Source organism: Condylostylus longicornis, unplaced genomic scaffold, assembly GCF_029603195.1.
Source record: "Condylostylus longicornis isolate FDR11 unplaced genomic scaffold, ASM2960319v2 ptg000023l, whole genome shotgun sequence".
NCBI classification, from domain to species: domain Eukaryota; kingdom Metazoa; phylum Arthropoda; class Insecta; order Diptera; family Dolichopodidae; genus Condylostylus; species Condylostylus longicornis.
The window spans coordinates 1,198,425-1,486,782 of NW_026577992.1; the positions used below are offsets into that span (position 1 = coordinate 1,198,425).

The 288,358-nt window shown below is 24.2% G+C and overlaps 3 protein-coding genes and 1 long non-coding RNA gene across 7 annotated transcripts in view; 1 reads left to right on the forward strand and 3 right to left on the reverse strand.

Moving 5' to 3' along the window:
* Positions 1-102,170: 102,170 nt before the first annotated feature.
* On the reverse strand, positions 102,171-104,764 carry LOC129606984 (protein fork head). Its single transcript, XM_055517650.1, has one exon. It carries the CDS (start codon positions 104,745-104,747, stop codon positions 103,461-103,463), a length of 1,287 nt encoding a protein of 428 aa, XP_055373625.1. The 5' UTR covers positions 104,748-104,764; the 3' UTR covers positions 102,171-103,460.
* Positions 104,765-114,614: 9,850 nt separating this feature from the next.
* LOC129606993 (uncharacterized) lies at positions 114,615-155,618 on the forward strand. Its single transcript, XR_008696790.1, has 3 exons — positions 114,615-114,846; positions 124,667-124,831; positions 155,434-155,618. It is a non-coding gene; the product is annotated as an uncharacterized LOC129606993 (long non-coding RNA).
* Positions 155,619-174,890: 19,272 nt separating this feature from the next.
* On the reverse strand, positions 174,891-221,767 carry LOC129606994 (dynein beta chain, ciliary). Of its 4 annotated transcripts, none has more exons than XM_055517667.1 (17): positions 220,864-221,767; positions 216,056-216,286; positions 214,373-214,881; positions 207,144-207,410; positions 205,041-206,086; positions 203,582-204,038; positions 202,021-203,102; positions 199,921-200,506; positions 198,105-198,353; positions 195,292-195,768; positions 193,879-194,243; positions 183,772-183,910; positions 183,405-183,571; positions 181,442-182,632; positions 175,941-177,635; positions 175,494-175,688; positions 174,891-175,264 (listed from the first exon to the last, which is right to left on the reverse strand). In XM_055517667.1, the coding sequence occupies exons 1-17, from the start codon at positions 221,720-221,722 to the stop codon at positions 175,165-175,167; spliced, it is 9,615 nt and encodes a 3,204-aa protein (XP_055373642.1). In that variant the 5' UTR covers positions 221,723-221,767; the 3' UTR covers positions 174,891-175,164. The 4 variants fall into 4 exon arrangements, with proteins under 4 accessions (XP_055373642.1, XP_055373641.1, XP_055373644.1 ...); XM_055517666.1 differs by having other exon boundaries at positions 198,105-198,371; XM_055517669.1 differs by lacking the exons at positions 214,373-214,881; positions 216,056-216,286; positions 220,864-221,767 and adding an exon at positions 207,032-207,081 and having other exon boundaries at positions 198,105-198,371; positions 207,144-207,231.
* Positions 221,768-282,458: 60,691 nt separating this feature from the next.
* Positions 282,459-288,358, reverse strand: part of LOC129606990 (dynein beta chain, ciliary) — a 22,419-nt gene continuing 16,519 nt past the window's right edge. Inside the window, exons 20-28 of the mRNA XM_055517662.1 lie at positions 287,548-288,358; positions 286,715-287,483; positions 286,332-286,653; positions 286,118-286,256; positions 285,883-286,049; positions 284,369-285,827; positions 282,912-284,215; positions 282,658-282,852; positions 282,459-282,575 (exon numbers count right to left, since the gene is read on the reverse strand). The exon at positions 287,548-288,358 is cut by the window's right edge and continues 137 nt beyond it. Coding sequence (XP_055373637.1) covers positions 282,476-282,575; positions 282,658-282,852; positions 282,912-284,215; positions 284,369-285,827; positions 285,883-286,049; positions 286,118-286,256; positions 286,332-286,653; positions 286,715-287,483; positions 287,548-288,358 — 5,266 coding nt within the window. The 3' untranslated portion in view covers positions 282,459-282,475. The remainder of the gene's footprint in view (positions 282,576-282,657; positions 282,853-282,911; positions 284,216-284,368; positions 285,828-285,882; positions 286,050-286,117; positions 286,257-286,331; positions 286,654-286,714; positions 287,484-287,547) is intronic.

Sequence of the window (288,358 nt, forward strand, 5' to 3'; positions counted from 1 at the left end):
CTTATCATTATTATATTATCATTTTTATAAGTTACAATTTAAATATTTAAATTATGTATTACATAGATTAAATTTTTGGTTGATTAGAAAAAAAAAACAGATTTTCGAAAAAATATAAAAGCAATACCGTAATTTTGTATTATTGTTTTTTTTTTTTTTGTTTTATCCTAATTTTAATAATATTTATATTTTTAAAATCCTATATTTATCCTATATTTATTTAAACATTGAAATCGTGAATATTTATTTAAATATTAATTATTTTCAATTAGTCAAGTTTAGGAATTTTAAAATATAAAGGGCTGTTCTATCTATATAGCATATATATTTAAATAGACACTACATATTTTATGCATATAAAAAATACATAATATTATGTACAAATACATATATACATTATATAATATACATAGACTTTACATAAAATTATTTAATGATTATTCAATATAATTGATTTTAATTTTAAATTAAATCCTAATAATTTTTTAGCTAATAAAACAACGTTTTAGAAAATTAAATTTGTTTAGTACACGTATGTACATACACCTATATATGTATATATATAATATTGTTTAAGTGTCAATAAAATATTTGTGTTATTGTGTATTTAAAAATTTTATCATTATAATTTTTAATATCCTGAATGAATAATGAAATCAAATAAAAATAATATTTTTATAATATCGTATATACTGTAGATGCGGTGCCCGAAATTCTTAAATATTCCCGAATTTTAAAAAGAATTCCAAAGAAATTGAAATCAAAAGAACAAAATAAAGAACAAACTTCCTTCTGCTGATCTTTACGAAAAGCGGTTTATGTAAGAATAAATACGAAGACAACTTCAGGAAACTGAGCGAGAAAATAAAGGTATTGTGCATTAAATATCCAATTCTTCTGAAGGAATACAATTAGAAGTATGTTAAAAGTATGGTAGCTTTATACCTAAATATTTCATAAATTAAAAAAAAAAATTAATTTTATATTTAATGTTTTTCTAAATTTGTACAAAATTTTTGCCATAATCATGTCGTAAGCTAATCTCTAAAATAAGTTGTGTTCGTATTAAACTATTCTATTAGATTGCTTCAGGAATACGATCAAATTTAGCATTCACATTGTGTATAAACAGGTTTTTCGAATATAATATAATTATTGTCGAACCGAATTGATTTATTTCGATAATGAATTTCAATTTGTTATACAAGCGTTCTTCTTCAATTTCAGCCCGGGTTTTCTATAATTGTGAAAAAAAAATCTCAGTAAAACAAGGTCTTTTACGTCAAATGTCTTCTGAGATATAAAACTTTTACTTTATTTGATTTTATACTTTAAACGCTATTAAATTTTTTGTATTTGTATAAAATCTGTAAATACTTTGCCAGTTTATTATTATAAATTATAACAGTTACATATAGATAGTAGAATTTTTTTTTTTATAATCCTTGACTTAATTTTCATTCCATAAATTTGAATCTTTTTAGCATAGAATTTATTCAATTATTTCTCTTACAGTTTCTCTTGCATAAAGTGCATTACATATAAAATATATGTAAGTTATACTTTGTATTTTTATGCAAGATAACATAGATTTTCTATACATGTAGGTACTTTTGCTATACATTATATCTATAAGGGGTAATAAAGAAATTGGAGAGGAAAAAAAAAAGCTTTAAAATTAGAAATTTTTCTATTCAGAAAAAGTTTTTTTTACTGTTTGCTAAAATAAAAAGTTACTTTAGAGGATCTGATTGTTTATTTAAGCCTGAAAGAAATCCTTGCACAAAAAATAAAATAATAATAAAAAATTTGACTTTACAGAGTATTCTTGTACTTATATTCGCTTGTATTCCCAAAAACGACAAAGAAAAAAATGAAAAATCAAAGGTCTAACTTAAAAATACTTGAAGCAAAGCACTCTATACAATCGTGTGAATTCAATTAAAATTCACGCTATACTAAAAGTATTGCTTCATTTATTGTTTTTGCTTTTTTTCCTGTTTTCCGCCTCCTTTTCTGTGTTAAATTTTTTGTTTTTGTTTTTTTTTTTGGATTTGATTAAAAAGCAAATTATTCTCTAGAATAAAAGCTAAGGTTGTAAAAGGATGTAAAGTATGAGAAATGCATAAAAAATTCCATTTTATTTTTTTTTTTGTTTTTGAAAAACTCAACTGCATAATTAAGAATGTCTGCTTTGAATAACGAGAGAATATTGTAAGCCTATATGTAGGATACTTTTTTTTATAGAAAAGAGCCTTGTTCGGAACGTACATAACTCGAAGGCTAACTTTTGTTATGTTTTTACTTTTTTTGTTGATAATATTGTTAGAAAAATCCTTCCTTGCAAAATTTAAAAATTTTTTTTTATTGTTTCTTTAATCCTTTTGCTTGGACGTGATGAGATTTTTTTTTTTGGTGCAGTTTAGTTCCTTTTGTTTCTCTTTTTTTTGCCCAGAATTCAACGAACGTATATAAAATGTTGAAATTTTATTCTATTTTATTCTGAGTTAAATTAAATCCCTAGTTTTGGAAATCCTGGCATTGGAAATTTTTATAATTTGAAAAAATTAAATTACGAAACTTTAATTGTGTTTCTTTGTTATGATTTCTCAATCGGAGTGGTACAAGTGCACGGCCATGTTAGTACATATAGTGTGCATTTTGAGGACATTAACAATTTTATATTCATCTTGATGGTCTATTATTTTTAATTTTGATTACTAAGAACTCATACTTCATGAAAAACATCAAATTTTTGTAAATAAATTTGTAAATAAATTTGTAATGCCACTCTGAAATTCATTTGGATAACTTTATTTATTTATATTTGACATTTTATTCAAGGCTAAATCTGCAATTTTTTTCCACAGAGTTCTGTTTAAGTAAACGTTTAGGTTAAAACTTTCTTAAAATATCTAATATGAAATTTATGAAACCTTTGCGAATTTATAAAATTTAAAAAACATTCTGCTAATTTTTCATTCTAGTAATATCAAATGCTTCTTTACTCTTTATAATGCTTCATTTGAAACTGTTGATATTTTAGGGGTTTACGAATATGAATTTGAATTTTTGTAAAAAGACCTTGAAAACTTTCAATTTTCATTTGTCAATTCATTTCTTTATGGTTTGTGAACAAAATCTTACTAAGTCGAAAAATTTAATTGTGTATTACATTTAATTTTAGAAATGGAATCAAATTGGAATTAATGTTCGAAAAATTTCAAGTTTTGATCAACTTTTAAATTAAAATTTTGTAATTAACGCTTTTGTTCATAAAACTTCGGATCTAATTAAGGTATGCCAGTAGTCTTTAATGAAATTCAAATAGAATACCGAAACTTGTTATTAACATTAGCAATTTTTGTTTTAGTTGAGAAGTGAGTTTGATCTATAATTTGTCGGAGGGAACTAATCTTTTATATAGGCTCTCTAAGGTAATTAATTTATGTGAAATAATGTTTAATTGTATTGCAAATTTAAAGAATGTGTGTGTTTTTATAACCGTACGAACGATTGTTCGAAGGGTACACTAAATTTGCCTTACCGTTTGTAACGCTTAGAAATTATAATCTCAGACATAGACCCAAGTGTATGGTTTTGATCAGCGTCGAATTCTGAATCGATTTAGCTTTGTCCGCCCATCCGTCCGTCCGCCCCAGCGATAACTCAAAAACTAATTGAGCTAAGTTCATCAAATTTTCACAAATGATTTATTGTAGTAAGTGTCACAACTCTATTTAAATTGGACATGATCGGGGTACCGTTTCGGGTAGCTGCCATACAACTTCAACAGTAGTTTGGCCATATCTTAGAAAATACTGAAAACACAGTACTAAAATTTTGAATAAATTAATATGGTAATATCACAACTCAAAGTCATAGTCTGCCCCATAGTCAGCTATGGCATATTTATTCGCACATTGGATAAGAAATTCGTACGGGTATCACAGAGTGGACACAGTCGACTTTATTTTTTCTCGTTTTAAATAAACTTATTAAAATTTTGCACTCGTATAGAACGTATCAACAAATTTGTGATATTTATTTAAATTTTTTTTTTGTTTCCAATTCGCTTTAACAAAATTAAGAAATAATTTCATTTTTACATTTTGTATTCAATGTATAAACTAATTTAGTTTATATAAAAAAATTTAAGAGTCCTATAATGATATTTTTTTATATAATTGCTATTTTATAACAAAAAAATTAATTTTGCTCAACTTTTTTCTTATTTAAGTTTTTAGTTCAAAATTACAGAAAAATTAACAAAATGTATTGAAATTTGGTGTTTGAAAAGTGTGAAATCGAAAATACTTTGAAAATTTTGAAGTTTTATCAAATTTTATTTGCAGAAACTAATTAGGTAATCAAAAGAAAAGTATGAAACCCAAAGAACTTATAGATCGCAGTTTGAACCTGCTATAATGCACAAGTGTTAAAGTGGGTAGATTAGCCATTAAATTTTGGAATGGTTTCCGAAAGATATCAAAATTAGTTATTCAATTTATAACAATTACATGAATTACTTAAAATTAAAGAAGACAATAACCATTTGCTTTCATATCTGTAGTAAATTTCAGAAACTTAATTAATTTTAAGTAAATTTACAAATTTTTGATTATTATTTATACTTTTTATTGTTATACAGAAATTAGTGAATTATTCATTCTTCTATTTGAGACGAATTCTAGTATTTCAAATTCAATTTATTAAAAATATTCACCTCATTCCATTTTTATTCCTCTCCCCGTTAAAAGTTGAATTCATTAACTATTCTTAGAGATTTGACCAAAAAGTGAAACCTTTCAAATGTTCGCAAACTTTATTAATAAAAAGTAGTACCCAATAACAGTCATAAAAATAATAACATAATATTTAAAGTAAGAATATTTTATTATATACACAAATTTCTTGCCATCCTGTACTTAGCTGTTAATCGTAATTATTTCAATTGATTTTTTATATTTCTCGTTTAACCCTTCACAGAAAATTTCACTTCCACAAAAAATAAAAATCCTTTTTTTCCCTGACACTTTGATCTAGTATCTCAATTTAATCTATACATACATACGTACATATCTATACATATATTTATATTTATATTTATATATATAGACTTTAGTTAGTGAAATCATTATAAAGTAAACTTTTTTTTTTGTGCAGTCAAATCAACTTCAGACTACTGAACGCCATCATCATTTTGTTTACATTTTGAATTATTGAAATTACTAATATTGATTGAAATAAAAAATGATTCTATTTAGTTTTTATTTTTCAGATTCCTAAATGTACAAAGTTAATATGCATGTACATATATGTATATATATATATATATATATAAAGGATGGAGCTGAATTCATGTGCAGTATGAGGAAATAAATTGGAGTTAGTCAACGTAGGTTATTAAAAAGAAACGAAAATGGAAACAAAAATGACTTTTATCCCGTTTTAAAGGACGAGAAATTCTGTTAAAAAATAATTTTGCGCTTATAAATACAGGCATTGTTGCATCTAACATGTATCGAATAGGGTTAAAATACAAATCTCATTTTCCACCCTACATCATTATAACAGTTTCACTGAGCCTAGGGTTTATGGTTTTGTTAGTTTGATTTATCGTTTGTGAGATAAACGAAAAGTTGATAGAAAGCTTATACGTTGTTATTTTCTACTTTACAGGATAATTTGGAAATTTTGAAGAAAAAAAATAGCTTCAGTTAGCTATATTAAAAATTTTACTAATATTTCATACTTTCACGCATGTTCTTTAATTACGTTGAAAAATTAACGTAGGATTTGAGAATTTCCAGGGAAGTCTCAAAATAATAACCTTTTTAACCCATAAAATTTTAGTTAACATATAAAACAGTAAGTAATTCAAAATCCATGTATCATCAAATCGATGTTCTTTAACCTTTTACCGATACGGTCCTGTCTTCACAGCATTTTTTTATACATAATCGATGTATGTATGTAAATTTAACTTCTTTCTTTTTATTATTTGAATATTTGAAATTTTTTATCAATTTTTTCGCGTCAATTTATTATCTCTTTCGTTATAAAAGGACTAAAACAATATTATTGGCTCTTAACTAAAGTTGTGAATCAATTTCAATGTATAACCCTTATACACATACATATATTATTCTACGATAATTAATAAACTATATTGTAGGAACTACTTGTTCATTGGACTACAGCACGAATAATGTTCATTCGATTGAAAATAAAATGTCAACTTTTGACAGGATAATGAAAAATTAAAGGAAAATAAAAATCAAAAACAGAATGGAAAAAAATAAGAGAGATTAAAAACAACTAAAGTGGAGATAATTCGAAAGTATGACTATTGAATTTTTTATGTAATTAAAAATTATTAATGATAATGATATAAAATAAAAATTAATATAAAATAACTGTATTGAGTAATAGTTAAAGTTTTTAATAAAATAAAGGAAAAAAGCAAAAAGTAAATAGAAAAAAATTATTTTAACTAGGTTATTTTCCCTGTTTATACTTTGATATTTGTATATTATTATATAAAATTGTTATGTATACATATGTAAGTTACGTATGTTACGGTACATATACGTATGGTAAGGTGTCTTAATACCATACGTTAAGTTGTTAAATTATAATGCGTATATCTCGTATTTTACCTACAAATAAATGATAAAGAAACAAAAAAAAATTCTGGCCGACCATACCCTGCACCATGAAAATTTGAATCTCAAATCAAAGCAATAATTTTTCAATTATTTGAACTTAACTTTGAGAGTACTATGGCAGCTACCCAAAAGCGTTGTTTTAATTAGCCCAGTTGCAATAACAGCCGTTCTCGGCAAGAAAAAAAAGTTCTAAAAGTTTGATCGCATTTGCTATTTTTATTTTTGAGTTATTGCACGAACGGACGAATGAACGGACAGAGGGCAAATGCCTTCTTCAAACGGTTACAAATGTCAAAGTTCACTAAAATGTGGGGTGTAAAGAATTTCTTTAACCAGAATATTTAAAAACGTTTCGACAAAATTTCTTTAATTTTGCTGTGACAAGACTATTTTTATAAAAATATAAATGAAAATGATAAAATAAAAGTTTTTGTGTATGTATATATATATATAGTATATATCAGAAACAACTCCGAATGCGTTTACGCAACAGATTTAATGAATTTTTTCATTTATTTTTCAAAATTTACTGTTTTCAACTTGACATTTACTTTTGTCATTGTTTGTAAAATAATAATACATTATACGTCTAAAACTACCTCTTAATGAAATTGATAAAAATTTATTTGAAATTTGTAAATTCTTTTCATTCCAAATTTGATTCGAATTCAAATTGAACGTGTATAAAACGTTAAGAGAACTTATTAAAACTCTTGTGTATTCTTAAATTGAAACAATTAAGTACTTCAGAAAAACAATAGATACGAGCAGCTAATAATCGCGTGGGAGGTAAATATGCACATACATACATACACGTACATACATGCATACTACAAGTCAATATGCATGCATATTTTTAAATTATTGTAAAATAAAATGAAACATGCTTTAAGGTCTTAAAAATTTTACCAAAAGCAGGAAAAATAGAATTTTGATTATTGAATTAATTTTAAAGTTGCAAGAATTATTATTGAAAATCATACAAAAATAATTTTTCATAAAATACAAGACATATAAGAAACACAAAATTCAATATAGCTATTTGTACATACTTCACTATATTCATTTATTTTATAAATACAATGGATTCATATGATGTATGTATACATTTCCATGCACATATTACGAGTAGAATTCATTAGCCCAAATCCATTCTGAGCTATATACTGTAGACTGTAAAGACACCTATACTTTCCAAATATCAATAAATAATGAATCCTTGCGCGTGGTTCAAATTGAGATTATTTATGTATTAAACCAAAACCATAGTGTCTTTTTTTTGTCTTCATAATATGTAAGTATAAAACTTATCCGATTGTTACAATGTTTTTTTCTACACCTATACATATAGATTATGATATAAATATAAATATGATAAAAAGTATAAATATGTAATATAAGACAAAAGCACACTTTCAATTCAATTCATACACACTCTCATTCAGATATACATGCATATATATGTATGTACATATACACAAACTTTTATTTTATCATTTTCATTTATATTTTTCATGAAAATAGTCCTCGTGTCAATCATTTACACTATGAAAGGCTTAATGCTACTTAAATTTTTGCATTTTGTTTTTTTTTTTTTGTTTTGCATTATTATTATTGTTTTTACATTTATTGAAAAATATAACTGTTATTGAGGATCAATAGAGCCTTCAATTCATCTTGTAATCACGTAGAAAATTAATAATTGAAAGCCCTTCATAGGGTAAGTACGTGACAAAAGCTATAGAAATGAAATCTTTACACGTTGAATTAAAAATAGAAACAAAGGAAAGAGAGAAAAAAAGTAAAAATTGAAAAAAGAAAACAAAAAGCTGAAAACAATTGACAACAACGAAATGAAATATTTAATAATAAGAACACCTAGAATTCATAGAAAATAAAAAAAAAAGGCAAAACAAAAAAAAACTCAAAATTTGTTTCTTAGGAAAATGATGGTTTTTTAATTTTTGGTGACAATGAATAAATAAGTTGTCTAATCAGTATATGTATATACGTATTATATATGTATGTAGTATGTATGTGCATGAATATCGATTGGTATTAATTAAGAGTAACAACAGTGTTAATTTAAAAAGATTTGGTAACAAGAACAACTGTTCCAATATTTATTTTAATTCTAATTCAAACTTAAAATTTTTTATTTTTTTATACGTACATTTAGTTGAAAATAATTTGATATCAATTCGACTTTTATCTACTACACACGCATGTATTAAACATACTTATGTATAACCTACAGAAGATTATAGCAGTTTTCAATTTTTTACTGCTAAACTTAATTGGACACGATGTGCGGCATGCGATTTTCAAAAAATATGATTATATTTATTTAAATTTACACAATCGAAACAGCCGCACACCGAAACTACACCGCATTCAAATTTTGAATTCCAATCGTATGGAGTCATTATTGAGTCACTATTGAAAAATTACATTAATTTAGAGGTCAAAAACTAAGATACCTTTATCCTAAAAGTTCAGTAAAATGACATAAATAATTTTGTATGGGAGTTAATATTAATAATTTTGTTATAAAATATATTAAAACTAACTATATAATGGTTTTAATATATGTTATATTACATTTGGTATAGTTAATGAAAATAAGTTCAAACGTGTCATTGGCCACAATTATTTGAATTATAAAATTTTGTTCATTGAAATTCGTTTAAATTAGTTTTTTTACTTAATAGTATTAAATTTAATTGCAAAATGAAAATTTTTGTTTCCTGAAATATTTTATTTTATATATTCTAGAATTTTAAAATTTTATTTAACATAAAACTAGTAACAAGCAATGAAATATAATAGGTGTACACTTTCAAGCGTTTATGTAGGGTATGCAAAAGACATCTAAATATATTTATATGTATACTACACAGACCTTCATACAAATGTCAAATCTTCTTCATAAATCTTAAAATTTCAATTGTATGCGTCAGATTAAAATAAAATGTCGTATTAATATTTCTACACTTTATTCTAATTAAATACTAGTTTTCTCAACATGAAAAATGTAATAAATCACCCAATTAAAGGATTCATTTAACACAATAATGCAATACAATAGGCCAACGTCTCTGACTCTATTGCTAAAAATGAAAAAATAATATTTTCAAAATTTTAAAACAACGAGGCAAGCGGTTTGCCCCAAGAAACAAATCGAGCCAGAAGAAATGTATACCTCTAGTCTAGAAATGTACTCTTACTCCTCTAGTCTAGAATAAAAAGGTGATTGGGAAGACAAATGATTTAGTGTCTATAACAAAGTGGTTAAAATTTTTATAAGAAATATTATTTATTGATATGCTTCACAGAGTGTGTTTTAAATTTTTAAAATAAAGTTCTTAACACGTTAGCATTTCACTAGATTTGTCAAAATTATTTTATGGGAATTCTTTGACTGATTGACTTATTTTTACCCTGCATTTTATTAGAATACTAGGAAATCAATAACATGTATTGTAGAAAACTGTAAATGAAGTAATTAACTGAAACTGAAGTAAATTTTCTTGAAATGCCGACGGAATGTTTTAAAATTAAAGTTGGAGATTAATATAATCATTTAAATATTGGCATTATGAAATTTTGTTTTTCAAAAACTGGGCTTAAGTTAGTTTAAATTTCAATTTTTATTATTATTTTTTAGTCATTTCTAAATTTAATCTTAATACATTCTTCTATACTTGGAAAATTAATTAATCTCAACAGATTTTTTAATTTTTACATATAATTTTTTTCGAACTCATTCTATGAACATGGCTAAGAAGCGAATCTTTCAATTACGGCTGCAGAAACATCACATAAAAACTTCGTACCTATTACGATAAACTAGACAATAAATTACTTGCACCTACTTGCCTCTTTATAAGTAATTTTTGTAAGTATACATGTACATACATACATACATTAATATAGAGAATCGCATTTACCGGACCCAATTTTAAATATTTTTGGTGTGATTTAAAGTGATTAACAAATATGCATAAGAATTTTAGTTATCACATCTTTTTTAAATTAAAAATCATGGAATGTTAATAAGTTTTTTTTATACTTTTATCACATTAATTTAAAACATTTACGACAGACACCATTTTGTAGCAAAAGAAAATCGAAAGAAAAAGTTAAAGCGTATAAAAACATGTAAAAAAAAACCTTGATGTCTACATATATATACACACACATTATAATATAAATATATAGTTAATAATTACACGACTTCATCAAAATGGGTTTTTGGTGTTATTTATTTTTTACTCAGAGAAAAAAAAAAGTTAATTTTTAAGCGACCATAAATGTAAATATTTAATAACTAAATTTAAAATTAACGTTTTTTATTTCTTCTTGCTAAGATGCTCTATAGCTTATTGCTATGTTTATGTGATTCCTGTATCAGTTTTACCAATTTGCAATACTTTTTACTTAAAATTTACTTTTTCTTTACTTTTACTAGAAGTGACAAATTTCGAAATCATTAAAATTTTAGCATTCGTTAATGGTAATTTTGTAATCTTATAGAGTTTTTTAACGAATTGCAAAAGTATTGTTAGCTTTTATTATATGTAAGTGAGTAGATATGAGGTACATATGGATAATAATAATTAAGACTATATGTTCTACATCAAGAACTTCACAAAATATGCGACACGAAAATTATTTTTCAACTTATATCAAAAGGAGGAATAGGAAGTGTATACCTCTGGTCTAGAAATATACTCTTATTTCTCTTGTCTAGAATTACAAATACACAATTATAAGGCTACTAGATTCATTTACGATTATTTTAACATTTGTTCGAAAAGATTTTATTTTTCAGAAATAAAACTGTGTCTCTGGGCGGAGATATCAAGAAAAACACTTAAATGCAGCTCTAAGTTTAATTAATTATATTAAATATATAAAATTTGAATAAAACTAGAATAAATTACAATTTCAACTCTAATGATTAAGTTTCCGTTTGGCCTATTCGAATTTTTGTATACCAGTTGAAACTAAATTTTAAAATTTGATTTTAATAAATAGTAAACCAAATACCTTAATATCCATTAGGGGTTTTATTATTAAGTAAATAATATAAGAGATTTTTCTTTTTAAAAATGGGCCCGGATGCAATTTGATCCATTAATAAACGACTCGAAAATATCATTATAATGAAAATAACGACGATAATAGTAATAATAATAATAATCTCCCTTTCTCTCGTTTACAGTAATGGCGATAATTTTTGTTGATTTTTCACAACAGAAAAAATAGAAAAAAAAATTAAAAAAAAAATTTTTTTCCTCAGATTTTAATGTTTGCCGAATCAATGAAGCTAAACATTGTTAAATCTATATCTTAAAATTTTTTTTTTTTTTTGTTAGTTTTAGTGTGAAAATATTGGGTTTGGTATTCTCAAGATCGCGATTAATTTCTATAAAAAAAAAATCAAAACGTCGCGCATATGAAAGCAATGCTAACTTATTATATTTTTTATACAAATATACAATTTTAAATGTTTGTATGTATGTATATAATATATAAGTAGAAATTTATGTATAGGTGTATCATGTAAAATTGTATACACATTATGGGCTTGAATTTAAGCATGGATTTATAGGTATGTATCTTGTGTAAAAGATATTTAATAAGAAATTACAAAATTTATGATAATTATCTGTAAGATTTCAAATTAAAATTGTCGCCTTGTCTAATAGGTGTGAAATTTATATCTGATGTGTTAAATTTTCTCTTCCAATATCTTATATTGCGATCAAATTTACATTTTGTGTATATGTGTATAATGTAAACTTTTGCCCTATAATTTAAATTTTTTTTTCTTTATTTTTGCAATGAGATTCACAAATAAAACTTAATTTTTTTAACGTGAAGTAAGGCCCCTATATGTATACATACATGTTATATTGCATGTTATTATTAATATAAGACGCTAATAACTTATTAATTCATTATTGCGGAAAAAATGAAACTTAAAATTATTGCATTAACTTGTACTATGTGTGACAAGATCATTTAAATTTAAAAAAACATTTAAAAAAAATATTATTTATTTGCCTTACCCGGATTACTTATGCAATCACATTATAAAAATTTACTCGTAACACAATATTCTATTAAGTGTTAATTGAATTTCAAGGAAGTCTATTTACATATAATGTAGATATACATATAATGTAGAAAATTAATAGACAATAATTATTGTTTATTAATTTTTTCATGGTATTTTGATTTGATAAATTTTCCATTGCAATAATTTAATTTTAAAGTTAAATCAAATTAATTTTCTATGAATTTTGCAATATACTAATGAAACTCCAAAATTTGAGTCGGTAATGACCCTGCTTAATTTAAGACCCAAATAAATACATAGAAACTGGACGTTAAGAACCATTGTCTCTTTTACACGTACATACATACATGCAAAATATGTATATAAATTGAACAACAATTATGATTGTTTGAAGGGCAGGAAGGAACATTAATAGTGGCTCCTTTTTAAAACATTAGTGAGAAGTTACGGGTTAATTTTCTGAAATTGTTTTCCGAAGTATTCCGAAGTAAAGCAATTTACAAAAACAATGCTTAAGTTTTATGTTCCGAAGTATTCCGATTGAAATATTTTTATTCAATTTTTAATATTCTCATTTTTTTCAAAAGCCTACTAGAAATAGTAAATAATATAATTAGTTACTTTTGGTTTTTCGTACTTGGCAAAAAAAATTATTAAGGTTTTCCCACAATACTAGGGTAACAATTTTTTATTTTACACTCGCGCTTTTGTTTGAAAAAGAAGTGCCAAAACTTAAAAAAAGACAGCTACTTATTTACAAATGAAAATATCAAGGTTTATTTTTGTGGGGGAATTGTGATCCATTTGTAGCTTCCTATTTTTGAAACATTTTTGAAATGCATATAGTTTTTGATTTTCATAATTAATAAAATTTTATTTAGTTAACTGTTTTTCCTCCACGAATTTTGTCATTGTCAACATTTGGAAAAATAAGTTATTATTTCTTTTGAAAAAATTGACTATTTTATTATTAATTATGATTAATTGTATAATGATTATAAAATATTTGTAATAAGAGTTGGTATAAAGTTTTTTATTATAGTTTCGAAATTAAAAAAAAAGTTATAAATCAATAATTTCGTCAATAAATTAATTGAGTGGAAAAATAATAAAAATATTACGGAAAATAATTGGTTTTTTGAAACAGCAGATATTTTGTAAATTTTAGGCTTATAAAAATTTATAATTTTACTTAGTAACTTATTGACTTAGATGTCTAAACAGTTAAAAGCTCTTATTGATTATTTACAATATTATTAATACGATCCAATTTTTTATATCATTTTAATCTTAAAATTATTGTGACAGTGTTAAAAATGTATTTAAAATTTAGTAAATTAAAAGCGGCAACATAGATTGTATATAACACATAATGAAATTGAATGTGAAAACTAAAGTGCGATTTGATAAGCTACTATTTAAGGTCGGGTCTAACCTTGTAATTTGTCTTCCCACGTAATAGATGGAAAGTCAATGTTAATACAGTAATAATCCAATTATGGTTAATGATTTTAAATGTGATGTACGTATATTACCCGGTTATACAGACGAACAATAAAATTTCATTCAAAGCATATTTTCTATAAATTTTTATAATTATTATAAAATGTGCTGACAAATAAATAAAGCAATAATATTGTTAATACAAATGTGCATTATGTATAATATAATGCATATGTTGTTATTAAATATACATACATAATTATTTGTGTGTTTATATGTTGAATACGCATGTACATATTACATAACTATTATAAACATGTTATAATATACATATGTACATATATAGTTCTCTTATTTATTATTTTAAATGAATATTTGTCTTTACTTTTCTTTTATGTTCTGTTTTTTTTTTGTGTCTTTAACAGAAAAATTAATTAAATATTTTCTATAGTTGCATTTTACATGTGAATTGAAAATAAAAAGCATGTATTGTTTTTTAACATACACTTGTGTGTATATGTTCATTAATAAAATGTTGCTTATATTGTATGTTTTTATAGGCTGTATGCAATTTTCCTATTTTTCTCCGTTTTTTTTTTTGTTAACATCAACACTAATGTTGTTGTCAATGATTGACTGCGTCATTTAATTGGTTAAAAAACATAAAAGCATTTTACATGACAATACAAAAAAAGAAAAAAATTTAAAAAAATGGTAAAAAAAAATATGATAAAACAGCAATAATAATAACAATAATAAAAACAATAATCATTCATGCAATCAGGTAAAATCCTGATTTTATGATGATAAACGATTGATCGTGCAAACAAACAAGAGCATAACCAACAACACTAATAACAGAACAGCAATAAGAAAAGTTATACAACTATTTTTCCTCTCTCTCTTGCACCTTGTTTGTTTCGTTAGTGTTTTTATTTTTGTTATTGTGATTGTAACAAATTTTTGGTTTATTAAATGACAATTTACTATTATTATTATTTTATTTTTTTTTTTGTTGTGTCATTTGCCTTTTTGTTTTTTATCGAACACTGACAAAAGAGGTCTCTCTGAGGTTGTTTTTTTGAATTTTGTTGTTATTTTTTATGTTATGGGTCCTTTTTTCCGTGAAATATTTTTAACGCTAAATTGACCCAAAATGTGTTCGTAAACAAAAAATATATATGTACATATAATATTGGGTACTGAAAGAACTGAATTAAAAAAAAAACAAAATCGCAAACAGTGAATTGTAGAATTATCGGTGCAGCGTAGTTGTGTTTGCAAACAACAATTAATTTGCATACAATGTAAATATGCAATGAGACTTTTTTTCCATTTATCTTCTAGTTGTTTTTAAAAAAATTTCTGTTTTTATTATGAATTTTTATTTTTTTTCGGCGTTGTCCTTTATTCAAATAAAAACGAAAGACTTTTTTGCATTGCTATCATAATGAATTAAAATGAATTGTCAATGGATGTGAACGTTTATAATGCACTAGACATATATATTTAGCATTATATAAACCTAAGATATACTAAAAGTATATTATGAATTAATTACAAAGTGTATCATGCAAAATAATATCACATTCTCGATAATACCAACTTTTTGATCTTTTTTATTCAATATTCAATGTTTTAGTCAAAAGTCTAGCTTCAAATCTTGAAATTTCTTACAATTAAAGTTATAGTCGAAGAAATTTGCTCTACAATCGAGCGAGTTCGTCACACAATTAAAATTTTAATTGCATTTTTTAAAGACGGCATGCTATATATGCTTATATTCCTTAACTCTCATTTAACTACTTGAAATGTATTTTTTTGAAAAAAAAAACTTCCTATAAACAATATCATTCGTACTTTTCTGTCAGAAAGCTCAGTGTTCTCAGTTTCTTTTCAATAACGTTGATTGCTTGCCTATGTGCTCATTGTATTATATATAATTGTACTTGTATGTATGTATGTATGTCGTAGTTTGTCTATTTTTTTCAATTTTTTTTGATTCTTGCTTTAAAATTATTTTAAATTGTATACGCTCGATTAGGTTAAATCCTTGTTATTACATTTTCTTTGCTTTTTTTTTTGTTTGACGCAAAATGTAATCAAGCAAGAAATATAACAATCCCAAAAAAAAAAAAAATAAAATTCATGTACATAAATATACGAACATTGCCTTTAGGTATTTCCTGTTTATTTTTTTTCTATTCTCAATTAAATAAAAGAATAAAAATATCTGAATTTAATTTTATCTTTGGTATATACGGAAGTACTCTCTATTGTATAAGGATTTTGGTTTGTGCTCAATTGAATATATGAATTATTTTTATGATATAGTAGATAGTTTTCTAGAAATTAGTTAATCCAATTTGAAAAAGTATATATTTTCTGTTTTCTTTTTATTAATTGTTATTGTTATTGATTTACTTTAAAGGATTATCTACTTCAAAACATGATAAATATTGACAGTGATTCTTGATGAATAAATCTTATCTGAAACTAGAATTATCTTCTGAATTAGGGATCATTTATGAAATGTTTTTTTTTTTAATTTTGTAGATTATTACAACAGAACAACAAAGTAAATATGGAAAATAACATTTTGTTTCCAATTTTGAATTTATTTTGGTAAAAATAATGCGTACATTATAGAATAATACGCACCAATTTGCATGTTGGTAAGAGCAAATTTTTTTGAAATAAAACAAGAGAATTTTATTAAATTTCATTTTGCCTCTGTTGTAATTAATATATTTTAACCATTTTTATTTTCATTTTCAAACAAACATTTAAAATCATAATTTTTTTGAATTCCTGATATGTATATATTTGAGATATATTTAAATTTAGAAACATTTATTGTCGTGATAAATTATTGTTTTAGTGTCGGGTACGTGTACGATTTACAATTTGAACTCCTTTCTTAACATTTCTTTTGGTAAGAAAACATTTTTCTTAAAACGCGATTTTAAATCTAATCATTATCTTTGAATATATTTCTCACTATAATTTGGGTACACTCTCTGTTAAAAATTAATTAAATGCATATGATTTCAAATAATGTTAACGTTACTACACACTTTTGTTCCACTTTTAGAAACTTTAATTTTGGCTCTATTTCACCAGCCGTTTATAGTTTTGGTGCCACATAAATTCTATAAATTTAATAATGATCAGTTAATTTCAATTAGTTAATTATTTTTTAAAAGATTTGTGTAAATATTCTCAAAAAAATATTCGCACATTAGTGTTCATACATGTAGATAAATTAAGTTTTTCTGCTGAATATGTTAAAAATTTGCACGATTCGCTTTACGTATTTTTTTAAATTTCAAATCTTATTTACATATCTTGCCGAATAGGCAAATAGATCTTATATAAGTAATATTAATAATTTTTTGTAAAAAAGTAAAAAAAAAAATCCCATATTTTTTTCACTTCTGTCTTACAAATTTAAATATTAAAAAAATTATTTAGACCTAAAATTATTGTTTATTAAGAGTTTTTTCTTTTCTTACTCAAGCATCAAAAGTTTCAATGTTGATTAGAGCCTTACACATTCAATTATCCAATTTTATTAATTATCCTCATCTTCATCTATATTTTCATATGATATTTGTTTTAAATTAAATACATATAAGACGTACTTACGAGTATGTATGTATGTTATTGAAATATTGAAATAATATTTTTTTTACTAAAATAAAGTATAATAAAATTTTTTACAAAAAATAAAATTGTACATGTAAACTACATAATTATAACAAATAAAATAAATATGTACCAATACAATATCCGATTCATTGATAAAAATTTTACTATATGATAAATAATAATATGAACGAAAAATTTTTTTTTTTATTACTAAAATAACAAAGAAAACTTTCAAAACAAAATAGATACCTAGATTTAATATTTATAATTCTAATAAATACAATAGAAAATATGTGAATAAACTTTAACAATAAAAAAATAAAAACAGTTTAACTTTAACCAATTATTATTCAAATATTATTTTATTTATTTTAACCAAAATATATAATAGTACTAAAAATCTTTATGTGCATAATATATTCATACGTGTATTTCATTTATATACTTATCATATACTCAAGTAAACATCCAATTATGTACATTTATTTTATACTATAAATATTTTAATAATAAATTTTTTTTTATTTTCACTCTAAATATACGGATGAATAAAAATGTTTTGTATGACCAAATAAAATAATATTTTCCAGTGGTAAATATTAAAAACAAAAATATTTTCCTTCTTACACGCAGTTTTATCGCTAAATATTAGTAAGAGATACATGAATTCATTCAGAATAATAAGAAAGCAAAAAGAAAAAACAAAATAAGAAAATCATAATCCAAAAACGGAAAATATTAAGTCAGTTTCAAAACAATTAAGCAACAGTAACAGTAGCAACAACAGTAATATTAATTTTTAATGAAAACATTATTATTACATACGTTGAGTAAATTATAAGAAAAATAAAAACAGTATAAAAAATATTTTATCATTTTAACATTTTCGTTCTCTGAGAGAGTATTGTGTCTTACTTTCATAGAGCATTTCTGATTTGTACTCGTATATAAGGATGAGCATTATATAGTTTTACAATACAACATATAAATGAGCGACATAATAGTAAAAAAAAAATCTATTTTCCATAAAATAAACGCGACACGGCAATGAAACCAAAAAAAAAAAAAAATACACAAATATATAAGGAAAATAAAGTCAAGAACGTCAATATTTTCCTTTCTTCGTCACAAAATATACAAACATGTTTGCATATTCAATATAGAATGTACATATATAAGAATTTGTAACTTAAAATTCTGGTTGCTATTAATCGTTTACACTTAAATATTGTTCTTCTATATTATTTGATGAATTCAATTTTCTTTTATTGTTATTTTTTTTTTTTATTCTTTTTCAAGTTTATTATAAATATTTATTAAATACATATTTAATAATATTAATAACATAATTTAGTGCTACATTTAATTTTGTTTGATATTTTCGTTGTAGGTATAGAGAAAATTTGCTTTTTCTTATAATGTATGCGTATTTATAATACATATAGATATTTGCATATTAGTAAGGGGCGAATGTTAAACAATAAAATTACTGTTTTTACAGATTCGTAAATTATTACTTGTTTATCGTGTAATTCGATTAATATTTTGGTCACTTGATAAATCATTTTACTAAAATGAAGTCCGGGAAACTGATTCACACTCATCTGTCACTTGAGCAGAATATTGTAATATTTAGTTATAAAGCAGAATATTTAGTTCAAATAATTTGAAGATGGGATATGAAAGAGATACATTTTACAATACTGCTATGTTATTGATGTTTCGTCAAAAGTAACTATAAATGATTTAAAATTATAATATAATATATTACTATTATCATAACATTTATTTACACCAAGTTCCTAAGAGCATGCAATTTTTTAAAGGAATTTGTCAATTTTTAAAATTTGTAAGGTTTGAGTTAATTGAGCTATATTACTGTCTTTTTATTTCACCAACAATAAAAAAAAATTTAACTCAATTAATCTCAAACGATTTGGAGTAGTAAATTGGTATATTCAACTAGAATATGATCGACTTAACAGTTTGAATAGATTACATTTAATTTTCCAAGAAAATTGGTAGAAATTCAGAACTATTAAAGTTATTGTGCTGAAATTTTGTACAGATGGATGTAAATAACTACAAATCTCGAAAAAACCAGTCAATATTTAATAAATAGTTATAGTTTTTATCATACAATATTGTCATCTATATATGAAAGAAAAAAATTTCGTCAGTATTAAATTTATATAAGCAGAAATTCTGTTTCATATAGAATTATTCAGTTGTTCTTCTAAAAAGTGTTTTTTATTTCCAAATCTGCTGGTATACTTTATTACCTATTCCTACCCCAGCAGTTTAAGTGATCCATGTTTTTAATATCATATTGGTATGTATTAATTATAAGGTTGTTTTTAATTATAAGGTTGCTTATTAAATTTAAATGATAATATTGTGAAGTCGGGACCATGTTTCCTTCGGTGGTAAAATGTTTGAACATTTTTTTTGAAATTGACTGTAATAAAAATTAATTTAACAAAAATAAGCTTTTCTTTTAAATTTAGAAATTTTAAAAAATTTTCTGATTCTGTATAGCTAGGTATAAAATTCGTTAATATTCTCTATAAACCCAAGTCAATAATTTTTTCAACTGCGCTTCGTCCCTGATGAACGTAAAAATACTTACTTGTATGAAATTTTTATTGTTTCATTATTATACAATATTATATCGATAAAATATAAAATTTTAGGTGACATAAAGCAATTATTATTAAATATATTATTAAATAAGTGAACATTTGTTATATGGTTATAAGAAATAGAATATATATACAATATATTAAAAAAATCATTATTTTCTGTTCAAACAATATATAATATGTACGTCTTGTATAACTTGAATGTATTTTTATTTAAATAATTATTTATGCATACATACATATATAGATACATACCTTCTATACACATATAATAATATTTATATAACATTTTAACTTTTGACACTCTAATATTCAATATATTAAGTGTATACATAATATGTATGCTGTACGATTATATAGAGCATAATAATTATTTCTCGGCAAATATTATGTCACATTTTGTATACACTATTCATATAATATTTACATATACATAAGTATATAGAAATGTACTAATCAACATATGCTCGTCTACATTAATAATATTATTGCAGTTTACTTATAAATAAGGAATCGGGGTAAATTATAATCAAATATATAAAATTTATAATAATTCACATTATACTCGTATACTCAATATTTATATAATTTATGTATATATAGAAGAGTAGTATATTGTGAATATACAAATAAAATATTATTGTTGTGTCATTAAATTGGGTTACTACTTTTCATAAATTTTTCTTTTCATTTTTTGCGAATTAATTTTACGTTTATTTGTTCATTTTATTTATTATTGTCTGTATATTTTACATATTTATATAACAAATAATAATGTCAAACACTTAAATTATTAAATCCTCATATTATATGTTTTTAGTATTACATTTTTTTTTTTATTTTTGTTGATGTTAATTTTTTGTTTTTACTACTCTCTATAATATGAAATGTACATATTATTTATGTATAATATTATATAGTTTGCCAAATATAAATAGAATTTCAGTCAGTCAATATATAAGTAAGCAATCGAAGCAGTCAGCCAGTCGTCCCACATTCTAATTTTAGTGTATAGTTAACCATTAAGAGTTATTTTTTCACTTTTATTTCTTCTTTTTCTGTTTTTTAAAGAATGCTCGCTTTTTTAACTATATATGTACATATAAATTGATGTTGTGTATTATTGAGCTATAGGTTTATAATTTTCAGCGCTTTATTACATACATACATGCATTTATATACGATATACATGTATATATATATATAGACTATAAGTATATATAAATTTTTTTTTTAAAGGAAAAGAAGCGAAAGAGACAATATTTATCTAATACTCAAACCGAAATAAATATTTAAAAAAGAATTTTTACGTTTACATTCTTTTTATATTCAATATTATTTTGTATATAGCTTTGTTTTTTTTTACGGAACTATACATAAATACACTCTTATATAAAGTGTATAAAGATACACAAATAACGTAAGCGTACGTAAATATTTTTTTTTGCTTTGCTTTTTTTTTTTGTTTTTGTGATTTTATAGCGGAATTTGGAATATAGATTTTTCCTGTTTTTCTTTCATTTTCTAATTGTATGCATTTTTGATTATTTTCTACTTTAGAATTTGCGTTACTCTTTATTGTTGCTATTGCTGCTGCTTTTATTATTATTGTTTAATTTAAAAGTGATTTACTTATTTATATTCTTGTTAATAGATGGTGTTTGATAGATATTTTATCAATTTCAGACTGTTCTGATTTTCTATATACATATACAACTATTATACACAATATGTACATTATATATATCTATGTATTGCATTTTACGTTTATATTTGTATTTAAAGAAATTATCGATTTATTTTTAACAATAATGTTATTATGAATTTAGAAAATTTTTAATATAATTTAATTAAAATTTTCTTATAGTACTTTTGTGTATTGTAATTATTTAATTCTATGCCACCCCCCTAATTTATGCAATTATAATATTCCTTCCTTTTTTTTTTTAAAAAAAATATTTTGATCAAATTAAATTAATTTCAGCTAGATAATATGTTTTTTTATGAAGTTCAGATATTTCCATTTTGTAATAGTTTATAGTGAAATAAGCTGCTAAAATTTAGAATGTTTAGTGAAATGTGAAATTGCAAGTATAAATTCTACATAATTTAAATAAAATCATAGAAATTTGAAAGTTTAATTCAAAATTTATTTTAGAATTTTCAACCTAACACAATTTAACTATATAAAATTCAATCCATTCTGGAAATTTTTTTAGTTGTTTGTACAAGGGCACTGCATCTTTTGTGCTAAGCTTATATATTTATAAAACATTTTTACTTCATACCAGTATCCATATTTATTTTCAATAAATTAGCACTGTAAACAATCAAGAAAATTGATTCAAAAAGTTACCAAGAAAGACATCAAAAGTGCTAATATTTTCGATAAATATTTTGTTTTCATTAATTTTTGTTGTAATTCCCATTTGATAAATGACGAATTATAGTATTTATTCCAATTTCCTAAATGACGATTACTTTATATATATAATAAAATTTAATATTGTAATATTTTAGTATATATATTATATTATCTACATTCGTACTAAATTTCATCATATTACAATCAATATGAATTATAAATAAGCGAAAAAAAAACATTAAAAAATGAATACATAAATCATTTTATAATATTTTCATCATATTCCTCTTTAAAATTTATTGTTCTTCTAAACTATATTAAATAAACTCTTAATTATAATACTAATTTATTGATTGTTCTAACTAATAAACTTAAAATTTCCTTTTTAGCCAAAAATATTTATATATGTACATAATATTCATATTTTATTTATTCAAATTCAAATCACAATTTCATTATCATAATTATACGCCTCCAAAATTTTCTCCCTAATAATAACAATACTAATAGAAAATATGTACAACGTTTATATATATTTATAGTTGTATGTACATAATTATGTACACAATTTATTTTTCATAAAACGCTAATTTAATTATATTACTGATGAATGTTATTCAAATCACAACTCAACTATTATGATAATTCACTCACGCTATAAATTTAAATACACAAGTATGTACATATGTACATATTTGTATATAATATGACAGCTAATCCTTCTTAGTTTCTACATACATATATATAAGAGTATATATACTAATAAATCAGAAGAGTAAAATTTATTTTGATTTAAATTTCTGCATGAAGTCCCATTTATTTATTTGTATTTGTATAAAGGATTATAATAGAGGATTTTTTTTCTTTTTTTGATATTTTTGTGTTTTTTTTTATTATTATTATTTTGGGCATTGCAGTTTTCTATTATTATATGGACAATGTTAATATATATAAAGTATACATATTCAATTTATGTACATATACCTATGTATGTATATATGTATGTATGTTGTTAGTACTTGTATAAATTACTCATATAAAATAATAATCCTTTATAGTTGAATAAAAACAAATCGAATCTTTATTTTTATTTTATTTTTTCTTGATTTTATGACGTTTCTCATCAAATATCAGGAAGAGAAATACCAAAAAAAAAAATCAAATAATTTTTGATATTTATAAGTTTTTTAGGCAGGAAAAAAGTATAACACAAAGAAGAGCAGAAAAAAAAAATAGAAAAAATCAGGACATCAAATATTGAAAGAAAAACAAGAGAATTTTTTACTCCTTTAAAAAAAAAAAATTTTTTATGACATGTGTACTGGTCAGAATGCTTTAGAGTTGTTATACGAGTAGAAAATTTAAAAAATTTTTTTTTTATATTTTATTTATTTGATTGAACTTTGGTATTGAAATATATGGCATGTAAAACAAGATTTTATGTTTAGTTTAACAATATAAACAAAAAATAACTAATTTTTCGTTTGGTTCATGAAGTTTTTCGAACTTATAATTTATAGAAATCAGTTTCCATATGGTTGTAATAAATTCATAATTATTTTAATTGTTCAATAAAATGGAAATAAATATTTTCGCTTTTAAAATATTTTGTAGAGGTTGGAAAACTTACTTCAACTTAACCAAACATAAAAAGTGTATTGATGAGATTATTGAATAGAATAAAGTAAATTGTCTAAAATCGATATCTTGACCAAATTTTGAAGAAAATATAGGCAAAACTATAAAAAACTCAAATCGAAATTAATTTCTCCAAAAAACTTCGAACTTATTTTAATTAATAAAATTTCAGTCTAAATTTAAATTTTAAAGAAAGTTGTTATTCATTTTCTAATTTAATATCGGAACGAATGGGACTGTAACAATTTGTAGAAAAATTGTATAAATCTGAAACAAACAATTATTGCAACCACTTATTGCGATACAGATTCTCTTAACATACTAATCGATGCGCTTTCGCCTAGAACATTTATAACAGTCCAAATAAAAGAAGTTCAATTCACAATATGTTTTAATTTTTAGCACACAAAAATAAATAGAAAAGAAATTTATAAAAATCACAGCTTTTTATTAGTTAAGCAAAATTTATTTAAAATTATTCCAAATCTATCAAATTATTCTGTTTTCTTTTTTTTTAGAACAAAATGTATATATATAGACAATATTTAATGTACATTCATGTATACTTGGTTTGACATCAAAATACAACCAGCCTATAAAAATACCGCAACTAATTCAAACAGAATTAAGTATAAATTTATAAAAAAAATAATAGAAAAAGAAAGAAAATAAAATAAAAATTTGAAACAAATCAAATACGATGAAAACATTTTTTTTTAATAAAATAACAACAATAGGACCAAATAGATATTTAAATAAAACGACAGGACGAAAAAAAAAAATTTTTTTTTGTGTACCTAACTAAATGTTAACACCTAAAAAAGAACAAAAATTCAGTAAAAGCGGTTGAATATTTTATATTAAAAAAAAAAAAATAATAATTTTTTCTCTTCTGTTTTAACTTTTCCAGAACGTCCTCAACGTACTTTCTTTTATTTTTGAAATTTTGTTTGAAAATAACCAATTTAATTTACATATTCATTTCCAAACAAGTTCCTTATATTTTTTTAACCTTTCTTTCATTTTCTGACCCCTCTTCACACCTTAAAGTTAATCTTAATTCAAAATATTTCTTAATTTTCTTTGAACACTTTCATTAAAATTATCATAGAATGTTTTAAAGAGTACAGAGGAGAATTTATGTGTTCAGATTATGAAGGTTAAACATGCCCTCAATTTAGATTATTAAATAACTTTAAACAATTTTCTAAATCATTAAAACAAGTTCCCTAAAGGCGAAACTAGAGCGAAGTCGGTGTAAATAATTGCAAAGCTAAAAGTTTAAATACAATATTAGATCTATAATATGAAACGCGGGTTTCCATTCTACGATCAACGGGCCAAATTGGTAATCATTAATACATAATTTCAGTAAATGTTATTATTTATGTCGGATTGTAATTTTCACTTTTAAAATATGAGCATAACATACAATTTATGTAATTTTGAACTCAAAAAGCATGAAAATTAAAGCACGGAAATGGATACATTTTAAAAGAAAAAATCTTACTCTAAATTAAATGAACTTTCTTTCGAGTTTTAAATCGAAAAGAGACATAATTCTAAAAAAAATACTTTAAGGTATAATAAGCACAATAAATTAAAGGGGCTCATTTGTTATATTTTAAGGATATTATACTCCTAGTATAGCCATATTCAATAATTCCTAGAATAGAATAAGGTATGTATAATTATTTGCGAAATGAACGTTATTACATATTTAATAACCTTGTCTCAGAAGAAGAGAAAAAAATTTTTCTTTGTTTAAACTTAACTTTAAATAACAAAATGAAAATAAATCAAAAATAAAAAAATAAACTGGAAAGTATTATTATAAAGGACAATAAATAATAAAAATAAAAAATTCAAAATTAACAAAACCAAAAAATCATATAGAAACGATCCAAAAAGTTTATTATACTCCTATGATGATGATGATGATGATGATTACGACGATATTTTGATGAACGACAAACGATGGTGGGAAAATCTACTTTCAAAATGTATTATACATGAAATATAAGGCAAAATCAAAACAACAAATAAAAAAAAATGTGATAAAAAGAAATTAAATTCAACATAAAATAAATAACAGTTATACAAAAAAAAAAAAACAATAAAGAGACTTCCTAAATACTGTCCCGTTTAGCGGTTGGTAGCGCCAAATGTCGTGTTTGTGTTTCCGCCAAATATCCTTTGCCAAATATTTGGAGTAATGATTTTTTCTTTTGTATTTATTTGTTTTTGTGTTCTTTTTATTTAAACTCTCAATTTTTTTTTTGTTTTCATTTCTATATTCAAGCGCACATACATTTCTACATTATTTTGTTAGTAATTTTCTTTATTTTTACAAAAAATTTATATATATGTATATATTTTTTTAAGTGATTTTTTATTTTCTCTTCCATCTTTGTTTTATTATTCAAACGATTTTTTTTTTTTTGCCGTGTATTTACTTAATATATAGTGTTCATTTTATATACCTATATACAAAATATATATATTTGTATATAAACAAATTGCATATATTATTATGTAAATTCAGATATTATGTGTTTGTGTATAAATATATATTAATAGTATATAGATTAGTGGGTATGTAAACATGTATACGGTCTATAGAATGTTAAATATTTTTAGTTCCTCTTTTTTTTAAAAAAAAGAAAAACTTATGATAAAAACAAATTATTTAAAATTCTAAAGTGAAAATTTTATTTGTGTTTTATTTTTTTTTGTATATTTTTTTTGTTATTTAAAGTCATTATTATTGTTAAATGATTAATTTATCATAATGTACATAATAAAATTTTCGATCGATTTGATATTTTTTGCAATTCAAATATAAAATAAAAAAATTTAGTTGAACACTTCTATAACATTATGTTTGGGGTCTACTTTCAGTAAAGTGTGTTCAAAAATTTTGTTTCAATTGGAAATGATTTAAAATTTTCGCCAATATAAAATTATTTCAGTTTTAAAAACGCACACAAATTAGTTATTGAAATAGTGTTAAGTCATAAATAAAAGTGTAAGTGGAATTTTAATTTGGCTGAAAGGAATATGTTATGTGTAAGTCAAACAACTTTTAAAATATTGAATTTGATATGTGGACTGGATAAAGGGAAAGTGGCTGAAATAATTCATTTTACTGGTGTTCTTTTGTCAATGTTGAAAACGATTTTATTTCCATCAATTAATTCGCTTTTTCCCGAATGTATCAAATTTCGGCAATAATATTTTCAATCGACAAATTTTAGCCGGTAATGAGAAAAGTTTCACAGATTCAAGTATAGAACTTGATGTTACTGTATATAAAATTTCTGAATTTTCGATATTGTCATAGCAAAATAATTATGAAATACAATTCAGGCAATATTCAGGTTTTTAGACTTAGTCAAAACATAAGATATATACAATTGAATTTAAAATCTCTATTGAAAGAATCATTGTGAAAACAATAAGAATATTTATTAATTTTCTTCAAAAAATATTTTGTAATTTCAATTGCAATGTAAAATTTGGAATATAAATAAATATGAAAAAATTTTATCAAATTTTAAATTCTGATAGTAAAAATTTATTGATTTGAAATGACAATGTTAACGAATTACATAACTAAATTAATATAAAAAGTACAATACTATTATAAAATAATATTAAACTAAGGATTATTTTACAAAAAAAACAATTCCATAGTATTACTTTAAGGATTATAAATAATATTTACAATAGCAATAAATTTAAAATTCATTCATTTGAAACACACTGTAAAACATGTTAAACACAAATCTGAACACACAAAATGTAGGTAAATAATATCCTCGATCCCACTCCCAGAATCCAACTTCTCGTATTTTTAAATTTTTTTTTTAATTCTATGAAATTTCTTATAAAAAATATAAAATCAATATTAAAAAAAACAAAACAAAAATAACAAATAAAAGGAATCCGCTGTCTTCATCATATACAACCGAAATTGAAAAAAAAAAAATATAAAAAGGATCCAAAAATTAAATGAGAGCTTTTGATTTTATTTGAAATTGTATTGAAAGCTAAAAAGATTTAACTGTTTGTATTTTCATTTTTTAAGTAGAAATAAATAATATTGTAGGTACGTATGTATGTAGTTAGTGTATGTGAAAGAAAATTGGAAAAAGGAGACCGAAGAAGAAATGTGAAAAACAATTTTTATTACTTTTTTTTTTATTTTTTTCCATCAATAGTAAAAAAATTAATTTTGTATAATTTAAATGATCGTATGTTTAAATGTTTGTAAAGTTTGAAATTTGTTACATGTTATACAATATTCTAAAGTGTCTTATTTTAAAATCTCTTTTAAAATTATATTGGACGGTATTAACTAATTCCAAAGGATCACATGATCTACACGGTAATTTCAAATATAATTTAGTAATTTTGGCATGTTTTCTAATATCGAATTCTACACAATTTTCCATAGTTTTGTAATAAGACGCAAAGAAAGAGTAAGGTGTGAAAGAATTTATCTGAATTCTGATCCAATTTTATAGACACTGAAAAACCGAATATATGAAATAAGCTTTCAAATAATTTTTCAGTACTTGAATTCTTGTTAATTCCAATGTCTTATTTTCGAATATTTTTAATAGATACCGTAACATAAATATTTACGATAACAGTTTTTGAAAATTTTCTTATATTATGTAACGTAATTTTAATAGTGAGTCATCATTAAGTTAACTGGTTATTGTACTCAAATTATACTCAAATTCTTTCTATGTGTATAATGAAAAAATTATATGCATACATGCATACATGTATGTATTTATACATAATTTATGCATATCATTTAATTATTTATGCTTATTTTATTAGGTACAAAACTATGTTTTCATGTATGTCTTAAATATATTATATAATTTGTGTAATAGTTTTTTTGTGGAAAAAAAATTTGTTAAAAAATTTTAATACTATAAACTAACATACATACATATTATGTACAGGTATATGAAATATTTAACTTTTAAAACTGAATTGAAGATTAAGGTGGATAATATGGGTGGATATTAAATAGTAAGTTGCAGTAGTAAATACGTATTATATACATACATATAGTTCATTTCATCACATCATATACATCTAATGTCGAGATTTTTACTTGTATGTTTGGATATAGTATGTATAATGTTATTCCGTGAAATATTAAAAAAATTTTAAATAGAATAAAAAAAGAAGCTATTGATTTTGATTTATTTATTTGTATGTATGTATACATGACTTCATACATATGAATGTTCATATATACGTATGTATGTAAGCAGTCAAATAAGTATATTTTTTTATACATTTAAAATAAACATTAGCATTTTTATAAGGATATCTTTTTATGTGTATACATACATATATTTTAATGTAGGTGTTTATTTAAAATTAAAGTACATATATACATACATTTTATTAATAAGAATGTATGTTTGTATATATTTGACTATTATAGAAGTTGAATTGGTTTATTTATTTTTAATCTTTTTTGTTTCTTTCTCGATTCCATTGAAAATTCATGATGAGAAGTGTTGACGTAGAGGAATGATGTAGTTGAAAACAAGGTGTTTAAAAAAATTTTTTTTTCTTTATTTTTCTTATTTTTTTTTCAATTTGTTTGAATTTTGGTTTTCTTTTATATCGATGTATTTGTTTTTTTTTTTTTTATTTAGAAATCACATTTTGTAGGGGGATGAATGGTGTTGAATATAGTGTTGTTTAAATTTTGTATAAATATAAATATAGACAATAAAAATAAAAAAAAATGGAAATTAATAAATAAATAAAAAAAAATGTTTATATATTTATACTTTACATAATTATATACAATATTTATACTTATATACATATGTACGTATATATACATATATATATATATATTTATTATCCTACCGTACTGTTTATATTGACTTTAGGAATTATGAATCCTTGACCTTGCTATTCTCATTCTATGTTTTTTTCTCTCTCTCTCTCTACGTTTTTCGTTTCTCTCCTTTATAAAAATTTTTGGTTTTATTTCTGTTTCTATAATATTTTCTCTTTCTTCAATTTTCTATATTGTTTTTGATTTTTCATTTTTCTCTTTTCTTGTTTTTTACTTGTCGTTCTAAAATGGAGTCATTATTTGTTTCAAATTATTTATTCAAAAAATAAAACACAAAAAAGAAAATAACATTAAATAAAAAAAAATAATAACATAAATTCATTGCACAAATAATAGAAAGTGTTTGCATATTTACAGATGATTTAAGACAAAAATAAAGAACAAAACAGCAAAATTATAAAATAACATTGGAAATAACGAAAAATTGAAATAAAAATTAAAAGAGAATCCGGGAGAGAAAAAGAGAAGGTAACGGTAAGGTGACAAAGAACACAAAAACAACCAAACCAAAAGTAAAATAGAAGAAGAGAAAATGAAAGTGATAGAATGAGATAGAGAAAATATATATGTAAATAAAGTGAAAATATGAGAGAAAGAGATGAAGAAGAGTGTAAAGTAATTTATGTTTGCAAGATTAGGATAATTTTCCACGTCTCTTATTTTTTTTTTTTTAAATATTTTATTTATTTTTTTGTTTTTGGTTGTTTAACAGGAACAAATAATGACGATGACAAGAAAAATGGTAATAAAGAAAAACGAAAAGGTATAAGGATACACCTAGCTGGAAATGATATGAATTTATTAAATATATTTTTTTATGCATCAGGTTGATGATTACTTGAATTAATTGTTTCTTTCTCTGTTTTTATCTTTTTTTTTTATTATCTGGAAAATTACAACAAAAAAATAATGGGAATAAATTTAAATTAAGATTTCAAGAAATCAAAATTTTAACTTAAATATAAAAATTTGTTCTTTGAATTGGACAAAAATTAATTTGGTTAACTTCTTTGAAAACAATTAATTATAAAAGTAATTTATGAATGTCACTTTTAGCATCTACTTTGATTTAACCCTATATTATAAGCTGTATTCTTCTTAACTTACAGAATTTACATATGTAATTCAAAATTTTATAATAGTTAAGCTATTTTGTAAAAGGCAATAATATAACTTAGATATCAAGGAAGTGATATTCATACATATCACATATATACTTGCAAACATATATATTTGCAAAAATATTGTATATATTCTCCGGGAAGAAATAAAATAAAGTTGAACTAGATTTATAGAATATTGAAGATCAAATTTTGTATTTTAATATAAAATTAGATTCTCTATATAATTCTCTATATATAGTATTAAAATTGATTGCACTAGCGAAATTCTTTAAACACGTTAAAGTTTAATTATGTAAAATATATTAATACAACATTTTCGAACACTTTTCTATTCGATTAATAATTTTAATACGCGACAAAATGTCAACTATTTAAAATAATTTTAAATAAAATTCTAAGGTATTGTGATGAATGAAAATAAAAAATTAGTAAAAAAATTAAAGTCTTTTTGTCTATTAAAATTCCTTATTTATCAAATTCAAAACTTTACTTTTAAATACAAGTTTTAAAATTCAAAATATAAGAGTTATAGTTTATTTCTTTAAACTCACTCAAATTTATTCCCATTGCACGGAATCTCAATAAAATTTTTTTGATTAAACTAGATATTGCACAAAAGTAATCTGACATTCCATATCTCATGTACCCATAACCATATCATTATACCAATACATTATCAATATGAAAAAAGTAGTTGTGTGTCGCAGACAAATTTTGCACATGCTATAAAACTTTCTTTTATTCTTCTTATAAAAAGTTTTATATAAATGTTTTATGGCTATCTCCAAGTTAAATTTTGAAAAATTTAAAATTTTTGACTACGAAAACAGATGCTTGTTTACATTACGTTTAATTTTATTAATATTCACGAGTTTTAATTATTAATCATGCGGTTTAAGATCTAGATTATGTAAAAAAATATATTTCAACTTAAAAAATTCATTAGTGTCGTTAAAAATTTGTAATTAAAGTAAATTTTGCAAATTTAACAATTTTATTATTTTACTGAAAATAATAAGATTGTTGTTGATAAAAGAGCGTTATTCCGTTATTTTGTTGGTCTAAAGTGATTTTATAGAAATTTATACATTAAATTCACAAAGTTACAAACCTTGTTTTTCTACTCGATTGAAAAGAGCGTTTGATGTGGCTTCCGAATGAAACTCATATGTAATCAACGAAAAATTTACGATTTTTTTAATGCTTTTAATCGTGTGATCTTTTTTATTGATCTTTCCTTGATAAATTAAATTTTATTCAAAATAAATTTTTCAATTAGTTACCTAACTGATAAGAACGAGTTTGTAATTCTATTGAGCGTGCGCAGTAGACAAAAACGCAACTTTCGTGTCACAATTATTTTAATACAAAACAAGTCGAGCGAAATGATCAGATTTGATAAATACGTATAGTAATGACGCTGACTTTTAAAAGCAGTTTTAAGAACAACTTTCCGAGAATTATCTTCTTTATAATCTGTATCTTATTTGGAAGAGCGCACGCTTTGAAAGTGGTAGGCCACTGTTTTCAGTTTGAGAAAAAAAAATTTTTTTTTTTGATTTTTAAGATTAACCCTAACAAGACGTTTGAAAGGAATTTTTCCATCAATTGCAAAGTATTGGCATTCTTAAAATATACGGCTTTTAAAAACCTTTAAATATCAATACAAATTGTAATTTTCTTTTTTAATACCCAAAAAAAAAAAAACAAAAATCAAATTGAATCTACGACACTTTTAATAAAAAAAAAACTATATTGTAACAAATTTAAAAGTAATTTTCTATCTTATGAGTAAATAAAATGGTAATTAATTCAGTATAGAAAAAAATAAAAACAATTATAAATTCTCTACGTAATAAACAAATATATAGAGAGAATAAGAATAAAACGAAAAGTTTTTAAATTGTAATTGTAAACAAAAATTTGAAACAAACAAATAATATTGCTATGAATAACTAATGTCCTTAATATCATATGTATATATACATTTAAAAACTCCCCACCTTTATTGAAAATTTCTTTAGCTTTCCACATACTTACATACATATGAGTACATATATCATGTGTAATATGAAATACTAAAAAGTAAAACAAGAAAATTCACTAAATTTTTAATTTGCTTAAAAATAAACTTATATTTAGTACAAAGTTATTGTATAAAAGTATTTCTATATGTATTGTATGTATTCAATTTTAACATACATAAATACAAGCAATCGTATGTGTATATGTTTATTTAAACTCCACAGGTGTATATTTGCAAAAAAAAAAACATTTTTGAAAACTATTTGAAATTTGTATAACTAAACTTTAATCGCCATTATATTTCATTTTTTCTGTTTTGCTATTTTTGTTATTCTATTATTTTTGTATAATTTAAATTTATATATTATTCGTATATATTATATCATCAAAGTATTTATATTTTAAACTTTATAAACATATGTACATATTGTATCAAGTATTTAGTATACTCGTATTTTACAAATATTGCTGGTATATACTCACATTATTGTTGAGATTTTCAAATAAAAACCCTTTACAAAGACATAAATACATACATTCAACAAAACAAAAACTTTTGAAGAGCGATTTATAAAAAAAGGAAAAATTTAATACTCTCGAACAAAATCCACAAAAACTTTTTAGGTAGAAACCTAAAATATTTTCATATTATATAATGAATCTAACATATTATTATAAAGTTGCCGTTTTGTTTTTAATAAATACTAAAGACAATCAGATCGAATTAATGGCATACAGCAAATTTCTTGTTTACACAATTGTACTTATTCCAAAGTTATCCTTTAAAAACAAAAAAAAAAACTTTTATTTTGCATACATTTAGGAGGAGAACAAAAATTTAAAAAAAAAACATTAAAATAATGCTGAAATAAAATGGTCTATTGGATCAGTTCAAATTTTATTTTCATATAAGTAAAAATTCGGTATAAGGTTATTTCAGCTTTAAAGATTTCAAACGTCTATAGCTTGCCGTCAAAAACAATAACGTAATTTTCTTCAAGTGATATTTATTTCTTCTTATGCGCAGTAAAAAAATTAAATCACTATTCTTTTGCGTTTGCCAAATCAATCTAGTTTTCTCTCTTTTCAATATCAAGCATATCAACACTTTTCGCCCTTGTAAATACTTTCAGTTTTCCAAAAGATGTCAAAATTTTGTAAACAAATGCAAAGACTGACAATGTGAAAGTTGTAAGCAAATTTTATTAAAATTTTGTTAAGAATGTGCTTTGCTGGATATAAAAATTTAATATGTGACAATATGTATACCTATATGTATACGAAAATTGTATTTGCTGCTCATTTTGGATTTCCTATATTTTTTCATCAGTATTCAACATCATTCATAATCATCATTAAGTTTATGTCACAAAGATGGCTATTAGCGTCCATTAAAATTCTAAACATTGTTTACCCTAAATTTTTGTAGATTCTACCTGCAACATATGTGCTCCACATACATATATTTTTATAAGACTCTGTACTCGTTTATTTCTATAAGGATAATAGTTGCAATTTAGATTATATATTAATCTAAATAGAGAATAATTATATATCAAATTGTATGCAAATATGTGTGCAATTTATTCTTCTTTTAGAAATTGTTATTTTATTTTCCATAGAATTTAAGATAGCAACAAAAGTTAAATGCGAAAAGAATGAAAACTTTGAAAACTTTACATAAAATGTTTTTTTACGATTTTTTCCTGACAAAAAAACTAAAATAATTTTTAGTTGCATAAATTTTCACAAAACATTATAATATGGATTAAATGATTTTGATTCAAGATTTGTTTTATTTTTAATCATTTAAAATCCAAATTTCTTACATCAATCGAACAAAATAAAAAATAAAAAATAAGACAAATTTTCAAGAAATGTTAAGTTTTAAAAAAAAAAAAATTAAAAAACCAGCTTTGACTGACTTTAACGAGCTTTGTCTCGAAAAGTATGGCTCAGATCAAATTGACTTTAAGACCGAAAATAGCCTGTAAATCAAGCCACCAATGGTAATTCTGCATCGCTTTGTTCCGAAGCTGAAACTCTTTATTTATATACTGGAAAAATCTGTACATATTTTTTCTCAATAGCCTGTAGCTCGAAAACGAATATATCTGCACCCGCACCTCCACAATTTTTTCTGGAAATTTATCAAAGAATCATCCCTGAAATCATTTGTCACTTCCTGCGAAACACTTTGTATAAAAAAGACTATTTGAATTTCAAGATTTTTTTGTGAGTCAAAATTTCGAAAAAGAGCATATACAATAAAAATTTAATAAACACATAAAATCAATTTTTTGTTTCGAAAATGTATGAATACCTTTGTATTAAAGTATTCAAGCATTCACTTATACTTCTGACATTCACATGTCAGAAATTCTATTTTAAATCTGTAAATTGAATGGGAACGTATTTTTACCATAATATTAATTATGGTTCGAGTTATATTGTTGTAAATTACCGTCCATCTAGCACGTATCAAATGCAAATCAAAGTCATTTTCAGCTTTTGTATTTGATTTGTGTGTGTACTAGAACACTTGACAACATATTTAATGTTATTAAAATAGTGATAATAAGAAAATAGTTGGAAAATAATTCTCAAATTATATAATATGCATTACTATAATTACACGACAAATAAATTTCTTATTAACAAAATCCCTTAAATTATCAACTATAATTTATTATTGCCAATTATTGTTTATACATTTTGTATGACAGATTACATTTATTTTTTGACGTTATAAGTTTTTTTTTGTTAGAAGAAAAATCATAAAATTAATTTTAAGATGTTTAAGCCTCTTCATCATTGACGTAAGACTTGAAAAGACTATTCAAAATTATTTGTATAATTTGTATTTAAAAAGTAATTATCTAATTATAAATTTAAAACAATAGTTTATTGCTCTTTCAGCTTCTAGAAATAATATTTACTTACTTTGTGTATTCATATAACATTTTTATAAATATCTCTATATGTACCAGAATATATTTAATTTTACAATACAGAGAGACACAAAATTAATGGTATGTTTTTATATTTTATGAAAATTTTTTTTTTCATTTATGCGTTCAGCTAATTGCAGCGCGATATATTAGACAAATTAACGTTTTAGCTTTGCTATTGAAGTTAATTATTTTCTTTCTCAGATATTTTAATTAAATTCTGACTTTGTAGTCGAAAATTACACCGAATATTTTGTTTTATAATTCGAATCATAACGTTACTTTTGCCCCGCCTTATATAATTAAAGGCTTGCTAGCTTATAATATTATAAATCTTCATCATGACTAATATTTTTATACTTGTTACTTTTCTTTGATGATTTTAATGATCTTTACAATAATGTTATCATAATATTGTTTATTTAAAAAATATATAGTTATGTATGTGTGAATATACATACACATATATGTATGTCAACTTATAGAATGAGATATCTCATTTATTATCAGTTAGATTTATGAGGCTAGAAATCTAAAACAAATTATAATATTCCGTTTTATTTTATTTAACTTTTAATTTTTTTCTTTTCTTTTTGTTATTTAAAAATGAAATCACAGGAAAAGTTTGTCATATTTTTAAGACCTTTAAAAGAAAATTACGACCTAAGAACAATAAAATATCTTATATATTATTATAATGTGCATGAATGTACAAATATATTTGTATGTGTGTACTTTATTTGACTTTGATAAATTTTATTTTTTTTCTCAGTTTTTTTTTTTTTGTTTTCCTTTGTTTTTAATCACTTATCTGTTTGTTTCAAAGTTTTTTTTTTTCTTTTGTTCTTCTCTGAAAAATGTCATCACGTCATTCCTATGCTTTTATTATGAATAATAACGAATGACTATATAAAATCCCTACCCCTATTATAAAAGAGGCCATTGTTTTTATCGCGGTATCATCATCTCATTCATTATCAGTGAATAAAAAAAAAAATTTTTAAATGATTTTATTTTTATAGTTGCTGTACGTACATTTTATGTATTTAGAAAAGATCTTTAATTTGTCATAAAAATGCATTTTTAAAAAAATTTATTATACCTCAACTAATTTTAATAGATAATAAAAATGTAAAAATTAATTTTTGATAATACGCAAGATTCAGACAAAGAAAAAGGTACTTTTTTCTTTTAAATTACCAGAATAAAATCAAATACAAAAATTACGATAAGGAAATATCAAAATGGTTACTTATAGCTGAAAGTTTTTAAGGAATTGACTGACATTCCATGAAACTATGAAAGAATTTAATATTAAATGAAATGCTTTAAGATCATAATTGTAATGCAATATTAAAAGTGCAAAACCCATCATTTAGGCGTACAAAATGTTAATGCTCTGGTAGTCACATTTTGTGTATCTACAACTTTCGAGGATTTTTTAATATTTAGACAGAACTTTTTTAATCTTATTTTCTTTAACCCTTCGAAACTACCCCTAGAAATTCGAGTAAAAAACCAATGAATCACTCTTGAGAACTTTAACACCATTTCTGAACCACCTTGTACTGGTACACAGGCTGTTCTGACAATTTTTTATGGATTTTTTGCAATAAAACTATTGACAGAGATTACTGCACTTTTATTCTACTAGGATCTGATAAATGACCTGGTATGGCATGTGACTATGTTTTTAGAATACTGATGCTTAATAAAAGAGAATAAACTTAGAAATAAATGTGTGTAAGTCATAATTTTAATTAATTGAAATTAAATTATAATTATGTATATGCTAAAAAGAAAATGTTGAAAATTTAAATTTTTCAAAATCTACATAAAAGTGGTTTAGAATAACTAAACGAAGTTACTTATTTACATTGTTACTTATTTTAAATGAAATCCTAAATTAGATTTCGTAATGTTGTGCTGTGGCAATGAATATCAATTCGAAAAATCAAACGTATCTAGTAATAAATACGCTACTATAAAAAAGCACACAGAAAGTACAAGCATATAAAGGAAAGTACATAATAAGGACTATTTATTTTCAAAGCAGAAGAAAAAGTTTTTGTTTTAAACAAAAAAAAATTAAAATAAAATTAAAATTCAATTTACATAATTGATATTTTCACTCAATATTCCAATAATTCAATTATTCAATTGTATAATTATTTCCATTATTTCAGTTAATTAATGGATAAAGAATAGTAGAAGAAATTGAATTTTTTCTTCAATTATTTTAGTAAAAAAAAAAAGTACTGTTAAGTCTTTCTTAATTAATCATTTATGATTCGTTAACTCAAACAAATGTTAAACACAATATTATTGATTTTATGAAAAAAATTGTCTGTACAATTTTCGTTTTTTTCACGCTTCTTCATTTCATTAGGGAAATATTCGCTCCTTTTAATATTTAATAGAATGTCCTTTTCCAAGAAACCATTGACTTCTTATTAACTCGTTTTATTTTTCATTTCCTTTACTTTCTTTTATAACTTTCTTGTCCGTTTTCCTTCGTAAAAACCAAAAAAAAATTTATTTTGCTAAAAAAACCAATATTTTTTTTTCTTGAATTTTCTTGAATATTCAATTAATTAGCCAAAACTTGATTGCTTTAATGCGCGAAATTAATATTGAAAAAAAAATTGAATTTATTTGGATTTATTTAGCCGTGGATTCGGGAAAAAATATAACATATAACGCGTTTTTTATGCAGCACTTTTATGCTTTCTTATTTCAAGCTCTTTCTAAATACTTCTACGTATTTTTATTCTTAAAGTATTTGATTTATTGAGATTTCCATTGTGTGCATCTTCATTTGAACTGTGAAATGATTTCTGAAGAAATATTTTTATTTTTTCATGCGATTTTTTTTAAATAAAAAAGTAATCAATTGAAATGTGAAATAATTGGCAATTTACTCGTATCCTCTTTTAGCCAAATTATCACGAAATTAACCAATTTGTAGGACTATTGGTAGATTTATTAAAAGAATTCTGAAGATAACTTAAATGAACATAGAGGTGATCTTTTAATTTTATAGTGAAAATTAAAGAATGTTGGTGGTATTTATGGTTACAATGTAAATTATATGTAAATGCTTAAAAATACATACATACATCATATATGTAGCTATTAATTTTTATAATTTTTTTAAAACTTTCTATTCAGCACAGTAATATTTTTTAAATCCTGTTTTATTTAAAACAGTATTTAATTCACGACCATATTTTCGTAGAAAATAGGCATTGTCTTCTCTAAAGACGTGGGTATGATTTTAAAATTTGATAAAGATCTTAAATTTCCAACCTGAAGTCCCTAATGGTAATAATATTTTTACTTGGAATTGTAAAATTTAAATGGGAAAATTTTGCCCAAAAATTTGAAATTTTAAAATACTAATTAGAAATTGTAGTTAATTGTCATACATATTTATAGTGTTATGTTATTATTAAATCTAAAAAAAATGAGTGTGAAGTTGCTGCATTTAGATTGTATAAATGTCACTTGGAATGCATCTTTAATTGTACTGAGTGTTTTAAAGGCAAATACTCACTGAAAGATTTTTAATTTTTAGGTTTCGAAATGCCTTTTATAGAATTTTTTTAATATTATTCTTAAACAGTTATTCATTTTTAAAAATTTTGTCAAATAGACATTTTCATAATTCATAAACGCGACCACTTTCTATTTTTATTCACGATTAGCTTGTCTCTTTTTGCTTAAACTGAAAAAGAATTTTATGAGTTTCAAGAGTCTAAAATACAATATGTAATTTCTAATAGTTCGATCTTCCTCTTAAACGAAATTTTGCATTATACATTCGCGCATTCTTTTCTATGAAAAATCCTTAAAGTTTATCCTTAAATTTGACACCCAAAATTTATAAAAACAAAATTTAGAAAAAATAAACAAGGTTTTTTTTTTAATGAAAAATTAAACAAATATTATGTATAGGAAAAGTCCATTGAGCTCTCAATATAATAAAGAATTCAATTAAATGAAATAGAAAATTTTTCCCTTTATTCCGTGTATGAGTTTTTCTTCCTTTTTTGTTTTTAGTTTTTCTTCTAATTCTGCTTCAATTTTGATTTTTAATTTTTTTTTTTTTCAAATAATCCCCCTGAAAGTTTTACCTAACCATATTATGTATACATATATGTATACAAAAATTCACATGAATGACACACTTTACATAAACAATTAAAAATCTGTCTAAGTACTGATTCCAATTAAGATGTTAAATTTTTTATACTATAAAATGGTGCACTAGCAGCAATTTTCAAAAATATAAAAAAAAAGCATAATAAAAAACGAAAGGAAAGAAAAACAAGAAAAACTTAAATATTCATTTGTTTTTTAAGCGGCGATGGTTAAAAAAGCGAATGAACGAATATTATAGGAACAACATTAAAAAAGCAGCACCTGCTGTACTTTAATAATTTTTTTTGAACTAGAAAAAAAAAAAACGAAAAACAAATTAAGAGAAATTTTTACCTATTTTTTTTTTTTAATACAACACACATTCAATTAAACGTACATTATTTAATAAAATGATTTTTTTTTTTGCTGTATTAAATTTTCATTCTTAATATATGCATACACGTATGTATGTTCATATATATATATATAATTTATGTAATACACCACATATTGAACCTAACCATACCTATACATGCCAATAATGAGTAAACATAACCATTTTTATAAATATATGAACATGTTTTCCTTACATTTTTCGTTTTTCGTATATACATACATATATCCAAATCCATATATAAATATATGTATATAAATTTTTTTATTATATTTTTGTACAATCCTTCAGTTAGGCAATACACCATCTGGCCAAATTAAAAAACCTTGAGGGATTTTCAACAATTCATTTATACGAATTTCTTTGTTTGTTTTTATGTTTTTTTTTTTTTGAGTGTGCAGTATATATGTATGTATGTAGGTAGGTATACACATACACGAGTGTACATCAGCTTATAATTTCTTATTTCATATTTGAAGGAAACTACCAGAAAATAGCAGTATAGAAGTAGTGTTTTCATATAAAATAATAGGATAAATTAAAAGAAGCAATTGATAACTGCGTTATATTATTAGATTGCATAGTACAAGTAGCAAAATTTTTGATTTCGGTAGAAAACAGATCATAGAGCAAAGATACTATATTTTGAGAAACGAATAACGACAATTCGTCCTTTTATTTTTTAAATCTAAAAATTTTAACTTTTTTTTCCCTTTATATTTTTTTTTTATCATTTTATTTTTTATTTGTTTTTATATATATTAAAAATGAGTGTGCATATGTGTGTTCAAATGTTCAGTATATTTACATGGTGAAAAACCCTGTACACAAACATACCTACATACATAATAATAATTTCAATGAGATATCATTTATAATAAAAGTACATGGCTATTATACATACATTTGTACCGTGTATAAATGAAAGAGCAAGGATCAAAAAAATAAAAATTTTTTTTTTTATTATTATTATTTTGTTTTATGTGTATTTTACAACAAAATTGATTGACATTTATAGGGATTTATTTGGGAGCTATTCGTTTTCTTTTATATAATAATATTTTTTACATTTTATAATATATTTTTGCTAACAACAACAACAACAACAAAAAATGAAAAGAAGTAATAAAGGACTAAAGAGGACTTCTTCTTCTTTTAATATTTTATAATAAATATAATTATGTATACACTTGTTTGTGTGTAGCTATATATTTTACATATAAATTTATATTCATATAATCTATATTATAAAAAATTTCATTTTAATAATAATATAAAAGAACAGATTTAATACTTGAATTTACAAAAGAATATTAAAATATCAAAAAAATATTAATAAAATGCATTATTAAAGAAGAGGAAAATATAAAAGAATTTTCAATATTACGCATCAGGAGTCATTCTTTAGCTTTTTCTCATTTTTATTATTATTTTTATTATTTTGGATAATATTGATAACTATTAAAATGATTAATAAAATCGAAAATAATAAAAAAATATTAAAATTTAATAAGAGTTAAAAATATAAGATGTTTTGCGAGAAATAAATATTTTAATAATGATAAAATTTATTATAGAATATTGAAAATTTTTCATTTCTTGTTATTGTTTTAATAGAGAAAAACAAAAAATATTCAAAAGTAGAAGCAAAAATGTAAAAAAGTAAAATCCTTTAAAAGAGACACTCAAAATATGTTCAAAACTAAAAACAATTTTTGTTATTTTTAAAAATAATAATGAAAAAATATGTAAAAATTTGTAAAATCCTTTCTTTTATTTAATGCATATTAATATTTAAGGCTTTACTTAACTAATGTCATTGCAAAATCAATATTGAATTTTAAAAGTTTTGTTATTAAGCAATATTTATTATCATGTTAACAACATTTCATTATATTGGGAAGAATGATGCTTACATTGCCAAAAATAAAATCATAATTATTAAATAGTTAAACAATATTCTAAGTTCTAACGATTTTTGAATAACAGTCCACTTTTAATAATTAGTTTTATAAACACATGCTTTATTTCAGTAAATACGAGAACCAGAACCCTATTAAATGCGCGGAAATGATAACCTATTTACACTCAATGTGTTTATAGCGCTGGTTCCGGAAGTTATCACTTTCTCTATTTCTCAGTAATTAAGGTATAGAATCTTTTAGTATTTAAAGTTCGAACAACCAAATATATTACAAAGGATGTTATGCTTGCCAAAAATAATTGAAATTGAAATTTGACTCCTTGTGGTAGCTACCATATAACTTTACAGGCTATTTGGTCATATATAATTTACAGTACTGTAATTTCAGAAAAGCAGTCATCATACAACTCTTAAAATCAATCATTCGTACGGACATCACAGAGTTGACACGGGCCAGTGTTATTCATTCTATCGATTCCAGTGTTATTTATATATTTTTAAATCTAAAATTGACCTGATTTCCAAACTAATTATATTATATTTTAAAATTAATCGTTTCAAATTTGATGGTAATACCCGAAAGCCAGATTGGAAACTTATTGAACAAAAGTTATTTGAAAAATTTGTTAGTGTCGAGTACAACCTTTAATAATTTTATGTACAACCGGCTTCTATGCTACTATTTTTCGCTTATCGTATATTATAAATTATACAAAAAAAAATTACTTTTCATAAAATTCACATGAGTGATCCATAAAAGTAAAATATTTCATTATTACAACTATAAACAAAGTTAAAAATGTTGGTTATTTTAACATGGCAGTCATATACAGAAAATTTATGTATTTTTATTGTAAAAATATTTAGTAACATTAAAGAACTGTGATGGTTGAAATTTGTACAACAAATTGCACTCGAATAAAGCTTAAATTAAAAAAAATATAAAAACAAAGTACAAAAAAAATATTTTATTTGGCGAACATAAAGACTTATTTATTATTAACAAAATGTAAACCGACGGTAATTTAAATAACAAAATATTTGCTTCAAGTACACACATTTACATTCATAATCTGTATCGTAAGAGTCATAATTTTATCCATTGGTGTATTTTAATATTTTATATGAACGTTCACATATTCATACATTGAATTTAGTACATGAACATATGGATTTATTCAGCACTACCTGAATGGAAAAACTATTATAAAGAATAAGAGTTAAAAAATATTTAAAAAACAAAAACAGAAATTGTTTTCCACTATAAATGTAAAAAACTTATGCTACCATTTTGTTTATTTATCCTTTTATTTTTCAAACAGAACAAGGATAATACTTTTACTTGAGGTAGCTGAACGAGCATAATTGTAATGTTATAGTCATATAAATTAAGTATTCGTCCACATTTTTTCGCGGGACCATTTAAAATTGTCATGCACACGTAAATTTAAAATTTCGAAAATATTCCAATTCTTAAAGTTATTTTTCATTTATTAATGGCCACTTTTGCCATTTATTTCACTTTAATGACCATTTTTGCCATTTTATCATTCGCCACTTTTGCTGACAATACTGCAATATTGGCAGTAGGATCGAACATGGAAGATTCGACGAAAAACGTACAGGAGGCAAGTAACAAAACAAGACAGTGGGTTCACAACGGTTCACATAGTAAAACTTCATCGAAAGATAGTGAATCACATGACACATAAACTTCATCGAAAGATAGTGAATCCAGCACAAATTAACTTAAATGGAACGAACGTACCAATCCATAACTCAGCAAAATATCTATAGGAATGACTTTAGATGTCAAGATAAGGTGGAAAGAGCATATAAAGAAAAAACACATAGAATTAGAAAATAAATATAGAGAAAATTATTGGCTTCTAGGTTGTAAGTCCGATTTGGCAATTAATAATAAACCAAATCATTAAACCAATATGACTATATGGCATTCAACTGTAAAATTGTGCCAAGAAGACTCACACTGAGAAAATTTAAGCCGGTGATATCCACAGGGACTTAGGAATTCCTCTGGTTGTAGATGAAATTAGGAGTTGTGCTACAAAGCATAGGACTCGTCTAGAACAGCAAGTAAACATGGAAGCAGCTCGGCTGCTAGACAATGGCACTATGACAGAAAGATTTACACTATTTAACACCAAATACCAATTTCCTTATGAAAGGTATTTAGCACAATTATAATAGTTTTACCAAGTTAGCACAGTATAATACCATGTTAGGTAATAGTTGATCTGCAGGACCAGTTTTATCCAGAGTTTAGGTGATTTTTTAGGGTAGGAGTCACACCCCCCCCCTTAATAATTAACCCAAAAATCGTAATCAAAACGGTTGTAGTTCTTATTACAATTATTTTGATTCTTAATATAATTTAATATCTTTATTAATAAATCAATTAATTGAAAATAATGTTTTCCGCTATAACAGTTGGCAAAATTTCTCTTTTTATACCCTGCACTTCGTGAAGGGTATATTAACTTTGGTATGGAGTTTGTAACTACTTGAAAGAGTCATCTGCGGTATGGACATATATATATATTCTTGCTCAGCGTAAAATTCTGCGTCGATTTAGACATGTCCGTCCGTCCGTCCGTCCGTCCGTCCGTCCGTCCGTCCGTCCGTCCGTCCGTCCGTCCGATCGCACGATAACTCAAAAACGAATAATGCTATCGACACCAAACTTTCACAAGTTTTTTCTTTTGTGCCAAGGACGAACCCTATTGTTATTGGACTAATTCGGACAACGGGTTCGGGTAGCTGCCATACAACTCCAAGAGTTTATTTTAAATATTTCGAAAACTAATAAAGCTATTAATATAAAATTTTGTATACATGTGTCCAATTATATTTTACACATGCTCTGAAAATTATAATGGGATAGCTGCACCGGTTCGGGGGGCTGCCATACAACTCCAACAGCAAATTTTTTATATTTGGCAAAATAATAAAGTCAGATTCGTGAAACTTGGTAGTCATGTGTCCAATTATAGGTCAAATGTATTTCTGAAGTTTTAGAAGAATTGCTTGATAGGTTCGGGTACCTGCCATACAACTCCAGAAGCTAATTTTAAATATTTGGAAAAACAATAAAGTGAGATTCATGAAACTTATCAGTTGTGTGTCCGATTGTAGATCAGATATATTTGTGAAGTTTTAGTGGAATTGCTTGACAGGTTCGGGTACTTGCCATACAACTCCAAAAGCTTATTTTAAATATTTGGAAAAATAATAAAGTCAGATTCATGAAACTTGGCAGTTGTATGTCGAGTTATAGGTCAGATATATTTCTGAAGTTTTGGTGGGATTACTTGGCAGGTTCGAGTAGCTCCCATACAAGTCCAAAAGTTTATTCTTAATATTTGGAAAAATAATAAAGTCAGATTCATGAGACTTGGCAGTCGTGTGTCCAATTATAAGTCAAACATATTTCTAAAGTTTTGGTGGGATTGCTTGGCAGGTTCGAGTAGCTCCCATACAAGTCTAAAAGCTTATTCTTAATATTTGGAAAAATAATAAAGTCAGATTAATGAAACTTAGCAGTTGTGTGTCCGATTGTAGATCAGATATATTTGTGAGGTTTTAGTGGAATTGCTTGACAGGTTCGGGTACTTGCCATACAACTCCAAAAGCTTATTCTTAATATTTGGAAAAATAATAAAGTCAGATTCATGAAAATTGGCACTTGTATGTCGAGCTACAGGTCAGATATATTTCTGAAGTTTTGGTTGAATTGCTTGACAGGTTCGAGTAGATACCATACAAGCCTAAAAGCTTATTCTTAATATTTGGAAAAATAATAAAGTCAGATTCATGAAACTTGGCAGTTGTGTGTCCGATTGTAGATCAGATATATGAAGTTTTGATGGAATTCCTTGACAGGTTCAGGTACTTGCCATACAACTCCTAAAGCTAATTTTAAATATTTGGAAAAATTATAAAGTCAGATTCATGAAACTTGGCAGTCGGATGTCCAATTATAGGTCAGACATATCCGTGAAGTTTTTATAGAATGACTTCACGGGTTCGTGTAATTGCTACATAATAACGAAAGGTGCAGGGTATAATTCAATCGGTTTATACCGACTGAAACGTTTTTACTTGTTTTCTCTTGCTATAGTTTATTTTTATTATTTTTGCCTGCTCTTAGCTTATATTTTATTTGTGTATTTAAATCTGTTATAGTGCTTAAGGATATAATAAATATTTTATATCTTAAAATATTTCCATAAATTAACCATATAGTATGTAACGTACCTACATTATAATGTGTACGTAAGTGTCAATCAAATATAATAAAAAGAAATTATTTATTACAATAAGTATTTGCTACACTTGCTAAAAAATAAATAATAAGGACAATAAAAATGATAACAGAAACAAATAATATAATAATAATAATAAAATTCAGATCATTTCATATATAATAAAATTCTATTCAAAGCGATAATACAAATCTCTAAATACGTGTTCATAAATATGTATAAATATATTTTACTGAAGGCGCATATACAACACAGGGTGAATTGTATTAAAGATAAATATCACGAAGATTACTGTCAAAAGGAACTTGGTTGCTCTATACGCACAAGTAAAACAGAAATTCAGTGGATAATTTGAGAAAAAATGCAAAAATCCAATTAAAAAAATGAGTAATGTTATTGGAAAAATGAACTACTCATTAGAAAAACGAAAAAATCTGATTTGAAAGTGAATTAAAAGTGAGTAAAAAAGCCGAAATAGCCGATTAGGCTGTTAAATTTTCATGGGACTTCAAAGACGAAGACAAAGATTAATACAGTAGACGGGCTTGCTTAATCAATCCAGGACTAAAAAAAATCTAACCTACAGTACTCTATAAATTTTCGTATTTTTCAATACTCTAAACCTGCTATATTTTCATTCCATACATTTAGTTACAAAACTACAATATTAATAGCAATGCTATAAACATAGCTCACGATATTTTCTTAAAAGATACGAATTAAAGAACATCATCCTGTTATTCAAATACATTAAAAGAAGTGTTATAAAAAGCAAAAATTAAAGAAAAAAAATCCTTAGAATAAAATCTTGACAAATCCTAAATGACATTTTTATTCACTGTGATTTTAATCCATAAAATTAGCAAGGTTATACAACACAATATTATTGTAAAATGTTTTATATAGAAACGTCCTACATACTTGTGTATAAAATATTAAATGAAATATAAATATGAATTCATTTATTATTATATAAATAATATATAAAAGAAATTCTATTCAATTGTAATTTTATTGACCTTATTATTAATAATATTATAGTAATAAAATATTCATCATGTATTCAGCAACAATTTGCTGATTCGCATGATTTCATTAAATTTTTATCTTTCCTTTTTGTATACACATATATAGCTCTCCCCCATATAAAAGAAAAACAATTCATAATAGTTATCCTTCCTTTTTGTATATTTTATAAAAATGGTTAATATTACAACAATACGTTAAGTATTAAAATACCATATATTAAAATAATAGAAAATATAAAAAAAAGACAAAATAAAATTGTGATTCAAACAAAGAAATCCCTTCCTTTCATTCAATAAAAACGTTTAATACGCTTAATATAGTCTTCATTAGAACATTCGATGACATTTGAAAAAATCTGATTCACCCACTTAATGTTTGAAATTTTTGAACACTGAATTCATTTTTTTTCATTCATACACCAAACAATTTATTCACCAATATTATATAAAGAAAACTGCACCCTTCTTTATTTGATTCGTCATATTTTTTGGTTTTTTTAGAAAAAATATTTTTGGGCAACTGGTTTCGTAAGATAAGCTACACCACATTTAAATATTTACCACATTATCAAATCTATTTTACCTTTAGTTAAGCGTATATTTAAAATTTTAGGAATTTATTATGAAAATCTATAAAAAATTTTAATAATATCAAAAAACGAGGAAGACATAGCTGACCGTGTCAATTCTGTTATACACGAATGAATATAGTTCAAGACTAATATACCAGCTAAGCAATTTGTTATTGTTAATTTATCTTAGAATTTAAGGATGCAAGATGAAACTTAATATGCTGATGTTTATTTATCCTATTTGTTATAAATAATCAATAAGAGTAGAGAACAACTCTCTATTTCATAAAAGTTTTCGGACCCATGATTTTTTTCGGAAATTGTGGTTACACAATCAAACTGTCGTACCGAACTGGAATATAAGCTAATGGAGAAACTTTAAAAGGAAATTTCTTCTTAAGCTGAGTTTAGGTATTTTAATTTTTTATTTTCAATGAAAAGTTTTGATCAAAGAATTCTTTCTATTACCTTCTTCAACTTGCATTCCTAGCAATTGAATAAGTAAAACTTTGTTTGGTTACCAAATTATGTGCATAAAGCATGAATTCAGTGTCTTATTTTCAGAATTCCAAATGAAATGAATAAAAAAATTCGCACCCTTGCAATTGTTTTGATAGCGCATTGCTGTTTTGATAGCATACTACGCGTCTACTTTTCTTTATTTTTGCTACCTTTTCGGTTATCCGTTATTACTATGTAAATTCGTCGTACATTATAAACAAAATCTTTCTAAAACTTAAAGGTTCCTTTACTTTTTTTTTTTGTAATGTGTAGTTATATGCACAAACACACTACCAATAAATTTTATGGTTGTTATTGTTATTTAGTGTTAAAAATTTTTCCTTTTTTTAAATTAAGGTACTTATTTATTTCTTCCCTTCTAAAATTTTATTATAATAATAATAATGAGACGCTTATTGTAACAATTATTTCACAATGGTAAGATTGTTTTATAGTTTCCTTTTCTATTTAATAAAACATATTTGGATTTGTAAATTTAACTCTTTTATGGTTTTAAATATTACGAGACATTACAAATAACGAAAATTTAGCTATATCGTATATTCATAAGATAAATGAATTTGTTAATACCCATTTCTTTTAACAGATAAACCTTATAAAAGTTCTAAAATTTGAAAATAGTAAGTTGTATGCAAAGTTCTTTATGACGTAGATCTACAAAATTTAAACAAAAATTTGTTATTCCAAAACAAGAGAATTAATCGTTCTTTTAGCTCTCGTCATAAGATAACACAACCGGAGTTTTTATACGCTAATTGAAATATGACAACAAATATAGCTTAAAAATTGTAGACATAGTTAGTCTAGTCCTATTAATCGATAAAAATTAGTAAGTCCTATTAATCGATCTTCCGGTCTTTGCAGTTTATGTATTTATTCAACAATATTTTCTACAAATTTAAAAATAAAATCGAATAACTGAGCATTACAAACTTAAATATCGTAGCTTCAACTGCAATATATTGTAAACGGAGTGCGCTATACTTAGATAATAAAAGAGAAACGAATATTTACAATACGAATAGAGGCATATCAAAAATTGTTTAGCTACCGATTAGAGCTAGGTGAGAGCTAATATAATCGTAGCGTTATAGCTATATTAACATAATGTTAAAATTAGAATGGTTATCAATATACGTGGTCGAAAAAAAACGAATGATTATACAATTACAATTTTTGAAAACCATTGAAATTTTGTGATAATATCGATTTGCTACGATACTAATAAACAATTTTGAGGTAAAGTGAATTTATATTACCCCTTCATAGCATATATAGAGGAATATAGAAGAAAACCAAAATTTTTGCACATTAAATTAATGCTATGTCTAAGATTTTCATAAAATTACATAAGTTTATTTTATAATGAGGGAGGATTTTTCAAATAATTTGTTTATCCTGCATATGGGGTTGATAAAATTTCTCTTTTTGTTTTTTTTCGAGAGCCCTAAAACAATTTAAAAACGAAATGAATTTATTATTTAATATATACGAAAAATACGACATTAGGGTGGAAATAGCAATATAAAAACCATTTCGCAAAGAACAACAACAACAACAAAAAATCCAAGAGTTTCCCTCTTAGTTTTTCCACTATACTTGTATAATATTTTTTGACATGAACTTAAGTGCAGAAAATTTTTAATGTAACTGCAATTAATATTGAGGTTATGTCGATGGGTGGTTTGTTTTTATAGTTTAGAATTTGCCCTTTTTGTAACCCCCGTATCGAGTTAAAATTTTTTTTTTGTACGTATACTTATGATTGAGTATAAGCAATATACAGAAAATTTACCGTTTAAATGGAATGTTAGTTTAATTTTTTTTTTTGTTTTTTGTTTTTCATTATAATATGGTATTATAAAATTTAAGGACATCAACTGTTATAAAGTTGTTCTGTTTAATTTTTTCTCTGGTTTTCTTTTCCTTTTTTTTTCAAAAATTAATATTGCTTATCCAGTTTTAGGTAAATTTTTTGTTGTAAGTGACAATTACTATAGCATATGTGATAATAAACTGTGACAAATGGCTTTATTTTTCATATAAAATTAATTTGTATAAATAACGTGTCAATAAGATTTTATTTTTGTTTTTAACTTTTTTTAAATTTTTGAAATTTTCCTGTGTTTTTAACAAAAAAAAAAACAAATTTGCAATTTTATTTTTATTAATGCCAATACGTTTGTCCATTTTATATGATTTTTGCAAACACTGGTCATTTGTAATTAAATTTATAAGGAAAATTTATATTTAAGAGAATGTAAGAATACGTAGAACACATATACATTAATATAATGTTATAGAATAGACAATTATTATACCAGTGCCCTGGTGATAGATTTGTTGAACGTGATTAATACAATAACTTGGCAAAATAATATTTAGATATTTGCGAAAATTTGTTTGAGGAGAAATAAATTTTAATGATTGCAGTTACATAATTTGCAGTAATATTATTTTTAATTTGTTATCATAAATCAGACAGACTTCATATTTATAAATTCTAGTAATTCTTTCTTTTGATATTACAATTATTTTCAACATTATATTGGCTCTTAATAGTTCTAGACGTGTGCTCTCGTTAATTTTAATTTTGTTCATTGAATTAATGTGATAATGTTACGTCATAGTGTTAATTACGTATTTTATTAACATTTTATAATAGTTAAGGGGCTTTGAGAATTTTATATACCTTTGTTGTAATTTTGTTGAAGTTTTGAGTTTACATCAAACGAATATTTAATTAAAAATTTAACAATATGTTTTACCAACTTTCTTGTTTTATTGAACCAGAATTAAGTTAATTTGATATTTGTCGCCGTCTTACCAACTATGCAACAATTGAACAAAGAAATATTTCATTCTATTACCTTTAATTCTATACTTTTCTACTATTAGCTATAAGAAGCTATGTAAGGCTAACTTTTCTAGCTTTTCAAATGATTTTCCAAAAAATAAAAATGTCTTGCACTTTCTTTCAGTAATTTTGTGAGATCGTTGCATTCCGCATATTTTTGGTATAATGCTCTGAAATTGTGGTGAAAAATTACGTTATGTACTGATTTAAATTACGTTATTTACTGATTTAGTATACGTTATGTACCGATTTTTTTTAAAGCATAGTTTTACAAATAAATCTCTACATGGATTTTTTTCTTTCAGAAAATGGGTATATGCGAGAAACTTCTATGTAAGTGGAACAAAAATCTTGATTAACTCCATTTCCAAATATAAGTATTTTAAAATACTTTCGAAAGTGCTCTTTACTAAATTATTCCAATAATGTCATCGGCAAAAATTCAGTAAGTTATGAAAATTAATTTGAAAATTTGCAAAATAAATTGGTAACAAGATACATAGGTCTACAAAAAAATATATATAAGTGCCTATGTACATATATTTTTCTGTAAACATTTATATTAGTTATTTAAATATCCTCTGCATATAATAAACAATATTATAAACTGTTCACTTACTATAGAGTGAGTATATAAGCAGAAAAAAAAACATAACAAAATACAAAAATAACAATAATAATAATCAAAATATGAAAACAACACTAAATTATTATAATCCAATAGATAAACTTCCTGGTACTTGTTTAAAAAATAAACCAAAAATGTACAAATAAAAAGCAATAAAAATTGTATAAGAACCAAAAGCACCACCATTCGAAGTAAAAATATTTGAAAAGAAGTTAAACAACACCAAAATAAAACAAAAACAAAAAGCATACAATTTCAAGGGCCAACAGAATCATCACAAGAATACAAAAAAAAAAAAAATATAGAAAATAAAAATTAGGAATTTTTTTTTTTTCTACTTAAGAATTCAAATATTTATCAAATATTTATTCCATTAAATATTCATTTTTTACACCACAATTGGACACAACAACAACAGCAACAAGAACAGCAATAAAGTAAAGAAGAAAAAATCTCTATTTACTGATATTCTTTCTTTATATTGCAAATATTTATTCATTTACTCTCTTATATTCCTTAAACAATTTGCACAATTATTGTTATGTTGACATCGAAATGAAGTTAAAAAAAAACACCGGGAATAAATACATACATATATAAATATATTTTATATTATATAATAAATATACATTATATATACGAAAAAAAAAATTAAAAATAAAGAACGGAAAACTCAGAGTTCAATTTACTTACCTATTGCCCTAAATTTTATTTTATTTTTTTTTTCTCCTTTTGATTCTTCGTAAAACAAAAAGAAAGCAAACGCAGAAAGAGAAAGACGGTGTACAAATATGCTTAACAATTTTTTTTTTATTTTAAATACACTCATTGAAAGGAATGGCGTAAAAGACGGCGAGGAACTGAACCATAGAATACCAAAAAAAAAAAAAGGAATATTAAACAACAAAAACAAAAAGAGAGACACAGAGATAGAGAGAGAAAAGAAATAAAATAAAGTTTTTTTTCTATATTTATTATAAATACTTATGTATGAACGTCTATATAGAAATTATCGTAACTTACAAAATCATTCTAAAAAATTCACTTTAAATCCAATACGATGTAATATGTATACGTACTTGTACAATAAAAAAATTTGAATTTGTAAAATTAAAAAGAAAATATTGAAAAAATAATGAAAAGAAAAATATTATTTTTTAAAATGTATAAAAAAATCTTTTTATGTAATAAATAATTATTTAGAAATATTATAACGGAACCCATTGAAAAGTTTTAATATTATGTATAATTTTAAATATTTACTATTTCCTAAAAATATGCAATCATATAATAATTTCTCAATAGCATATTCGGTTTTCCGTTATTGCATCTGTTAAGATCATCTGTCAAAATTCTTATAATTTTAGAAACTTAACCCGTAATTGCAGTAAGTTCCGAACAGTATGTTGAATAATTTGTAATTGTCATGCACTTAAAGAAATCAATAATCCGAAAATGGAAATTTGATTCTTAGTAGAAATTCACTATATGCCATTTGAATTCTCCGAAAACTTCGTCAGTAAGTTCCGGATATATAAAATTTCAAAGAAAAACCGATTAATTTCTTAGATAAAGTAAAAAATGTGAAATCGCACAACTAGTGGAAATTCGTTTTTCGAACCCTGATGATAGACCGACACCTCGATAAAAATAGTTTATTTACTCTTCTCTTCCAATTGGAAATGCATTGCCGCCGAAAAGTTAGCATGCAAAGTTAGCATGTCGTCGGTAAAAATTTTTTGATTCGGATTCTAATAAATGCAAATGAATTTGAAGATCTAAAAGACATATGTATGTACATTTACATGTATATATATGTATCAAATTTCAACTCACGAAATTGACTGATAAATACGAACGGAAAGGTTTTCAACTAAAATTTCATCAAATTCGTCAAAATTTTTATAAGTATTTGAACATATTATTATATTTTCACATTCCCTAAAAATATGCAATCTAAAAATAAATATTTCCATTAAAGAAACTAAATCATTAAATTGTCATACTTTTTCTTGCATGAAATAATTTTATCTTATTCTTTGATAATTTTCTCTTTATTTAAAATTTCTTATTCTGCATAGTTAATACTTTTTTTTCATTCCTCTTCTGCAGTTCGTATTTTATTCTTGTCTTTTCTATTTATTTAATTTTAACTCATTCTTTTATAGCGTATATCTTGTTATGATTTGTAATTTTAGATTTTTTTTTTGCATTTTTCTTTTCTTTTTATACATTTTTTTCCAACTTCGATATACATAATATTTATTTTTGAAATAAATAAACATTGAGAAAAGAAAAAAATATAAAAACAAAATATAGAGGGCATCACCTACACGTCTCAATTAAATATCAAACAAACATTTTTACGTCGCATACAAATTGATAAACAAATTCAAAGAGTCAACAAATTCGAGAGCAAAAGCTTCATTTAAAAATCTATATAATGTTTAATATCTAGATGTACATAAGTATGTATATAGATATGTGGTTATATACATAGTACAAATTATATAGATTATAGTTATGTACATAATATATTTTCCAGAGTCAATAATATTCACCATTTTTACCACCTTAACAAATCCCCAAGCCCGCCATTTTATAAAGGAATAAATGATAAAATTAAAATAGAGAGGGGTTGATGGTATATAACTGTGATACTGAAAACATTACAAGTGAAAAAATAAAATAAAAATATCTACTAAGAGTTTATGTGTACAATAAACATATATATATACACAGCATACCAATAACGTTTCCATAAACACACATATATATTACATACTTTTAAATTTGAATGTTTGTTTGTAAGTATACATATATACACATTTATTTCGAATTCAAGAATATATAAAAAAAAAATATTCTCAATTTTTTTCTATATTTTTTATTCATTTCATTAATATGTACATAAGTATGTTCGTATACTCTATGCATAAATTAATACATGTGCATATACCTAAATACAACACAATATTACATATAAACGTTTCCATAACTTATACAAATGTATACACACATAATAATCTTTAAACATTTGACGTTCTAGTCTCGCCATCTTTTGATGTATACATACGGATTCCATAAAGGAAACCAAAAGTTCAAAAATACTATGTAAAGTTACACATACATTACTACATTTTGTATAAGTTTTAAAATTTCATATCTATATATATCCATATACGTACTATATACATGTTTACATATTATATGTTATAGATTATTATATAAATATTTTATAGATTTATTTTAACAGAAAACACAACAACAATTGGGGAGTACACTAGAATGAAATTATTATACAACGTTTAGGATTTGTTACCCGGGGCAATTTAAAAATTATACAAGGTAAATTAGTAAATTTACATAGAATTTCAAAAATTCGTACTATAACCCGCATACGCTTTTCTTTCAATAGTTTTCATAAATCAATACACATGTTAAAAAAATATTTGAATGCCTTAGATGTTTATGGTAAATTATAAAGTAATTAAAACAATTATTTGACGAGCATAATGTAACTTGAGTGTATTTGATGTAATTGAAGGCTAACTCAAGTCACAAGGATTAATGAACTACAATGAGAGTCAAATGCATGTACAAAGTTTAAGACCGGCAAAGATACTCAGATGTATAAATTAATATCTATATATTATTCTATATTCACAATAAAACAAACCTTGCGAAGCTGAAATTTAAGCAGATTTTCTTATAAACTTTCGTCCTTTTTTAAAATAACTTTTCAAAACTAAACAGAATTCCAATCAAAAAATTATTTTTAAATGCTTTTCATTTTAGCATATTTCTTCACAAACAATTTAGTCCCTTATTTTTAAATGAAGAGTTAGCAATTAAGGTAAAATTTTCAAAACTTTAAATTGAACTATGTGAAAAATTCAAATTTCAAATGAAATTAACAAACCCAAAACGGAATCTACCCATAGATGGAAGCTAATTTTTGCAGAAGGTAATTTTTTGGTTGATTTCGTTTTGAAACAAATCAATATGACTAAGAAACAAATATTTTTTTTTCAATTATTCTGTGACAATGAGGGAAAACAACGTACTTAAATATAACTAGCGAATCGAAATATTATTTAAATTTATCATAATAATCTTTTAAAAACTTGGTTCGATTCGAGCAATTCTAAAACGCCCCAATTAGAAAAGAAAAAAATGCTCCTCAAAAAAATTTGTCTTAATTTTATAATCTACTGTAATACTATAATTTCGAAAATCTATATCCAAGCCATATTTTATATTTTGAAATCAAATAACAAAATATATACTTTCAAAATTAAAACATTAAGAATCATAGTCGAATATTTGCACAAGAACGGATACTATATATAGAATAATTTACCTCAAAGGTTTTAAGTCGAATTTCGATCGAATCGCAAACAAAAAGTACTCATTTCATAAAAAAAATGAAATACAAATGATTGGCCCAAAATCATTCAAGAATAAAGGACTATACAATATTCTATCTGCTATGAAAAAAATGAATCCTTAGATACAAAGAAGCATCAAATCAACAACCGCCCTCTGTCGTCATATTCCATAATAATTTTTTTTTTAATTTTATTTTTTAAATTATTTTCATTTTTTGGTTTGTTTTTTTTTCTGAAGGATTTTATTCTGTCAATATTATGGAACTTCAATGAACACATATTTACAAACACTTACTTGTATACACATACAAAATATATATATATTTATATCTTGAATCACATTATTCATATAAAATTGTATGGAAAGAACGTAATACATGTATAGAGAAATTGGTATGGTTCATAAAATACGTGTAAACATAAAAACATAAAAAAAGAGAAATATAAAATGAAAAAGGACGAAATATATACGAGTGGAGAATGGGGACAGACAAAAAAATGCTTTTTATTTTTATTTTTTTTTCTTTTTCTTTCAATTTTTGTTGTTGTTTCTATTTTATTTCGCCGCCACATTTCTGATGTCAGTTGAGAGTAAAATAATGGCTGGCTGGCTTTTTTATATTAGAATTAAAAAGCAAAAAGAAAGAGATAGCAAAAAAGAAAAAAAAAATTTTTTTTTTTTTTAAATCAAACATCCTTCTCTCATCAATTCAAGGATCTATGAATAATTTTTCAAGGGTTCTCTTTTACTTTTTTTTCATGTTCTTTAAAGTTTTTATCTTTCTTTATTTTTTCTCTATTATTTTTATGTTATTTTCTATTTGATATATGCCGATAAAATGTACAGTTGAATGTAAAGCGATTGATAAAATTTTCAACGTATTATTCCTTTAATTTGTTCTAATAAAAATGATTTCTAATACAATGGCCCCATCAAATGTTTGAAAAAAGAAAAATTTTATTTTGTTTATTTGCAAATTATTTAAATTTTACTTTTGAATTATAGAAAGCTTTCGTAATTTACAATTTAAATTTTAAATTGTGAATATTTTTTTAAGGTTTATTGTTGAAAAAGTGACGACAAATAATGTACAATTTTTTTGTGAATAAATTTTTTGAAATTATTTAAATGACCTTAGAACGTTTTATAGTCATTTATATAAATGTTTTATATTAAAAAATATTGTAAATTGCTTATTACACTCGTACTCGTACATTAAGTTTTAATAATATTAAAGAATTAGAAAATTTAAAAAAAAAATTTTATTAAAACATATAAAATCAATTAAAGCTATTGAGAAAGGAACTGAAAATTAAAAAATTAATTAAAAATTCCTTAAGGGGAAGTGTCCATAGTTATTTTGTTATCAAATTATTGCAATATAACATGTATAACCAAATAAAACCCTGTTAAATTGAACCCTGTAATGTTCTTCCCTAGAACGGAGATGGAATAAATATTCTATGAAAATAAAATATAAAAATTTAAACATGTAACAAAATTCTGTTTAGGACTTAATTAAAATTAATTACGAATTTAAATTAATTTAAAAATAAATAGAGTAAATGAAATTTTTAAAAATATTGGAATGACATTAATCCATTCAGATCGTATTCGAATTCAGATTTAAAAATTGTGTATATAAAATATTTTTAAATTTTTCATAACATAAAAGAGATTTTTTTGTTTAACTCATAAAATTACATAAAATCTGTCTATAATATTCATACCAAATAAACTTTTTTAAATTTTATACCAAATATATAGCAAATTAAACCTTTCAAACCCGGACACATATTTGAGCGTTCAATATACAATTGGTTTTTAAATTAATTAGGCGGAACAAATTAAAGTACTTGTAAATGTAAAATCATTACAAATATACTCATTACATGTTAATTATTATTAAAATTATTTTCTATGTATGTACAGTAAAAAATTTTTTAAATTTTAAAAAAACAAAATTAATTTTTTTATAATTTTATATTATTAATAAAAACAAGAACACATACAAACACACAGATAGAAATAGAAAATCACTTGTATTGTTAAATTTAAATATGAAAAGAAACTCTTTTACACTATTTTTCTTCAATTATATACATACTTATAAATCACTTAACTATTATATAAATAATGTTGTTTGTATTTTGAAAACTTTAAAGGATTTCCTTTAACTTTTAATCAAATAAATCTTGAAATCAAATACAGTCACATCTCTTATTCATAAAATATTTTAATACAACCGAATGTACATATACTTAGATATAATATATATATATATATATATATATATATATCTAATATACACAACTTATTATTAAGTATTATACCATAATACCTAATCGTATTTATACGTACATATTCCTAGATAATAGATACACATTTATATGTATGTATACTAAAATTATGTTATATATAAATAATATACGTATGTATGTATGTATGTATGTACAAAAATGTTTTATTCATTTATCAATATTGGCGATTTCAACAGTTTTATTTATTTATTTATTTAATTTATTTTTTCTTTTTTCTTGTTTGTTAAAATATTTTTGTTTCTCTTTCTTTTTTAAAATCATTAAAAATATTATTTGAGATAGATCAGTTTTATTTAAACTTTCACTTTATATTAATAATAAAAAACAAAAAAAAAAGAAGCAAAATAATAAAAATCACATATTAGAAACACACTTTATTATGTGTGTAAAACATACACACAATTTATATTAATATACATATGCATACATACATACATACATATTTACTTGTTCAATATTTAACAAAAGTTAAATAAAAGCTAGGGTAAAAAAAAAAAGTTTTTTGTTTTTTTTTGTACCTTATACCTGAATCGTCTAGATAAATATGTACGAGTACTAAAAAAACGAAAAACGAGAAAAAAAACACAAAATGTTTAACAAAGAAAATAACATCGCGAGTGATTACAAGTATCAAATATTTGGCATTAAGTAAGTACAAAAATTGTTGTTGTTTCATAAATTTTATTGTTATTTCTTATGTTTTTATTAGATTTGTAAATATGATTTAGTGTTTCCCATAATGTACATAAGTAAATACATATTCCTATATATAATTATCTTGATATTATCAATTGTAAAAATATAAGCAATATAAAATGTAAATAAGTGCGTGTACATAAGTGATGTACAAGTTAAATACATAATGTGTACATAAATTATTACGAGTAATATTATTACGGTACACACTCAAAATAATATAACGTAGATATACAACTTTGTGCATATGTATGTGTTTTCTTCTCTTTTAACCAGAAGGACAATATTTTAGAATACCGATCTTGATTATTTATCATATTAGACACCCATAATTCTCTTAGTCTTATAACTTGTTATTCAAAACTCTTGTAACTTTCTGAATAAAATCAATTCCGAATTTCAAAATTCTATATTGGAAAACAAAATCCTTTTCAAAAATATCCCATCACTCCACAAGTGATGCAACTAACAGAATGTAGATGATAGTTTTCTATACACGCAATAAGTATAATAGATTTAATAATAACAACTATAGCTATATGTATGTATACACATTACTTTCCCATAAATCATAAAGATAAGTACAATTCCTAATTACATTCGAATAATTTTCGCAAGATGAAATTTCTGTTTTTTGCAAGATGATAATAAAATTTGTGAATTATAATGTATAAATGTAAATATAATAGGTAATACGTATGTACATAGTGTATGTAAAATATATGTGGTGGACATATTAAAATTCGCGATAGATGTCATATTAATAATTTGCAATAGTAACTTTACTGGATCCATGAATGAAAAAAAGAAAGTAGTTCATGTTTATATGCAAATTTATGTACATATATTATGCATAACAAGTATTGTACATAAATATTAAATATAGTTTTTAAATCAGTATTATTGTCAAATTTATTTTATTCTCCCATATATCCCACATTTGTCATAATTTCTTGTATAACTACTATAATTGAATTGAGCGTACTACTGTAATACTGAGCGTACAGGACTATATAATTTATTAGTCAAGTCAGTTTTGAGTTTATTATTAATTTTGTTATTTGGTAAGCTGCTTAAATTCGCACAATTTCAAATATGAATTTACAATTTAATTCAACAACAATAACTTATTAATTTTTTTTTAAGTTTTTTGAAAAAAAAAAGATAAATTATAAAAGGAGCATATCAAAAATTGCAACATTTTGCTAAAAATTCGACCACATGAGCTATAATGTTTCTTATTTTCTTTTCCTATCTTTAGAGTACTACGTTAAAAACACTTCCCTATTTAACAAAAAAAAGAGGAATTTTCTTGTTTTCAAAACAAGTAGAATTTTTTTTCCTCCTTCTTATTTAACTTGAAAAATGGTTTTCCATTAAAAACAAATAATCTAATAAATTATTAAAATTTAAATTAAAAATATTAAATTTTCATTTTAATATAAAAATTTTTTATAAAATAAATTTAATGTTATTTACTAAATAATTTAAAAAAAAATTTGTATTTTATCTTTAAGAAAATCTTATCTCAACACAACAGAAAAATCATTTTTGAAATATCATCCTTATTTTTAAGTATAGACAGAGAAAAAAAAATAAGATTTGCCATTAGCGTATCATTAAATTCTCAAGATTTTTCTATGTTTTATCTAATTTATAGAAATTTGATCATATATCGTTAAAAGAATATTTAAAAAAAAAGAAAAACGTTTATTACAAAGCAGCTTCATAGGAATAAAGTGAATGAACCCTTGTATAATAGTGAACGCTTGTATGAGAAAAGTTCATCCAGTATAGATTCCACAAAATTTCATTGTGATTTCAATTTAATTTTGATAATAAAGAGTTTTTTCAGAAGTCTCAAATGAGGCAAGTAATACTCATATATTGTTTCTGGGTCTTTAAGGGAAATTTGGTAGTTTTATTCAAATTTTAGTTCCCTAACTTTAAAATAAAATTATCAACCTTCAAACATTGAACGATTTTTGTCATTCCCTGTATAATAAAAATAATATTATGGAAAATTTATAAATTCAAATAATAAGCAAACTACTCTTAACACATTAAATTAAAAATTTAGATTTTAATTTTGAACAAATTACTTCAACCAAATGTTGATCTAATATTGTCTTAACCGTAAAAAGATGGAATTTTTAGTAAAAATAATAAACTACAATATTCGACTTAGGCAATATTTGTACTTGTAGCTAAAGTTCTTATAATGATTTAAGGTTTGACTACAATGCCAGTACAACGAACTCTTGCCAATTTTCATAATACCTCAAAATGTATTCAAATATTATAAGCGTATTTTAGTCACCATAACCCCATAAATAATTCAAAACATTTAAGATTTTATTTTAGATTGAGCACTAAATAATATGCTTCGGTTAAGTATATCGAAGCAGTAAAAATAACTAAAAAGAAAAAAAAATTCAATCAATTTGTGGTAAATTTGTAAAATAAGTAACTTAAAAATAACTGTAATGGAGCAATGATAAAGTTTAATAACGATGCAGTACTGCTTTCTTTATTTTATTTTTTATTTTATTATTATTATGATTTTTATAATAATATAAAAGATATTCAATTTTAACACTCTTTGATTTTCCTCCTTTGTTTTTGTTCTATTTTTTCTATTTTTAATATTATGCTATACATAGTATAGTAAAAGATGCTGAGAGCTATGACAGGAAAAATTATTCGTGACCGAACGTTACATTCAAGGATTATTAGTTATGGGATTGAAATCGAGATCAATATAACCATATTGTCGTGACGTCGTTTACATGTAGAATTTTACGAACTATAATATTTTGATATTAAAAATAACAAGGAACACAAAAAAAAATTTTTATATAAAATATAATAATTTTTTTTTTACATTTTTGGTTTTAAAGAATCCTGAATTTTATATGATAACATTAAATTGACAGACAGATAAAATTGAATGTGTGTATGCGTAAGTTAAGAAAAACGATAAAAATAAAATTGATTTAATCCTTTGACCTTTTTTATTATGCTTATTTTTATACATATTTTTTCGGTATTAAATGTTCTAATAGGCGAATATTAAGTATTCTACGAACAAAGCTCTAAGCATGTGAAGAAAATTCTGGAATTGAAAATAAAATGCTATTAGAACTATTGAGATTGGTGCTGTATGTAATTTAAATGTTTTGGAAAGAATAGCTATTACAATTAATTAAAATGAAATTAAAAGAACTTCTTTGTATTTATTTTTATTGTCTAAGTTTTGTATAACAATAAGTAAAAAATTTAATGTTGTTTCAATTACTGCTGAAAAATTATTTTCATACCACTAAATTTTGTCCATTTCCATTCGAATTAAATTTTACTTCAAAAGAAATCAAACAAATTTTCATTTTTTAATAAAACATTGTTGACTGTACTAGACATACATTAATTTTTTATGCAAACATTCTAATTAATTTTGATTTCTTTCAATTAGCAAATTATTCGAGGAAATTAAGAAAATAAAACTGTTAAAATTAAATACGTATGAATTTGCTAAGTATAATTTTTTTAGTTACTCATGGTACTTTTCAAAAATTATTTGTGTATTTTCCAACTAAAGATGTTAGTTAGTATAAATAGACATCCCAAATAAAATTTGTTATTAATTTATAATTAAAATTTGAATGAAAGTTCTGAATGAAATTTAAATTAATAAGTTTTCAGATTTAAGAGTCGATCTAAATTCTTCCAAATAGAACAAATTATCTCCAGAGCATTTGAATTTACTACATTGCTATTTAGGATGAAAATCACATTTATTAACTAAATTTTGTAAGAACATAAAAATCGATAAAATTTTTTTGAATTTCCTAATACGTCTCATTCAAAAATTCTAATAAGCGTGATTTGTGCAAGCAAATAAGAAGATTTTAAAAAATTTCTAAAAATGAAAGAAAAGCAAAATTTCCAAGAATGAATTCGAACCAAAATTGGAAAAAAATTGAAAATTTTACCAAAAAATTTCTTCGTAGAAATATTTTTAAACTTAACAAATTAAATTAGCCGATCATTTAAATTTAAATTTGAGTTTCATCTTTCGCAACTAACAGAATTTGAAAGCATTCATATGAACAAAAATTTGTGCGAAAAATTTTTAAAAGTTTTGAGATCATAAGTGAATTAATTTAAAATTCAGCAATCAACAAATTCCAAGTAATTTCATTGAACAATCAAATTAATAGACAAAACTCAAAAGTTTCATTAGTATTGTTAATTAATGTAATAGTAATGTTAATTTCGCCTTATTGTTTTCTATTTGGTCTCCAATATTGTTTTTTTGACCAAAATTTTGAACACAATTAGCATAAAATTTCGAATTTAAAAATGTACTTACTTCTAACAGTTTTTGACATCATGGATTAAATTTTGCGACATCGTCTCCTTATACTACAACTATGTATATGTGGCTGCCCAAGACTTTGAAATTTATTGTTCTTATTCGAAAAACTTATTATTCATTTATTATATTGAACCCGCAGCACAAATTGTCTCTGAAATTGTGTATATTTTTTAGTAAATTTCATTTTTAAAGAATATATTGATAATACACATTATTAGAGAATATAATATGTAATACACATTTATTTTTTAAAAATATAAAATATAAAAAACCAGCTGTCCACCATCAATGCATTTGCCCATTATTAAAAAACAAAAAAAAAAAATAACGTCAGTATAATGTCATTCAAGTTTTAAAACCAGAACTAAAATGTTCTTCGCTATTTTGTGGTAAATTCTAATAAAAAGTTATATAAAAATATTCATATATTGTGTATATATATATATCAATATTCGTCTGTATATACACGTATAATTTCTATAAATATTATATACAGGGTGATTCTGAAAGGTATACAGCAATATTGGTTCCATTGGTTAGAGAATCGAAAATTTTAACGAATTTTAACGAAATTTTTACTTATCCAAGTTTTCTTTTGATTATAACTTCCGTTTTGATTATATTTCCGTTAAAAATATGAGGACTTCAAACAAATAGTTTCTGAAAGGCTTAGTAAAGGGCTTAATAAAAAGCATGTTGATTAATTCTGTATTTTATGTATCTACGGAATACAAAGCATTCGAACTCTAGGCAACATCAAATTTTTTCCTTATTTTATTCTTTCAATGTTTTCTAACTAGATAATTTCGTAAGAAATATTTTAGAAGTCGTCTAGCATTTAAAAATTTTTTAAACTACAGAAGATATAGTACAAAAACAACAAATATTGTGAGCCTAAAATTTACTTAAAATCAAACCACATGATCAAACCATAAAACTAAAATTAAATTCAATTTAATATTCCGTTATCCAAAAATGTAAAAAATTTCTCAAAACAAACACCAAATTCTCCTAGGAAATTCACCTAATTCGAAAAAAATTTATGTTTTTCTTCTTTCAAATCTATTTCTATTCAATCGCATATTTCAAATTAAATGCTTTATTGGAACACCTCTTTAGTTGCATCAACCGTACATCAATTTTAGTTTTTGAAATATTTGCTGAAAATTTATTAATTCCCTTCAATTATTTATTAATTACATATTTATTCATTTACAAACTCCATTTTGTGTAAAAAATTAAATTTTCCTATTAAAAAAAATTTTTTTCTATTAAAAAAAATGTCAAAATTTATATGGCATGTCTTTAAAAATTCGCTCCAGCTGGATAATTTTAATAACTTCAGATGCCAATTGGGGTCTAGTTTCCGAAAATAATTTTTTCAAATTTTTAAATTGCACCCAATGTGAGAAAAATGCATTTAAAAATTTCAAACCATATAGGTACTATTTCTTATAAAAACTGGCAAAAATTAAAAACCTATCAATTTTTCTTACCAAGAAAAGTTTCGAAAAAAAATTTTTGATTACTAGATTTTTTTTTATGTTTTTCCTTATACATATGTACAAAATTCTAGTTTTTCTTTTCAAAAATTTCAAATTTTTTTAAATCAATTTTTGTTTTTCAAATTAAAAGTTTGTATAAAATTTTGTTTCAATTTTATTATGATTTGTTAAATTTCAATAAAAACATTAAAATGCAGATTTTTTACACAATAACGTGATAACGTCATCCAAAATTAATGATAATCGATAATTACAGGGCTTAAAATAAATAAAAATGCAAAATAGTGAAAAATAGGGACTTTAAAATGTTTACATAGAAATGGTTTTTGTGCTAACTTTTCTGTACCATAAAAATATTTTTAAAGTTTGAGGACTTAAATTAAAGATTAAGCAGTTGGCAAAACTCTATAAAACAATTTTTTACGAATTATCTAGTTAGAAAAAACTGAAAAAATAAAGCAAGGGAAAATTAGATTTTGCCTAGGCCTTTCAGAAATTGTTTATTTGAAGTCACCATTCTTTTCAGAACAAAATTTGTAAGCAAAAAAAACTTAGATACTTAAGTACAAATTTCGTGAAAATTCGTTAAAGTCCCTGGAACTCGGAAACCCTTGATATTTGGCACCCAGTCCGGAACGAATATTTTACCCATTTTCCATCCTCTAACCAATGGAATATGTTGCTTTATACCTTTCTGAATCACCCTGTATAATATTCTATGAAATATTTGTACTAGTTTATATTTTAACAAAATTTTAGATTATTATTAAATATTAGGTAATAATATAACTGTGCATAATTATGTAGGTACATACACTTAATACTCTTACATGTATAAAGGAATACATATTTACATATGTATATCATATATGAACTATAAATTGTGCATCTATAAAAGTAAACACAAAAAATTAATAAAAATTATCTACAACATTTACTTTTTCATACACACATACATATTTAGTTTTTACTTCATAATATGAATTCTCTATAAATTTGCATGTATGTAAGTACATGTACTTACCTAAAATATACTTGTACATGCATTTATATGTAGATCGTGCATGTAACTTTTAATTATTAAATAATGAATAAGATGTCATCACATTTTTGATATATGCATACATTTAAATTTTAACATTTTATTGAATAATTTGAATATAAAGCTAAAATTTTGATCCCTTTCAACTCCTTATGCGCTTGTACAAATAATAAACTTCGAAATTTAAGATCACTAATCTTTATTACAAGTCCTGTTAGTTAAAATGTTGTCCCAATTTAAAAAAAATATTAACACAAATTGATTCCAAAAATACAAAGTTTTGCTCGGGTGATTATACTAACGGAATTTTACATTTTGAAATATATTTCTTAACGTTACTAATTGAAATACTCAATATGAATTTTTTTTGCCTTGTTAGCCAGTAGTGCTTCTTTTTAATAGAATTTCGATTCAATTAAATCCGGTAAAAAAAGGTAAAAAAAATTATTTTAATTTTTTACTGAATTTTTAAAGAATTTTGCTTAAAAAATAAATAATAAAACAAATTTAACAAGAGGCACTCATGTTATAGAACAGACCGTTCATTTTCGTTTTGAAAGCCTTTATCAAAATGCGGTAAATTGCTTGAAAAATCAATTTCCTTTCTCAATACAATTTTGTTTAATTTAAGCGATTGCGGAATGAATGGTAAAATTTGTAATACACTAAAAACCTATAACTATTTTGCACTTGAAGTTTTTACTTAGCAAAATATCTGGACATAAAAAGCTTTTAAGAAATCGGCCCTTAGAGAATCTTTAAAAAAATAAACCATGTACATACCATTAAATTACAAATTTCTGATATTATTCCACTTGAATAAAAATTCCGGTCTTAATTTTGAAACACTCTATGAAATATTTTACATTTTATTTAATTTTTTCTTTGTTTTTTTTTTAATTATTGTAATTTTATGTACAATATTATATAATATAATCGATGCATTAATGATAACTTACTGTAAACTTTCCCACAGCAGGTGCGGATATTATAGTATAAAAAGTTTTTGCAGAATACAAAAATTTTCGATGATGACAAATTTTCTATTTACCAATTTCAAAAATTTTCTGTTATTTATTTAATCTTTTGGTTTTTACCATTATATTCAAATATAATTATAAGTTATGAGGATGTCCATATATAAATGTATGTGTCGTCTAGTTAAAGTATCAGATGTTATATTGATAAAATTGTCTAAAATATTATAATCTATTGAATATAAAATTTATTTATTTTATATAAAATTTCTTTTCTGTTTCTTTTTTTATTATTGTTTTTTAATATGAAAAATTTGCCAGAGAAAAACGAAAAAAAGAATTTAAAGAAAAAAAAAATAAGAAAGGAAAATCATTATTAAATATGATAAATAATAATGGTTATACAAGCATATTATACAAATTTATTTATAATTCTATATAGAATTATATACATACATTATATAAGCTTATAAAAGGTATACAATATTTATTCGTACACGTATAAATATAAATTTGCATGCAAGAATATATTGATGGTAAATTGTTAGCAAATATAATATACTCTGAGGTTATTATTCTGATTAGTTAGAATCTATACATGGACTTAAATAAATAAAATAAAACTTACTATCTATATAATATTTTCCAAAAATATTTTCTAAAATAATATAAAAGATAATAATAATAATAATAATTATAATATGAAAATATAATTTAAATTTCCGTTCCCTATATTATTATATATTATTTTTTATATGTAAAATACATTTTACATTTGCCTTACATACTTAATTATATAAATATGTAAATATATGTGATAATTTTATTTTATACGAAATTTTCTATTCAATTCACAATATTAAAATTATGGTCTATTGATAATAGTTTCAAAGAAAATTTATTAATAAACAAATTTAAAACACATATACTCGTAATACACATAATATGTGCATTTTCATATATTATGCAATTTCATTAAAATATATAGAAAATTATTTTATCATCAAAACTTTAATAATATTCGCACCCTAGAATTAAAATTTTTCTTACATAAACTTTCCATAACTTAAATTCCTCTATAAATTCTTATTGTGATTTGATTGAAATAAAATAGTTTCTGCATTTTCTATATAGAATCCTTTATTGAAACCAAATGAATCAAGAAAGAAACGAGAATAAATGTTTTATTAAATGTCCTATAGGGTTAAATTAAGGTAGCTATTCTTGAAAAACGATATTTTTTTACATAGAACTTACGCCACAAAAGAGTAACTGGATATTACCTATAACTACTCCTTTTGTGTATAACAATGTTGCTAATTTTCCACAATTTTACAAGCACACAAAACTTATTTAAACCACAAGAAAAATCGCTGTTACAACTAGAGTTCTCCAATACAAAATAGTGTTAATTTTTATTTAATTTGTCGCGCAGATTCGGTTGTAGTAATGTGAAAATAATTTTTCTAGATGTAATATTTTTTTAAAATCCAATTTCTTTAATTTTCTTATTTTAATTATTGTTTTAAAGAAAGAAAAAAGAATAATTGTTTGATCAAAACATTTTCAATTAAAACACAAAAAAAGAATTATTTAAAAATTGCTGTTATCTAATTTTGAGGGTGCAAGGTTTTCAGTTGATATAAAATAATTTTAAATATAAATATAAATTTTAAAAATTATCTACTTATTATATAAATATACGAGTATTAAGTATTTTGGGAATCATAAATCAAATATGCATATATTGTATTTTATGTATATACATATGTATATATGTATACTAAAATTATATTTAAACATTTGATTTGATAAAATAAGTATATGCGGTTCAAAGAATTTGTGCAATATAAAATTTTGTGTAAGTTTGAACTAAATTAATGCATAATATTATTATGCTCAGTAATTATTCTAAGGGTCAGTAAACGTTTTATTTAAATATAATGGTACTCGTATTGCAAAAATTTTATTAGAAAATTCAATAAAAATATAAATTTATTAAATATAAATTTTAATAATATATGTATATATATACATATGTATATGTATAAGAACACTATATATTACGTATTGGTAATTATATTAATAAGAGAATTATTATTTTATTAAAAAATATGCAAATTCTTGTATATATCAAAATTTATAGAAACAAAGTACTTTGCATAGCAATTTCGGTTTTTTATTTTTTGGAATATCTGCAAATATTGCAAAAAATTTTAATGAAAATCGGATTTTACTGCCAACAAAGGAAAAATCTTGTTAGTTTGTGGTAATTAAGTACATATGTGTATATAGCAAGTATAGAATAAGATAATTTGATTACGGTCGATTTTCATAACTATGAACTCTGGGCATACTTCAGTAATGTTAAAAAATTTTTTAATAATTTAAAATGATTAAGTATAATTTTTAACTAATCACTCGCTAATTTTACATTAACTTCATAATTATTAAATTAAATACTGGAGTAAAACAATTTTTATGTTAGCTGAATAGTTTGAAAATTATTATTCTTTATCGAAATTTAAAAGTATAAATTTGATCGCGGAAAAGTTTTTTTATAACTTTGAATATTATAATATCCTTGTTTTTTTTAAATTGAAGTCATTTTGAAGTAGTTGTGCTTGTAAAATATAACGTCTTGGTTAGTACCACTTAAATGCTTCCAAGTGACCAGAAATTTTGTATTTTTATGTCAGTTCAGAATTATGTGCAAAATACGTGCATTCATAAGCATGTTATAATATTATATTTTATGTGCTAACTTTTCTTAAATATACATTTCAGAAAACATTGCAAACGTATACGTTTATCTTATTCAATAAATAGATTTCAATAAAATTTTAGTTACAAAATTAAAACGAACTGCAAAGATTTTTAAACATGTAATAGAATCGACTTCTTCAATCATAAACATCTCGCCATTAAATATTTGGTAGAACACAATGCTCGCTCTAGATCGGCATTAAATATATAATGATTAAGTAAAAAATCAGTAGATTTATATAACTGCTAATTAATTCCCAAAAGTTCCACTCGTTCGAATTTATTTATATTTTATAAAGTTATATACATATATATATATTTGTACATATTTTATACAATATTAAAAATTTATTATTTTAAAAATTTTTTAATAATGAAAATCTAATAAATAAGTTAGAAAGTACACAAATACCAAAAAAAAAAGTAAAAAACTGAAAATCTTAAAAAAATTTATACCCGTGTACAGTTAAGGAAAAAACAGATCCATTAAAGAGTGGGGAGCTATAAAAATAATTTTTATTTGTAAAATTAATTAAATTTCGCCACAAATAACAAATCAACCCTATAATCGTTTAGTTTTTGAAAACGCTAAGTGAACATTTCTATATACAGTAATATTATATGTATTTATGTATATATGTATATACAAAAAATTTATATAAACCATGCATGTATCCACATTTCCACAAAGTGTCTATTCTATAACTCTCCCATATCTCAATGAATATACCAATATGAAGTATATTATGTACATATATACTTATTATATACTTTTCTACTATACAAATATAATGCTGATATATACATACATACATATATTGTTTATAAATAATATTTTTTTCTCTTTTTTTTTCTGAAAATAAATTTTCAATATCATATTTTTAAAATCTTAATTTATTTTTAATTACTAAAAAGAAAAATTTTTTGCCACTTACCCTTTTTGCTGAAAATTTTCATTTTATACCCACCTATGCTTTACTTTAACTGGGGATTTAATATTTTTATGTGCTGTTTTTACTTGTCTTTTTTTTTCTTTTCATTTTTAACAAACAAAATTATTATCTTCTTAATTTTTATCTTTGTTGCTTTTATTAAAAAAGAAATTTTTTTTTTCTCCACTGCTTCTTTTTTAACTACAAAGTTTTAATTTAAACAACAGAATGGAAAAAAAGATTTAATTAACTCGCACTGACAGAAATTCTAAAATAAACAAGGAAATTCCCAAAATAAAATTGTTTTTAAGCGAATTCCAAGTTTTCTTCTAATTTTTTTTTTTATTTTAATATTTGGACTTTTTTTATTTTTTTTTTGGTTACTCTTCGCGTAAGCTTTGTAATTTTACTTTATTTTTTTTTTTGTTATTTTTTAATGATTTTAATGTTAGTTTTTTGATGATATCCTTAGACATTTCTATATACTAAAAATGTAAATTAAACAGAATTTTCTCATAAAATTTGAGAATATTAAAAAAAAAATCAAGATTTTTATAATTATAAATTTATAATTTAAAAATTTTATAAAAGTTTATTTGGCCGTACATTCCTACACCTTTTTTCATGCTGGTTAGATATTTATAAAATTATTAATTTTACTATGTTGTTAAAAAAGTAAAAATGTGTCATAATCTCGGAATTTGAGCAGTACGATACTAACACACATTTCTGGCATTACTGCAGTTTTCAAAAAAGGAACAGAAGAGAAAAATTTAATGGTCAATTTCATCCAATTTTACTTTCATTTTTTTTATAAATTATTTATCAATATTTGCCAGATTTTGCTTAAAGCATATTTTTTTTCGCTTTATACGTGTTAGAAGTTATAACGTAAAAGTTTTATGTATAACCATTTGTGACTCTGAAACCTAATAAAATATAATTTTTTTTTTTCCTTTATTCACTCCTAGAAGGAGCATAGGGCTAGTGCATGATTTCTTATGCATTATTCTTTGTATAAGGATTGTTGACATTTTAGAGGGCGGTTTTAATTTTATCCTTTTATTTATTGTGCCAACTTTAAGAATTCTTTATATAGAAAAAAATACATACTAGATTTTATGATAATAAAATTTCATATACAAAAATACATACCAAAAAGCACATGTATATGTGTATGTAACACGTAAAATTATAATATGTACATAAAATTAAACGAAAATCTTGTAATAATCATAAAGTAAAAAACCTCATCACCTCAGGTATACTTTAATGAATATACAAGATTCATCTAACTATTATAATTTTAAAGTACGTCTACATACAAACATACAAGAGGATTTTTTCATTCTCCTCCCAAAAGAAAAATTTATATACATATATACATAACATTCTTTTTTTCGTCTCAGAAAAGCGATTAAAACGCAATTTAAGTAATAATTTTTAAAAATAAAAAAAGAAAATAATAATAAGAGCACCACAAAAAAAAAAAGAGAAGAGAAAATTATTTAACTATGTTTATTGTCAGTATATTATGAAAAAAGTAACCATCATTAACGGTACCAGATAATCTAAATAAAATAGCCCTAAAAAGAGATAATACATGAAAATGTAATTAAACAACATACAAATACATATACAAGTATTAAATATAATTACATAAAAACAAAAATAAAATAAATAATAAAAAATAAAACAGCAAAACAAGAAAAAAAATTAAAAGCTTGAAAGGATTATGGTTTCTCTATATATAAAGGAAAAATATTGTAAAAAGGAAGAGAATTTTTAAGTTTTAGTGGTGTGAAGGGGTTTTGAAAATTAAAATTTTATCATGAAAAAAGTGTCCTTTTCAAAAAGTTTTTATTAGAAAAATTTCTATTTAAATGTTTAACTATGTTTATTTAATGGATGTTGGAAAATCTTACACAAAATGGTTCTTCTTTCAGTTACTGTCGAAATGTAACACAATTTTAACATCACATTAATAAAAAAAAAACCATAAAATAAGAATAAAAAAGAGAAAGTGATTTTATTATTTTTAATTTATGGCTAACATTCTAATAAGATTTAAATACTAAAATTAATTGTTCTTTGCTCAGTATAAATAGCAGTAGGATCAACCAAAATTCAAATCATAATATTTAAATATAAGTTTATTCAATAGGAATGAACTTTAACCTGAAAATAAAATAATCAGTTGTGTCTTATAGTTTACAAAATATCAGTGTGTCTTATAATTTACAACATAATCCGTCCGCATCTAGTGTATTGTTAGTGTAGTTTTTCATTTAATTCATCAATATCTTGTACTAAATTTGACAACAAAAACATGCTCTCATTCGTGAGACATCTGCAAATAAAAATTTACTGTCGCAAATAATATTGAATTGATTATGAGTAGATGTATAATTATTTACCTACTCACAAATTCAAATTTTGTTACAATATTGACAATTTGTTGCAATTTTTTGTTTAAAAAAATACCTTGGCATATGAATGCTTTAAAATATTATTCAACATTTTCATGATCTTCTTCCGATTGGTTTGGTTGATTAACCTGGCCGTCATTGAGCGTACGATTACCGGTGGCCTATCTAAGCCCGGTTCTCTTAAGGAATCTATATAAATCTACTCTCCTTCTGAAATTCAAAATTTTATTTTGCATTGAGTTCAAAGACCAGCTACCAAAAATTTCTAATTTTTAATTCCTTTAGTTTTTAGCATATTTATTCCTATATGCACAAGTATAGTGAACGTGTCTACTAAAATAAATAATATCCGTAAAATAATAGTTAATATCCGTTAGGGGCGCATTTAATTTCACATTTAAAACAAATCAATATAAAATTAAATCTTTATGGTTTAAAATTTTGCTATTAACCAAAATTATAGTATATAAATATATATATAATATAGCAAGTACTTCATATATCTACATTTTCGAGTTAGCATCACAACAACGGTGGCTTGAAACTTTAAATAAAAATCATGAAATGATCTAGTAATATAAAGCCTTTAAAAAAAAGTAAATGAAAATTATTAAGTAAAATATGGTGTACTCAGTTTCTTATTATTTTTGAATTTCCAAAAGAATGTTCTTATTATGTTAGAACTTATTGCTTGGGTTTTTCTAAATAACCGATAATCCAAAATGTGCAAATCCAGTATTTTAAAACTCATCGCAAGTTGTTCATAACTTTTTTGTTCTTATTTTATTTTTGGCACATTTGTCTGATGTTACATACATATACATACATATGCATGATTAAGAGAATAATGGGGCGCCACAACGAAGAACTTCTCTTAACGTAAAATATTTTATTTACATTCATATGAAGTTTAAAAATATCCAAATGTAATTATTTTATTTAAAAATTACACATTTAATTATATTTGCATATGTATATGCATATATATATGTATGTATGTACAAATCTAAAATTACATTATAATTTTTTTTGTGCATAGTAACTAAAAACAAAAATAATTTTCTCCTTTTTACCTCATTTCTATATTCGTTTTATACTTAAAATACCAACTTTTTAGTTCCTTTGTGTGGTGTACTTATAGTTTTTTATTTTTAATCTTTTTTTTGCAATTTCCTACTTTTATATAAGCGCCGCACCCTTTTTCTTAACATTGTGTTAAAAGTTAGTCGTTTAACAGGTCTTATATTATTTTATACTGGAATTTCACTTTTGTTTTGCCCATACTTAAGACTGCTTTTTTTTTCGTTTTTAATATAAGTTTGCCATCGTTGCATTACAGCGAATTGATTTAGAATAAGTAAATTATTAAAATTGAAAATCCATTCTTAGTGAAAGTTTAGTATCCATATATTAAATATGAAATTTCAAAGGAAATTGCGCATATTTGACCCCATTAGTATAATGGTTGTTGAGTTGCTGAGTTATGGAAAGCTTAATAATCTGCGCAACGTACAAACCGAAATCAAATATAATATGCAAGTTCTCATTCGAACCATAATAATCGAAACTGAAACGTAATCCGCTAAGAGCCCGTTAAATAGGCCCATAGATTTACGTCTTGCTTTGAATTGTTTTCTTGACTTCTTCTTTAAAGAGTAGGTGAGCATTGTCGCTGAAATTTCGACATGTAAAGTTTGATATTTACTTACCCAGACGGCATCCCCTGAAAGTCTACCATATACATATATTGTAGATGTTTAACTATACATTTTGAAATTGTTTTTGTACATACGTGTATTATGTATATGTATAAAAATATATATATATAATTTTAGCATAGACTTTTATTTCTGTTAAAAATTAAAAATAAAAATGTAATAAAAGCAAAAAATAAAAAAAAATCGTAGGAAATTAAAAGCATGTTAAAACCAGGAAAAGTTGAGGTTTTCTTTTTATTATTTTACGCTTTCTGTGGTTTTTGAGCATCATTTGTACATAACTATACACAATGTAATTACATATTTATAATAATTATGTATACGGATGTAAAATACAGTAACAGCACTATATCTTACCGTAATGTTAGTATAAAATACCTTTATTCTCTAATATAGAAAAGTACAGTTTTGAAAAGTAGCTTCCTTCGAAAAAAAAATTTGTTAAAATGTTGAAAATCAAATATATACAATGGTTTATACACAACATGTGACGAATGTTTATGATCATATTCTAAACCATGTAAATTACTTAAAATTAGGACATTAGAACAAGCAAGTATAGAAAAAATAAATTCAATATTTTAAAGTATGAAAATCTTGTTATTGTTTAGTGTTTAAGTCAACACATTTGTCATGTTTGGAAAACGTATAAACATATTAAAATTATGTTGTATGTTTTATAAAGAATGTTGTATGTAGTGCGTTGTATAATTAACGTGTTATGTTTTTGAATGATGTGTGGTTAATAATATTATGAAATATATCGTATGTTGTATAAGTTTTTTGCTTAATTCTCTACACGAGTGTTGCATTTCTGCTCGTTTTGCACTTAAGTAAGATTTATTGTTGCTGTCATTAGATATTGTGACGTAATAAAATTATATGTAGATGCTACATAAGCCTAGATCATGGAGATAGTATGCCAGAAGATAGAATTTAAGACGTGTACATACGTGATTCAATATTATTCTACAATATAAACAGTACAAACTATGTATTACTAATTTTATGTATTTCCAGTAAATTATCATTAGTACTAAGAGGTGTTGTTTACTGATAAACAGCATTGTTTGTTATATTTCGCTTATATGAATTTTTAAAGAGCTGTGTTCGATACCTTTTGAACGTCTTTTCCAAAAGTGTATGTCAGAAAGCACCATATCACATTAGCTAACAATTAAGAGCGGAAAATTTTTTTATAAACAATATTATCTGTTAATATTTTTCCATCATTGGTTTTTGTCTCAAAAGCACAAGTTTCCTAGGTTTCTCAAAAGTTTTTCCCATACAGCTTATGGTTGTTAATATTTTTTTATTATGATTGATGCAGTTTAGAATATTCGAACATTTCATGAGATAATTTTCATTATTCAATAATTTTTTTTAATTTTAGAAACTAGGATACATGACTACCTTTCGACGTTGAAATGGAACTCTAAATTTTTAAAAGACCTGTGTTACTAGTTTGGTTTTGTCCGACTGTATATTTTAAACTCTTACAGTATCATATAAATGGGAAAAACATTATATTTATAAAGAGAAAATGATAATATTATAATGGTTTTTTCTTTTTTGTGAAATTTTTTTCATTTTTCTAGGTTGATGTCAGTATAGTTTTACTTTTATTAACTTTGTTTTCATCCCTTTTTTTATTTAATTTTTTTAGCTACATAATATTTTGTAACTATATAGATAAACTGAAAGCGAAAAACTAAAATTTAACAAAAAAAAAAAAAAAACTAATTTTATTTTCTACAATTTGTTGTATTTATAGTTAGAAAACTAAAAAATGTTTAAAAAATTTTTAAATAAAGCTGGTTAAGCGGTTTTTTTGCAATAAAAATAAAAAAAGAAAGCAAGCATATGCAGAAAAAAATTGGAATAATCGTATCCTTTTCAAATATCAGGAGAGGGTTACATAATCCTTGAAAGAAGAGTTAATTTAAAATTGGTGTAATGTAATTTTTTACAATATTATTTTTAGTTTTAAAATTGACCATTTTATTGCATTTATTTTAAACATAAAATTTAAAATTTTTTGTTTGCATATTAAGAAACATAATTATAAATTAATAAATAGAATGTAATTAAAAATATTTTAAGAACTGATGATTAAACAACTAAAATGTTTTTATTTTATAGAAAAAACGAAAAAAAACGAGAATTTAAAGTGTCAACTCTGTGATATCCGTACGAATTTGTTATTCTATGTGCGAATAAGTCTGACTATGGGACAGACTATAAGTTTAAGTTGCCATATTGCCACCTTAATTTAAGCAAAATTTCAGTACTGTGTTTTCAATATTTTCTAAGATATTGCCAAACTATTATTAAAGTTGTATGGCTGCTACCAGAAAGAGCCAAGTAATTTCAACGACTTTTATCAAACACATTAGCCGTACTTATATATTTGCTTGTGTGAAATTTCTATATTATACCTTTAGTAATTTCTGAGATATAGATAAATAAATTTTGAACTTTTATGGCAGCTACCCGAACCAGTACCCTGATCATACCCAATTTAAATAGGGTTCTGGCATTTATTATAATAAATCATTTGTGTAAATTTGGTGAATTAAGTTCAATTAGTTTTTGAGTTATTGACCCAGAATTCGACGCTGATCAAAAACATACACCTGAGTGGTCTATATCTCAGGTTATTATTTCTTAGTGTTACAAACGGTAAGGCAAATTTAGTGTACCCTTCGAACATATGTTCGTACGGGCATAATAATAGCGCTAATAATGTAGCACAACAAAAGCTGTAAATTTAAAAGGCGTGACGGATCAACCTTAAAACGGGAAATTTTCGAACTTATTGAAAATATTATGAAACAGATTATAATGTGATTAACATCTAACAGATAAGAACGCATCGCGTATTTTCCTAACGATATAAATTTGTAAAAATCAAATAATTGTTAATAGAATAAAGCCAAAAGTTCTTATTTGTTAAGCGAATGTAATGCGCAAATATAAATTCGGAGTCACTCAGAGAGTTTCACTTTTTCAGGTACGATAATCCTGTAAAGCTTATCAGTTATTACCGTTGATTCAATGATTAAACAGCTGAATTAAATCCTCAATATGACCGAAAATTGAGAAATGCGGGTATCTCCTCCAAAATAATTTATTAATGTATTTCTATATAAAAAGATAGTTTACTTCCGTTGAAAACTGACCTTACCTTACGTTGTCAATAAACGCGGTGAAAATTCGTGTTTATTAACAAGGTAAAGAGGGGATACGGCCGAAAACTGTGAAAATACGCGTTTTTGACAAGATAGGGATACAAGATCGGGATACAGTCAAAAACGCAAAAATTAAGAAAAAACCTTTGTAAAGGATGTATGATAGGAGGATAATAGGTGGGGAATACCGTCAAAAACAAGAAAATTAAGAAAATACGCGCTTTTTTTAGGATACGCTCAAAACTCATAAAAAAGGCGTTTTTGAAGGATAACTATACTAATCTTAAAATTTTTTGAAAAGCCAAAATATTCTATGGAAATACGTTCGCTATTCATATTGAAATATAGAAAATATTTTGATAAACACAAAAACCTTCGTATAGCATAATATTTTCCCTTATTGTAATGCAATGAAATGGATGAAAATGATGACAGTTTTATGTATGCAGTATTTTAACTGGGTGTTACTGAAATTTTAAGAAAATTATTTTTTTTATATATAAACGATTAAATTTACTAATATTTTGTAAAATCGCTATATGCCTTAAGAAAATAAAAGTTAAAGTAGATAGTACATAATTTTATTATAAACATTTTTTATACAAAATAGGGATACAAAAAAACATATTTTACCTGAATGTGTGTTTTGTAAAATTCAGTGGGATAAATCAGATAACAAAAGGTAGAAATAAAAATAAAATATTGAGTGATCTACAATACCAGCTCCTAATTTTTAAGAACAATTAAAACATTTTATATAACCTATAAATTAATTTAAACCTTAAAATTTACCGGGACATTTCTACTAATTTACAAAACAAATTTTAATTTAATAAGAGAATTAATTATTTAATCAAAATTTGTTAGATATTCCAAAAGATATTCCAAAAAATCTAATTATAATATTATGAAAGTATTTTATAGAGTACACGTAAAGGCTAACTGTCACTAATAAAATATTGCAAAAAATTTAAAGATTAAAATAGTTAACTGTCTTTCTGCATAAATCGGAGAATTGCATTTATGTCTTAAATTGGACATGAGAAATTTAGAATGATCAGAATATTCACAACACGCCACTTATACTCGTATTTGTATTCAATGTCGCTAAAAACTAAGTTTTTTATTATAATCTTTTTTTAAAAGAATCGGTTGGTGGTACTTCCTCTACAGTTTTAATTATATGAACAAATAGCTTACATTTCAAACAGTTTTTTCTTAAACCAGACATACTTTAAAGAAAGATATTTTTAGTATTAATTTAGCGCATGATTTGCGTAGCATATACGCAAAGAGTATTTAGTTCAGAACTAATTTATATATTTAACATTGTTCAATTACATAAACCAATATTTATTAATTTGAAATTATAATTATAATTGGAAACCTATAACAGATAGAAATTCATTTTAAATTATTTTATTGAAATAGCCATATAATTCGGTTGTCAAACTTATAGTGTCAATTTACTATTATGCGGTTATCTTCCAAAACAATATTTTCGTTGTAGTTCTTGAATTACCTTTATATCTAATAAAACTGAATGTTTTAATGCTATATATAATAGTACAGCTGGCAGAGTACGGTAGGTCAAATCTTAGTATTAGTTTCGATTTTCCTTATACACCTTGTCAAACAATAATTTGATTGAACACTTGGTAACAAGAACCAAATATTATACTCCAACTATTGTATAAGATGATCGAAAATGGGATTCATCGGATTCCTTCCTATCTTCAAAATGAAATAATTTTTATTTTTCATTATATATGAATGTACATATCCATATCTACACAAATATTTTGGATTTAAGATAAAAAATTTTCCACATATTAATTATTTTTAACTCTGTATAATTATCTTTTTTTCTAATTTAATAAGATACCAGAATTGAATTTAGACTGAAATTTCCTCCTCCTGCTACCTAAAACTCTTAATATAAATTCTTAATATTAATTGTAAATTTGTTAAACTCTTCATCAAAAGTTTTTTAAAAGGCATATTTTTTTTCTTTTTCTTGATTGGTTATGTGATTTCCATTCTGCAAAAATCTATTTATTAATCTTTCTTTTTTACATTTTTATAATAATTAAAAAAGTTTATTTATTGCACATAGCACACTTAAATTTATACATTCAAATATTTTTTCTTTTACATATCTACTTATATATGTATGTATGCATAATGTACATGTATAAAACAATTTCAATTTTAAGAAACTTAAAACTTTCATATAAATTTGAAAATGGTTTTTTACCAAACTGTAAGAATTTTTTGTTAATCTAAAGAGTAAAAATGAAATTAATAAGTTTGTAAGAAATGCATCCCTCAACTCATTTATGCATACATTATATTAACATACGTACATACATGCCGATATAGATTCGTATACACACCAATAATAACACAAGATTATCTTTTATTTTTAAGTTTTTGCTTTTAAAACTATATATGAAATACTTACACGTTTTCATATCTTCAAAACTTTCATTGTACAACAAAACAATATGTATATGTATGTGTATAACAATATGTATATAAAAGAAAAAAGAAATCTTAAAGCTTAATAATATTTACGTACCCGTGACTTTCAAGAATCATAATGTGAAACCCTTCATGATTCTGCTTAATAGCATACTTGAACATAATCAAAGGAAGAAAAAAACAACGTATTACATATATGCAAACAACGTACGTACATATATGCATATTATATGTATACGTACAAATTAAAATGCTTAAAAAGGATAAAAGTTGAAATATATAATATTTTGTATATTATGTTTTTTAAGTAAGCTTTTTTATCATGTAAATGTATTTTTCCTTATTTTTATTTTTCATCTTAGAAATAAAGTTGGGTCAAACCAATGGTTTGTATTGTAGCACTTTTCCCTTCAACAAGTGAAAATACTGCTTTTAAAAACAGTCTATGTATATCCACCACACTATTAAAATTATTTTCATTTATAAACGAAACTATTTCTAGCATTGCATATATTTAGGATGAACCATTTATGCAGTCTTTGAAATAAAGCAAAAATTAATATAAACAGGGGTTAACATAATGCTCGATTTTAAGGGTTAATTGTGTGAGTTAAGAAAAATAATTATATTTTTTAATGTCGTGGAATTTACCGTTAAATTTTTGCGCTTATAGAAATTTGAAAAAGCTTGCGGTTTCAGAAATATTAGGTGTCAAAAATGCAAATTTTACAAATTTCAAGAGGCCATAACTTGAGAGGGGGTGGAGATGGAAAAAAATTTTCTTCTAAAGAAATGAACTACTTGTCAATGTCTAAAAGCCCCTAAAATTTCAAGCTTCTACAGGCTGGGGTCTAGAAGAAAAACGACATCAAAAATTTGGAAAAAAAGGACTGTAGATAACGGTAAATTTGAACGGCCATTTTGTTTTTCCAAAGTTTAACTGTAGTATACCGCGATAGGGGAAGCAAGCCACTGCCTTTCTGCGTTTGCAAAATTTCAAAAATGCTTATGGTTTCATTGCAACAAATATTTAAAATAGGCCATTTTTAGTGCTTTGGGGGGGTATAACTTCTGGAGGGGGGGAGATATTTAAAAATTTTGTTCTACAAAAATAAGTTTCTGGTAAAGATCTATGCGCATATTAAATTTCAGCTTTCTATCTTTAAGAATGTAGAAGTTTTGTAAACAGACACACGGACAGACGGACGGACGGACGGACGGACGGACGGACGGACAGAGTGAAACTAATAAGCACTTTTTTTCAAAAAATTTTTGGAAAAGTGCTAAAAAAGTATAGGTACATTATATTTCCATGTATCTTTATGTGTACATATTGGTTTTGTGTAGAATATGAACAACAACAGGATAAAAAAGGAGCTGTTAAAATAATATATGAACGGATAGCCGAAAATAATTCACGAGTCCATTAACTTGTACGTATTCCATATTAGATATGATTCATATATGTAAGTATAGTATATCTTGATACAAATGCCTCTTCGCGTTGTATGAAAACATAAGCGGAATAAAAAATACAACAAGAAAGTGCCAGTTTTATAATATCGTTTTGCAGTAAGAAAGATGTTGAAATTGGAGTAGTTTTTTTCGTAATATGCATTTTGGTTAAAAAAATTGATCTTTGTTTACAAAGATTGAAGTTTCCATTGATAAAAGATTTTGTTTCCATTCTACTGGTAATTTACACCACCTAAAATTTTTGCTGCCAGTACTGAGTGTAATGCAATAGGAATCAAAAAATGTTTTTTATTGGAAAAATTGCAGAAAATTCACGTAAATTACAGAATTTACACTAAATTATGTTAAATTTCAACAGAAATATGGAATTGCAGTAAAAACGGCAACACTAAAGTTACATTACATTATTACAAATTGCAAAACTTGATCTGAAATGATAATGGTGATCATAAAATTGTAATTGTATATTGGAGATAATGTTGATATTGATATATGGTTTATTTAACCCTTTCGCGGTAGGCATTTTAAAATTGTGATTACCCTTGGGTTGGTTTTCATATCTTACACAATTTTAAAGATATAAAAGTGTTGTAAACAGCAAATGAAATGAACTTTAAAATTTATTAAAATTAAAACATAAAATTGATTTTGAACTTATGACGAGTAATATCGTCATTAAACAGGTGAAGGCAATAGATTAATAGATAAATTTGATCTATTCCTGTTTATTATATTTGATTTACTAAAATATTCGGGATTGCCAACACAAACAAAAATGCAATTTGAAAATGAAAACAAAACCGTAATGAGAATACGGAAATAAATTTTTAAGATAATTTCGTATACGTTTCTGTACACTTAGATTTACATAAATGCTCATTAAATTCTACAACGATCGGAATACAAACTTCAATTTTGTTGCTTAAATTCGAGCTTATCTCATAACAAATAAGAATTAGGAGTACTTGCATGAAGTTATGTAACTTTGATATTAATTATTGTAACTACGTTTTGATATTAATTAATATGCTATATACTATTTTATATTATGGAAATTATATTTTCTACAGAAAATTGGATGTACTTTTTATTTTTTTATTGTTTTTCATAATTATATACATTAATATAACGTCGCATACTTTTTTCAAAATAACATAATTTATCACAATATTGTTGTCAACCATGTCTAAATAAATTCTTTTATATATACATACAAGCATATGTACACAAGTATAACATTAAATTCAAAGAAAATTTCCGCTTTAAGAATTAAATTGGCAAAATGTATACAAGAAAGGCAGAAAAAAATTCTATAAATTCAATACATTAATATTGATTTATATACAAGGATACAATATATATATATATATATATACATATACAAAACTAAGGATAAACTGTAATTTTTCAATGATACAAAGCACTTTTTTATTAATATACATACGCAAGTAACTTAAAAATTATATAAAACTTTTATATTGTATAACTGTGTTTGTACTCTTTTACACTCTTCTTTATATTATTTAAGCATATAGTTTGAGCTATATATTTTCCAAATTTAACATTAAGTTTAAGTAATAAATATCTGACAGTTTAGTATGGGGTTTATATATATGTAATTTTTGTTTCAGCATTCTTTAGGAACGTAGATATGTATATATATACTTATATCCACACATATTATATTAAGCCCCGAAAGGCATATTTTCCTTATATTTTTAATACTTGTTTTATTGATGTTTTGATGTTATATATGTTCGTATTTTATCATTTCCTTTCGCCTTTTGTTATCTTCAAAATTTTTTGTTCTTTCGTCTTTGTCGTTCGCCTTATGCTGTCGTCCCTCTAGATTTCATTTTATATTTTCTTATAAGAAAATTCCTATATAGATATATTATGTACTTATACCTACTATATAGTTTTATACAATATATCCAATTGCACACATAATATAACAAAATGTACATATGCACGCATTTTATAAATATATATAAGTATGTATGTAAAAAAATATATATATTATACTTACATACAACTCATACAATTCTTCGATATAAAAAAAAAATACTACATTTTTTTTTGTACATATACATATATAAAATGAATTATTATAATGGCGTTTCTTACAATTTTTCTTATATATACATAAGTATGGATGTGTGTATGATATATTTCAACAACAATAGTTTGAATTATAATGCAGTAGTGTGATTGGCATAAAAAGTGAGGGAAGCAGAAGATTTTACTTTAATATAAAATACGATATAACATAAGTAAGTATAAAAAATACATTTTGTTCTTGAATCTTAAGGGAATATATTTAATTATTTATATATAATAATGTGTAAAAATACAATAATGTATATGCGTGTACAATTTAATGTAAATTACATTCTTTTCTCAAGATTTTATTAAAAAAATTAAAATTGGTTTTTTTAATGAGAAAGTACAAAGTTTGAGATTATGTGCCTATATTTCTGTTTGTTTAATAATTAAAGTTTAAAAAGTTGTTCTCAAACTACTTGACATAAGTTTTAAAGTAATTTGATTGATTTTTGATTCAATTAGAATAACATATCTTCAAATGATTCATAGACTATGTATGATAAGAAAATATACAATACAATACTTATGTTTAGCCGAATGAAATGAAAATCCAATTCAGTAATTGAAGATTAAATTAGATACTTACTGGAAATATAGCTATTTAGATTATGTAGGTATATAAATTCTGAAAACAAATCGCAAATTCAAATTACCAAAAATGTTATAGATATATTTGTTTCATGCGCTTTGATATTCACAAGTCGCTGGATTGACGAAATTAAATGCCTACTACGGGCTTCATAGAAATTTTTAAGAAGCATATTGCAATTTCCATTTATTAAAACTTTAAAGCTAACTTTAAACCACACGCAGTTAATATCTGTTCTGGCCAGATTAATTTACTGTGAATTATAGGACTCCTTTATATTTAAGATAAACCATTGCAACATACGCAGAATATATTTAACAGAATAAAGTAATTTAGCTTGTTCCCACAGATTTTGTCACCAGAATAATATTTTTTTAACCTAAAATAAGCTTTGATAGCAAAAACATGAAAAATTAAAAAAAATTAAAACCAAAGAAAAATACTTTAAAAATATTTGTATATAAATTTTTATAGTAATTATTACACTACAAACGAAAAATTACTTGAAATTTTCTTAACACCATCCATTACAAAATATACTAAAAGCCAGCCTTTAAACACATTAAATCCTATCTACGATGAAGTTCTACAAGAAACAAAGTTGCTTTTAAAAGTTGTATCTGATTTTAAACTTACATTGAATTTAATTTTTTATATAGGCAAACTGATAAAATCCCTTTTTTTGTTTTATAGAAGAATCAAGGCAAGAAAAAAATTAAAAAACCATAAATAATGGAGAAACAAAAAAAAAATAATCATTTTGATGAAAAATCCATATAATGGAGGATCTTATACATCCTGTTTCTTTTGAATTTTTATTTTATTTTCTTCTTTTTTATTATTTTTTTTCTTCCTAATGTTAATACTCGTATATTCACATATATAGCTATAGGATGGCATGCGCCTTAAAGTTTAGTCAATATTACGCCTTTCATATTAGTATTTGTGTAATACTTGTTGTAGGCTTGTAATTGAAAAATTGAAATGTTTGTGCAACTGATCTACATATCAGGAAAAACAAGAAATAAAACAAAAATAAAAACATTTAAAATAACAATAATAGGAAAAAGAAAAAAATAACATTTTATATATATGAAAAATGAAGAAAAAAATAAAGACAAATGGAATTTCACAGAAATTAATAGGAAAAAACTAAAATACAAAATTTTTTCATTCTAGAAAAACAAAATATCAAAAACAATGTTTTATTTTTTCATACATATTCTATTTGATTAATACAAAATGTACACACATCTACTCAAACCCTATGTAAATTTCTACATTTATATTCATATTTGGTTAGAAAAAATAAAAATGATAATATAGAGCAAATTGATAAATAGGTTGAAGCTATAAGGATCTAAGCATAATTTAACGAAATGAAAAGACAAAAAAAATTAACAAAATATTAAAGACCGAAAAAAATGAAATCTCATGAGAAATATCTCCAATTATTCAGGAAGAAAGCTAAATTTTAGTACACTACCTTACATAGACTCTGCTTTTTAATTTGGAAATAATGTGAAAACGTTGGAACGGATAGAAATGCTTTATGAATTTTAGTTTCTAAAAAAAGGGAATTTTGCAATATCAATATAGTGTAAGAAGCTTAATAGTGTGGTCTAAGGTTGCAATACAGCGACATAGTGTATAAGGATTTTAAAATTATATTTAATGTATAGGTCTTTTTTTAACAAAAGTTCTCACAAGCTGCAGGAAAAAGAATTAAAGTAAAATTATATTAGTAAAGCTCTGCTTTTCCAGCCTTTCTCTGTTTCAACATCACATGCTATCAACATTATGTTGACTTAACCTTAATTATTCAAAAATTGACAAATATATGTGATGCTGCATTATATAAAATTTTTTCGGCATTTTTATACACATTCTTTTTTTTAGTAAAGTATGTACGTAGAATAATTTATGATTTTGTAGAGTCTGAAATCCTGTATTTTGATTAAAATTCCTTGACTTCAAAAATTTTATTTGTAACTAATTATTGAAGTTCTTTGTTTTACTTTTCAATATTAACAATTCAACTAAAATTTATCAATATAATTAATTTTATTTTCAAACATACATAAATCATGACTCAAATCGTTTACAAAGCAATTGAATCATTGGAATCCAGATGAAAACTTTTGTACAAAAACTTTAACCAGAAAAAATCTTCTTCTCTTCATAGATATTAATATGAGTTTTCTTTTATTTATATTGTGTGACAGAAAAATGTCATAATTGATTTAATAAGGACATTATTTAACATATTTTCTAATTAGCAACAAGGCATACAATAATAATGTTATCCTTTATAGCAATTTCGGTTTGGGTTTTTGTGTATTTTAACAAAAGCATTTAAGTATGTACATATATATATTTATTTTTGTGTAGGTGTTCAAAGCATATTATATTGTTATTTTAAATGAATTCGAATCTTATTTTCCTCACAAAAATGTGAGATAAGTAAACTGAAAAAAAAAATTTATATAGAATTAAGTTATTGACGATTTTCTTTATGTTTTGTTTGCATTCAGATGTAAATTAATAAAATGTACGCCTAATAACAAACGAATTTATTTATTTAATCTTATCTTGTATTTTAGTCATAAATCATACAGAAATGAAATCTACTTTATCATGTTATATGACTACAAAAATTTGATTCTAGAAAAATAAAAATCACAATTGTAATATTGTTTACATGTTAGAAAATGTTAGTAAAAAAGTTTGTACTTTCTAATATCAAAAAAATGAACTAAATCTATAAACGAATTCTAGGAATAGCTTAAAGCAAATATTGTATAAATTAAAGAAACTTGTTTTAAGTAAATTGAAGAAATATTTTGCTAGGGAACTAAAAACTAAAAGTAAATTCCAAAGAATGGCGAATTTAACTTTTAAATATTTTCATTAAAATATCTACATAATTTCAAAATTATAGAAATATTTCTACAATTATGAAATAATTCAATAATTTCAGAATAATACACCCTGAACTATAAAAACTTGATTTAAACAGTTGTTACTTAGCACAGAACTACTTACTATATTATGTAGATCATAATCTGTAGGAAAAATATACTTATTTGATGTAAAACAGCTGAATAATGTCACTCAACGTTTTCTCAACAATGTCAAATACGTCATAAGTTTGAAAAATCAAACAATTAATTGGATATTAATTAATTTTTGCGAATGTCATTTATGTACATACACAATATTTTCATACTTTCAGAAATTCGTCAGGTTTAATGAGTAGGTCACACATTGCGACGGTCACCTGAAACAATTGCAAGGCAGGTATTGGAGTGGAACCCGTAAGGGGGAATAAACGTCGGACGACCAAAAAATACATGACAAAGAACAACAAAAAATGAAATTGGCACGGCCAACATGTTCATGGGCAAGAGAAAAACTAATGGCCCCTAACAGTGCTCGTTAGAGAAGCTTTGTGGAAGTCCTATACTACCAAGGGGAGTAAGGCAAGAACCAAATAAAATCCATACTTGGAAAGCTGAAAATGCAGTTTACGTTTTTATTTTTTATATCGTTGCAAAAATAAAATGCCTTTTTTGTCTACAATTTCTCGTACAGAAACTTGAATAGAAAATAATTCTGGAACACATCTTAAATTAAACTCTTTAACGTTGAATAATTATTTGTATTAAGTAATTTATTTACAAATAAAATTAATTTTTTAATTACATTTTCTAATTTTCCTAATTAAATAGAAAGAATTATGTACAAGTATTTATATTGTTATTGAATTTTAACAAGTGCAGTAGCAATACTTTATGTACATATGACGCTAGAACTTTTTTTTTGTAGAGCAGAGCCACTTAGAAGGCTACAATCACTAGAAATTAAACAAGGTTAAGTAAATTAAGTATAAAGATAAGAATGAATTTTTTTTTTATATATTTATTCTTTAGAATAGCGGAATTTTTAAGTTACAGGCACTTATTTATTAATTAAATTATAATCAAATAAAGAATTTATCTATGAAAACCTTCAAAGAACTTCATTGCATATCAAACATTAATGCTATATGGAAAAAACAAAAATTTATTATAAATTATCATGAATCAGAATTGTGTGTGTTTTTTTTATTAAGTGCATTTTTTTGCCGAATGCATTTCCCTTATCTTATCTGGCATAAAATGCATTTATAATTTTTTTTGTCTCTTCATATAATTGAAATCCTTTGATACTGGAATACATGTGATATATGTATGTGCGTAAAATGAATTTTACTTCAAATATTAAAGTGATAAGTATAAATATGATAAAAAAATATCGATTAACATTAAAAACTTATGCAGGGACAACGTGATACAAACAGAAATGTTCTTTATTTCAGAATATAATGCATTCAATTTGACATTGAATGAATCAACTACGAGTATAAGTGCATAAATTATTGTATCTAAGATCTACGTAATTAATAAATTTTCAATAACTAAATAAAATGTTATTCTAAATTAATAAAAAAATTTTCGAAAATGAAAATTTTATGTTCTGTATTCTGTGATTTCCCTTTTCCAACCAAAAAAAACTCACATATATTTTTTTGTGTGAAACCATAATGTGATTGTATATTTACGATTATCAAGGGGAAACTTTTAAATTTGTAACAATAAAAAAAAAATGTTTTTCTTATTCTGAAATCATAGATTGAAACTTGAAATTATGATCAATCCTTATAAAATGATTATTAATACAATGTGAATTCAAAATTTCGAAATTCCTAGAATTTAATTTCGAACGAAATTAAATTCATAGTGATATGAATGCAGTATAACCATTTTCATTATTTACCAAACATTTAGCAGCACGAAATATTAACAAGCAATTAAAATATTAATATACAAATATTAGTATTACTGTAATATTATTAACTGTAACCAAATAACTCATAAAAAATAGGGGAATAATTCTCTTCAATCTCGCAACTTTTTCAAAATTTTTGTAAAAATGGTTTATACTGTTTATAGAATTTGAAAAAATTTTGAGTAAATTTATAAAATTTTCAAAAATTCTTGGATTATAAAATGAGAGCATAGATTGCAAATCAAAGGTTCTCGCATATATTATTTCCTCGTTTAGCAGCTACCATAGGGATCTTAATCACACAATCCTGATTATTCTGTGGCAGCAATGCGATCCACTCGACAGGCCACAGTCAAATTGAATAGGGATGGACCATAACCAAATTAAAAAGGTTGTGTTCTCATATAGTTGAAAAACCATCATAAATCTTCATTCTATAAAATTATGTACCTATACATCTCAAACTTACAGAACTTTTAACATTTTAAGAATATTTTGTTATAACTAGGATGCACTTTCTTATCGAAATTCTTTATAAATATTTATAGGTGCTGATATATCTTTACACGCCGTATAGGTATAACATAATTATGTGTTAATATATTTTCATGAGAAGCCTTTATCATTTAAAAAAAAAAGGAATAATTTTTCACTTTTTTATCAATTGATGAAAATAACTTTATTTATTTAATGATTTATTTTCGTTCATTTATTGATTTAGTGCATATCATGTTAATAACTAATGCTGATAACAAAATAAAAAAATGAAAAAAAAACTATGTAAAAAAAAGAAAGAGGCAAAATAAATATGCCTGGAAATCTACCTACATAAGTATGTATACATACATACATATGTATATACAAGCTATGCATATGGAAACATAATTTATGTACACTTCAATCTAGATAAAAGGGACTTTGGGCCTTTTTTTAAAATCAAAACTATATTCTTATCTTACTTCGAACTAAAATCTATTTTTGATTTAAAGGCAGCTCTAAGTTCGAAAGAAAATTTTAAAAATTATAGCTTTTCAAAACAAATTTAAAAATTTGCAAACCCAGCATTTTTTAATCTGTCAGCAAATAAAATAAAGCTGAAAGTGTAATAGTTTCGCTAGCAAATTCTTGTTTAACTAAATATTGCAAGAACTGTAAAGTGCTTTTGGACAGTTTATGAGGCTTTTCAAAAACATGATCCTTAATAAACAATAATATTTTGCCTCTTATTTAAAATTTTAATAATTCCGTTTCCTCTATTTTTGTGGAGTTCCTCTGTTCCCTATATGAATACAACTCATTTTACAAACTTTACTTTAATTTTAGATTATTTTTTCTAAATTTGTCAACCGTACTCTTTGTTAAATAAAATTTTTTAATTAAAAATTTTTCTTTCTTATATAAAGTTTTCTGTAAAGTTTTCTAATTTAATTTTATAAAGTATTATAAGAGGCATCGTGCGACAATATGCCGCATTCTTGAAACGTTTTTGGAACTTCAGACTTAGCAGGGCCGATTTTCGAAGAAGAACCTAGATTTCAAAAGAAATTGGATTTGTCCTATTTATTGTCGTATGACGTTTGTTCAAAATTCTTAACTTATTGACTGAATTTCTACACGACATTCACAATTGGAAAATGCAAGAGAAAATAGGAGACAATCAATTTATATTTCACGCAAAACTTATATTGATTTTGACTACATTCGAGGTTAAAACTGTATAAACCGTTGAACAAAAAATTTTGGTCAATTTAAATTTCTTAAATATCTTTTTCCCTTGTTTAACTGTTCATATATTTAAATTATAGATATTGAAAGAAATGACTATACCACATATTCACACATACCCTTTCAAACCATAAAATTTATTTAGTTCCACACATGTATGTTGAGGTTTGACTTTTAAATGACAGTAAACATCACTTTTTTTTTAATATTTTTTTTTACTTTTTATTGTTTATTTTTTTTTCCATTTTTTTTTTAATATTCATTGACAAAAATCTAAACCACTATTCTCGGTCACTCATTATAATAGTTTACAGTATCATATTTGAAAATTTTATATCCAATGAGAAGAGGAAAGTAAGTGCGACAATTGGACGCCATTATTTATTTTTTTTTTTGTTGCTTAATTATTTTTATATTAGATTATTCATTTTTTATGTTTTTTTTTTTTGTTGCAATGAAAAGTTTATCAATTATCACCCCATTTAATATCGCAACTAAAAGAAAATCATCTTAAAATAAATTTTTTTTTTTTTCATTTTTTAAATATTTTTTTAATTACTATCATTTTAATTAAGTTTTATGATATATAATTAAAATTATGAGGTTCTTAATTTAAAGAGAAACTTCTCAAGTGCCAATATAATTCCATATAAGGGACTAGTTAAATAACAATGGTCATAAATTAATTAAAAACCGATTAAAATTTATTGATAATGTAGAAAAAAATTAATTATTATTATAAATAAACGTAATTATTACTTTAACTAAAATATTGTATAAGGTTATGGCAAAAATTTTTCTTGTTTTTCTAATTTTTTGTTTGATTTCTTTCAATGTGCGATATTGAGCAAGATAGATATAATTGTTATTTGCCTAAAAGTATGTTATTCTTTTAGGGCATTAACCCAAAATATTTGAACATGTATTAAAATAATATGTACATTGTATATAATATGTATACTTGTAATATTTGTATGTTTGTAAGTATATTAATATATTTACTTATTTACGCGCATTTAAGATTATTCTAAAACTGTTTTTTTTTTTGTATAATAAAGTATGAAGTGTTAATAATTACTATTCTTGTTTGCATTTGTATTACATTATATTGAATAAAAAAAAATAAAAAATTGAATGCCATATTAATACAATTTTGTATGCATAGTTATTGAAAAGCAAAAAAAAAATACTAAAAATGGTCATTCAATTTATTATAAATATTTGTTGCATGTAAATATAAATAATAAAATAATAAAAACAAAATATATTATTATTATACTTGTATCGGGTTTGTGTGTGTATATTTGAGTACGAATACAATATAAAAATATTTACAAATCAAATTTTTCTCCTTGAATTTATTAAAATATTTATTACACTTTACATTACCTTATATTATCTTTTATAAAATATTTTTAATTAAGAATATTATGCAACTTAGTATACTAGCACAATAATTATTGTGAATCAAAAATGAAATCGAAATTTCTTTTGTTCGATTTATTATTAATAAATACCGATTTTTTTTTTTATATTTTATCAAATTGAATAATTAAAGCATTTTAAAATTATATTAGATAAATTCATGCGAAATAACATGGAACTCACAAAAAAAATGTCCTTTTATTCGAAAAGGGCACTTTATTTGCCTTGTAATATAATATGCTTAATAAGTATGCACATTTCTTATGCACAATATACGCACTTTCGTTAGAGGTATGTTCTATTTAGATAACTATCTTTTTATATCTAGCGCTATTTATGCAATTAATGTTGTTACTAATATTTCTTAAAAGTAGAAACTATATAACTGATATTTTAATTGATGATAAAGCTCGTCAAGATATCAATTAAAAAATCAAGGTATCCGCATTTATTATAGGTGGTTGATATTGGATTTGAATAACTGCAATATTCTTATAAATTTCTCGCCCTCCTTTTATCTGCTTTATACCCAGTAGGTTATTCACAGTTTATCGTGACTCACTTCGCAAAAATTTTTAACAAGTGTTGATTCAAAAAGGTCGAATACAATTCTTCTCGCCTGTTTTACTATAACGTTTAATTGACCTATCCATACTTTATTTACTGGTTTCATTATATAAAATTTAATGGATTTCTAAATAAAACAGAATTCTTAATGGATTTGGATAACTACAAACTCTGGAAAACATTTCTCTCAATCTGAAGTCAGCTTGAAATAAAGCGTATCTTCGGAAATAGATGTACGATACATCAGACACATTGTATCATTTTTTTGAAATATAAACAAAAATTTCTGAACAGAATTTATTTGATTTGTTGCATCTGCGAAGTTATTAACACTGAAATATTTGTCAAATTGTGTATCGAAAATTTTTTCGATGCATAAATTGTCACAAAAAATTTCTAAGAAGTGAGCAATGAAATCAAATAATACAATACATCAAGATTTTTAAGTTTTCAAATATAAAATACTACAATGTGTTTAATGAAAAAAATGAATACATTGCATCGAAGGTTAAACTGAAATATAATTCTTTTTTCGATTTTGACAAAATCGTACAACTTTTATTTGATAATTCTGAACAAACCCAAACTAACTCTTTCTTGTTGTATAAAGTAAGTAGTTTACCAATAACGAAAACGAAAATATCTTCTTATGCTATATGATTTTATAAAAAAATGCTATATGATTTTGATATTTAAAGAACTTATCAAGCAAATATACTTATAATATAATATTTCGTAATAAAAATACTTACCAATAATTTACTTTTATATACATATGTATATTTAGAAATCTAAAGCTATTAGCCTAGCGCAATAAATTTATTAATCTGCAAAATAAATTTTTTTTATTTTAAAAAATTACCTCGAACACAACAGAGTCCACCCATTATATACAGAGTAAGTCGAAAACAGCATTTTAAAATTCTTTATTTTGTACATAAATACATACATATGAATTTTTTAAATAAAACGCCAAGTATTTTACACTCTTGAATTTTTTTCTTAATTTTTTTATGTCAAATAATTCGACTAACTAAGTTATATTGTTCATTGTTATAAAAATTTTATTTCACATCGGAGACAAATAGACTCTATGATTTTTATTATAATTCAATTTTCAAATACTTAAACTTAATTTTTTAATTTTTTTACTCCACATTGAAATGAGCATAAGAGCAATGACAACCGAAAATATAATCTAATAAAATTGAAGGGGATAATTAATTTTAATCAAAATTAAACAAAAAATTAAATTTAGTTGTTGTCGCCGGATTATACAGAATTGCTACACATTCTTCAAAAACATATAAAAAAAATATGGTTATCTTTCATTATACTTACTTTTAAAGTGTTCTCAATTTTATTTTATCATGAAATCAATAATACATCAAACCAATTTAAAATTATTATTTAAATTTTATATTGAATATATTTTAAATACTTTGTTCATTAATGTAAAGTTAAACTTGTATTAACTTTTTATAAAATTGGTTTTATTGGTATTGGATCGAAATTTTCATTGTTATTTTTCGTATGAATTGGAATATGTTATATAGAATGATGTCAGTGCTAATAAAAAATTTAAAATGAAACTAAAACAATTAAATTTTTAAAACATTTAAATTCATATCTTTTTATTTATAATTCCATTTCTTATTTATTTTTTTTTTCTTTTATATTTATATTATCATTTATTTGTTTTTTTTTTAATCTAAAATATTATAATATATATTTATATATTTTCATTAATTTATTAATTAATTAATAACTAATATTCTTATAATAATAATTATTATTATTATATAAATATAATAATTATGTTTAATTTAATCTTCGTGAGAAATTTTATTCAAAAAGTTTTTATATGCATTTTATACTGAAATGTTTTTTTTTATTATATTTTTTAAATTTATAATCAGCAAATTTTATTTTCTTTTTCTATATTCCTTTGTTAATAATTTTGTTATATAAAAAAAAAATTATTTTATATATTTTTTTTTCATTCTTTGAATTTTTTTTTTCTTTTGTTTTTTCTTTTATAATAATTAATAATTGGAGATTGATTTTTTTTTATTTTTATTTTTTTTTTGTAATTGTTATTATGAAGCTAGTATAATTAATTCAAAAATTAAATTTAATTTATTATTATTACTTTTAAATTGCATATTTTATATAATTACGATTTTATATTTTTTAATTCTATATTAATTGATTATTTTTTATAATATTTACAATAATTATCTAAATTTATTTATAAAAATTTACAGTAATTTGCATAAATATAAATTAATTTAAAAAAGAAATTTTATTTTTAAAAAAATTTTATTATATTTTATTTTTTTGTTTGCAATAATTTGTTTTTATACATATATGTGGAAAGCAGTTATAAGTAATAATATTAATTTTTACGTCCCATATAATAAAATATGAGTAAAAAGAAAACAATTTATTTTAAAATTAAAATATTTTAAAGAAATTTTTATAATATTGTGTTATTTAGAATAATATTTAAAATAATATTAATTTTTCTTTTTTAATAAATTCTATTTAAATTTAAAACTATATTTTGGTCCTGACAACTTTTTAGTACATATTTTAATTCTCTGATTTTGTATGCAAAATAAACAAAATTATATTGTATAATATTTTAAATTCAATGTAATATTTCTCTATATATGTAAATTATATATTTATATTTGAGTTAAAAATTAAAGAAAAAAAAAAGAAAAATAATGAAAGAATTTTTTTTTTTAATTAAAAATCTAATTTTGAAAAATTAAATAAAAATAAAAGTAAAAATGAAAAATAATTTATTTAAAAATAATTGAACATGAAACTTTGACAAAAAATATTTAAAAGGAATCAATTAAATGTATACAAAATGTGTAAGAGTCGGTGCAATATTTTATTGATTAAATAATAAAATAATATAATGTATAGCTATGTATGTAGGTAATTCTATTCACAAAATATTACATATACGAGTACTATTATATTTATTTTTATATTTGTTTATGATTTATTTTAATTATATTGCACTTTTTTTTTTATTTCATTTGAATATTAAAATCATATTATCAATTTTTATTATAAATAAAATATTTCAAATTGCATATATTTATGTAATGTAAATGTGTATATATATAACAATTCTCAAATTTGAACATATAGCAATATAAAATTTTTATTAAATTATAATATTATGGAAATAAATAATTTTATTATAATTATAATAGAAGATTTTAAATGGCAAGAATAATATTACCATGTTCAATACCATATTATAATGTATAAGTATGTATATATGCTCATATATTAGTATTACGTATCTTGCTGTAGTGCTAACTTATAATGGTAATAATTTAATAAGTTAAAATCAAAAATAGAACTAGTAATAAAACTAAAAACAAGTCTTAAACTAAAAACCTTTCATAAAACGACGGCTGAAAACTAATTGTCTTTTAGTACAAATCTCGTTTTTTAATGCATTTTCAGTGAGAAAATTGAAACTGCTGGCATATATTTAATGCAATATTAATAAAATTAGTTAATGGTTATTTTTGGTTAAAAATGTAAGTACTAAAATTATATTATAAGAAATGCTATGAAAAAGAAATTCAAATATTTTTTACTACGTCAGCTTTTTTTTCGTTCCATTTAAGGAGGCTCTAAACAAATAACATGACCTTATGATACTGATATAATTATGATGATATAATTATCTATCAGGCCACCAGCCCAGAAACTAAACCAAAAGTAATTTCAAATTTGTATAAAAAGTCTCAAAGGGTGTTAGAATTATTTTTAAATCTCGGAAAAATGCATTTGAATAAAAATTTAATTGCTAATTTGAACAGATCTGGCCTTTCCTGTCTGAATTATCGAGAAAAATTGATTTGATTTAAAAATTGAAAAAAAAAAATGCAAAAATGTCAAAAAAAAATATTTTAATCAGAATACAACGGAATATAAAATATTAACCATTGTGTCATACATTTTGTTACTTCAGAATACTTTATAAAATAATTTGACTTTAGTATGGTGGTTTTAGAAATACATACGCCTAATAATACAAACATTTGTCTAATGTACTGGACTTAAATTATTAATGGCAAATGTACTATTTATAAAAGATTAGTTTGATCAACGCCGTCGCATTTCTACTTCAACCTAGTTAAACTAATACGACTGGAATTACAGAAATGAATCACTATACAAATGTGTATGTACATATGTAGATAAAACAAAAAAACACTTAGAATTACATATTAAATTCAATAAAACGACAAATACCGGATATTGTTCATAATTTTTAATTATTTTATAACTTAAAAATTGGCACAATAAAAGTATAGAGTCATAAACTTATGTATGTGGTCTTCTTAGTCAACTGAATTATTTGAAATTTTTTTCTTTATGGCCCCAACAATTCTAGTGACTATTGCAATTATACTATGCGTAATATTATCGATCTACGAAAAATTAAATTAAAAGAGCACCGAAAATAGAATTAGGCGAAAAAAATTAATAATATCAAATTTAATTTTACATTTTAGATAAGCAATTACATAAAAAAATACAACACCTTTTCAAATCTGTATCAAAACTTTTAATACAACAACTTACAGTAGTAGTGTTTATTTACTATAATTTGATGAGGAAAAAATACGAGGCAATAACATTAGATCGATGATACGAACCTATGTTTTATGATTATACGATATCGAACTTTGTTTTTACCTATACCTACAGAGTGATAAGAAAACACTTTTTTGGTTTTTTTTTGTTTTTTTTTGGAAAAAACTAAACGACAATTATTTATAAATGATTAATTATGTTATCGATTAGCTTCCGGTCTTTTCAAGTTTTCTTCTATTTAATTTTTTGGTTTTTATTTTTGGAACCCTTTTAACTTGAATTGTCTGATTATTTTGTTTTTGAATCATAATTATTATTGTTTTAGATAAAAATCAACTACCCCCCAAAATGAATTGATAAGAATTTAGTATAATTTCAAGATTTATTGACGTATTGATTTTTTTTTTTTGGAAATTATATTACTAATGGAATAAATCACTTCTAGACAGCTTGTGATTAAAAACAGTGATTATTTATTATTTATAAAATAAATTCCAATTATTTACGAAATGATTGAATTTTATGATCAATATAAAAGTGATGAAAAGTTTAGTATTTAAAAATATCTTTTATTAAGGGTGGCGCCTTTATTCGAAAATTGGTACTGAGAAATTCAGATCCTACATTAGAATTGGAATAATTAAATTAAAAGACATTTACAAAAGGTTCACACATCGAAAACTAAAATTAACATTACAGGATATTGGAAAATCTAATTATTATATGAATGGTTTTAAAAATTGTTCAAAATTTTAACAAACTAACAGACATGCAACAGTAAAATTTTGTTCCTCCGACCCAACCTTAACTAACTATTTTCATACACACACACATACGTTTATAACATATAACAAATATATATTTCGTACATATATGTATGTATGTATATACAGTGCATACATAAAATATTATTCTTACCAATTATTTCAATACTCATGTAATTTGTATTTTTATACTTTTAAAACTTCATTTTATTTTTTAAATGCAACTATAATAGGATAAATTCGTCCATTTGTATTGAAACATTTTACGATCTTACGAAATATTAATTTATTATTAATTATATTATTTATTTTTTTAACTATAAAATAAGTATTTAGTATATTAAAATAACTTGTAATCATATAAATATTTTAAATCATATAAAAAAATTTTATTCGAAATCATGAAGGCAAACATTATTCAAAATATTATAAATAATATTATAATGTAATATGTATTGTGTATATAAGTATTATATATTCATATATTGGATAATGCAATAACTTATATTTTTTTGGTATTATGAATTACTTTTGAAATGGCACCACAAAATTATTTTCAATATAATTTGTTGTATTTCCTTACAAAATTAGATACTCAATAATAATAATTTTTTAATTTAAAGAAGGTTTCAGCATTATTCTAATACTTTAATTTAAAATATGTTTGTATGTATGAATCAAAGAAATTTGGGATTAGTTATATTATTTTTAAGGGAAAATTATTACTTCAAAATGAAAATGTAAAAATAATATAAATTACTAAATATAAAAAAAAACAAAATTATAAAGTGAAATAAAGCCAAAATTAATAGAAATTATTGGTTATGAACATACATATACGAGTATATGTATATATAATTATCTATACATTTATAATGTTATACATTTAATTAATGTTTAATATGACAATTTGAATTCGTATCAAAAAATGGATTTAAATTCTTCTTACATACTAATCAATTCGCAAGAAATTTTTGTTTTATATTTACATCAAATATATTTATTTACATAATGCATATGTATATATATATATATATACATATATATAAATAATCTAATAATATATTAATATCTTATATAACTAAATCACCACTTCAATTTAATAAAATTTTACTTTTTATATTAAATTTTTTTTTTTTGCATTTTTTTTAATTTTGGAAAAGTTTTGTGTTTTTGGAGAATTGTTAAAATATTTTTATATTAAATTTGACTTGTAATTTTTTTTTCTTTAATATTAAATACCCATTTCTTTTGAATTAGCTATTTTCCTTTACATATTTTTCCAGTCAGGTGAAATTTTCATATAGCTTGATATTATATAAAATATTTTTTCTTGTATGTGTACACGTTTTGAAAATTATAACATTTAATCCATAACATTTAAAACTGTAAGTATACAACGTCTATTAATAATTGAAACAAATTTAACATTTCCGACGGTAAGTCTTATATAAAAAATTTATTCTGGTCCTGAAAAATTTGTTCTGAATTTCTCCGAGATTGCAAAATAAAAAACTTATAATATATCTAGTGGTGTTAAAACTTTTGTTTTTCAAAGCAGCCGGCATGAATATTTAAAAATTAAATTATTATTGCATATAATATGTTAAATGTGAGTTGGCATTATTTTAAAAGTATGCGCATAAATACGCCTGATGTCCGAATATCCCTATCGTTGAAAAAAATGTCTCTCTAATGAAAATTATTACAGAATATAATTGGAAATAGCCCAGATCTACGTTCGTAAATTGATATTTTCGAAGTTTTGAAATTCTTTCATAAATTTATTCATTCCAAAATAATACACCCAAACCAAAATAGACGGGTATTCGACATGTAGGTATTACGTTTAGTACTGGAAGTTGTATTAGAACAAATTTATTAAATATAAGCATGTTTAAAATATTGGAAATAAGTATGTACGTAATTTTAACGCAAACTTTTAAGTATTTGATATTTTTATATTAAAAATTCAGGAACTAACATAAATATATAAATAAATATCATAAAATTATAACTATTAGGAATTTTAACGTACAAAGAAGTATTTTTAAAAATTCTATGAATTTGACCAATAGTAAAAAATAGTAAAAATAATTTATTATTTTTATTTAATTTAAAATATTTAATATTTAAAATTCAATAAAACTTCGCTTGATGACTTCAAAAGTCTGTCAACTTAAAAGAGCATAATACTATAAATGAAAAAATTAAATATTAACGAAAGCAAACCTATGAAAAATTTACTTTCTTTTTACTCGCACATCAATTCAAAATCGAAATATTTATTTATTTTACTTACGAGTATAGTACCAATTTGAGTTAGTAAATGAACAATAAAAGCCATTTATTGGTGGTAACCTTTTTTGAACTTAGCCGTCGCTTAAACACGCGTATTAATTTTGCACATTTTATTGAAAACCAACTTTATTATGCAACATTACACTTGACTACCGTACATATAATATACGTCATGTCACATTAGTCTTGGAAAGATTTCTTATTGATCTACGATCATTTATTTGTAAGTACATGTTATAGTTTTTAAATGGTATAAATACACTCATTAAGTGCCGACGCACTTAAGGAGTTTTATATACTAATTAGCATTCAAGTCATTTAATTTTCATTTCGATCTAACAATCTTTCACCCGACTGAAACCCATTTATTATAGAAAATAAAAAATGAGTGTTCTTTTTTATTTACTTAAAAAACGAAAAAGAACAAAGAGACAAAATGTAGCATAGGCATGTGGATTTCGGTATTTGCGAAGCTAACGTTAATTAAAACTAATTTGCGCGAAAGGAAATTAAAGAAAAAAAAAATATCCTAACAATATCAAGCACTGTCTTTAAGAATTTTTTAAAATTTTTTTTTTTGTTTTTCTCACGAAGTTTTTCTTTTGTTTTTAAAAACTATAATGAAAAATTATTAGTAAACTTAAAAGTAAAATATTAACAAACTAATTTTCATATATCGTAACTTTTTACTTTTTTTTTAAATTATTTATGAATTCTTTACATTACTTAATAAGCATTAATTAAATTTTATAACTACTTATAATTTTTTTATAATAATTATAACCGATATAACATTATTACGACAATATAAAAACAAAATTAAAAAACTCTAAATTTATGGTTTTTTCTATTCAAAAATTTTATAAATCATTCTTAAATACTAAAAATGTTAGTCAGCATCACAATTATCATCGCTCTTAATTAAACTTGTATTTCCATTGAAATTCCTATAAGAATTATATAAATGATGGTAATTATTATTTAAATTGAAATTCTGTTGTTGGCTTTGTAGTAAGAAATTATGCTGCGTTAGATGCTGATTGTTACTATTATTGTTGGTGCTGTTATTGTTGTTACTATTATTACTATTACCATTATAATTAGTTGAATTATTGTTATTATTATTACTGTTATCATCACTATGAAAATTATCATCAGCATGTAATTGCTCTTGATGTTGTTGATGTAAATTTTGTTCTTGTTGTTGTAACAATTGATGTTGCTGTTGTGATTGCTGATGATGATGATTATTATGATGACTGTGATGATGATTTTGATTATTTTGATTATTATGATGGTGGCGATGAAAATTACGCAGCATTTCACGTCCTTACGCCAATGGATACTGATGTCACAAGCTTGTCGTACCAGCTGGTGCATGATAGCTTAAACTTTGGTAATATGAATCTTGACCCAAGGCAGCATGTGAATTTGTTAATGGGCTTAATGCATTATAACTAGCATATTGACTCATATCATACATTTTAATATCAGCTTTTGATTCAGTTGGTAATAAACGATTTATTGAAAATGGATGACTTGATGGTGTATAACCAGCTGTCGGCTCTTGTTTTAAATGATGCATTGAATGATAATCACTAATTAAAGATGGATGACATCGATTAACCATTGCTGATAATTCTTCTTGCTGTAATTGTTGATGATGTGAACCACCATGGTGATGTTGCTGCTGCTGTTGTTGTAAACATAATTCAGCATTAGCTGCATGTAACATAGCTAAAGCTTCAGCATCTTTACTATGAGCTGAACTCAATAAACCAGAATCTACAGAGCCTTTGTGGTGATCACGATGACTATGATGATGATGATCTTCATGTAAATGATCTTTTTTACCAGGACTTGTTGCCTCTATACTACTATGAGATGGACTTTTGTGCATTTGTCTTAATGCTTCTTTCTTTTCATCTTTAAATCGTTTTTGACGTCTTAAATAACATCCATTTTCAAACATATTACCTGAGTCAGGATGTAATGTCCAAAATGAACCTTTACCAGGTTTATCTGGTGTTCTTGGTATTTTAACAAAACAATCATTAAAACTTAATGAATGTCGTATTGAATTTTGCCATCTCTGTTGATTTTGTCTATAGAATGGAAATAAATCCATAATAAATTGATAAATTTCTGATAACGTTAACATTCTATTCGGATTATTTTGTATTGCCATCGTAATTAATGATATATAGGAATATGGTGGTTTTGCATGAGTATAACTTCTGCGATAGGTTGTTGGTTTTTCAACAGCGGCAACAGCTGCAGCTGCTGCTGCTGCTCTAGATCTATTTAAATTAGGTGAACCGGTGTCTAAATCACGTGCCGTTAAACCAGTTGAATATCCAGTCATTGCAGCCATCGATGACATACCACTACCCATACATGAACCCATATTACCTAATGGTGAACCCATAGAACCATAACCCATTGAACTTGGAGTCATACAATTTCCTGTCATTGAATTCATTGCTGCTGCTGTAACGCCCATACTACTCATACTTGCGGCAGCTGAACCAAGAACACTTGAATTAAATGTTGTACCACTTTGTGGTGATACTGATGTCATACCACCAACTGACATACCCATTGTATTCATACTATATGTAGGTGCAATTGGACTCATATTACCATTAGTATTACTACCGCCTCCACCACCTGAACCATTTCCACCACCACCTCCTCCTCCTCCACCGCCCCCTCCTCCTCCTCCTCCTCCACCGCCTGCACCATTTGGCATACTACCTGGTGTGCTAGATGCAACACCCTCAGGGTAGTGATGCTTTTGCATTGTTCTCGTTAAATGATGGTAATAAATGTTTGCTGCTTTCTTTTATCTTTGTCAAGGTGAAAAAAATTACACTTCGTGTTGTTTCTATTACAGCTACTCTGCTTTGTTATTCTATTATTTACACCATCATAATTTTGAATTGTAAAAGAAAAAAAAAAACGAAAAAAAAAATGCAAATGTCAAGAAATAAATAAAAATGTTTTATTTAATATGAAATTTTATATTCATATTAAAATATAAATGTTTATAAATAAAATAAAATAAAGGAGAATTTGTGTGCAATTAAAACACTTCTGTTAAACACAATAAATAAAAATATAAAAAAATATTTTATTATTTTACCTTAGATTGCCGTTGGCAATTTAATATTCAACTCCTCTCAGTTTTATTGAAATCCTTTCTTATTTATTTTATGCACTTATTATGGTTTATTTAAGAACACAATTAATTGACTTCCAATTTTTTAAAGATGGTATTGTTATTCCAATTTAATATGTGAGTAAATATTGCATGAATATTAATTTATAAGTATTTAAAATTTAACCATTAATTGATTTCTTTGAAATTTTTTTAAATTTTAGCTTATCTAGCCTATTCGAAGGATAATTTTTAAAATTTTATGTATTATTAATAATTTATTTTATATTTGTCTTACTGTTTAATTTTAAAATTAATTCAATTTTAATTAATATATTAAATGAAACAGTTATGCAATTAATTATTTAAGTATTTTTTTCAAGTTTAAAATTTATTAATTCTTCAAAAACTTTTAAATACATACTATTATTTTATGATTTATTACACAGACGGTATAATGCTATATCAGATATTGCATATTTTATCTTATTTTTCCTTTATTTTTATTATTCAATTTTAATTTTTCATTAATGAATTTTTAAATTTTTAATTTATTTCAATTTAATTTAGTATAGCTTCTTGATCACTTTATTTTTTTTTATTTCATTTTTTAAATATTTTATCCATATGTTAAAAATTTGTTCGCATATGTATATGTATGAAATCTATATTAAAATAATTCAGAAAAAAAATTAAATTAAAAAAAGGTTATAAAAACTTAAGAATTTGTTTTAAAATATTTTTGATTGTTTTGAATTATAGCTCTATTATTATCATCATATCTAAATATTTTTCTTTAAAAATACTTGTATATTTTTATAACATTTATTTATGCACATATTATTTGTATATATACAATTTATATATATATATCAAGTATTTTAAATTGTTTTTATTTTATAAGAAAAAACAAACCAAAAATAATGTATCAATATACATACAATGTTTTTGTTATATTTACTCTAAGTAAATGTTTATTTTAGATTTGTTAGTCTTTTGAGTTACAAAATTGTTATAAAAAACAACAAGAGAAAAAAGAACAAAATTAGAATAAAGATGTAATATTATTAACTATATATATATATATATATATATATATACATTGTAGGTGTATATATAGGATGTTGAGGTTATATAAATATTTATATTATATATATATATACAATATATAGGTAACAAATTTTACATTTTTCGTTACATTTATTCTATGCTTGTTTTTTTTTTTCAATATAATATGTGAAAATTTTGAAATATATATCTTTTAAAAGTTTCTTTATTTCATAAATAAAAATTCAAAAATTTTATTTAATTTTTTTTTTATTTTTTTATATATTTTACAATAGAATGTATAGTTTCCGTATACTTTATTTTTTTATAAAATATGTGTATAATAAACTTTATAAAAAGTTGTATAGGTACTTCGGCACCTATATGTACCTATATCACGAATTTTGTAAAATTCATCGGAAAAAAAAAGGATAATGGTATTTTATTATTATATGTATATGTGTATTCAATGCGTATATGTATGTATATATCGTCCCTCGAATATGGAATGATGTGGATAATATGACGATATAGTTTTTCAAAAATGTCAATTGAATCAAAACTATATCAAAAACTTTTGAAATATTCTATGGGTATATGCATATATGTATATGTACATATATATATATTATACAAATTCATGTTACATAAATAATATACGTGTAAGTATATACATATACATATATATATATGTACAATTGATATGAATATTTATCAATAAATTCATATAACTTGCAACAGGTTTCATATATAACTTTTGTATATTGTTATATTTTATATATTTTTTTACTATTTTATTAAAATTTGTTTAAAAATTTTTTTCTTTTGTGTTTCAATTTTTTTTTTTCATCTTAAATGTTTTTTTTTTTTGTTAAATTTTTAATTAAATTTAGATTTTTTTAAATGAAAATGCATTCAAATTTTTTATATTCCTTGTGTCTTAAAATTGTTTTACTGTAATATTTTTGCCCATTTAAGAATTTTTTTAAATTTCAGTATTAATTTTGAAAAAGTTTAATTTTATATTTTATTATATGTCCAAATTAATATTAATTTTTTTAATACTGTTGATATTTAAATGTATTTTTTTTTTTAATTTCTCACGATTTCCATATTTTTCGTTTAAAATTTACAATTTTCTTTTCTATTTAATATTAATATTCTTAGAAATTTTACTTAGAAATTAAATATTAAAAAATATATTACCTATATATATTTTTATTCCCGGTTTTAAACAAAAAATAAAATATTCCAAAATTTGAGTTTATTCACTTATTTTCCAAATATTCTTTATGGATATTAAAATTATTCTTTTGTACACAATAATAAAAAGTTAATTCATTTTTAAATATTTTCTTAACTATCACCATTTTTACTATTTTATTATTAATTAGTAAACATAATATAAACTCATATATAGTTTATTAATTAAAATTTAGTGTACACGAATCAATTATATTTAATATTTAAATATGTACTTATATTAAAATATATTTAAGAAAAAAAAAACGAAATAATTCTAATGTGATATATTGAAAAAAACGAAATATTATTTTTTATACAAATATTTTAATTTGTAAAGAAAGAAATGAAAGCAAAAAAATTGTTAGCATTATAAATTTTTTTTTCTTATTTTTCCTCTATTTTTTATTATTTTTATTAGTATTTCTTTAAAAAACAAAAAAAAAATCCCGAAACGCACCACGGATCTCTAACAAGAAATCTTTTTCAAAACACACAGTTTACTAACTTTTGATGATGATGATGATGTTGTATTCGGTATTCAAAACAAGATGCGACTGTTTGCAGAGGGGAATACCTACTTACTATTTGGCTTAATAACAATCGACAATTCAAGTGTTCTTTGCTTTGGCATAAAACGTTTATAAAATAAAAAAGAAAATCGAAAATAAACGCAAAAAAAAAAAACAAGAATATAAGTGAAAAAAACACAACAACAAAATACAAAATGTTCGTATTTCATCTCTTTTACACTCAAAAAAGAAAAAAACAAAAATATAAAAAAATTTTTTTTTTTTTTTTTGGTTTTTATTCTTCCTTCTTATACGTTTGTTATTATTTTTTTTCTTGTCGTTTTCAATAATGGTTATATGAAATAACTGAAATTTTGTATATAATATGACGGTAACTCGCATAGGCACATACACATTCATAATAATAAGCATTAAATAATTGTTAAACCGTATTTCAATACATGACTATGTGTTGGTGAAAAATAATCGCATCTTAGTAGTAAAATTTTTCATTTGTATATGTATTCGATTTATTTAAATGTAAAATTGATATAGAATTTAATTTACAATATTGGAGTTGAGAAAAATTTTCCCATACTATTGGAAACTACATATACTTATGCTCTTTTAAGCTTGAAACCAAAGTGTAATGTATATGTAAAAAACATATGAAAAAAAAAAATAAAAAACAAAATAAAATTTTCTAATTTCTGTAATTTTGTTCCAAATCTTTCTCAATAATATTATCTCCTAACTTTACATAAGAAAGAGACAATTTTATGAAAGTACAGGAAATGGCGAAAGAGAGACGAAAGAGAAAAATGTATATAAAATTGCAGAATAGGTTTCTTGTGTACGAAAAGCTTTTCTCTTTTGTTTTTCAATAGTTTTATGTTGAATTTTATTAAATATGTTTATTGTATAAAATTATGTTTTCATATTTTAATAATTTAAAAAATAATTTAACAAATTAATATTATTATTGAAACGTTTTCGATTGAAATAAAAAATTTTAAATTTATTAAAGATTTTAATAAACAAGCGAATGCGCAATAATTACATATTTTTAAATTTGAAGACAAAATAGATATGTACATACTTTTAGGGGCACAAGATTAGTACTATACTTATGTGTGTACACATATCTACATAATTTAGAAAAAATTTTCAAATTAATTCTTTTTAATTTTTAATTTCTCTTCATCGTAAGTATATACGAACATAACTGCTTACATTGTTCTTAATATATACATATACATACATATGTGTGTGATACTTATAGAGATGCACAAGAAATAATAGTTTTAAGTGACAAATGACAAAAAGTGAATTTTCCGCTGGGTTCTTGTAATATACCGTCAGCATGAAAAATAATAACATATTATCTGAAATAACTCCAATTAACAACATTTTAGAAACTAACCTAAAAAAAATAAGGAGAATTTTTAATCAATATTATCTTTATAACATAAATTTATCCCTACTCCTTTAACTCGTTATTTGTAAAATTACTAAAAAAAAATCTACACAATAGATAAAATATTTTTTCATTACACTTTTGCTTCTTTTTTTTAGTTTTCCCGCAACACTAATATAAAAATATTTTAAAAATTAAAACAAGTTCAAAATTCAAACTGTACGCATGAATTTTTCTAAATACATAATTAAATTCTCCTAACCAAACAAAAATCATGAAAAAACGCATACAAGAATACAAGCGTCGAAGAGCAATAACACAATTATAATGAATAACGTTCACATATACTTTAGTCATTTTATGCACCACATAAACGAACAGTAAAAATACGACAACACAACGGTACGAAAATTTTTATTTCTTATTTTTACTCATTTTTCTTTTTCCTTTAGTTTTTTTTATCCCTTACAGAACCAATCAGACCTTTTGATATGGATTCGTTACCTTGGAAACAAAATTATAATAAAAATAATTTGTTTTCATCTTTTTATTTTGTTTTTCGGGGCGTTTCGTTTTTTATTCATCGTTGTATTACAATGTAAAAAAATAAAGAAAACATAAAAATTTTATATAAAAAATTTACTCTCTCGTTTTCTCTCTTTCATTCTATATACTATTAAAAAAGTATACCTTTATTTTTGTAACCACCTTTTCATCCAAAATTGTTGGTATATCACCAACAATTTTATTTTTTTGTTATTATTATAGATTGGTTTCGCTCTCATAAAATGACTGTTGGGCTTTGGTTTAGATTTTGTTGAGTGTGTGCGATACACCAAATGGTTTGTTGTTTTATTAAATTTTTTTTTTGTTTTGTTTATTGTTCTCTCCTTCGTTTTGAGTACGTAAAGAGATGTAAATTTCTGATTTATTCTCTCACCTGTGCAGTTTAATTTGAATTCAATTTATAGTCACTTTTTTCTGACAGAGGACATTAGATATGTATGTAAGCATTATTTTACTATTTTAAAACTTTTTGAAATACTTACATATTATGCTTATAAATAAGCGCCGCTACCTTATATACTTGCATTGTAATGTTTGTGAGGTAAAAAGCTTTATTATGTATGTATCTATAAGTTTACATTTTCTTTATGTTTCCTTTATAACTGGAATTAGTATAGCATACGAAGAGAATAGTATAATAGAGAAAGAAAGAATTTAAAGGGAAGATAAAAGTGGTAATACTTAAATTTCTTATTTTGTACTGTACACAGCAGCTGTCAAGATATATGTTTCTACAAGCTTTTACATAGATATATAATATAAGAATACAGTAATGATACAACAATAATTTCGATATGTCTACACTACATGTCTATTTGTATGTAGCTACATGGTGTATACATTTTCGGCTAGAATGCTAGATGAAAGCGAGTATCAGACATGCCATATAGCTATCGAGCATAATATAGCTTCTTATACATACAAGTCAAAAACAATATGTAGAAAATGTTTTTTCAAGCCATGTACATATACATAGAGAACTATCAAGCCACAACTAATTGCATATCTCTATATCTTTACAATTCTCTTATTAAATTATAGTTGGAGAATATACTAAACCTTATTTTGTTTTGACATACACCCTGTCAATTCATTCAAATTTTTTTATATACAATTATTTTATGATGTCCATAATATTATGTATACTGGAATGTATATGATATAATAAATATGTGTAGTTGTGTTGTGTATGCACTATCGCGTGTAAAATCTTTTAAATTTGAAAGCATTTGTCACGTATTTTTTCCTATGAAATTATATTTTTGAATTTTTCTAAGTCAATTTGTTATTATCAATTTTTATAAATAAAATAAGAGTGTACGTCAGTATAAATACAATAATATAAATGTAATGATGTTGTATGTATGACTAAAATATATTTAAGTAATTTATATGCGCAATTATTTGAATATCATATAGATAATAACATAGTATTTTAGATTCAAACGCAAACTTAAGTACCGAGAAACTATAATATCAAATTCGATATTTCTAAGTTGCATACGATCTTTTAAAAAAATCCTTGTATATATTAAAATGTATACATATATAATAAACTAAATTAAATTTTTCGGAATCTAAAGCATTCATCTGTTACTTGATTTTTTTAAAACTCTAATTTTTACATTGCAGCGAAACACTATGCTATATTGTGCTTTTCACTTGCTTGTTACTACACTAAAAAATTATAACAAAAATAGCCTTATTGAAGTTCATCCTAAAAAACGTGAAAACATGTTATTAATTTTACATTACAATCAAAAGAATTTAAGGAAAAAAAACTGCAAAATAATTAGAAAATGTAAAATATTTTTTGAAACTTAAATATTTTTTCGCCCAGAAATCATTAAACAGTGCAATTTAAGAACAATAAATTAAGAAAATTTAAAAGACGTTATCGTTCTTGATATAATCTCTTAAATTCACGTGCTTCAGCAGTAACTTGCACCTAAATTTTTAAGTTAGTTCGTGTTAAAATTAAAACAAAATGTAATATAATTTTTAAGACTATAAAATAATCTACATTTTGCTATTAACGGGAAACTCATTTAATGTCTTAGAACTAAGAGAAATTTTGGAAAACGGCGATTTTTGGTTGCTTACGAAAAATAATAGTAAAACTTCTGTTTAGAACATTCCACGTATATAATAAACATTTCCATTTATCGAACAAAAAACTTTCTTATTAAACAGTTCGTTATGTATAAGTTTTACTATACTCTTTTTAATAATTCTCCTAAATTTATGCAAATTAAATGGTTTTTATTGTTTTTTAGTATTTGTTTTTAAATTTATTGAAAGTGAAGCCTACATTAAACAAGCTCTAGTGTTTATTTATTAACAGAAATATGCTATATTAGAAACTGTATGGGTTCATATAATTACAACACTATCTTGCCAATATTATGTTAAGTGTTAGTGAAACGGTGATTTACTATAGAACGAAAGACGAAGACTGTGATAATTTAAATAAAGCAAAAATTTTTTTAAGTGTTTTTATCAAAATTTCGTAATATTTCATATCAAAAATATAGTCGACAAGAGTATATTTTGCTCGATGGAAAAGCTGGACCCCGTTGGAAGTTTGAGGTGGCTGCTATACTATAATTTTTCAGGTACGTAGGTATTGTGCTAATGTAGGTGGGGCTGGAAATCCTATAGGTCGACGTAGGGAGGGCTGAAGGCCTTCAGTCCTCGACGGGGGAAAAAAAAAAAACAAAAAGTAGTAGACAACAAAGTAATAAGCTCTAAGTCAAAATTAACATATGAAAGTAAAAATTTTCCTTTTTTTGACTTTTAATAAAATAGAATGTTTTTTATATTTTGCATAATGGAACCGATAATATACTTGCGCATTTTTGACCAAGCGTATGCGTAACGCAATATAGCTGATTTTTAAGGTTAAAGTGGTATATTTTTTTAATGCGTGCATACATACAAACAGACTCTAAAAAAAATTAGTTTAGGATCATTGAATCGTAGAATTTTTTCAATTACAAACCATAAATTAATTCCATCTATGATACTCACATTTTGCTCTATTTTATAATATTTTAAAGTAGTTACAGCTTGACTTACTATAGCACGAACTACTTCGATTACAATATTTAGATAATTTTTTTTTGTTTCGTTCTTATTGTTCTTGCAGTGCTCAGTATATTCATTCATAATTAAAAGAAAAGTACTATTAAAATTTATTCACATCTGCCACTTTTTTATTTCAAAATTCATATACGCTTACATATACAAAATATTTTGTACCATAATACATATAGACAGATTCTTAAATGAGAATAAAAATTATTATCTAAATGTCACATTAAATTTTATCCTAAAGTTCTATGTATTTGTATTGGTTTTGAAAATAAAAATTAATATGCATACGTATATGTGTAGTGTTTGTAATATCTTCTACGCTACACTCTTATCTATACTACAAATCACTTTATATATTTTTTTTCTAAAATCTATATATACAATGGCCATGCGCTTGTATATATTACATTATATTATATTTATATACAGAAAAATTTTTCAGGGAGATGGTAGAAAAACGAATAGTGGTTAGTTAGAAAAAAATTTAAACTAGCTATGTATATGTTTTGATGTTCGTTCCTTTTAATGTCAAAAATTGAAATATAGAAGATTGAATTGGGTGCCTATGTATGTAGAAATATTATGTATGTTGAGGTTAAATAGAATAAAATGTCTGCAGATATGAAATATGATTTTCCCCTTTTACATTTTTTACCAAAATAATTATTATAAAAATAAATTGAACAATAAAATCAGAAAAAAAAGGACTCAAAAAAAAAATTAAAATGCTTTGAGGTTCTTTTACTACTTTTGTAATGAAATGTAGTAGAAAAACGTTCAAAAAAATTTTTTTATGATTTTCGATTTTTGTTGCCTTGTTCTTACAATTTTGTTATTGCGATTTTGTTTGTTTTTCCAATACACATTGGGAATTTTTCATTTTTTTTTTTGTTTTTGATTTTGTTTTATTTTTTCTTTCTAGATTTGTATAGTAATAATTTTCTAATAAAATGTATAACAGCGCTTTACCATCATCATAGCACCAGAAATTGTTATTATCACACTGGTGAAATATGGTAAGTTGATGATTTTTCATGACAGTTGAATTACGGTGGTTCTGATAGCGACGGGTTTTTCTCGTTTTTTATTATCATTTTTCATTGTTTTGTAACATTTTTTTTTTTATTATTATCGTCATTTTGTTAGTTTTTTTTCTGTTTTTTTGTATTGTTGATTTATTTAACTTTAATAATAAATCATTATGAATATTTTTAGTTTTTTTTTTTTGTTGTGTTCCTGAACAAATTGTTATTAATGTTATACTCGTGTTCGTGTAGAATCGATACAAAAACAAAAAAAAAACAAAATCAACAAAATTAGTTAATTTTTTTATTTCCTAAATATTGTACAAAAAACAGAAATGTTAAAATAGCATTTGGAAAAAAGAATAATGAGACAGAAAATTAAAAGTTATGGAAAAGTTAAAAAAAATAAAAATGGTGTAGCAATATTTTCATATTTATAATTTAAATACAATAGAAATATTATTTTAGATCCTGTTTATCCTTTTGAATATACGTATGTATGTATAATAGACATACATTATTAAGTAAAATATGAAAACAAATTATAGTAAATTAAAAACATAGTTAAATAATAAAACAATGGTAGAAATTTTTCTGTCATTATGAAAATAAATTGCTGTCATTTTATATCGAATTTTTTCTCTCCTATACAGTGGATACGAAATAATAATGTAAGTTTAAATTAAAGGAGCTTTTTTTTTCCTATACATATAATATGAAATCGTATATAAGTAGATGTAAGTATATATATATATATATAAATTGTGCAGTATATGTAACATTAATATTTTAAAATTCGTTCAAAATTAAATAATAAATATTTAAAATAAATGCAATCAAATCATTAAACAAAATTATATTACATACATTCATTTATACTGTATACAAGTAATTTGGATGTGAATTAGAAATAATGTGATTGATGGTAATAACGACTATAGAAGACACTATTCAACTTCAATATTTTTAATGATGATTAATGTCAAAGAGTAAAGTAATTACAAAAAATTAATTGATTACTTTTAAAAAAAAATTTATTTATTTTGTTTCTATACTTTTAACTTTAATTGTTATAATTATAACAATTTTTTTTTTCTTAATTAATGTTCATGTACATATCAATATTTTTACATTAATTTTCATTACGATTTTCAAATACAAATAAATAAATTTCATAGCTATTTTAAGGCAGATGAGTGTACCATTAAAATTGAAATACAAAATAAATGAGGACAACATTGGTTATATTTTTATATATGAAAACAAAATATGTTAATTAAAAAATTTAAAATCCAATATTAACTATTTAATGTTAAATAATAACACGAAAATTCGGGAGAAAAATTTAGAAGATATTAGTAGCATACAAAGAGCTTAAAATCAAACGCATTCAAATATTGTAATTTTAACTAGAATATTGTAACATTATTAAAATTTCATTTAAAAGATTTATTTTACAAAATTATTGTCATTGAGAAAATAATACAACTAAATTGGAAATATTTAGCTCGTGCCAAAGTGATAGCGCTACTCAAAAAAAGAACCTCATCACCTTTATGATAAGCACTTTTGAAAAATACTTTTACCAACAAACTTTCTTTTTGTGAATAATTTGATTTTTGAAATTTGTGTATAATCTACACATAAAACAAAAAATCTTTGTGTTATTGCCAAGCTAAGAAGTAGGAAATTGTACAACACAGCTTTATACTCAATACAAAATTGCTATACTTGAATTTCAATTTATTTATATAATTAATTTTTCGCGCCTTCTATACTTAATTTCCCTTCTATTAATTCTCAAATTAATTAAAAACTCTATATTACTTTATTCAATTTACATTGTTTTTCTTTTGACAAATTAATATGCGCAATACTTACTTGATTTTGAAATAGTCATAAACAGTAGCTTATTATAAACCAATGACGTGAGATATACATACATGAATTTTTAATACTTAATAGCAATTTGATTGAGGATTATACTTTAAAACCACTTTTGATAATGTTTTTTTTTTTAACACTTAATTCAAAGAAAATTTATTAAAAAAACAAATAAAAGTAACAAGTATTAATAATTGAGATGCTATTTTTTCTCTCAACTTTTCATGTGTATGAAAATTAATAATAATGGCATCAGTTTATTAAAAACAAAAAACAAATATTTGTTTTCATATGATAAACTTGAAATTAATGAGCTAAAAAAAAAATTTTTTTACAATATCTTGAATAAATAAAGCTTATAGTTTAATGCTTATTAAAAACAATTAATTAACCTTCTTATATAACCGTTTACTTTTATATGCGCTTAATATACGACGAATATAGTAAAAAATTATTGTTTATCCTCCTATACTTAAAAACTTAAAAACTTCTCTTTGCTTCGAGCATTTGAACAATTTTTAATAAGAAATTAATAATTTTATTACAAATTATTTAAAAATTTTTATAAGAAAATGTATTGAAATTAATAAGTAATTTAATTTTGATATTTTATAAATTTTTTTAATTAAAATATGTGTAATGGTAGCATAAAGATAATATTATAATTAAATTTCCATTTTCGTAGAAAATAGATTCCATACTGCAGATGCATACACTAAAATATTCATTAAATGTTTCTGAAAAATTAAAATACCCTAGCATAAACATTAATAATATATCCCATAGATTGTGGTAGTATCAAAATTATTATTTGCTCTAAAAATATTTTAAAATGTACAATTTAAAACACCTTGATACTTGTTTTCTCTCATAAACAAAGTAGGTATTACTTTGACTTGCACGTCACCTTTATTTTACTAATTTATAGGGCGTAATCTAACTCTTTTGTTGAGTAATGGTCTTTGAGAGGCATCATTCACTAATTTTTCTTTCATTCTGTTAATACAAGCATTGTTGAACGTATTTAAATTTGTTTAATTATTCTAATAATTTCCAACAATTTTTTTTTGCAGTATAATACTAATCTTATATTCAATCGATAAATCAAAATTTTTATAGTGAGTGTTTCAATGTTTGCAAAGCATGCAAAATATTGTATCGGTGTTTAGAATATTTTTTTAATAGGCGTCTATAGAATAGTGTTCTCTGTTCTTTGTCTTCCTTAATTATGGTTATGGGTATATACAAAATTACCATAATATATATGTAAATCTATAAAGGCATAAATTAATTTGAATATATTGAGTGTATATTCTTGAAATTTGTAAATTTGCAATTTGCCTATCATAGGTAATTACATAAAATACGTTGTAATACATCCATGTGAGAAAAATGTGCTTATAAATCAGACTATAATTAAAATATGCCTAAATTAAACGTAATAAATTAATTAATTAATTTGTAAAGTCAATTATGTAATTTTCGTGTCACAATACACAATAATCAGGAATAATTATCATAGAAAATATATAAAAATAGGCTGCTCATGCAAGAAATTTATTACATAATTGGTTGTCATAAGCGGAAAATAATAAATTATTTGTTATACCTATTTAGATTCAATTTAATCAATAAAATTTAAAATTTCATATAAAAGTAGGAGACAAAATTATTTTTCAGTATATACGCGAAGTTGTTTGTAGCCGCTTTCTATTTACATATACATATAACAAATTACCTATACAAATACATTCTTACTGTAATATTGTATTCAATTGAAACAAAATTCTCTTTATGAAACTTTGACGCATGAAGAAACAAACTCTCTGAGAATCATAAACGATTAAATGTATATTACAAAATATTGTTATTTATTACTTACATACATATGTACAAATGGATGTATTTTTATAAATTCAAACTTTCAGTTTTAAATCAAAATACATTATTAATGTAGAAAAGTTTATTTTATTCCAATAAAATTGTGTGGCGCACAATATAACACTTATATGTGTATATTAAAGGGGAGTTTTGTGTTTCATTTAAAATATATCCTTGTATATCCATAGATCATTAAATAATTTTGTATGTTATACCTATAAGTATGTTAACAATACATTTGTAGTACTTAATTCTAGATTAGTTTAAAATCATGTTTATAAAATTACAAAATAATTTTTACAAGGAAATATACATATGTACGTATGTATATATGAAATTATTTTGAATAATTCTGTAGAACTAATTAGAAGTGCTGTTCTTGCGAATTGAAAAATTTGAAAGATTATAAAAAAAATATTTAATGCATGTTTTTCTATATTATATTGCGTTGAAAAGTTCTGGCAACTTTCTAAATGAACATGTACATATGTACGTGTATGTAGTCACTTCATGTTGATTTTTAAGTTTTCAATGAATAAGTAATAAATAGCCAACTTAGAATTCCATAAAATTTATTTTATCTTAAATTGTTTAAGGTCTTAAATGTTTTTTCTGAAATCAAATCTAACTATTGGTACGAGTATTGGTTACAAAATGTTCAGTTATTGGCTCTTCACGCATATTCAAAAACTGGAAAATATAAAAAAAAATTATTACACATTTTCATATTTCCTAAGTTCTTTTTGACTCTGAATATAGAAATCGGAACTTCTGAGTGAAATTGGAAGCAATTTTAAGCTCATTTTTACACAAGTTTTTTTTTTATAAAATCTTAAATAAAGCGCATCGAAAAAGTAATTTCTGTAAGTATATGGTAAAGGAACATATATAATAAGAATTTTAAGTATTTCATGAGGACAATAGAAAATTAAGATAGTAACAGTAATAGCTATGGGACCATTTCATGAGAATAAAATACGAATTAAAGAAAGTTTAAATTTGAATGAAAGAAGGATTATCAAAATGGTTAAATGCAAGATCCTTCTTCACTTGGCTTAAATGTCAATTTTAAAATACACTCATATTTATTGATTATTTATTAGTATTGACTCTTATATACAATAATTTTTTTTTTATTTTCGTTCGTTCTTCCTTTGTTTTCTTAGACACAAACTTGAAATTATATGAAAGAAATTTGGATCTACTTCTGAAACTGACATAATGTTTCAGTGAATTTGAAATTCCATACGAATAAAGTTTTTTAAACTTTCAGGGACGATATTGTCTTCTATAATAAGAGATTTCCGGAAAGCGTTGTTCAAATTCATATGTATATGAGATTTTGACAGAAGATATGTGTCGTGATGAACTTTGGAATTCTATTATCATTATGTGCTAGGTCTGATTATAGTATATGCAGGAATAAAAAGTACTATTTAAATAAATTACTTGTATGTATCGTAATTATCTATGAAAATAATACTGTATGTAATTTTAATAATTCAAATATACTCTTAAATATTTTAAAGTATATAAAATGTGCTGTCATCATGAAATTTTTATACATTATCTATGATTACACTTAACATTTTTAGAATTTGACGTGTCCTTTTGCCTTTTATAATTTCGTATCGTATTTGATTTTTGTTTCTTTTTTTTTATTCACTTTTCATTTTATCCTTATATTTCCTTAAAATATCGTATGAATTTCTACTACATTCCTACGTACATACATATATACATGATTAAATACATACTAACATCGTATTTTATTTCTTTTTGATTATTCTTTTTTAAAGTTTCTTTGACATGTAATATCCGCCATGTTAAAAAAAGAATGAAAAGCAAAGGAAAGCAGAAAAGAAAAATGAAAGAACAGACAAGGAATAATCGAAATTCATTATGGGGAGCATATAGATTCAATGTTTTTCTCTTTGTATTTTCCTTTTCTTTCTTTTTTCCTTTAAATGGATTCATTTTTCTTTTTTATGTATTTTTTTCTTTAATTTTTTTTTTATGGCTTTCTCCTTATTTTCACGTACATGACTGTATATACAGAATTTGTGTATTGTATTCACATATAAAAATAAAAAAGAACTTTGTGGTTGTATTTTTGCAAGTCTATCAACTTATATAAGAAGTATGCCAGCAATTACACGAGTATGTTATGTGTGAGTCAATCTATACATAAAACCGCTAAGGCATTAGAATGCTTACACTTTTCCTCTATGCTCCTCGCTTCAAGTTTCAGCTTCTTTCTTAGTCTTCTTTGTATTACTTTTTACTTTAATTTTTTATTTCCCAAAATGAGTACAGCAAAAAAAAAAAAACAAAAAAATGAAAAAGTTTCATATTGAAAAAAAAAAATGGTAGAAAAATGAAAAGTTTTTATTTTTGATGGATTGTGGTGCTTTTCTTTTGCGGCACCATGTCGCATCATCATTATTATTATTGTGTTGATTGAAAAAAAAAAAACAGAAAACAACACAAACCAAAAAAAAATGAATTGAATCAAAAACAGAAACTCAACAAAACAAAAAAGAAAGCGAACAACACACTCACAAAAAGGAAAAAATTTCACAAAAAATAAACTTTTCGCGGTGACAGATAAAAAGGATATTTCTGTGGAACGAGATAAAAGTGAAAACAAGAAAAAAAGTAGAAAAATAAAAAAAAAAAAATTATTTTTTGATCGATTTTCATAAAACGTGATAATTTTTGAAGTTTGAAGTTGATAAATTGAATCTCATATTAATATGTTGTGTTGACATAAGGCTCAAAATATCAAAAATAAGAAAAAAAAAAACAAAATATAAAAACAGTTAACAAGAAAAATGTGTTTTTTTTTTGTTTTTATAACAAAAAGAGATACAAAAATAAATAAAAAATAACTGCTTTTTTTTACATCTAACACAAAATACCTACGACGTGTACAAAGGATTTTAAAACAGTGATTTTATATTGATTCCTCCTTGTATCGTTTCAATTTTTTTTTTTAAACTTCATACTTTATAATATTTTTTTTTATTTTTGATAGATTATAAAATTTTTTTTTCATAAATATTTTTGTTTTCTTTTTGAATTCGTAAAAAAATTACTTAAAGAAATTGGTTAACACAAGAAAAAGGAATAAAATTTTTTAAATTAATTTTTCCACATTAAATCTTACCTTTATTATAAAAAAATGGTTCCATTTAGTAAAATTTCTGCCGTCGGCATGATAAATTAAATAATTTGTTAGAAATAAAGTGCTATAAAAATTAAGAATATTAATCAATTTGTGATGTTGCCATATAGTTCGCTAAGAACTGATAGGAGTTTTGGGAAAATATTGAGGCGTTTTGTATAGCATGAAAGAAATAGAAAAATTCAGATGATATATATAAAATTGTTAATTAGATAGTATTTAAAATTTTATTTGTTAACTCATTTAACTGTTAACTGTTATAAATACCCTAAAACACGAATGTTAAGTAAAAATTATACAAATACAAAAATTTTTGTGATTTACCATATTTTTTCATTTAACAATATGTAAATAAGATATACTTAGTTTAAAATAGCGTAAATTATCTCAAATTCTGAGAAATTGTTCCAAATCAATAATTTAGAATAAAATATTTTCAAGATTAAATAAGAGTATATCCAACGTGTAAGACTATATTAATAATTCTTAAAGAACTTGATAACCAAATTAAAATATTTGAAAGATCATTAAGAAAAATTTACACATATAGAAGTCGCTGACTTTGTCATAGAACTTTCAGGTTTAGACATAGGAAAAAAAAAAGAAACGAATCAAAAAGCAAAATAATTTAGAAAAGGCACGAATCAATAACTTTTTCTGCTTTCAATAAAAGAAACTAATGGCGCTATATGGGGAAGTTCAAAAACTATTAAAAGAAAATCTCAATGTTATTAACAATCTAATAATTGGGTATTTACCGTAATGTAAAGTATATACAACTCAAGAACGTTTAAATATTAAAATGTAAAATTTCTGGAACTGATTAAATTTGTTAAATTTTTTCCTCATATTAAAATTTTACAAAAATTCAGTACTTTTGAAAACCTAATATTTCCATTAAAAGAGCGACGATAGAAACTGTTAAAAATTTGAAGCTTAAAAGAAGAAATATTTAGAAAAATAGCAAAACTGGCTGCATGAATTTTGGCAGTTATGTTGCCCAATTATATTATACCCTAGATTATATCCTTGAAGTTTTTGTGCAATGGCTTCACAGAATCATTGATACTCGTAGCTGCCATTCGACCCAAAACGTTAATTTTAAATATTTGAAAAACTAGTTTTTATAGTCAAAGTGCCAAGATGTAGGGTATAGTTCAGTCAATGAAGATCGACTCTTTTTATTCGAGTTTTTAGTTGTTATTTGACAAAATAGTTATATTTAAAATAATATTCTAAAAATATTAATGCGTGTGTATTTTCACCTACATTTTTTATGCAAAAAATTTTAATATATTTAATATTTTGATACTTCAATTTATTTTTATTATTTTTATTTACAATTTAAATAAATTCTAAAACAACAAGCAAATATTGAATTTAAAGAAAAAAAAAATCTCTCATATCAAATTATTTTTAAGCTTAAATGTCTAATATATACATACATACTTACACACGTAAAATCCTTTATAAAAAAAAATCACCTAAACGTAAATGGAGACACATGGTAAATACTACATTGTTCTGGCATAGTACCTCTCTGTAATATACACTTAATTTATGCAAATATATCTTAGATAACAATATATATACGTATGTATGTACATATAAACATATAAAGAGAATAGAGAAATGAAGAATGTTTAAAAATTTTGTAAGTAAGTATATACAAAATGCTTAGAGATAGCTAATACAAAAAAAACGGGGTATTATGTAGGTAATGATGCTCTGCAATGTGTCAAAATTCTAAATTAAAAGAAAATGAAAAAAGTAAAAAAATCAGCCTGTTGAAAATTTTCGAGTTCATCACTTGAACAGATTTAAATTTGAAGTTAAATATGTTTTTGCCCATTACAGATTAAAAAATGAAATAGAAAAAGAATAATATTTTTAATTACCTTCCATATTATGTGAAACGAAACAATGAAAAAAAGAAAATAGTTTTGTTTGTGTAATTGTTATTTTTGGGAGGTTATTAAACATTTTTTTCATTAGCTTCTTTTAGCTTTTTTTTTTTTCAACAATACTATACCACTTCATTTCTCTTATTTAAGTTATGCACGCCTAAACACTAATGTAAATTTTTATGTAAACTTTTAAAATTATATTTAATATTGTTACACACATGCTACTATATAGGAGTGTAAATATCCATTTACATAGACACATAGATATGTAAATACATTTTTCTATATGTATTCCAAAATTTAAAAAAAAAATTAACAGACGTGGTCACTTTCTATACCACCAAAACATCATGTGAGAGAAAAATTATAAATTTATTGATATTTTTCAGATCATTTTCATTGTTCAGCTGCCTTCTATACTACAAGAATTAAATGGCAAAATATATGTATATATATTTTGTAAGAATATAAGATGCAATTCTTATTATTTTCAAAATATATGTATGTATTCGCAATTAATATTCTTAATATATATGTATAGTAAATGTACTTGGTATACTTAATGATAAATAAGATACTGAAGTTCAAATTCTAGTAAGATTAATATTATAGGAAGCAGTAAATGCTTACGAAAGATTTAAGTAAGTTTACACTTAATGTTTAAATTAAAAATTTAAATGAGCCATTTGAAATGAACCTACCTCTTTCTTGTCAAGATTTATCTTCTTAATATTAATAATGAAATCATTTTGACCAACCGCTTACAATAACAGAGAGAAAGATATTTTTATCAAATTTCGCCGTTTATTTTCACAGCTTCAATAAATAAAGCTTGTAAACTCTTTTGAAAATAAACTCTTTTAAGGGGCCAAAGTTACATTTTCACCCATATCTAAGGAAATAATAAACTTCCTTCAATTTTTATGATTCAGCTACGCGATTTGTCAAAAAAATTAAATAACACACTTTTTCCCTAACACTATGAAATGCTTAGATTAGTCATATGTGAAATTGAAAGCTTCTAACTTGCTCGCTACAAGCTGCATTTCTGCATCAATTCATGTCATCGAAATAAATAAATAATTTCCTCATAACTGTAAAAATTAAATCAAAATAAGTTCATAATAAAGGTTATTTAAATTGGTCAATATTCATTAAACACAGATCGAGACAAACACCAACCCGTTCTATACACATTTGGTTTTTTTTTTTGATAGTTATTCATTTTGAATTTTTTAACCCAATAACTAAAATAAACTCCACACGCCATAACAACACAATCCTTTTTTTTTTGTTAACTTCTCTTTCTCGTAATTTTCTATCTCTCTCTATCTCCTTCCTTCTATTTAAATTTCAATTTCATTTCAACTGGATTCGAAAAGCGTTTTTTATTTCCTTATCGTTTTTGTTGTTGTTTCTTTGCCATTATATTTTTAATGTTTGAATAATTTATTTGAAAAGTTTACTTTTTCTATTGCTCTCTCTTTTAATTTTTTTTTTTCAAATTTTTTCTTATTTTCACATTTCAAATGTTAATTTTCGACAAGTATGTGTACATTATTAATATTTTCAACAAATAAACATCTAATGTTAAAAAAAAAAATAATTTATTTTTTTTTTCTTTGTTTTTAGAAAAGCTGAGCACATAACAAGTTGTGAAAGCACTTAAATTACTGAAGTTAATAATATAGTAGTATGTATCAATAAACGATGAAAATCATCATAATATGCTGTATAAGGCTTTGATATATGGGAAGTATCCTATCCATTACGTATAACAATACGTACGTGAATATTGTAAGTACACACAATTGTAGGTACCTACTACACAGTTTTTTTTTTTAATTGTAAAGTAAAGCTACAAATCATTTAAGAATCGAATATGAACGATACAGACTTATATATATATATGTATGTACATTTGAATAAATTAATATAGATACATGAAATATATAATATACATATGTGCATAGGTATTGTAAATTTTAAAATTTTTAAGAGTTTTAAAATATAATAACCATTTGTATACTTAAAATTGTATACAAAATTGTACGTACGACCATGTACGTAGATATTTTTCTTGCGTATTTTAGAAATTATATTAATAATATTTACACAAACGTATACATTCTTTTATACGGAAGTTAATATATTTTAATGTAATATTAATTGCAATTCAAATGTAGAGACATTGTGGGGGTTAGTAATACGAGTACTAGAAGGATAACTTAGAAGTTATCTTTCAAGCATAATATTGATTATGTATATATGTATGTACGTACATATAATTGTATAATAATAAAATTCAGCTCGACAAAATGTACAATGTAACCATATATATGCCCACATATTATGTGTAAGAAGTTTGTTTAAATTAGAAGTTCAATAAAGTATGGAATTACAAAAATAATAGAAAGGAATAAATATTAAAATTCCCTAACTCGAACTTATATAACAGGTCATTTTTTAGAAGTTTTTTAATTTATAATACCTATTATAAATCTAGATTGAATTCCATTTCATTTTTATAGCTTAATTTACATATTGTATTACAGTTTTCGAAACGATGTACACATATATGTAATACTAAAATATAAATTTTGAAAATAGAGAAAATACGATTATATTATATGTTGTACTTTTTGAATAACTACGAAATATTAAGAATTTTTCACGGGCAAAACTTGAAATTGCCAAAAACTTGAAATATATCTGATTATTATATACTCTTGATTGCTATTTTGTATATGTGTATGTTAAAATAACCAATTATTAATGTTATTAATTATATAAATGTGTATTTGAAGGAATTTCCCTTTCTCAACTACAAATTAATTAAATCTATTTCATGGAAATTGATGCGTCAATGGTGGTGCTATCACTATTCGCTATAATTTTTAATTTATAGGGCTTAAATGAGTTTCACTTTATTTATAGTTGGTTTATATACATACATGTGTTCATTAAGTGTAAATCTAATTCATTAATATTAAAAAAAAATTATAAACTGAATATATGTATGAGAATCTTTAAAATATATTTTTGATAATTAATTGAAAATTCACGTATTTGGTGTACGCGTTTATAAAACAAATTCTACTTTTTTTTTTCGTTTTGTAACCCGATTTTCCTCTTTCTCTTGGTCTGCTATTTTTTTTTTTTGTGTTTCTTTAGTGTGCTATATGTGAAATACGTGCTATAGTATACATAATGTATACATTATGTATAAATGTACATATATACGCATGTAAAACTTAGTTAGAAGAAATGTTATTTATAAATAATTAAATGTACATATGCATATACATACACACATTAGGTTTATCATATATTGATTTTGGTAATAATTTTAAAAGTTAATAATAATTTTCAAGAGGATGTGATATGCAAACTTTTTAAAACTTTTTTTTTATAAAGTCATAGGTACATAACGCTCACATATTGATATGGTACTCACATTTCCATATATACAAGTACATACATATCTGTGTATATTTTAAATGCTGTTTAAATATAATTTGATGGATAATTTTTTTAGTAAATAAAATATTAGATTTATAATATTAAATACTGTTTTTTTTTGGCTTTTGTTTCTTTTAAAAAAATCTGTTAATTTTAGACAATAATTCCAAAAAGGCAAAATGATTTTAGTGTACATACATATATCTGTATGTATATGATATAAAAAATGCTTACATATTATAGCTCTATATAGTTACAAAAATGTTTAAGATAAAATGAAATTTTGTGATGTGAATAATCATCATCAAATTCTCTTCTCCACCATAGATTCATATACATACATATATACATATAGTATACGAAAATCAGAAAATATGAAGTTAATTATTTTGTCAAATTTGTAATATCTATTGGCAGCTTATTTAAATGTTTAATTTGTTTTGATTTGTTGACATTGAATTAATATATTTAAATATATTTATAAATTTTTATTTGTTTCTCACTTATTAGCATTTTTTGTTTTTTTCTTTTGTATTTAAAAACTATGATCTATTAAAAATTTAAGCTAGAAGAGAGAAAGAAAGAGATAGAAAATTTTAAGTTTACATAAAAAATTTAAATAAAATGGAAAATTATTTTTAATAATTTTTTGTTTTTCAAATTAGTTAATAATATTGTTTGTGAGTATGTATACCTACAAACATACACAATTTTCAATATAAAATTTAAAATCTGCGTGGTTTAATGTGATATTTATTAAATAAATTTAACCGTAATAAAGTAGTTTAATATTTCTTTTATTATTATTTTTTTTTTTTCACTTTTGCTGTTATTTATTTATAAACGTTTTATTTTTACTAGGTTATATTTATTTTAATTATCTAAAGTATAATTTAAAAAACAAACTTATTATTATTATTATTATTGTTTTTTTTTTTGTTGGTTAATATATTAAAAGTTAGGAAGTCAAATTTTTGTCAATATATAATTTGACAACAAAATGTCAATAATAATAATAATATAAGAGTGCCTATTATATGGTATTAGACTATCAGAGTATAGATTGTAATGGAAGCGTATATTGTATGTTTACGGTTAATTAATTGATATAGATTTGTACATTTATTAATTATATAAATAATTTAATTAATATATGTATATGTACAAGTTTTTGTTTTTTAAATATAATGTGATAATAAAAAAATTAATAAGATATAACTATTTTTTTATAATTTTGTTTATTAATAAAATTTGAAATTGATCAGAAATTTGGTTTTGGTTCTTCTGCTTTTAATTGTTTTCAAAACGAAAAACAATATATTTGGCAACACTTGAATTTTTAAATAGAACATTTAAATATAAAATATATATGTATGTACATATATGATATTTATTCGAGGAAAATTAAAAATACAATTTCATAGTTTTCAACAGTTGGCACTTTATAATTTCCACTAGAAATAATTTTAAATTTACAATATTTATTGCTATGTTTTGGTGTTTCCCCGGAAAGCAATGAGGCAAAGAAAATAATACAATCTCTGTGTAGAACGCAAAAAAATTTACATAAATAAAGAAAGTTATTTCTCTCTTCAACTATAAAGACCAAAAAAAAATCAAAAATATTTGATTCTAATGTTCCAAATACTTACATATGTATATACTTACTACCCAATACTTTCCAAACATTTTCTATTATATTCATATCTGGGCTGCACGCTGGCCATAATAAAGCAATACTGTCATTATTTGCAAACCATTACAAAGTGTATCTAGCAACATGTGAACAAACATTATTTTGCTAGAAAATGACTCTACGTATATAATGGCATTTCTTTCTTCATAAGTGGTAACATTTTACTTTCTGAAATCTCGACGTATCCATTTATGAAATCTGTTACAATATGGAAAGGTTTATTACCATAGCAAGAAATGCCTCCCCAAATTGTTGCCTTTTCTGCCCCATATTGGGTTATCCATACACAGGAGATGTTATATATTTTAAATAGTAGATGTTCAACAGTTTTTCAAGAATTTGGAAAAGGTTGGAATATGCTTTCATCTGAAAAGAGAACTCTCCTCTGATCTACGTCAGTCAATACCTTGTGGTTTTTGCACTATTCTAATTTTCTTTAACATTTTGTTTTGTTAGCATTATTTTTTAACAAAGTTCTTTTTAAGTTCTCGCTGCATTAAACTTGTCGCACATGGCCTGGTGAAATAATGGTACCAGTTTTTTTTAATATTCTGCTGTACTCAAGCTGCTTGCAGTTCGATCGAGTCTAACGATACGATATAACATTCTGTTTACACGTTACTTTCTCATTGCGACCGAACAGAGTTTTATAAAATACGCTACTAGTTTCTGTGTGCCTCTTTATTGTACGACGGACAAAAATTTCACTTATGCCTAATTTATTAGAAATAGCTCTTTCAGAAATGTCGCGTTTATGAACGCCAATCACTTGAAATATTTAAAATATTTTTCCCAATAATTTCCTCTTATTTATGCAAAGTGTAAAATAGAACTTATCAAAAATGGAACGCGGGACTAACATTTTTAATAATTATGGCCGGATTAATAAACATTTGTTTCCGGACGGCGACCGGACAATAAAAGCGGCTATCTTAAATTTATACACAGCTCATTTTTTTTATATTTCTTTTACGATTACATTTTATATTTTTTAATTGTTACACTATTAATGTAAAATATAATATTGTTTAAATAACAATTTGATAAATAAACAAATTGTGAAAGTCAAATGCTACTGAATTTTCTTTTTTGGTCTTAAATATTTGTGCAAAACTGTAATTGTTATTTCAACAATTTGAACGCATTTAAATCCTAGATCCTTAAAAACTATGAATTAAATAGAGTTCATAAAATGGGAATTTTTTTTTATTATTAAATTTTTCAAAATAATATTTTCTCCACTAGCCACAGCATTTATTATCCATATGCCCCATGTCAGTATTGTTTAAATTTCGTAAGAACGTATTAGAACATCTACATAACATGTGCATACATACATACATATGTATTTTGTTTCCAATTCCCAAATATGTCTACATAATCTGCACATATGCCTGTATACAATGATCGTATTTTGTTATAAAGTATAATAATGTATATAAAAGATATGTAATATACATATATATAATGTAAGTTAAATTTTATAATAAATTTAAGTTAAAAAATTTCAATTCACCGAGTCAGACAATAACACAAAAACTGTGCACTAAATAAACAAATCCAAATAAAATGAATTAAAAATAAAATATAATGGATTGAAATTGTGACGTTCATTCGTACATATATAAAAGATATATATGTATGTGCCTATGTGCATATTGCATACATATCCGCAGCATGAAATAAATAAATTAAAGTAACTGTAATTTTCTGCACATAGTTCCGAATTAATAGGAAGTTTTTATCCTTTTTTATTTTTTTTTTCTTTAATTTTAAAAAAATGTTTTATTCTTTAAATTTTATTTGTTTATTTTTTCATTTTTATTATTTTTTTTTTCATTCCTAGACAGTTATTATAAATATTTATATATGTATTATCGATGTATTGTATAAATAATAAAATAAAAAACTTGTATACACGAGTACAGAGTGGCATAAAATTCATTTTGCAGTGGGTATAATTGTTTAACATTTTTATTTGAAGATGTTATTAAAAGTGCTTAATTTATTTACGTGAGCAAAAAAAAAATTCAAATACTTCTAATATAATTTTTTTGTTTTATAAAGATTTTCTGAAAGTTTTAAACTACATTACCGATGTATGTATAAGCTTTTGAGGAGAAATTAACAAAATTTTGCTTTATCGTGTCAGTGTCGAAAGACTATTTCCCCGTAGCTTCTATTGTGTATTTATAGTGAAAAATAAAATCTTTTTTTGCTAAATTTTTCTAATTTATTACAACTACTTAGATCAAGAATAAGTTCATATTCGGAGGTTAAATGCATAATAAAAGAGCAATAATACCGATTTATTCTATACGCACTTTGTGCCAATTAAAGTTGCTCATTTTAGTACTGAAAGGATTCCTGAAAATCTCTTGTTTTCGAAGCTTCAATCAACTTAAACCATCAATAGATATCCCGCAGTAAATCTAATCCAGGAATTATTTGGCCTCTTCTAATTTTTTAATGTTAATTTCTATTCCGTTTGTTTATGAAATTTAACATCTTCTTTAGCTGTTGTAGGTTATTTCTAAATATCTTTGTCATCACGTTTCTTATTTCATTATTTTTATATTATTAATCTTATTTCTCTAACATTTTACATGATGTTCTCTGGTGTTGTGTAACGTACCGTTGTTTTCAACAACGAAGCGACTAGAATTGATGTATCTTTGATTTAGTTTAAGTAACTACAAAAATATCAAATTGGTTCAAACAACAAAGTTAATTTTATGCCATCTTGCATTTATAAGTGTGTATACAAATGCAATTTTATTGTTCGTATAATTTGTATATTTTAATACATACATACATGTTTGTAAAACTGTAACATTTTCAATTTATTTAATTGAAAATTAATTTTTACAAGAAGGAAGAGACTGTTTTACTTTGATGAATCCTATGCTAGTATCTTTTCTAATTTGTTTTTTTTTTCGTAATCATATCTAGATACATCTACCACAACAACATATGTACGTATGAACGGTATTGTTATTTGAATATTTTTCAGGGTGAATATCAGTGTATTTTTTATTTTACTACGGAACTATACAAGTATGTAAATGTGCGTTCAAAAATACACAATATTGAGAAGTAAGTTCGTTTCGCAATGTGTATTTGGTATATTAATTAATTGAATTATTTTTATAAAATTAGAAAATTCATATTTATATAAGCTATAATTTGTATTTGCTTTTGAAATAATTATGTAGTACCCGGTATTTTATTATTGTTTAATTATATCAAAAACAAAAGATAAGTATTAGAAATCGAGACAAATTTTATAACAAAATTTAACTTTTATCTTTTGTATTAAACTCGTCATTTATGAAAATTTGAAAATATTTTCATTTTTAATCAATTAGAATTTTAAACAATTTCAATTGTAATGTTAATTTTGTTACAAAGCTTAAAAATTGATATAGATTTTTTCCTAAATGTTGATACACTGATATATTTACAATACAATATTACAGATATATTTTACAACAAGTAAAAAGTATATCCTTTATACCTAATATTTAAATTTTTATTGTCCGTGAAAAACAAGAAATTTTTAAGATAAATTCATAAGTATGTAAGAATATTTTTTATTGAAAAAATACAAAACTTATCTTTATATTCGTTCATTAATGTCTCATAGATAAGAACTTTATGAACAGAAACTGTTTTCTTCTAAATAAATTATTTTATATATGATTACTCTATAGAAGTCATCATCGAAAATATTCATATTATTTGCATGGTATTTTGAAATTGTAATTACATTTACAATGCTAACATAATGGCATTTTACTGTAACTAATAACATTTTATCTTAATTGATACAATGATTAAGTGATTTAAACCTGTAAATCCGTTGTATGGTTGTAAAAGTTTTATATTTACAAGCTCGGAAGATCATCCAAAATTTTAACTTAATTATCAAGGGAATAAAATGGTGTCACACGAATAGCATTGTAGTTAGCTAAATCAAAACCTTTTGGAATGGCAAAAAAACAACTATTTAGTTAAGGTTTCATATTGGTTAGGTACCACATTTAGAGTTTAAAGATTCCCTCCCACTTCTATTAAAATAAACATGTTCAACATTTTTTGTATTAAAATATAATTTTGCCAACGTTTTTGATTTCAAAGTTCTTCGCGCGATATTTTAAAATTATCGCTCTGATATATTAAAGCACATGCGTCATTTGTGATTTCATAATAATTATACATCATTTTGTTTTATATGTAGATTTCAAATGTTAATCAACGTAAAATCTGTATCACACTTTTGAAATGTAAATATAATAAATTTATATAACTTAAGCTAAATATAAATCTCATGCCAAATTCTTATCATAATATGGTGACCGTTTTAGATAATTTCAGTTTAAGAACTTATTTGCATTATTTGTTCATATGTACATGAGTATATGTGAAGCTCATAATAAAAATAAAAATATATTTTTGATTTGTTTAATTAAATAAGATAATAAAAATGCATTTTTGGAATTTTATCTCTATAAATCATTTTGTTGGTTTTACTTCTCTTATAACATCACGTAATTTTCAATAACTGTATTAAAATCGTCTCAACTGTACATTATTTAAGTTTTGAACTCATTTTAAAAAAAATTTTCAGTATGCGAGTGTAAAAATTTGTTTAAAAATCATCATCATACTTGTAATTAAGTGCTAAAATTTTTTATAGGTATAGTTTAATGCTATTAAACCTCTATATACTATAAACAGACCTAAAATACATAATTACATCCTAATATGTATATGTATATTGATACACTTCCTATAATATATAATACCCATATTTATATTATATGTTGTATATTACAATATTTTAAATTTATAACATTAAAATGTTAAAAAGTCTTAATAAAGCTGAAATAAATCACGAATGTTAAAATTTTTACTTAATTTTTTATTAATTTTTTTCGATATTTCATCGAAAATTTCGTGATATTTTTTTTCTACTCGTTTCACATAATATTTTAATGAATGTATCATGTACATATAAGCTTTTATTAATAATAATGAAAAAAAAATAAAATAAAATGTAAAGAAAAATCGATATATTGTGGCACCACCTTGTCCCACCTTAATTGCTGAAAGAAAAAAAAAAAAGAAAAAAGGTACGAGACCCTAATTTGAATGTACAAAAATAAAAATTTATAATGACATACGTAACGTTTAAGAATAATTTTTAGTGAAATATTCCTTTGTTAAAATAATACAAAAGCATAAACTCAATGAAATATAGCAAACATGCGCTAATCATTATTAATTCATTTAAATGAATTAGCATCACTTTATTTTACATTAACGATTCCGTACAATATACATACAAAAATATAATTGAACTCATACATGTATGTATATACATATGAATACACTTCGTACATATATATAAAAGGAAATATCTTTTATATTACTTTTATATACCGAAAATACATATTATATATACATACATGTAATATTCACCCATACGAAAACATACATAAGAACATATATGTATGTATGTATACATATGATAACATTTTGTGTTCATATGTATGTTCATTACATCAAAAAATATGCATTATTAAATAAAGAATTATATACTTACAGAAAGCATCTACTTACAGTATTAAAAACTCAGTAATATTCCATAATATTGAAGTTGTATAAAATGAACCGAAATGAACAAAAATATTCAATTATGTTATAAAGTGGACTTGTACCCAAAATTTTACTCACAATTTTGTATTATGCCTGGATTTTCTGTGTAAAATGAAAAATGCTGTACAAAGTTGTAAAGAATTCGACTACCAAAAATCAATAAACAAAGAACAATGTCTCCAACTGAGTGTTGTTCTTCTGAATTCACCATTACTTCACCATTAAAACAATCAAGTCTCGAATAATTTACCTATAAATAGTATTATTATATACAAATTAAACTATATCTATAACAATTAAGGTTCAGCATACTTATATATTATAATAACGAGGAAATTTAATGGGCTTTCAAATTAAGGTTTATTAAACGCATTCAAAAAATTCGGACATTTTAATTAATTTTAGTGTGTATTTTAATTGTAGCCCATACGGAGAGCCAAATAATCAAATATCTGGAATATTCGACGAGCATGTCAAATTGGGCAAAGCGGCGAGTTACATAGCTTTAATATTGCCAGGGATAAGCGTTATAGAGAAATAAGTGCAAATTAAACTACGTTCGCTTGTGGTTGAATGTTTATAAAAATGATTAAATGCAGTTTCTATTAGAATTAAATGCGGTTTTTATTAGTATTGCGTACAAAAGCGTCGTTTTGGATTATACATAATGGATATTTATATATGTACAAAATATTATGTGCGAAATATTCATAATAAGAAAGATATGTAAAACTGTTGTGTCTTTACATCTTATACAAGAACAGGAAATAAAATTGAAATAAAGTGTTAATTTGAAATGAGGTGAAAAATCCACTCCTCAAAACCATCTCTTCAACTATATATATTTCATAAATCTATTTTGTATTTAATCTCTTACTAACATAATAGTAATTCAATTTACAATATTATCATATTAGATAAGATATATGAATTGTAATAAAATTAAATTGTTCTATTTTGATTGTATTATTTTTTTTTTTTAAATCAAAATAAAAATTAAATATTTACTAATTTTCGTTATACTTCCGATTACATATCAAAATACAATCTACTACAAATTAATGCTACTAACCAAACAATTTACGAGTACTTTAACAAAAAAAAATGTATATAGGTATGTACATATAGGTATGAACCTACAGCTATTTTTGAATTTAATGTTTTTGTAAAATTTTCGGCACATTTCATACCAATATAATATTATTGACCTAGTCTATTCATTTGTTTATTCATTGTTTAACGAAAAAAAATTCCTGTTTTAATCAAATAATAAACGTATAATGTTATAAAGATACTCGTTTATACCACAATAAATACATAACCTAAATTTTTAACTATCAACAATAAATCTATCTGCCTACACCTCGTTATTATCTTTATTGATAACAATACATTGAACTGTAAAGAAAATAACAACGTGCCGATACTTATGTGCACACATTTAATTTAGATTTCATATAAAATACAATGTTGTATATATACCGTGTGTTCCGGAACTGGTGTTAAAGGAGTAATTTTCTTGTAGGTTTTTAGGAGAAAAACTTTCTCGTCTTTTGAAAAGTCAAAGAATATCAAATTGGAAAAATTCTGTCTGCAAAATTTTCATAGCGGCTGTATTCATAACAGCAGACTTAGAGTAAAATAATGTACGAGACTTACATGGTGGTGATTTTAATGGTTAATCTTAGACTTACCGTTTTCGAGTAATAGCTGCTTAAACATGAAATTTAAAAAAATAGAAAATATTTCAAAAACTTTGAATGTTTCAAAAACTTCATTAATTTCTTTTTATATTTGTCATTCACTCACAGTTTTTTCTATAGCCTGGGTCCACATAATTTTCATGTCACATGTACGTTTCGTATCAGGTACAGTAATAATTTATTTAGTTTCTCATATAATATAACTGCTAAAAGAAAGTTGCCAACAAAATGTTGCTCTAAGTAAAACAGGCTGGAAGCTCTTATGAACATTACTTAGACGGAAATTTCACAATTTGAATTTTCTCCAATTCTCCAAGGCTCCCTATAGGCGTCCAAGTTCATTTCCCTCAAATAAAAGTTTTTTTTTTCCTAGAAAACTCCGAGGATTCTCTATCTCAGAAGTTTTTCACAGTTTCGGACCGACCACCTTGTACATTATTTTGAATGTAATGAAATAGCTATACCTAAAATAAAAAACAAAATAAAAATTTTCATGAACTATACAAGTACTTAGTATACACCAATTTTTCAATTTTACAATTGAAGAAAGGATGAATATCATATACATACATAATTATTATTTTAAAGGACGCGACATTATTATAAAACTTTACCTAAATTCAAATTACTTTTGCGTATATAATATGAAATAAAATTTAGAAAAATTTAGTCCTGAAGAGAATACAAAACGAATTTTTAAAAAAATTTAACCCTTTCGGTAATAATTATTTGGTAAATCCCACTTTGAATACAAAAAAATTTTCAAAATAACTTTATACCTAGATGTATCTCTTACATTACGTTCGACTATAAATTATGATTATTATTTTAACTACCATAATATTTTATAATAACAAGAGTTGCTGTATACAGAGTATTGTATCGTACAGAGTATTACGTTGTTAAAGTATTATTCAGAGCGTTAAGAATTCTGGAATTAAGGCCTAGTAATAAGATCATTAATTTAGCAAAATTCCCCAAGACAATTTTTAATATTTGTTTTTTATTATTTTTTTATTTGAAAGCATTTACTTTACATCACCCTAGAAAGTTTCTTTACATCACCCTAGAAAGTTTCTTTATAATGAAATAAAATTAACTTAGACGAGCCAATTAGGTAAATACGAATGACAAAACACCTCATGGAGGAATATGGGGAATTTTTTGTATGGATATTACTGTAAAGAATTTTGTAACGCCTATATTTTTTATTTTCCTATTACTCAATAACCAAAATCCAGAGAAATAAATAGGCGGCTGCCTGACACTATGACAGAAAATGTTATAAAACCTATATTCTAAACATCATTGGACAATCTATATATGATATTCTAAGACATTATAAGAAAATTACAATAAAATTGCATTATTAAGCGCATAATAATTTCTTCTTCATCTTCATTTTCTTATGAAATCTAATACTGATACTATCATCCAAATTTTGTATTCAGCACTAGCTTTGCACTATTCACCTATAAAGCTCAAATGTATAAGAACAAGTCAAATTTTCATAATTGAAAAAATTTTCTCAAATTGCATTACCTCAACAAAAAAGGTATAAACCAAATTATTTATATTTGCATGGCGGCTTAAATATAAAGAAATTATGTCATGAAGTGTTTTTTATTGTCACAATACAATATACATATATATACATTTTGCGCTTTAAAAGAAAGGATTGTATTTGTTACCAAAACAAAGCAGATATTTTATTGTAATAACAAACAATTGCCGCCCACATTGATAATATTTTTTATACATAGCTATAAAATGTGTGAGCGTAATTAAGTTTCCCAATTCAGGTATGCCATTATAACATTTACTAGAGGTATAACTAATATAAAATTTTTAAAAATACATTCATAAAAAAAAAAATTAAGAATAAAAAATCAAAAAAGGATATTTTATGAAAACATACGTACATTTTTATTCATTCAGGTGACAAAATTGTAACTTAAGTATTTATTAGTGTCGCCGAGAAAAACCAAAACATTTCTATTTTAAATAAATTCCATTGTGTATAATTTTAAATACGGTTGCACGATGTTGTAATTAACGACTGTGCCGGTTTTTGTTTTTTATTATTTTGTTTTTTTTTTTGGGAAAAACAAAATAATTTCCGGTCTAAAAATTATATGCTATAAAGATAAATGCAAAATTTTAACACTGTGTTGAAATTGCTTTGTGCTACAATTTTTGTTTTTTAATAAATAATCTAAAATTTAATTTTTTAAAATCAGTTCAAAAGTAAATATATATCTCCTATTTTTGTATAACAGTTAGAGTATTAGCATTTCATGACTGGTGTTTGCAATGAGCTCTCACAGTACACATTGCATCAAGGAATTCTCTTATTCTTTTCAACTCTATGGATGACCACGGGAAATATTTTTAAAATAAAACTTAAAAATATATTTTTGCTTTCTGTTACATTTCTGAATATCATAGCATATTATGTATAGCATATAATTATTGATCAAGAAACTTGTAGGAATTAATCTTTAAAGCTCTTACTTAAATATAAAAATTTCTTCTTCTATATACTATGGTAAGGTCCAGCAATATGCTATATAAGCCCAAATTCTTATACTAGTAATTTTTTCAAATTTATAATTTAAGAGTCCGAACTAACGAGTAATTAGATTGGGAAATACCAATAATAGCAAGTTTATAATATTAGTTTAATACGAATTGAATCACAAAACGAAGCAAAGCATTGAATTGCAAAAATTTTTTAATTATTCAAATAAAGTTTTATCTCACTTTTTTGTATTCCTGCAATTTACATTCCTTCATTATATTAATTTGAAATTTTATTTAATTTTTGAATCATCTATTAAAGCATATGGTACAATAAGCATGCTTTTAAAGTCAATAATAAAATCTTAATAAAATAAAAAAATATTAAATTGTTACATAAACTATGAATGCAACAATAACAGCACTATCAAATAGCAACACCTGGTATTTTCATTATCCTTTTGTATTTTTAAAAAATTCTGTTCGTAAATTTTTTGACTCTTAACTTCCTTTTATACTTTTTTTCTTTCATTCTTCCGTTATATTTACGTAATGAAATCGGGTGCAATGAATATTTCACTTTTTGACAAAATAAAATTCTACTATTGACAAGTTGACAGTCACAATTATTAAAATAATAATTTAATGTGATATAAACAATATTTTGTTATATTCAATACACAATACACCCACCCTTTTGTTAAGCTAACTGGTATGTCCTTTTAATAAATTTTTGTTTTACCTAAATTTCATATTGTACGCATATTTAAAGCGCAAGTCATTCTCACTTTTATTATAAATTTTTTTTGTGTATATAATTCAATTATTATACGCTGTTAAAAAAATATTAGACACGGGTTTTAAAAAAATGACTAGCATAATAGTTTATGACTTGCATAATTTTGTGGTAAAAATAAAAAATATAAAATATGGCACATATTTTATTAAAAAAAAAATTGTTACAATATCCTTGAATAAATATTAAAAATCATTGAAATCATTTTAAGGAAGTTGATAATTTTTATAGCAATAATAATTTTACGTATTCGAACATTAACTTAATATATTTATTATAACAGTATCATATAATATGCAAAATGAACCATTCTAAAAATAATGAAGAATCGCTTAAGTGTTATAAAACGTCAAAAACAGCTAAACTTTATTAATTGTCTAAATAGCAATAGTATACAAACTTTAACTCTGAAATGAGTTCAGCCTTAAGTGTATTTAAATAAATAGTATATACTTAATAAGATAGAAAAATAAGTCTGCGCTCATATTCCTATACTAGAGAATTGTTATGCAGTTGAGTATAATAGTGTGATATACGAGTATTTGTTTCTGCTCATGTTGCATAAAATTGAATTTTGCTAACTTCAGTCTTTCACAAGAATTTAGTCATATATTCAAAAAGAGCAATACTGACACTATCTTAAACAACTAAAATCGGAATTTCCGCATTGTGAGACACAATTCATTATGAACGGAATTTAAGAAGTTTGAACTTCTTATAATATAATTTGAACAAGAAATGATCAGATCACATCAATTATATGTGAATCAAAATGTAAATTTGAAACAGGAAATCTTATTAACATTTCACACATATTATGTTTTTCTTAAATAAATAAATATTTTTAATTTGGTCTAATTAACTTCTATATAGATTTGTATTATAAAGTAAAACAATTTTAAAAATTTCTAAATAATCTTAAAATTCCACTTAAAGCCGAAAATCAAATATTTGATTTAGTAAATAACGCTATCAGTTCACATTGTGTTATCAATTCAATTAAGAGCTTAATTATGAACAAATATGATTGAAATAATTAAATTGATTATCACACATATTAAAAATTTTCTTATATTAGGCGATAGTTTGAAGTGGAATCTTTAAAAAAAAATATTTCTATTAAAAATTCGTGCAAAATTCTCAGAAATAATTCCAATAAAATAGTATTTGAATGAAAAATGAATTTATTTAATGCTTATTCAAAATTTCTTGTATATCTAGACAATCTGTAATGCACAATAATATCTTTTCTTATTAAGATTTGAAGATTTTAAAAAATGCACGTGAAACATAATGCCTGTACTTTCATTTCCTGTATACTTACATTAATATTTATATGCGAAGTTGTTACATACTTGGAATAATTTCAATTTACATTATATAAAAATTTCGCGAAGATTATGAATGTGTGTATGCAAAACAAATTATTTTTTGTTTAAAATTTTTTTTTGTTTTCCAATTTATCACGTTTCAATAATATAAATAAATTTTATTTTGAATATGTCAAGAATTTTAACTTTTTTTTCCATTTCCCACGCTTTTATTTATACTGAAGAATAATATAACGTGAAATACGGTAAGAGGCAAAATTCGAACCAGGATAAAACATACATATACATATATGCACTACATAACTCAAATGATAAGAGGCACAATATGTCCATATATTTAATACTTTACCATATAGTCTTCATAGTACAGTTAACTACAGTTACACTTTAAATTAAAGGATACTTTACTAAACAAAAAGCATTGTTTACCGAAAGATATGTATGAGCCTGAAAATTGTATTTTATTCCATTAAATAAAAATGTAAAATTATTTTCAGAATTTAATTCACACAATTTATTAAGAAAAAAATGTTATATACTGTCGTCCAGAAATTTTAAGCTAATCTTTTATATTTCATCCAGAAATATTCGAAACTAAAATTGTAATTATTAGAAATTTTTATGTTTTTTTGCAAAAACTATTTTAATTTAAATTATAAACGAACATAGAGAACTATCACAAACTTTACTGAATATTTTATTGCTACATAATATGTGAATGTAATATCTATATCATTTTACTTTATATACATATTTATAATATAAGCTAAAAACTTAAAAAAAGGAGTGAGTTTTAATTTTTTTTATAACAATTATTGTGGCGCTTATGATGCTTAAAAATTATGAGGAAAATCGAGAAAGTGTATGTATGACACTCACATAAATTGATGATGCACATTTGAATTGCCAATCTTGACCGACATTATTATTATTGTGGGCATGATGAGATATAGAAATTATACTTGCATTATGGAATTTTTTTTAGAGAATTTATAAGAGTTATTAAATAAATTTTTTATATTTTTAGAATTTTAATTAACATAAATTTTAAAGGAGAACTATTCATTATTTCAAAAATATTTTGAAATAATTTGAATTATTCGGTTGGGTTTTGATATGAATTGGGTAAAATAAATGCTTTTGTCTCTAGCATGCCATAAAAAGTTCAAAATTTTGAATATAATTTGGTCTGGTGGAAATTATTTGTTTGATTATTATTTAGTTTGCATATTTTCTTACAAAAATCAATTCTTACAGATAAGACTATATTTATGTATACATGTAAATGATTTCAATGAACAATATAATTACCAATTATTGTATAAATAAATTTCTATTACACGGTATTGTACTGTTTATTTAACGATCCTTGCAATAAAAATAAATATAAATGGTCAGTCAGAAATTCATATTTTCATTTATAAATTTTAATTTTTATTTACTTTGTGTAAAAGTTTTTGAAAAAAAAAATATTAATCATTCTTATTCAAAGGAAAATTTATTAAAGAAATACTTGAAAATGCACTTTCGCGTAGAGAGGAGCAAAAAAGAAACGCAGTATTTTTACAAACATACATACATACTTTTTAATTTTTATACCTTTGACGTGAATATTGTACTTCAAAATGATTCAAAATGATTTCAAAGGACTCTTATGTAAATAACGTGAATTTTGAAAAATAAAAATATCATTTTGAGTATATTCCCATTTCGTTATTGCTATTATGAAAAATCATCAACACAGAGTGTGCGAGACGAAATAAGATTTCCCAATCAATTTGACATAATATTTCTACGATTTTCGGAGTTTTAAGACTTAATCTTCGTGGAATGCTTTTTCATATAGAGGTGTTCTTTACGTATAATTTACTCAAATTTATACACCATTCAAATATGTTAAATTTTGACTGCTTTGGAGCAGCTTTTCTACTCTATAAGGTGCTTTTTAGAGGCGCTTCCTTTTTTCTTCTGCAAATATTCTGCTTTTCATATTTGCTAGAGGATTACACCCCAGACTTTCGCTTTACTCATGATTACAATTTAAAAATCTTTAATCTTTATTGCACCACAAGGCTTAGGGGCATAACATAATTTCAAGGGTTCAAAAATAACTTTACCAAATAAATTTAAAAACATCACTTTTTTCAAAGAGTTCAGTACTAATTTATTCTTTGTCATATTCGCATTAAATATATAAATTACTTTGTACCTTTTTATACATATATACATATATGCATGTGGATCCACACGGTATTCACCTTATGTGTATGAAGAAATAGAATTAGACTTAACTGCAGTCATTAAAAGGAAATAAATGTACTAATGTGCCGAATATTTTTATTTTGTTCATTTCGAAGGTTCTACCTACATATACATATATGCATATATAAAAATCGGTATTGTTGAAAATACATACATACATATATCATATACATAATATGATAAAATAATTATTATATGAATACTTTTATATTACGTACACACATAAGCATCATTTGCATATTATAACAAATACGAAAGAGGTACTGAAACATAATCATGTATAGAAAATATATAGTGCGCATCGAAAATTTTACAAGATATTTGACAGTTCGTGTCATGAAATTTTTTAAAAAAAATCTGAAATAATAGCATCGTACTAATCATCTGAAATGGTTAATATCTACATATAAATACGCAACTGTTATACACATATAGTATGTGCACAAAAATGCAAGTGACTCGTTCATTTTTTAAAATATATTAAAAAAAAATTGCTTTTTTCTTTTAATTTGTGTCTCCTTTTATTTATGGAGATTTTCTTTTAAACCAAAATATTTTTTTTTTCGTATTGAAATTTTAAAAACGTGATCAATTCATTTGTAAATTGTAACTTCGAAAATTCTTTTAAAGAATGGATTTCATTGATGCGGTATAGTGTTAAATACAAATTCAGATAATATAAATTATGTATATAGGTAACAAAAACTGCTTTAACACATATGTAGGTATAAAAGCAAATTGTAAAAGAAAAACAAAAAAAAAACTAAAAAATTGTTTTCATAAGTAAAAAAATCTGAAACTAAAATTTGAAGAGTTCCTTATTTTCATTCTTTTATAATATTACTGGATGTGCTTTTAACATTTGGTATAGGTATATAGCTTGGTATAGGTACATAGCTTGTTTATGGCTTGTATATATCTAAATAAATGGGTTATGAACCTTATATTATGATAAAAATTTTGATATTTTAATGTAATAATTGGGTAAACTAAACTGGTATTGAATAATGATGAGAGCCTACATTTTATATATTATATTCAAACAAATTCTGTATAATACAGAAGCTTGAATATATAAAGTAAATATATGTACGTAAAAAATATATGAAAACTTTTCCACATCATTTGAAATTTAGTATCGCTACTGAAATGTAAATAATTAATTTATATATATGCATATTTATTTATTATTAACGTGCACATACATAAGTTATTTAAATATGTATTATGTATATATATAAATATTGAAAGTAAAAATTATATATGTAAATTTTAATTATGTAAGTATAAAGAGTATCAACATTTTCTTAAATATTGTGTGACTGTGTACCACATACATATAAAATATAAAAATATATAAAAAATACAATTTCAAACTCTTAAACTGATTTACTTTAAACTGATATATATGAATCTGATATATCGATAAAATTATGTTTATTCTCAAATATATATACACATTTTATACTATATAATGTACTATATTGTTAACACCTGAAATTTTTAAATAGATATCGAAAGATATTTTGTATGATATGCATATCATATATACATACATGTGCATGTATGTATGTATATGCGACCACTTCAAAATTATTGCATGAATCAGAAAGTAAATATTTTAAATTTTTCATAACATTCACATTTCTGGTTGTTTTTCAAGATGGTTATTATAAAACAAATAAAAATAATGTGAAATTGTTAAAAAAAAAAAGAAAATCTTGTTATTTTAACAATAATAAATTGTTATGTATAGGTTCGCATACGTATGTAATGTAGGTCAGTAATAATGGTTGTTTAACGGATTTTTGTTTTAATAAAATAAGGAATAAAGAACAAAGACATCTTAATGCTTAATATTTTGATGAAATACCATAGGAATAGGGTATGTAAATTTTGGAATATATATATATGTATAAGTAATTAACAAACACATGTTATGTACTTTAATTATGTACTGTATAGCTGTTATACGATTATATTTAGAAAACTTTCACTTATTTGGATCTTCGTAAGACAATATTTGACGAAAGTTTATTAAATATATGCTTTGTTTATGCCTGAATCTTATTTATTTACACGTGTTTCTTCTCAGAATCTGGGCCTGCCTCCACATTATTCAAATTTTTCCATAATATTGGTCCTCCAGTACTTGTCTAAATTAAGAATTAGGTTCGAAAGCATAATCTGCCTGGTAGAAGATTAAGCAAACTCCTTTGAATTTAGGCGTAGGTATGCTTAGCACCTTATATATCCTGCTAAAAAAAAATAGTTCCATCTTTTGTGGGTTTGTAGTCGATGGCACAGTCGAAGATGTTATTAAGGACTCTTTGTATCAGACAATTTTCGCCACGAAATTGGATCTCATACATACAGCAACCCCATCAGTGTCAGCAACCACCTTATAGCCCTCCTCCTCCAAGCGTTTCAGTAAGTTGTTTAATAGTCAGGTTACAGAGCAAAAATAAAGCACGCTCCCTTGTGAGGTACGCTAATGATATTATATTGCTTAGGCAATTTTCTTCACTATTATATTTCTCATTATTTTAAAGCCGAAAAGTTCTTTATTTTGGTTCATTAAATTATTAAATTTCTCGATTGCAAAATACAGACTTAACTGACCATCTTATATACATATTATGAAAATCTCTATAAGCACTATAACGTATAACTTGAGTCATTCTCATTTCTTAATTTTTTTTTTTAGATAAATAAAACAAAATAATAAATTTTTTAATAAAAATATCTACCAAAAATATACCAATTCTTTTTCATCAAACCGAATAATAGACCACACAAATTTATCATAATTTTAACACATCATATACCTTATGTATACAAATGATAATATTAATTTTCTGCTACTGGTTCTATTCAAAAAATTATTATTGTCATCGAAATTATTCTTCACTGATATAACAAGTTTTACACCTGAGTTTATAAAAATCTTTATATTTTTATATTATAAAAATTTAATATTTACACATTTAAACATACGTGTATTATATAAACATATACAGTAAAACCTCTTTCAGGATTTGATCACCTACATAATCGGATTGGATTTTTAAGGCCATTAAACCAAGTCAAGTTTTTCCAAAAAAGAAGCCTCCTCAATAAATCCATCTCCATATTTTTTATGTTGGATACGATTTTCCGTTATTTGAATATTAAAAACTCTTTACATAGGTCATTAAAAAAATTTAATGACCACTTACATGAACAAATTTCAAAAAACCTCTTATGTCACAATTCATATCGCTAACTTGACATTGAAAGCAGGTATGTACGAGTAATTACAAAAAATTTTGTATGAAGTTGAAAAAAATTTTTTAGTCTGAAAAATATTTCGTTTTTTCAGTATATGGTATACCATTCTATACGGTGACCACTTTTCTTACGCCCTTGACTAGGTCACCTTATAGAGGTTCTACTGTATTTTTATTATATGCCGCTTTTCTACAATTTTTCTTTTGTACTTTCGTTTGCACAAATATTATACGTATACATGTACACAGGCGCGGTCCTGATGTATTCGTCGCCCTAAGCGGTTCCTAAAAAGTGCGCCCCCCCCCCCCCCTTCAACCGTTTCACCTATTTTATTACTGTGAACAAAATTTAATGGGCATTGCACATTGTGCATCATAAAGCACTTTCTTGTAACCTTATTATGCTGAATTATAGAATTAAAGTCTAGAACTAAACTTTCAATTTTTTGTTTTTTAAACTCAAAAACAAGGTAATTTATTTAACTGTACGTTTTTTTATTAAGTTATGATCAGATTTATATCAATCATTTAAACTTGATTTTTTGATTTTAACAACCAAAAAATTTATTTTTTGACTTACAAGTGAAACTTATTGTAAAAGGTTCTATGAAAATGATATCAAATGAACTTTTTCAAAGCTTATTTGAATATGAAAAAAAGTAAAAATTTATTTTTATTTTTATTCGCAATTTTAAATTTACGAATAAAATTTAGCTTTTTATTTCACAAATCGCCTGAGAAATGAAGCAGCGTATAAAAAAAGTTTCGACTTGCATTCAAATAATTTAAGGAAAATCAAAGTTTTGTTCTAAAATTTATGACTTGAAAACTAAGCTTTTTATAAACATTGGTACAAGCTTTTATACTGTTCATTAAATTTTTTAGACTTTATTAAAATAAACGCATTTACTGGTATTTATAGGCTTGTTTTTTTTTGAAATTTCAGAATGTTGTTCTGCTTAAATGTTTTAATTTTGGAGATAAATGTGTGAAACAAATTATGCGCCATTTCATTTTACTTTTATTGTTTGGATGATTTACACAAGATCAATTCAACATAAAATTCTTAACATTCGATTGATTATTAAACAACATTTTTTCAATTCAATACAAGTAGTAGATTTTATCAATTAAAATTTAATTCTGTGATTGATAACAGTTTTTTCAAAAACGAAAGCAGAACATAGTAGTAGAAATTCATAACGATCATGTAATTTTAAAATTCATTCAAAATTTTTTGTTGTTAAACAAAAACAAAATATTGGTATACACAATCTCAATATCAAGCTATGCTTTCCATCATTTAAGAATATTGCTCTCATTCTCTTTTTCTAATTTCTTTCTATTCTCATTCTTAATTTGTGTTTTTTTTGTTTTGTTCTTGTTGTTTACTAATGCAATAGTATACAGAAAAGTAATACATTATAATAATGTGTTTGTTTGTTTGGTGAGTGGGCGACAACTAAGCAAAAATAAAATTTTGCATGTATGAAACAATTTAAATATAATGTGTACGAACGAGTGTAGCCACTAAGCATAATAAAAACATTGCTTTGTGATATAATTATATGTGTACGAGCGAGTGTTGATAGGGAGCAATCTCAGCAAAATAAAAATTTTGCTTTATGAGATAATTATATGTGTACGCATGAGTGTTGATCTTATTCATATTAGACAATATAAATTATGTGTACATGTGTATTTTTGAATATTTTTATTTTTTGCGTATATTATATGTATATTATATGAGACGATTTCACTTATATATATGAACAATTGAATGTATACAACTGTGTGGAATAATATTCTGTGTTTATAGGCATATACAAATTCATTCTATAATGTATATAAAAGTAATAATATTAATAATTGTAATCTGATGATTCATATCATTTAAAAAAATATGTTCTGCATTCGTATAAAAAATAAGAATGAAAGAGTAGTGTAGAGTAAAGAAATGTATGAGTAATTTTCATTCTATGAACATTTTTTGTTATATGGTGCAAATAGAAAATATGTGTAGGAACAAAATATTATGTTTGCATGTAGGTAGATTTTATTAAGTTAATTTCGCTATAAATTGATGTATAAAAAAAAACTTGGAATCCTTTTTTTGGGTGAAAATTTTTTTTTTTAAATTTAGGGGTTTTTTAAGTTTTCAATGGCGCCCCTATTTTTTATCGCCCATTGCAAATGCATACTTTGCATGTATGATAAATCCGGGGCTGCATGTACACATATGCATAAATATTATATGTATATAAGTATATATGTATATCAAATTAATGTAATTTTTCAAAGTCTAGAAAACAAAGATGAACATTAAATCAATAAAAATGATCTTGAAAAATCAACCAACTTGCGCGATGATGAATGTTAAAAGTGCTTGAAATATTGAAAAAAAGAAAAAAAAACAAAGAATTCAATAAGTTGAAGAAAAAAAAATCACCTTAATTCATCTTATTTAACTCATGTTACTTCACTTGCATTCTAAATCTTCGGCAGGTAGGCATTATTGTTAGATATATAAATTTATATAGTTGTATAGACACATCAAGTTATTTATAAATATAAAAGATCCGAGAAATATTTCAAAAAGAAATAATATCAAATTAAAATTTTTTTTTGTGTAGTATAAATTAACTTTCATTTTTTAAATTTCCCAATCTCATTTAGAGATGAGAAAAATTCCTTTAACACAAAGAACAGAAAATATCGGGCGGTATATTTTTTAATATGATTAATTAGATCAGTTAATCATAGACTATTTTAGGCAAGTTAATAATGTAAACCAAATAGGAAAAAAACATGGTGAGCTGCTGAAATTTAGTAGCAGTATGTGATAAATTGACGAGACGATAGCACAAATTGAAGTAATATTTATAAAATATCATAGAGGTAGACTTTGGAATAACATTGTAAAATTTAAGTCTAATCTTCGTCTCAGATCCGTTTTATTGAATTGACGCTAGAGCCCGCCTAAAGTAATATTTTGACATAATGAATGGCAATTAAATTCTAATTGAGTAATATCGGATAAATTAATGGTTTAGTAGTTAATATGAGCGTACTGTACAACAGAAATTAAAAATTCACCTTTTATACTAAATTTCGCGAGACGTAAAATAATTGATCAATATTTCGACTTATTGACCGAAAATTTGATCAATATTTCGACTATGCAACTAAATTCACTGTTGCAGTAATTTTATGCCATGTTGATATGTTAATATAAGCCTCAATTAAAAATTCGTTCAATCGGGTTTCCAAAATATTTCATTTCAGTTATACCATTTGAATGTGGCGGTATTTCCTTGCAACCTTTCATTTGGATAGTTTTAATTTGAATACATGTATATATATATGTATATTTATTTTGCTTTAATGAAATACCACCACTTTGATTTCATTTAGCTACTATATTCATTATAAAAATATAAACTATGAGAATCTTTAAAGTATAATAAAGAATATCGTCTCTTAACAAATTATTCAATTATTTTTTTGTCTCTTAATATTTACATTTACATTATCAATAGTGCTACCGATCTATAAATTGATTTATCTTTCAAAGACTTAAATCAAAGTATATAGTCATTCTAAAACTGTCCTAAAATGTTTTTTATTATATGCGAGTCTAATTTATAAATTGAAATATAAATATACATTTATGAAAACAAATCTACTCCTCCGCTTATATTCGGTTTTCTTCAATTTGATTGCAATTCATTTGTTTTCCTCTCATTATAGAAACATACGCACAAACATACATAGCTCTATATAACTGAAAGCATAGAGAATGGATCTTTGTGATTTGACCCTTATAACACTTGTACCTATTAACACCTTTTATATAAAAAAAAATTTTTTCTTTCTTTCTTTTTTAGTTCGTTTTTTTAAATATTTTCATTTCAATAAAATTCAGTGTCAGTCAATTGACTTGATGAAAAATTAAGTTAAAAAAAAAACGTGCTGAGATAAAAAAAATCACTTTTTTTATTAATTTTAAATTTTTTTAACTTTTTTTTTTGTTTTACTTCTGTCTCTCTCTTTCTTCCGATAATAAAGACCATTTTTTATGAAAAATTAATAAATAAGTATAAGGTACAGGTATAGCTCATTGTAAGTTGTATAGTAGCCTTATTGTAGATATAATGCATTTTGTCCTTTTATCTATATCTTTTAATATTATTGTATAGTTCTGTTGATTTGGCGGTGTTTTTTCCTTATAATAAAAAATAATTTATGAGATTCTCATATAAGATGAATATTGAAATATTGACATGTAGGTATATGGTTCAATAGATTTTAATGTGTGCTGTATACAGAATATGACACAAAATGCTTATATTTTTGTTTTGTAATTTTAAATCAAATAAAATGACTTCATTAAAATGTTGTATAATATGATTGTAGTGAAAGAGATGATTAAAAAACATGGTCATTTGATGTCATCAAATTTCGAATGTCTATAGTTTTCAATTCGTCAAATTTCGGGGTGTAGATCTGTCTGTCTCAAGTTCGCCTGAATCGATTTTAATGAAGTTTTATATGTAAATTTCTTAAGGCTATGTCACGACTTATTCAAATTTTGGAATATGTCAGGCCTCGGCAAAACTAACTATTTTGAGGCCTATAAATTTTTTAGACATATCCGGGCTTGCATATCCAACTTGAGGTCGATTTTAAATTTTTATCATACTTTTCTTACGAACTTTTCAGGGAATTCGAATTCCACAAAGTGAAACTCTACCAAAAGCCAAATTTACATTTTTCGAGGAATGTTAACTAAAAGCTTACTAGTATCTTTAAAAATGTAAAGAAGTGTTTAAAACTCATTTTCGTAATCTTCTACAATACTTTAGCTAAACTAGACAATACATATTGCGGTCGGTTATTTGCTTTTATTAATTCGTAGGAATCCTCCCAATCTTATACATAACCTTACTTTGAAGTGAATTTTCCTATATAAATAAGTAATTTAATACGTTATGATGAGGAAAAGAAACAGAAAAACAGTGAAAATTTTGGCAATTTAACATTTTTGAATGCTGACTGCTAAGAATTTATGAGATAAATTTTATGAGTCTGACGTGAAAAGAGCAAATGATTCTAAAGCCATGCGATAAGTTCAATTCAAAAGAAGTATATACCTTTTTGATATTCCTTTATTTATCGTTAGACTCTTAGTCTATAAACATGAATTTTTTTTTCCTCACCATTGTCAATTGCCTATATATGGGCGTAATATAGTGGCACTTTTAAGCAACTTTATTCTTTTGCCTTTAATCCATATTCGGATTTACTTGTTATTTATCTATGCATATGCATATACAAAAATTCATAATAATACACATAATATATAAAAAAATATAGTATTCCTTCACATAATTTAATGAACTTGATCCATTGGGGATGACACTTTTTTTTGTATTCATAAATGCATATTAGCTTATAAACTATATTATATAAGTATCAATGTATACGTATATTTTTTCTTTTTATAATTTTATTAATATTAATTGATGTACATAGACAAGTTGATATATTAGAAAATTATAAAACAAGTGTCGAACACAATGACCTCTTAGTACGCGCAAAAGTTTATTAATAGCCATACTATATAGGGTAGTAGCTATTGACATAAACACGAAAAAAGAACAAAAGAAAAATATTCTATGACGGAAAAGGTGACAACAAAATGTCATTTTTCTTTTTCTTTATTTTGTTGTTTTCTAGCTGAATGTCTTGCAATTTAAAATGTTCATTTTATTGTTAAAAAAAATTCTTTAAATGAAAAAATACACGGTTTGTTTTTTATAACTCTCTATCAGTAGCTTTATTATGGTACTTAAAAGATGAAAAACATTAAGAGATAATGCTGTGAATATTAATTGAAATTTACAAAATCGAAAAAAAATTATAATAAAAGAAATAAAAACCAAAATATTAGCTTTGAAGAGAAAAACGGCAGCGACAAAGCCTCATCAATTTTATAACATGCGGTAATTTTTTTAAGATGTAATAAAAGAACAAAAATAAAACAAAAGGAGAAAAACAAAAGACAAACGTTAAAAACTCGAAAATATTAATGCGAAACAAAATCATTTTTTTACGTCAGGTGAGGAATTTATGAATGAAAATGTAACTTTGAAAATAGTGAATTTAAATAAAAAAAATGAATTTTTGTTTTCACAATTTTTAACTCACAAATGTAATTTTTATGTCCGACAACGTTGCGAAGCGCTGTATTTGCATAACATGCGATGATTCTACGAATATTAATTTGTGTGACATTTAATTGCTATTGCATTTTCCTGAATGCTAATTTTCATTTTATTATTTTCTGCTTCAATATATGATAAAAATGAAATTTAACTTAAAAGTTACTTAATACAAACAATGCTCCCATTTTATGTGATTTATATTTGTTTTTTAACATACAGGGTGATTCGTCGTTCAGAACATTGTCGAAAATGGGTAAAGTTTTTGTTTAAAATTGCAGATACGTGTCAAAGCTATGGTCATACAAGCATTTAACACCAAATTGTTCGGAATTTTAAAGTTAAATTCTTGTATTTCGGAATTTCTCCGCTCTAACAATAATTAAGATAAGGGTTTGACTTTAAAGGTTTTATTAAAAGCGCTTACTATAAAGTCTTCAAAATAAGATACATTGTTCAAATTTGTGTCTTACGTATTTTCGGAATACCTAGCGTTATCAGTTTTGAAAAAATATAATTTCGTTTGTTTTTTGACTTTTTTCATTAATTTCTAGCCTAATTTATGGAATTCTATAGGCTAGGATAGAAATCAATGAAGATTTGTTAAATTTCATTAATCTTAAAATTTTATTTCCTAATTCTAAATTTGTAAAGAGTGAAAATTGTTCACAGATTTTTCATACTAACTTCAAATAAAGTCAAAAAATGTCAATATATCATTTACAGTTTACATGTTACAAAAAAAAATTATGTGTAATAAGAATTAACGTGCTTAACAATAATTTACACTTCATGTCATAAATTTCTCCTTAGAAGTTTGTTTTTCGAGTTTCCGTAAAAGACGGTGAGGAGTGAAGTATAAAACTTCCAATAGATTAAGCGTGTCATTAAAATAAACTGTTTTCATCTAAATTTTAGCAATTAAACTAAATTTTTCAGTAGTCTTTTCATTTCATAAATTGTTAATATTTGAGTTTCATCAATTCTTCTGATTTTTTTTTGGATAAGGCAATTGCATATACTCTGTACTTTTGAAAATAACAAACTAATAAAAAACATAATTGCCTACATTGTTTAAAAGAGCATATTACGTTTAAAAGTAACACAACATTCTGTCACGATCTCTTCTATTACGTACTTCTTAAATATATAAATTTATACTATATACATTGTAACCCATGCTTTTTTATCTACTTCTTTAAAATATAAACTAAAAATCATAAGTACTTAAAAAAAATTTTTTACCGTAGACAAAAAAAAAAGAATTTTGCAACATTTACAATCAGTAGACTCCGGTAAATTATCATAATTAAGCAGACCACTCAAATCGTCAAGGCCTGCTTTAAGAGCCAGTACTCATTCCATGAATAAGCATATTTGCCTAGTATTACCAAACCTCAAGAAATCTTAAAAACTTTTTCATGTCTAAAAACATATTTAGTTTTTGGGAGCAGAAAAAAAAGATCAAGCTAAGCTTAAAAGTCCTTATAAAGTTTTGTGTTTTTATCATTCCTTTATATGAGAATATTAATGGATTCGTTATGAGGCGAAAACTAAAACCATTTACTTTTAGCTTTTATTCTAAACACCTTCAATTAAAAAATAATACTATATACAAATAATTTTTTTTCTTATTACCCTCATTCTTTACACATCTTTTTGCTTTTATTTTTGATGCAACAATAAAAATTCAATTACATCACAATAGTTTGATCAAGATTTCAACACCCTCAAAACAATTAAATAATGGGTGCATTATTTTATTGCCGCGATAATAAATATGTAAATATATATACATATATATTCAAATATACATATTTATATTAATAATATATAAATGCCTTGATTTTTGTTATTTTACCATTCTTATCGAGCAAAATGTTTAATATTGCCAATGAATATTATAAAATAAGAAAAACCAAAAGAATTTATAGGAACTTATGTTGAAGCACACCAACAAATTTTTACCGTTCTTAAATATTCTTATCGCTTATTCCCTTTTTTTTTTAAAAAAATAAAAAAAGAGAAAGAAAACAATGTAAGTAATGTTAAACGCACATCAAATATAAACCATTGAAAAAAGGATTATGAACAATACATGAATATAAGATTGAACATGTGCATTTTAACCCTCCGTAGATCTTATGGTATACATATATAGTATTTTCCTTTTATTTTTAATACCGTTATTAAACTGTTTATAGTTGTACCATTTTTATTTATATCTTAAATTCACCATAAGTTCATTTTCTGCATTTCATATATAAAGAATGAAAAAATATGAGTAAAATTGGAAGGAGGTCGAATGTTTTGCTTTGATTTACTTGTAACGTGCTCTATTATATTTTATATTAATATATGGTTGAGAAAATGAGGGTGCCATACAGACGTCTGCATTTAAATGTTATAAATACAAATCTTTTATTCTTAAATTAACTGTTTTCATTTATTTTATTTTTTTTAATATTTTGTTATTGTATAATTTTAGTGTATTTTTTGTTTAAGAAAAACTGCGTTCCTCCTATCACTTTAGTACTGTAAAATAATATTTATTGCTACTGTAATTCTATACTTATCATAAACATTATGTCTTTCATACTTCCTTTTTTGAGGGTTAACACTTTTCATTACCATTATATGTTATTATAACAGGATTTAAGGTCATTTTTTGTTTTATTCTATTGTGAAAATTTTTTTACTTTGATCCTGAGATAAGCTATAAACAAATTTAAGAATTATTTAACACTTCGCTGTCTTTTTTTTTTTTATTTATAGTTGTAAGTAAGTATATGAAATTAGAAAGGATTTATCAATTGATTTGGAAAATTTTTTTAGTTTTAAATAAGGTTGAGAAATAAAATTCATTTTAATATCCTAGAAATTCGAATATTATTATTTTTACATTTGTAAATTTATTGTACAGTTGTATATATATATATTATTTTTATCCTGTAGATAAGCCAATGTTAATTTCATTTTCATTTTCTCTGTAATTAAATAGTTTATTTATATAGGAAAATTGTGATAATACTCGTATATTATGAATTGCAGTGATTATTTAAAGAAAAGGTTTACTTAAATAAAAAAATTATTTTTTTTTAAATGTTGATTAATCTTTTTAATACAATTTTAATGAAATAAATTGTTAGATGAATAAATTTCTAATATTTTCATTCACATGCTTAATTCAAAAAAATTCACATAAATAATGTATATTGCATATACGATCTTTGGTTGTAAATGCAATCAAAGATTCTATCGTCCCATATCAGCATATAAAACAATAAAATCAAAAAAATTTTACTATGAAAACTGTACAATTACATAAATTTTGTATTACAAAAATAATTTAATTAAAATGAAAGAATTTTCTAAGGCTTATAATATTGATTTTGTACGACACAAATTATTAAAAAACAATTTATTCACATATTAATTAATTATTAATATTTTTTTTTTAATTTTCTCGTTATAGAATCACAAAATCAGTACACGTTGTAAAGGCACGCATCAATTATGGTAGCCATCTAGAGTGTTATAGCTACAACGCAAGTAATCATAAAAATTGGATTATGTTATATTACCAAGAGACAAAGCTATTGATTTTGATTTCTGACCTACAAAAAAAAATATCATTATAAATAATAAATTAAATAAATTTTAAGAAATTGGAATTTAATTTTAAGAAAGAATTTTTGTAAAAATTATAATCCTTGTAGTCTTTTTTTTATTTAAATAGGTATTAGGTGTCCAGCTCCAGAAAATTCTATTTCATATCAGAAGAGAAGCTTCAATACGTCACTTTCACATAAAATCTGATCTAAACTTAAAATATTTTCTACGTTCCTTCTTTTCGAAAATTTTCAATTATTGACAAATAAAATTTTCTTTTTCGTGTTTTAATTAACCTCAAATAAATAGTGCTAAAGTTGATGCAAATTGCTAAGAATTAATCCATAATTAGTTTTTACATGTAAACTGAGAAAATTTCCAAAAACTTTTCATTTTGGTTATGATATACAAAAGCTTAATATGTAAAATTTATATAAGCATTTATACACAATTTGGTTGGTTGGTTTATGTGGCCGGTCAACAGGTCCTCCGCACCTCAATTAACATAAATGTACCGTTTTGCTACAAATACCCCGTGATCACCAGATCATTAATTGAGCGTACGATTACATGTAGCCTATCTTATCCAAACGGTTCTCTTGAGGAATCCATCTTAATCACCGATGCTAATTTTCAATATCTCGTTTTGCCACTTCATATTTCTTCTGCCCCAATTGACCAGTCTGGCCCCGTCACATGTTCTCTGCCTCACAAAGATAGTGTAAAATAATGGGTATGAGAGTGAAAAATAGTGGATATGCCTTAGAGTTATCAAAAACTGTAACCAAAACTATCTGATTAATTTGTTGAGAAATAGCTTCTATACGTTCATATCTTTTATATTTTTTAGTATCAAATTCCATCCCAATGAAACCTCTAATTAATTAATGAAAATGTATTTTCTTAAGATATTTTTAAGATATAAAGGTATGGCCGAAATATTACTTAATTTATCATTATTACATACAGCTGAATAAATCATATACGAAATTTGTTAAAAATATATATCAGTGTTATATTAATTTATTCTTACAAAGAAATATACTTTTAAAATATCCTTTTAAGATATTCTCACAAAGATTACAACAGAAAAAAAAAAACCACAAATTTTTGTAAAAATAATATTTTCCCACATATAAGTACATAATATTACCAATAATATAAGTAATTTTATGATCACCTCCAATTAAACTTATCGTAAATTATAGAAATATCGTGAACATCCTTACAATAATAAACGAAAAATAATTTTCATTGAACATCGCTGCAAGCTAAATAATTATTACTATTATAAATTCTGCTTTTATATAATTAATAATTTAGTAAAGGCCATTATGTCTAATATATACATATAGAAATATTATGCATTTTCTTAATCATATGCAACTTTAAATTAAAACAATAGTTTTCTACCTCCAATATATAATATCGCTAGAGGGTCAATAATTCACGTATTTTAAATTGATTTAAAAGCAAGGAAGGAAAAGAAATATGAATTAATTACGTATTGTTTCTCACGAAATTTCTATTACTGTATACAAATTGAATCAATTTATTGCCAATTTCTTGTCTTAATAAATTTAAAAATTATGTACAAATTAATAAATTCTTTTCCGAAATAATTTCTATATATTTAAAAAAGGGACACGTTTGCAATAACATGAAAATTATTCTTAAATATTTTGCATTTTTATGAAATATTTTACGTGAATAATCATTTCCTGTCTCAGGAAGAGAACATTTTGCGACCAATTTAATTTTTAGATTGTAATATTAATGTAGTACTTTATAACTTTCACTAAAAATATTTTTACGTATATTGTGAATTGAAATATACTGGGAATTAATTTTTATTTTTCTCTTTTACAACAATATGATTTGTGGTTAGCGCTCCCTTTTACAACAATTTTTATAATTTAAAAAAAAAATGGAAAAATAATAGACGATGCATACACACCTTAATGACATTTGATTACCTGTAATTATAGATTGTGACAGTAGGGTTACACGATAAAAGTCACGTGCCGTGGCAGAAGTTATCAATCAATTTAAAATAGATGAGTTTTTTTTTTTTTACTAAATTAAATTTAATTTTTGTTGAGAAAGTAGTGCGACATTCTCTTTGTATATTTGTGTGTATTGTTTTTTCATATTGTAATTTTATATTAAATAAAATATTTATAAAATATTTATGTACGTGTAGTATAAGTATATGCTAAGCTATTTATATAATTTTTATTTTTAATGTTAAATTAATGTTGCAGTTTAATAATTGAATTATAAAAAAAAAGATTACATCATCGCAGCTAATTTGAAAAAAAGCATAAGCATAATTAGCATAAATGATTCTTTACAAACGTGTTCTAAGTACTATATCGTTAGAAGTACTTTTTACTATATTACTACGAACTGAAGTCGGACAGCCGCTTAAACGAAAAAAACATAAAACAAACAGCAACTACTTCAAATACCATTCTCTCGGAAATCGAACTATGACTAGGTATCGGCCTTACATTTTGTTTATAATATCTAATGAGCAATTGACGTAGTTGGTTGAAAGTTAATATTTGAGTTTTGGTGGTCAATGAATTTAACTGCCAAAGTTTTCAATTAATTTTAACATGTTAAAGGCAATTTAGCGGAAGGTTAAAGTGAACCTGTACTAAGAACCAAAATTTCTATTTTTCTAAATATGTTAACCAAAATCTTATTAGTGTCCTTAAATTTTAAAAAAAGTTGCTGAACGTGTCAATTTTACAAATATTAAAATATATTTCTTAATATTATTGAAATTTGATTTGGTATTTCAATTATATACCAAACACATTAAAAACCGATTAACCAAAATATTTTTTCTGCTTGTAATTTTAAAACCTTAAGACAATTAGCAAATTAATTATACTACTCACTCTACGTTATACAAAATTTAAGAGTGAACAGCATTATTCAATGAATTTAATTAAATTCACTTTTTATCGTATTTATTAAATCGAAATTCAAATAAAAATTACATCTTAGACGACTTATTTCGTTCGTTTTTCTCTTCATAATGATTTTTATTTTTCTAATTTATTTAATTTTAAAATCTGATATGGCATTCCTTTGAGAATCTCTTTCTCCTTTATTTTTAATAAATTGTTGACATTCTAAAATTTGCCTATAGCTTGAAATATTATATATAATAAATTTGTATATAAACATTTAAATTTTAATTCTATAAAACTTTATTATGCAATCTTTTTATCCTGAAATCATTAAACTGTTGATCTTCTGTTTATTCTTCAAAATATTATGAAGAAAAGTATTTTTTTTTTCTCAATTTCATAAAGAAATTTTCAATTTAGAAGAAAAATTTTCTCATACAAAAAAAAAAAGACAGAAACAAAAACATGAACAAAAATATTAATTGCATGTCAGAGTATCCTTAAGTGTATTATCCTTTATTAAAATGATATCATTAAACACTCATCAGCAGTAAATATTTACATCAGAAGCGTATGAAAAAAAAAAAATTTAAATCATTTTGTTTTTTAATAAAATATGCGGTAATAGAAAACATCAAAAAAAAAACTTAGATTTTTTAATGTGACCGCACGCGTCAGTGTTCATTTATAGATAACGATTTTTCTTTCTTAACATGAAATTTATATATTATTAAAAACTATATATTACATAATGATTAAAAAAAAGAAGAAAGGAATTTTGTTGACGATATTAAAAGGACTTCAGTCGCAATAAAAAAATCATTATACGTTCTTGTCATTTCCTTTTTTTTCTTTTACAATTTAACCACAAATATTTTGAAAATTTCAAGTGAATGCACGTGCAGTAAGAGGTTAAAGAGTTGATTGATTGCTTCACTGAGAAATATTTCTTTACTATTAGTTTTATTATGACTATAAATTACATATTTGCAAGTTATTATAATTTTATATTGTCATAAGTATGTATGAGTTCGTATTTATGGTTGAACTCTTCAACTCAAAATTTAATTATTTTTGAATTAAGGCAAATATTGTGGAAAACTATTTATGTATTTATTTGTTGCACGCGAACATTTCAAAATAATTGGATTGTCTTTTTTTTTTCAAATTACACTTGTATTTTTATTTTTAATTTGGCATTTTCTTTAAACTTTCTCATACATAATGAAGAAATTTTAATTTTTAAAATATAATCATAATGATAATAAATTGAGAAAAAAAATTATCAGTCTAGTTAATTGTTACATATTAATGAATCAATCTTTATCAACTTCTTGGGAAAGGATGTGAGGCTGTGATCCGCATGAAGTTAATATGCCTCGAGCGGCACTTTTTAACCCTTTCCTTCAGAGATTTCCTCAGTATTGAGATTCGTCAAGGTCAAGTGGACTATGAATCACAAACATTTCTAGTGTAGATTGTAGGTTTGAACAACCGGGCCAACAGTGCACCGTGACCACATATAAGGATCAGCTCCATATTGTTGCGGAAGATAACGAAAACGAATTCAGCGTTCCGATAGCAGCTTGGTTATACGACATAATCATTTTCTCCTATCACCGATGCCCCCTTTCCAGATTGAAAAGCGAGCACAATTCAATGGCGTGCATCTCTACAATCATTCCAGGTTCTTCCTAACTGCACCAAGGGCTACGATTCTTGGTCTTGCCGCTGCTCCATATATTAGGAGAGGTACGACCATCGTAGTATACATCAACAACATAACAGACGGGGAGAAGACCCACGAGCTGCCCGAGATGGCCCTGCAAACCATAAACGTTCCTATGCTATAACAAAAAAAAAAATTGATCAATATCGTTATAATTTAAGATATTTTCTTTCTTTTAAAAGAAATACGAGTATTAAAATAAAAATTGATGTTGTCAGCGCAAATTTGAAATTGTCAATTTACATATAAAATTATTGGTTCGACTTAAATACGGCCAAAGCTCTTCAAACTCTACCTTTAAATACCTTCAAAAATCGGCGTTCTATTTATTATGTGCAATATGCCGAAATGATCTGTCTTTTGTTCCACGTTAGTTAGTAAAGTAGATTGTTCGTGAGGCTTGTTAAGTAACTGAAAATTTAAAGTTTGAAGGTTCTGTTATAAGAAATTTTAACGTTTAAATTTTGCAAATCTCTTACGTAATATTATGTCAAAATTTTATTTATTTTAATATTATGTATATTTGTACCAAAAATGTATTCCATTTTCAATATTATATGAGATTATTAATATTATTATTTTTAATTTAAATTAAAAAATTAAAGCAATGGCCAAATTTATTCAATTATTTGTTTCACTTTTCCACACTCTCAAATACTAAATTTTATATTAAATACTATGCACGTTTTTCCAAATCGTTTTAAATTAATTTTAAATCCAAAATGAAAACAATCACTTTATGAATATAGAAAAATTATCAAAAATTATATAATGTGAAATAAAATAGTTTAATTGAATTTTTCATTTTTGTAACATTTCAATCATTTTAACACAAACATTGGCAACATGCTGCATCAAATGCAACGTAACGTGAGAGAGAGGCCTTCTGCAAAGAACTTACGTAATACCCTCAAAATATTCTACACATACCCATTTATACGAGTAAATTATTTTTTAACGCACTTCAGTGTGCTTGTGTGATCATTACTTGCTATATATGTATATTAACAAAGAAAAACAAAAACCAAAACAATTTGTAATAACTATGAATAATTTATTGAAGGGGACGATTATTCACTTCCTATATAATATGCTAGGTTATAGGGTTTTTTTTAACCTAATAAAATTGAGAAACGAAAATTTTGAACTGGTACTTTTAAGTTAATTTTTTATATATGTACATAACGTAGATACTCATAATATGTGTGGGAAATTAAATCATCTGGATGAGAAAAAATTTAGTTAGGTAGAGGAATTTAACCCCATTGTCAAAAAAATCTGAATTCAACTTAAAAAAATTAATTTTTTTTTTCAACCTGCTGTCCTTTTTTGACAAACAATTTTGCAATAAAAATTAAAAATTTGGAAAATTAAATAAAAATTAGAGTTGACCGTGTCAACTCTGTGATATCCGTACGATTTGTTATCCTATGTGCGAGTAATGAATATCCGATAGCTAACTACGAGACAGACTATGACTTTCAGTTGTAATATTACCATATTAATTTATGCAAAATTTCAGTACTGCATGCTTTTTGTGTACAAAATTTTAGTAATTTTTAATATTTTCCAAAATATGGAAAAAATACTATTGCAGTTGTACGGCAGCTACCACAAGGAGTCAAGAAAGTTCAACGACTTTTATCAAACACATTGGCCCTACTAATTCAATACCACAGCTTTTATAGTTTCTAAGATATAGCCAAATAACTTTTGAAGTTGTATAGCAGCTATCAGACGGAACCAAGCAAGCTCAACGTTTTGTATTAAGTGCATTGGTCCTACTAATATATTCGTTTGTGTGAAATTTCAATACCACGGCTTTTATAGTTTCTGAGATATAGCCGAATAAATTTAAAAGTTTTATGTACGTACCCAAACCAGAGCCACGATCATAACCAATTTAAATAGGGTTCGTGCACTTACTATAATAAATCATTTGTGAAAATTTGGTGATTTTAGCTCAAATTATTTTTTTTAGTTGTCGTTGTGACGAACAGATAGACGGACAGACAAAGCTAAATCGACTCAGAATTCGACGATGATCAAAAACATATACTTGAGCCTACATTTCAGACCATTATTTCTTAGCGTTACAAACGGTAAGGCAAATTTAGCATTCCCTTCGAACATACGTTCGTACGGGTATAAATACTTGCATAAATTCCTTTTTAAAGAGGAGAGATTATTATAAACTTCACTAAGTACAATAATTGGGGTTGGATTTAAAATTGTTCGCAATACAAATGAATAATAACCGTAATAATAATTTGTAGACCTGTTTATATGCCCTTAAGGAGCAATATAGAATTTACTTGATTCTTCTTTTTAATAACATAAGAAAATGATGATTACAGTGATTAATGATGCTATTGATGGAAATGATGAAAGAGTGATATATGGCAGGGAAACTAATTTTCCTTTTAGCTGTATTAGAAGCAATAAGTAAGTTATAAGAAAGTAAAAAATTATAATGAAAGGGAGAATATTTTGTACATTTTTTTTAAATCACATAATAAAAACACAAAAGAAATCTTAAAAAATAAAGGATTTCTTTTTAGTCCTTTTTTTCATTTACGTGTTATGTACGTATACTTTTTTGTTTTATTGCAAATTTATATTAAAATTTGTCGAGTGTATGGTGCTTAAGTGATCCTTAAGGGATTTGATTTTAAATTGAAACCAGTAAAACATCTTTTGTATTAAAAAATTCATATATAACGAAACTAGGTAGAGTTGATCGTGTCAACTCTATGATACCATTACGAGTGCCTGATTTGTAGTGTTGTGTGTTTATGAAAAATTTCAGCACTGTAATTTCGATATTTTCCATATAATACACGTCTAAATGTCTTTCAAAGTTGGCAGCTACAACCACAAATCAGGAAATTTCATCTAGTTTTATAAAATATAAGAACCCTAATAAAATATTGCTTGTGCAAGATTTCATTACTGTAGGTTCTGTAATTTCTGAGATCTATAGCCAAATAACTTCAGAAGTTGTATGTCCGCTGTTATAAGTGCTGATGATATCTTATTAGTTTTTACCAAAAATAATGGTCGTATGGCACCATATTTGTTATTGCAAAATTTCAATACCGTAGGTTCAAAAATTTACAAGTGACCCAGTGACTTTAGAAGTTGCATGGCAATTACCACAAGGAGTCGATGGATTTCAACGATTTTTATCAAACATAATGGTTCTAAAAACATATTTGCTTGTGCGAAATTTTAATGCCATAACTTCTGAGATATAGTCAAATAATAAATTTTGAAATTGTATAGCAGCTACCCGAACCAGTAACTCGATCATAACCAATTTAAATAGGGTTCGGCATTTACTACCATAAATCATTTGCGAAAATTTGCTAAGCTTAGCTCAATTAGTTTTTGAATTATTGTTTGGACCGACGACCGGACAAATGGACAGACATGTTTAATTCGACCAAAAATCCAACGCTGATCAAAAATAGACACTTATGTCTATATCTCAGATCATTATTTTTTGGCATTCCAAAAGGTAAGGCAAATTTAGTATACCTGTAGAACATACGTTCGTACGGGTATAAAAATATATATTTATAGTACATATATAAATAAATTTTAATATAAAGTCATGTTTATGTTTATAGAGTTACTCTGATATAAATTTTTAATAGACGAACATTAAAATAAAATAAGTACTTACCTTTAATGCTAAATTATATGTTTTTATTAAAATTTTTAACAAATGTGAAGAATACACAGGAAGTTGTAGGCTGTATGTTATTCGCTAAGTACTATATAAGATTATATAACAGGTCCAGTGCAACAATAAATAGAGATTCTTGCTACGGAATATGGTATCAAAATGAAGGAATATGGTACGGAAAATACTAAAAAGTCTGCGTAGTGTATGAATTTTTAAATAAATGACGCTTAATTGGTAAGTGCTTTTGGTTTGCAAATTAAAAAAACCTTCAATTGACAACGACAATTTCTTAAGCTGTAAAATGTGTTTATTAACACTTCTTTATCTATTATTTTCTAAGTTAAAGTAGTTTTGGTCTCTTAGTCAACTTGCTTTGGGAGTACCTCGTACGCATATCAAAATAGTATTTTTTATAGATAATATCAAGTTGCGACTCAAGGTTAAGGACAAAAGTATTTGGTAAGAAGTTTAATTACGAATAGTAAAGTTTAATCAATGAGCAGAAGGAATTCAAATGTACGTAACATGGTCTTAAAAAATGGAGAAATGAGAATTGAATAAAGTTGCCTACACGAAATTGATAAGCTCTAATGGAAAAAATTTATCACGTAAAACTTATTTTTATGAATTGTTTAATTACGAGTAATAGAAATATTAATTAATTAGTAGAAATTCCCTACTGCGTAAGCTGATGAATTAAAAATACAGACATCATGAACAATTTCAAAATTAACATTTTATCCATAGTTTATACATATATTGGACTAACTATCAGCTATATAGAAAAATGAGAAAAAAAAGTAGAGTTGACCTTGTCAACTCTGTGATACCCGTACGAATTTGTTATCCTATGTGCGAATAACTAATGTGCCATAACTAACTATGGGGCAGACTATGACTTTAAGTTGCCGTATTACCATATTAATTTATGCAAAATTTCAGTACTATGTGTTTTTCAAAATACTGGTTGTGCCAAACTACTATTGAAGTTGTATGGCAGCTACCAGAAAGAGACAAGAAATTTTAGCGAATTTTATCAAGCATATCGGCCCTACTAATATATTCACTTGTGTGAAATCTCAATATCACAGCTTTTATAGTTTCTGAGATATAGTCAAATAACTTTTGAAGTTGTATGGCAAGTACCAGAAGGAGCCAAGTAATTTTAGCGAATTTTATCAAGCATATCGGCCCTACTAATATATTCACTTGTGTGAAATCTCAATATCACAGCTTTTATAGTTTCTGAGATATAGCCAAATAACTTTTGAAGTTGTATGGCAGGTACCAGAAGGAGCCAAGTAATTTCAACGACTTTTAAGAGACACATTGGCCCTACTAATGTATTCGTTTGTGTGAAATTTCAATACCATAGCTTTAATAGTTTCTGAGATGTAGCCAAATAAATTTTGAAGTTGTATGGCAGCTACCCGAACCGGTACCCCGATCACGTCCAATTTAAATAGGGTTCTGGCACTTACTACAATAAATCATTTGTGAAAATTTGGTGAACTTAGCTCAATTAGTTTTTGTGTTATCGTTCGGACGGACGGACGGACGGACGGACGGACGGACAGACAAAGCTAAATCAACTCAGAATTTGACGCTGATCAAAAACATACACTTGAGTCTATATCTAACACCGTTATTTCTTAGCGTTACAAACGGTAAGGCAAATTTAGTATACCCTTCGAACATACGTTCGTACGGGTATAAAAATATGAATTACGATAAAATTATTTTTCAAGTTTCTTTTCAAAAACTTTAAATTTTAATTTATTTAGAATAATAAATATATTCAATTAATTTAATTAATATTAACAAATAAATTAATTTTTTGAACAACATATTCAAGAATTAATAATAGCTAAAAATTTTCAGCTTAATGAATTGAATTTCTACATAAAGAACTTTTTAATTGCCGGAAATGCCTTAACAATGTGTGTGTTTTCCATTTTCTTATCGACATTATTAAAATACGAGACTATAAAGCTATAAATGAATGTCACAATCACATCTACATTTATAATGAGTATGTCGATAAGTTTTTATATATGCACATTTTTAAATTGTTACCATTTTTATCACAAAAATTATTGAAAAAATTAAAACTATTCATAATTGGAAATTTCCAATGTAGCATAACGGTCATACAATACAAAAAATCACCATGACGTCTGGATTAAAATCAAATATGAAATATTAAGCGAAAAGAACCAACTGACATTAAAACATAACAAATGAGTATTAGATAAGTTTGAATTTGTAATCAGATTTCACTTTTTAGTTTAGTGTTAAATTTGTCGAATTCAAAATTTGTCAAACAATCTCATAATTTGTACACATATAGATACATAATTAAAGTTTTGTTAATGCTTTAGTGTCATTTATACTTGTTCTTGTTGTTATTTTCGTGAATTCCTCCTAACAATATGCAATTTATATTATTTGAGAAGCGCATTCATTATCTTATTCTCACTACATAATAAACAGTGAGTGATTTAAACAATAATGATAACGCATTTATGTTTCATAAGCTCTTCACATTAAATCATAATTTATTTGAATTTGGGATATTTATGCACATAATATTATGCTAACAAGCATAACTCACACTAAAGCAAATTGTTATTATTTCAATTTGTTTTACAAGATTGTTACAATATAATTATGATGAATTTGAATAAAAACTACACTAAACTAAACTAAAACTATTTGTCGAAGAAATTTTAATGTTAATTGAATTTTATCTAAGTAATTACAACCATTTTAAGCACACATTAATTTGAAAAAATTTAGTGACATAATACAAGCTATTTTCCGTATGGTTTGCTAATTTAGTTCCTAGTTACATTTTATTTCAGAATGTTGAGTAAAAAAAATTCACTTTTAACTTCTTGCAAATAATTTTGACAAACTTAATTATTATGGCACTTTACAGCTAAACGGTTATAAAGAAGAAAAGACAATATTTAACCGTATTAGCCCTGTAATATTGGATAAACAAAATATTGTTCCTATTACCAAAGTTTTGTATCCAAAATTAGAATTTCTTGGTGATTTGTCGAACCGACCCATCCCACTTGGCTATTGAATAAAGTTTTTACGATAAATATCATAATCAATTTTTAAAAATTTCTTTAGCTTAATTTAAGGCATTTTCACGGACGTATAGACTGATAATAATAGCTAAATCGGCTCAAAAGCGACTATAATACTCGTATAGAATTTATATGTATGTATATGTTTATATATCGAGGTTTATTTCAAGCACGTTATTAATTAATTATAATGACTTTTGACCATTACTTTTGAAAATCTGAATCTCATTCTCATTTAATTTTCTCACCGGATGTCGAATTATATAATTAGCTCTTAAAATGCTTCATATTTCTAAAATTATACTGGTAACATGGTGTTATATAAGATCAAAGCAATTAAAATGAATACAATCAAAACATTTTTGCATAAAATACAAAAACAAAGAAATTGTCTAAGGATAACAAATAAATAGACACACATACACACATTTTAAGTTTCTACCTGTTGCGGTATTTGTTGATATTTTTTATTAGGATATTTTTCATTTCTGTTTTGTTTCGCTTTTTCTAGTAATATTATTGTTTAAAGGTGGTTATATTTTGTTTATTTTTATTATCGAACAGATTATTAAAAGGATAATAAAAATTTACCTGCGTTTTTAAGTTTTAGCATTAAAATAACGTTACATTAGATTAATAGAATTTTCAAGTGTTTAAAATGTGAATAAATCGGGAAAGAAAATATTTTTAAAAGAATACCTTTAAGAATATAAAATAATTTCACTAAATATTTATAATATAAAATATTTCAAAGTACCTGGTCCTTATCTAATTTCTCTTAGAGAACTTAAACTCTATATTATTCAATTCGCAACTTGAACGAATTATTTTATAAATTCATAGCTTTATTAACTCTAAACTGTTATAATACTGTTACCTAGTCTTAGGTAAAGTTTCTCTTTTAATGGATAATGGAAATTGCTGAGACTGTGTACGTGTACATAAAATGAGTAATTTCAATTCTTGAAAAATAAAGAGAACGCACTAATGGACACTGCAAAGAAGACTTTTGAAAAAAAAAAGTGAAAATAAAATTATTGACGACAAAATCAAACTCACATTTTCGACTTTAAAACTCAGAATTTTCAAACAGAATTATTATGATTAGAGCCATATGCCGATTAAAATTTAAATGATGCTATATTAAATATCCTTGCATTGGCTTGTTTTAGAAAAGCCGTATTATTTTAATAATTTTTATAGTATATTACAAAAATTAGTTTCTCATGTATAATTGTAAAAATCCTTTATACGAGTACATATACCTATACTAACATGCTTTTTATTCCCTTTTTCAAATGTTGATTTTTCATATTTTCGTGTATCCCATTTGTTACAAAATATTATGACCACTTGTTAAGATTAAGGATATTTGTTATTTTTATAAATAGTTGATGGTCCGTGATTTTTCGAATTTATTTTGTTGTATTTTTTTTACTTAGTGCATCAAAGGAATAGCGTTTTTATGTTAACAGATTAAAATTATAAAATATTAAGAAAAAAACACACGTTTCTTTGCTAATTGTTTATTTATTATTATTACCATAAAGGTATAAAATCAAATAAGGGATTTGAAAATATCATTTTTTTTTCGTTGGACTCTTAAAAATCATTTTTTTTTTTATTTTAGAATATAGATGATTTAAAACGATAATAGATGAAAAATATGGGTGGTCATTATTACGCTGATCTATGAAAAATATCACAAAATATTTTTTTTTTTCTAATTTAAACCTTTTAAATATTTTATATTTGATTTTTATAATTTTGAGTACAACTTGAGTATCGGTACCGTTTAAACTTGTTTAAGATTTGTGCATTTACTTTTAAAAATATGTGTAAATGCTAATGTAGCTATATATATATATATAATGTAGACAATATACGATATAAGTAACTTTCGAAAAAGGTGATCTTTTAGGATCAATAACTCTAGAAAAAGTATGAAAAATAGTAATAGTATCCCTAGCTCCAATGGTGAAAGTATATAAAAATATGCGGTATATAACTGCAACACTACAACGTTGTAATATAAGTTTGCCTTATAGCCATTGTATATAACGTTCGTAAAGTGCCAAAATGACAAAAAAAAAACAACATTTGCAAACCCTAAAGTAATTTTTTTTTAATTTAAAAAATTCACATTACTGTCACACCACAGTTAACACACAAATGTCAATTGTGACAATTCAAAAACTAAAGATACATGAATTTTTCTATGTTCGAAATAATCATTATATTACCCATTTTATATACACAAAACAAATCAAATTGAACTTTTTGAAGAAAAATTGTTAAATATCTAGACCTTGTTGTAGTATTGTTAAAATCGGGGTATGTTTCTTTGATTTTAAGTTACAATAGTTGTAGAATAATCGTTTATTGAATCCAAAATAAAACAATTTTAAAATTTATTTTAAAAATCTTACTTCTAGTGTTGCCATATCTTCAAATGCTTAATGAAATTCGTTTAAAACGCATATGCATATACTTAACATTAGTTCAACAAAACGTTATTAAAATTTAGTACCTATATAGCAATTACTTAATATAATAGCTTATAAAAGACAAGTTAAAAGGTATAATTTTTTCAATTTTTGACGGTTCTAATTCAATAAAATTAAATTCAATCTTTGATTAATTTAGCCTCAATTAGTTTAAACGATTTTTAGAGCTCCAAAAATTGCATAATTAACAAATTCATGTACAATATTTAATGAAAGCCTCTTCCCTATTTTACTTAATTTCCTAGTGCTACATTAACTACCCTAATGGTGCATAATTTAACATTCTAAACTCTCAATAGAATTCTAATATAGTATCAACATACTATACATATACATAATTTACCAATATTTTATATAGTTTTTTCTCAGAACATTGGAATTAATTAAAATGGGAGAAATAATCTTAACAAATCTGTTAAATCTCAACGATTTCATTCAATAACGAAAAAATGTTGACTAAAAGATATTAATAATGACCAGAAATTATTAATCCTTGAACATGAAATTTGGTCAGTTTTATTAATTTAAGTTGGTCAATATTCTGATTAAATGAATGAATTTTCTCTTTACGATAATTTTGAGCAAATTTGATTTATTTTTGCTAAATTCTATGACGTAAACAATAATATTAGTTTTAGAAAGTAAATTTTTGTAATGAAAAAAGGGAGTAAATTCAATTATAAGGAAGAAATATGGTTGAAGAGAATTATATGATCAATTCAAACTATTCATACATTATGAAAATGAAGTTTTAATTCTTAAAGATTTTATATTTGAATCTATTGTACTATAATCTATATGACAAATGTACTATAATTTGCACTAAAATTGGATTGCGATACAATTCCTAATAAGAGAGGAAGTTTTTATAAAATTTCGGAAGTTAGAGAATTAAAGAAATTATCGCTTCAACTTTACAATTTTCGCAAATTCATAAACCAGATATATAGAACTTAAGGTAATATAGTTTACGGATGTATGTATTAATTGCCAGAATAAAAATTTAGGATAGGTCAATGGAATAACAAAAAAAAAATGGGAATCTGCTCTCCTAATCAAGCTGAGAAGAAGAAAAAATAAAGTAGGGCTAAATTGTAGATTATAAATTGGGCGCAACGAATGAGACAAATATACATACTCGTAGAATATTTCGACAAACGATAATTAAAAAAGGTCATTTATATAGTCAAACTTAATCCATTAACGCCAACATAAGCTTTTATTAATCGTATTAGAATAGAACATTGCATTACGTTTAAATTATAAATTTGTTAAACGCAACACAATAGTAATAATATTAACACAATTATATATACTTGTAAATATAATGTACCAAAATATTATGTACATAGATATGTTTAATATATTTATAATATAGTGGATATTATGTAGATGCATATTGAGTGTAATTTTAAATAAATGTCCTTTTATATTACTTGTTGTGCCATTTTTTCTAATTATAAAGAAATTAATGTGTTGATCATTATGCATACATTTACATATGAATTTTGAAAAATTAAAGGCTCACTATGTCATTAATCGAAGAAAATAAATTACAGATATGGCCCCATATCTGTAAATCTCTCGAAACATTGAAAGAAAATTTGTAGCGTGTTGTAAATATAGAAGGCATTAACATGAAAATTTTTATGCCTTATATATTAACAATATATGTACTTATGTATATGTAATACAATATATTATTATTTTTAGAATGTGTACTATTTCGCATCTAAATCTATATATATGTAATATCTAATATCAATATAGAATACATTTATGTATATACATAAAAGTTTATGGCAATATTATAGTTTGAAAGTCTATTTAAGCAAATATTGACATTGGTAAGTGGATAAATTCATCATCATATATGACGTTGTAATGTCCACCAAATTTTACATCAATCTCCATAATTTAAGTATGTATATTATATATGTACATATAAATATACGAGAAAGATGATTAGGATGATTAAAATTTAAGAATTTTACATGTATTTTTATTAATGTGATAAGTTTTGTTACTATATGGATTTGCAAAAATTTGCAAAGAATTTCTATAACATTAAAAATTTTATACCCTTATTAAAAGTTTACTATTGTGATTTTAGTTTTCTTTCAAACTTATTTTATGAAGTGTTGCCACTTTCCTGCTCTTGTTCTTTGTATAATTTCAGTTAAATATTTCTCTTTTAATAAAAACGAAAGATCAATGTACTTAAAAGTAATTATATTGATTATTAAAACCCGATCACAAATTAATTGACAAAAAGTACTAAACTATGTGAAGTAATTTTTGGGCTGAAATTCACTCATCAAATAAAAGAATATGTGCAAAACAGAAGATAAGAGAAAATTGCAATACCAAAAAAAAAAAAGAAATTTATCAAAAATCTGTCCTACGGTATTCTTTCGCTTCCATTTATATTGATTATTGAAGATTATATTGATTACCATTTTTAGATACTCGCAGAAATTTTTATGGGACGCATTTAAAACTCATCGATTAAACAAAATGTCAGCCCTGACTTTCTATACACATAGTGATTGTTTATTACTCCATCCGTCAGTATAAACGTTTACCATCATAAAGATTAATATATGAAATCTTAATTTATACTAAATAGTATCGATACAAAAACAAAAATGTAAGAACCCCATATGTCCAGGAAATTTAATATCCGCGTATTCCAACCTTTTTTTTTTCTTGTTATTTTATCTTTTCTTTTTATTTTACTTCTTCATTCCATTTTTATTTTAATATTTTTTCCTTTTAATTTTTCTAATGGCGACAAATCCATTATTGGTTTTCAGCTAATCAAAAACAAAAGAAGGCTGTGCTGTTTTGACTTAGTGGATTTAATGTGGTAGATAAAGGTTATATTACAAATTTACAGACATGCATTGCGTGTACATTAACTTAACATATTTTAATATGTGTGTAGTTAAGCACATGAATGTTTTAAAATCGATATGGATGGTCTAAAACAGAAGATTGTCGCAAGAGGATGAAAAAAAAAAATAATTTTTTGAAGTACGTAAGCCCTATTCATTTAATTTTACTTCTTATGCCTGGTTAAAAAAATATCAAATTTCATTAGTTTTATATAATAAAGGAAAATAATGGCAGCTGCAATATATGGGAATATATGCATGTACTTACATATTATGTATGTGTGTTTATGTATTTCTTTAAATAATTTTCACTTCCATAAATTAACTACATATATAGTTTCAAGAGTTTAATTAAATAAATAGAATTTTATACTTTAATAGAGTCCAATAGAATTAAGTTTCCATTACTTTGGGGACAAATTTACGTTGTTATATAAGCAATTTGTTCATTAAAATTATAGGTATAACAAAGGTATAAAAATTGTTTAAGCCTACCTTAACTAAATGTTTAGGAACGAGCGTTAAAGTGCAAATAGTTGTGCAATATTTTAAGGTTTTGTGAAAATTGTGCTTTATAAAATAATAATATTATTAAATAAGTCTGAAATAATAAATACATTAAAAATAACTAAAACTATTCTTATTTATTAATGCCATTAATGTCAACAGAGTCAATCTACAATGTATGAGAACTGATACAATTTTAAAAAGATGCACGTTGAATATTAATTGTTACGGGTTTTGGTATAATATGGTAAAAAAAAAAAACCAAAAGTTCATCAGTTTTTTAACTTCTCCGTACTTATGTTAAGAAAATCGTATACCCTGACGAGTAGAAGACGTTCTCCGTGAGTTCCTTATTAATTATTATTGTAAAACTCACTTTTGAATACCCATAACATTGAGCGTGATATATATACCTTCATGTTAACATGCATAAATATGTATGTATAAAAATTGTATAATACATATACATATATGCTATTTCATTAGTTAAAGAATATTAATTTAACTTCTCTTCAAACACTGATTATTTAATGTTTAAATTATGAGTCAAATTTGAGTTCAGCATTCTATACTCTACTAAATTCCACAATATAAATTTCCAATATTTTTAGTATTAAACTCGCTCTTTAGTACCAAACTTGATTTATTATCCAAAAAATTTCAAATATTTTATTTCGCAATGAATACAAAACAAATATGGTTTGAAACTTTGATAAAGAAGAGAAAATTTTAAAGGCCGTTTTTATTGTAGTGAGCGCTAGGTCCTTTATAAACTGAACAAAAAGAACAATTTTGCAAATTTAAAAAAAAAAAGTGAAATTAAAATAAAGAGAGTTAATAAAATAAAAAACATCAAACAAAATTTTAACAATTTTGCTTTTAGATTTTGTTTAAAAATTTCCATGTGGAAAAAAATATTATTACGTTTGGTTTAAGCTGGCAATAGCTTTCATAAGGTAATTATACTCAATGTTGCCTTCAGAAATTTTCTGCTACTGCCTGTTCATATAGTATTATATGTCTAGTCCATGTAATTTCCCTATTAGGTTTTTGTATCTACTTCGACAATTAATAATTTTGAATATACTTTTCTCAAAAATTGCAAAGCAGAAATTTTCAATCTAAAAAACTGAAAAAAAATTTTGTTTGCTTTTTTTCTGTACGATTTTCTTAATCTACTACCGCTTTAAGATTTTAAAGTAAAAAGATGGTTTGAAACTTTAATAAAACAAATAATTCCTTTTTATTAGGTGTGTATATTTGTTATAATTTTTAGCAAATACATAAACCTAGTAATAAAAAATTCTTTTCAAAGTGACATCTGTGCATGGGAAATATAAATATATCACTGAAATCTAAAGAAAAATAAAAATTACCGTTAAAGTTTAAGTAGGAAAATATGTTAGGAAGTTAATGAACATATTTCATTTTAATTTTCACATCTTCCAGCAGATGGTAGAACTAAAAATTATTTTATGTAAGTGCAATTTATTTATTGCAATGAAATTTCCTTTAATTATCCGTGCATAACGAAACACTTAAGCCCCAGAAGATAAAAAAACCATTAAAATTCAGACGAAGTTAATTAATATTTTTATAAGGTTAATGATTTTTGAGTTAATATTAAATTTATTCTGTGATATTTCTTATACATAATATTTCCCACCCAGGGTGAAGAAATTTAAGGCAATAGGTAAGAGCATACTTATTATTACTATAGTTACTTTAAAATAGTTTCTGGTTACTTTACGATAAATTTTACTTGACATCTATAATAAGGGGAAGTTTTCGAAAAATTCTTCTAATCAATTAGACAAGACAAGAATCAATTTAAAGTTTCAAGTTTAAAGACGAATTTGACATATTAAATTTAAACCGAGAAACACTATTTTCTCATTTTAAATATTTTTATCTATTGAACATACTTTTATAATAAATTACAAAATAAATCTTCCAACGCAACAATTTATTTTAAGATTAAAGTAACAATATAACAATTTTTAATTAATTAAAATTTCTCAATTTTCCACATTTAAGTTCAAAAATCACATTTCTGTAATATTTAACGTGATTCATACAATAATGTAAACAACAACAACTATATTAGCTATAAAGTAACATTTTAAATTTTACATAATCTTTCATAAATAATTAAGCACTAATAAAGCTATAGGTTATTATGAATATTACAAACATTTAAATAAAAACATTTAAAACATCAAGAAATTAATAATTAGACTAAGTTTGCAATAAGAGTGCAACACCACCCAGTATCCATTTGGAAGGATGCTCTTTTGTTCTTAGATTAAAGGTCCAAATGTACGTTGGACCACGACCTCTAAAATTTTAAAAAAGCATAATTTGTAAGTCATTTTTTAAAAAATATGCTCACATTTATGTATTTTATACAAGAATAAAGTATGTTCAATTAATAATACATAAAACAATGTTATAATTAGTATATAAATAATACAGTAATATATATAAAAATAATAATATTAATATATAAAAAACTCACATCATATAAATTATATACCTACTCGCAAATATTATGTTTTACTACTTGCCTTGTTCTATACAATGGACATTCATACATTTTATAAATATCTTGTTTCTCTTGTATTATTGATTTAATATACATGACTGGCATTAACGAATACAGTTCCTTTGGTCGTAATTCAACAATAGAATTCGCATTACAGTCCCAACTGGCGCCTTCAATGAATAGACCATGAATGAAAGCACCTTCCTTTGGAGAGGAACTATTAAGGAAAATAATAATGTATTATATAGAAAAAAACCGAGCCTCTTTACACAAATGAGTGTTATTAATCGATTAGTAATACAACATAATACAATCTAATTTTTTTTATATAGTAAAATAGTTTTAGTCAACAATAATAAAAGGGTGTAGAAAAATTGGTTGTTTGTAATTTGAAGAATTATATTATATATACAAATCGATAAAATATTTCCATAAATTAAATAACGAAAATAGATTTTCAAATACTCACCTTATACCATCTTTCTCTTTTTTAGTTACTTCGCAACACAAACACATTTTATCTAATGGTAAATCATTTTTTCTAGCTGATTCTTGCATTATTGCTGTAAGAAAACTTTGAGGATTAAATAAACCACCTAACCATACTGTAGACGGTAATGTAAAATCAATCACCCAGCTACTTAAATCTTTTATTCTCCAATACAAATCTGATAGCCATGGTTGTAATCTTAATAAACTTGGATATGCTAATTTTGACCATGTTTCCGGTATATAATCATAAAAAATTGCATTATCTAAAGATTCCATTTCAGATGTAATTGTTAATTCACCTTTTAAACCTAACATTAATTCTCGTAATGATCTTTTAATTTCTCGTATTAATATATTCATTCGTTCACATTCTTGTAGTGCAACTACAACAAATGGGGTTTTCTTATCAATTCGTCCAATTAATTCAATAATTTTAAATTCATCTTGTAATTTATCTAATATATCATCAATCATTATTTTAACAATTTCTTCACGGGATGTACAAACATCACTACATAATTCTGATTCCCGTGGTTGTAATTCAAATATTATTTTTAAAAGATTTTCAGATGTTGACGTTAAAAATCCAATTTCAGCATTTTGATGTAAACCATACAAAATTGGAGATTCATCAGGTAAATTATCATCAATAAAATTGTGATATCCGTCAAAATCTAAATTTGGTGGAGCTAAAAAACCAGGACATAATTCAAAATCACCATCAATTAAATCTTGTATCATTAAAACATCTAAATATGTACGACATAAACGACGATCCCAATCATCAGTTATATGACCACCATACATTATTTCACCAAATAAATAACGTAAATCCTCCCATGGCGTTCTATTACTACCTTCCAAATAATTATATAACACATTTGCACTAATTGTTAAATCACCAATATTAAAAGGATAATTTTTATTCCAACCTTGTGCACCAAATTTACGTCTTTCAATTAATACTGAATGAAAATAGCATAGTGTAAATAAAATTGATTTAAATTCAACTTCTTGTGTACAGGTCTCAAGAGTTTCCTGACTAAAATTATTCCATGCTTTGTGTAAATTTGCTGCCATACCTGTTGGTGGTTCATTAACAATTTTCATTGAACATTCCAGTATACCTTGCGGTATAACATGACATTCTGGATCCGGTGCTGGTTCAGCACTTATATATAAACGAAATTCAGGATGACAATAATGATTATTATATTTAAGTTGATTTTCTGTTTCAATTGTGGAATTTTGTGGTATTGTTATAGAATTTGTTGTATTTTGTTTTAACTTTGTATATGTTGATAAAATTTTATTTGATGTTGAGGTTGCTGCTGATGTTGTACGTTCAATTAATTTTTCAAGTCTTGGTAACCATTTAGCAACAAGATGAACATTTTGTAAAATCACCCAATGACCATATTTAATTGATGTTTCAATTGATTTTTCAGCAACATACTCTTGCCCTTGACCCAATGATATATTATGTAGTTTACCATTATCAATTGTATAACCCAATTGTTTACCAAGAATTTCAACATCTCGTATAGGATCTATACCAGGTGATAAAATGAAAAATACTGGAACAGATGAGGTTATCTCTTTAAAAATTTCATTAAATGGTATTACTTTCTCTTCAGTATAACATTTTCCCATTGTTTGTTCAATAAACAACCTAAAATTAGAAATTAAAAACATTGTATACTTTGGACATTCAATAATTACAACAAAATTCAAACAATTGAATTATAGAACAAGAAATATGTATATGCATAAACGTATGTATGTATGTTCGGGGGTACTGAAATAACGAAATAAAAGAATAAATTAAAATTCTTATTAGATTTTTCAAAATTTAATTTTGTCAAATGTTTATAGAGGATTTAAATTTTTAATTTGATTTTTGAGAAACAAAGGAATAATTATTATTACCTGCTGCAAAAGTGAGAATGAAATTATATTTTTTTGTAGAATAAATAAATTGAATATTGCATACTTGTAGGTAACGAATAAAGGAAATGAAATTGTAAATGAAGAAATTTTTTGCATTATGTTATTATCAAGTCGAAACAACACGAAAATTTTGAGAATGAATTACGAGTATTTTATTCAACTAAATGGTAGCTACAGCGAAACTTTAAAACTCGAAGAACGAATAAATAAGTACATATCTGAAATGAGTTGGAATAGCAAAAGTTCAAACATGAGACACAATATCATAAGTGTTTGTTTATCATAAGTATTGGGGACGTTATTAGTGATGAAATAGGATTAATGAAAATAAATAAGTATGAAGATAAAATAGAATTTACCCATAATTTCAAAATATTGAAATCAAGGGGAATACTTGGAAAAAACACTATAAAATTTAAAACAGTTCGTTTCAATATTTGTGTGATGGCAATAATAACAGAGAATTATGTTATACTGCAAAAGCAAATAATGAGCTTTGCGTGTTTGTTTTGGGATATTGAGCATATCAAATAGCAGTTGCATAAACCAAATTACGTTATATAAATCCAAGATGTAATTTCGTAATTCCCCTAATGTTTTATTTAATGTCAATTAAAAGCAGTTATTTTTATAAATACAAACGGAATAATTTTGAACTTGAATCACTAAGCTCCAGCATATTTAGATTCTTACGGCTTTAAACCGTAAGACTATTAAATTAGAAAATAAAATATTATTACCTACACATGTAAAGATATAGCCGGAGAACTAATTTTTTTTAATTATCAATACGAAATTATTAATTTTTTTAATGTTTATCAAACATTTTTTTTAATTGGATCCTTATAAAGTTCGTATTGCTTATATTATGCATTCTTTCATTTCATTTATAGTTTTTATTTGTAAAAAAAAATAAATGAAACCTTTTTTTAAAATTATTAAATTTAAAAAATTTTCATTTTTTTTATTATTTATTCCGAGTATTCCCAGCAGAAATTTTACCAAAAAATTTAATACTTTATTCAATAATATTAAATCATCCGACATAATATGTACCCCCAATAACTGAACCAAAGTTCTTATATATAAACTAACATACATGCATATACATGCATAAATATTTTTCTTTAATATATTTAATATTATAAAAAATTAAAAAACTAAAAAAGTCCATGACAAAGCATTTTGATGTTATCCTTAAAAATCACATAAACCTTTTGTTCCAAACACAAGTACTTTATATGTCTACATGTATGTATACAAATTCTTTTGTTATTGTATTGAGTGAATGGTGATCTCAGATAAATTTATCAAATATTTCAAGAGTAATTCACATTAAAAACTACATTTGTTATTAATATTTCAATTTTGACAATTGATTAATACAAAATATTATTTTTTTTTTATGTGGCACAGTAATGAAAAATATACAATAAAAATATATTTAATCAAATTTATGGTTTTTTAAATTAGCACTTTTTAATTAAAAATTTAATTGTAGAATTTGTAGATAAATATCTACAAAAACATAATATTACAGATTTTTAAACTTAAATTATAACAATTCAACGTAAACATATTTATCAAATATTTATATTACATAAATAATAGAAAATAAGAGTATACATTTAGTAGGGGCTCGACTACTATTGCATTTTCACATTTTTATAGAAGTTTGAAGAAGATCATAGGTTCTAAGAAGTTTCCAGATTAAATTTATGATATGAAACATAACTTCTGCCTAGGGTTACAAGGGTCTGTCTTTGAATTGAAATAACAAGCTAATTATATAAAAAAAAAGCAAAAGTCTATGTGTCTTACTTCCTTATCTTAAACGTTTTATACATTTGTAGATTATAAACAGACAGACAAGCAGATCCAAACTAATAATAATTTTTTTAAAATTTTTTTTGAAATGTGGAAAAATAAAAAATTTTTTCCTTTTTTCATACAAAAAATCTATGAAAAATAACATTTTAAAAACTAAAATATTTCGTGGTAGCTATGAGATAAGAAAATGGAAAAATAAACTAATTCGTAGTAAAAGTGAAAATATAAGTTTAAATTAAAAGTATAAAATGCATTTTAAGGTTTAAAAAGCGCTATACTCTTGTTGCACAGAACATATTTCACATAAATAAAATGTTAAAACAATTGAAATGTAACATAGTTGAAAAAAAAATATTTTTCTAAGGATATACTGGCATTTCATATTTTTCGTTAGTATTGAGGGTTATTACAAAAAAGATGAACTGCGAAAAAAAATTCATATGGATTTATTTTTGCGTCTCTTCGAATGTCATGAACTTTGCCATATGTGATATCCTTAAATTAAACTACTGCGGTATATTAATTAGTAAAACGATATAAGATTTTAGAAGGGAAATTTGATTTTCTTTAAAAGAACAACTTTAAAGAGAAAAATGTGTGAAAGAAAAAAAACTTTCCTAGTCTTTGAAAACACAAAATATATCTAAGACTATTAAAACTCTAAAAGATCGAAAATTATTAAAAAGTTATGTTGTTTAAGCAGCATTTTATTTAACATAGTTTTAAAAACTGTAAAAATCGTGTTTCTATATTCCTTTTTTGTGTTTTTCCTGTGCTTAGTAGAAAGAAGACCCCAAAATTTTTGCCTTTAATAAATGCAATCAAGTGTAAATCAAAATAGTTTTTACTTAAAACATTTTGAATCAACAGTAAAAGTAAGTTTAAGTTTTATTAATTTAAATTTTTTTATAGGTACTTTAGAAAAAAGGCCTTTCATTATAAAATATTTTCCCAGCCCCATTCAAATGTAAATGAAACCACCTCGGCCTCAGGCCACATTGCGAGCTAGCCTTATTTCCACTAAATTTATTGTAAATCGTTATAATTTCGTATTTAAAAATTGGAAATGCTTAAATTTCAAATATTGAGAGCATAACATATTCATAACAGAAACAGTTTAAAGGTTTTCCTTTTGACAACATTATTTACATTTTCAAAAAAAGTAGAATTAGAATTTTAGAAATCTGCTGGAAAACATATTGGGCATGAGGAAAAATCGGCAAATGTGTAAAACTGTCAAGGACACTTCTAAAACTTAAAATTCATCAAATTTCTGTTATAAACGTGAACTTCTGTTACAAATTTTAAAATTTTAATTTATTTTTGTTTTAAATTCCAATATAAAACAAAAATAAAAAATATGAAAATTGTGTCAGCACATAAACACTCCATAAATTTTTTTCTCAAATAAAGTTTTTAAACTCTGAACGAATTTTAAATAACGAACAAAAAAAAAAACGTTCTGCATGTGAAAATTTCTCATTGTCAATAAAATATCACTTCAAAAATATCAAAAATAACAGAAGCGTAGCAAAAAAATTTTGAATAACATGAAAAATGCATAAAAGGTATATGAATGAGCTATTCTATCAGTTCACTTACATATTCATATGTGTTGAAATACACATACCTACACCCACGCTACATATATGGATGTAACCATGCCATTTGATAAAAAATATATTTTTATAAACTTACCGCATTGCATATATCATTCGATCGGGTCTTACAGCTCTTATAATGCATAATTTTTGCAATGGTGTACGTAATTTCCATTCACCAGGAAAGATTTCTCTCTCTGGCATCTCACTTATTATAAATTTTTTCCATCGGTTTGTATAATTTTCGATATCCTTATCAAGACCATAGAAATTTTCAATCAATGCCAAATATCTTATACCACCCCATGATTCTTTACTTATAAATTCATATGGTGACAAATTATTTGGATCATGTGGATATCGTAATAAAAAATCCATTTCATCTTTATTAATTTTTTTTGAATTTATCATTATCCTTAATACCATATGTGATGTTAATATCAATTTATCACGCTCAAATAGACCTCTTGATGTATATAAATGTGTTTGATATGTTATTGAATTTACTAAAGATTCGACACGTTTATTTAAATTTTCATTTATTTCAGCCATACTGATAGCCCTTTTAAAAACAATCATAAATGCTTTTAGTGAAAATTTATAAATTGGATTAATTTTATGTAGATCATTTAATACAAAATATAATATGGCAGCACGTTTTGCCGCATAACGATATATGTCACGTGTTTCATCAATTTTTAATGTTGTTATTTTTGATTCTTCAACTTTAATTTCAATGTCACAAACTGTTTTTTTTGTTGCTTCTAAATTTAAAACAAGTGCTGCATCTTCTAAAACGTTTTCACCAGCAGTAGCTAAACGTACCAATAATTCATCTTCTAATTCTTTTAAGGATATTTTAAATTTATTTTGTTGTATTGTTACCTCAGTTTTCATATTTTCTAAATCAGGTCTTTCAATTTTAACAACTTCTGCTAATAGTTGTTCTTCTAAACCATCAGGTGTTACTGTAAAATTTATTAATGTTGTTTGTGCTTGCATTTCTGGTTTATAATGTGGATTTGGTATTTTTGTATGTAATATTAAACGAAATTCTGGATTATAATCCATTTCTTTATCACCAATTCTAATAAAGCGTCCTTTTTTTATCAAAGAACGACTTAATAATGGTTCAAGAACAGCATCTAAACTTTCACTAATTTGTTCAATTAAAACTGTTTTTCCTGTGGACATAGCTTTTTCAATAATATCAAGATAACCTTTTTGACTAAGTCGTATAATAATAAGATTATCTCCAAGACGGTTTTTGATCCATTTAAGTCCTTGTCTGTAATGAGTTTAAAACAACATCTATAATATTTAAAATTTAGCTCTATTTTTATATATTTTAAAGAAAACAAATTTCATATCAATGTACTGTATTTTAAGCTTTATACTCCTCACATAACCAAAATTTACCTTTTCAATAGTTTTTTTGTACTTGCAAGTAAATTCGTGTAATTCTTGGTAATACATTTTCTATAAACGAGTATATTAATGATACCCGCTGGGCAAAACAATCAAAAACTTTCTCTATCGAGAAAAGATAGAAATGGCAACAAATTGGTGTGAAAAAAATATATGATAAAAAATACGTAAAGGTTAATAAAAAAAAATTAATGCATAATTAAAGTTAAGGCGTTGACCTTAAGCAAAATTGAAACTATTGTTGCAACCACGAAATTTTCAAATGTAATTTATGATTTCTCGAAATTTAATTCATTAGGAATAAATGTGTAGCTCAAGAAAATCAATTAGATAAAATTTTCCTGACTTTTGGTACATTTTTTTCAGTAAGAATATTAAACCCTTTCGACAGCCTATAATAATAGTAGAAATGCATTTTTTATGCCCCCCCCCCTTATGTAACAAAAACAAAAGCTTAAAAACTATTTGACGTAAAAACTCTTAATTACTTATGAAAATTTTCCAAAAATATCCTTGAACGAAAATAAAAAGTAAATTCCAATTTTATAATTACATTTTTATTTCTTCATTCTACAAAAATAAAAATTGTTACTTTTAATTTCTTTTCTTTCAAGTTTATATTATACACTTACAATTGTGGATCAATCATTAAAGGCCATCTTGTAGAATTTGTTAAAATTGTTGCATTCTCAGTTGACATTCTATCCATTGGGAGACCTTCATTATTCCACAATGCTATTTGAGCATCATCGGCAATCAATGTCAATGGATCAACTCCCTCGGTGTGTGGTATAATTGGCTGAGAAAGAAAAAGAGATGAGAAAAAAAAGAATTCTTTTTTGACACATTCTGAATTAAATTTTTTTATTACATAATTTTATTTTTTTTTCGATTATCTACGTACATACATCTATTATGTGCATTGTAATATATAGATACATACATACATAATATAGTAAGTATATAGTAAGTGAAGGATGAATATAAAAAAAAGTATACTTCAATTTTCTTAAACGTTGGTATCCATAGCTTTTCTTGTAATTCTTGCCGATATCTTCTAGTAAAGCAACCCACATATGATAAAAATGAAGATATCAAAAGTATATCACCGGGTAATGTTACAATTTTATTCCGGAGGCTGTAAATTAAATTGTCAGGAAAAAAACAATAAATAAGTAAAAAGATATCTCAGTACAGAAAAACAAAATGTGATTAAAAAGAGAAATACAAAATTGTCTCGTCAATATTGTTAAGAAGCAATGAAAGCCAAAACTATAAGATATTTCGTAATTTTTGCTATTCAAAAAAATATATAATTTATATATTAATTTTTATTCCTGTTCGATACAATTTCCAAACAGAGCCGCATTCTATTACTTCAAGAATTCTCCGAATTACTTCAGTAGTTTGAAGTGTTATAATATACTCTTGAACGGAATAACAACATTATCAAATTATTGATTTCTGTACATGATGCTTATTAAGAGAAAAGAAATAAAGATTTCATAGATTTAATGTTGACTAATTGAATTTTTAAAACAATATATTCTAACTAAATAATATAACAGTTTTGGAAGGCAGGTTTTCAATCAAAATATTTGCAGTTCATGATAATTAAAAGCATTTCCTATTAATTTCGACATTAATTTCGGTATTACTTTCTAAAAATGAATTTAATAATTTAATTTAAAATTCTTAAAATATTTTTGAACAAAATTTATAAATTTTTGATTGCTTTGCCTGTTATTTAATATCAAAAATATAATTGTATTTGAACGTTAAAACGCCTATTCAGATCAAATAACCAAAGTGGGGGACTCTAAAGTGAATCAAATGAAATGATTTTTATTATTTGTTATATACAATATACATACATATATGTATGAATTACAGTGTCCTTTTAACAATATCTGAAATAAAAATTGAATTCAATATTGAATTTTTTATTTAGTTTAGCAGTTATTTATTTGAAAAAATATTTAAATTATATTTAATATTTACTTTAACTTGGGATGTCCATATATATATGTATATAGAATTATGGAACTACTAAAATTTTTAGGCGTTCATTTCTGAATCGATTTTCGTCTATTTTAATACCTGTAAAATTTCGATAATTTTGTTTCATAAGTTGGTCCAATTTGCTAAAATAAAACTGAATCTCTTGTTATTAAAAAGCAGGCAAACAAATCAAATTTCTGTATCGCATAATTTTATGTTAATTCAAAATATATGAAACAACAATTGGATAGGTCACACATTGCATTTCAAAAAATTCTTTTCAACTAATTTTTTGTCACACGAAACTAGTGTGTTAGTTCATCTTAATTGTTTTCGTTACACACATACATACCTTATATTTCAAAATATCAATTTATCTTAATATTCTATCACTAAGCAATTTGATAATTAATCGATTTGAATTTAATCAAATTTTATTTAATTTACGTTGGTTTTTCTTGTAATATTAAATTATATAAAAAATATTAAACCATGGAATTTCATTTCATTTGAAACCCCATTTTATTAATGCAAATATTAATGAACAGCAATATTTTTGATTCTAAGAAAATGACCTTGAGTTTTGAATTTTTGGAAAAATTATTTCGTGCTTAGAGTTTTATTTTATTATGTTTTGTATTCGTGTATATATTAATATATATATTTATAATAATGTATTTATACCATTAAGAGGAGATTGGTTTTTGCCGCATTATATATTTAAATACACCTATACATATACGTCCGTTTTCAATTCTTTTAACATAAAAATTGATGAAAAAATCCTTGAATGATTTTCAGTATTCGGAAGAGATTTTATGTTCGCATGGCGGTTATTTACGAAAAACAAGAAAGAAACCTTCAAAATTTTAAGGATTTGCAGTTCCTAAGAATTTACTTAAAATTCTAGACCATTTTTTCTCCCAAGATTACATTTTTTCATTAAGGTGTTTAGAAGCTTATAAAATTTTGTTTTTTTTCGTAAAAAATTTTGGTCTTATTTTAATGTTATTGGGATTTTAATCAAAAGTTTTAAAAACTTTTTTTTTCAATAAAATTGTACTGTATAGGATATTTGTCACTAAATGACAAAATAGACTTTGATAACGATGATGTATGTAGGTTTCTGATTATATGTACCAGAACTTTAAACTGAATTTACACATAAGAGAGAATATTTGGTATATGGTTATTGTTGGAGCAGTTTGCAAAATTGATCCCGGCAGAAAGGTGATAAATTCCTTAAAATTTTTGGAAATTCATTTTATAATTTCGTTTATCTTCTCTCTAAAAACTTTTCTCACAAAATTTAATGAAAGAAACTATATGGTTACATTATTGTTGATCTTAGCATTGCAAATCTGATCTGATATTGCATAATGGAAAAAAAAATTCTATTAAATCAGTTTAAAATTATTTTTTAAATAGTTTAAAAAAAGATTTTTTTATATATTGAAAATTCAAATTTAAGAAAATAATGCAAATAATTCTTTTTAAATAATAACTTTAAGCAAAGATATAATTTACTTATTGTAATAAAATAAAGTTTTAAATACTAAAAAAAGAAAATTGTGAATTTAATATTTTAATAGCTATGTTTTGTTGAATAATTAATATCAATGAAAATAATGAAATATAAAATGTTTTTATAAGGTTGATAAAAAATTATGTAAAACATTTTTAGCAAATTAACAGTACAACATCAAATTTTTAACGGCAACACTGCTTTTGTAACCGATTACATAAAACGAATAGAAAAGCATTATTAGAAGTAAATACATAGTTTATAAATAAACCGTCAAACAAGACAACATAAAAATTTTAAAGCCCTCTATCGGAATAAACGTTAAATTTACCCATTGTGTTTGTCTGCTATAATTGAGAATAATTGAGAATAAGTAAAATTTTATTGTTAGAACATAATATTAATAAGTAAATGGCATTAACTAAATGATTAAGTATAAAGCACTAAAGAGTTTGAATTGCACCAGTAGCAATTTCGAACAAAAGTAAATTAATTTCATGAGAGCTTTAGCACGAGAACCGGACCACAGTGTATATCAGACACAATCGTGTATTTCAATGAAACTTTTTTAAAAACAATAAAAAATATCATCAGGAATTAATAAAAGATAATTTAAAAAATAAATTTTGAAAATTTTTATAAAAAGAAAAAAAATATTTTTTTTCCGAAGATCTAAAATTTATTTTATTAAGAGCTTTAAATTAAAATAAGATTATAACCCAATTATTTCAGCATCTATTACACATAAAAAACTTTCAATAAATGTTCTAAGCAGTTATGCTTAATCATAATTTTGATAAAGAAAATATTATTTATTAAATTAAAAATTGACTTAAATGAGAAAGAATAATTGCAAATTTTGCTATTAAAATTTAAGCTCTAGGAATTTTATGATAATTGTATAATTTAGCATAAATTTGCAATATAAAATTAATACTATACGTTTTTAAATATTAAATATGAATAAAATATTTAATGGATTATTAAACATTTGATAAAGACAATTTTAAGACACATGAATGATATTCATTTAGTGTACGGATGATCACATTCAATTTAAAAAATATTTGAACCTTTTACATAGCCTTTATTAATTTCTTTTTATTTGAAATTTAATTATAATAAATTTGAATATTATATTTTGAAATTTATTTGAATATATCTTTAAAATAACTCTTTTTTATGGAAATTCTTTTTCCTTATTTTATATTTTTATATTAACAACACTATTTTTAAAATATTCTGAAAAAAAAACAAGATTTTTGATCTAAAATGCATTGCAAATTCATTTTACCAAAACACATGTATGAACTTATATATACAGTAGAGTCTCAAAATAGCCAAACAGAGTGACCTCTAACCACAGTTGATAATTGTGGTCAAGAATAAAATGTGTTAAAAAAGGTTCTTTAAATTAGCCATAGGGATTTTTAGTTTAATAGAACTTTGCAACTTGATTCTAAAAATATGTGGTAAAGGGTTTTAACACGCATATCAATTTATCTGAGGCCATTATTTTGTGCTTTCGTAACTTTTAATATAGTTTTTATATGGTTTTTCTTAGATTTTAAATAAAGCATACATAATAATATAGAGGTTCGAAAATAATGTTTCTCTTATATCTACAAACTCTAAAAAAATCTTCAGCAAAGACTATATTTAAGTTATAAAAAAGTTTCTTGATATAGTAGACTTCTCGTAGTAATAGCCCCGTAATAAACAATTAATTAGTTTCTATATAATGAGACTCTACTGTATATATAATAGACAATTGAGTAAAAGCTACATATAAATGTAATTAAAAGCAAAATTTCCATTATCCTTAAAAATTTTAGAAAATGTCTGATATATATTTATGACCAAATCAAATTTATTTTGTACAAACTTATGTAAGTACATGCAAGATTAATTTTCGTATGCTCAAAACTTTAATTCATTTTAACTAATATTACATTTTGCATAATATTATATGCAAATTCACATAAGCATTAACTTATTTTTGACAGAAGAATCTTTTGTTTTTAATTTTTGAATATTAAAAATTGAATTTTTTTATTGGGATTTTTGCAATTTATATTTTATAACATTTAGCATTTTTTATTATTATCACAATTTCTGAATTCTTCAACATTTTGAAATATCGTAAAATAATTTACAAAAACCTGTAAAATGTGTACATTTCATACTTCAAATGTTTTAAAAAAAATCGTGCTGCAAATATGGAAAATTTTTAAAATTTAAAAAAATTGAAATATATCTTTCGAGTAATAATCCGAAAATAGACTAGAAATTTCCGGCAGATTAATTCTATTATAAAAATTTTAAAATATTTATCTTGAATTTTCAAAAGAGTTCTAATAACAGATAAAATGTTTTTAGAACAGTCGGATTTAAAATTACTAATTAAACATGTAAATCTTGAATTTGAACCATTGGTTCTCTCTCACATATTATTTTAGCTTTTTAAATAGCAGTATTTTCTGTTTTAAAAAAATATTTTATTAATAATTATAAATCTAAATAACAAATTAAAATTACTACATAAAAAGGTTCAAATATCTATTTAAATAGTATCAAGTTATTTAAAAAATTTTGTTAAAACTAGAATAGACAGAGAGTCGAATCATTCTTGGAGCTTTATGATAATTGGACAACTACTTCATACCGCCTATTATGCTTCTGTATAGTTCTTTTTTTACGATGTAGTTTGAATATTTTCTGAAATATCAAATTTAATGTACTCTACCAACATTTATTCGTTTGTTCGGACAATGAAAACACAATATTTTTTTCTTACTATTTAATTATTTGCCAGAATATATTTTTGTAAATCAAATATGTTGAAATTTATGTAAAATTGAGTTGTTTCTATGTAATGGGCACATGTATATATATGCAGATATACAATTTGCAAAATACAATTGTATTAAAAAATTGAATTATGTGAAACATAAAATAATTAAAATTTTTATTAAAAAAGTCATATCGATTGACTTGAAATCTAAAATCCTTTTATATTTTCTTATTTTTTGTTTTGCTTTTATTTTTTATTTTAAATATACTGTAATAATAGATTTTCAGGAATAGAAACACTGCTTTCAAAATTTCAATATTGAAGAAATTTTTATAAATTTTTTTTAAAATTTGTCTAAAAATAATTTTTATTACAAAAAATTTAGTGTTTGTTGTACAGATGTTTTTCCGATTTAATTTGTTATAATATTTAGAACTAAAATTATTAATTAAATTTATAATTGCCTAATTACATAATTAACTTTTTTAAATTATTGAGTGTTACTGAATTTGTGATTATTCACTCAATTGAGTGGGATCATTAGATGTTCAGAAAATACTCAGACACTTATTTCAAATTTTAAAGACACTAACAAGATTTTGATAACATGCTTAGAAAAATATAAATTTGGTTCTTAGTAGAGGTTAATTTTATGCTATCTTTATTTCATGAAAAGTATGCGGTTCATGAAAATAATAAGAGTTTTCGTTTTAACACTCTAAGTTAAAATAAGAAATTTCACTCAAATTGATTGGTTACTTCTCTGTATATACTTAAAAATGTAGATTCAACCAGCAGTAAAAGTCCTATTGGTTACACTTGATTTACTCAAAAGATTAGATGACTTCTCGTTTTGTATTGATATACAAGGTGATTCAGTAATTTATGCTATAACATACTCCATCGTTTAGACTCTTAGAGCATCAAAATAGATACAATTTTCCTTTGAAATTGGGTGTTAAATTTCAAAGGTTTCTGGGATACAGCGATTTTTACGAATTTTCAGGGATTTTCAGTACGGATAAGTGCATTAATGTTGAATAGTCGACATGCGAAATACAAATTATATTATGTTGTCACATAATAACCAATATAGTTTGTACATGTTCAGATTGTACATGTATGCAAACGAAGTATATAATATACGTTTTTTACTACATAAACATCTGCTATATACGTACATATTTTGCACACTCTATTATTGTACAAGTATAAAATTTTTTTTAAACGTTTTAAAATTTATGTTCCTTTTAAATTTATAAGAAAGTTACGTATACGTAAACTTAAACATAATATCTACAAAAATATATGATACATATATAAAATATCTAATTGCATTAGTATTTTATATATATATGTATATTAAACAGGATATTTATTTTCAATTTATAAGAGATTATAATTTTAATATTTAGGATTTATTTTTAATTTAATAAAAGTTTCTTTCTTAAGTTTAATATAAAAAGAAACTGAATATAAATGAAAATATATTAATAAATATATATATATATATACATATTTACATTAGAATATAAAAAGCATATGGGTTACAGTATAAAAAAACTTACGTAACGTGTGTATACACGTGTTTCCAGTGGTGAACTATCGCGACTTTATTAAAATTTATATGTGTTTAAAAAGTATATTTGTGTCCTACAGTCACGAGAATCATTTTTTCATTTGAATATTTGCGTATATAAATCGGCAAGATATCAACGATATGGTAATGTTGCTATATACGTAATTGCTACAGCATTTTGTAATTATAATATTGTGATTTTATCACGATATAAATGTCGCAATAACAAACATTTTCTCAAAAAATATTTTTTTGCTTAATTTAAGATATGTGCCTTTTAAAATTAAAACAGAGCTTTTTCAATTTGATTTGATTACTCTAGATTTCTCCAAATTTTTGCAAGTCTCTTAATTTAGTCCTTCTAAATGTGCCAAAACACATGCATATGGTTTATAATTTTGTAATCACTGTTTCATTGTAAAACAAAAACTGCTTGATTGAAAAAGGCACCAAACAATTGCAAAACTAAAAAGTATATTAGAATCTAGGCAGACATGTAATATTTAGTTTGTCAACCACACTTTGGTAACAAATTAATTGCCGGTACTCTTAAGCAACTAAGCTATTTGAAATTATAAAATTTCAAGCAGTTTGTAAAAATTACAAGTAGCTTGATTGCTTAATTGCATGCGATCATTTGGTTATGTGTGTGCGCTAGAATTTAAAGCTACGGAATACAAATAAGCAATCAAACAGTTGTAAATCTAAAAATTACATGTCTAACTGCGACCTTTGACCCAATACTTAAAGTTAACTTCTTCAAAATTATTTTATGATTACGTCATTAAAATTCATCCCTGTATTTGCAGTCAGCATATTATGCAAAATATTTTCAATTTAAAATATTTTAATAAAGAAATTAAGAGGATTTATGTCAAAATAAAATAATTTAATCTTTGATTTATTATTTTAAACATATTTACTTTAGTTATATGACAAACAAACGCATATATTTCTATAACAAAATGGTGTTATACAGAAAATGAAGAAAAACATTATTAAAACTTTTTTTAATGTTAAATTTTATTATGCAACTTTATATTCTTGGAATTGATTGAGTTATTCACGAAATTGTTTTTTTTAGAAAAGCTAAATAAAACTAGATTCGTAAAAAGGGATAATTCATTAATTAATTAGAAAATCTATTTGATATACAAATAAATATATACACATAAATACTGTTGTATACCTAAACAAACTTAACCAAACAGGATTGATTAGCCTATTATAATTTGTAAGATTAAGAATTTTACTAAGTAACTAACTGAGTAACTAATCAATTATTTAATAGAAAAATCCAAATAAATTAAACTTCTGTAACATTAACATTATACAGATAAATACAAATTAGTAATCTATAAAAAATGCTGTTTTATACTCTTGAGTCTTGCATAGTATATAGGTGTAATATGCTGTGCTAACTAATAAATTATACCTAAATTACAATTGTACATCTAAGATATAATTGGCGTTCAATCTAACTGCCTTAAGTCTTAAGTCATTAATATATTATTAATATCATATATTTTTGTACTTACATCAATATGAAACTAAATAGAAATAAGAACGAAAGTTCTTTTAACTTTAAAAGCACGCATTAACTATGAGTTATAGCCAATAGTTTTTAAAGAAAAAAAAATATTATTTTTGGTCGAGACATTTTCTATGTTAACCTTTATACGATACAAAAGGACCATGACGAGTACGTGTTTCGTCCAGGCACGTATAAAAGCAAAAATTATATTTATGCTATTTCTAATATCTAAACATTTCATTTCTATTCTCAAAAAACAAAAGTCATTAATTTTAAATTTATAGTGAAAGTTAATAAGAAATAAGTTAATTTTTATTTTAAGAATTGAAAACATCACATTTCTTAAACTCTTATTTTTTCGTTTAAACTTAATAATAATTACAATTTTAAATTATGTGACATCCTAAAATTACTGAACATTTTTGTTTTTTATATGCCACCCAAAACTTTGGAATGGCCGCGCTTTTTATGATTCCTTTGAAAAATCTAATAAACAAAAGGTTAAATAAGTTAAGGAAATATTTTTATTTAAAATTTTGTGTGAACACAAATTTTACTCATTTTTGGTCTTCTATCCAACGGTATATGAATCCTAACTGTCGGTGAATCACCTTGAATATATAACAAGCAAATGTAAAATCAAATTGCCAAATATTATGAGGGAACAAATGAACTAAATATTATGAGAGAAATGGAAGTTTTAAATTAAATAAGTTTTAATCGAGCGTGTTAAAAAAAAATTTCATTCTGAGATGATGTTGATATAGGTACCCCAAAAAAATCCTTGTTTTAAGTAATGAACACATTGTTATGGTATACTTTTGCATATAATGTGTACACGTTTTATTAATATCTATAATTGAAAATACGAAATTTTTGTCGAGTAAATTCTTTTACAAAAATTTATTCTACGAAAAACCGATAGAAATATTTTATAGAAATTGATAATGAATAAATAATTATAAATGGATCACTTTCTTTTTGGTTTTGTGAATTGCTATTACAATGCGTCTATTATACATCACACAATAATGAGCAAAATAAAAAGTGGATTACATGTTATATTTGCTTAATCTCAGAAAAATTCTGATAGCTGACATTTTTAAAATATCCAATAATTTATTCTTTATATTTTATTTTAATCGCTCAATTCACAGATTTAATAAAATAAGGCCCATTATTAATATTTTAATAAAATAGGCCCATTACAAAAGAACTGTAAGTCCCCATGAGAAGGTTGAATTTTAAATAAAACTTTGACTATTAAGAGAAAAATTTCTTAAATGAAAATAAACAAGAAAATAGAAATTAAAAATTTCCCTTGTTTTTTCAACTTTTAAGGAAATTTATATTTAAGCCTTAAAAGTAAAGTCAATTACTTATATTCAAAAACTTTAAAGAGATACAATATTTGCAAGAACGTTAAAATGTGAATAATTAAAACTTTCAATACAATACTGAGGGTTGTCCAAGTTTTACAGTTTCACTAAAAGATTGTTGTTACATAGATTTATTTACATCTAATACGATGTAATATACGATACTAGTATAAAATGTTTTCACTAATATACCATGAATTTCGAAAGCAATGAATCAATATACAATTTTGTTTTTTATAAGTCTTATTGTTTCTGCTCTCATATTTATGATAGTTAATATAAATATATACTGACCTTAATACCGATTCCTTCCATCGTATATTCTCATTAGAAAGTCCGTTGACAAGACGATGTGCTAAATCGATCGTAAATGCAGTTTTATCAGCTTCCAGTTGGCATCGCTGTTTTTCTTCTAATGCTGAACTAAATTCTGATTGAATTTGTGAAAGTTTTTTTTCAAGATTACAAATTTTCTCTTTTAAATAACTTAAACGTTCACGTGCTTCTTGTAATTCCTCTTGTGAATCTTCAAGTGCTTTTTGTTTCGGTCCAACAATTTGAAATATTTCATGATAACGATGAAGATTAATTACCCAAGCACAAAGACCAGCAGCAGCAACAGATTTTTGAACAATTTTATCTGGATTAAATTCAGGATCCTTTCAAAAATAAAAATAAAAAATCTTTTGAAAATAGTTCAAGTAGAAAGTTTAAAAAAAAATACAGAAACAAAAAAATAGCTACAATATTTTTTTGAAATTTTAAATTCAATTAGAAAAAATATTTAATTAGAAAATTTTTAAAATAGTTTCACACCAAAATCTAAGCTTTTAATGTTGATTAAAATGGTTTTCTTTTTCAAAAAGTTGAAATATTTTAAATTGATATGAATATATCCACTTACTTTTTAAAAACTTGAAATTAAAAACTCAAAATTGCACAAATATTATTAAATTTGATTAAAATAGTTTGTGAATTAAATAAAATTTTTATGTTGTTAAAATATTCAAGTCCAAAATAAGTAGAAACTAATTTTTTGTTTTTAATAATCTAAAAATTCTTTGTACATTTCCATAATATTTTTAAATGGTTTTAAATTTCAATGGAATTGATATGGTGAATATCATCCTCTTGACTAATTCTGTGGAATGCAATGGAATTAAAATGGAGCACATAATTTCAAAGAATTTAGTATATTTAAATTCATCCGGCCACTCAACCCTTAAAATTAATCAGAAATTTTGAATATTTCGTTATATCATCTAGGAATAAAATCATAAAATTTAGTATTATTATTATATGTAGCACAACTTTTCTATAAGTCGAAAATAAGATCGAATTAACATTGTTTGAATACGGGGAAAACAATCTTCAAATAACAGATATTTGAAAAAGTAGAATGTTTTAGTACAAATATACCGCAATATTTTAATTTCATAACCGTACATTTCGGAATTTTACAAGTGCATATTATGCTGTATATATGTTGCATATATGTAACATTCATAATACATACACTTATACGCTACCAGAACAACTACCTCGATCACGTCTAATTTCGAACATACGGGTATTAAAATTAAATCATGAATCTATAAAAATTGAATGTATGTTTAATTTTAATTCCACATAAAATTATTACATATATGCAAAAAAAAAAATTAAAATTTTCTACTAAAAAATTCACTATCCTCAATTTTAAATTACTTTTAAATAATCCTGTAATGCTTCTATTACATTCGGATGTATATTATCTTTATCATAATTTACTAAATCATTTAAAAATTGATCAACTTTAACCATCATTAATTTTGCAGCTTTCCAACTACGATCTTTTGGTATACGTCCATTTAATGCAAATAATACCATTACAGCAGCACATACATTTACAACAGCTTTTGGTGGTGAACCAAATGATTTTAATTCCGTCAAATTATTTTTATTTAATGTATCTAAAGCTTCATGTGCTGCAACTAAAGCTGGTTCAGCTCTACGTAAATCTTCTTCACATAATTGAGTTTTTATACAAACATCTTCTTCAATTATTCTAACACGTTGTTCTTCTTCGTATGCTGCAAATTTTTCTTTTTTAACTTTTTCATTTTCAGCTCCAACAATAACTATAAGATTATCAGCTGCATCATTCTTTGCATTCAATTCAATTTCTTGAATAGCTAGTTGTTTCTTACAAAAAAGAAAAAACAAAATAAAATAAGGTAAAAAAATTTAAATTTTATTAACTTTAAAAAAATCTATTTTTTTTTTCTGTTATACATCATTTTTACATAGCAAAAGAAACTCCTAACAGAACAACTTTTAAAATCAAGGAAGGGAAATGCATAATTCATAACTGTTTTTTATAATTTTGCCTTCTCTTCTTTTTCTTTGTGTTGTTATTCTGGTGCGATAATAAATTTGACAATTTAAAGACGGAATAAAATAAAAGGTTTTAAAATTAATTTAATGAAAAATGAATTTATGAAAATTTTTTCGAAGTAACTTTTTTAGTATACTGAGTAGGTATGTATATATTGGACACACATTCATTTAAAGAGTTTTTTTCTCTCAAACTATGTATAAAATTTGCATTTTAGATTTCTAAATTTCGATTATGAAACAAGAAAATTTATAATTGTGAGACCTCAATTATGACGAATCAATTTGGAAAAATTTTAATTTTTCTGAAAAAAATTAAAATATTTGGCAATTTATACAGCGGGGAACGTCAAACGAACTCATACCACTTCTATTCCATACACTGAAATTCGTATGACGATTAAAGTAAGTGGAGAAAATGTGGTCACTGAATTTTTTTTTATGAGGAGTGATTTAACATTTTTAATATTTATTGGTTAACTCTGTGCATATGTTGTGTGTGAAAGGCAATTAATGAATTTAAAAATAAATACTTGAATTACTAATTGAATTTTTGAAGAAAATATATTTTAATTTCATATACTAAAATTAGGTAAAAGGTACTTAAAAATAAGAAAACGAACGGCAGAAAAAACCCAAAAACACAACACAATTCTTTAGGTTTTTAATGAAAAAGTTGGAGTCTCATAGTGATAACACATTTAGTTCGTTTTTGAAATTAGAAATTCTACGGTAGCCCAAACCTAGAAGACTTGTTTTTGACATTACCATATTACTAAAAACTTAACAGCCGTTACGTTCTTTGGTTTTAATCTACATAATTAATTGTTTTTATATTTATTATTTTTTATTTAAAAAGGTGTTTATGAGTTGACCTTATATTTAAATTTTTAGCCCTCTTTTTTTCAGATAATACACATTTACTTTTGCTTTTTCGATCATTCTAATTTTAAAGAACTTGAAAAATTAAATTTGAATTAAAAAAATTTATGAAAGAATAATAATGAAAACGTTATTAATACACAAACCCTGCCCACTGTCCCCGTTACTCGTACAGGGTACATGTTTTTCTTTTACAGGGCACATGTTTTTCCACCAACAAAATGGAATGTTCAAAATCTATACAGTATCCTAACAATGAATAATAAATAAAAACATTTTAAAATCTAACCAGAATTAATATTTTTTCTGGAAATTAATTGGAAATTCAAATTGATTTTATTTGATGAAAAGAAAAATTTTGATCAATCAATTATAATTTATGAAATAGTAATTTGCTCCAGAAGAAAATATGTTTGAATAAAAAAAGAAATTTTCTGATGCACCGCAAATTTACTATAAATGATTTATTGGTTCATTTGCTATAAAGAAAAAAAAAAAATGTCATTTGAATAAAAGGGCTTTCAAATCTGACATTGCATGCATAAATAATTTGATTCATTATCTATTCAAACTACTGTAGACAGATATTTTTTTTTCTCTAAAAATTTAAGAAAATATTCAAAGATATTTTATTTACACATAACACAAGTGTGCAGCAGTTTCGTTAAGATACTACTATGTATAGCTTAAAACTTTTGTATGTGAGTAGAATTGTAATTAATTTATATTTTATCAAAAAGCATTTTTAAAATTAACCAGAAGCTATTTTCCCTTTTTAACTTTTTAGTATATAAAAATATTTAAAATTTAGTATATAAAAATAATGTTTTATTTTTTATTACTAGTTAGGTTTAGCTACAATCTTAGAAGATTTTATGTAGAACTATTTTAACCAATCTCAATACTTTGACTTCTAGTAACTTCTTAATCTAGCATATAATAGGTTATTCCAATGAGCATTATCCTTTCAAAATAATATCAATATTGTACAAAGTCACAAACAACACTATTCAAAATTTTAACAATTTTGAATAAATTTTAAAATTAGTTCCAAAAAACGTAAAACTTTTAACCTGAGCTAAATTAACTTCAATTAAAAACCGCGAGTATTTTGTTCAAAATTATCGATACTATTATCTTTGAATAAGAATATTATCGTTAAATATTGAATTGTTAAGCTCAAGCATTTATAATATGTACATGTAATAATCATCTCATCAATCATAACTAGAAAACCATAATCAGAAAATATTTATAGTTACCTTTAACATTTCAACTTGAATTGCACACTCTGCTAATTTCGACATACCAGTTTCCAATCTTGTTATCTTTTTTGTAAATTCATCAGATTTATTTTTTAGCAATTTTATATACAATGATATATATTCTAAAAATGTTTTTGGTGTTGTATAATTAAATCTTTTTTCATTTTGAAAATAAATTTTCGAAATCTGATTAACTGTGCCATGAACATATGCCATAAAACATCCAATTTGGTCTACAACTTCACCCTGAAAAAAAAAACCAAACTTAGGTATGGATAAGAAAATATGTATATGTAAAAAATATAAAAATATGTGCATGTGGACGTATGTATATATGGAGTAAGTAATAGTTTTAATTTATCAATATTATATTATGTAGGAGTGTTGATATATATACTTTACATATATGTACAATAGTAGAATTAACAAAAAGAAAAAGTAAATATTATTGTCATAAGAAAAACAAAAAAATTAGAAACAATCCAAATGAAAATCTGAAAAATGATTTGATAGTAAAGTCACAGGGAATGGAAATACAAAGAAAAGAAAAACTATTTCCAAAATGAAATATAAAAACTTTTTACATTCACAACTAAATTAAAACAAAAAAAAAAAGACAATTTATACACGGAAATAAAAATAAATTGAAAAATATCTAGGGAAAATTCAATAGAAAATCATCATCAAGTTATTGGAGAAATGAAATAAGAGCATTAGTGAAATTATCTGTTCTACACTCTAATTTTGTTATATTCTTATACAAGCACAATAATTTTAGTTTTAGCTCATTCTACACTTTAAAAAAACCTAAAAAATAGTGGGTCATACAAGATGTTTCCACGTTGAAACTTTATTATTCCACAATTTCTTTTTGATAATTTTCCATTTCTACAACATATACGTTAATGTGTTGGTCTTATAAAATAGAAGCGTAATAGTTTGAATTATAACGAAATATTGATCATTAATATATTCGTAATAGAGCATGCCAAATTAGATTTTATAGTTTGGAAATTGATTTTCGTCACATTTTTCTCCTATACAACAAGCCGAGCCTCTATTTGTATTAAAATTTTAACTATATTTGTAAATATTCATGAATATACTTTCTTATCATAGTTCAATTTCTTTCTTCCTTTTAAATTAAAACTGTACAAAATGGGCAAAATATCAATTTTCGGTTAATTAATTAACATTCATTAATTAGCAATCAATCTAGTTCAATTTTTCAAATTGTTGATTTTATATTCCACCTATATATGCAAAATTATATATATGTAATAAGAACTAATATTCATAATTTGACTTAATTCTTTTGACTTAATTTTACAAACTATGCAATAAGGGAAGTAAAAAATTTGTGTTTTCACATTAATAATTACTCATAATTCGACTACATCGTGCTTCGGTCGAAATATTTATTGCTGTACTTAATTGTACGATGTGACAATTTATTACGATGTGAAAAGGATTTTTCATTTTTGAGCCTATTATCTAAGAAAACGACTCTCGGAATTTATTGAAATGAGAATATGAGTTGTATGTGTTAACATAACTACTTGATTATCTTTTCAGGAAAATCGGGTTGCACCAATAAAGCAATACTAAAAATTAAATTGAAAAATCAAAAAAAAAAAGTATGTATTTCAGTAATACTTTTAAAATATTCTTATAAAATCAAAATAACTAAAGTATTTGAAATATTTTAAAGTGATACACTGTCTAAAATAATAAAATTTACAATTTTATTTTTTATATACAAAACATAAAAACTATACATATTAATATATTTTTATAAATAATATAAACTTACCGGTAGAACATCAATTTCAGATAAAAACTTTTTCGATACAGATTCTAATGCTGTTTTTGGCCATTCATGAAACCAATCAATACTTGTACGACTAATAATAGCCGGAAATTTTCTAACTCTAACTCTTAATGTTGTACCAACTGGTGAAAAACATAAAACTGTTTTTAATAGACGACGAACTTTTTCAATAAAAAATTTCCAACAATTATCTTTTGTATCAAGTGTACCATTTTGTTTAACTTCATTTCTTATACCATTTATAATTGTTTCAAATTGATCATCCGTAAATAGTTCGGGTATTTCACCTGATGCTAGCATATCATTTACTAACATTAAAATTGATTCATCTGGTATTTGTGCATCCGATATTAAAAATACTGATGCAACATTTTTTAAACCAACTTTTGTATATAAATTTGCTAATTCATTTTTCATATCTAATATTGTATAACCACGTTTTATTTGAATTTGAAATACATTCAATGATGATATATAAGATGCTAAACGTGCCAATGTTTGTTTACCTGAACCACCAACACCAATTAGTAATGCATTACTACGTGGATTTTCAAGGATTCTATTTATTCTACAAAAGATTATATTCACCGACAATAGAAAATAATAATAGTAAATAAAAATAAGCAATATTAGATTATTTGAAAATTTTATTACAAAAATATTTATATATTTATACAAAGTTATAGAAGAAATTTAATCTTAAATCAATTAAAAGTTTTTTGGAAATTATATATATATATATATTTATATACTATAATGTAAACCACATATACAACAATTTAATATTCAACAAAAATGAAAAATTTTTGTTTTTACCTATACATGGGTTAAAAGTTTTAAAAACTTGTCCTAAAATGAAAACTAAAATAAATTGAAGAAAAAATAATTGAATTTGCAAAATTTATTCTCTACATTAATTTCTTATATTGCACTACAATTTTAGTCATTAGTTCAATATTAAATAAAATATGAGATTTATTTAAAATATGTAAATTAAAGAATTTTAAAATTGATGAGGTAGAAACACAAATTGCTTTTGCAAAAAAAACATAAAAATCTTGATTATTGTTTTTAAGCAATAAAATTGAGAAAATTTTCATTTAAAAAGTTATTCTTTAACCGGAATATCAGGTGTCAAAAAAACTAACTTAGTCGAATTAACAGGAAAAATCTAGCAAATTGAATTAAAACCTGCTTCAATACAATTTTATAGAAATTCAAAGAATTGTAATAATTATTTCAATAATTGGAAGTTTTAAATTAACCAACCAAATTTAATTTAATTTAGAGTAATATTGGTGAAAACCCGCTAATATCTATTAGCAACAATTGATAAATTCTTGTTTTGGAAAAGATTTATTTAAAATAAATACGATTATTAAATATACGACTAAAATAAGACACATAGTAAAATTGGTAATAAATTTTAATTAAAATTTTTAAAACACAATGTTCGTTTGAGCACTTCGACACAAAAATTTCCAAAAAATTGCCTTTAGAAAAATTCCCTGATTGAAATAAGAAAAAATTGTTAAAAATTTATAAGAGTTTTTGAAGTGATTCTATCAAATAAATGGTAAGAGCTAGAATAAGAGGAGCTAAGACGATGGTCAAAAAGGAGATAATTTGTTGTAAACTATTTTTTACGACCTAAAAAAATTTATTATATCGAAATTGATTATATCGAATTTTACTCTTCATAATTGGAACTAGAGGAGTTCTGTATAGGATTAAAAAAAATACCTACGCCTAATGAAATAAAAGGAATTATTATATTACAATATTCCGTTACAGTCACATTGATACATTTACTACTTATAGCATTTTCTAATATTTCTCGCAATTTATTTTAAGTTTTGATGAATAAAATTATACATTTTGTTTAATGGACTACACAAAGTTGTAGAAATAAGTAGTAAAGTAAATATCCGAAAATCATAAACCTATTTTTTTTTGGATTCAAAATTTCTTATTTATATTTTGTATGCGGTAAAACTTGTTCTTAACTCAAAGTATCTTTAAATACATATTGATTTTATTATCTTTAAACAAAACTAAAAACCAATTAAATATTTAACTTGCCTGCAAACATGTAGCATTGCATCTTCAAACATTACCAAATTCATATAACCAACAATTTCATTATAACTATTTTGTGCATCTATTAATAATTCATATAACGTATTCCAATTTTTAATAGGCATATATTTTTGATCTAATAATGATTGGGCAAAGTTACAATATATAAGTGGTTCATTGAATACATAATCTTCATCAAAATCTTCAATATCCTTTTTAAATATATCACGGCATATTGAACGGAATGCTTTAATATCATGATGGTCAGCTAATTTATCGTGATATACACGAAATGCTTCATGTACATAAAATCGTATTAAATCCATTGGTTTTTGACATGTTAGTCCATTAGAATTCATTAGTCCTTGAAAAATATTACTCATATCTCTTAAATTGAAAATATAATGAAATTTAACTGCTGTTGGTAAAAATGCTGATTCAATACGTCTATGTAATGCTACACCAACAGAGCATAAAACATGATTAATTGATTTTATTTCTTTTGTAAATGAATTTTGAAAATTTTCTAAATGTTGTTCTAATATTGTTGAAAATATATGTATTAAAGTTTCTTCATTTGGGCTATTAACAGTAAATATACAAAAATGACGTTGAAGTCTTGGATCAATTGTAAATGAACCGGCTGTCGGATTCATACTAACAGCAAATTGACAATTACGTATTTCTTTCAATGTTAATTTATTACGATCATACCATTGATGATAATCCATAAATTGTCGTATAACTGTATGTGATTGTACTGTACCATATGAATCAACTTCGGGCATATTTAAATCACTTATATAATAAATTAAACGTTTATTACCAGTTGGTGCATAAAATCGTCCAGATTTTTTTTCTAATGGATAATCTAATATTTTTTGAAATATATCTGAATTTGTATAATAATTAAAATTTGCTGTTCTAATATCAATTCTACCATCATATGAATTGAATATTTCTCGATAAATTGAATATTTGCCACAACCAGATCCTCCAACTAACATAACGGGATGATGTTTTTTTAAAAGTTTTTTTACAAAATAAGTTAACCGACATGTTTCTATTGTAGGTACCAAAACATTCTGCAAATTAAAATTAAATATTTAAGTATGTTAAGATGATTGCAAGAAAACATTCGGAATTTATGATATTTTTGCAAAATAAAAACATTTAAAACAAACCAATTAAATAATTCAATTAAAAAATTTTAAATTTTGAATTCACTACAAAATAATTTTCTTCTTCAGGGTTTTTTTTTCCTATAAAAATGTGATTTTTTGGCAAAGCAAACACTTAATAACTTTTTCTTTTCTTACTTCTTTCATTTTGTTGAAATTTCTTATTGGAACTAGAAATTCTTAGTTCTAGAAAATTAGTTTCTTCCTTTAGGCTTTTTAGATCATTTTTAAGATTTGAAAAATTATTTATGCTTGACTTCAGTTTGGAAAATTTTTGTAATTTCTAAATTTTTTAATATCGACAGAAATTTTCAATTATATAATATTTTTTTTAATAAATACAGTACAATATTTAAATAAAAAAAGATATATATTTAATTTACCTGTAGTGGCAATTCAGGATCTAATTCAAATTTTTGTATTAAATTTTCCCATAATTTAAATTTATAACATTCTTGATCCAAGTAAAAATCAAATATAGTACCATCATTTGGAAATTTAATATCTTTATATTCCATTATCCACCATTTATGAAATTCTCTACGCCAATCAATCAAGTGATCCTGATCGGATAAGCTAGAGCCAAATCCCCAAATGGTTACAAAAACAAAAATTATTTCTAAATTTTTTTCTAAAAATTCCGGTTTTATATTATGCCCATCTAACATATATTCTAATAAAAAACAGGTGAGTTGAATCATTGATATATCACTGATTGGGGTTATTTTCTTAAAATAGTCGATTTTTTTAATCAAATTGGGAAAATATTTTTCAAATAATGTTGTTAGTATTCCTCTTTCGATGATATTCTCTCGGGTTTCAACCCATGATGAAACATAACTACATATTATAAAAGAAGAATATATGTATAAGAAAAACAAACAAAAAAATTAAAGTAAATAAAGTTGAAATTCTGTTTTAACTTATTCGTTTTTTTTTTTTTTGTATTTTTTTCTTCATAAGGATATAAAATGAATATATTTTGTGTAAATGTACATTATATGAGTAAAATTTTATAAAACATTTATTTTCAAAAGGATTACAATTTTAAAGATATATAAGGACTAAAAATGTATATAGGTATGTTATGTATGTATATTTATTTTATGCAAAACAATATAAGTAGAATTGAATTGAGCAAAACAATATAAATCGCATATCTAAGTAGGTCTTAGAGATCAATAAACCTTTAAAAATTCATACATTATTTTACTGTTTCATTTATATTTATAATAGGTATATTTTAGATTTTTTTTGCATTAACTAAATTAGACTAAGGTCAAAGTTCGTAAAAAGGATAATAGAAGGTGACATAAATAAAGTTTGAAATCTCAAGCATCACTAAAAATGTAAACATAGGTACATTCATATATTGTGAATTTATAGTGTGAAAAATTTAGGTTAGCATAATATTTATGGTACATCATTATAAAAATTGGGATATTATTCTCAATAATCATATTAAAGTGATGTTGATTAATTTTTGGAAATTACTATGTTTCTTCTTATTGAGTTTTAAAGTAGTCATTTATTATTTAAAATTTAATAAACTTAAATGATTCAATACATTTCTTTGAAATGAAAAAGTAGATTAGGAAAAGATTTCGGATCTAGCAAAACATTAAAATGTTCATTTCTCTAAACGCAGAGTGTCCAATGATTTAAGCAAAAAATTTTACAAAAACATATACACACGGCTGAGTGCCTGGTCTTATTGCATATTTTTATAAGAAGCTCTCATAGTAAAATCTTAGGTTTTTAAATTTTAAATTTTGGAAACTTTTTTATATATATAACGTTTTTATATATAATATACTTAGCATGATATAAAATTTAACTTACGGAAACCACCCTAAATCTTGTGGATTAATATATAAAATACCAGCTCTAGATACAGTTGCTGGTGTTGCTGATTTTAAATGACCAACTTCAAATAATAACCGCATATCCTTTTTTAATGCAATACGCTCATTACTCGCTAATGTTAACACTTTATTATCGTCCATTAATGTATTTAAACTTTCAATCCACATTGGATCAATGTCCCCGTCTAAAATTATCCATTTTGGATTATCATCTTGAATATTAGCTTGATCTCTAATTATTGATGAAAATAAACCATCTTTCCATTCTCTTGTTGTTGCATTCACCACACCAAAAAGTTCATCATTACTTAATGCTTTCGGATTCAATACACTATAATGTGGCTTTTTCTTTTGATATTTAAATGTTGCTAATAATGATTGCCATATTCTTGTTTTTCCAGTACCAGCATTACCAACAATAAAAACTGAGTGACGTACACTTAAAAGTTCTTGTAATTGAACTATTTTTAAAATAAAATTTTCCTCTGGTTGTAATTTAATTTCACTAACTGCTTTTCTTATTGTTCTTTCAAAATCCAATAAACGTTTTCTTGGAACATCAAGTGCTGGAAATAAATCACCTACTAAACCAACAAATATTGATATATCCTCTGTTACTATTTTTGGTATATTAAAATCACGTAATGCTCTCATTAATACTTGATCTTCTGGACGATTTGGATCACCACGTTTTAATGCACCAGCAACAACTAAAACAGATTTTATTGCTCTTAAACCCCAATCATAATGATCTTGTTTTGATAATAATTCTTTGCATAATGTATATAATGTTATAAATTTTCTAGCTAATAGACGAGCATTTTGAAAACCTTCCGCTACTAACATTATTTCACATATTAATGCAAAATCAGGTACAATCATTGCACATGGACGAAATAATGTTTTCAGATTCTCAGGTAATTCAGTGCGACCAGCATAACCAGGGTTCATGGTAATAAAAATTCCAACTGATGATACCAAAGAGATTTCTTCGCCCATAAAAAGAAATTTTGTTTTCAGTGACTGAAAAGTGAAGAAAAAAAATATTATAAATATTATAGTTCAATAAAACTGTTATAAAAATCCATAAAATGATTTTCTTGGTTGAATACACTTTAATAAATATTTTATAAAATTTTCTTGTACAGATTAAGCAATTATTTTTATACTTCGTTAAAGAAAATCAAAAATGTTAAATGCTAAAAAAATATAACAGAAAATTTAAGTTTTGCTACATGTATTTGAGGATCATAAGTCCAAAATTTGGAAATAATGAGAATTAACTTTGATTTGAATAACTTAAAGTAATTGTCATAAAGAAAAGTAGAAATAAAAAGAAATTTATTTTAGTAAAATATTTAAGTCCGGCAATTGTTTATTAAATATTAAAAAATATGTGAGCCGAAACAGTTACTGGGATCAATAGAGAGAAGCTAGCAAGAATAATCTTTTTCGAAATATTTACGATCTTTCAAAAAATAGTTTAATGCCATCGCCAAGGCCAGCCCTGAAATCTTCTTTTAAAACTTTTAATAACCCGACAAGAGTAATTATACAAGATTTTATTGATTTATTTCTATGTGTTTCAATTTTGAGATTATTTCACTTTCAACTTAGTTACTTCCTATTAATGGTTGATTTTTTCACTTTTTTAAATTTTACTATATGTTCTTTTAGGTTCAATCTTTTAATCCGATCATTTCAAAAATAAATCTGTTTCAGTATTAAGATTTTAACTGGATTACAATGTTATTAAAATACAGATTGAAGAATCAAAAATGATAATTTAAGGATTTTAATTGCTGTTATGTTAGTTAAAAAAAAATTAAAAAACAATTTACGAAATATTCTAAAATCCCTCTCAAACACATAGAAGTAGTATTCCAATATTCTTGTGACACTTTTCCAGATTTATGCAAAATAATCCTTTATTCCGAAAATAAAAATTGAAGCAAACACAAATCTTACCAGATTTATGTATGTTTATAGTAGTATTTACACACGACTGAAAGTTAAAACTAAAAAAAAAAAATCATTTTTACTTTTTTCCAAAATTTTTGATTGTTGCATTTTTTTTTACCTTTATCGCATCTTGAATTGTTTTAACTTGAACAGCTATCACAGATAGAACCTCAACTGAAATTCTATTAAATTCATCAAAACATCCCCATGCACCAGTTTGTGCAAGTCCTTTATAAATATTTCCACATGATTTGTAATCCATTTGTTCAGAACAGTTGAATACGTACACCATTACACCTAAAGCTCTACCCAAATCTTTTGTTGTTTCCGTTTTACCTGTACCAGCTGGCCCAGCAGGTGCACCACCCATCACTAGATGCAATGACTTTAGATATTTGAAAATAGTGTATTAAAAGAATAAACAAAATATAAAAGTGACATTTGTAAAAATGATAAAAAAAGAAAAAAAATTGTTAGATAAGGTACGAGTATAAAAACAGAAAGAATAAATTTTTTGCTTTTATTTTTAGGTTAACCTTTTCAATTATAAAGTTGTTCATTTGTATTGGTATATTGTGGAATAAAAATAACTGCAAAAACGATGTAGTAAATTAAAAGGGTTTTACATTTTTTGTTTGCTTTTCGTTTTTCTGTTTTTTTGTGCACTAGAAATATTTACGATTTAAAATTTACTATTTTTACAGTTAGTATTTATCTCTTTTATATTGTATGTATAAGGTATTGTACGTATAACGTAGGTGTAAACATATGTACCTATATAAATATTATTACTCTCTTAATCTTTATGGAGTATATTGCTGTATATTGTACATTATTACAGGTTGAAGTTCATTTTAATTTAAAAATTAAAATTAGAATCTTAATGAGATAAAACCAAATTTAAAATACAAAAAAAACTTTATGCACTTCCATATTATAGATGTTCGTTAGTAAGTTGATTATTTTTTCCAGAGATACAAAAAATTAAAAGTGTTTATCACTTTTGGAATAGGGTCAACCCGCATTTCAAACTTTAATTATTTTATTTCACGTCATGAATACATAATTCTGAAAAATATAAACAAAAACCGTTTTAAAATTGGTTTAAAAAAAATCTTAAGTTCGACGATACCACGAATAATTACATGTGTACCAATAAGGAAAGGTTAGAATTAGTCGTTTCTAGTAAATTAACTTTTTAGTATTTATGCGTATCTAGTTTATTATGATTTTAAAAATTGTTCAACTTAAACCATTTATTTCCAGATTATCTCAAATAAATACAAAGAGTTCATGTGTTAGTGTATCTCGATTTCGTGTTAAGTTTACTTATTACATTAGTCCCGTAGAAATAACATTACTAATTTCTACAGATTAACATTAGTTAACTCGGTTTTATAATACTATCTAGGAGACAAGCATCTAGGAAAAGACTTCATCATTGCTAAGATCGCCGGGTGCGATTTATGAAAGTTTGTTGTAAAAATATCCAAATAAATTTCATTTGCTAATATTACTATTTAGCAAGCCTCAATAGCAAGGTTTTTAAGTTATGATATGATTTATTAACCGACCTTTGTTATTAAAGAAAATTAAAGACAATATTTAAAATTTCTGCCAAAATTTTGTCACATTTTTATTGTGAGTTTCGCAGATAAAATTTTTTTTTTTCAATTCATAATTCAACGCTTTCTTTTCTTTTTTGTGTTTTCAATGCAAATGGATATTAAGGATTCTATAATAAAATTTTAAAGATTTTTTATTTATAAATTAATATAATTTTTTTCAACTACAGCCTTTTCCAACAATAGACAAAGTTTTCTGTTCTTTGCTCATCCTATTTCCGATTTAATATTATATTGTAATTATTTCCTGTTTATTTTTAGAGTTACAAAGTTTTTCGCAAATATGTATGTATACACAGTATATATATAATGTATAACGCACGAAAATAAAAAGGAAATTAATTTGCAATAGACTGTTATTCTATTAACAATTTATTCTAACTAATCGATACTTTATTAAAATTCTATTTGAATAATAAAATTATCAGATTTGAGTAAACTTTGGAAAAGTTTTTTTATTTGAAATTTTCGAAAAAATAAAATTAAAATTTCTCTTATTGAACGTAGATCTAGATGTTAAACAATAAGTGAAAGTTCCCAAATAAAATTGAAGATTATTCTCAAATCGTTCTCAGATCTCAAAATTTAGATTTTTGTTTTTAAAATTTTATTTAAATGAAATATTTATAAATTAACTTTCATACTTTTTAAATTGTTCAGTTTTATTGCACGGAGAGGTAATGTAAGATTATCAGTTTTAGTAATATTTAAAAATAAAGTAGCTTTGCTAGCTTGAATCATGTAAATTTAACATTAATACTGATAATATTTCACTTATAATAGCATCATTCAAATTTTCAAGTATTTGAAAATCTTGAAAATTTAATAGCATCTATAAATTTTCAAGATTTCAATGCATATTTTATTAAACATTCTAAATCTTTCATCCACTTTAAAAAATAATGTTTCAGTATGCTAACGAACTAAAGTCAAAAACTCACTATACTCTTAATATTCGTATTGCCATACCTTCCATTTTCATATGAAAAAAAATCGAAAGAAATTTTGTTATTTGAGAAAGATCATTATTCCTTTTTTTGTAATTCTGGTAGTGTTTAGATATTTTTAATATTTTCCTGTGACCTTTTTTTTTATATTTCCATTACTTCCTTATTCTCAGTGTCATTTTTAGGTTTGCCTCATTTGGCGAATATCATAATATTATTATCAACTATATTTAGAATTCAATGGAAGTTCAAAAAGGAACAGAAAAGAAAAAAAAATCTGATGTGGTCAGTACATAACCGACTTCAATGTTTATTAGCTTTTGGTTAACGTACCTATAGCAAAATGTAAATTTGGATTTTAGTAAAATGTAATTTTGTCAGTTAATTTCGGTAACAACTACAACTCACATACTAAATTTTAGGAAATTTGATCAATTACTTCCGTAGATGTGATAAAAAAATATAAAATAGGCCCCTAATTACGATTGCTTCGGACAAACTTGAGATACGCGGGCTCACACGCAGACTGGCAGACAAACGGATAGACCAACAGGCCGACATCTCTCTAAAATAGTTTATTTAAGCTTCCCATCGAAAGCTTGACATCCGAAATTTGGTGCCATCACATCACCTCCCATATTTTATGCAATGCGGCTGGTAAAAAAATATTAATATTATATAAATTTTATTTTTCTTTTTTTTTAAATTTTAATTTTACTTAAAAATGGAATAGCAAATGGAAACATGAAATAAATAAATAAACAAAAGAAAATACAAAAGAAGAAAAACAAAGATGAAAGACAGGAGCCCAATCGAAACGTAATAAAAATAAAGTTATAACAATAAGGATATCCGGGAAAAAATTATTGAATAATTTTTTCACAGTTTATGTCGCCGGACTTAAATAAAATTTAATAAATTTGTATATTTGATACATGTATACGTATACATATGCGTATGTACATATGTAAATTTATTAACTTTGAGTGGAAAGAAAAAATGTTTAAATTTGATTTTACATTATGTATGATTACAAAATATTATGGTAATAAATATAGGCAAGATGTTATTAAACGATTTTATACTAAAATATTGAAGTAATTAAAAAACAGTGAAGCAATCTGGTATTCTTGGAATATTGCACTAAAGTGTTCGATGAAAATGCGATTGGAATTTTGCATTAGTAAAGAAAATAATATTTAGAAAACTCAAAATTTACTTGTACTTTTTATGTACTACTCCAACTATACTTCATTATTAATAATATTATTAATAATTTCAATTAGATTTAGAATGTATATTTGTAATATTATGATTTACCTTACAAACTATTAAAAATTATTTAGATATACCGCTACCTATTACACTACTATGTATAAAAATACGTATCTTAAATGTTAAAGTCCAATTTTTTCAAATCTAAATAAATTAATTCCGACAATTAAACTTACTCATAAAAATGGTATTTTTTGAATTTTCTAGTCAAAATAGAATGCTTGAAATTTGTTAAACACTCACTAAACTTTGACTACTTCATTAAATTTTGCCAAAATATTGAAGTGTTGTTTAAAAAATAACTTTTCAAAAAAATTTTCATTGTTTGTACTAGGCTCAATGCAGCAAAATACCAACAATTTTTCCACTTTTTTTCTTCAATCAGCAAGCAAAATATTAGAAGTTATTGTTTGTTTTTATTTAAAGGCTATCGCCTTGTAAGCACACTATGGAAATAAACTAAAACTTTTAATAGATCCTGTTAATAACTAACTATAACTTATGTATGTGTGTGTTTGCATGCATGGTTAAATTTAACTAAAGTTCTGTATTGTTTTATTAGAAAAAAATACGTTGTACATGTTTATGAAAAAATATCAAACAAAATTCAAATTTTTAATTGAAAACACATTTAGAAAAAAGTTTTTTTTTTTTTTAATTTTTCTATTTACATGGAAAAACTTTTTCATATTTGTATTATTTTGTGTACGTATTGAATTGTGTAACGTACAAAAGGTGAATTCGAAGTCAATAATTAAAAATGTTTTTGTGGTCTGGTAGACTTTTTAAACTCTATTAGCTAAAATTCCAAACTTTTGATAAAATTGAAAAAATATTACTGATTTAATGCTAAATTCAATTTAGTTTTAAAAAGTTTCTATCAAATAAATAATTCTTTAACCATTTTTATAGTTTTTATAAATTTACCAGACCGTTTGTAACGCTAATACGTAATTGTCTGAGATATAGGCACAAGTGTATGTTTTTGATTAGCGTCAGATTCTCAGATTCTGAGTCGATTTAATCGTGTCTGTCCATCTGTCCGTCCCAAAGATAACTCAAAAACTATTTGAGCTTATTAGTTTTCATAAATGATATACTAATTGAGCTACTTTTCTCTATGACATACTAATTGAGAAATTTTTCATACTAATTGAGGGAATTTGTCAATAATATCGAAACTTCCCATAAGCAAATAATATTTTTAGGGCTGTTAAATGTGATTAAAATTGTTAAAATTTCTTAATATTATAATATATAGACTATTTTTTTATAATATATAAACAATAGTTTTATAAGTACTGTAATTACTCCGTAATTTTAAAGTACTGTAATTACTCCGTAGTCTAATATGGCATACTTGCCCGTCCATAGAATTACAAGTTCGTATTGGTACTACAGAGTTTACACGCCCAACGCTGTTTTTTTCTCATTTTTCCATAAAATCGAAATCTTCTTAATCAAATTTTTTAACAGAGTATATAATAAAATTACTTAAAAAGAAAAAAAAGAATTTTTGTCCCATATAAAATAAGTGTTTATTATTGTAATTATTATTTAATAAAGTGTTATATACTAAATTATTATTTATATTTATAGAGCAATAGAAAAAAAAAACAATTTTAATAACACTAAACTCAATTTCTGATCCGTTTTTTTTTATAAAATTTTAAAAGAAAATTATAGTTCAAGATTCAATTCCACGAAATGGTAATATTACTATAATCAATATATAATATTAAGTCTAAAGAAACCTAATTTATGAAACCTAATTTAAGAAAGTTCAAATTTGATAGAAACATATTTTTGTTCCCCTGGTTAATCCAAAAAATATAACTTCTGTTAATAGGCGTAATTCTCTAAAAAGTATTTTTATTAATTTATTTGAACTTTTTATTCAGTTCAGTACAAGAGAAGCACAATTTTCAAAAATTCATTAAACTAAATTTTACCAAATTAAGATATTATTTAAATATATTTATTAATTATATATTATAGTTTTTCCATTATAGTGTAAATTTCCAATAAATAATATTTAATGTTATTGAAAAACACATATAATGTAAAAGAACATAATATATATATAAATATATATGTATAGAAAGAATTATGGTGCCATTGATTCAAAATCAAACCATTTTGTATACCAATACCAATTTATTTTAATGAAACTGGCAAAAATATTAGACTACAAATTAAAAGAGTGATTTCAAATTTTAAATTAAATATGCTTTTTATATACATATAATATAACAACATTTATTTTTAATTAAAAATTATGAAGCAAAAAAAAAATCTAATTATTTTGCTGACCAAACAATTTCCATATATAAATTTAAATAAAATATTAAACAATATTAATTATGAATTTCAATTAATGTTAAAAATTAACGTCAAAAATTGGTAAACTTCGCATATCACGCGAGGGTATATAATATTTGACGCATACTTTATTATATTTTTTATTATACATACATACAAACTCGGGTACATAATATAATCTATGTATGTGCATAATGATTTAATAAAAGAGCAGTTAAATTTCATATGATTCCCGATATTATTAGAATTTTTGGTTTTTAAAATATATTGGAAATAAAAGAGAATTATTAATATTTAGGTAAATTATTTGTGCTATTTTTTTGTTGAAAATATTGATTTTTATTTAACATTAAAAATTTTGTTTATTGAATAATTTCTGAACTATATATATTGAAAATTTTAAATAGAAATTTAATAAAAATGAATAATAATAAATAAAATGAAAATGTTAAACAGTTTTAATTGAATATATTAAGTAGTAATTCAGTAAAAATTAAAAAACTGAATCAAATTTCATGTAGAAATTATAATTATTTTTTAAATAAGATTTTTTTTAGAAAAATTATAACAAGGCCATGTACGGCTTTCGCCGTTTTCGCGTTTCGTGAATTAATTCATCAAACTGTTTACGATATGAAGTGATTGTAACTGGGTCTAAGGTATGTCGCACCATCTTGTTGACACCATATGTTGTCTCACTCCATGCAATTCAGAAGTTTTTCCTTCTTCTTCGTTCTCGGAAAAAAAAATATTTTCGACGTACCAAAGCGACATAAGTACGTTACTTTTTACTATTTACATATTGTAAAAATCGGATGTGAACTTGCTTGCATGCAAATTTTATTTATTAATTATTTTATATAATTACATTAATAAAATTATTTTCTATAATTATATTAATTGTATGTCGTTTAAATTAAGATCAAGTTTTTCAAATAAAATTTCATAGTAGTTCAAATAATTGAAAGCCAGAAATTAGAATCAGTTCAATTATTAATTGAATTAATTGAAAAGAATATGTTCATAAGAAAATATGTGCATTTTTAAAAGTTCATACGTATAATAGAGTTGCAAATATTAAATAACTGATATTAATTTAAGCCTGATGTAAAAGTGGAACAACCTGTACATCTTAAATAAAAATATTTATTTTATAAAAAATATTTATGAAGTCATACCTGTGTCAAAGTTATATAACATCGATCGGTTAATGGTGTTATAACTAATCTTGTTGTATTACCTAAATATTCATATGCATATAAAAATTCTGCATCGCATATATTTGCATAGCAATCATTTATATTAGTATCCCAACGATGTCTTAATTGACTTTGCCATTGAAATGCCATTGAATTTTCAACTTTTGTTTGAATAATTTTTAATACAACATCACGACAATGAACATCAATTGTACATATAGTCATAATTTTTTGTCTATCACCAGGACTTAATTCACCTAATAATAAATTGATGAGTGCATTTAGTTGTGAAATTTGCTCCTTATGAAAATCTTTCATTGCTGTTTCATAACCTTCTTCTAATAACGCAAAAGCTCTATTCACATCTGATGTCCAACATATTTGTGAACAACATAAAGCTGTTTGAGCTGGCCAATCAAATATCCATTTACCACGAGATTTTATTTGTGTTCTATTCTTATTGATATTAGTATATGAAACTAAATGTTCTAAAAAATTTATAAAATACGTATGTACATATATATTCATATATATCTTATCGCTGTATATTATTAGATAAAGAGTGCATAAAATTCAGTATTAATGATAAGCAAAAAAATGTATGTAGTTTACAAGGATTATCTTAGGATATTTATTCATTTTACAAAATAAGAAAATTTTATTTTCTTATTTTATAAAGTTTTCATATTTTATATATTGCATTAAGATGTATAAAGAACGAAGCGGAATCAAAATATTCAATAAAATTTCTTCACGTAAAATATTATTCAGGTGCCATAGGGATTGAATAAAATTTTATTAGGATTTATTTTTTTCGTATATTTTGTTTGTTAACCATACTTTATCCTTAAAGTTGTCATTCATATGTATACTTTTCTGCAATTTTATGTTTTTTTTTGTATTTTTTTTATAAAAACAATATAATATTTTGTATGAAAGTTAAAATAAAATTTGGGAATAAACGAACTTCTCTACAGAAATTTTTTGAATGAATTTATTGTATTCGTATTTGAACATACACGCATTTAAAGGTAGTTTGAATTATTTTGATATTGAGATAGTATTTGAATTATTTTCGATTCGGTTGTGCATTGGGATTACTGTATAGAGAAATGTTGAATTCATCTATTTCAAATTTAAAATGTTGTTTAACAATAAAACGCTTAAAATTATTTTTTAGCATAATTGTATTTTTTCAAATTTTTACCTAGTGTTTAATTATTTAAAGTGAAAAATAAATTCTATAATACCTTCTAAATCATGCACACATATTATACGAATATCAATAAAAAAATTATAAATAGTCTAGAAATTATTCATGAAATTGTTGTAAATTTTCACAGCATGACCATATTAAATGAATAATGCAGTCATCTTTAATAAACATATATAGAAATACGAATGAATTAAACTAGTTAAACTACATAGCTTATATTATTATTTATGGAAATATATGAGAACTTAATATGCAATTTATATTTGCATTTTTGCATTTATAAAATATTTTACACATTATTCTCTATAATAATTATATAAGGAATTCATAGATGTAAATTTAAAATGTACTCCACTTCATTTTCAAAATTGCTTTGTTGGTTAAAAATATTATGTAAAATGAACTACTAGCAAAAAAAAAAGAGGAAAAATAAAAGAAAAGATTACCTGTTTTAGCTGCACTTCTATCAATATATTGCAAATTTGAATCCTTTTGTATTTCCCATAATGCTGTTTTAAATAAATGCTTTAAAGTTGTACGCATTACATTGATAGCTTTATTCAACCATAATTCAACTCGTCCGGAACATTGAAATGGTGTAATGAATTCAACATATTCATCATTTTCTTTTGAATGCATCCCGATTGCCTCCATTACATTTTGTTTATTACTAATATCTATTGGAATATTATTATATAAGAAGTGTGTTGTTAATTTATTATAGATATGAATAGACAATATTTGCGTATATAAATAATAAATGTTCGTATATGAATGGGATATGTAATAAAATATTACCTAAATGGAAATATTTTTAATATTTTTCTATTAAACGATATTTTCAAACTACTTCAGGCATAATAATTTATAAAATTCTATATAAAACCCTGATGAGATAGTTCAGAATAAAATTGTAAAATAATTTTAATCTTGAAATCATATCTTAAAATATTAGAGGAAATAATTTATTTTTAATTTTATATCTATTATGACTATTGAATTGTGCCTTTTTGTTTGGCTATTATAAATATTCATATTTCACATGACTTCCTTTGAATCACAATTTCACATTTTTCTTGGAAAGAATTTAAAATTGAATTAGTATTTACTTATAATCTGCATTATGAGGCAATCTGCAGTGATTCTGGCATAATTCAAATAAATATGTATGTAATTAACAAAAATGTAGAGTAGGAAGAGTTTTATCTATGTATATTTTATACAAAATAGCATATAAAATTTAATAATAAATCCTTATGAACACACGAGTCGTGTTCTTCCTTGTTAATTGAATTTTCATACTACGATTCGTCCATCTTTCCGATATATTAAATTTGTAGTTTTGTAGTTATAAAATTTCTGTCTTTTTTTTCGGATTCAAAATTTTTTGAGGTGTATAACGTACGTTTAAATCTACTAGCCAAAGAAAAATTTTTCCGTTTTTATACCCTGCACTTCGTGAAGGGTATATTAACTTTGGTATGGAGTTTGTAACTACTTGAAGGAGTCATCTGCGGTATGGACATATATATATATTCTTGCTCAGCGTAAAATTCTGAGTCGATTTAGACATGTCCGTCTGTCCGTCCGTCCGTCCGTCCGTCCGTCCGATCGCACGATAACTCAAAAACGAATAATGCAATCGACACCAAACTTTCACAAGTTTTTTCTTTTGTGCCAAGGACGAGCCCTATTGTTATTGGACTAATTCGGACAACGGGTTCGGGTAGCTGCCATACAACTCAAAGAGTTTATTTTAAATATTTCAAAAACTAATAAAGGTATAAATATAAAATTTTGTATACATGTGTCCAATTATATTCTACACATGCTATAAAAATTATAATGGGATAGCTGCACTGGTTCGGGTGGCTGCCATACAACTTCAACAGCAAATTTTTTATATTCGGCAAAATAATAAAGTCAGATTCATGAAACTTGGCAGTCATGTGTCCAATTATAGGTCAAATATATTTCTGAAGTTTTAGAGGAATCGCTTGACAGGTTCGGGTACTTGCCATACAACTCCAGAAGCTAACTTTAAATATTTGGAAAAATAATAAAGTCAGATTCATGAAACTTGGCAATCATGTGTCCAATTATGGCTCAAATACATTTCTGAAGTTTTGGTGGAATGGCTCGACAGGTTCGAGTAGCTCCCATACAAGTCTAAAAGCTTATTTTAAATATTTGGAAAAATAATAAAGTCAAATTCATTAGACTTGGCAGTCGTGTGTCCAATTATAGGTCCGACATATTTCTAAAGTTTTGGTGCGATTGCTTGACAGGTTCGAGTAGCTCCCATGCAAGTCTAAAAGCTTATTCTTAATATTTGGAAAAATAATAAAGTCAGATTCATGAAACTTGGCAGTTGTGTGTCCGATTATAGATCAGATATTTTTGTGAAGTTTTGATGGAATTGCTTGACAGGTTCAGGTACTTGCCATAAAACTCCAAAAGCTTATTTTACATATTTGGAAAAATAATAAAGTCAGATTCATGAAACTTGGCAGTTGTGTGTCCGATAATAGATCAGATATATTTGTGAAGTTTTAGTGAAATTGCTTGACAGGTTCGGGTGCTTGCCATACAACTCCAAAAGCTTATTTTACATATTTGGAAAAATAATAAAGTCAGATTCATGAAACTTGGCAGTTGTATGTTGAGTTATAGGTCACATATATTTCTGAAGTTTTGGTGGAATTGCTTTACAGGTTCGAGTAGATCCCATACAAGTCTAAAAGCTTATTCTTAATATTTGGAAAAATAATAAAGTCAGATTCATGAAACTTGGCAGTTGTTTGTCCGATTATAGATCAGATATATTTGTGAAGGTTTGGTGGAACTGCTTGGCAGGTTCAGGTACTTACCATACAACTCCAAAAGCTAATTTTAAATATTTGGAAAAATTATAAGGTCAGATTCATGAAACTTGACAGTCGTATGTCCAATTATAGGTCAGACATGTCCGTGAAGTTTCTATAGAATGATTTTAGAGGTTCAAGTAATTGCTACACAATAACGAAAGGTGCAGGGTATAATTCAATCGGTTTATACCGACTGAAACGTTTTTACTTGTTTCTTTTCATTTATTCATTGGATTTTGCACATCTAATTAGAATGCAATACCAAACGGAAAAACAACACAAAAATATTGTTTATATGAGTAATTATTTGCAATGAATTTTTGATTACAGGGATAACAACACAAATAGGTTTTATAAACCCGATTTGCAATATTGTTTTTCTTATGACAATACAAAGAATAATATAAAATAGATCTAAAGAATATTTGATCTAAGAGGGAAAAATTTCTGATCAGGTAAAAAATTTTAAAATCAGTAATGTATCATTCATAATACACATACTAGTTAAATTTTTTACCTATCTAAATTAATTTAGAGGAAAATCCAGAAAATGGATAGTTAAAAAACAATGGAACGCCAATACTAATTATTACGGAAAAAGAAAAAAAATTATGTATGCATTTCAATAATGGAAGAAATATGTATGTATCGCTTTTTTTTATTTTTAAAAAATTGCCTACTTTTTAAATTGTCCGCTTTTATTTTATACAATTCTCTCTTCAAAATTTTATGTCAAATACACATACACATAAATAAGAATCTACTTTTTAATGAACACTTTTAATGAGCGTGTGATTTCCACAATCGAGTATTCTTAAAATTTTTTTTGAAATTCGTGAACATATTACTATTGCTGTTTGTTGAGTATTGTTTTAGCAGACTTTCTTTCTCAAACCTAGATGTTAGATGACATATCTACTACTAAGAACAACGCTAGAAGCAATATATTTAGCTGAGGTTCCAAAATAAAAAAAAAATTAATTTGATTGGAACATAGCACCATTAACATAGAACATAGCAATATTTTCAATAATAGTTTGTTAGTTATTTGTAATTGTCTTAAAGAAGAATTCAAATATCAAATTTTAATTATTAAATTATTTTTGAACTACGATCGGTAAAAAATAATAGTGATAGTTGATTTCTCAAATCAATCTCAAAACAAATTTTAGTTCTAGAAAAAAAATTTTGGTTAATTAGTCTCATCAATTTATCATTCTTCTGAACAAAGCATTCTTTTTTACCTGAAATTTTTAAAAAAGCGAAAACTGCATTTTTTCACATGCATTTTCCACAAAATTTTTAATTATTCTTGTGGTACTTTTCTAATTTTTTTTTTTCATTTCCGTAAAGAATAGGTTACTAAATTTTAATTAAAGTGGTTAAAATTTGTGAAATTAAATTGTCATAAAATACATATGTATACATACTGTGCATTTTAGAAATTTATTATCCATTCCTATATTTTAAGAAAATTTCAAATACACCACATAGAATTCTTCGTAGCCTAATTCGACAAATGAACCCAATTAGCATATAAATGAAAATTTCACAGAATTTTATGATGGTAAATTAAATAATTTTTTGGTTAATTACAAAACTCAAATGAGAAGAAATTTTTCTACAGTGGCCGCTAAAGCTTAGGTTTTTCAAACTCATATAATATTAAGTATGTATGTACATAGGTTTTAATTCTCATATTGTGTAGGTATAATACAAACAATTTTTTCAAATACTATATATATACATATCAGGATTTGTATATAACATCTGTATAGGTTCATAAGTATTATATATGTTTTGGAACCCAATTGATTCGATTTTTAATATTTTATAATTTTAAAATACTATTTTCACCTTAGAATAAAATAAAATAGACTATAATGTTATGTTAAAACAAATAATGTCAGTTACAGCACACAACATTAAGATTTTTCTTTATAAAATTACACTTTTCTACGAAAATCAAATTAAAGTACGAGTAGCTACCTGTATATCTATGGATTTAATTGCTACGAAATATTCTGAAATAGATATTTGGTATATTTAAATAATTTGAATTTATCTTTGATTTGAAAAAACAATGACTGATAATTAGATAGAACAATTATCGAAAAATACGTTTATAAATGTGAATTTTGTAAAATATTAAAAGTACCGTGAGTTATTTCAATTATAAAGTTCATATAAAATGAGATTGCCTTAACTCAGAAAGTTTTTTCTAAATAAATTCCAGGTATTCCAATGTAGTTCTTATTGAAACAGTAGTAGATTCAGTTTAGATAATTTTTGAAAATTCTGAATCAAATTCGTTTTAGAATGTACAAAAAACGTAAATACTTATGAAATGAATTGCTCGATTACTAATATAAAATGAAATTTCTTACCAGTTGTATCAACACTTGTTGAAGATGTAAATGCATTTCCATTTTCATTATTCTCATCTAACAATAAACATTTTTTCATTTCTTCAGCAATAAGAATATCATCGCTTTGATTTCCATCACCTAATATGGACTCAACTATAGCTTTAGTTTTGATTTCTTTATATTCAAATCTTAAAATTGAATCAAATAATTTTATTAAATGCCTGTCAACCAATTTTGGATTATTTCCATTTGACAAAATATCTAAAAGATCTGCTGAAGATATAAAATAAAATCTTGGAAATGTTAAACGTTTAGTTTCTAAATAATTATTTAAAGCTTTCTCGCATATAATTAATCGTTTTAAAATATTTTGTAATTTTGTATTAATTTCATTTAAATCCTTAATAATATTAATCATTTTCATAGATTCATTAACTGTTTTCAACAAAAGTTCTGTAAATTCAATATCAATTTCTTCAAAATTTTTCGAATCATCCGGTAATTGTGCTCTAATATCAGACGATCCAATAAAAATACTTTCTAAATACATCCATTTACGTTGAACTTCAAACCATAATGTAATTAAGGAATCGATATTTGTTAATATTTCTTGCCATTTAATTATTTTTGGTAAAATGAATTCAATATATTTTGATGTTGATATATTTTGTAATTGCATTTGATTATCATCCAATGTTTCGATTAATTGTTCAGATACTTTTAATAATTTTACATTTCGTTGCGGATGAATGTCCCACTCGAATTCCATATTATACCATGTTTTTTTAATATCATTTAAAATTTTTGTTGCTGACATTTCTTTAATAGCACGGTCAACAGTATTTTTAACTTCTTCTTCAAAATTATGAAAATTCATTGCTAATAAATCAGATAGTCTTGTTTTATAATCAAAATGATATTGTATCTGAAATTATTGAATAAAGGTTTAATAAAATTTATAAAAATACCTTGAAATAAAAAACAAATATGAGGCAATCTTGATCTGTCGAGTTGTTTTTGTACTTTTTTCCTTCTAAAAAAAATCGCTGAAGGGATGAAGAAATGTATCTTATTTCGACATATTTGTGGTCAAGAAATTAATTGTCTAGGCTCATCTACTTACATACATGTATGTTCCAATTAGATTCGTTAAGTTAACTACATAATATTATATATAATGTAATGTAACTAAAACTCCAAAAAACTTTGCTCTTTTTAGAATAGCCTTAATATTTTTCACATTTTTAAATTTAAAACGTTTTTTATTTGTATTTTAGAATTTCTAGAATAAATTCTAATTTAATTATAAAAGAAAATGTAACTTTGTTAGAAAAACTGAAATTCATTTTTCATTTAGTTTATTCTTCTTCAAATATAGTTGACTCCGAAAAAAGCAAAAAGCGCACTTAAAATCCGTTACATTAAAAAAAAAAAAAATTATTTTAGACATCGCTGTGTGACAGCTGTTTGTCAGTTATGACAATATGTGGAATTGGGTGTGTTCAACTACTGGGAAAAAAAATGACTGCAATCTTGCAAAAAAAGTATCAAAAATATATTTTTCAAAAAAAAACAATTGCACTTAAACGAGAAAAAATCCATATAAAAAATTTTTGATGATGAAATTTTTGTGCACTTGCACTAACCCGATCTAATTCATGAGAACTATAACTGAATGGTACATGGGTATTAAAAAGTACATTGTTTACAAAGACGAGTTTTGCATTTACCGGAAATTGCACTTAAGCGTGTTCTACCCTACATATGTTAGTACATATTGGTGCATACATACACATGTAAGTCAGTTATTCAAAAACTCCATTAAACATAAAAAATTTTCTATACTTTTAACCAAATTTTAATGTTATTTAATTAATCACCGGCAAATAATTTTTACTGCAACTACATACAAAAATATATATTATTTAAAAATGCAATAGAAATTTTCTGTGAGCATTTCGTCTCAATATGTACATGATAAATGTACATATGTATGTTAGTGCATTATCCTTTTAACATTGATCATAAATATTTAACATATTAACATTTAGTGTTTATCCTCTTATAATTTTGAATAGAATTTTTTTTTAGTCCCTTAAGTTAAATTTTATTTTCAAATAAAAATTTTGCTTCGGCACTTTTTTTTTCAACTTACCAATTTTTCCAAAGGGAATTTTTTTGTGAGCTTTTCACATTATAACATGAATGAAAAATAATAAAAAAAAAAGAAAAATAAATAAGTTAAAAGAAAATCCAAACAGCTTTAACAAACCAGAAGGAAAAATACTAGCATACCGGAATAGCGCATTTTTATGTACTTTTGAATAATAACCATGAAATTAACTTTTAATGTCAATATTAAAATTTGAAGAGCAAAAATTCATTTTTTTTTTTATTTGAAAAGAAAATTCATAATTTTGTTAAATTTGTTTGCTAAATAAAATGAGAAATTTATACAAACAGATTTTACACACAAAAGTCCCAAAAATCTTTTCAAATTTAAAATAAAGTAATCCTTTTAATAATAAAAATAAGTAAGTATATATGTACGTATATGTGAATTCCAACAATGAATTTGTAAATTAATGCGAAAAAGTAGTCAATTAGTTTAAGATATTTGTGATTTTTTCAAACTATGATGAAGAGTTACTTTTTTAATTTTACTTAACAATAGAGAAGTGACATTTTATAAGGTAAGTATAGAATTTACTCTTCAAACTATTCAAAACCATTTTATTAACACTTCCGTTTTCAAAGAGTTTTAAAGAAAAATACTACACAAATATTGTTGTTCTTATAAGAAATAAGGATGATTAGTAGAATAAATAGTGATTCATACTCTTTTTTGAGGATAGTTTATTATTACGGCACTGCTTTGTATAGAAATTCAACCACGTATAAGAATAATGAAAATGAAGAAACTGCTTTTAAAAACAACCGAAATGAATCTGCGCAACTAATCCTTTCGACTAATCGGTTATGGTGCACTAAAAGAAGTTGGGGATTAAAAGGTTTGGAGAAATACCGCAATTCTATAGCAAACCGAAATAATCAAGATACTGTCAGAATAAATTTTGTTATTTTCAATTTGTAAACTATTTTGTATTACTGAAATTTTTAATTAAAAAAATTTTAGAAAATTAATTTGCAATCAATCAGCCTCTTCATTCAAAATTATTATATTTCTGTGAATACTTCAATTTTTCATTTTGCAAATTCTTTGCATTTTACCTAGCAAATTAAATTAAAAAATATTACAATAATTTACTGAATTTACTAAAATTCTTATTATATTATCCTTGTATATTATATTATTCATATTGGTTGCGTATTTTTCCTTTTTTTTATTTTATCACAATATTCTTTAACGTGAATGATATTAACAAAACATTACAAAAAAAGTATGAATTTTTCTGTATATATATATGTATGTAATGCTTTTTAAACTTTACCTTAGTTGTATGCATTAATTCAACCCAATGCCTTTCTGTAATAGCTGAATTTTGTAATTCAGTGATAACTCTTAAAGATGAAACTAAATCTTTTAAAACATTTTCAATATATATATATGGCTGCCATGAACGAACTTTTTTATCTAGTGTCCTTAAATCTCTAGTGAATTTTCTGCATTCATTTTCCATATCATCTGCATCAATTTGCCGCCAAGCTGTATATTTCCAATCAATAATGCATGATTCAATGACTTGAACAAAATCCCAAAGTTGCTGTGGGTTATATTGCATGTATAATATGCATAATATAAAAGGGAAATAATATATACAATAATTATATCTATTTATATATGTGTAAATGTATTTCGTAATTGTATATTTATATAAAGGTATAAGAGATTAAACGCATATATGATTCTCTTGAAGAGAAATGAAAAATAAGAAACAGAAAATATATAGGAAAAAAATTTTTTTTCAAGAAAAATTTTTCGACACAGAAAAGAATTCATCTGAAAAAGGATAATAGAATGAATTTTCTTGCAAGTTATTTTAAAACTTTTTGAAAAGGTAAGAAGAGGCTATTAGGCTATTTTGTACTTTTTATGTAGCTACTAAAGGATAAATTTTTTATCTTCTTTCTTAAAGATTTCACATAAATATTTAAGATTATCTGAGTAAAATTGATGTTATTTCAATTGTGTATTAAGAGTTACAGATTTATTTGGTGTTAAATAATACAAGGTATTTTATTAAATTTCAGATTAAGAATAAGGAGAATATAGGTACAGATTTTATAAAACAACAATAATGACAAATTTGAAAGTTTGAAATTTTAAGGTTATATGTTCGTATTACATGCTTTTTTCTACAATCACGATTTTTAACAATTTTTCTCAATTGAAACCCTCAATGGCGGCCTGGCGACCACGGGGAAATTGTAGAAAAACGGCAAATTTGAGCTAATTGGGATGCGGTGAACTGTTGCACCTTCCAAGTCAACAAACCATCTAATCAACCAAAAAAAAGAAAAAAAATAAAGTTGTAGGCATAACTAAGAATAATTACTGATTAATTAAATGATTCGCAGTAAAATTTTGGAAGTTTTATTCATTGTTTGTAAATAGCCTCACGTAAATTAGAAACTACTTTAAATAAAGAGTCTATTCAGCAGTTTTCAAAAAAATCCATTACTCCAATTTTATTGTACATTAAACTTATTTATGGGTAAATAATAAAATATAGTAAAAAAATCTAAGTTTTATTAAATACAGGTCTAGTAAATCTATGTTCTGGATATCGATTCAGAATCCTGGATATCGATAACACTAACCGAAATCGAGTTTCTAATACCAAATAAAAATTTCACCACACTTCGGTGTGTGTATCAAGTGAAAGAAGACTATATCGATCTTTTCTAAAAACGTAGTAGGAAGTACCAAACAACTCCAAAATATTGAAGGAAGAAGTGTATTCAAAGAAAGTTTATTGAAGGAAATTTATTTAAATACATATGTTATATTATTTTAATGTCCCAATTTCCTAGTTTTTCATCTCATTATTAATTCCGAGACAAGAGTTAAAATTCGTGCGGTTTAAGTTGAATTTTCTTTTCTGTATTTAATTATCAACTCCTGCATTAAAACTGTTGAGGAATTTTAATTCAATTTAATACAAAATTTAAAAAAAAATAAATTCTCTGAATTTAATATGAACCAGGCTCTGACATACTTTAAAATCTCTGAATCAATTGGTACGTAATAACATTCAAATTAAAACAAAATAAATAAATAAGAACAACCTTTGCTTTAGAAAATTTCAATTATAAGCACACAAGAACTGGAACATATATATTTCTATATGGGACACATTATTGTGTACATGAGATCCTATAAGAAACATTTTTAACATATATATATTTAACATTTTATTTACTAAAACACAATTTTAAATTCAGCAAAGCTACATATTTTTTTCCTTTTCAGAAAAAGAGATTAAAGCGTTATATATGTATGTAAAAAATGGTATATATAATAAGGATGCTAATATATGTATATATGTATTTGCATAATAGGCGAATTGGAACAAAAGAAAGCACTATTACATTATTCTATTATAATGCAAAACATAAAAACGACCAAAAAGGAACACGAATTTGAAAAAAAAACTCAATATACAATGTTTAGAGCGTATAAAAGCGATTAAGTGAAAAAGAAAGCAACAAAATAAACACTAAATAAAACTAAAATGTAACCAAAAAGGTTGATGAATACTTCACAGATCTATAGTGTACGTATATGCATATGATATGTTTTACATACAAGGCATTATTGCAATAAATGTATGTATGATGCATAAAACTCAATAAAGTGCTCATAGAGATTTTTAAATGCATTTACACACACATACATTTCTTTTTTTTTTTTTTATATACATATATATTATTATTCTCACCTTCACTTGTTTTATTTCCACATAACAAATTGTTATAATACCATCATCTGGTGGTGATATTGCAAGTAGTTCTGCACTATACGTGAGATTTTTTTGTTTCTCTTGAAGTCTCTTCAATTGCATGTTGACTTCATCACATAAATTGTAAACATTTTCACATGGTATAAAAAAAAACTGTAACAGAACATGTGGCAAATATTATATGAATGTGAACTTCATATGAACTGAATACAAAATAAATCTTTAAAATTTAAAACAAAAAAAATAAAAAGAATCCCTATAAATATGCAAGAGTACATAAAATGTATCATGTATATCACTACTACATAATATTATATAAGTAAATATACAAACTGAGAATCTAGGTTTATTTCAAAATCTAGGATAACAAATTGATGTCACATATAGATAAAAATAACCAATGGATATAAAAAAAAGGAAACACAAAAAAAAAACAACAAGAAAACGAGAAGGATTATTCAACAAAAGATCCTGAATATATTTAAAAATATGCAACTTTTCTCTCGTATCAAGAATTAAATAAAAAGTTTTATTTTAAACATACATCTGCAACGCATATACACACACATATAGTTGTATATGTATGTAGATAAAATAAACATGATATGTGAAAATTTTTTATGAGTTGCACTTCTTAATAAACATGTTTTGAATATTTTTAAATAAAGATTACGCACATACATATATACTTATTATATAATTTGTGCATACAATGTATTAAAAAATTTTCTTTAATATTAATATACATCCGGAATAATTTGATAAAATGATAAAAATAATGAATAAAATTTAAAAAAAAAATTTATAATTAAATAAGTATTTTCATTTTAACATTTTTCTCCATTGTATAGCTTTAATTTAAAAAGAAAGAGTAATTATATAGTAAAATAGAATTTTTAGAAATCTTTTTAATAACAATACTTATTCCGATAATAATAGCAAAGTATAAAAAATTTAAACAACAGAGGAACAGATTTGAAACAATTATCTTTAATTATTTTGATTTGCAATAATTAACAAAAATTAGAAACTAAAACTTTCTAAATAAAAATTAAGTAAAAATTCGGAAATTGCTTTACTTATAATAAGTACACAGTTCTTTTTCAACAAAAGCTTAAGAAAACAAGGCTGATTGTCATAGAAATTTGTCCAAATATTTCATGCAGCGTAAAATCGTTAGTGGATCATTTATTGAATCGGTTCATATTTTATTTCATAAATATCATTAGATATATCAGAAGATCCCCCTCTTTCGTTTAATTTTTTAAAACATTAGGCTTCATTGAAAATTGAATTTGCTTTAATAATAAATAAATCTCAGGACCAAACCATAAAAAAAGGAGGGATTTAGTTCGAAGATACCTGTTTCTCTTACGGTCAACCTTATACTGGTTGTTCCAGAGCTGCCAACTCGATAGCTCTTTAAAAAGTTTAAATTAAAAATAATACTCTTCAAGCAAAACCAATAGATTCTATCATAACCGATAGTATGGCATATAAAGAAATTTTAACATCTTTTTAAAGATTTAAATGTTTTAGAAAATTAAAAACAAAATTAAAATTATTTCATAATGTTGTTATTTAAAAAAGTCTGACGAAAATTATAATAAACTTACTAATATGTAATAAAGGTGTCATGAATGTTATAACGGATAAAATTCATCTAAAATTTATAAAACCAATCATATAATGTACGCAATTATAGGACAAATAAAATTAAATACACATTAACTGAATAAAGCTTGAAAAACAAAAAATGAATGTGATTTAATGTAAAAATTTGGTTTCTTTAAATTAAAACAAATTATACAAGAGAATCCACGTATTATTAAGTATGAAAATGTTATCTAATATTAAGAAAAAATGGTAGATACATATATAATGAAAATTCCTTTATACAACTGCAGAACCAATAGAAAGTAATCAAAGGAACGAGTCAAGGTAGGAAAATTAAAAAAATTTTTCTCATATTAAGTTTTTGAAAATTATTTTGAACAGTTTTAGATTGGTTAAACAAACTCAAATTACTTAGATGAGAAACGTTAAGGAGAATAAGAAAGAAGGGGCTGGGAAATTGAATTACTACTTATTTGTCAAGAAAACAGGCTATAATAACTTTTTAACTATTAAATCTTATAATAAATAGATCTTATATAAATAGAAATAAAATCTGAATTTTCATTCTTGGAAATTGTATTAACTTATAAGTTTAGGAATGATTGGCGTACTATTGTGTATAGAACGTTATAACTAGTTTAAAACGATAAATTTTGAATATCGAATTCTGTCTTTGGAATTAACAAAATACCAAACGGCAGTTCGATATAAAAAAAATATTAAGTAAAATGTTTCGTATATATTGTTTTCCGAAATTTATTTTGAATGTGATTCAAAATTTCTACTGATTTTTTTTAAACTAAAAAAAACATACATTTTTTCCACTTACATAATAAAAATAAATTTGTTTTAACATTTCGGTCAAGATCGTATATCATTTATTATTTTCTTAATTTAGAGGGTATTGTTTTTAAAGCAACGTCAATTAGGGCATTACCCTATCATTTACATATTTTTTAAAAAATAAGGTTAAATACAAAACATTTTAGAACCGAAAACTCTAACCACTTGTTATTCGACAGATTACAATTGATAATCCTATACCGAAAATTTCTCTTAAAAAAGTTTTATTGTATGATTCAAAAAGGTTTTCCAAAACATTTTAAGGTTATAAATTAAAAATAAATCATTTTGTATGTGCTTATATAATTATTTAATCTTTATAAAATAAAACTATATAATTAAAAAAATAAAATAATATTATTGATTTTATACTTTAAATTTATTTAATAAATTTTGTTTTATTATAAAAGTTTCATTATACTTACTTGCATTTTTAAAAATTTTTTTCGAAAATTTTTTAACAAACAATTTAATATAATTATTTCAGCTGATATATTATCCTTTTGATATTCCTGTATACAACTTAATTTATCATTTGCTTGTGTTGCTAATATCTTAAAATTTGACCATTGTATTGGTAAATTTTCAATGATTTTATGTATATTTGAATCATACGCAACATTGTATAATTTTATTGCATTAATTACATCCTTGAGCGGCTTAAACATGTTATCAGCTTCTGATTCATTCAATTTGATTTGTCGTTGTATTGACATAACCTCAAGTAATGTACGCAAATCATTTTGATCAACTTTAGCATTTAATACTTTTGTACCATTGTCGATAAAATTTTGCAAGGACTTATACAAAAAATTTTTAAATAAAATACAAAAATTAAATATATGTATGTATATATAATATATTATAGCATGTTTAATATTATAGATAATTTATATGTAAATTAAATTTTCCTATGTAAATAAATGCATGTGTATATTACATAGTATATCAACGTATATGTATATATACATAATAAATAAATATAAATATAAATCAAACAAGAAAAAAAGAATTAAATAATTTAACAAACTTTAATCTGAAATTAAATAAATTATTATTTAAAATAACTTGGTGTATGTGTGACGGAAACAAGGATTTATTTAATAGGACTGTTATCTTTATATTTCATATATAAATTCAGTTTGGTGAAAATAAATTTTGCTTTTTGTTTTTTTAGTTTTATTTTACTTTATTTTTTTTTGTTTCTCTTTTTAACATTGTATATATATGACTTTATAACAAAAGGATTGTATACATACAAATAAAAAAAAATAAAAATTATTTTGCAGACGAAAAATTTGGAACAACATGATGATATTAACAAGAGCTAAATTATGGTAGTTCATATAATATGACAACATTAAAGTTGATATTTACATGAACTTAATCGGTATTTTAAATACACTGGAATTTTGTTTTGATAAAATGTGTGTAATCTTAAGTGAGATGATTTAAATTTTATAACAGTATATATAGTGTGCATAGAAGATGTTCGACAATAATTTGCATTATAAAATTTTCTTAAATTTTCATAAAAGTAGAAATGTAAATGTTTAAATAGACCTATAAGTGTAAAAATAAGTTCTAGTTAATTCTATTCTTATTATACACGTAGATTAATTTTATTATAAGCACATAAAAATATTTAGAAGCATGTACAACACAATTGTATTATAGTGTTGTGTATAACTATACTCACAGGTATTATAAAAGAAAAAGTTATATGATTTGAATTTATTTTATTTACTCAGACTCTTAAAGTAATCATACAAAATTTATATTTTATTTCATATTCCACTTGATCAAAAACTAAATTAAGAAAGATAAAGATAAAGAAAGTTTTGATATGAATTTGATTATACAATTGGATTGTTCTGCATCTTTACTTCAAGAAATTTCATATATAATTTGAAATTAAAATGTATTTTAATAAACAGTGTGTAAGAGTGTATATAAAAATACTGTGAATAAAAATGGTTATAATCAGTCTATTATAAGTTGTCTCATGTAACATAAATTTATACTTTATAATCTTAAAATTCTAATTACGATATAGAGGAAGTAGACGGACAGATTAACAGTTTATGAGATGAACATTATATTTATAATGGTTAAAAGCCTAGCAACAAGAGTAATATTTACATGAATTTTGAATTTTATACTATATGAACGAAAGTGAATTTTATTATTTCATTATATAACAGTTATTTAGATCTATAATATGTGATTACAATATTCTGACTTTATAAACCATTTATTTCATACAAATTAAATATTTTATAATACACAAAATACAAATAACTTAAAAAGTCATTGACTAGAATTTCAAAGGTTGACTTGAATTTTTATATTGACATAAATAAAATTTGCATGTACCAAATCAATAAATATATAAAAAATGTAGATACTCTAATATATTCATGTTGATATTTTTATGCTTCTTTAATGATATCAGTGGCTTCAAGCACAAACGACTTAAGTCTGTTTTAGTGATTTCGAGATAAATGCATTTTAAACTTTAAATTAAATTTTGAAAAAAGTTGTGAAGTTTTTTGAACCAATTTTTTTTTTGATTGAAAGATAATTAAAAAAGGAAGCGATTAACTCACAATCTGAAGTAAAACAACTAATAGTATTCTCATAATTATGAAAAAAGTGAGATAGGCGGTTATACAAAATTTATAAAAAGCACTTTGCAAAGCATAACTCGACTTAGGCGATTTGTGAAAAATTACTTTTGTATTTTCGTCAAACTTAAGTCGACTTAAGCTGTTGTTGCAAAACTGAAGATATGCTTTTAGGTGACTTAAGTTATACTAAAAAGGGAAGAAATATATGTATTATTTTTAGGTTATTTGATTTTTCACTCTTTTTTCAAATCATTGTCATTAAAAACATAAATTGAGGTAAAAAATGAATAAACTTCAAGTAAAAATTATTTCTAAAAGTTTAAAAATAATTTTTTCATTAAATTTAAGAAAGGTGACAGTATCTTTTATTCTCTCTGGGATTCTCCAACTAAATATGGATGAGTATCTGCTAAATCTCCAGTCTTAATCGTTTTGTAAAATTTGTAAACAACGGATTAAAAAATTGCATCAAGTACTCTAAGTTTTTCTTTTTTGGGACTAATTTTCTCTTCTTCTTCAATTTGGAACATGTCTTGAAAATGTAACTAGTTAACACCTCGTCTTAAAATATAAAAAATCTTTGTATAAACTGTTCTTGTAAAATATTTTTGGAAGTCAATTTTTTGAAATCTGTCGTGCGACTCTTTCCACTTAAGAGAATTTCAAAAGGTAATTCAATTACAAAAAGGCTTCATTGTGCAACGGATCTGACAAAGTTGTTACATTATTGTAAAAATGAGCACATAAATTAATCTCTAAAATGAGTTTATGAGTTTGGTGTTTGTTATTTTATTTATGTACTATAGTCCATATGACTGTCTTACTTGTTCATAATGATAATAAATGCGAATTAATTAAAATTTTTAAATCAAAAACAAAACGAAATCGAGCGTGAGTCATTACAACTACTGTAATGAAAAGTCAAATTTGATAGTGAACTCGAACTCGTATAAAAAATAATAATTCGATACTTGTGAAAATTAAATCTTGGAGACGTATTATTAATTACATATAGAGAATGGTTTGTGAGTCAGTTTTTCTCTAAGTTCTGCCGTAAAAAGTATATAGATCTCCGTAAAAAGTTGTGGCAAAGTAAATTGGTTCGGAATTTGCTCTCCTATCATAGAGTATATAAGTATTTGATTTTCAAATAATCAAAGAATATTGTAAGTTTGCACGGCATTTTTATTTTAGCTGTCAGCATTTACTTTTCAATTAAGACTCCATACAAATTGACCACGAGTAAGTTTCGAGCGTTCACGTACTTGAGGGCTTCCAGGAAGCCCGGTCGCGAAAGATTAAGCGAATTTTTTTTAACCGTTCGGCAAATTGTAAAAGGATTTTTCTTAAAAGAATAAAAGTAGAAAGCCTTTCATATTTTTTTATCTCTACAGATATGTTCACATGCCCAATAGGACCCGAAAACTTGCTTTTGAATGTTGTTTATTTTGTAATTAGGATCGTTAATACAGTCACCACGACCAAAGTCAATTGCGGTTTTCAAAACTGTATTAACTTCGGTTTTCAAAGTAAGATCTGTTGTGTAAATACTTGTTTATTTACTATAGGACCAGTTTCGCTAATTTTAAAATATAGCTTTAAAACACTTTGAATCCGTTATGTTAGTTTCAAATATATTGCAATACCTATAACATCCGCCACAATCATCTCAGCTCTCTTAGCAAGTTCCAAATTTTTTAACGTACATTTATTAAGCGTGAATAAAGTTTATATTGGATAATTTTTGCATTATTTAACAATTTCCAACATCAGCACATTTAAAAACAATAATAAATAACTGTCTTTGTAAAAAATACTTCCTTCGAAATAACAAAAATATCATAAATATTTGAAAATCGAAGAAATTTTATCTCACGGAAATGAGTAATAAAAAGTATAACAAAATATTGTTATTCCCAGATGCAACAATTTTATTTATTGAAAACCCTTGCATATTATAATAATTTGAATTTCCTAACAAAATGTGTTTTACTAGTGTATAATAAAAGTATTGCTTTGTAATACAATAATTAAAATAAAAACTCTTGTTAAACACAAAAATTTTATCTTCCTAATAACATGTGTTTTACAAGGGCGTAATAAGACAACACTTTGTTTAATAATACAATTATGTTAGACCACAAAGGCAAAACAATCTACCATCAGGTAGCTAGCCACGTGTCATTTTAACATGGGAACTCCGTCAATTGAAAAAAACATTTGTCGCAGGTAAATCACGAAATGACCTACAAGATTATTTGTTAAATAAAAAAATTCAAATCTTAAACATGGGATATTTGGGTAATTAGAGCATTAATAATGCAGGTAACTTCTGCAGATGTTTTATATTTTGTGTTAAAAAACACAACAATTTTACTTGTCGCTGAATGTAAATCATGAATATAAAGTACCTACACTATATATCACATAAAATAATATGTTAAGCGTTATAAAATATTTTTTATTATAAAAAACTAAAAAATATTCTATACTAATTATGTATTATTTCGAACACTAAACGCTTAACTTTGATTTTTGGTTCTTATTTGCACGCGTTATAAAAACCTAACTCGACATAAGATGCCTTTTGGAATATAATTGTATTTGCAACAATCGCCTAACTCGAGATGAGTTTAAAAAACTACCAATTTTTATTTTACACAAATCGCTTATGTCGAGTTAGTATTTCAAAAAACTCAAAATTAATTTTGCAACAAAAGCTTAACTCGAGATAAGCGGTTATAAAAATTCATATATGAAAAAAAAAATGTCACCAATAATGATTTGCAACAATAGCCTATCTCGAAATAAGTGGTTTGTCAAAAACATAAAAAAGATGTTTTCTGCTCCTAACTCGAAATAGGCGGTTAGTGCAAGTGCACATAGCTACCATTTCGAGTTAGGTCATGTGTGAATTCGACAATACCTCCGGCTACAACAGTCGTAGAACCACCAAATTTTGTGAGCATATGAAACTCAAAGCGGAGAATTCGCTGGTAAACATATCTCATTTTTGTCTTAACTCGAGTTAGGCGGTTTGTGTTTGAGGCCACTGATATTTGCATCGTATGTGTACAAAACTCACTTTTATACTACTGCAAACATAATCCAATAACCATTCCTTATATAAATTTCCCCATTTAAAAACATTATTTAGAATAGATTGTTTTAAGGGATTTGCATTCACTAAAAGCCATCCATTAAATTTACTTTCGGCTTTTTGATATTCAATTTCTTCATAAAGTTCCTGATATTCATCAATCTACAATATACAAAAATCATTTTAAAATTTAATTTTCATAATTTATTTAAAAATAATTTTATGTATTTTAAAATAATCTGTAAGAAATTTTAATTATTAATTTAAGAACTGTAATATTTTTATAATTTAAAAAATAAGTGGCCTGTATCAGATAATAAAAAACATTTCGGATTTAATTAACAAGTGTGTGATAGCAATGGAACAAAACTTCCTAATTATGACGAATTAATAATTAATGCCATTAGAATTAAGTCATTTTATGCAAAATATGAACGACTATGACTAAAATAAAGGTTTTAGATTCTTAATTCTTAATTCTACAAGTTCCTTATTAAAAATTTTAATATTTTCAGTAACAGTTTTTTAAATTAAATAAAAGTTTCGAAATCACAACGTTACAAAAGACCAAATGAACTAAATTTTATTAAATTTAGAATTCAATAAAATTTTGCGTTAAGTAGCTAAGTTTAAATTTGTATTATTGTCAAAATATCAAAAATAAAAAATTTAGTTTGTATTTGGAAATTACTTGGTACCTATGTCAAAGATTATTATAAACCGCAGTTATAGACGGGAAGAGTGTTGAAATTGAAGTTTCAATACTACATTTATTAAACCACAAACTGCATACTAGGAATAAATATTGTTAGGAATTCGTGAAAGATGTTCCGTACCGTGAAGCAAGTTCCGTATTCGTAAAGCAAATGAAATTATGCGATATATATATATATATATATATACATATCTAGAAACTTTGTATAAATTGTAAATATAATCACTTTTAAAAAAAGCAATATTTTAAACGGTAAAAGAGAAGATAAGTTTTCATTTAGTTTCTTAAGTTTAATGTTCTTTGACTTGCTCATAAGTGTAGTATAATTAATTGTTGTTTATAACTAGAATTCTTTTATAATACACGTACATTATGTGTATAAAAGTGAAATAATAATTTTACAATATCCTAGGTACTTATATGATATAATACGGAAATAATAAAATAATATCTGACAGATTTTTCATTCACTTTTTTTTTTTTAATTTTTTTATTTTCAACTTTTCTTCTCTCTTTTTATTTTTATGCTTCAAACACAAAGTGATAAATGTAAAATTATATAAACAATTGTTTAAAAAGAAAGTAGACAACTGGAAGGGTAAATCCTTTTCACGTCCTCTATTGTTCTGTTAATATTATATTTTCTAACAACAAGTGCGATACTTTTACAATATTATACACTGTTTTTGTAATTATTTAAAATCCTCTTTTTGTGTTAAAAAGAATTTTTTTTTTTCTTTATTTTTCGTTTTTGTCTTTTTATATCGTTTATATAAAGAAATAAAAGCAAAATAACATCCTTTTGCCAATGGAATCGTATACAACAATTTTGTATGTAAATGGTGTGAATATATATAACAGTATATATTATATACGTATAACATTATATTATAATATTACAGTAATTATATTGTACACATTATATCTAAATAGATTTTGTATTCCGTCGAGAAAAAGTATAAGTACAAACAATAAAAAAAAAACTCATTTACCTAAAGGACAAAAATATTTGCAAAATACAAAATGAAATTTAAAATAATAATTCTGTCCTATTGCAGGATAATTGCAACTAATTTTTCAAACAATGTGAAAAAAAAATTTATTTTTAAGGATTGAATAAATTTTTATACTAAATTTACAAAAAAAAAGACCCTTTTTTATCTAAAGAATTAGATTTGTAAGCTGCACTACTAACATTGATAGAAATTTTGATTGATAAGCTGATTACTAACATTGATAAAAATTGGAAAATATTTTATTTCTTAAAATTTATTTATTTAGCCAAGTGTTGAATGGTGCATATTTCAAATGCTTACTTTGCATATATGGTGGACCCGACGCTGATTATGTATTTTCTATACGATAAGCAGATTTTCTTGTGTCACCTGAAATTATGATCGACCGTTAACTGAAATTACCTAGAAATTGTGGTCCTAGATTGTGTCAAAATCAGCAGATTTTATTGCATTGTTTTGCTCATTTTGCATAAAATACATTTGTTGGGGTAGACCTTTCAGAATCTATATTCAAGTAAAAATTAAAATTCTGTCAAATGTACATTCCAAGAGAATTAATGAAAAATAACAACAACAAAAACTTTGAGTTCCGAAAAACTACTTCACTTTCTTGAAACGACGGACTTTTGACTATTCATTTTCATCTACATTTTATTTTTGATATTCTAAACTAAAATTCATGTAAGCTATATATTATTAAAATTTTAATTACTAAAAAAAAAATTATTCCATTATATGTAATTGCAGTAAAACTTTTCTGCAACGCAGAAAACTTCATAAAAAGAAATTCATTCTTTTTACTTTCTTCCTTTTTTTTCTCTTATTTTTAAATTTATATTAAAAAGTTTTGTTTGTAATTGTTATAGATATTTTTGTTTTCCACATTATACCATATATTATACATACACATATACTATTATATTATGCATATAAGGTTCTCTTTTTACACTTGACAGAATACAAATTTTGTATGCTTTAAACATTGTTTTAAATTGCATTATTTTAAGCTAATACCTATCTCTTGTCTATGTCAAGTTTTTGTATTGTTGAATAAAATAAAACATTATATGTGTGTATGTATGTCTGTATTTAGGTGCAATATAGTGAGAAAAAGACAAAAAATAGTATAAGTGTATAACTAACATTTTAAGTAGGGTAATAAAAATTATTTTTTTTTATTTATCATTTTTGATTTTTTTCTTATTATTTTTTTTTTTGGCAGAATACTGCATCATTAAAAAGGATTTTTCACCATTTCAAGTGAAAATATAGAAATAATTCTTAAAATTTAGATGTAAAAAAAAAAAACACTAACAATATTTTTTATAAAAGTAGAATAATATGGTGTTGCTGAAATATTTAGGAAAATTTTAGGTGCAATTAGGCACTATTATTTACAGAAGAACAAGCAAATAAAAAAAAAGATAATAATAAATTATACTTTTATTTGTGTGTGCGTGTATTTTCTTTCTTCTTTTGTTATTCTTGTGAGTTATAACATTTTTTCAAAAATTTTGATATAATAAAATATTTAAAAAATAACCATATAAAATAAAATATTTTTGCAACATTTTAAATGCAGAATACTTCAAGTATTCAAAAATAATTTAATGTGCACTCAGTACTCACTATAGAACTAAAGGTGGTTATTAAATTTATTTTTACAAATACATATATAGCTTTATGGGGCAGATATTTAGATTTTTATTTGCAATGATTAAATAAATTTTTTTTAAAATTTTTAGAATTCATAAATTTTTTAATAAATATTTTTTTTTTTAACATATTAACCTAGTTTTATTAAATTACACTAGTATGTTTTAAATTTAATAAAATAAAAATTCCGTCCTTTTGCAACACGTCCGTGGACATGTTTGCAAAACTTTTACACCCTTGAAGATAGAAAGCTGAAATTTCATACGTACATAGATCTTTACTAAACTTTTTCCTGTGGAAGAAAATTTTTACTATCTCTCCCCCCCCCCCCCCCTCTTAAAGTTATAGCCCCCCAAATCCCATAAAAAGGCAATTTTTCAATTATTTGTTACAACGAAACCAGAAGCATTTTTCAAATTTTGCAAACGCAGAAATGTAGTGGTTTGCTCCTTCTACTGTGGCATACCATACCTGAACAAAATCGCTTTTTAAAATTTATCGTTACTTGAGAGGCGTTTTTTTTTTTCAAATTTTTGATATAGTTTTTCTCCTAGACCGAAAGGTTTAGAAGTTTGAAATCTTAAAAGCTTTTAGACACTAGCGACTAGTTCATTTCGTTAGAAGAAAATGAACTTTCCCAACTCCAAGAAATTACCGCTTCAAAAGGCAATAACTTGAATTATCACCTGAAGTTATCGCCTTTCAAAATTTGTAAAATTCAAGTTATTGGCACCTTATATTGCCGAAACTGTAAGCTTTTTCGAATTTCTATAAATGCAATGTTCGTATATGACGTATAAATGCAATGTTCGTAAATGTTCGTATCTGAATGAAAGTAATTTTAATAACATAGTACATAGCTAGAGAATTCTTGCTAAGTTACAAAACATTGGTTTGACCCAACTTTATTTAATTTAACTGCTTCTCAAATTTAGAGAAATAACTCTTAAATAACTCTTTAAATAAAATTTGAATTTCTGTAAGTGTTTCCAGAATTTTATAAACGTGAAAAACGAACACTATAAATATAATATAAGGGAATAAAAGTTTAATTCTTTTTATTTATTTTTTTCCATACATCCTAAGCGTATATACAATTATTTATATTTTAGTACATTAGTAAAGAAAATTGAAATAATAGACCTTATTTTTTAGAGCTTTCGCTTGTTCAAGTTAAATGCATTTTTTTTCAGAAGATTTGCAGTCTAATCGTGTATCACGTTATTCCCTCACTTTTTATTCACTTTCAAATGAGAATTCTTCGTCTTTTTAATCGATCGTTTATTTAATCAAACAAAAAGCGTGCTTTAGGTATAACGTTTAATTTTAACGACCGTTTTTTCTTTTCAAAGTTTGAATCTGTTATAACGCAGTGTTAAAAGCTCACCACTACACCATACACGATTAAAAATTTTGTTATACTGAATTACGTTATCACTAAAGATCTATTGTATATAAAATTTCAGATTTTTATGTTAAAGAGTGTACCTCTATGACTTTTGTAAGCAGACACACAGGCAGACGCACTTTTTTTCAATTTTATTTGAAAAACTGCTAAATAAACCAACATATTTAAGAAATTATAATGTAATTTTTAAAAGAATATACGGCAATTATCTAAAGTACTTAATATTTTATTCATTTACTTGTATTTAATTTATTTTTTTCTCTTCGATATAGCTATTATTTTCTTTTTTCCCATAATTCTTCTACGGTTACGAGATTGTACCATATTAAAAATACCATATAATTTAAATTAATAAAAAAAATATATATTCAATTATTATACATAAACCAGAAATTTATTTAATCATATTATTAATATATAAAGTATAATAATATAAAAACAAAAAAGTACTGTATTGAATCCTTGCAAAAATCCCGATGCGTGTATCATAATAAAAATTTAATTTTAAAAAATCATCGTCTTTAATGTTGATAAAAATAACAGAATTATTATATTTGCTTAACTTTACTTGCTATTTTGTTTCCTTTTATTTTTTAATTCATATTTTGCTAAAAAAAAACAACAAAAAAATGTAATTAATAACATTTCAAACCATAAAATAAAAGCTAATTTATTTTTTTGGTTTAAATAAAACCCATTAAATAAAAAAAAAACGAAAATTTAATAATATTTTTATTTTATAAATTTTTACCAAGTTTTCATTTCACATACTTTATTTTATAATAGTTTGATTAAAGCGTAAATGTGCAATACTAACAGTAAATATTAAGGGGATCTCAGAATTAATTAAAAGATTTTAATTTTAAAAGAATTTTTTTTTTTTTGCTTTTTATAAATATTCAATGGAGAAAAAATAAACAGAAAAATATTTATTTTGCAAAATAAACGCAAATGCATTTTATGCATTTTTATATGCCAATTTTAATAAATAATCCAATTAACAGTTTAACTGTTAGTCATTTTTATTCGTTTGCATATTAAATAAAGAATTAAACGTGAAAATTACAAAGAACTTACAGATTTTTCTCACCTTTTAAATCACATAATATTTCGATAGAATTTTAAAATCCAAATGAAAATAAATTTTATAAAGTAAATATGAATTACAAAAATTAAAATGAATGTGAATTTCAAATGAACGAATGTAACCAAAAGACTTGAAAGAAATAGTGGAAGACCTTAACTTGAGATGTCATTGAACACATGTCACGAGATAAGATTATATAGAATATTTTAAAACCTTTGACAATAGTATCTGAATTTTTTGCTAAAAACCCTTACCGAAATTTTTTTACACTTTAATATATAAAGGAGGAAACTTGTAGTAAGCCAGTCGGGCTCATTTATCAAACTGTATAGTAAAGAAACAAGCATATCTATTCAATCATATCCAATTTTTAACTCTTTGTAGTAAGAATATAAAATCTTTGTAATAAGAATAGTCAGAATATAAAATCTGTACTGTGCCGAAAATGCCTCTTAAATTTTTTGGTAATACATACGTTATCACAACTTCCATATAATATTTGAAGCGAATTGAAATAATATTTTAACGAATATTAAAATTTATTTATAATAGCTTATTGGGATTCTGCTTAAATCAAAGGATCTTGCTAAAAATAGAAAATATTTTGTTATTTACAAGGAAACAGATTTGCAAAAATTGTTTCATATTAAACCAATATCATTTATTTTATTAAATAAATTAAAATAGTAAAGTTTTCAATTCTCTTATTTTTCAATAGAATTTTCATTTTAAATCGGTTTTTCAAAAACAACAATCCCATTAATTATTATCGAAAATAAAATACAATTAACATTTTGAGTTACGAGTACTTACACAAATTTATGAAATATATGTACGTATGTAAAATTTAAACCAATAGTTTTAACATTGTTCGTGCACAAATAATGCTTGTTATCATTAAAATCAAAATTTCATAATTTTTACGAAATTTTGTTAAACTAAACTTTTTATGTTTTTACAGACTGCATTACACACAATAAAAAAAAATATTAGGATAACACCAACCACATATCAGGCTTTCAATACAATATTAGTCAATACAATCAAAAAATTTGTAAGCCAAATTTGGCTTACAAATTTTTTGATTGTATTAACAGTGTCTATACAATGTTAGTCAATACAAAAAAAATTTGTAAGCCCGAAAACTAAACTTTCTTCGAAGTTTTTCCATTGCGTTTTTACTGCACGAGTATATGTCGATTTTTAACTTTCGCCCATATATACGTAAAGAATTAATAATGGGATTTTTACAGGGTCTACACGTATCTAATCAAACTTTCTTCGAAGTTTTTCCATTGCGTTTTTACTGCACGAGTATATGTCGATTTTTAACTTTCGCCCATATATACGTAAAGAATTAATAATGGGATTTTTACAGGGTCTACACGTGGAATACGTAATCAAGAAATATCTTATTTTCAAGCACCTTTAGTCCTTTCAAGAATTGTTTGTATTAGTCTTGAAAGAGAATAATGTGACCAAAAAAATCTTGGTCAAACAGAACTTTCTGGAAAATTTGTTAAAATCCCTGCATTTCGGAAACCGTTGCGATTTGACAACTAGTTTCAAACAAAAATGCTACCCATTTTTGACAGCCAAAGGAATTAAATATAATATTAAACGCCTTACTGAATCACTCTATATAAATGACTTAGCAATACAGTCAAGCTTCTTAAAGCAAACCTTTATTAAGAAACAAATTTTCTCTATTAAGAAGCTTCCTTAAAATTTGGAATTAATGTTTAAAGTACAAAGCATTTTGCAACACCTTTTCTGAGCTAACAAGAAAAAATTTATTTTAGAATAGATTCAGAAAATAGAACGACGACGTTGGATATGTTGGTTATGTACCGTAAATTTGGACTTCATTGTGTTAAAATTCAATATACAACATTTTGGAGAGTGCAAGTAAGATAGAAATAAAAATGCCACCTCCTGTAATATTCTTAATTAGTTGTTAAGAAAACGATCAATAAAAGCGGTTTCAAAGAGTCATAATTTTTACAACTGTTGAATAGACTATTGGTAAGCAAATATATTATCATGTCGATTGACTGTACAACCTTTAGCGTTTTTCGAAGCGAACGCATGATAAGTTGTAACAATATAGTTATCATACATAATTCAATATCTAAAAAAAATATTTTAAATAAATATTTATCCTGAAATGAAAATTTTAGAAAATTTATGCATCAAAAAATGATGTTCCACATAAATTTAATGGAGTGGTTTGGAGACTAAAACGATAAATCATTAATTTTTTTTAAGTAAAACTACAAAAATAAAAACTTCATTAGGAACACTTAAAATTACTGTCAAATTTTGAAAAAGTTAATAGCTGCATAACACTTGAAAAACTTCAAAATTGACACCTACAATGCAATTTAACATGTTTTAATGAATAGTTAAATAATTGCATAATTATTCAAAATTAGAGGAGAATAATTGCGAATCAGCAATAAAACACATAAACCTCTTGTTAAATAAAGTTTTTCTTAAAAAAGTTCAACTAAAGGAAAAACTATGTAATTTTTTTATGCGTTCTACGTTTCTTTTACATTATTTATTTTTCAAACAAAAATAACATTATCATTTAAAAACGAGCTTAACCTAAATTTTTATCAAAAAACGAGAAAAAAAATAGAGTTGACCTTGTCAACTCTGTGATACCCGTACGAATTTGTTATCCTATGTGCGAATAACTAATGTGCCATAACTAACTATGCGGCAGACTATGACTTTAAGTTGCCGTATTACCATATTAATTTATGCAAAATTTCAGTACTATGTGTTTTTCAAAATACTGGTTGTGCCAAACTACTATTGAAGTTGTATGGCAGCTACCAGAAAGAGCCAAGAAATTTTAGCGAATTTTATTAAGCACATCGGCCCTACTAATATATTCACTTGTGTGAAATCTCAATATCACAGCTTTTATAGTTTCTGAGATATAGCCAAATAACTTTTGAAGTTGTATGGCAGGTACCAGAAAGAGCCAAGTAATTTCAACGACTTTTATGAAACACATTGGCTCTACTAATATACTCGTTTGTGTGAAATTTCAATACCATAGCTTCAATAGTTTCAGAAATATAGTCAAATAATTTTTGAAGTTGTATGGCAGGTACCAGAAGGAGCCAAGTAATTCCAACGACTTTTATGAAACACATTGGCCCTACTAATATATTCGTTTGTGTGAAATTTCAATACCACAACTTTTATAGTTTCTGAGATATAGTCAAATAAATTTTGAAGTTGTATGGCAGCTACCCGAACCGATACCCCGATCTTGTCCAATTTAAATAGAGTTCTGGCACTTACTACAATAAATCATTTGTGAAAATTTGGTGAACTTAGCTCAATTAGTTTTTGAGTTATCGATCGGACGGACGGACGGACAGACAAAGCTAAATCAACTCAGAATTTGACGATGATCAAAACCATACACTTGAGTCTATATCTAACACTGTTATTTCTTAGCGTTACAAACGGTAAGGCAAATTTAGTAAACCCTTCGAACATACGTTCGTACGGGTATAAACATGCAGTTTAAAAGAAATAATGATAAAATACATACATACATATATTTGTATATATGTATACAAATTTAATTTCAATTCTTAATTATTTTAAATTCACCGTAATTAGAATATATTAAAACAACATTCATTATCCTTTTTTTAAAATATAATATATGTACATTTGTATGTAGTAATTATTTTATTTCTTCAAAGTAAAACTTATATAAAACAAAAATAACATGCACATATAATGAGAGCTCATGTAAGTGTGCACACATTATCACTATTTTCCAATCTTCAATGTTTTCTTGTCTAAAAATTCTGATTCCACTGTGAATAAAAAATAAGTTTTACGACTTCCATAATTCTCATTTTCTATATTTGCTATCTACGTTTTTCTACGCTGAGTTCTAAACTGCAGGAACATATCGCAGTCCGGCGAATAAAGAGTGGGATTAGCTGATCGGACCAGGATCGATCATAGACAATTCAAGGGCACGTCGGCGCTTCAGGTTGTCGTACCGATTTAACTATCATGTCGAAGTTGTACGGAGGCTGATTAAAAAGTCAAGCATTTTAAATAAAAAAAAGATTATCTTCATCAGGGATAAAAATCTTTTTCTTTTAGTGTAATTTAATTTATTACAAAATTTGTAACATATGGCAGACCCCCGACGCCTGAAACAGCTTATAAATAATGTATTTCAGTTTTTAGACGATATCAGGGTTTTTTTTTTAGTATTTTAATATCACAAATTGAAAATGTGTTTACCATCAACTTTTCTATATCATAGTGTTTCAATATAGGAACGCGATCGAAAAGCCAAACATAAGAAAAATGAAGTTCTAATATTTGTACACAAACTTCATATTTTTTTATAAAAAACAATTTTTGATAAATTTATTTGAACTTATCTACAATTTCGTTATAAAATTTTCTTTATTTTTTTTTTTTAAATATTTTCAGAATAATCTCATTATGAGCAGAAATTGTCTTCTTTTAAAAAAATATATATATACATACATACATACGTATGTATGTACTTGAAAGTCTCACATAAAAAATTTACACTCTTATGTTAAATTCAATTTCTTGATTGCATCTTTAGGTGTTGTAACAATTTAAAAAAGGTGTGAAAAAACGAATTACTCAAAAATATTAGAACATGTTTTCTTTTTTCTTTTTTTGAGAAATTTTCTAACACGATTTCTTTTTCATTTTTATTACTTAATGCATTTAAATATACACATAAATAATATAAAAAGTGCCGAAGGTATAATGTATTTATTTAATTTCCTTTTTCCTAACAGAATTTTCAAAAGTATATTATAAGAGTATAAGAGAGATAAAACGAAATACTTTGAGTAATCATGTTAGAATATTTGACAGTCTAGAAGAAAAATGACTTGTTTGTTTGTTTATTTATTTTTTCTTTTTTTTTTTCTTTTAGATTTCCTTTCAGTGGTAAAAACTTGAAAATTTATTTTATTCATTTTTATCTTTGAATTTGTATACCCTTAGCTATTTAAATTTCTAATATATATAAGTAACATATTAATAATATAATATGTACATAAAGTAAATACAAGAGTATGGGCAGGGATGTTTCTGGTAACATTATAAGGAAACATATTTTAGCTGTTTTAGATTATGTAAGCGAAAGTCTACATTTCTAAATTATCTAAAATTGACTAATTGTCGGTTAATATTTTAGTTCTTCGTTTATTATAAAATGTCATGCAGATGTGTTACCGATTCGATATTAATTGGGTGTTAGAACATTTCAAAGATGTGTTTAATAGTTTCGTTCTACACGTCCGTCTGCCGAACTATTTACCTAATCTTGAAGATCGGGCCGATTCTGACTTGCTTGGCGCCCTAAGCAGTTTCCAAAAAGTGCTCCTCCCGCCTTCAAAGCAACGAAAAATATGAAATAAATATTACACGCTGCTTATAATAGTTGCGGCTCTGTTTCCAGACGGTGCTTGGCTATTAGAAGCTAGATTTTATGGGTTAATATTTTTCTATATGGAACCTCTAAAAGAAATTTTTAAATTCTGCAAACGTACAGAAAATAAAATGGTCCTTCAAATTCGTCATTTGTCAGATTCGTCTTAATATTTAGCATCTCTTTTTTCTTAATCCGAAAGTGGTGCAAGCTTGAAATTGTACAGGTATGTATTAATAAAGAGTTTTTTCTTTCTTTTTTCTTTCCGTTCAATTAAAATTTCAATTTTCATTTTCTTATTTTATTGAAACTATAGCTTCACTAAATTTTCATCAACATGTAATTGTATATTTTAATTTTTTAAAAATTAAACTTTTTTGACTTGCTTATAATTTTTTTCTTCCAAGTAATACTTCTTTACTCGTAACCGTCTGAATACCTCTTAGCCTAAACGAATAATTTCATTCATAGAAAACTATGAATAGAAAACAACGAATCGTAGCCTTAAATACTTTAACATCAGTTGCAGAAACTCCTATATAATATGTTTCCTATATAATATAACCATTTTGCACATGAAACTAAACAAACGATGCCCATTCAGATTGAGCACGCCACTGTGACGGACTCATACATTTATAATTCAAGTAAAAATTCTCTTCAACAAAATTTAAAAACTTGAAGGAAATGAAAATTGAGTGAAATGAAAATGATAAAAAAAGAAATGAAATGTAGTCACAAACTACAACCAATATAAATTATCGTTAATATTTATTTGAATTATAAAAACTGAAAACGACAAGTAATTATAAGATACGAGACTATTAACAATATTAATTCAGAAAAATTAAAGAGTCTATGTAGACATCACATCATCTGTATCAAAATATTTCACAGACTTTTCAAGAAATCCCTATGTTTTATTTCCCTATATTTCTTTTTCGTACAAATTGATATTCTTCATTCATAATGTAGGCATAATACACAAATTAAATTTTTATTATTATCTAGAGACTATTAATAAAAATTTCCGAAAAAAATTTGAATTTAAAATTAACCAATTTACATCTTTTATATTTATAAATTAATTTCCCATTTTGCTTAAATATATTTAAATATACCTGATTTTTAAATTTCTCTAAGGATAATGGTCTGTTTTTAAAGTTGTCTGAAATATTTATTGTTTTGTGTCCTGTATTATTGTAAATATGACCACATGATGTAATCACACCTTCAGTTTCTAAAAATAACTTTAAATGCTTTTCTTTATCCTCCAACCACAGATATTCGTATTTTTGAAATTTTTTTGAAAATTCAATTGCTTTGTGCATTGTTCTCTGTGTATTTTCAATTATCCATTCACATATTGTTTTAATTTCATCGTTTTGTAAAATTTTTGCTGTTAAATACGAAAAAAAATAGATAAATAAAATTTTAATGTAAATATCAAATATTAAATTAAATTTTATTACAATAAATTTACAGAGGGTTGAAAAACTACACAGTTGTTTTTTTTTGTTTTTATAGTTCAATTAATTTGAATAAAACTACATATTTTTAGGAAAACAATGTTTTTAAAAACTGAAAAGGTATTTTTCCTTCATTGAATATATTTACTGATACTGGTATAATTTACTCCAAATGAACTGCTAAATGAGCTAAATTAAGAAAGCTTTATACACTACAAAATTATTTTTTATTTTGAATTTTCAATTACTGAGGTTTTAATATATACTTTACAAATATATCAAACAATCCAAAATTAATTTAGTAAATAAGAAGGAGCAACTAACAAGATGGAGAGTAAAAAAAAAGCTATAATTATATTTCGACGCAGTTTCTTTCCCTGCCTCTCATTCAGTTTATTTTCATAAAGAGCCAATTTTAAACGTTTTTTATAAAAAAATATAAAAATTGCAAATTTGCATATGTAACCATAACATTTATAATTAAATAAATATTTCAATGTTAGTTGGAATTCACTTTTTAAACCGGTTTTATACAATATTGATTGCGATAAATTAATTTTCATACATCCTGTATATTTAAAGGTAAAAATGTATTATGTAAGTATACGCATATAAGTATGTGTGTACAAATTTTAAAAATTGCATAGATGTAGAGCAGACAGATCTGTTGTATTTAAACATCATAAAATTTATTATTATCTAGGGAAATATAGTGGTTTTTTTTATAAAATTTTAGACGCATACCAATTTACATATATACAATTCATAATATGTTAGGTAATAATATTTATATATACTTATATTCTCAGGCTAATATGATTTATTTTTATAACATAAATTTTTGTTGAAATATTAAACACATTATATTTTTTATACAAAACAATATATTTATAAAATATTTCGAAAATAAAAAAATTTAATGGAGATTATTTAGTAAAAAATTACAAAATGAATTGAATAACCATACTAATTCTATGGTTGTGTGTCGCTTTATAAATTGAAAATATATTATATTAAGAAGTTAAATAACAACAATTAGAATGACATTAAGTTGCAACAATTAGAAAAAATTAGAATAGAGCTCAAGAACTTCAATATTTATTCTAACAATTTAGAATATAAAAAAAATTGCAACAAATATTCATTCATAACACATAAAATTTGTTATTCGCTATTAACAGTAATATAGAGAGTAATATAATATTTTCGAATAATAACTTATTCACACTATAGGAGAATCACATGTTTTTTCTTTCTATTAACATATTACTGAAAGTCAAATTTGCACTAGAGGCATACCTAATTTAACAGTCACTAAGCGTTTCTGATTATAAAACAGAAATAGTAATAGCACAGCTGATAATATATGGTTGCGTTACTAACCAACTTTTGGGTTATCCGCGCTTTTCTCATTTCTTCTTTTTTTTTCAAAAGAACGCTAAACAGAACAGTATAAAAAAAAAGCAGCGCTATTCGAAGTATGCCTGTACATTAATATTTTTCTGATAACACTTTCTTGGTATTATTGAAAATTATATTTCTTTAAATTATATCACAGAATTGGTCATTGTCAATTAAAATTTTTTAAAGTTGAATTCTGAAAACAAGCATTGTTTTCAAAGTTTCTTTGTATATCAGAAAAATACTCATGACATGTTAAACGTTAGAGTATAAACATGTCTTAAAAACTGTTCAACTACAAATTTTATGTGTAAAAAATTTGTCAAAGTAATTTTAAAAATAGAAAAAAATAGAAAAAAATAAAATTTCGAGTCCGAATTTCGAATCTCTATTATTTCTATCACATATTTATCGGACGTGTTATTGACCTATTAAGTGAATTATTAAATATTCAGGTAACAAACTGAAATTCAATTTTGTTTATTAATTTAATGATGGATGGTGAAAAATTTTAAAATACAATTTTTACTTACTTCTTATTTCAGAATAGTTGACTGTTAAATGATGTATGTAAAGGAAATAACAAAATTGTTGGTTATAAAAGAGAATTTAAAACTAAACTTTTTAATGTTAAAATTTCATATTGCATGCCGTTTTATTTTCTTCATTAAAATTGGTAAATCAAATATTTAACATTATTTAATTTATTATGTCGACTTATGTTATTATATTATGTGAATGACAACTATGAGATATAATAAAGACTAGCACTCTTACCAATAATTTTAATAATTTCATGTTTAAACACGCAATATGTAGAATTATAACAGAATAGCATAAAAAAAAATAAAATTCTGAGTGGTATATTCAACAGTTTAATATTTGATTCCATGTCATATTGTCATATAATTTTATATGATACGAAAATATTATATCAGTTTTTATAAATTGCTGCTTAATTTTTGTTTCTGTATATGTACGTGTGTGTATTACATCTACATGTTAAGTCAAAACACTTGAGAAATTTTTCAAATATAAAATTGTATATGTAGTTTATTTGAATTACCGTGTAACAGTAATATAGTGTTATTAAAGTTAAATATTTTCTTCAATAGATACACATTATTTAACAGACCTATTGCAAACTTAAGATATGGATGTGTGTATGGATATAAACTTAATATATCAACGTAATTACTCTAAAATGTGTTAATTCATATAGAAATTTCTGTGTATGGGAAATTTAAATTCGGTAATATGATCAAATAATTTTGAAGTTGTAAAGCAGCTATCATGACAAGCCAAGGAATTGCAACTATTGTTAAACAAAATAACGAGCCTATTAAAAATAATATTCGCTCATTTTTCCAACCTGCTATACAATATATTATGTAAGTTAAACTGAAAGAAAAATTTCTACTAATTTGATCTTGTGTCTCAGTCAATTTTGCGACCTATTGCATATCATAATGCCTATATAAGGTTCATATGAAGATATGTACCTACATTATGATGAACATATGTAGGTACAAATAAAATGTACAATTACAATTTTTTTTGCTATTGAACTGATTTGTAAATAATTTTAGGGTACTTCATTAGTAAAATGAATTATAATGAAAATCATCTTTTGAAAAATTTAAGGGCATATTATTTTGTATTTAAATATTATATGTACACATGCCTGCAAGTTTTATAGAATACGGCATGGGAAAAATATAGAAAACAAAATAAAACAATTAGAGAAAAAAAGTATAAAATGAAAAATTTTACATACGCAAATGATTCGGAAACTACAAACAAACTCAGAAAATAAAAATATTAAAAGGAGAATAAAGCTTATAAATTTGTTGAAATATAAATTTTCCAGCATGTTTTTTTTTTAATTTACCCATACATTTCTTTTTTACGCTCATCTATAGATTCATAATGTATCTACATAATATAATATAATCGTACTTTAATATGTTAGTTTTTCTGTATTGCATTATAATAAAACATTTATTCCCAAGGAGTGCATATTGTATGAGTACATTAGTAGGATATGTACATATAGGTAGTCAAATCTATTGTTAAAATGATATTTGCTGGAATATTATATTTTAAATAAATACGTACATATAAGTACAAATAAGGTTTAAATAAATACGAGAGATTATTGAAAAGAATTGAAACTGCGATTATAATGGAGCATATTTTACTTTTAACAATAATAATAAATTGTAAGAATTAGAAGTCAATATTACATAACAATATTGAGAATGAAAAAGAAAAGTTCTAAGGGGCGTTTGAAGCATCTAATTCTAGTGTCGTGTTTAACGCTGATTCCATATATAAAAATTCTAAATGGTTTTATTGTTCTTGTTAAAAGTGTAAAGCAATATTTTCTGAAATAAAAATATTTGGTTCATTTAGGTTCTCAAAAAAAGATGAATTTACAGAGTAAATAAAAATTTCATCGCAAAATATTTCATTGATAGATAGTTTCTGCTTGTTCCAATTCAACTGTCCTACACCCCCATACATAAAATTTTAGATTATTACAATATTTTATAGCCTATAAAATAGCTTCTTCTTTATTACCATTATAATTAATAATTGAATCGTACAAAACTTAAATGTAAAAATTAAAGACTTCGTATCTATAAATACAAAAAATTACTTAAATATTATTAATTATTAAATATTTTCTGGTTATAACCTAATCAAATAGTCATAATGAATATTGAAAAAAGTAATAATAATATATAATTATATAACATTTATATTGAAAAGGGAAATTACCACATACATGCAAAATCAACAATTAAAAGCATATTGTGAAAAATTTTAAAAACCTTTAAAAGACGCGCAAATAGGAACACGTAATTCTTGGACAAATTTTTCAATAATCTCTCGTTTTATAAATAAAAATTATTCTGTAAATAATTCACTAATGCATATTATGATATTATTCATATATACAGTGGGAATGCATCTATTCATATATATATATATATATAATTTAAAAATATATTTATCTACTTATATTATATTTACAATAAAAAGTTGTTTTATAATTTTCCGTCTCATCAGGAAGTATAGTAACATTTTCATCGGATATTTTTTCTTCTGCTCCAATAATTTTATCAGCAACAAATTCACTACTTTGAGCGCTATATTTTTCTATTCCTGATACAAAGACTGGAATAATGTTTTGTATTGCTTCATCTTTACTACTATAATTTTCCTTCTCTAATATTATTTCACTCTTAGTTAGTTCTTGTACCGTTTTAAATTCTTCTATTGTAATGTTTTTTGATAATGATGCTGTTGCTCTTCCTACAGAAATTGAACTAGATGATGACACTGGTAAAGATGATGATGATGATAATGATTCTATTTTTATATTTGTTCCTGTTTTTGCTGATAATGGTATTAGTGATGACAAAGATGATGATTTTATTGCTTGTGATGCAATTGCATTTTTTCTTGATATTGTTGATAATATTATTCTTGGTACATATTTACATGGTTCTAATGTGTCCTGTACAAATGTCTTTATTATATCTAAGAAATTATTTTCAATATTTGCATCAAATGATGGTAAAAAACATATTTTATTATTTTGCAATTCCAATTTAACTTCAAAAAGTGCCAAAGGATTTATATTATTAGAATTATCCATTTCGTTTTTCAAATAATTTAAGCTACATTTATGGGTTGTTGTTTTTTTTTTTTAAATTAAAATAAAAAAATAAAAAAAAATAATTTTGTTCCTGTCTGTAAATATTATAGAAAATATTATGTAAATTAGAAAAATTCAAATGGAATAGAAGCAGTTTAAAACATGAAAACTAAAAAATTTTATTTTCAATTAATATTTTAATGTTTAAAAAATGATTACTTTGTAAAAAATGGAGAAGGAAATGACCATGATAGTTACAAATTGTTCATTTTGGTTATAAATTGCATTTTAAAGCAAAAAATTGCTTAAAATTAAAACAAAATTTTGTAAATTAATTTTAATTTTGTTTCAAAATTTTTTAATTTGTATACTTGAGAGAAAAATAAAGACTATATTAAAAAATGTATATAGTTATATTTAGACATTGGCACTAAAAGCCAACATATTAGATAATTTATCCAAAAAATATATAAAAATAATAAAATTAGCAATTACAGAATTGAATTTGCAAAGGTGATTAAAGGAACTACTAGTTCACTTCATTTTTGCGAGACTTTAACTTCCATTACTGTCTATCCACAATTTTATGGCTAAACTTATATATGTAATAAACTTACATACACTTTATCCTTATAATTAGAAAAACTATTAAAAATTAATAGCAATTACCAACACAAAAATAGCATTAAATTAATTTTCACAAAATGATTTTTGTCAATATAAAATTAATAAAAACTAAAAATTCAGCACTTCTTTTTAATTTATTTCAAATTTATATCTTAATTAGTATGTCAAATTAGAAATTTTAAAATTAAAATAATATTAATGCTGCCAAAAATAATGTGTACATAACTATATAATGATGTATAAACGAACACAATGATGATTATGAATGTTGCTGATTATAACAATGATGATGATTATGTAGCCAAAACACATGATGATTTAAAATGAAATCATTTTATTCTTGAATTAAATCAAACCTGATTCTAACTGATTTTAAAAGTTCATCTCCAATTAAATCATCTACAAAATGTTGATATGTTTTAAAAAGTTCAATTTTTTCTTGAGAATAGATTTTTAGTTCGGAAGGAATCTGAAAGAAAAGAAAAACAATTCAAAAATATATGTACATATTGAACTTTATTATATAATTTTCGAAAATTTTATTCCAATATGAAAAGAAAATATGAGCACTAATTGTAATAAAAAAAGATTTCTACAAGTAATTAAGTTAATTATAATGTCGAAGACACATTGCAAATATAGTTGAATAGTTGCACAATATAGTATGTTTTATGATATTGAGTAAAATATTTATTCAAAAATCTACAAGTCTATACTCCAAATTTTTCTTTCTTAACTTTAAAATGGACATTTTAAAATTTTTATAATATGCGTTGTTCATATACTAAATTTGTAGAAGATGTAGACATACACAGGTATATGCAAGCCTGTTATGTAGGCACTTCATGGAGGATTTGATATAAACAGCTCAATAAATTGTTTATTTTCAAAATGAAAATAGTTAGGTATACCAGTTTTCTGTTATTAGTCAAATCTACTTATATGAAATATCAGAGATTAACGAATTAAGAAAATTTATTGTTAATTATTTTAGATATGAGAATCAAAAATGAATATTGAGCCCCCAATAAAAATCTAGTTCTCAGATTCTGATTTCGAAAAAAAACACTAGCTATAGTGAACTGAAATAAAATTCTAAAATTTCTAGGAAATTCTTTAATTTGTGGTGTTAAATATATGATCAAAAATATTTAATGAACCTCTAATAAAAATCAAATTACTATAAATTTAGTATACCCCAAAAAATTAATACTCCAAAATAAAATTATTTCAGAAAGGTTTTAGCAGAGACTGAGACATACAGGCAATTAAAAATGTTGAAAGGCATTTGAAATTTGTTCCTTCAAAATATTGAATTCATTGTAGTTCGATAGATAAAAATATTTCTCAAATTGAAAATTTTTAAATTGCGTCATTAAATAAATTTGAACCAATTTCAAATTCAATAAAATGATATTTAATATTAAATCTATTTAAAAAATTTATAAATATTTTTAATATAATATAGTTTTCACTTACATTTGTTTCCAGTTTTCCTATATGTTGACAACTTTCATCTTTCGAATAAACTTCTTTTATAATTTGTATACAATTATCATCATTACTAGTACCAACAGTGTTAGAACTTATATCGTAAACAGCTTCATTTTTTTTATATTGATCATCTTTGAAAAATAATTGAAAATTTTTCAACATCATATCATCAAGCATTTCTTTTAAATTTTCACATTCCAAAATACGATTTTTAAGACGACGTTTTTGATTTTCAATATCTAAAAATCCTTTACCATTAAGCATTCGTCTATGTAAAGGTTCATTTATCCACTGTTGAATTTTATTTATAACAGCGTTAAGATTATTTTGAATTTCATGAACTCGATTGTAAATATCTCTTAGCATTAAATATATTTGCTCTACAAAATTTTCATCTAGAAAAAAATAAAATATAAAAAAAAATTACGATATAAATTGAATAAAAATAGTGAAAAAAAAAATAAATAAAATGTAAACAAAATTCTTGAAATGAAGTTAAAGAAGAAAGATTTTTTTTTTAAGAAAAAAAAATTCAATTTTTTTAGAAGGTTTTTTAGAAAAAATTAAATGGCAAATCCGCTTTGCATGAGCCGTTCGATCCGTCATTATAGAATCTAGACCTTTTTTCTTGAATCAATAAATTTTGGAATTAAAATTTTAAAATTAATTAATAAAATCTAAAGAAGAAAAGTTGAAAAAAATATTGCATACTTTTAGGATCGAATTATTAAAATCCATCATTCTAAACAGCTTACTATAAAAAAACTGATAATTAGAAAAAAAAGGAAAATGTGCTGTTTGTAATTCGAAAAAATTTTATTAACACTTACTTTTTATTTAAAATCCATAAGAAAATTGAAAATTTGAAACTAGTAATAATTTAAAATACGTATTTTATATACGGCTAAGACAAGTTCAAAGGACTCAAAATTGGAAAAAAGAAAAATAATATTAAATTTGAAAAGAAGTAAACAACATTTTGAGCAAAGTAAAAAATAAAAAATTTTTATTGAAATTCCTCTTTTTTTTTTTAAATAAAAAACCCAATATTAATGAAAAAATTTCAATAAATAAATTTAAATTTTGCAATAAATAAAATTAGAGGGATTATTGACAAATAATACTTTAAATTTTATTGAATGGTTTAACGGGATTGAAAATTCATTTATTTATAAACAATAAGAAAAAAAAGAAAATTCAATTCATGTTTTTTAATTTTCATTTTTAAAATGCACAAAAACAATGAGGCAATTCGGTTTTCAATTTGCGATTAGTTCTTATACAACTTTTTAATAAAGCATTAAAAGCGCTCTATTTTGAAAACATATGAACATTCGAAAAATTTTGACACCATGTAATTGATATCGATTAACGCTTTGGTGTGTCCAGGAGGTAAAAATCCACGCAAAGAGTTGCTTTAAACTGAAATACTAAAGTTTTAATTATGTTTCAAGGCTGGTGAATCACAAAATAGTTCCTATTTGAAGCAAACATATTTTGAAATACAACCTGCTGATAATCCGGTATGCAGACTCCATTTGGAAAAAGAAGAAAATTTTACATGTTGCAAAGGTTGGCCTGTCCTTAATTAGAAATAAGTAGGGGCTTCTAATATCCTAATATGTTTGTGAACATTCCCCTGAGGGAATTGGTAGTCTTATCATCTTCTTTCTTTTAGCTTCAACTGAGAGGCAGAAATAAAACTACATTATATCGCTAATATATAACATTGGTATAGCTTTCGAAATATGACAATCTTTTATGATCTTATTTACTTTGAAAATTTGTTTTTTTGAAATCATGACAGTTAAGACACATTTGATTACTAAATACATATTTTTCATCTTATAAATTTTCTCAAAAAAACAAATACAAAAAAACGAAAAAAGAAAGCAAATAAAGAAAAAAAATTAATCTGAAAAATTTGTCTGATTTAAAAATTTTTGTTATGAAGGTTCATACTACGTCAATATTATGTCAAAATAATGTAAACAACAAAAAAAAAAATCAAAGAAGATTCAAAAAAAAAATACAATCGCATTATGTAGATTAACGCACGAAATTCCACACAATGCATACCTACATATATGTATGAGGTATGCACATATAATATCTACATACAAACATCCACATGTTCATATGTGCATATGTTTTCGAACTGAGTATAATATTATGTACTCTCTAAAATATGTTTTTCGGCTTCTGATGAAAAATTGCCAGGAGTCTTATTGGCAAAATTTTTTCATATAAATGAAAATTATTTGATTAACTATAAAAACAAAATATATGTACATAAGTAAACTATAATTTCTTACCATAATTTCTCCATGTAATATTTTTAATAGAATTAATAATTTTCCGATCAATTTCAATTAATTCTTTTTCGATTAGAATAAATTCACAAGATCTAGTTTCAATACGTATAGCATTATACCATTCTACAATATGCGATAATTTATTAACACGATTCCATAATTCATCTTTCAAATGATAGAATTTTATTAATTTCTCTGGTATTTCAATTAATAATAATTCATTTTGATTTACTATAAATTGATTTCTGGAATCATTTATGTCAGCAAAAGAATTTTCAAGACTTTTCATTGATTTAATACATTTGATTTCTCTAAATATAGATGAAAACTCTTTGGGAAAATTAATTTTTAAACGAGAATTTTTCAATATTTCATTTGATTGATAATTTTCTGATTCCTTTATTGTATTCCCTTTTAATATATTAATATTTTCTATTTTAATCTTTTCAAGTTTTTCATTTTTCAAAAATGACATTGTTGTTGATGTTGTTATTCTCTCTGTTGTTCCTGTTGATATTAATTTTTTGAATTTCATTTGATTACAAGTATCTTTTTCTGGTAGATTATAATAATGAATCATAACAAATTCATCAAGTACTGAATCAATAATTGATTCTGTTTTATTTAACCAACTTGTTAAAATATCTTTTTCAAATTCTGTTAGACAATTGATAAGTTGATTTCGTCTACTTTGAATTTCATGATACCGATCTGAATTAAATACTCTGAAAAGAATTTTAAAAATTGATTTGAAAAATATATGCATATTAAATTTAGACAAGTGTATATTTATTGTACATTAATATTTAATTAAAAAATAAATAAGTTTTTCAAAATACTATCAAGTACATTTTGCATTATTATTAATTTGAAATTTAAATATAATAATTATATATAGCAAAATATCATAAGATTTTATCTTTAAAGCATAATACATGCATAATATCAAAAACTTTTTATAATATTTGCACAAGTATGATGAATACATGAACAAGGTACGTTAAATTAAAAAAACAAACAAATATATAAATAAAAAAATATAACTTTGCCATTTGCCTTCAGCTTTGAGGATATTTTGAAAAAAAAAATTTTGAAATAATATGCTTTAGAGTTTCACTCTGTTTGCTTGTCTGTGCGCGTGGTGGACTTTAAGGATAAAAAACTGAAATTCCGTAGAATGTTTACAAATAGATTTTAATAAAAACGTTATATTTGCTTTTTATTACGTTAAAGTTTTTGCGTAGCCCCTTAACCTCGAGTTATAGCTAAACAAGCAAGATCAAGATATTTGTTCAAGTCAAAAGCAATTCGTACATTCCTAAAACGCAGAAAAGTGGAGATTTATTTTTTCTACTATGAAATTTTACAGTATCTGTTTTCAATAAGACACATGCAACATTTTTACGTATCAATCATTAAAAATACTAAGATTATTTATAAAAAAAAATATACAAGTGCAACTGGCGCATTACGCAATCAACTATACAAAGTATAAAATCGCGATAAAAATCTAGTTATTAGTTTATAAAGATAACCTAACTGGCAATATTCCGATTAGCATTATAACATCTCCATTACCTCTTATGGATGCCTAACATCTAAAGTTTCCACGTCTGCTCTGCCTAGCCTGGACATTTTGATTCCAAGTGGATGAACAGAACATTAGACATTTCCAAGGACAGTAGAAGACAATCCTTTCTTTGAAATCGTATTTTCATCGAAATATTATGATTTCTTATTCTTTTCAAAAATGATTTCGTGTCACAGATTATATTGGTATTATGATTGATACTTATTTCAAATATACATATTTATATACATTTTTCTATATTTCAAAATTATACTATGAAGTGCTTTGATGTTCCACTAATTACATTTAAAAAAATAAAGGGTTACTTACGGATGGTCATTTAAAAGATGGTCAACTGAATTTCGCATAGCACGGCATTTCAACTTATAAATCCATAATAAACTTCCAGCTACCGTTGGAAAATTTTTATCCTTTACAACTGATTTCAAACAATTGTATTTTTCTTTATTTTTGATTTTATTATTGCTTTCATTTTCATTTATGGCTTCTTTATATATATTTTCAATTTGTTGAAGATCAATTTCGAATAAATCAAAAATTTTTGGCAAAATTGTAATCATATCTGGTAATATTATTGGCCGTTTTATGATGTTATCTGACATTTGTAATAACTAGAAAATATTATTAGTAAATTCTGAGTAAAAATAGTGGCAAAACGAATCACAAAAGAAACTTATACCAACTAAAAGAGCCTTATATATTTATAGTATTTTTGTAAATTTATACATTTTCGAAAAAAGGAAATTTTATATTTACACCACTATCGATGACCGTAACAGTAAACTTAAAAAGTAATTCTATTTTCAATTAACGATTGGAAATTTTTTTTATTCCCTTTATATTGTCTTACTTACCTTTAAAAATTGTTCAGAATTTGTACAATCTAGAAATGCATTCCCTAATATAGTTGCTAATTTTTTTTCGATTATATCAGATTTTTTAAAAAACCTTCTTTGTTCCAATTGAAATCTTTTACGTTTTGCACTTTCATTCATGAAATCGATTTCAATTACTGTCCATTTTTGAAATAACTCTTTGAATTCATTGTGAATCTGTAAATGTATAAGTAAATAAAATGAAATTCGATGTGAACAGCAAATGAACGATAATATTGAATTTTATTTTTAAATGATAAAATTTATAAATTAATTCTAAAACAAAATTATTTCAACAAAATTCAGAATAATTAACATCTAACAAAATAACTTATAATCTGAAGGTTTTCATAGTAAGGTTAGGTCTTTCAATTAAATCTCTAAATGCTATATAAATATAATTTATGACTCAATAAAACTGAATAGAGAAAAAGGCGTTAGATTGTTTGTAAAATTTTAAAGCAAGTTTTTTTTTTATTTTTAAGCTAATTTTATCTATCAACAAAAAATTCCCGATTTTTTTAAATCAAAATTTATTTAAATTTCAATGAAAACAATACCTTCCTTATTATAAAGACTTAGTGATGACCTAAAGCTGAATAAAACGGTGAAAAGAGATAATATACATTCTGTAACACGAACTGAATGTAACACAGTAAATATATTTGGAGATGATAACGACATTATAGGATACAGGCCCGGCTCGACCGTGGATGCAGAAGATGCACGGCATCGGGGCGCCACTCTGAAAGGGTCTGAATGGGCGCTAAAATCGAAAAGTGATTTTCCACTTAATTGTTTTTTTTAATTTTTTTTTTTTTTTAAATCAAGTTTCCAATCCAAATTTTTTTTAAAAAAATTTTTGCTTAGCTCAAATTAAAAAAACACAAAAAAAAATGTAGTCGTAGTAGGCTTTTTTTTAAAAAAATCTTTTTTCGTTAAAAGCTTTTTGGTTTATAGACAGGCATTTTTCATTTTCGTTGCGATATTTTCAGTAAGAAAAAATAGTATTTTATTTATTTTAAATAAAATATAATTTATTTTGTGAAATATTTAATTTTAATTAGACATTAAAGTGTAAGAAAAAAGTGTAATTTGTTGGATAATACCATTTTTGTGAGTATAGTGATTTTTATCAATTTTATATAGATTTCAAATTATCAAAATTTTGCAGCATCATTAGATAGACATAAACTCTTCTGAGTTATATAATGAACTTTTTATATTTAAAGATACCATAACGCCGCAACTAAACATTATGATCCCTTAAAGATTTTAAATTTTATGTATACAAATGATTTATTTGGGATATTTCCAAATTTAACAATAGCTTTGCGGATACTATTAACTCTACCAGTTTCTGTAGCAAGTGGCGAAAGGTCATTTTCTAAACTTAAATTAATTAAGACATATTTCTATCAAATATTTCTCAAGAGAGATTAGTTGATTGCTATTGAAAGCGACATCTGAGATGAACTAAAAATTAATGATATTTTGGATGAATTTGCTGCGATAAAAGCAAGAAAAATAAATTTTTAAGCTAACTATCGTGCAATTGATTTTATGTGTAATTGATATCAGTTACAAATAAATGTTTAATATTATATATTATACAATAATCAATATACTGTTTAATTAGCATTTGATTTTTTTGATATATTTTTTGATAAAGGGCGCTAAATAGAAACTTGCATCGGGGTTCTAGTACCGCTAGAGACGCTGCTGATAGGATACTAAGGAATAATATTTTAAATTAAGATATTTCAATTAATATTTTTATAGTGGAAGGGAATAAATAAATACAGGAAAGTTAGGCAATTGTTGCCTTGTAGCATTCTATGAAAAACAAGCGCAGCAAGATTTTCTAATATTTTTAAAAATTTTGATAGTTATTAAGTAATTGTACTACTCCACACTGTTTTTCAAAAACATTGTAAATCAATTTTCAAATATTGTATAACAATTTTCTTTTCTCAATAAAAATAAAAAACCAACAAAATAAATGAAAGTAATTCACATAAAATGTTAAAAGAAATAAAAATAATACAAAAATAGAAAAATAATTTGTATATGGCCAGTAAATGAAAGAGCAATAATTGATAGAAATAAATTTAATCTGTCAGTTCTTCATTATTTAGAAAAGTTTTAAAATATATAAAGTGGTTAAAAGTACAAATGGATTGGTATTTAATATAAAATTAACATCTGAACACATTTTAAATGTTGCAAATTTACCATTATAGTTGTATTTCATTACACCATATTTTATTAAATTAAATTAAATATTTTTCATAGAAACGATAGAATTAGATTGATATTACTCTCGGAAAGATGTGGCAAATCTTCCGTAATTAAAATTCCCATCCCCTGTGTTTGTTACATAAATGTAATTCCTTAGTCCTCAATGAATTTTAAAATTGTATATAAAAAATATATAAAATTCTTGAAATCAAAACTCTTTTGCTAATAATTTTCCTATATCATAAGAAAAATTATCAAACCTATATGTAGGTTCACAATGTTATTCCTCTATAGCTTTATGTCTACTTTATTTCTATATTTAATGAATTAAATCCGAGTAAGTCAAGCTAAATTATCTTCTAGAGGATGTTTAAAAATTTTAACTAAAATCGATGCGAAATAAAAATAAATTCTCATCAAAGCAATGGTTTGCGAAAAAGGACGTTTCCTTGAATCCTTTTAAGGAAAAATTGTTTTTATTTACATTATTTTCATTTATAATGATTCCATAAGAATTATGGCCTAAATTCAGGATTAAAATATGTAATAATTATTGCATAAATTCAGGATGAAAACAAAATTCAAATAACGCATTAACATAATACATATATAACGTCGGTTAAAAAGCAGAAAGCATTAAGTCAGGACATTAACTGTGTTTTGCGTAAAGTCAATTTGAAAAAATCGTAAAATTGTAAAACTAATCAATTAGTGCAATTGGATTGGTCTCTTTAATTTCTGGATTTATAAACTACATTTTGGATTTGCATGATTTTTTGCCACAACAAAGATTATATTATTCTGATTTAATTCATCTATGAAATCCGAATTCTCAAAAAATGCACTTAGTGATTTCTACTTTTTAACCGGCGATAATATGGTCTGACTCGATGGATAATTAAAAAATTAAGGACGTCTAATTATAGATCAATTTTGGCAATAAAACATTTTCCGTTAGTTTATTTCTTTTATAGAAATTTTTAAATACTTACCAGTTCGGTTATATATTAAAATTTCCGCAATGCATTCACAGAATATTGAAATTTTTTATACTTTTGACACAATGAATTATCAAAAAATTACTATTTTAGAATTTTTGTGGATTAAATAACTTTTTGAAATCAGATAAATTACAAATTTTCTTCTACAGAATTGAGTTTCTCAGCAAAACAACGTAAGCACAAACGGACAAACAGGATTAAACTAATAAACACAAAATTTCTGTAATACTGTTGAAAATGTATACTTAAAAAAATAGTTCTTAATACGCCCAACTTGTTTATATGTTGTTTATATGTGCGTATAACGTTATTTTGTACATCAATCCATATGTATTGTTCTAAACTTATTTATTTGAAAATTATTTCCGGTACTTACATTTTGTACTTGATTCATAAAAAATTTTCCTTTATTACCACCAATTTGAAGTTTTTCTAAATTTTGAAATGATACAGCAGTTTCAAAAATTTTCATTAATTCTCTTAATTGTTCAACAAATAAATTTAATTTAATAAAAATATTTTTAGGTTGAAAACTCCATGATGAATTCGGAAATAGTGGTAGTTGATTTATTGATGATGATGATGATGATTCTTCTATTTCATTCTTTCGTTTTTCTAATTCTGATGATGTTGTTGATTCACCGACTTCCGATTTAGTTTCATCGATTTGAACAAAATTTGAATTTTTCTCTTTGTATTCAATAACTTTTTTTCTAAATAAAAAATAATTATTATTATATTATAAAAATTTCAAAAGAAAAAAAAAAGTAATTTTCAAATAATTCCCATAGAAAAGTTTTAATTTATTTAAATGCATTTGAAATACCCACATAAAATTTTCATTTTCATCAAAAATTCATTTTAATAACAGAAAAAATTTTATTCAAAATTTGAATAACTACGAGTATACATATATAAATTAGAATGTTTGAGGTAATAATTATTAAAGTTAAGTTGGAATAAGCACATATTTTTTTTAACTTCGAAGGCCAATTTTTTTTTAAACCCTAAATTAAAAATTAAATTAAAAACGGCATTATTGTCAAAAAAGAAAATTTTTTGAAGCTATCAGTCATTCAGTGTGCACTGAACATGATTCTATTTTATTCCCTTTAATAATTTTATTTTTTTATACCGTTATACAATTTTTTACTTCAACAAAATTTTCAAATATTTCACATTGTATTTGACTTCATTGAAAAGGACATGAAAGAATTATAGTTTTAACGAAAAGCCGAAATTTTAATCGGAAAATATTTGTAATTGCAAAGATCAATCATGAGCTATTAAAAAAAATTTCGGTTTTATTTTTAAGCGAAAAGGATCAAAAATTAAATTCACCGCCCTTAATTTTAATAGATAAGTTTATAGTGAATATTCACAATTATAATTGAATTGTAAAGCAAGGCGGAGTTGATTTAAAAAGATACAAGTTCTCTATTCTTAATTATTTTTATTAGTACAATTTTTTCTATATTCATCTAGATATTGCAAATAGTGGTAAAATCTTGGAGAGAATATATTACACACACAAATAAGTATATAAATTATTTCTATTCTAAATTTATTGTTATATTTCTAGTATACCAATTTTGCAAATCAACTGCTCAAATTTTTCACCAATCATATAAAAGATACAAATATAGTTTGATATATTCTTATAATTGTATATTTTCATACATATTCCATTTATTACACACGTATCACTCACAAAATACTATAGAGGAAATTTATTCAATTTTGAAAACGAAACAATGGTTATATAAATAATTATAATAATTACTTTTTAATTACGTAATGTTGTACAACTATGTATGCATATTATATATATATATATGTAAATGCTAAATATAAATTTTTAAATAACCAATTAATAAAACAATATTGCGTATAACATTAAGACAAAATTTTTTTCATTATAATCAAACTACGTACATAAAATGTCCAATTAATATCTTTTGTATAACAATAACAATATACATATATATATATACAAATTACATGTTCTCTAATGCTGCATTCACCCACATACTATTACATACATATACACATACTATTAAAACATATTTTATAAAATAATTATTATTTACTTACTTATAATATTCCAAAATTTCAATAGTTTTTTCAATTTTTAAAAGACCTTCATCTGCTTCAATATGAAATAATAATGATAATTCCAAATCTTCATAAGCTCTTGAAACCAATAGATTACATATTGATCTTAATAGTGTTGAAATTCTTTTTGTTGTACAATAATAACGTGATTTCATTGATATTAATTCTACTAAATGTATTAAAGGTGGTATTAATGATTTTGCATTAATAAAATTAACTTCCATTAATGCTGAAGTACGTTTTAAAAATGGTTTTAACCATAATGAAATTTCATTTGCTTCATGCAAACCAATTATAAAAGTTTTAAAAATTTTTTTAAATGTTATTGAATAAATTGAATTTAATTTTTCCAATATTATGCAAATTGATTTAATTGCTGGTGTACATAATTGTTCATAAATATTTTGTAAATGTTCATGACGTTCAATCCAATATGATACTTCATTTGATGGTAAATAATTATCAAGTGGATCAATTGAATTTTCAATTAATGCATTATTTATTTGTTGTGACCATGTAATCATCATTCCTTCAAGTTGATTACGGTATCTTTCATCGCAATTATTATCATTTCTAAAATATTTATATTCATATAGGTAAAAATTTTGACAATATTATATTATGTACTCGTACTCGTATGTATGTATGTATAAATTATTAAAATTCTATATTATAAATATTATATAATATATTTATAATAAGTACTTTCAATAATAGTAATACAATGACAGGAACGATTGCATTGTTATAAAACTATTATAATGTGCACATGTAAATGCATTCATATTTATATAACTACTATAGAATTATTCAGAAATAAATTTATATAATTAGATTAAATCTGTTATAATATTAAATATGAAATGTAATTAAACGAAACGTGAAGAAATTTTTAAAATATTTTAAATATTTATTTTATTTGAAAAATATTTATGCAATATAAAATACATGCAGGGTACTTTGTATTAAAATACATATTTGCTAATATTATACGCGGAGAACTTATATAAAATAAAATTTATGCAAATTAATTAGTAATTTTAATTAAGATTTCATTACTCTAAATTTAAACTTTGAATATTAAATACATTCTTTTACAATATCATTGTAATTATTACGTTAACTTATTTCAAAATTTCAAAAATTTCCAAATATATTTTATTGTAAATTTTAAACCACATAAAATAAATACATTTTCTTATTGAAAATAAATTAAATTTGTCGAAATTAAATTTAATTAATTACTGTATGTTAAGCTTTGTTATACTTTGTTATATATGCACACTACTCAATTAAATAAATCAAAAAGTAAATTTAATTAATTACACTATATACATCTTATATTATTAAAATTTATATTATTGCAGAAGTATACTTTTGAAAATTTAATCAAACTTCCGAAATTATAAGCCAAATACTTAAACATTTTCCTGATTGTGTAGATAATATTAATTAGATATATAATTAAATTATATATCTAAGGTTTTCTGTCACAACATGATATCTACATTTGTCGTAAAAAAGTTCTGTCATGTTATACATTTTGAAACATCTACACATATTCATTTCCACATTTCAAATTTAAGTGTTCATGTTGGTTATTTTCATATAAGTGAGACATACATTTTAAAACATTCAAAACTAGATAAGTGAACTTATTCAGTTCTGAGCGATACTAATTGCAATTGTAAAAGGTGTATATCTTATTTGTAATAGATAAATATGCTAAAATTTTAATACTATATAATATTTAGTAGCAACATTTAAAAATTATAACTTTTTAAAGCATCTTCACTTAATTTTCACTAGTTAATGTTTTAGTAAAACATAAATAACGCAAAAAAAAAATTTCAATGGTGTTTTACTTGAAATGGCAAAAATGTAGATATCATGTTCTGACAGAAAACCCTAGATATAATAATAGTGTGTACTTATTATATATACTTATTATTAGAAAATAAGCCAATAAATTAATATATTTACTACTAATTAAATATAAATATAATTTATCTTTAATTTTTATCTTTTGATGAGAATAATTTATTTTTATCGAAATATTTTTTTTTTATAATATATACGAGTAATTTCAAGAAAAATTAAGTATTAAGAAATTCTTACCCTGCCAATATATCTTGTTCTAATTCTTCGATATCCTTGATTGCCATCGTTACCGACAAAATTGTTCTATTTGATATTTCTCCTTTAACCTTATACAAAAACACAAAAAAAAAAAAAAAATACCAAATTATTTCTTTGAAGATAAAAAATATTATATAGAAAACAAAAAAAAAAAAATTAAAACAAATTATACAATAAATTTTAAGATTAAATCAAATGATGAATATCTGAGAAAACATAAATTAGATTTATTTTCTTTCTTTCATGACTAAGTATACTTTACATCAATTCAATTCTATATAGGTTATATAGCTTGGCTATATAGTTACATTACATATTAATATATAAAGAATAAAATTTTGCAATAAATCGACTCATTCTAATATTATTTGACAGTAATAATTAAATGCTCTTAACAATAAATTAATTCCAATGAAAGTGTAATTCAATACAATATTTATGTTCTAAAAAGAAATTACCTAATCGCAAAAAGCAAACAAAGAAAAAACTGCTGTGATCAGCACATAACCGACCCGCATTCTTTTATATTCTAAATAATATGAATTGCAATAAATTTGTTTATTATTGGTTTGAAGGACGAATTCTACAAGATAATGAAAATTTTATTAGTTTATTTCAAATTTAATATTGAAAATCTCCAAAAATTTTAATTTCGTTTCAGTAGTTTCGGTAAAATAGCTCGGTCTCTCGATTACTTTATTTCTAAGTTTTCCTGTACAGTTTAAATTTCAAGAAATTCAAAATTAGATCATATTTTCATTAAATTTCAGTTGTTAGCGTCAGACTTCTAAAAAAATTTAATAACTTCTTTAATTATCGTAGGTTGTTTACTTACAAAACTTAAAGATAAATATTTTAATTTTTACTAAAAATATTAAAAATATAAAACAAACTTCAAAAAGGTTTTATTACTGAGGTCTGCCGCTATTATATAATACCTGCTTTATTGTATACTATGAGTTCGGTAAAAATCAAGTATTATTATGAAGAATTGTGGAAAGTAAGGAATGTAAAATATTTTTATATAAAATTCATTTAAGCATAACCTTTGAATTTTTTTATTAAATTTAATTGTTTTAAATTTTTTTTCAGAAACAAAATGGTTTATATACCGTAAATAATAGGTTTTATCTATAAATAAGGTTAATACAATCTTAAGACCTATATTTTTGGAAATTTCATGTGTGCTGCATTTTTTGCAAACTGGTAAAAAGTGAATTGGTATTTTTCAAGACGTAATTTTTTTTTTATTTAATATATCTGATTGCTTATTAATTTTAATAAATTGCTTATTATATATGTATACATAATATCGTAAAAAGTTTAAAAAACTTCAAATTTTTTAAGGTATTAATTTGATACAAAGAGTAGAGTTTATTTAATGTAAGTTAAAAAATGTAAGTTATTATGTTTTGACAAAAAATCCCTTTGTATGAAAAGAATTCATCTTGAATTCAGACACTATATACCAGAAACAAATTGTGAATTATCATAATATTACTTTTAAATCTATATTTGCTACTTGAGCCATTGTTATGATCGTATCGAATTTGAATCAGGATTCAGGTTTCAAAATTTGCTATTCTATAACATATTGTTTGTGCGAAAATTTAAACGATGAGCTCAGCTAAAAGCATATATGTTACCACTGTTAAAAGATGACCATAGTGTACATACACAAATAAACAGTTAATAACAAATTATACTTGTAATATAATTGAAAATTCCATACCGCACTACTAATACAATATAATAAAAACATTTACGGTTATTTGTTTTAGATTACAGTAAATTGCAATTATTACAATAAAATAATAACAAAATTTTACCAAAATTAATTTTAACTTTATGTGTTTTAAATAAAACAAATATTTCTAGAAATTAAGATCAGCATTATTTTAATGCATTATTTTTTTCACAAAAATTAATTCAAAAGTAAAAACTTTTTTTTTGCAAAAAACATACGATTAAGTTCCGATCCAATAGGCATTTAGTATTGAATAATTCTACATTAGTATTTTTCTATTTTATAATATTATTTTTTTTCAATAATACAAACTTAATGTTTTTTGTTACGTGGGAATACGAGTTGTAAAGCAAAATTGTTGTCGCTATGTTTTCAATTTAATATCATGTGTTTGTAATATTTTTGATTATTTTATAAAAGTAACACTCCGTTTTTTAAATTAAAACTACATTCTACATACGAATTTAAGGAATTAACTATATGAAATTCTTTCATTATTATAATTTTATGTACCTATAAAGTAAGGCGTCTTTAATTGGCAAATATTCTAAATTGTTGAAAAATTGGAAATAAAGTTTTCTTCCGTTAGCGGGTAATTTGTTATTCTAATTTGCTCATGATAAATGATTAAATCTTAAATAACTTATGGAAAATCTCACGCAAAATCACTCAAGGCTTAAGTTTGCACTGCCGCGTTTGTAATAATCCTTACAATATTTAAGAGTTAGTGATTAACAGAACTTGCAGATGAGGATACTTGCAGATTCTGTGGGGAGTGTGGAGAGACCTCAGTGCACCTCCTGGGGAAGTGTAATGCCTAAGGAGGGGGTAGGTGCTGGGAGGCTTTGCTTTAACGTTGGCGGAGTCACGGTCTTCTGGTCCTCACAAGGACATGCTTGAGTTCATCATGAGGGTGGGTCTCGAGCGTATGTTGTAGGGCATGCCCCGCATTCGGATGGGGGTGCACAATAGATCCTTATACGTTATCTACAAATCTACAAATCTATTAACAGAACTCATTCGGTTGATGTTTTTTTATTATATAGAGAGTTATATACCTTGATTTTAACTTGGACGGCATTTCAACTTGCAAGTAGATTTAGTACAGCGAATTATTCTAAAAAATACTTTAGAATCATTCTAAGAAGAACTAGTACAAATTTAAACAAAAATACATCGCACGTACAATTTTTATTCTCATTTAAAATTCAATCGAAATTCATAAAATTGTACACAAATCCTCTTTTTTTTTGGTTTTTTTTTTCTTCCTTAAGGTATAATACACTTTTATATTTTTTATTTTAATTTAACATCCTACTTTCGATTTGTTTGTATACACATATTTCTCTATTTAACAATAAACTCTAATAAAAATGGTCCTTATATAAAAGCCAATTTTATATTATTAGAGCATGGCTTACTTTCAAAAAAAAAAAAATTTTTTTTTTATTTTAAACAAAATAAAAAATAACAAAAATTAAAAGAAATCAAATTATTTTCAAAATATCCACAGATTCGTTAATATACAAAATATAGAAATGAATGGAAAATAAGTAAAATTAAAAAGAATATGAGTCAAAAATAGCACTATAAAAATTCATACTATAAGTAAAACTCTATTTAAGAGAATCAAATAACCATAATTGGAAAATTAATGTTTATAATTCTATAATAGTACATTCTTACTATGTACATTTGTATATGTATTTGTATGTAATCCAGAATCAAAACAGCTCTATATCTCTAAGTATACTTATATCATTGATACTACATAATAATATTAAATATTCTACTAAGTCCATAAAAGATCAATAATGATAATTCTGTTTTGTATGAGTTTTTCTTTATTACAAAAATTTCTAGTTTTCCAAATTTTCTTTTTTGGATTTACTTTAAGAATTTCTTCAATTTAATATAAATAGTCAATAAGAACTTTGATTATTTTTTTTTTTTTGGATTTTATTTTAATTTTGTTTCTATTTTTCTTTTTTTAGTTTATAAGTTTTTGTAATCTATTTTTACTATTTTGATTTTTGTTGTTTTTACTTTATTAGAAAGTTTTTTACTCTTATTATACTAGATATATTTTAGCAAAATAGCTAATCATAACATTCAAAATGAATTTTGTTTCAAAGACCAACTGAATCAACATCCAATTATTACAATAATAATCAAATTTATAAAAAATGATGTTCAAAAGTAAACTAGATAACGAAAAACCAACGGGACTATGACAAACCAACACACGAAATATCGTAAAATATCGTATCGAATAAGATAAGGGGAAAGTAAAGTGTTTTAGCCTGCTTTATTTTGAGATGCTCTGCGTTATTTTACGTTTAAATTATTCTATAGTTAACAGCTCTTGTCTAATGTCCTTAATAAACAAAAAACATGTGTATCAAATAAAAAAATCTAGAAATTTTTTAATATCGTAAATTTTTTAAATCGTATATCGTAAAATTATATTTTATATTTTGACTTTATTATTATGCTGATACGATAAGCATATAAAATCTAAGAGCTTTTTTTAATTAGCTTTAAAAATTAAAAAAACTATCTAAAGAAAAACTAAGTTTGTTCTAAAATTCAAAATCAAATAAGAATTATTACAAATCACATATTGAAACCTGCCCGATCTTAATATTAGAAAAACAACTCAAGAGAAAAAAAAAGCCTACTAATTTTTTAATTATACTTAATTAAAATTAATTTTTTTCAACTTAAATCAAATTGATTGTTGAAGTATGCGCCCCTATACTTAGAAAATTTCTAATATAATTTAAATTAAATTAAAATTTTTAAAAATTTAACAACAGTTTTTATATAAGACGAACAATATTGCGTTATTCTATTTAATAGATTTTCAAATTATATACTCAAGGTAATATTTGCTCTATACCACTTTATTATAAGAATTATATAATTTTAAAATTTAATTTCAGAAAATTAAACTAAATTAATTTTGAGAATTTTAATTTAATTATAAGTGTAATTGGGAAAAAAATTCTATGTTAAGAAAATTTTTATTAGAAATTTATTTTATGAAATTAATTAAACATAATATGAGTATCGAGATCTTAATATACATGCGTACCATAATTAATTTGGAGAAATATCAAGCACCTTAAAAAAAAATTCATAATATTGGAGCACTTGTAGTAAAGCATAGATATTAAATATGTAATACTGATCTAATAGTCTAAACCATTCTAAGTTATAGTATACGTTATACTATAGCGTAGTACTTAAACAACATCTTTTAATGTACCTACTGTAATACTATTTTTACAGCATATGTACATACTTACAAATATGCAGTCATATCTAACGTATATACTACGTACATACACATATACCATAAAATACGCTGTGTTAAAAAACAAAAATATATTTTTTATCTCTACACCGAAGTTTTCTATTTATTTTTTTTTTAGTTGTTTTTTTTTTGCGTTTATTTCTAATTTAAGTTCATTTTGAAAATCTTATAATACGGAAAAACTGAAAATGAAAAAAATTACATATATGTATTTTTTTTATTGTGTTCAAGATTGTTAATTTCATTTTATGTATTGGAAAAAATCTTTCATGCATTAAACCATAAATTATAAGTTAGAAAAAATATTATTGAGTTTATATTTATATAGATCTAAAAGTATGTAAATTATGTGTGTTTAAAGTAAAAATATTTATTGATTTTAATATATTTAAACAAATTTGTTTTTCATCTATTTATTTGTTTCATTATTTTAAAATGAAAACACATACATATATGCAGATATTTTTTCCATAAAATAAAAATACCTTCGAATTTTGTTATCCTACAGAAAATGTTATGGTATTTGTTATTATTTAGATGTGTTTATGTGTAATGCCATTTTTATTTTTAGCTTAAAAAATAACTACAATAAAAATATCCTTATTAGACCCAAATATCCTTAATAGAGTTTTTCTACATTTGTAATTTTTAATTTTGATTGCAATGAAAAAAATCTGATGTGGTTAGCATATAACCAACTACAATATAATATATTGTCTAGTTTAGCGACAGTGTTACAGAAGGTTACTTCTTTCCAAATTTAAGGACGTTAACATAGAAAAATCAAATTTGACTCTTAATACAGTTTCCCTATAAGCCATCCGAATTCAATGAAAAATTTGCCAGTTATAGTTTCACAGATATGATAAAAAATATAAAACCGGTCCCTATATTTCGGTTTTCGAGCCCTGATTTTTTCAGAAAAATTTATAGAATCACTGTTTTAACACCTACAATTTAAATATTAAATTTTAATGAAATTGGTTTATTATTTCTCTATATATGCAGAAAAGTATAAAATAGGACCGGTTCGCGATCTCTGATATATCCCAAAAGTTGATCAATCCGCGCCATGGTTAAAATAAACTTATATAAAAAATTTCATCAAAATCGCTTCAGTCGAACTTGAGATAGACGCGAGCACCCACAGATCGACTAATCGGATCCCTTCTATGCGGAAGTGCGTTCCCACCAAAAAGTCATAATTTGGTGTCATCACATAACTTCTCTTATTGTATGCAATACGACCGGTCAAAATTAAGATCGGGTATTTAAATAAAATAAAACCGAGTTAGTGTTCCAGAAATTTGTAAAAGCACCTACGTATTAATTACCTACAGAAACAAAATTACTTAATCTGAACCAGTACAAATTGCAACATTTGTGTTTTAAGTAAAAACTTTTAATTATCGTAATGAAAATTGCGTAAAAGACGCCTTCGTATTTATGTTTTTACTTTGTTTTTAATTCCTTTTTTTACCATTTAAATAATTTAAAGGAATAAAATAAATTGTAATCAATGTATGTATGTATAATATATATGTATATTTTTTTATATTCATTTTACCTCAGACAATATACTTTGTAAATTATTCATTTGCGCTTCAAGGTCTTGTAAAACGATTTCCGGCCAAAATATACGGTTGAATGGATTTTTTAATAATGGAAAATATATTTCATCAAATATTGTTGCTAAACCTTTTACCGTTTCAATTGGTAGATCACCAAATAAAACAGTTGTATAAAAATTATCCAAAGTTATTATAGATGGTATTTTTTTAACAAAATAAACTGATTTTCCTTTAGCCTTTAATGTTAAAGTTAAATTTAATATTCCTGCTGTTACAATCACTGAAGTTGTTGCCGTTGTTGTAAATTTTGATGGTGTTATTGAACTAGTTTCCTTTTCTGATATTTCTATTAATTTATTTGATTTTGAAGTTGATGGTGTTGATGATAAAAATATTGAATTTGATGTTGATTGTGACGTTACATTATTATTATTATTATTTTGTGATGATTTTGTTATTGAAGTTTGTGTAAAATTCACCATGGGTATTAAATATCCAAGATGATTTAATGTTATCGTTAATATCCTTTGTTGTGGATCATCCAGCCATTCGAATATAACAAACTATTGTAAAGAAAAATTTTCGTAATAAAAACTTTTGTTATTCTAAAATATATTTTTAAAATTAAAATTCTATATAGAACAAAATTATTATCAAAAAACGGAGGCCATGCGGATTCATTTGAAATAAATAAAAAGTGAATGAAATTACCAATTTTTTAATATTAGAAAATTCATTAATATAATTCCGAAACACAAGTTTTTAAAAATAGCAAGTTTAAATGTGAACTCCAATTATAACATGAACTTAACCCAGAAATCAAAACGCCATTTTCATAATTAAATATTAAAATTTTAAAATAGTACCTTTATACTAATATAAAATCATTGATATTCACGGAGCATATTTGTTTGTTTACATACATATTATATACACTTAAATGAAGTCATTTCTGAATTTTTGAAGACTAAAGCAATTTCAAATTTTTGAACAGGAGAGATTACGAATAATGGATATAACCGGAATGAGTAACTAAGGACATAAAACCGAATAAAAACTAAGATATTGTAGAAGATAACAATTAGTACTTAAATGTCAGATTCATTTAAATAACGGATACTATTATGCCAAATGTCACGTAAAATTTCAAGTTTCACAATTTCCACATGACTCCGATTTGATCCAAATCTTTAGTCTTATTAAATATCCAATAATCATCCTCATAGTACACACTTATCGTATGTTTTGTTTTACATATTTTAATAGTTCTAACACTTTAATGTGTTATAAATGTAAAAAATTTAAAGGCTTATTTGAAATATACAACATTAAACTACAAAAACAAAAAAAAATTTTTTAAATAAAACTCTTGCAGTACATTAAATCACCTTCATTACACACCATGTTATAAATAAAATGTAATTTAAGGTGCTAAAGTATAATTTTCAATATAATTTTGTGAGGGCACAAAAAAAAAAAAATTTACGTTCCTACATACTACATACATACATAATATTATATTTTTATACTTACACGTAATTCATCAGTTTTTATCATTCTCTGCCATTTCTCCTGTTTTAAACGTAATGTTGCTAATGTATAACATGATATTTTGTCAAGACGTGGATCATTTTTTTGTCGATTTCGTTGTAGTATATTATCGTCAGTAACAACAATTTCATTATCTTCATCTAAATTATCCATCATATATATTGAATTACACCCGAGAGTTATTGATATTTGACTTTAAAAATGTATAGAGCATACACTGCATATTACACATAAATAAAATAAGTATATAAGAAAAAAATTTCTGTATTTTTGATAACAACACTTAAAATTATACCGTATATCCTTTATTTATATATTTCTGAATAATTCGCAGAAATTATGTATACATATTATGTATATACCTAAATTTATTATGTATATATGTATATATTTATTAATTTCTCTTATGAATGACAATAGTATAGTGATATTGATAATAGTAAATCATTGATACTGATTATGGTGATGATGATGATGATGTATGTGATCCTGAAAATGTTGATAAATGATAAATTTTCCACTTGAGAAAATTAAATCGGAAATCAAATTATGATTGAGGGAATTTTTTTTTTCTCTTTTCTTCTTTTTGTTTCCTTAAAAAAAAAAAAGATTTTTATTTTCTTCACTTTTTTCGTCTCCTTCTTTCATATGAAGAAAATGTGAAAATTTCATATTATCCTATATATATTATATAATTTCTATATACATATAAGAATTATGTAAAAAAATATTTGATACCAAGCAAGAAATTGGAGTAAAATTTTGCTTGATTTCTTTTTATCATTCAAAGTTAAATTTAATATTAAAAATTATGTTATTAATTAATAATTAATAGAATAAAGTTAAAAGATTACATACTCGTTAAAAAATATCTGGATAGATAATTTTTCAAAAAAAAGCAAAAAATCAAAAAAAAAATTAAAATAATTTGATTTACGAAATTTTTCCTTAAGAAAATTTTTCTACTTGTTTCGTTAGCAAACATGTAAGTTTAATAACTGTAATAATAATTTTGACGTAACAATAATATTAACCGAACATTTTTTTTTAAATGTTTTCTCTTGGAAATGAGCTACTTTACAAGCTATTGGTTTGTTTTGAAATAATTATTACTCGTATTTTAATTGATATATGGAAACCTTCGATTAATTGATAGCTATTTAAACCTTTAATATCCTGAATACATATACGATAGTAGTTATTTATTAAATTTTATAATTTTAAGAATGAATACATAACCAAAACTAGTACAATGGAGGCAATGATATATTAGCAGACAAATATGAGCCTATGAATTTTACCAATTTACATAATTAAAAATTTTTACATAACAAAATAAAAATTAATAAATATTACAAACAAATAGTTAAAGGTAATCCGATTTTGTTATTGTTTTGAGTAAAAATTGTATTTTGTTGAAAATTTTCTGTTACATTTTTGTAAATAATTAATTAGTGTTTAAAGTAAATTAATTAACATTTTTTTTTTCATTTTATAAATCATGTTAATAATTTAACATAATTTAAGCAAAATAATAATATTAATTGGTTATTTATATATAATGTAAAAAATATAATAATAAATATATTAAAAAATTAATTATATTTGCATAAATAATTTTTATAAATACGTAATTATGTAATAATTACTACATAATTTAATTTAATTTTTTTTATAAAAATTTCACAAAAAATGATGCATATGAAAAAAAACCAAAGAAAGTTTTAAAACAAAAGTTAGCGATTTTGTGAGTACCTTGCAACTTCCTATAGCATTTAAAAGAATTTTGTATATATTTAAATAACGAAATAAATTTTTTTTAGATTTCTAATGCATTTCAGAATTTCGAAAAAAGGTTTCAAAACTTTGGTTATGAATCTGAAAAGCAGCTTACTAGCACTTGTTTGAATATCTCGAAAAAATTTTAGCAATCCCGTGATTAATTTATTAGAAACTAAAATTGCTTCATATTTATTATTTTTTTCCCCCTATAAAATACAAAAACTCTAAATACCAATATAAAAGTTAATAAAGAAAAATTTTAAATATAAAATTAATTAAATAATTTTTCAACTACTAACTTAGCTTTAAACCAAAAGACCTCGGTGTGATAGCCTATCGAATGCAAATATTCAGTTGATAAAAATAGCTACCACGTTATATTAGATATAATTATAAGAAACAACATAAACGCGATGATTTTGACATTTGCCATTACGTCAAAGTTACGTCTACGACTACCAGAACAGAACTTAGAAGTCATAGAACATATGATTTCATCCGATATTAGAATGCGATACGACAACAAAAATATGGGTGATTATGACAATGAATTCTTTCATTTTTAATTCATTATTGTATTATTTCACACATCTCAAATATAATTTTAATGTAAGATAAATTCATTTTCGCGCATTTTTATAAACAAGTCAATATTGGTAAAGTATTCAGTCTTTAAATCACTTTATTAGTTACATGTAAGTACCCATACATATAAGTATTATTGTTCAATTCAAGTTGTTACATTACTTTATTATTACGAGTATATTTATAATATTTATTAACATTTTTAATTAAATTATTAATGTAAATATTTGATAATATTTTATTCATATTACATAACATGTATTTAATATTAAATATTATTTTTTATATTGTATGTGTTTATATGTATATAAAAATTTTTAAATACAAAATAATTTAATAATTTTTAGGTTTTATACAACAGTTATTTGGCTATATTAACTACTTAATATATACAATACCCATACAACATATTTTTTTTTTCAAAATAAAAATATTAAAATTAAAATATAAGCACATAGGTATAGATATGTACACAGGTACATACATCTTGGTATTTATTATTTTATTTAATATAAGGATAATCATAATTAATAAAAAATAATATATAAATCTGTACATATTTTATTTTTAAAGATATTAAATTTTATATATAATTTTGATATTATCTTACTTTTAAAATATTTTTTTTTTAAATAAAATCTATCTGATTTTTCATATCAAAATTTTTTCAAAACAATTAATTTTGCTTATATAATGAATTTATTTATTTTATATAATATAAATATATAAGTAGTATTTCTAAATACATATTATATACATATATTCTTATTTATTTTCTTTTTCTTCTATTTTATATTATAATAATATATTTTTCCCTCAAGCGTTCTCTAATATCAAACAGAAACTATCCTAACAGAGAATCCTTTAACAGATATGAACCTTTAATGTACATCTCAAGTTTTATTATTTAAAATATACATATATAATAAATACTTCGTATTATTAACGAAGAAAAAAAAAACAAACAAACAAGAAAACACACAAATTATATTTGTTTCAATTCAATGCACATGAGTAAGTATTACTATGTTATATAGCTGTTCAATTCACCTGTATTTTTTCCCTTCTATATTGATAAATTGTATATGATATCCACAAATACTACTCTTACATACTATACTCGTATTCCAATACTTCATAGGAATAAAAATAACAAATGGATAAAATAGTTGATATCGCTAACTTTGACATACTCCCATAAATTGCACTAAGATTTAAATTAGAAATCACTTGTTCATATAAGTATAGGTATACGTAATTCTAAAACAGCTCTATAAGGGAGACGTCCAAGAACCGAATTTTTTATTAAAATATATTAATTCTTTTATTAGTTTTAAATATATGCATCAGTCGAATCAAAACTTTCGATATAATCTTCAGTTTTAATCCGAAACTAAAATTTATCTCAATAATCTCAAATGGGGTTTGTCTCAAATAAGGTAAGTCATTCTTTATTCACTTTCATATCAGAATTTGAATGCTTTTTTCTAATTAAATCATTGTTTTAATAAGATTATTAATGTTTTTTAATTAGATTTTTTATGTATTCTAAAATTATCCGCTAAAGCTATCACCTTCAAAAACAAAGCAATTGAAAAATTAAATTTTAAATACATTTTAAAAAAGGCAAGAGGTGCAATATAGAAAAATTTTGTTCGCCCAACACTTACATTACAAAAATAAATGATAGTCATTCACCTTCTTTACACTTGGCAAGTAATATAAATTAGTATTCAGAATAATATTTCTGATATACTACGTTATAGTAAATGAAGACTTTCCATTTTTAACATTATAAATTAAAAGACAAATTTACAATAATATTTTGTAATAAATAGAATTCAATTTTTTAATGATGTGTATATAACACTAATATGTTTAGCGAAACCAAAGGTCTTTTGCATAAAAATTAATTCATTGAAGAAATAGAAGAAAAAACTGATTTTTTTTTTTTTTTTGAGGAACAAAAAAGTATCGATCAAACGAAATACGGAATGCAATTATTAAGGTGCTAAGAATGCTTTACAAACCATATTATAGTGCTTAAAACTATTATGGATACGTTTAAAGTTTGATTACATTTTTGAAAAGCATAGGGCAGTTATTCTTTTCATTTTTTATTCTTTTGGCTTTTAGAACTAATCATTTGATTGGAAATAGCACTGAGAAAAATTAATTTATTTGCATTACTTTTTAGTAAATTGCGTGCTATGTCTTTTATGCATTTAGCTTGTTTTAGAAATTGAATCCGTATTTGCACACATAAATTTATAATATTATTTAATTGAAAAATAGGGGTTTATTAAATTGAAAAAGTATGCTAAGTAACCCACATCCATAATATTATATATTATGTTATGAATTTTATTCCTGAAATTGCACCCCAAGGCAAAAAACAGAACGGCAAGCACTTACTCTATTTAATTACACATACTAATTCATATTCAAGTTAGTTATTCATTCATATCAAGTATGTACATATATGCATTATGCAAACACACATTAATTTAAATTATGCTTTTATGAATAACAAGCAGCTGTGTTCATATTTGTGGGAACAAAGAAGCGAAAATTGTTGGTAACATACTGTAAAATCAGCGATCATCATCGGCGGCAACTCTAAAATGCAATGAAATTTCTAAATTAAGTTTTAAAAATTAATTCAACATTTTTATATTAAGCTCTTCATTTAATTATAATATATTTGCAGTAGGGGATTTTCTAAAAATCAGTTCTAAAGTTCTAACTTAGGTATTATAAACTTAAAATAAAGCACGTTCAATAAAAGCAAAATGTAAAATCTACAAAATATAGTATGTTTGAAAATTACAGTTGCTTAATGCTTAAAGTTTTAAAGGAATTCAAATTTTTTTATAACTATGAGTGAATAGACTTTTAAGATTTAATTTAGAACTTTCAGTACAAATCTAAATTACGGATAATCCGCAGTCATGAATGCAATATTAAATGAGAAATTCTTACTTCAAAATTGCTGTAATATTAACATTTATTATTACAGTTTGTATCAGTGTGAACTTGAAATCAAGAATGTTACTTTGCATAATTTTTATTAACAATTTAGAATATGATACAATACAGTTCAATACGGCATGCATGCATTTCTGCCATCCATGTATTAAACTAGAATTAGTTCAAAACATTTGTTATATGACATTGATAGACCCTTTTAAAATATCTTTAAGATAAAATATTATCTACAATATGTTTTAATGTTAACAGATTACTCTGTAACTTATGCATAACTACATATTTTAATCACCTAGATTAATGTTATAACCTACATAATAATTATGTATTAAAGATATTTTTATTGAAAAAAACATCAAACATTTTCTTCAGTGAACTTATTTTAAAAAATGGAGAAATCTCACTTCTTGTTACGGTTATGAAAAACTAAACTAAATAAAGTTATAATTTGCAAGATTAAACTTTCTATGTGTAACTATAGACATACATATATATATATATGTATAATGTTTAGTACATGCATTCTATCCTTATAGTTAAATATAATACAGACAAAATATCCTTTTTTGTACCAACAAAATATAGAACATGAATATAATTTTGTATAACGTACATTAATATTGAAAAAAAGAAAAATTCTCGATAAAGAAAAATTAAAAAGTTCTAATTATGTGTTTTAAATACGTTTTTTCTTACTCTTGACAGAGGTAACACTTCTTCCTTTTTTTTGGTGTAGAGTTATTTATGGCATAAAAATTTAATGAACTAATCTACATGTAGAAGATTCAGCAAAGTGTTTCCATTTTTTTTATAATTTTTTTTTATATTTTCATTCTTTTTTATATTATTGCCATTTCGAATTCGAATTCAAAATAGACTAAATAGAGATATTCTGATTAAGAAGTTTGTATGTAATTAGAAAAGGAGAATCCATTTATTTGAAATGCATGTTGAAAAGTAGAACAAAGAATTTTAAGGATAATAATATTTTAATGGAATCTACATGATATCGAGCAAAAAATTTAATTTAAAATAGTCTTTTCTCTTTTAATATTTGTTAAAGTTTAATAAAAATACTTTTATTACCAATATCCCTTATCAAATTTTTGTACAATGAACTTAGATATGTACGTCAATTAATATTATATTAATTTTAACATATTGATTTGCATCTGTACTTTAAGTAATAAAACTACACGTTAGAGAAATAATGTAGGACTAGTTTAACGATTCAAATTTATGTTGTAACCAAAATTGGTATGCACATACATATACTATTATATTATAATCTTAAACGATTAATTCTCAGCTAATTTGTACTTAAAATTAGTTATATTTAAATTTGTTTTAAAATGTGCAAGCAACAATTTTAATTTTAAATATGCAACTAATTCATCGTTAAACTGAATTCTCATGATAAAATAAACAAAAACTAGCATTTCATTTTGCTTATGATTAACAATTAAAAATTTAGGCTTATTAGTTTAGTGATTAATATGGATGGCTTTAGTGAAAAAGCAATGTCAAAACAGTATACTAAGAGATAATTAAGAATTACTATATAAAATTGAAGTTTCCACAATCAAAAATTTACTTACATTATGTTTAAGATTATTTTTTTTAATTATATTTATGATAGCGGTAATTAACACAAATTTAAAGGTTAAAATTTTAATAAATAAAAGTTTATATTTGCAATAACAAGCAAACTCCAGCTAATGTCCACTTTCCCGGTTTCTCTTTAGTTTTTAAATTGAAAGTCCAAACAAAAGTTGGCCCACGTTTACTGTCAAGAGAAATGTACGAATAATAAAAAAAAATACACAAATAATTTTTAAAAGTAGAATATATAAATTCAAAGTTTTTACCGAATTTTGTATAAAGGACACTCATAAATATTTTTCAGATCCTGTTTATCTTGAGTGATGGCTTTGATATAAATTACAGGCATAGACGGAAATAATTCTTTCATACGGGCATCTGCTATTGTTCCAAGTTGAATGTCCCAGCGAGCACCTTCCATAAAGAGACCATTTACATATGAACCTTCTCTTGGTGCCGCACTAAAATTATACGTAATTTTGAAATATATTTTTTTATTTACAAATAAACATAAACTTACGCTATTTCGCTTTTATGTTTTTTCGTAACGTCACAATTTAAACACATTCTATCTAATGGCCAATCATTTTTTCTAGCTGTTTGCTGCATAATAGCGGTTAGAAAACTTTGTGGATTAAAAAATCCTCCTAACCACACACTAGATGGCAATTTAAAATCACTAACCCAAGTTTCTAATTCTTTCAAACGTTGCATTAGGTCGGCAATCCAAGATCCAAGATTTAATATACTTGGATATGCCAGTTTTTCCCACGTTACCGGTACTTGATCCATATATAAACAATCCATTAAGCTTTCCATAACAGATGAAATTGTTAATTCGCCTTTAAGTCCCATTTCTAACTCTTTTAATGAACGAACAATTTCAGTATTCAAAATATTCATTCTATCAGCTTCTTGAAGTGCTACAATAATATAAGGTGTTTTCTCTTTACCTGCTTTTATGCTTAGTTCCACTATATTAAATGGGAGAGGAATTTTATCCAACGTATCTTCAATCAAAATTTTTACAATTTCCTCTTGTGTCATTTCACCAGGTCCAGCGCCAGCAGCCATTTTTGGTTGCAATTCGAAAATAATTCGAAAAATCCTTTCTGTAACAGTTGTTAAAAAACCAATTTCGGCATTTGCATGTAAACCATATAAAATAGGGGATTCAGTTGGTAAGTTTTCATTTATGTAACTATGATATTCATCATAATTTAAAATTCCTGGTGCTTTAAATCCCACTGTATAATATAATTCGCCATTTAGTAACTCCGGTTGCATATATTCTTCGAGATATGTTCTGCATAATCGGCGATCCCAATCATCTGTTATGTGACCACCATACATTATCTCTCCAAAAAGGTATCTCAAATCTTCCCAAGGCACGCGTGTATTCGCTTCCAAATAATTATGAAGGACGTAAACACTGATTGTTAAATCACCAACGTTGAAAGGATATCGCACGTTCCAACCTTGTGCACCAAATTTGCGACGCTCTGCAATAGCTGCGTGAAAATAACACAGCGAAAATAATATAGCCTTAAATTCTGTCTCCTTAGAACACATTTCTAAAGTTTCTTGTGTAAAGTTATCCAAAGCTTTGTGCAGATTAGCCAACATACCAGTTGGTGGTTCATTTGTCACTTTTATTGCTGATTCCAAAATGCCTTGTGGTAAAATATGGAATTCATGACTCGGGGCTGGCTCAGCGCTTAGAAATAGACGATAATCAGGATGAGAATTACCGACTGTACCCTCTATAGTTTTTTCTAGTCGGGGTAGCCAATGTGCGACTAAATGAATATTTTGCAGCATAACCTGTTTAAGATAAAAATTTAAGTTTGAAAGTGAGCTCATACAGCTTAATTTATATATACAACAAGGTAGAAGAAATGTGATGAATCATTTTCAAAATTTTGAACAATTTTTTGATAATATATACTAAAAGTAGTCTATTGAAAAAAAAAATACCCAATGTCCTTCACGGGTAGCTTCCTCGATTGCTTTTTCTGCAATCATTTCCTGTCCTTGTCCCAAGGAAACACTGTGAAAATTTTCTGTTTCAAAACCCCATCCTAAATATTTTCCAACTCGTTCAACGTCTTTTAGAGGATCTACTCCGGGGGAAAGAACAAAAAATGTGTGAATTTCGGAACTAGTTTCCTCAAAAGTTTTAGCAAAATCAACGCTTCTTGCTTCAATATACTTGGTACCCAATTTCTCTTCTATATAAACTTGAACAGCGTAAGTCATTCGATCTGCTCTCAAACAACGCCAAATACACAAACGTTGTAACGATGTTTTATTTTTCCATTCCCCAGGAAGTTTCTCCCTTTCTGGAGCATCAGCATCTAGTATTTTTTGCCATCTTTTTGGCGCAGCTTCCAAATCCTTGTCCAAACCTTTAAAACTATCACAGTAACTACTTAGAGCTTTAATTCCACCCCATTGAACATTATTAAGGAAATTAATTTCTGAGATAACATTCGGATTATATGGATATCTTAAGAGAAAATCTAGTTCACTTTGTTCTATTTCTTTAGAATGAAGTTGAATTTGAAATATCATTTGAGTTAGAAATATTAATTTATCAGCTTCAAATAAAGCTCTTGAAGTATACATATAACTAAAGAACGTAAGAGTGTCTACTAAGTTACTAACCCTCTCTTTCACATTATCTGATTCTGGAGCATTTTTTATAGCATTCAAGAAAACTATAGTAAATGATTTTAAAGAAAATTGATAAATAGCGTTAATTTTGAATAATTCATTCATAACAAAATATATAATAGATGCTCTACAAGCAGCAGGTCTATAAATTTCCCGAGCCGAATCTATTTGCGAGGTTGTGATTTTAGCTTCTGCAACTTTAATGCCAATTTCTTCAACAGTTCTCTTTGTTTTTTCTAAATTTGTTACTAAGGAGACATCTTCTAACACATTATCACCAGCAGCAGCCAACCTCTTTAAAAGATCTTCTTCCAAAATCTTTAGTGTTATTTTATTTTGATTCTGCTGCTGAGTGAGTTTAGTCCTTAAGCTTTCTAAATCAGCACGCTCAGCTTTAACAACTTCAGCAAGCAATTGATCTTCTAATCCATCACGAGTTACAGTAAAATTAATTAAAGTACATTGCGCTTGCATTTCAGGCTTGTAATGTGGATTAGCCAGTTTTGTTTGCAAAATCAAACGAAATTTCGGATTAAAATCGATTTCTCTGTCACCAAGTCTTAAACATGTACCTTTCTTTATCAAGTATCTCCCAACAAGTGGATTCAAAACTGCATCAATTGATTCTCCTATATTTTCAATGACTAAAACATTACCATCTCGAACAGCTTTTTCAATCATATCCATGTAACCTTTTTGATTAAGACGAAGGAGGGTCATATTCTTGGCGTATCTCTGTTTAACCCATTTTATGCCTTGCCTAAGGAACATTTTATTATAATACTTAAATAACTTTGAAGAAATGAAAATATTACAGCTGCGGATCAATAATTAAAGGATATCGTTCCGAATAGACCAATATCGCTGCATTTTCTGAGGACATTCTGTCATTTGGAAGACCTTGATTGTTCCATTGTGCAATTTGTGCATCATCGCAAATTAAGGAAAAAAGATCTACATTTTCAGTCATGGGTATTTGCGGCTAAAAATATTAAACTCAAAAAAACTATTTAATCGTGAAAAGAATAAAATTAGTCTAGTTTGTAATACCTCTAACTTCTTAAAAGTAGGTAACCACATTTTTTCCTGTAATTCTGAACGATACGATCGAGTAAAGCAACCAACATAAGATATGAAGCAAGCTATTAATAACATATCTCCTGGAATAGTTTCCAAGCTTTCGTTCAAACTAAAAAAAGATATTAGTATTAAATAAGATTACACACTAAGTAATTAATAAAAAAAAAAAAAGGGTAACACCGACTTCTTAACAGATGCTGTCCATCGAATTTTTTCCGATGCTAAACCTCCAACAAGACGATTTGCAATATCTATCGTGAATGCTGTCTTATCAGCTTCATCTTGACATTTTTGTTTTTCAGCCATAGCAGCATTAAATTCAGATTGAATAGCATTTAATTCTTCTTCTAATTCATTTAAGCGATTATTTAATGATTCCAATTTCTCTCTTGCTGCGTTTAACTGGTATTCAGCATCTTTCAAAGCTCTTATTTTTGGCTCCACTTCTAGATACACTTCATAAAAATTGTTAATATTAATAACCCATGAACAGAGACCTGCAGCAGCTAAAGTTAAATAAATTTATTTATTTTATAATTACTAAATAAATTTTCTGCATTACTGTACCTCCCGATTTCGCCATGATTTTGTGAGGGTCGAATTCTGGGTCTTTTAGGTATGGTTGTAAAGCTTTTATAACATCAGGCGGAATTGATTCTTTTTTGTAGTAAATCAGATCTTGCATAAATTTGTCAACATTACCCATTATACCACGACACGCTTTCCAACTTCTATCTTTAGGTATTTTACCCTTCGGTGAAAATAATACTAACACTGCTGCAACTACATTAACTACAGCGTCTGGTGGTGACCCAAACGATTTCAATTCAGTTAGATTGTTTTTATTCAAGGTATTCAAAGCTTCTTGAGCTTTTTCAAGAGCTGGCATCGCAGCTTTATATTCTTCTGTGCAAACAGCTGCTATTGCTGTCACTTCTTCTTCTATAGTTCTAACTTTTTTTTCTTCTTCTGAAACAAAAGCTCTCTCCTTAGAAACTTTTTCATTTTCAGCACTAACAACTTTAATTAGTGCGTCAGCTTCTTCGTTTTTAATTTTTAAAATTACTTCTTGGTCTTTCAAAACAAATTGCAGATCGTCAACTTCTTTAGAGCATGATGCTAGTTTAATTAATCCGTTTTCCAAACGAGTAATGTATTCTTTTGTAGCCGTATCTTTTTCAATAACTAATTTTCTATATAATTTAATTAACTCTAAAAAAGATTTGGGTGTAGTATAGTTATAACGCCTATCATTCGCCAAATAAACTTCAGATAATTTATTTACAGAGGTATGGACGTAAGCCATGAATTTCGAGATGGGAAGTGCAAGCTCTTGCTTTAAAAAAAAAAAAAAAAACAATTGTACAGTAAAATATGTTAAAAATTATTATAAATCTTACATGTAAAGTTTCAAATTCATTCAAAAATCTATATGACACGGACTCTAAGGCTTCTATCGGCCACCCATGAAACCAATTGATTGTTGTACAATTCACCAACGATGGAAATTTTCTAGCTCGTATCCTTAGGGTTGAACCAACCGGAGAGAAGCATAAAACGACTTTTATTAACGATCTGACCTTTTCAATAAAAAATTTCCAACAATTTTCTCTAGTATCACTAATACCGGCCTCTTTCACTTCATTTCGTATAGTACTTATAATATTTTCAACCTCATCATCCGCAAAAAGCTCTGGAATATCACCGGATGCCAACAAATCATTGATAACAACCAAAAATTCTTCTTTAGCTATCTCGGAATCAGTTACTAGAAAACAATTTGGTGTATTTTTTATCCCTGCTTTTATATACAAAGTGTTTAGATTTGCTTTTAAATCAACAATGCTAAAATCTTTTGTTAACTGAATTTTGAAGACATCTAAAGAGGAAATAAAAGCTGCCAGTCTTGTCAAAGATTGTTTGCCTGAACCACCAACACCAATTAATAACGCATATCCCCGAGATGACTCAAGAATTCTACTTATACGACAAATATGACTCATAGCATCTTCAAATAGCACTAAATTCATTGCACCTACTACTTCATTATAATTATGTTGTGCCTCTTTCAAAAGTGTTTGTAAAGTCAGCCAATTTTGTATTGGCATATACTTCATATCGGATAATCCTCTTGCAAAATGACAATAAATCAAAGGTTGTAATAATACAACCTCTTCGTTATATTGATCAATATTTTTTCGTAAGGTGTCA

Excerpts from the sequence above, each read along its gene's own strand:
- LOC129606984 (XM_055517650.1), bottom strand. The coding sequence starts at position 104,747 with ATGAGTCCAATTGCACCTACATATAGTATGAATACAATGGGTATGTCA.
- LOC129606994 (XM_055517666.1), bottom strand. The coding sequence starts at position 221,722 with ATGAATTTTCATAATTTTGAAGAAGAAGTTAAAAATACTGTTGACCGT. Across the intron at positions 214,882-216,055 it reads TAGAAGTGCAGCTAAAACAG|AACATTTAGTTTCATATACT; the intron begins GTAATCTTTTCT and ends TAAATTTTTTAG. Across the intron at positions 200,507-202,020 it reads GCAATGCTACATGTTTGCAG|AATAAATAGAATCCTTGAAA; the intron begins GCAAGTTAAATA and ends AATCTTTTGTAG.